This window comes from Pyrus communis, chromosome 4 (genome assembly GCF_041283825.1).
Source record: "Pyrus communis isolate YQ-2024b chromosome 4, ASM4128382v1, whole genome shotgun sequence".
Taxonomy (NCBI): Eukaryota; Viridiplantae; Streptophyta; class Magnoliopsida; order Rosales; family Rosaceae; genus Pyrus; species Pyrus communis.
This window is the reverse complement of record NC_142568.1, coordinates 2781469-3057500: the sequence shown is the minus strand read 5'-3', so window position 1 is coordinate 3057500 and position 276032 is coordinate 2781469. Positions and strand designations below refer to the sequence as shown.

At 36.8% G+C, this 276032-nt stretch overlaps 25 protein-coding genes, 1 long non-coding RNA gene and 11 pseudogenes across 64 annotated transcripts; 16 read left to right on the top strand and 21 right to left on the bottom strand.

Annotated features, from left to right (window-relative positions):
* Nucleotides 1-1593: 1593 nt before the first annotated feature.
* Nucleotides 1594-2916, bottom strand: LOC148697305 (ATP sulfurylase 1, chloroplastic-like). Its single transcript, XM_088692314.1, has 4 exons — nucleotides 2788-2916; nucleotides 2425-2685; nucleotides 2260-2346; nucleotides 1594-2111 (listed from the first exon to the last, which is right to left on the bottom strand). The coding sequence occupies exons 1-4, from the start codon at nucleotides 2914-2916 to the stop codon at nucleotides 1929-1931; spliced, it is 660 nt and encodes a 219-aa protein (XP_088548440.1). The 3' UTR covers nucleotides 1594-1928.
* A 1519-nt stretch (nucleotides 2917-4435) lies between these two features.
* Nucleotides 4436-5893, bottom strand: LOC137723235 (ATP sulfurylase 1, chloroplastic-like; annotated as a pseudogene). The gene is made up of 5 exons (XR_015961967.1): nucleotides 5820-5893; nucleotides 5295-5700; nucleotides 4932-5192; nucleotides 4767-4853; nucleotides 4436-4618 (listed from the first exon to the last, which is right to left on the bottom strand). The product of XR_015961967.1 is annotated as an ATP sulfurylase 1, chloroplastic-like (transcript).
* A 2637-nt stretch (nucleotides 5894-8530) lies between these two features.
* LOC137723197 (putative calcium-transporting ATPase 13, plasma membrane-type pseudogene) lies at nucleotides 8531-12088 on the top strand (annotated as a pseudogene). Its single transcript, XR_015961431.1, has one exon. The product of XR_015961431.1 is annotated as a putative calcium-transporting ATPase 13, plasma membrane-type pseudogene (transcript).
* Nucleotides 12089-17548: 5460 nt separating this feature from the next.
* LOC148697304 (ATP sulfurylase 1, chloroplastic-like) lies at nucleotides 17549-18748 on the bottom strand. Its single transcript, XM_088693201.1, has 4 exons — nucleotides 18410-18748; nucleotides 18047-18307; nucleotides 17882-17968; nucleotides 17549-17731 (listed from the first exon to the last, which is right to left on the bottom strand). Exons 1-4 carry the CDS (start codon nucleotides 18536-18538, stop codon nucleotides 17549-17551), a joined length of 660 nt encoding a protein of 219 aa, XP_088549327.1. The 5' UTR covers nucleotides 18539-18748.
* Nucleotides 18749-23914: 5166 nt separating this feature from the next.
* Nucleotides 23915-30629, top strand: INT1 (inositol transporter 1). Of its 3 annotated transcripts, none has more exons than XM_088692312.1 (7): nucleotides 23926-24396; nucleotides 25322-25425; nucleotides 25885-25955; nucleotides 26319-26654; nucleotides 28249-28356; nucleotides 29161-29346; nucleotides 29879-30629. In XM_088692312.1, the coding sequence occupies exons 4-7, from the start codon at nucleotides 26334-26336 to the stop codon at nucleotides 30530-30532; spliced, it is 1269 nt and encodes a 422-aa protein (XP_088548438.1). In that variant the 5' UTR covers nucleotides 23926-24396; nucleotides 25322-25425; nucleotides 25885-25955; nucleotides 26319-26333; the 3' UTR covers nucleotides 30533-30629. The 3 variants fall into 3 exon arrangements, with proteins under 3 accessions (XP_068317004.2, XP_088548438.1, XP_088548439.1); XM_088692313.1 differs by having other exon boundaries at nucleotides 24027-24396; nucleotides 25319-25425; XM_068460903.2 differs by lacking the exon at nucleotides 25322-25425 and having other exon boundaries at nucleotides 23915-24396.
* Nucleotides 30630-40923: 10294 nt separating this feature from the next.
* Nucleotides 40924-43286, top strand: LOC137721883 (uncharacterized). 3 transcript variants are annotated; one of them, XR_011066736.2, is made up of 4 exons: nucleotides 40932-41478; nucleotides 41923-42222; nucleotides 42399-42456; nucleotides 42609-43286. XR_011066736.2 is itself a non-coding variant. In XM_088692311.1 (3 exons), the coding sequence occupies exons 1-3, from the start codon at nucleotides 41016-41018 to the stop codon at nucleotides 42231-42233; spliced, it is 678 nt and encodes a 225-aa protein (XP_088548437.1). In that variant the 5' UTR covers nucleotides 40924-41015; the 3' UTR covers nucleotides 42234-42345. The 3 variants fall into 3 exon arrangements, 1 of the variants encoding a protein (XP_088548437.1); XM_088692311.1 differs by lacking the exons at nucleotides 42399-42456; nucleotides 42609-43286 and having other exon boundaries at nucleotides 40924-41478; nucleotides 41923-41993; nucleotides 42090-42345; XR_015961430.1 differs by having other exon boundaries at nucleotides 42399-43286.
* Nucleotides 43287-50444: 7158 nt separating this feature from the next.
* On the bottom strand, nucleotides 50445-51692 carry LOC137723233 (calcium-transporting ATPase 4, endoplasmic reticulum-type pseudogene; annotated as a pseudogene).
* An 86-nt stretch (nucleotides 51693-51778) lies between these two features.
* Nucleotides 51779-53425, bottom strand: LOC137723146 (uncharacterized; annotated as a pseudogene). Its single transcript, XR_015961429.1, has 2 exons — nucleotides 53305-53425; nucleotides 51779-52965 (listed from the first exon to the last, which is right to left on the bottom strand). The product of XR_015961429.1 is annotated as an uncharacterized LOC137723146 (transcript).
* Nucleotides 53426-54701: 1276 nt separating this feature from the next.
* Nucleotides 54702-62596, bottom strand: LOC137722821 (Ubiquitin-like superfamily protein). 2 transcript variants are annotated; one of them, XM_068461919.2, is made up of 10 exons: nucleotides 62352-62596; nucleotides 60975-61108; nucleotides 60154-60206; nucleotides 59976-60057; nucleotides 59181-59246; nucleotides 59030-59097; nucleotides 56931-57182; nucleotides 56313-56751; nucleotides 55681-55956; nucleotides 54702-55112 (listed from the first exon to the last, which is right to left on the bottom strand). In XM_068461919.2, exons 2-10 carry the CDS (start codon nucleotides 61072-61074, stop codon nucleotides 54901-54903), a joined length of 1548 nt encoding a protein of 515 aa, XP_068318020.2. In that variant the 5' UTR covers nucleotides 61075-61108; nucleotides 62352-62596; the 3' UTR covers nucleotides 54702-54900. The 2 variants fall into 2 exon arrangements, with proteins under 2 accessions (XP_068318020.2, XP_068318021.2); XM_068461920.2 differs by having other exon boundaries at nucleotides 55696-55956; nucleotides 62352-62513.
* A 2474-nt stretch (nucleotides 62597-65070) lies between these two features.
* LOC137722645 (protein CYTOSOLIC ABA RECEPTOR KINASE 5) lies at nucleotides 65071-69826 on the top strand. Of its 3 annotated transcripts, none has more exons than XM_068461695.2 (8): nucleotides 65071-65552; nucleotides 66527-66704; nucleotides 67046-67299; nucleotides 67616-67742; nucleotides 67850-68123; nucleotides 68849-68981; nucleotides 69075-69158; nucleotides 69438-69826. In XM_068461695.2, exons 2-8 carry the CDS (start codon nucleotides 66611-66613, stop codon nucleotides 69555-69557), a joined length of 1086 nt encoding a protein of 361 aa, XP_068317796.1. In that variant the 5' UTR covers nucleotides 65071-65552; nucleotides 66527-66610; the 3' UTR covers nucleotides 69558-69826. The 3 variants fall into 3 exon arrangements, with proteins under 3 accessions (XP_068317796.1, XP_088548436.1, XP_068317797.1); XM_088692310.1 differs by having other exon boundaries at nucleotides 65105-65619; XM_068461696.2 differs by having other exon boundaries at nucleotides 65166-65922.
* Nucleotides 69827-71636: 1810 nt separating this feature from the next.
* On the top strand, nucleotides 71637-78481 carry LOC137722795 (uncharacterized). The gene is made up of 4 exons (XM_068461887.2): nucleotides 71637-73002; nucleotides 74317-74581; nucleotides 76906-77083; nucleotides 77740-78481. Exons 1-4 carry the CDS (start codon nucleotides 71817-71819, stop codon nucleotides 78286-78288), a joined length of 2178 nt encoding a protein of 725 aa, XP_068317988.2. The 5' UTR covers nucleotides 71637-71816; the 3' UTR covers nucleotides 78289-78481.
* Nucleotides 78482-80494: 2013 nt separating this feature from the next.
* EMB1674 (EMBRYO DEFECTIVE protein) lies at nucleotides 80495-83397 on the top strand. The gene is made up of 4 exons (XM_068462137.2): nucleotides 80495-80921; nucleotides 81015-81088; nucleotides 81753-81897; nucleotides 82430-83397. Exons 1-4 carry the CDS (start codon nucleotides 80772-80774, stop codon nucleotides 83072-83074), a joined length of 1014 nt encoding a protein of 337 aa, XP_068318238.2. The 5' UTR covers nucleotides 80495-80771; the 3' UTR covers nucleotides 83075-83397.
* A 697-nt stretch (nucleotides 83398-84094) lies between these two features.
* Nucleotides 84095-87307, bottom strand: LOC137722993 (vesicle transport protein GOT1). 2 transcript variants are annotated; one of them, XM_088692309.1, is made up of 8 exons: nucleotides 87189-87307; nucleotides 86952-87007; nucleotides 86774-86820; nucleotides 86377-86468; nucleotides 86150-86230; nucleotides 85954-86051; nucleotides 85785-85866; nucleotides 84095-84450 (listed from the first exon to the last, which is right to left on the bottom strand). In XM_088692309.1, exons 3-8 carry the CDS (start codon nucleotides 86802-86804, stop codon nucleotides 84412-84414), a joined length of 423 nt encoding a protein of 140 aa, XP_088548435.1. In that variant the 5' UTR covers nucleotides 86805-86820; nucleotides 86952-87007; nucleotides 87189-87307; the 3' UTR covers nucleotides 84095-84411. The 2 variants fall into 2 exon arrangements, with proteins under 2 accessions (XP_088548435.1, XP_068318239.1); XM_068462138.2 differs by having other exon boundaries at nucleotides 87166-87305.
* An 864-nt stretch (nucleotides 87308-88171) lies between these two features.
* On the bottom strand, nucleotides 88172-93794 carry LOC137723651 (phosphoribosylformylglycinamidine synthase). Its single transcript, XM_068462848.2, has 8 exons — nucleotides 92789-93794; nucleotides 92405-92460; nucleotides 91189-91298; nucleotides 90919-91078; nucleotides 90093-90185; nucleotides 89277-89408; nucleotides 88717-88818; nucleotides 88172-88536 (listed from the first exon to the last, which is right to left on the bottom strand). Exons 1-7 carry the CDS (start codon nucleotides 93579-93581, stop codon nucleotides 88765-88767), a joined length of 1398 nt encoding a protein of 465 aa, XP_068318949.2. The 5' UTR covers nucleotides 93582-93794; the 3' UTR covers nucleotides 88172-88536; nucleotides 88717-88764.
* A 2078-nt stretch (nucleotides 93795-95872) lies between these two features.
* LOC137722285 (diphthamide synthesis DPH2 family protein) lies at nucleotides 95873-99666 on the top strand. Of its 7 annotated transcripts, none has more exons than XR_015961424.1 (4): nucleotides 95873-96274; nucleotides 96857-98200; nucleotides 98345-98401; nucleotides 99330-99666. XR_015961424.1 is itself a non-coding variant. In XM_088692308.1 (3 exons), the coding sequence occupies exons 1-2, from the start codon at nucleotides 96260-96262 to the stop codon at nucleotides 98198-98200; spliced, it is 1359 nt and encodes a 452-aa protein (XP_088548434.1). In that variant the 5' UTR covers nucleotides 95873-96259; the 3' UTR covers nucleotides 99330-99465. The 7 variants fall into 7 exon arrangements, 3 of the variants coding, with proteins under 3 accessions (XP_088548434.1, XP_088548432.1, XP_088548433.1); XR_015961425.1 differs by having other exon boundaries at nucleotides 98956-99666; XR_015961427.1 differs by having other exon boundaries at nucleotides 98342-98401; nucleotides 99330-99469.
* A 170-nt stretch (nucleotides 99667-99836) lies between these two features.
* LOC137722286 (CMP-sialic acid transporter 3) lies at nucleotides 99837-108729 on the bottom strand. 2 transcript variants are annotated; one of them, XM_068461252.2, is made up of 16 exons: nucleotides 108381-108729; nucleotides 107622-107833; nucleotides 106809-106925; nucleotides 106146-106202; nucleotides 105766-105843; nucleotides 105191-105235; nucleotides 104126-104185; nucleotides 103804-103926; nucleotides 103561-103638; nucleotides 102687-102756; nucleotides 101690-101797; nucleotides 101342-101475; nucleotides 101094-101173; nucleotides 100712-100757; nucleotides 100562-100624; nucleotides 99837-100167 (listed from the first exon to the last, which is right to left on the bottom strand). In XM_068461252.2, exons 2-15 carry the CDS (start codon nucleotides 107787-107789, stop codon nucleotides 100574-100576), a joined length of 1215 nt encoding a protein of 404 aa, XP_068317353.1. In that variant the 5' UTR covers nucleotides 107790-107833; nucleotides 108381-108729; the 3' UTR covers nucleotides 99837-100167; nucleotides 100562-100573. The 2 variants fall into 2 exon arrangements, with proteins under 2 accessions (XP_068317353.1, XP_068317354.1); XM_068461253.2 differs by having other exon boundaries at nucleotides 99837-100191; nucleotides 108381-108714.
* Nucleotides 108730-110604: 1875 nt separating this feature from the next.
* LOC137722926 (myb family transcription factor) lies at nucleotides 110605-113725 on the bottom strand. 2 transcript variants are annotated; one of them, XM_088692305.1, is made up of 3 exons: nucleotides 113482-113725; nucleotides 113102-113162; nucleotides 110605-112832 (listed from the first exon to the last, which is right to left on the bottom strand). In XM_088692305.1, the coding sequence occupies exon 3, from the start codon at nucleotides 112816-112818 to the stop codon at nucleotides 110776-110778; it is 2043 nt and encodes a 680-aa protein (XP_088548431.1). In that variant the 5' UTR covers nucleotides 112819-112832; nucleotides 113102-113162; nucleotides 113482-113725; the 3' UTR covers nucleotides 110605-110775. The 2 variants fall into 2 exon arrangements, with proteins under 2 accessions (XP_088548431.1, XP_068318153.2); XM_068462052.2 differs by lacking the exon at nucleotides 113102-113162.
* A 2810-nt stretch (nucleotides 113726-116535) lies between these two features.
* Nucleotides 116536-126586, bottom strand: LOC137722302 (cyclin-dependent kinase C-2). 2 transcript variants are annotated; one of them, XM_088692304.1, is made up of 14 exons: nucleotides 126428-126567; nucleotides 126151-126342; nucleotides 125922-126065; nucleotides 123927-124008; nucleotides 123696-123786; nucleotides 123555-123584; nucleotides 123235-123344; nucleotides 123073-123145; nucleotides 122867-122987; nucleotides 122071-122188; nucleotides 118223-118362; nucleotides 118049-118106; nucleotides 117666-117736; nucleotides 116536-117527 (listed from the first exon to the last, which is right to left on the bottom strand). In XM_088692304.1, exons 3-14 carry the CDS (start codon nucleotides 126029-126031, stop codon nucleotides 116984-116986), a joined length of 1548 nt encoding a protein of 515 aa, XP_088548430.1. In that variant the 5' UTR covers nucleotides 126032-126065; nucleotides 126151-126342; nucleotides 126428-126567; the 3' UTR covers nucleotides 116536-116983. The 2 variants fall into 2 exon arrangements, with proteins under 2 accessions (XP_088548430.1, XP_068317369.1); XM_068461268.2 differs by having other exon boundaries at nucleotides 125922-126067; nucleotides 126151-126586.
* A 2410-nt stretch (nucleotides 126587-128996) lies between these two features.
* On the top strand, nucleotides 128997-132666 carry LOC137723349 (uncharacterized). The gene is made up of 2 exons (XM_068462518.2): nucleotides 128997-129658; nucleotides 132178-132666. The coding sequence occupies exons 1-2, from the start codon at nucleotides 129096-129098 to the stop codon at nucleotides 132434-132436; spliced, it is 822 nt and encodes a 273-aa protein (XP_068318619.2). The 5' UTR covers nucleotides 128997-129095; the 3' UTR covers nucleotides 132437-132666.
* A 2057-nt stretch (nucleotides 132667-134723) lies between these two features.
* LOC137723075 (uncharacterized) lies at nucleotides 134724-138635 on the top strand. Its single transcript, XM_068462229.2, has 2 exons — nucleotides 134724-135354; nucleotides 138119-138635. Exons 1-2 carry the CDS (start codon nucleotides 134780-134782, stop codon nucleotides 138381-138383), a joined length of 840 nt encoding a protein of 279 aa, XP_068318330.2. The 5' UTR covers nucleotides 134724-134779; the 3' UTR covers nucleotides 138384-138635.
* A 1779-nt stretch (nucleotides 138636-140414) lies between these two features.
* BIO2 (Radical SAM superfamily protein) lies at nucleotides 140415-145110 on the top strand. The gene is made up of 6 exons (XM_068462102.2): nucleotides 140415-140795; nucleotides 141705-141884; nucleotides 142927-143033; nucleotides 143191-143396; nucleotides 144338-144477; nucleotides 144677-145110. The coding sequence occupies exons 1-6, from the start codon at nucleotides 140595-140597 to the stop codon at nucleotides 144986-144988; spliced, it is 1146 nt and encodes a 381-aa protein (XP_068318203.2). The 5' UTR covers nucleotides 140415-140594; the 3' UTR covers nucleotides 144989-145110.
* Nucleotides 145111-145722: 612 nt separating this feature from the next.
* Nucleotides 145723-158378, bottom strand: LOC137721912 (tRNA synthetase class I (I, L, M and V) family protein). Its single transcript, XM_068460936.2, has 27 exons — nucleotides 157562-158378; nucleotides 157136-157201; nucleotides 156641-156784; nucleotides 156145-156362; nucleotides 155840-156005; nucleotides 155257-155370; nucleotides 154812-154909; nucleotides 154464-154542; nucleotides 153716-153874; nucleotides 153432-153521; nucleotides 152556-152689; nucleotides 151776-151935; nucleotides 151550-151633; nucleotides 150940-151152; nucleotides 150491-150616; nucleotides 150198-150335; nucleotides 149643-149746; nucleotides 149479-149542; nucleotides 148530-148618; nucleotides 148260-148401; nucleotides 147934-147997; nucleotides 147786-147853; nucleotides 146962-147084; nucleotides 146653-146718; nucleotides 146413-146524; nucleotides 146176-146267; nucleotides 145723-146080 (listed from the first exon to the last, which is right to left on the bottom strand). Exons 1-27 carry the CDS (start codon nucleotides 158093-158095, stop codon nucleotides 145976-145978), a joined length of 3552 nt encoding a protein of 1183 aa, XP_068317037.2. The 5' UTR covers nucleotides 158096-158378; the 3' UTR covers nucleotides 145723-145975.
* A 2903-nt stretch (nucleotides 158379-161281) lies between these two features.
* Nucleotides 161282-164883, bottom strand: LOC137723105 (uncharacterized). The gene is made up of 3 exons (XM_068462265.2): nucleotides 164672-164883; nucleotides 163933-164070; nucleotides 161282-161683 (listed from the first exon to the last, which is right to left on the bottom strand). Exons 1-3 carry the CDS (start codon nucleotides 164798-164800, stop codon nucleotides 161501-161503), a joined length of 450 nt encoding a protein of 149 aa, XP_068318366.1. The 5' UTR covers nucleotides 164801-164883; the 3' UTR covers nucleotides 161282-161500.
* A 2195-nt stretch (nucleotides 164884-167078) lies between these two features.
* Nucleotides 167079-174772, top strand: LOC137722935 (S-adenosylmethionine carrier 1, chloroplastic/mitochondrial). 3 transcript variants are annotated; one of them, XM_088692302.1, is made up of 14 exons: nucleotides 167079-167349; nucleotides 167624-167868; nucleotides 167996-168063; nucleotides 168944-169051; nucleotides 169494-169576; nucleotides 169929-170005; nucleotides 170507-170597; nucleotides 171042-171095; nucleotides 171170-171265; nucleotides 171589-171678; nucleotides 172650-172701; nucleotides 173267-173328; nucleotides 173658-173738; nucleotides 174522-174772. In XM_088692302.1, the coding sequence occupies exons 3-14, from the start codon at nucleotides 168009-168011 to the stop codon at nucleotides 174645-174647; spliced, it is 975 nt and encodes a 324-aa protein (XP_088548428.1). In that variant the 5' UTR covers nucleotides 167079-167349; nucleotides 167624-167868; nucleotides 167996-168008; the 3' UTR covers nucleotides 174648-174772. The 3 variants fall into 3 exon arrangements, with proteins under 3 accessions (XP_088548428.1, XP_088548429.1, XP_068318167.2); XM_088692303.1 differs by lacking the exon at nucleotides 167079-167349 and having other exon boundaries at nucleotides 167735-167868; nucleotides 167987-168063; XM_068462066.2 differs by lacking the exon at nucleotides 167079-167349 and having other exon boundaries at nucleotides 167735-167868; nucleotides 167979-168063.
* A 6031-nt stretch (nucleotides 174773-180803) lies between these two features.
* LOC137722394 (Pentatricopeptide repeat (PPR) superfamily protein) lies at nucleotides 180804-189570 on the top strand. Of its 4 annotated transcripts, none has more exons than XM_088692301.1 (13): nucleotides 180804-181042; nucleotides 181384-181620; nucleotides 182047-182140; nucleotides 182605-182836; nucleotides 183015-183117; nucleotides 183222-183286; nucleotides 183832-183948; nucleotides 184703-184798; nucleotides 185195-185348; nucleotides 185619-185719; nucleotides 185953-186102; nucleotides 188383-188478; nucleotides 188892-189570. In XM_088692301.1, exons 2-13 carry the CDS (start codon nucleotides 181587-181589, stop codon nucleotides 188997-188999), a joined length of 1350 nt encoding a protein of 449 aa, XP_088548427.1. In that variant the 5' UTR covers nucleotides 180804-181042; nucleotides 181384-181586; the 3' UTR covers nucleotides 189000-189570. The 4 variants fall into 4 exon arrangements, 2 of the variants coding, with proteins under 2 accessions (XP_088548427.1, XP_088548426.1); XR_011066758.2 differs by lacking the exon at nucleotides 180804-181042 and having other exon boundaries at nucleotides 181388-181620; nucleotides 188892-189064; nucleotides 189192-189570; XR_015961423.1 differs by lacking the exon at nucleotides 180804-181042 and having other exon boundaries at nucleotides 181440-181620; nucleotides 182044-182140; nucleotides 188892-189064; nucleotides 189192-189570.
* Nucleotides 189571-190252: 682 nt separating this feature from the next.
* Nucleotides 190253-196864, bottom strand: LOC137722395 (solute carrier family 35 protein (DUF914)). Its single transcript, XM_068461386.2, has 11 exons — nucleotides 196316-196864; nucleotides 195568-195662; nucleotides 194757-194814; nucleotides 193995-194189; nucleotides 193761-193837; nucleotides 193489-193571; nucleotides 193114-193165; nucleotides 191902-191970; nucleotides 191386-191472; nucleotides 191209-191270; nucleotides 190253-190877 (listed from the first exon to the last, which is right to left on the bottom strand). The coding sequence occupies exons 1-11, from the start codon at nucleotides 196440-196442 to the stop codon at nucleotides 190655-190657; spliced, it is 1128 nt and encodes a 375-aa protein (XP_068317487.2). The 5' UTR covers nucleotides 196443-196864; the 3' UTR covers nucleotides 190253-190654.
* Nucleotides 196865-201643: 4779 nt separating this feature from the next.
* On the top strand, nucleotides 201644-203590 carry LOC148697303 (uncharacterized). Its single transcript, XR_015961422.1, has 2 exons — nucleotides 201644-202053; nucleotides 202402-203590. It is a non-coding gene; the product is annotated as an uncharacterized LOC148697303 (long non-coding RNA).
* Nucleotides 203591-203632: 42 nt separating this feature from the next.
* Nucleotides 203633-205645, bottom strand: LOC148697302 (putative disease resistance protein At4g19520; annotated as a pseudogene).
* Nucleotides 205646-205910: 265 nt separating this feature from the next.
* LOC137721689 (disease resistance protein RUN1-like) lies at nucleotides 205911-207005 on the bottom strand (annotated as a pseudogene).
* A 10798-nt stretch (nucleotides 207006-217803) lies between these two features.
* Nucleotides 217804-220819, bottom strand: LOC137723229 (toll/interleukin-1 receptor-like protein pseudogene; annotated as a pseudogene). The gene has a single exon (XR_015961421.1). The product of XR_015961421.1 is annotated as a toll/interleukin-1 receptor-like protein pseudogene (transcript).
* A 4165-nt stretch (nucleotides 220820-224984) lies between these two features.
* On the top strand, nucleotides 224985-228591 carry LOC137723228 (uncharacterized; annotated as a pseudogene).
* A 161-nt stretch (nucleotides 228592-228752) lies between these two features.
* Nucleotides 228753-229446, bottom strand: LOC148697301 (disease resistance protein RRS1-like). The gene is made up of 3 exons (XM_088693200.1): nucleotides 229255-229446; nucleotides 229084-229167; nucleotides 228753-228911 (listed from the first exon to the last, which is right to left on the bottom strand). The coding sequence occupies exons 1-3, from the start codon at nucleotides 229444-229446 to the stop codon at nucleotides 228753-228755; spliced, it is 435 nt and encodes a 144-aa protein (XP_088549326.1).
* LOC137723642 (toll/interleukin-1 receptor-like protein) lies at nucleotides 229391-239058 on the bottom strand (annotated as a pseudogene). The gene is made up of 2 exons (XR_015961419.1): nucleotides 238226-239058; nucleotides 229391-229536 (listed from the first exon to the last, which is right to left on the bottom strand). The product of XR_015961419.1 is annotated as a toll/interleukin-1 receptor-like protein (transcript).
* LOC148697300 (disease resistance protein Roq1-like) lies at nucleotides 229555-232631 on the bottom strand (annotated as a pseudogene).
* An 8714-nt stretch (nucleotides 239059-247772) lies between the features above and the next one.
* LOC137722244 (subtilisin-like protease 3 pseudogene) lies at nucleotides 247773-249695 on the top strand (annotated as a pseudogene).
* A 605-nt stretch (nucleotides 249696-250300) lies between these two features.
* LOC137723227 (uncharacterized) lies at nucleotides 250301-253428 on the top strand. Of its 11 annotated transcripts, XM_088692288.1 has the most exons (7): nucleotides 250301-250755; nucleotides 251018-251088; nucleotides 251234-251296; nucleotides 251727-251838; nucleotides 252621-252743; nucleotides 252866-252943; nucleotides 253027-253428. In XM_088692288.1, the coding sequence occupies exons 3-7, from the start codon at nucleotides 251256-251258 to the stop codon at nucleotides 253165-253167; spliced, it is 495 nt and encodes a 164-aa protein (XP_088548414.1). In that variant the 5' UTR covers nucleotides 250301-250755; nucleotides 251018-251088; nucleotides 251234-251255; the 3' UTR covers nucleotides 253168-253428. The 11 variants fall into 11 exon arrangements, with proteins under 11 accessions (XP_088548414.1, XP_088548415.1, XP_088548420.1 ...); XM_088692289.1 differs by lacking the exon at nucleotides 251018-251088; XM_088692294.1 differs by lacking the exon at nucleotides 251018-251088 and having other exon boundaries at nucleotides 250600-250755; nucleotides 251735-251838.
* Nucleotides 253429-261289: 7861 nt separating this feature from the next.
* Nucleotides 261290-268911, bottom strand: LOC137723226 (disease resistance protein Roq1-like). 2 transcript variants are annotated; one of them, XM_088692285.1, is made up of 5 exons: nucleotides 268220-268911; nucleotides 264239-265346; nucleotides 263663-263758; nucleotides 262996-263265; nucleotides 261290-262907 (listed from the first exon to the last, which is right to left on the bottom strand). In XM_088692285.1, exons 1-5 carry the CDS (start codon nucleotides 268828-268830, stop codon nucleotides 261657-261659), a joined length of 3336 nt encoding a protein of 1111 aa, XP_088548411.1. In that variant the 5' UTR covers nucleotides 268831-268911; the 3' UTR covers nucleotides 261290-261656. The 2 variants fall into 2 exon arrangements, with proteins under 2 accessions (XP_088548411.1, XP_088548412.1); XM_088692286.1 differs by having other exon boundaries at nucleotides 264239-265082.
* Between the last annotated feature and the right edge of the window lie 7121 nt (nucleotides 268912-276032).

The following is a 276032-nucleotide window of genomic DNA, read 5'->3' as shown; positions in this document are numbered from 1 at the left end:
AGCACTTCCTTGGTCTAAAGGTTGATCGCACACAAGAAGGAATATTTCTCTGTCAACAGAAGTATTCCAAAGATTTATTGAAGAGGTTCGGAATGCTCGAATGCAAGCTGATCTCTACGCCGATGGAGCCAAATGTCAAAATGAGTGCACATGAAGGAAAAGATTTGGAAGATGCGACGATGTATCGACAATTGGTAGGTAGTCTGATCTACTTAACCTTGACTCGACCTGACATTTCTTATGCAGTTGGTGTGATGAGTCTGTACATGCAAAATCCAAAGAAGCCTCACTTGGAAGCAGTTCGACGAATACTGAGATATGTGAAGAGTACAATTGACTATGGTCTTTTGTACAAGAAAGGTGAAGACTGCAAGTTAGTTGGTTACTGTGATGCTGACTATGCAGGAGATCATGACACCAGGAGATCAACAACTGGGTATGTGTTTAAGCTTGGTTCTGGAACCATCTCTTGGTGTAGTAAGAGACAGCCAACGGTATCTTTGTCAACCACAGAAGCAGAGTATAGAGCAGCAGCAATGGCAGCTCAAGAGAATGCATGGCTGGTACAGTTGATGAGTGATCTACATCAACCAGTAGATTATCCAGTACCATTGTACTGTGATAACCAATCGGCCATTCGCTTGGCGGAAAATCCAGTCTTTCATGCAAGAACTAAACATGTGGAAGTGCACTACCATTTTATCAGAGAAAAGGTTCTACAAGAAGAGATTGAGATGAGACAAGTCAAGACGAATGATCAAGTTGCGGACTTGTTCACAAAAAGTTTAAGTACAGGCAAGCTCGAAAATTTTCGCTGTCTGCTCAGCACAGTGCAAAGAATGAGAGCTGACATTGAGGGGGAGTGTTGAAAATCAATGTCAAAGTTAGGCAAGGAAAGTTAGTCAATGTTAGGTATGGTTGAATAAAAATTATTAGGTGCAATTAATGTGTTTTGTGTGGTAATAAATAATCTTAGTTTAATCATTTGGTTTGCTATAAATACCTAAGTTCTCAAGCATTGTAAATTATTCAAAGAAAAACAAAGCCTAGAGCTAAAGAAGAAAAGCTTTGCTAATTAGTTTGTTTTGTGAGCTTTCTTTAAGTGTGTGCTCTATTTTCTTCTTCTTGGGATCATTAGAGTTATCTTGGATACTCTTCTTATTCAACAGCACATTGATCTTCAATATATTTGTGTTTCACCGTGTTTAATAAGTCTAACTCAAGGGATTTGGAGAGGATTAATGTCTTCAGAGGAAGTCAGAGGAACGAATTGTTTTGGGGTGGTTATGGTGGAACTTTTGGGCAGGTTTGCGAATACATAGCGATTAAGTTGGGGACAATTGGTTGCGTGCATTGGGTGTGTAGCCATATCTTGGGCCATAAGTTGGGTTTTCAAGTTCGTACCAGCTCCCAATAAGCCCACATTCAGATGTTGAATGAGGGATAGCAAACACGGGTTAGATTAGTTGGCCAAGGCAGAGTACCCAACATTGAACCCAAGTTCAAACCCCTACCTAATAGTCTGGAGCAATTGGATGCTGGTTGTCAAATCTAAAAATGTTCCAAACTAAATATATGCTCCAAGACAAGAAATTTAGAGAATTTGATCATGCTTTTCTTTTGGATCCAGCATCTTAAATCATAACCAGTGTATACCATATAGGAATATTTTGCCATATTAAGGGCATAGCACAATCTAATGTTCTACAGAAGAAAACATATATGATACAATGCGCCGCGGGCGTGCACAAATGCAGTGATGCAAGATGCAATCACACGGCGCTAATTACAGTTGAGGCGAGTATTGTTTCTCTGCACCAGTGCCTCAAACGATTTTATTAGAAAAAGGTGAAAGAATCTTAGGAAATCTTGATCACAGGAATGAGACTAATCAGATAATCTTGATCACACAAAGAAGAATAGATTAGCTATCTCCCAACCAGTGCAAGTGCAATATGATATATCAACTCCACCGAAGCTGGAACTGTTTCTGGGACTTTACCGTCGTCTGCAGGAGCCAAACTATCATAGTAGTCGACTAGCACCTTCCAGCCACTAGGGCATATGAATCCTTCGGGAGGGTTCTCTTTGTTCCTTACAAGTGTTCGCATCTGTCATAGTAATTTGCAATGTCTTTCAGATAAACTAAACTTGGATTATGCACGTAAATTCAATGTGTTTTTCTTTAAATACTACTTTGAATTGCTAATTAGAACAGTGAGAAAAACATGTCGGAAACAACATCAAAAGAACGCGTACCATTGTGCCAGATATAAAAAGGAAGTCCTGAGGCCTCGAGGGATCAAAAAATTCCATTTTACCTTGAGTTTTATCATAAGCAGCAACCTGCAAGGGAATAACTTAGATGACGGAAGATATCATACAAGAAGGGCAAATAGTATCACTGCCAGATAATTTACATACCTTGAAAAGAAGGATGTTAAGTCGCTCCAGTCCAGGTGCCATGCTTAATACTTTCTTTCCATAATCGGCATCAGACAGATCTTTCTTCTCAGTTGGATGACCCATACCTGCAGGATCCTGACCAACAATGTAAAAGTCAGCCCCTGCATTGATCCTAGCCTTTGCATGCCACTGCACCTTAGTTGGGACATCGTAGTGCATAGGAGAGGGAAATATGGAAACAACAGTCATCTCGGGATCAAGGACACCATCCTCAAGAACCTGAGGAAACATTAGAACAATATCGAACAGAATCAGTATTTGGCTAAGGACATGCAACACACAATTTAGCTAGGGCTTTCAGCAAATTAAAAGTTTCTATACATTCTCATGTTGTTTCATTCGCCAACTAAGTGGAATGTCATCTACCTTTGTATAGCCTCCCAATGAATGAAGCAATAGAATGGGGTTTTTGTAGCCCATCTCAAGAAGCCGACGACGGGTATCAGTCATCAGCAAAGTATGTCCATTGTGGACAGGATTTCGCAGCTGAAACGCAAATACAACCTCATCATTACGCTTTGTGAATTCTTCACGGAGTTGTGCAGGAGACAATCGAAAGCTATCAAGGCCATCAATATTGTCGAGTGGAAAGGCATATAGCCCATTTGGATGAGATTTTTTCAATGTGTTCAGATTACAACGACTTAAATCATATTTCATTATAAAAGTAGAGGTCACTTGGAAAAAAAAAAAAAAAACAAAACAAAACAAAAAAAAGATTCCCTCCTTTAAGATTGTAACCCAAGAAAAAAAAATTTACTTTGGCAAAAAAAAAATGATATTTGCAATCAAAACATGCTATCTAAAGTAAAAATAAAAATATACTATTGTTAAAATGATTTGTTTTATCATTTAGTACTACGGTTTAATGATTTTCCTCTTTATTTATAAGTGAGATGTCTTAGTTCGATTCTTGCTAAAGATGAATTTGAACTACATTATTACTAGCCTATTGTGAGGCTTAGTTATCTCCCTCCTCTTAGTGTAGATAATATCGTTTGCTTTATCAATATTCTTTTTATTGGAAAATGTCTAAATTGCCCTTCTATTATAATACCCACTAATAGGGATCACTTGAAGCTTGTAGATGATAAGGGCATGCCAATGTGCGAGACGCCATTCTCTAAGACCAACTCCAACTCTTAGAGTAAGTGTCAAATTGTCCCTTTTATTTCCCCCATTCATTCCAATCCTTTTGCTAAAATGGGATTAAGTGTTAGGACTCACAAAAAACTCAAATTCCTCCCAAGATTTAACCCAAAATTAGTGGTGGATCCCACATGTGAGAGTGAGAAACGGAAATTGTAGCTCACCCACCAGGCAAGGACGCATGGCACGCGCCTCACCTAGCAGGTTCAAACCCCACCCATGTGGCCATGTCGGCCACTTGTCTGCAAGAAGATGGAGCCTAACGGCTCTTTTGCTTAATCCAACGACACAAATTCAAATGGACCAACGGTTCAAATTTATATTTGTTTTTTTGTGTTTTATGTTCATAATTTCATTGAATCCAACAGCTAATATCTAATATGATCAAATTCAATAGTATAAAAAAAGATCTAACAACCCAAATTTAAATCCAACGGCTAAAATAATGAAAAAATAATTTATTTAACTCAAAATTCACTCAAATTTAGTGATTTTTCAATATTTATTGGAATCTAAATATTTTAAGGTTAAAATGACACACCCCGACCGAGATCAGGGCGTGCTGGCCGTCGCACAGAGGTGACGTAACCATGTGCACGTGCGGAAGCTAATGAAATAGAAATATAAAAGGACGAATAATTTAAAAACTAGCATACAAAGTACTAAAACAAGTGCTAGCGTAAGTGAGACACAAGTTCAGAGCAAGTCTACAGCAGTCTCTGCACCAGTGCCTCAAACGATGGTGAAAGAATCTTAGGAAATCTTGATCACAGGAATGAGACTAATCAGATAATCTTGATCACACAGAAGAATAAATTAGCTATCTCCCAACCAGTGCAAGTACTAGATGATATATCAACTCCACCGAAGCTGGAACTGTTTCTGGGACTTTACCGTTGTCTGCAAGAGCCAAACTGTCATAGTAGTCGACTAGCACCTTCCAGCCACTAGGCCACATGAATCCTTCGGGAGGGTTCTCTTTGTTCCTTACAAGTATTCACATCTGTCATAATAATTTGCAATGTCTTTCAGATAAACTAAACTTGGATTATGCACGTAAACTCAATGTGTTTTTCTTTAAATACTACTTTGAATTGCTAATTAGAACAGTGAGAAAAACATGTCGGAAACAACATCAAAAGAACGCGTACCTTTGTGCCAGATATAAAAAGGAAGTCCTGAGGCCTCGAGGGATCAAAAAATTCCATTTTACCTTGACTTTTATCATAAGCAGCAACCTGCAAGAGAATAACTTAGATAACGGAAGATATCATACAAGAAGGGCAAATAGTATCACTACCAGATAATTTACATACCTTGAAAGGAAGGATGTTAAGTCGCTCTAGTCCAGGTGCCATGCTTAATACTTTCTTTCCATAATCGGCATCAGACATATCTTTCTTCTCAGTTGGATGACCCATACCTGCAGGATCCTGACCAACAATGTAAAAGTCAGCCCCTGCATTGATCCTAGCCTTTGCATGCCACTGCACCTTAGTTGGGCCAGCGTAGTGCATGGGAGAGGGAAATATGGAAACAACATTCATCTCGTGATCAAGGACACTATCCTCAAGCACCTGAGGAAACATTAGAACAATATCGAACAGAATCAGTATTTAGCTAAGGACAAGCAACACACAATTTAGCTAGGGCTTTCAGCAAATAAAGAGTTTCTATACCTTCTCATGTTGTTTCATTCGCCAACTAAGTGGAATGTCATCTACCTTCGTATAGCCTCCCAATGAATGAAGCAACAGAATGGGGTTTTTGTAGCCCATCTCAAGAAGCCGACGACGGGTATCAGTCATCAGCAAAGTATGTCCATTGTGGACAGGATTTCGCAGCTGAAATGCAAATACAACCTCATCATTACGCTTTGTGAATTCTTCACGGAGTTGTGCAGGAGACAATCGAAAGCTATCAAGGCCATCATTGTACTTTATAGGTTCTAAAACCTCTAGGTCACCTCCAATCAGCCAATTTCCAGCATTGGTTATGGCTTGATCAACATAAGGCAAACCAGGGGCAGTTGTTCCCGAAGTGCGAGCAATCCGTTCTTCTTTATGGTGCTTATAGATCTCAATACTGCCAAATAAATAAAATAGCTAGGCATCAGAAACCATTGCAAGTCATGGAATAAGACATACAATTTTCATACAGTAACTTCATTTTGAACCCAAAAAGAGCAGAACATGTTCTTATACTCAGGTTTTGTCGTCAGACACGTAAACGACAAAAGTACAGTACTCCACTTCCCAACTTTTTCCCTTACCACCATGGCATTATCACACTGTGTTCTACAACATGGTATGCATCACATGATGACATAAATATACATATATAACCAGTTGCAGGCCAGAAAAAATTTGATATGCGAACTGCATCATTGCAATGAAATCGCAACCATGTTGTAGAACCCAATGTGATAATGCCACGATGTTTGGGATAAAAGTTGCAAAAGAAAACTTGGGACATGTACAACTCTCCAACCAGCAAATGCTTGAAGACATTAAATTGAATATTCCTCTTAAGAAAATGACTGGATGCAATGTGGCATCAATATATATTTGCATATATTCAAAGATGAACCCAAGGAGTTTAAAAATCCTGTTGGCAACTCAACTTATATACGAATTTTATTTCAAATGTTTGAAGTCTAACGAAATCAAATGCACCGCATCGATAAATATATGATGATCTAAGATTTCAATTTGAATAATTTCACAATTGTTCTTTAGAAATGTGTACAGTTAATATGATAAATTCGTAAGATTTCTACCGCTCCACTTCCATAGTTGAGTTCCTATTTTTACCACCCTCTAACTACTAGGAAATAAGAAAAAATTTGCTTCTCAAACCGTCGTCATATAATTCAAAATGTCCGAAAATGCATGGTCACTCACTTTTAAGTTTAATACTAAAAGTTCATCAATAAACATTTATAAACATATATTTATCGTTTTTATCATCACGTGACACATTGATGTGTGATGTGATGGAGATCCAAAATTCACCGTCACAGTCAATAATATTGTTGAGTGGAAAGGCATATAGCCCATTTGGATGAGATGTTTTCAATGTGTTCAGATTACAGTGACTTAAATCATGTTTCATTATAAAAGTAGAGGTCACTTGAAAAAAAAACAAAACAAAAAAAAAGATTCCCTCCTTTAAGATTGTAACCCAAGAAAAAAAAATTTTACTTTGGCAAAAAGAAAATGATATTTACAATCAAAACATGCTATCTAAAGTAAAAATAAAAATATACTATTGTTAAAATGATTTGTTTTATCATTTAGTACTACGGTTTAATGATTTTCTTCTTTATTTATAAGTGAGATGTCTTAGTTCGATTATTGCTAAAGATGCATATTTTTCCAACCGAACATATTCGCCTATGATCTAAATGGACGCATCCACAAATCCTACTTTATACGAGCTTGGGTTGTAGAAAAGTTGACATAGTGTAACATAATTTCTATGGATAGTCCGACGTGTTTCTGCTGAATTTTTCAGGCCGACGGGCCTGGGATCCATTCCAACAATATCGATATTATCTCCGTTTTATCACCTGCCCAATCCTTAAGTATGGAGTTTTATCACAAAAGACTTCGGTGTTAGTTAGAGAGAGGTATTTCTATTTAAACTACTTTCTCTTGGGCCCTCTTGTTGATGTGGGACAACAATGAGTTCCAACACTCCCAAGCATGTAAGACCTCATTTTATGGGTCACACGTGGATATCCACATCGGACCACGTGGAGTCATGTCGGGACTCACCCATCACGCGTGGCAGTACGTGCCCGCCTTCTGGCTCGGATACCATATTGAATTTTTCAGGTCGACGAGACGAGGGCCCATTCCAACAACACTGATATTGTTCCTATTTTACCACTTGCCCAATTCTCAGGTGTGAGATTTTATCATAAAAAATCTTAATGGAGTTGAAGAGAGGTATTCCTATTTCAACTACTTTCTCTTGGGCCCTCTAGCCGACTTGGGACAACAATGAGTTCCAACAGTTTCCATAGAGTATTCATACTTGTGAGAATGTCTCTCTTCCTCACCCCCACTTCCGTTTACTACAGTGCATCTTTCTTTTTCTGTTGGTTTTCCTCCTCCTCCACCACCACCAAATCCACCATGAATAACTTCAATCATCTTACAAGAAAACCCACCATGCATAACAGCTTTAATTTAATCCGAGCATCGCAACACAACGACACAAACCAAGGCTGAAATACTTGTATAATTTTCAAAATTTCAGTTTTAATTCAATAATTAAATTGTGGGAAATGGGAACGGGGAAGAGAACGCTAAAGCTGATTGGAGACTTTGCGTCTGCCCCGAGCTCGCGTAAAACCCGAGGAAGTTCAACACCAGTCTCAACAAATTTCACGAAATTAAAACCGAACCGTTTCAGGATTGGAGATTTCAGGAAAATAGGGAGCTCGTTCATGGTGGAAGTGCTGTCCGATGCAGCTGACTGAGAAAAAGATGCACTCAAGTAATCGGAAACAGAAGGGGAAAGGGTCAGGAGGAGAGAAAAAGTTTCTTAGTGGGACCCATCAACAGTTACTTTCTTATGCTAATTCGCACGTGTCCAGCGTGTTCGGGGAGCCTCGCTCTTATTCTCTTTTGGATCCTACTTCTTGTTTGTTTCCTACGTGTCCAGCGAGTTCGGGGAGCCTTCAGTTTGCATCCATTACCAAGCAAACTCATCGCTTTTGTTTGGCAATGCATTTAATTTAAGCTTGACTTTTGGCCCACCTGAGAAATTGTTGCATTTAATTGGTGTCTTGGTAACACGCTTACGTTTGCGAAGTAACAGAGGAGGAAGAAAAGCATTTATTCTCCTCTGTAGGAAACGAGTAGCCGATATGAGGACTACTATAAGTACTGAATGATGCATTGACACACACACAGAGCTAATCCATGCATGCATACCGCATACTGCATTCTTAACAATCTCTAAACTTCGCAGCACTTTTCAATTAAGCACTCTTTTCATCCATAACAATCCCCAAATTTGTAGCAATTTTCACTTCACCAGTCTTTTCATCTCTTACTATCTATAAACTTTGAAGCACTTTCCAGTTAAGCATGTCTACCACCCTGCATGCAAAACTAGGTTGCATTGAAATCAGGCTGCTTTTCGATGTTCAGAAAAGCACTCTTAGCAAACACCAAAGAAATTGGCGTTCGGCTTTTGCCAAAATCTACTGCTCCAGAGCCTTCAACATTTCTCTACCAAAATACAAAAACACCAAAATATCTCGATCACCTTCTTATGCCGCCATTACTGTTGAGCCATCAGAAAGCTTATTCCAAATTGATCAAACTACCCTCACTAACCTTGTGAAGCAGAAAAACCTCAACCAGCTTCAGGAGCTGGGAGGGGTTGAAGAAATTGCGTCCGCTCTCAAAACTGACGCAGAACACGGAGTCCATGGCGGCGATGATCCAGCAGACGACATTACGAAAAGACTCAAGGCATTCGGCTCAAACACGTATAAGAAGCCACCAACAAAAGGGTTCTTCCACTTTGTGTTGGAGGCCTTCAAAGACCTCACAATTCTCATCCTCCTAGGCTGCGCTGCACTTTCTCTCGGCTTGGGAATCAAAGTGCACGGCCTAAAGGAAGGATGGATTGATGGCGGAAGCATTTTTCTCGCAATCATTCTGGTAATTTCTGTATCTGCTGTGAGTAATTTTAGACAAAACAGACAGTTTGATAAGTTGTCTAAAGTGAGCGACAATGTCCAAATCGAAGCCGTCAGAGGCGGCAGGCGCCAGCAGATTTCAATATTCGAAATAGTAGTTGGTGATGTCATTTGTTTAAAGATTGGAGACCAAGTTCCGGCCGATGGATTGTTTCTAGACGGCCATTCGTTACAAGTAGACGAATCGAGCATGACAGGGGAGAGTGATCATGTCGAAATTAGTCACCACCAGAATCCTTTCTTGTTTTCCGGCACAAAAGTGGCTGATGGTTACGCTCGGATGCTTGTCACCTCTGTTGGGATGAACACAACATGGGGCGAAATGATGAGCCAAATCAGCCACGACAATGGTGAAGAGACGCCTCTGCAAGCTCGGCTTAACAAGCTAACATCATCAATTGGTAAAGTCGGTTTGGTAGTTGCATTTTTAGTCCTGATTGTCTTGATGGTTAGGTATTTCACTGGAAATACAGAGGACGAGAATGGAAACCGGGAGTATAATGGCAGCAAGACTAAAGTTGACGACATATTAAACGCGGTCGTAGGGATTGTGGCGGCTGCGGTTACAATTGTTGTGGTGGCAATCCCGGAAGGCCTGCCTCTGGCTGTGACTTTGACGCTTGCTTATTCGATGAAGAGAATGATGGCAGATAAGGCGATGGTGAGGAAGCTCTCTGCTTGTGAGACGATGGGGTCTGCCACCGTCATTTGTACCGACAAAACAGGCACTCTCACCATGAATGAAATGAAGGTGACCAAGTTTTGGCTTGGCGAGGAACCCATCGAAGAAGAGGCGTATTCATCTATATCTCCTTTTGTTCGTAATTTGATTCATGAAGGGGTTGCTCTAAACACAACAGGTAGTGTGTTCAGGCCTAATTCGGGTTCGGAAATTGAAACCTCGGGCAGTCCTACTGAGAAGGCGATTCTTTCGTGGGCGGTGCATGGGGCTAAGATGGATATGCAGAAAATGGTGAAGAGTTGTAGCACTCTCTATGTCGAGGCCTTCAATTCGCAGAAGAAACGAAGTGGGATTTTGATGAAGCGGAAGGCGGACGATTCTGTGCAAGCACATTGGAAAGGAGCTGCAGAGATGGTATTAGCAATGTGCACAAGTTACTACAATGCATCTGGAGTTCTTAAAGATATGGATGAGAACTCGAAATTGAAATTCGAGCAGATTATCCAAGGTATGGCGGCGAGCAGCCTCAGATGCATTGCTTTTGCACACAAAGAAATTAAGGTAAAAGAGCAAGTGGATGATCAAGAACATAAAAATTTATTAAAAGAAGATGGATTGACACTATTAGGCCTTGTTGGGTTAAAAGATCCATGCCGCCCAGGGGTGAAGAAAGCTGTTGAAGATTGTCAACGTGCAGGGGTGAATGTTAAAATGATCACAGGCGACAATGTGTTCACTGCTAAAGCAATAGCCACAGAATGCGGGATACTCAAGCCTGATCAGGACATGTTCTTCGGCGGCGCGGTGATTGAAGGCGTGCAATTTCGCAATTACACGCCTGAAGAACGAATGGAGAAGGTGGACAAAATCTGTGTGATGGCAAGGTCCTCCCCATTTGACAAGCTTCTCATGGTGCAGTGCTTGAAACAGCTAGGCCATGTGGTGGCAGTGACAGGGGATGGCACGAACGATGCGCCCGCATTGAAAGAAGCTGACATCGGACTTTCCATGGGTATTCAAGGCACAGAAGTCGCGAAAGAGAGCTCAGATATCGTGATTATGGACGACAACTTTTCGTCGGTGGCCACAGTTTTAAGGTGGGGAAGATGTGTTTACGAAAACATCCAGAAGTTCATCCAATTCCAACTCACCGTCAATGTCGCAGCGCTGGTGATCAACTTTGTGGCAGCAATTTCCGCCGGTGAAGTCCCGTTAACAGCTGTTCAGTTACTGTGGGTGAATTTGATCATGGACACACTAGGTGCTCTGGCTCTCGCCACAGAGAAGCCAACGAAAGAGCTCATGAAGAAAAGGCCGGTCGGGAGGACAGAGCCTCTGATCACCAACATAATGTGGAGGAACCTTCTGCCTCAAGCACTCTACCAGATTGCAATCCTCCTGACATTGCAGTTCAAAGGAAAATCGATCTTCGGCGTGGATGACAAGGTGAAGGACACACTGATCTTCAACACATTTGTGCTGTGCCAGGTGTTCAATGAGTTCAATGCAAGGAAGCTTGAGAAGAAGAATGTGTTCAGAGGAATCCACACCAACAAGTTGTTTGTGGGGATTATTGGTGTCACTATTTTGCTGCAGGTGGTGATGGTGGAGTTTTTGAAGAAGTTTGCAGATACAGAAAGGTTGAATTGGGGGCAGTGGGGTGCTTGTGTTGGTATTGCAGCAGTATCTTGGCCAATTGGTTGGGTTGTCAAGTCTATTCCTGTTCCTGAGACGCTTATTTTCAGCCATCTCAAGTGGAAGAAGTCGAAGAAGAACTATATTTGAAGTGATTTTCAGTTTGAAGGATTGAAGACCCAATTCAGAAACAACACTGCTCGTTGGTGTAAGTCATAATTTTACATAATTTTTTGTTTAATATTTTTTAAATTCTTTTATTATTCTATAGTAATGTAATTTATACTTTGTTGTACAGCATATATTTGTAGGATGCAAGTATGTTCAACATATATTTCGTTTATAATATAATTAAAACTTAGTTCCAATGATGTAATGTCATTTGTGACTGAAAAACATGGTGACAACCAGTCACTGTTGTCTGTTCTTTAGAAGGTGTGCACCTAGTGAGAAAGAAAATTCATTTCACGATTTCATGTCAATTAAGCAAGCTCATTTTATAAAAACAAAACTGAATAAAATAAAATAAAATAAAACTCATTAGACCAACTGTAAGTATCATTTAAGTTTGGATAATACTCGCATTTCTCCTTCCGAATGAGTTTATTATTCCACATGCAAATAACGTATTTTTTATATCATAACTGTTCGATTACTTAGTCTTTATTTGAAGATCAATTATACAAAAAATTATTCAAATAAGATATTGTTTAGTCATTCATATATGTTGAAATAATTAACTATTTATGTACTAAGTAACATATTCCTAATGAACCGTCCATTTATTTTATACATTTAAATAACTAAATGAGTTCCTATTCAAATGGATTTGTTGTAAGAATGTTTTTCAAATGAAGATTAAGAAATAAAACGATCCAATGATTTTTTTTCCATGTTTCGGAATATGGTTAACCAACATGTTAACTAATTGATTACGATAATTATAAATTTTTACGGTAAATAATATTATCTAAAAGTGAAATAAGCTCATTCCTCAAAAAGGAGGAATACAAACATTATCCAAAGTTTATATTTTTACTGTTGCGGACGATAGTTCGAATAATTTAGACTTAGTTTATACAATCCTTTTGGAGCTTTTCAAAAGTAAAGCTTTACTTTTTTTCAGAAAAATTACGTCCAAAGAAATCATGGACTTCCTCCTTATTTTACTTTTTTCAGAGATTTCTTTTTTTGGAGCTTTTTTTTATTTAACCCAAAAAAATAAGAGACATTTCAATAACTTATTAGCAGTTCTTTCAAAAATAAAAAACTTATTAGCAGTCTAGAAAATATATTATGTACTTCTTGAAGTGCAACAGTTTCCCTAGTTGGGTGAACTTCCTTCTAAAAGTTGCTAAGACGTCCCAATCTTTCTAACGCCACCTTTTGAGCCTGATTTGATGTTGATTTTGTCACAAAACGTGGGGATTCTTTGGCTGACTGGGTTATCCAATTTGAATAGGATTGTGTTTCTAGTTTATTAACTAGCGAGTAATGTCCGCGTTGTTGCAGGATTACAAATTGCTTGAATAATTATGTAACATTATTCTCTTCAAACCGTTTCTCCAATTACGAGTTTTATTAAACATGAAATAAGATTATTTTCTTGTCACAAAATTAGCATTTTCAATGTATCAAAGCAAGTGGTAATTATTAAAATGAATATGTTAACACATAGCATAAAATCTAATAACCTGAATAATAGTGTTTTAATGGTATCAACAATTAGAAACACAAATGTAAATATAAAGTCAGGTGATTTAATGGTTACAAGCCAAGTAAATCACCTAGACATAAAGAAACTAAAAAGTAGATGAAAATTAAGGATTGACTTGAGCTTAGAATTCACAGAATGCTTTTAAGAGTAGTAAATGTTATGTTGAATTGAGTTCCTTGTAACGAGATACTCTTCTCTGCACAAACAGCGTGAATAAAATTCTAATTTTCAACCACCCTTAATTTATAATTAAGCTAAGCACGCACACAGTAAGCACAACACAATGACAATAATAAGAACTTTCGAATAGCATTATATACATCAATTACTTTGCACAGGAATTTCAAAAATCGATAACTAAGCTGTAATTATGCAGTCGATCTCACTACCCTCCTTATCACACATCAAAAGTTAAAAAAACAATACACTTGCTTTGAGATTTGTAAGTGGAAGTACCTCATTGAAAGTCAAAAAACAATAAATTTTGGACTTCTGCAAGCACTGCAACACCTTTTGGAACCTTTGCCTCATTCTGGTCCAGAGTGCAGAATCTGCAAACAGTTTAAGCATTTTCCAACACCACAGAGCATCATATTTCCCATGATTAATCAACAATGCCTCATCCAGCTTTGAAATAGCAGCTGGCCAAACAAACACAAATCCGCATTTATAAATTAAAACTCCCAAATAACTAAATGGAATAAGTCCAAATTTTAAATTTTCAACTCCCAAATAACTAAATGGAAGAAGTCCCAAATTTAAATTTTCAACTTCCAGATAAAACATGGAGAATTCCTATGTCTCAAATAATTAATCCAAAAAAAAAAGATATTTCGGGGAAATTCAAAGCTAGCACTGTAGACATTGAAATTTCAGTGAAATAAATGTTGACCAATGTATTAAAATTACAACCTTCACTCATTTCACCTACAACTTCCACTTACTTCACCAACCTCACACACTTATTTCACCTACATCACACACTCATTTCACCTACAACTTCCATTTACTTCACCAACCTCACACACTTACTTCACCTACCAACTCCATTTACTTCACCTACAACATCCCCTCACTTCATCAAAAAAATGGATGGTGATGATTCACTCTCAAAGCCTATAAATAGGCTTCTCCATCAAGAGAAAAAGGAGGGGAAATTTACATCACACCAAAACCTTGAAGCTTTGAAACTCTAAAAGCTCTCAAGCAAACCCCGAAAGATTAGTAAAACCCTCTTTGTTCTTCGTCAAATCCCCTTCAAGATCAAGCCCCAACGACCCTTGAAGAAACTTCCCTCAACCTTCGAGATCAAGCCCTGACGGCCCTTGAAGAAAGCGTTCATCGTTCATCATCTGTTCATCCTTAGATCAAGCCCCGACGGCCCTTTGGATTAACAAAAGAATCAACAAACCCATACACCCATTCTTCAAGATCAAGCCCAACGCCCTTGAAGACCCATTCATCAACTGTTCATCCTTAGATCAAGCCCCGACGGCCATTTGGATCAACAATCTCAACAAACCTATACACACATTCTTCAAGATCAAGCCCAACGCCCCTTGAAGACCCAAACATCAACTGTTCATCCTTAGATCAAGCCTCGACGGCCCTTTGGATCAACAACTCATCCACAAACCTATACCCTACAAAGATAGAATCAGAGGATCAAATTACAAAGAGATTGTAACCCCAAAATAATTAATATAAAATATATTTTGTGCACGTATTCTTGTTTCTTATTTCAGGAATTTTTCGTGTTTACAAATTTGGCACGCCCAGTGGGACAATCTCTACCTCTCATCTCTTTCTCCGTTCAAGAAAACCAAAGCACATCTCCAAAATCAATGGCATCAAGCAAGGGACAAGCCGTTCTTGCAACCACCAAGGGAAGAAGCATGAGCACTTCCGCCACAAATGGAGCATCCATTGGTGCCACAACCACTCCTTAACATGCCGCTGCAAAGTTGATACCGCTAAGCAAGCAAGAGCAGCATCAAAGGCGCGAGTCGGTCATCAACCTGACCTTGCTGGGGGCACCAAATCATGCTATTGAGGCGCACAAGATGACACCCCAAAATGGCCAATGGGGTTCTTCATTAGCACTATGGATGTCTGAAGGAAAGTCCTGTCTATTGGTTGCACAAGTCATGACCATCGGCGTCACCTCTGTTGAAGAACAACTGGCTCAAATGAGCGAAGCAATTGCAAAGCTTACACGGACTGTGGAAGAGAAGGATTTGCAGATCGCCGCACTCATCAACCAACTAGATGCGCGGCTCGACGTGAAAGTCGACCCAAATGTTGGTCTATTAAAGAAAGAAGTCGACAAAGAAGAGGAGCCTCCAGTGGAGAAAGTCGAAGAGAAGCTGAAGCTAGACCAAGCAACGGCGTTCATGGGATCTCTCTCTATCCAACAGCTACAAGAGATGATCGCAATCACCATCAAGACACAATACGAAGGAAGCTCACATGACTCAGTACTGTACTCAAAGCCTTACTCCAAGAAGATTGATGCTTTGAAGATGCCAAGGGTTATCAGCCCCTAAAATTCATGCAGTTCGACGGAAAAGGCAACCCAAAGCAACATGTCGCCCATTTCATTGAAACTTGCAACAATGTTGGGACAGAGGGAGACTACCTCGTCAAACAGTTCGTGCGCTCTCTGAAAGGTAACGCCTTTGACTGGTCCACCGACCTCGAACCCGAGTCTATGAACAGTTGGGATACTCCAGTGTGGCATACTCCAGCCTGACCAGGAAGAAGCCAAGGAAGCGATGGTAGAAGGTGTAGAATTTCACAACTACACACTGGAGTAAAGAATGCAGAAAGTTGATGGAATTCACGTGATGGTGAGGTCTTAGCCATTTGATAGGCTTCTGATAGGGCAAGGCTTGAAACATAAAGGCTATGTAGTTATTGTGACAGGTGATGGAATGAATGATGTGCCCACACTCAAAGAAGCGGACATAGGACTCTCGATAGGGATTCAGGGCACCAAAGTTGCCAAGGAGAGCTCAGACATTGTCATTTTAGATGACAATTTTGCAACTTTGGTAACTATTTGAAGATGGGGAAGTGGAGTTTCTGCCAACATCCAAAAGTTTGTCCAATTCCAATTCACAATAGAATAAATGTTGCAACTCTTGCGATCAACTTTGTGCAGCCCCATTGGCCGGTGAAGTGCATTTAACAGCGGTCCAGCTGCTGTGGGTGAATCTGATTATGGACACAATGGCTGCTCTGGGTCTCGTCACCGATAAGTCTGCTAAATAGTTCATGGATAGCTCGTCCGTGGGTCGAACGGTGATCACCAACATTCTATGGATGAACCTTCTACCTCAAGCTTTGTTCCAGATAGTTGTGCTCTTGCTCTTGCAGTTCAGGGATAGACGAATATTTGGTGTTAAGAAGGTACAGCACATTGATCTTCAATATATTTGTGTTTCGCCGTGTTTAATGAGTCTAACTCAAGGGATTTTGAGAGGATTAATGTCTTCAGAGGAAGTCAGAGGAACGAATTGTTTTGGGGTGGTTATGGTGGAACTTTTGGGCAGGCTTGCAAATACATAGCGATTAAGTTGGGGACAATTGGTTGCGTGCATTGGGTGTGCAGCCATATCTTGGGCCATAAGTTGGGTTTTCAAGTTCGTACCAGCTCCAAGTAAGCCCACATGCAGATGTTGAATGAGGGATAGCAAACACGGGTTAGAGTAGTTGGCCAAGGCAGAGTACCCAATATTGAACCCAAGTTCAAACCCCCACCTAATCGTATGGAGCAATTGGATGCTGGTTGTCAAATCTAAAAATGTTCCAAACTAAATATGTGCTCCAAGACAAGAAATTTAGAGAATTTGATCATGTTTTTCTTTTGGATCCAGCATCTTAAATCATAACCAGTGCATACCATATAGGAATATTTTGCCATATTGAGGGCATAGCACAATCTAATGTTCTACAGAAGAAAACCATATATGATACAATGCGCCACGGGCGTGCACAAATGCAGTGATGCAAGATGCAATCACACGGCGCTAATTACAATTGAGGCGAGTATCGTTTCTCTGCACCAGTGCCTCAAACGATTTTATTAGAAAAAGGTGAAAGAATCTTAGGAAATCTTGATCACAGGAATAAGACTAATCAGATAATCTTGATCACACAAAGAAGAATAAATTAGCTATCTCCCAACCATTGCAAGTACTATATGATATATCAACTCCACCGAAGCTGGAACTGTTTCTGGGACTTTACCGTTGTCTGCAAGAGCCAAACTGTCATAGTAGTCGACTAGCATCTTCCAGCCGCTAGGGCACATGAATCCTTCGGGAGGGTTCTCTTTGTTCCTTACAAGCGTTCGCATCTGTCATAGTAATTTGCAATGTCTTTCAGATAAACTAAACTTGGATTATGCACGTAAACTCAATGTGTTTTTCTTTAAATACTACTTTGAATTGCTAATTAGAACAGTGAAAAAAAAACATGTCGGAAACAACATCAAAAGAACGCGTACCTTTGTGCCAGATATAAAAAGGAAGTCCTGAAGCCTCGAGGGATCAAAAAATTCCATTTTACCTTGAGTTTTATCATAAGCAGCAACCTGCAAGAGAATAACTTAGATAACGGAAGATATCATACAAGAAGGGCAAATAGTATCACTACCAGATAATTTACATACCTTGAAAGGAAGGATGTTAAGTCGCTCTAGTCCAGGTGCCATGCTTAATACTTTCTTTCCATAATCGGCATCAGACATATCTTTCTTCTCAGTTGGATGACCCATACCTGCAGGATCCTGACCAACAATGTAAAAGTCAGCCCCTGCATTGATCCTAGCCTTTGCATGCCACTGCACCTTAGTTGGGACATCGTAGTGCATAGGAGAGGGAAATATGGAAACAACAGTCATCTCGGGATCAAGGACACCATCCTCAAGAACCTGAGGAAACATTAGAACAATATCGAACAGAATCAGTATTTGGCTAAGGACATGCAACACACAATTTAGCTAGGGCTTTCAGCAAATAAAAAGTTTCTATACATTCTCATGTTGTTTCATTCGCCAACTAAGTGGAATGTCATCTACCTTTGTATAGCCTCCCAATGAATGAAGCAATAGAATGGGGTTTTTGTAGCCCATCTCAAGAAGCCGACGACGGGTATCAGTCATCAGCAAAGTATGTCCATTGTGGACAGGATTTCGCAGCTGAAACGCAAATACAACCTCATCATTACGCTTTGTGAATTCTTCACGGAGTTGTGCAGGAGACAATCGAAAGCTATCAAGGCCATCATTGTACTTTATAGGTTTTAGAACCTTTAGGTCACCTCCAATCAGCCAATTTCCAGCATTGGTTATGGCTTGATCAACATAAGGCAAACCAGGTGCAGTTGTTCCCTAAGTGCGAGCAATCCGTTCTTCTTTATGGTGCTTATAGATCTCAATACTGCCAAATAAATAAAATAGCTAGGCATCAGAAACCATTGCAAATCATGGGATAAGACATCCAATTTTCATACAGTAACTTCATTTTGAACCCAAAAAGAGCAGAACATGTTCTTATACTCAGGTTTTATCGTCAGACACGTAAACGACAAAAGTACAGTACTCCACTTCCCAACTTTTTCCCTTACCACCATGGCATTATCACACTGTGTTCTACATCATGGTGCATCACATGATGACATAAATATACATATATAACCAGTTGCAAGCCAGAAAAAATTTGATATGCGAACTGCATCATTGCAATGAAATCGCAACCATGTTGTAGAACCCAATGTGATAATGCCACGATGTTTGGGATAAAAGTTGCAAAAGAAAACTTGTTACATGTACAACTCTCCAACCAGCAAATGCTTGAAGACATTAAATTGAATATTCCTCTTAAGAAAATGACTGGATGCAATGTGGCATCAATATATATTTGCATATATTCAAAGATGAACACAAGGAGATTAAAAATCATGTTGGCAACTCAACTTATATACGAATTTTATTTCAAATGTTTGAAGTCTAACGAAATCAAATGCACTGCATCGATAAATATATGATGATCTAAGATTTCAATTTGAATAATTTCACAATTGTTCTTTAGAAATGTGCACAGCTAATATGATAAATTCGTAAGATTTCTACCGCTCCACTTCTATAGTTGAGTTCCTATTTTTACCACCCTCTAACTACTAGGAAATAAGAAAAAATTTGCTTCTCAAAACCGTCGTCATATAACTCAAAATGTTCGAAAATGCATGGTCACTCACTTTTAAGTTTAATACTAAAAGTTCATCAATAAACATTTATAAACATATATTTATCGTTTTTCTCATCACGTGACATATTGATGTGTGATGTGATAGAGACCCAAAATTCACCGTCACAGTCAATAATATTGTCGAGTGGAAAGGCATATAGCCCATTTGGATGAGATTTTTTCAATGTATTCAGATTACAGCGACTTAAATCATGTTTCATTATAAAAGTAGAGGTCACTCGAAAAAAAAACAAAACAAAAAAAAGATTCCCTCCTTTAAGATTGTAACCCAAGAAAAAAAAAATTTACTTTGCCAAAAAGAAAATGATATTTACAATCAAAACATGCTATCTAAAGTAAAAATAAAAATATACTATTGTTAAAATGATTTGTTTTATCATTTAGTACTACAGTTTAATGATTTTCCTCTTTATTTATAAGTAAGATGTCTTAGTTCGATTCTTGCTAAAGATGAATTTGAACTACATTATTGTGAGGCTTAGTTATCTCCCTCCTCTTAGTGTAGATAATATCGTTTGCTTTATCAATATTCTTTTTATTGGAAAATGTCTAAATTGCCATTCTATTATAATACCCACTAATAGGGTTCACTTGAAGCTTGTAGATGATAAGGGCATGCCAATGTGCGAGAGGTCGTTCTCTAAGACCAACTCCAACTCTTAGAGTAAGTGTCAAATTGTCCCTTTTATTCCCCCCATTCATTCCAATCCTTCTGCTAAAATGGGATTAAGTGTTAGGACTCACAAAAAACTCAAATTTCTCCCAAGATTTAACCCAAAATTAGTGGTGGATCCCACGTGTGAAAGTGAGAAACGGAAATTGTAGCTCACCCACCAAACAAGGACACGCGGCACGCGCCTCACCTAGCAGGTTCAAACCCCACCCATGTGGCCATGTCGGCCACTTGTCTGCAAGAAGAGGGAGCCTAACGGCTCTTTTGCTTAATCCATTGACACAAATTTAAATGGACCAACGGTTCAGATTTATAATTGTTTTTTTGTGTTTTATGTCATAATTTCATTGAATCCAACGGCTGATATCTAACATGATCAAATTCAATAGTATAAAAAAAGATCTAATAACCCAAATTTAAATCCAACGGCTAAAATAATGAAATTTTTTTTTATTTAACTCAAAATTCACTCAAATTTAGTGATTTTTCAATATTTATCGGAATCTAAATATTTTTAGGTTAAAATGTATAAAATTAAATTAAGATAGTATATGTAATTTTTTTTTTAAAATTAGCCTAAATTTAGTCTTTAATAACCTTGGACTAAAAAATTTAGGCCAGAATAGTTATAGCAAAAAATCTGTTTCTGGGTTTAAACCTAAATTTTCTGGGCTAAGAGTTTTCAGTGTGCCAAAATACGAAGCAGTACATTATGTGTAATTACACTAAAGGTAAATTACATACGAGAAATTTTATTTAAACCCATGTAACCTCTTTCTACACCCAACTTATTCTCTACACCCATATTATTTGCATTTAAAGAATTAATATCTCTTTAAACCCAAATTTATTACCTAAACTACCCTTCCAAACCCAATTCAAAGTGTAAAATTATCTTGACACCCATTTATAAAATAAAATCTCAAATTAAATTGGCTCTAACAGAAAAAATAAATAAAAAATAAAAATCCCCTTATAGCTAACTAGCTTGAATTTGGGTACATATAAAAATGTTCTACATATTATTGGCTTATTGAATGTTAATAATTTGAAAACCTGATCAATTTTTCACTTGAATTATTCCAAAATTTTCTTGAAAGTTCCCTTCTCCACAATTCGAAGCTCAAGAGGCCGGATTGAATTGCTTCTCCTCGAGACCACATAGCCATGATCCAAAAATGTTGCATGCATTTCTCTACAACATTCACTAAGAACTCTCTCTTCAACTTATCCTTTGATCACCCAGTATATTATATAGTGGCCTGGTTTTGGGACATCAAATCTGCATGGCTCGTGAAATCGATCAGCTCGGCTTTCGACTTGCTCAATAGTTCAGATCCTTTATGGACCACCATTTGAAGGTCATTTTTAGTGTTTTTGTCTATGTTTACTGTCAGTATTGGTAGTGTTTTGTAAAAATTGTGATAGGGTTTGATTATTAAGGGTGGATTTATTGATAAATTTTAATTTTAATGTTAATTTCATCTTGTACTTAATGATAATTATGCAATAGGTTAAAAAAATATAATTTTCATTTATAGTTTAAATTAGGTGTAGAAAGAAGTTATGTGGGTTCAAATAAAATTTTCCGATTCTTTTGCTTCCCCGGTTGATGGTAACCCATCATAGAAGAAGTGCATCGAAAGCTAATATAGAAGCAAGACGGCAAGAAGCATCAACGTGGATCTTGTGCCTATTCTTGCTTTAGACGCATTTTTAACAAGAAAAAAAAGTGATAAAAATGCAAATAAGAAGGTTATTTTACTGCTAGGAAGTCACACCTTCAGTACCAGTTTGGCAAAGTTGAAATTATAAAACAAGTAGCTATGAAAAAAAGTTGGGGTGGAAAATGTGTTTGATAAATATAAAAATAAGTGCTTTTTTTGAAAGTTCCAGCCAAAATAAGCAGAAAAATGGAAGCAGCATTTTGTTGCTTCTCAAAACCAGTTTTTCTTTTTGTTTTTTCAAAGTAGGCAGATGAACAGTAAAGTTTAATGAAACTTTCTTAAACCCAATTATACCCTCTTTCTCCTTCTCACTTCCCTCATCGTATCAGATCATTGAATCCGATTGTTCGAGCGGACGAGGTCCCTCAGCGAGTCGAGTCCGGCACTTAATGCAAGCTGAAGATATACGGGATGAAGGAATGATTGTTGATTACCAAGGTTGAATTCAGAGAACTCCATTTCACTGACACGATCGAATTCAGAGAGCTCCATTCACTGACACAGAGAGACAACTCGTGAAAACTGAAAACTGAAAACTGAAAACCTAGGTTGAATTCATCGTCTCGAGCCCGGAGCACGTGGATTCGAACATCAATTTCTTCTCTAGCGACTGAGATAAGACAGAGGAAAAAGAACCCAGATGAGAATTCTCCGTCTTCGTGCTAAAATCCGTCGACGATTTTGGTGATTGGGAAGGGGAAAGAACAGGGGGTTGGAGGGGAGGGATTTGGATCTTGAGCTGTGAAGTCCGCCGGAGATTTTGGTGATTGGGAAGGGGAGAAAACAGAGGGTTGGAGGGGATGGATTTGGATCTTGAGCTGTGACCCGAAAATGATGAAGATTGAAGATGAAACTACAAATAAAAAAATAAAATAAATTATGATATCATATTTAATATTTTACCATTTTAGTCATTTACTATAATCATACCAGTTTTACATAAAGTTTACCAAACATTTGAAATTTTTTTTTTTTTTTGTTGAAAGTACTTTTACAATAAAAGTTTACAAACATTCAACTGTTTTATTTTACAGCTGATTATTTTTACAACACAGCAAAATTAATTTTTTTTTAAAACACAGCAATACCAAACTAACCCTCACACTCTTCAGTAGCAAAAGGCCAAAGAACCGGTGGCTAGATAGCTCACAATTTTTATTGAAATTCCCAAGCCACCCTTGAGACACTAAATTCAAGGCCCAAAATAGGGACCAAGAGCGAGTACACTTCACGCAAGAATGAATAAACTTTTCAGCGCGTCGCAAATATGGTATAGTACACCAAGTACGATAATATAATTAGTTAAATTTTCAAATTTTTATTAATTATTACACTTATTAGACTGTGTACCCAAAAACTAAAAAACCTTTCCTCGAGAGTATTCCAAGAATGACTAACGTCTAGCACTGTCTACATTATTCGGATAAGAGCATCTTCAATAATTGCCAAATGAACGCCTAAAAAACTAAAAAGGGAGGCCATGCCATTCACCAAACCCAGAAAAATGGCATTATCTTTCTCCAATTGGGTTTTTATATTATATATCGGAATATTACATCACATGAGCAATTTCTAAATCTGAAATCCAGATCCTCGCCGGATCTTTTACAAGGATCCTGAAAAGTTGTGAATTGTGTTCGTTTATCGTACATCGTATGATTAGAAATTATTTTAAATATTTTTATTTAAAATTAAACACAAACAGTACGTGACAAAAATTAGTCGCACGATGAACGATGAACATACACGATTTCTGGATTCCCGGAATTCTGACCTAAAGGATCCTGTTGGCTAAATCTGCATCATCCACGATTACACGTCAGCTTATGCCTCCCGCTATTCCTATAAACTCTCTTATCCTATTGGTCCGTGATGCACAGCCGGGTGATATTATAGAACACTTCTCCGCCGTCGGAAATTTCCGTTTCCAAAAATGCCAGCGTTATCCCGTCTTTAAATTTTCTTACTTGGCATCGACAGCACACCGCCTAAATTTTCTCGGGAAAATCTAGCCACGAGCTTTTGCATTACAGCACTGGAGAATCGAATTCTGGAATCGTTTCCTAACAGTGGAAGGAAATTCTTGATCATTTTTGCTTGAATTTTCTCATTCGAATTCGTAGGTGTCGTCGTTTGGCTGCGGTTTGGTGTGGCCATTGGCAGCTCAGTGAGGGGGAGAGAGAGAGAGGAAGAGAGAGAGGGAAGGAGATGACGCTGGATTCGGCGATGCCAGGGAGCTCCGGCTACTTGGATTTGCATCCGGAGAGGAAAATGTTTTACTTCAAGAATCCATACATTCTGGGTCTGACTGTGGTGGCTGGGATTGGCGGGCTCCTCTTTGGCTACGACACCGGTACTATTTTTCACCCAATTCTTACCTTTAATTATTCCTTATACACACACACACACACGCCTGTATATGTATGTATACACTGTACGTGTAATTAGTGAAAAAGTATTTGAGTGATAGCGGTAGTAGGTTTGACAGTTAGTTGTTATGGGGAGGAGAATCGGTGGGGATCGAACCGCACAAGGGTGGATAGGCATGATTGCTTTCCGCCGCAGGTGCGGTAATTAGTGAAAAAGTTAGAAAGAAAAAAGTTAGGTTTGAATCGTTTGATCGCATTGGCACAGGGGAAGAGCATAATTTGTGGTTCATGTTGCTGTTGCTTTTTATTTCAAGATAAAAAAAAGAGTATTGCAGATGTATTACAAGGTTGCTAATTAAATTTTCACAATTTGGGTTGGCCATAAAGAGCAAATTTTGGGCAGAAAATTTTTCTTGTTGGTTTTTTATATGAACGTGGAAGCAAAGTTATGTTTATATTTCTCCCCAAATTAACCGGTTTATCGATTTATGAGGAAATTGCATAAAAATCTTGTTGAGTTTTCTTTTCACCCCAATACATTAGCTGAATTTGGTGGCAAAACGAGACACAGCAGTGGGCTTCTCATGCCTTGGTTATTAAACTAGTAGTTCTCTGGCAGTTGTTATATATTATGATTAACTGAAATAATTCAGCTTTTGAACATTTTGGCTATCACTATCAGGAGATTTTTATTTGTCAAGTATTAGTCAAGCAGTAAAATGTGAATCGAGCTGAATAATATTTTGTCAAGGGACAGTTGATTTATTTTCAATGCCAAAGCACTAAGTATTGGAGTATTTTATTATTGAGATAAGCTCAAGGATCGAATAAATTTCTGTTGTGTAGCATTTCTTCGTTTCTTTCAAATTTAGCATGCCTTGTCTAAGTCGAAGTTCTTGCATACAGCAGGTGTATACACCACCCCTCTCATTCTCATCCCTCAGTTAGTGGTCACCTTGCCAGTTATTATGAGAGAAGCGTTGTATACCCCTTTATACAACAATTTTTAATAGGTAAGGCAAACCACTGGCTTAGGAGTATTCACTTCTCATATGTATTTTTATCTTCAACTTGTCCACGTGGCACACAGTTTGGCATTCACATCTACATAAATGTGATATGTAGGGAGAAAAGTGTTGACCTGATGGAGTGTAAATTTTGCTATGTTTCTCAAATGATTGATATAACATTGCAACGTTTTGCAAGTCAAGGACCAAATTGGAATCTCGCCCATATTTTGAGGCTGCACAATATAATTAACCATTATTTGTATATGGAATATCAAGGTTTAAATTTTATGTCACACCTTCCCTTGTGAGCAAGAATGTTGCCTTCTTTCAGAATCATAAGAAGTTTGATCCTAATATAGACAAGGTTTAGAGGCTGTCCTGCTTACTTTTAAATTATACATGCCTCACTTCCGGTTTCTTTTTCCTCTGAATTGTCACCATATTTGCGGATATTGGTTTCAGGTGTGATTTCAGGGGCCCTTCTGTATATCAAAGACGATTTTGAGGTTGTCAAGGACAGTAGTTTCCTTCAGGTACAAATAACTTTAGTGTTCTGATAAAGCTCTTGGGGTGGAGATATTGCATTATTTTGATTTTTGTCATCAGCAAAAAGAGTTTTGGAAAGGGCAGAACCTTTTCTTTTTCCTATATGGTTGAGCAGGGATCAGAATGGAGATTGAGAAATAGCTTGATGACCATATTCTAAATTTCTAATGGTGGGGTCTCCCACCTGGATTTTTGGGATGATTCATGATTGTGGTGAAATTCTTTTTGAGGCAATGGCTCCCATGCCACCTGATTTTTAATGTTAATTTCTTTACATAAGCAAACAAAAGAAAAGTGTGCTTATGTGAGCATTTTCTGTTTTGCAACTCTCTGATTCTTTAAGTTGACAGGAAACAATTGTAAGCATGGCCTTGGTTGGTGCTATTATTGGAGCTGCTGCTGGGGGTTGGATTAATGATTCTTATGGACGTAAGAAGGCTACTCTTCTTGCTGATGTTGTCTTTGCTATTGGGGCTGTTGTCATGGCTGCTGCTCCAGATCCATATGTTCTTATACTGGGGCGACTACTGGTTGGCCTCGGTGTTGGTGTGGCATCTGTTACTGCTCCTGTTTATATTGCAGAAGCATCACCATCAGAAATAAGGGGAGGACTAGTGAGCACGAATGTTCTTATGATAACTGGCGGCCAGTTTCTTTCCTACCTCATAAATCTTGGTTTTACAGAGGTTAGACTAATCTTACTTATTCATGTGCTTTCATCGTTCTTTTCTGCTTATTGAATCACTTGTTTATTTTTTGCTAAACATTTATGTTTTATCACAGTATTATTTCGAATAGTTTTTCAGGGAAGTGTGTTTGTTTTCAATTACAACATGTGGGGAGGTGTGGTTACCAACTGGCTGTGTTCAGAGAGCCATTTTGTTTCATTTTATTTTATCACTTCATTATTTAAGTACCTGGGATGAGGCTGATTGCATCACTCATATTTAGAAAAGCAACTTTTTTTATCTTGCAGTTATTGTTGTTGTGAATGTTTCTGGCAATGTTTGAAGATTATAAAATTTATTATTCAAGGTATTTTCATATATTTTAGTCAACACGCCCAATTGTGCAAGAGGATAGACAACTGAAGAACCTTTTTTTCCCATAAAAAAGAGACAAAAATAGTAACTAAACAAGTAGAGAAGTTGACTTTAGAGGAATTGGAATATATTGTTTGAAATGGGTGGTGATTATGTATGTTGGTCTCAGTCACTTGGTCAAAGTAGGCTCCTGCATTTGTAGAATCTGAAATGGAAGTGAGATTTTTCCCTATTAAAATGACTGACTGACAGGACAGTGAAGATGTACTTGAAAGAGTATCTGATTTCATATCATGAGATGTTGAGGGTATGAATCTCTTCCATCATTCATTTTCTGTATAATTTGTCGTTAAACCCTTAACCGTAGTAGATTTTCAAACTGCTTTTTTTTGTCTCCTCATATAACAAGCTTTTGGGTTAATTGTACTTGCCTTTAATACACAAGTTATTGCAGGAGAAGTTGTGTTATGTAAATCTTATTACCGTTATGTTGCTGGCATCAAAGGTTTCCGCTTTTTCCATTTTGAAGGGGCAGCATCAGAATAAGCGTCTGGGGCTGAGAAACTTTACTGAAGGAATCTCATCTGTTCTTTCCTGCCTAAGTTAGATAATGCATGGTGCTCTCATTGTCGAAAGCATGCTAGTACTTAGTGTAGTGTATCTGATCAAGGAACTGCATGTCTGAGCAGTTTATTTTTCTTCACTTATAGTTAGTAGCAACAGTTTTTTTTTTTCCTCTAGTGTAGTTCAACCCATTTTCTTTGTCTGGAAATAAGAAAAAGATGGAATGTTCTTTTCATCTTTTTACTTCAAAAAATAAGCCATTTTTAAAGAAAATAAAATGATCTATCCTTCTTGGAGTGTTGAAGGTTTAAAAAGAATTTATTAAATTCTACTCTCTGCGTGAACGAAAGTTATTTACTTGGCTTTTCTTCGCTTCCTATGGTATTTGTATGAACTGTTCAATATCTGAACGAGTAAAAGTAACATAAGTATGAACAACCCTGAAATTTTTAAAGTTTATTTTTAGTTGATAAGCTGAATGACATTAATTTAGTTTATGCCATGTGCTTGGGGAGTTTGATCACTGCCTTATAAAATTTTCTTATCATAGTTCATTTGTTTACCCTAGTATTTTTGGCATTGGTGCATGGGTTAGTTTAGTTTGTGTAGCTTCTGTGGTACGATATGTCGCACCGTCTCATATTTTGTTTAACATGTTTGTGCCAAAATGCAGGTCCCTGGGACATGGCGATGGATGCTTGGAGTATCAGCTGTTCCAGCTGTCATTCAGTTCACTCTTATGCTGTTTCTGCCAGAGTCTCCCCGATGGCTTTTTCTGAAGGTAGTATCATTCCATTCATTAAAAGATTAGGGAGAGTGTAGAGACATTAATGATATTCCTATTTCTATATATACTTATTCACAGTACATTAATCGCTATAGAACACAAAATCTTCACCAAATGCCATTCAATTACAAACTCGGAAACCAACTTTTCTTAGCATCCTAATTACCATGCTTCATGATTGAACAATCCTTCTCGAGCTGGAGAATTGTTGATCATGCCCAACTTGTTACATTAACTCGTCAATATAATTAAGAAGGGTGCTATTATTGGCACTCCAAAAAACTCATTGTGCACTCCAAACTTTCAATACGTAGAAAGAAAAATACACTTACGAGGAGTGCACGATGATTATTTTGGGGTGCCAACAACAACACCCACTAAGAACTTAAAGTATAAAAGATTTAAAATCATAAAACTTGAAAGATGAAGAAAGTAGGATTTTTGCTACTGTTTTGAATTAGTTTTCCATACGATTTTGAGCCATGAATTTTTTTGAATATGATCAATGTCTTCACTAGTCTAGCTTAAATTGACAGGGTATTGAGTTTCCACAGACAAAAATTAGTGAATCATTGACTACGGACAATAAATTTGTGAAAAAAGCCTGGTAAAGGAAAATTTGTGAAAAAAATTTATGGAGATTAATATGACAACACATAAATGATGAGGCCAGCTTGTTGTGAAGCTGTCCGGAAGCAGGATGGAATTTGGATTTATAAAGCTAAAAGCATTTTTGTGCTTTACTTTCTCCATGTTTTTGTTTCTTCATGCATAACAAATTTAGGTCTTAATCTGCAGGATGATAAAGATAAAGCCATTGATGTGATGTCCAAAATATATGATGTGGCGCGCCTACAGGACGAAATAGATTACCTTTCTTCTCAAGCAGAGGAAGAACAACATAAGAAGAAGAGTGTTAGCTACTTAAATGTTTTCAGATCAAAAGAAATCAGACTTGCGTTTCTGGCTGGTGCTGGACTTCAGGTAGGACTAAGTGTTTAGTTGAAATACTTTCATGTTATCAAACTAGGATATCCTTCTTGTTTCTAGGGTTCCGTGGAACACTAATTTTTCACTATATGTTGCTAGTTTAAGTTGGCAGATATCCATTACATTTAAGTTCATGATGTGGACAAACCACAGTAGCGTCGGTAGGTTTGTTGGATTGTTGGGTGTTGATATTCCAGTAGGGTTGTGTGGCAGCTGCATCATTTGTTTGTGGTGGGGCTTGGGGTGGTGACTGTCTCCCTATTGGAGATGGTATCTCTTTCTGTCCACTTCAATGTGCCAGTTTTACAAGATAGTCTGCTTAAAATTAAATTTCGCCTTGACATGAATGAGCTAGTTGGGATTGTTTTAAATTTAAGTTGCCTTAATTTGAAAATAACTGCTTCTGATGTTATGCATACTTTTGTGTCGTAATCAATCCTTGGCATTGTTTCATCACACAAATTCATGTAACAAAATCAAGACCAAGTGTATAATCTCATATGGTTACAAATTTGTGCTTATTCAGGCATTTCAGCAATTCACCGGTATAAATACGGTCATGTACTACAGCCCAACAATCGTCCAGATGGCTGGCATCCAATCCAACCAATTAGCTATTTTACTGTCCCTTATTGTGGCTGCCATGAACGCTGCGGGAACAGTTCTTGGCATTTATCTTATTGACCATTTTGGCCGGAAGAAGCTGGCCCTCTCAAGCTTAAGTGGTGTTATTGTATCACTTGTCATCCTCTCGGGTGCTTTTTTCTTTAAGTCATCTGGTTCTACAAGTGTAATCTATGGGTATATAGCAGTTATAGGTTTAGCCCTATACATTGGTTTCTTTGCACCGGGGATGGGACCAGTGCCATGGACCGTGAACTCGGAGATATATCCTGAAGCATATAGAGGGATATGTGGGGGCATGTCAGCTACTGTTAATTGGATATCAAATTTGATTGTAGCCCAAACATTCCTTTCGGTCGCTGAATCTGTGGGAACTGGTGCAACTTTCTTGATCCTTGCGGTTGTGGCCGTCATTGCGTTTATTTTTGTGATCGTGTACCTTCCGGAGACAAAGGGCTTGACATTTGAGGAAGTGGAAAGGATATGGAAGGAGAGAGCTTGGGGTAGCAGTGGTTGCAACACACAGAGCCTTCTTGAGCAAGGAGATGAGTCTTAGGTACCAACATTTTTCGTATTTTGATAGAACTGCCAAGAATGTTATACAAGACCAACTTTGTGCCATGTTTCTTTGCTCAATCTATATGTTTATATCCTCTCATGTTCTCAATATTTTGCATGAAGATCACTACCTTGCTGTCTTTTTTCTTTCTTTCCGTTTTCGTTGACAACCGAGGTCGAAAATTGTGGTGTGTTGGTACAACTGGAACTTCTGGGGGGTTCCAAAAACCAACAGAGATTGATGGACTATATCCCTGTCAGGTTCTGGTTCTAACAAACTACGATTTACTATTGGCAAGTTGAAAGTCATAAATGCTGTAGTTTTAAGTAGTTTGAGTTGAAATGTATTCCTAGTCCGTGGAGAGATTTTCAGTATGTTGAGAATACTGCTCGGTACATTAAGTGTTATAATACAAGTGGTTGGATATTTGAAAAAAAAAAAAATTCTAACCACTTGTATTATGAGATTTGATGCACCAGGGCGTATTTTTGTTACACTGAAAAAATTTCTCCAATTTTGGGCCCAATTATTGTTTGTATTATTTGATGAGACATTTTTCCACCCACCATAAACTCTCAAGGAACTGAAGATAGAAGGTGGATTGTCTGCCCTCCTATTTCCATACTCTCCCTATATCCTCCTGTTTGTGTGGTCACGATTAAGCCACGTCAACATTTTATATTCTTATTACTTTTTGTTTTATTATTTTTATAAAAAAATTAATATAAAATATTGATGTGGCTTAACAGTGACCACACATCACAGGAGGGCATGGGGAGAGTATGGAAATGGGAGGGCAAACAATCCACCTTCCTGAAGATAAGTAAGAAGTTCAAAGTCATAATCTCGAGTCTAAATTGTTATTTGTTTTAAAATAATTTAAGAAAAAACATATTTTAATCGCACGAACTACTATTTGAAATTATCAATAGTTCTCAACATGTAAAATTGTGAAACAACCACAAGCTGGTGGCACAGAGATAAATGACGGTTTATGAGGCTTTCTTCAAATTAAAAACTGGAGATTTTGGATTCGAAACCCGCTACTGGTGTGGAAGCCAAACTTGTGGCCAAGGGAAAGCTGAAATGCCTCTATGAGTCTTCTCGGCCCCCAAAAGGGGTGGTTACGTTGTCTCTCTTTTTAAGAAAAAAAATTGCTAAATAACCTGTTAACGAGGCCGTTAGAGATGCTCTAACATGCAATTATCTCTCTCTTGCTCTCTCTTTTGACAATTCTAATTATAAATAATAATAATAATAATAAAGAGGATTGTTATTAGCACTCTAAAAATCTCATTCTACACTCCTCACAAGTGTATTTTTCTTTCTAATTATAGAAAGTTTGGAGTGTCAAATGAGATTTTTTGAGTGCTAATAACAATTCCTAAAAAAAATTAGGAACATTCTAGTTATAAAATTAAAACAAAAAAGGACTAGAAGTGACTTTTATTCAAAACAAGGCAAATTGAGGTGCAGTAACGCGAAGTTCTGTAGATGGGTCACTTGGTTCACTTGCAATCTTATTCGTTCAGGATGGATACTAATCTCAAATTCCCACCCCTAAACCCAAAATTCCAAAGTTCTCGACCCAAATTTTAGAATTATTTTGCTTCCCACCCCTTGGAGACAAGGAGTTCAAACTCTTGTTATAATATATGAGCACTACTTGACTGCTGAAAGTTCAATAGCCACTCAGGCTGATATCCAATAATATTAGGACACGTACTTAAATAATTAAAATTATAAACACAAATTAAATAAATATCTAAATATAATTGAATATTAACAGAAGTGACCGCTGAACTTTCAGCAGTCAAGGATTATTCATAACATAAGCTAGCTTTTGGCTTGAATTGTCAAAGGCATTTTACATCCAAATATCCTTCATCATTTGGTCCTCCCTCTCGTCTACAAGGTTTATAAAGTAAGACTAATTGGTCCTTGGGATCCGGCATCTATGGAATAATGCCTTTGCCAATAATTCCATGTTCCAAGCCATCGTCAACTTGTCTTTTGCTCCATTTGAATTATAAATCTTTTAGTTTACACTATTATATAATATATATATATATATATAATACAGGAATTAATTTAGATATTGTTTGTCAGCCAATCAATCATTATGTTTTTATTAATATATAATACACTAATTAATTTAGATATTGTTTGTCAGCCAATCAATCATTATGTTTTTATTAATATATAATACACTAATTAATTCAGATATTGTTTGTCAGCCAATCAATCATTATGTTTTCATTAATTTTTAATTCATCCCCCACTTGGCTAAAATCTTGGGATGCCAATGCATCATATTGTTTATGCTACCAGCTCTGGCTTTACTGTTCATTTGGTGAGCCGGCCCTTCCCTCGTATGCTGCATACAAAAAAGGTACTTTAATACAATTTGTTGAATGCGGATCTCAGAATCTGGACTCTCTGCTGATTTTTTCTTTGGTTCTTTTATGTCTATTAGTGTTTGAAATTTTTTTGATACAGTTAATACATTCGTAAAAATATATGAAAAATCAAAGAAAGATATAAAAATTGGAGAAATTCTTCAATTTCGATTAAAATCGATAGATTTGATCAATATTTCAGACATATCGATAATTTTAGTTTAACACTAAAATTGTGTAATCAACATTTCATGTGGTCTTAATGAAGAGAAATGTTAGAATGGGTACCAATAAAGGGGATAACATTTCCCTTAGTTGGAGATGAAATTTTTTTATTAACCTATCCAAATTTTAGATAATCCACATCGAAGATTTGACAGAATAAATTACAACTTATATACAAATAGTTTTTATTCCTACCCGTGATCTCTTAGAACAAAACTCACTTCTAGTGGCTACACATGGTTTGCACAATATCGGCGTTGAACCATTTGGCCCATCTCTTAGAAACGATATCTAAGCAAGTTTTGTTTGTGCCTGAATACTTTGTTTGTAAGCCAAGTACTAAATTTACGTGCTTTTCTATTTTTCTTGATGTGGAACTTCTCTTCACATGCGGTCCACTAAAAATACGATCTCACGTAAGGGTGTGCGTTGAAAATCCCACATGACAAAACAAACTATGATTTTATGTACAAATGATTCTATTCCCAAATACTTTGAGACTTTTTAGAATCAAACTTCACACCTCTTAAGCTACATGTGGTAACATTTCAGACAAACAAATTATCGGCACCAACTTCAAGTGTTTTTTTAACACATTTTTTCTTTCTTTCTAAAAGTGCGTTCCGTCATTCTAAAGGCATTTCCAAATGAACCTTTATTATTATTCATATTTTTCTAATTTAACCAAATTAGTTAGAGTTGTGTGTTTTCTCTCCTCTACATCCAAATTTGATATTAGTATTGCTTATATTCAAAATTAAAAATTAATCAAGTAATTCACACATTCATGATATTGTGGTAGGAACAAGGAGTGACTTGGCACAGCATTATCCTATTATCCTTGCACTTCTAGAAGAGAAATATTATCAAGTGAACGACTTTACAAAATAAAAAAAATATTTGGATACAAATTAATAATCACAAATGTTTGCAATAATGCCGCAAGAGGCCGATAGTTCGTAGTATACAATACATCTAGTGTTACAAGATCGTGTGAGAGATGAAAACTTTCAAAATCGTGGTACCAGAAAACATCTTACTTTTATTGGACACAACATATAAGCACATCACTTCTCCAAACCACCTCATGATCTTAAAGCATCATTTAGCAATAGATCTACGAACTCAACTAGCACCCACCCACCTCCGGTACTCTGGTAAAGAACTTCGTCTCTACTTTCATTTTCTTACTCCGATATACATTTAATTTTACGATATATTCAATCTAGTTCGAAGCACCAAACCAACCCTAGTGTTACGGTAATCATTGTTAAATCATCTTAGGAAACAATATTATATGGTTGCTTGAGTTTCGATTGCCCACCCGTATATCCAGCTTACAACAAAGAAAATACGTATAAGATTTAAATTAATTATCAATCAATCACAAAATCCAAATCTAAATCTAAGCTTTTATATCTATATATATCATGCATACATGATGCAATACTATTACTATTAGCATGGTGGCTCAGTGGGTCCCACAACCCAAATTATGTGCCATGACCCACGTAACATGCATGTTGCATCATGTATGCATGATATATATACATATATACACACACAATTTTATCTTCTATATATTTTTTGATTCAAGAAAATCAATCACTCACTGTTAAATTTTAATTTTACACTAACGAAAAATGGTAACACCATGCAGGTGTATATATATGTGTCATGGTTACACATGCATTCCACGCTAAACAACATGCCATATGGTCATGTGCAATTTCGCTAGTGATAAAAACATAGTCACTCACCGTTAAATCTTAATTCAGCGCTAAGAAAGGTTAGAATTTAATTCAACACGAACAACAGATGGGTGAATGACAACGTGGAGGTATATACACGTCGTATGATCATGCATGCATCGCGTGTTACACGACATGCCACGCGTTCATGCACCATTCGGTTGGTGATATAATAAAGACAAGAACCGGCGAACAACCCACGTTGCCTGTCACAATCCGTAATAATTACGCGGGAAGCTCGAGTCAGCATTTCCGGTGAGCAGAATCAATACAAACAAACAGGTAGGATCAGAAGGGCCCACAGCACCCTACTTGCCTGCGTAGCCACCGCATGATTGCTATGCTGGTGACCAATTTGGTCCAATTTATGTACGCCGCGTGTACAGTTGAGGGCATTATGTTTTTATTTTTAATTTGAACTTTCTTTTTAGTGCTGCGCACTAGAGAGAACTTGCTTATGTCATCTCTAACCGAAAAAATTAAATATGATTTTGTGTAAAATTATAGTCTCGTAATAAATTATTTTTCTTAAAATAATGTTAGATTGTACTTATATATGTCATGTTATAACATTATGTTCCACCGAATAGACTACACATATCTCCCCACTAATTTATTAACTTTAAATTTATATAATTAATTTATTAATTAATTTAATTATAATACCGTAAGTATCAATTATTATAGCAGAAGAGTTTTAAGACAGATCTTGATTCTCTCCATTGGAGATGGCGTTATAAATAATATTTGTGTTAGTTGAGCGCTTAGCTGTGCGATATGACAATTATCCGCCGAAAAGAAATGTTATATTATGTGACAAAAGTTTGGTGCACACTGCACGACGAAAACCTACCATCCCCATTTTCTCATTTTTCTCATTTTTCTCATTTTTCTATTGTGGTGTGGATCACATTAGTGGATTTTACAACTTATGTTATTGGAGTTGTGAAATGACAGGAATATCCTTTCGAAGTAGAACTTATTATGGATTCTTTGTTAATTTATTGTTCAATGTCAATTCTCGTATTGGTATTATAATATATTGTGTAAAAAATCGTGAAGGGACTAAGGGACTGATAGTTCATAAAGAGTTCCATTTTTAAAAGAGTTTTCATAGCATTTGTCCATTAGGGTTTTCACATCAATTGATAAATGATAAAGAGATTTTCTTAAAATGTAATTCTTTGTTACCACATAATTTTACACAATAATTTATAATACTCGCACAAAAATTGATGTTAAAATGTAAAGGTGTAAAACGTCTCACTTTGAGAAATTTCACTTAATTTTTCTCTTAGTGTGAATTTATTGTTTAATGTCAATTCTCGTATTGGTATTATGGTATATTGTGTAAAAAATCGTGAAGGGACAGATAGTCCATAAAGAGTCACATTTTTAAAAGAATTTTCATAGCATTTGTCCATTAGGGGTTTCACATCAATTCAGAAATGATAAAGAGATTTTTTTAAAGCAGAATTCTTTGTTACCACATATTTTTACATAATAATTTATGATACCAGCACAAAAATTGATGTTAAACTGTAAAGTTGTAAAGCGTCTCACTTTAAGAAATTCCACTTAATTTTCCTCTTAGTGTGAATTGCATATAATTGGCAAACGGTTCGTATTATTAAGAGCTAGGAGAAAAGTTAAGAAGGCCCAAAACTTGTTCCCATCTCCGACCATATTATAAGGATTTTTTACATGTAAATTCTAGATATTTGATAGTAACGTTTTATTTTTTTAATGATACACTTTATGCGTAAGGGTCATATTTTACACCATTGAAGTTTTAAATTCGTTTCGAAGTGAGTTGAAGTTTCAGTTTTTTGTTCTTTTTGCATATTGCGTCCCACGTTTTGACATCAATCAATTCACACCATTTGCTATGTCAATCACCATTAATAGCGTGGAGTGCAAACTGAAGTGAGGCCCAAGGCATAAGCTCTGTTTGGCTTGCCTCTGGAGGACATCGGTGTGTTATATGTGACATGATTAGTCTGTTTGTAAGTAAACTTTGTTCTGTCACGTAAAAAGTTACAATTGACTAAACAATAAACTGAACATAAGGCGTGAATTGGAGACATGTCAAATGGCTGAGATTCAATGTGAAAGAATTTGAACGTCATGCCCAATTTCGAGAATTGAACTCAACTCTGAATGGTTAAATGGACAATCAACGTTAAAATCAAAGATAATGATAGTATTTGTACTATATTTACAGAATATTTCTATAATAGACGTAAATTCCAATCATATATGAGAGACTGATGACCTGTCTCTGTAGAGAGATAATCAACTATTGTGAGAGTGATGTTAAAAAAGAAAACAAAATTAATGGATGAATGGATAATACCGCAAGAAGTAGATAAACTCTAAAGATAATGAGCATGTAATAGATAAACTCTAAAGAGTAAAGACCACGACCATCCCATCCATCACTGAAGGTTTTTTGGTCCATACCTATTATTATCCAAACATGAATTAAAAGGGGTGTGTGAATGCGGAAAAAGCTTCTCCTTTGGGGCTATTATAAAACACTTGCACCACCAAATTTACCAAACTGCCCCTTTTCTAACATTTTCTCACAAAAAAAAAAAAAAAAAAAAAAACAACAACAACAACACGTCTCCCACCTGAGAGAAACTTTTATAACACAGGTAGACCATCATAGTAGCGTTTTATATTAATAATAGAAAATACATGAAAGAAATTAAATACATATAATTGTGTTATTAACAAGAAAATGTGAATATAAATGTCGGCTTATTTTAAACTATCCTTCTTGGAACTCGATTTTGATCTCACTTTATCTTCTGAAATTCAAAAGTCGTCACTCCACCCCTTGAAACCCAAAATTCGCTACACATTTCGTCTAAAAACCATAAAATATGCTGATGTGGATTAAAAATACATTTTTTAAATAAGGTTTTTTTTTTTTTTTTTTCCCTTTTTTCAGTTGCTCTCTAGAACTCGATTCCGTTCACACTTTACCCCTAAAAATCGAAAGATGTCACTTTACTTACTGAAATTCAATATTCACTCCACCTTGGCTTGTTTCTATGTATTTCGTTAAATAACTTTCATACCCCTCGCCCTCTCTATCTAATTATTGTCCATACATTCATCCATTCTTCCTTCATCTCCAACCACCTTATCATTAATTTCATTGATTTCATTATTTCTTATGTTTTTAATTCAAAAAATAGCATAAACAATCCATGGGTTTATTTATTTATTTATTCATAATAATTCCTAGACACAGTAGAGGTGTTAAACGGGCCATGACAATAAGGAATTGGATTTCGTTTATATGGGAATAGGGAGATGAGAAGAGACGGAGGATCATGAAGAGATGAAGGCGTAGCATCGTCGGAAATAACAGAAACAAGGAAATTGAAGCGAATATTTGAGTTTTAGAAGGTAAAATGAGATCAAAATCGAATTTCAAAGAGTGTAACTAAATTCCAATCATAAATGAGAGACGGATCCGTCTCTATAGAAAGATAATCAACTATTACGAGAGTGATGTTAAAAAAGAAAACAAAAATGAATGGATGAATGGATAATACCGCAAGAAGTAGATAAACTCTAAAGAGTAAGGACCACGACCATCTCATCCACAATGAAGGTTTTTTTTGTCCATACACATTATTATCCAAACATGAATTCAAAGGGGTGTGTGAATGTGGAAAGGGCTTCTACCTTGGGGCTATTATAAACACTTGCACCGCCAAATTTACCAAACCGCCCCTTTCCTAACTTTTCCTCACAAAAAGAAACAACACATCTCCCACGTGTGAGAAAGTTTTATAACATAGGTAAACCATCACAGTAGTGTTCTGTATTAATATTAGAAAATATGTATAGGAAATTTAATACATATTATTATATTATTAACAAAAAAATGTCAATAGAAATGTCGGCTTATTTTTAGCTATCATTTCTGGCACTCGATTTTAATCTCACTTTACCTCCTGAAATTCACAAGTAGTTACTTTACCCTTTGAGACTCAAAATTCGCTCCACAATGATTTGTTTATTTTATTTTCGTCTAAAACCGTCAAATATGATGATGTGAATTTAAAATACATTTTTTGAATAATTTTTTTTTTTTTTCAGTTATCCTTTCTATGACTCGATTTTGATCCAACAGGATCCTCTCCAGATCCTTTTGGTGAGGATCTTGAGAATCAATGAATCGTGTCCATTCATCGTATATTATGTGATCAATTTTTGTCAAGTATTGTTTATGTTTATTTTTAAATAAAATTTAAAATGATTTACGACCGCACGATGTACGATGAATAGACACGATTCACAGATTCCCAGGATCCTCACAAAGAGGATTCGGCGAGAATCCAGACTCGATTTCGATCACACTTTACCTATTGAAACTCAAAAATTGCCGCTTTACTCTTGAAAGTCAATACCCACTCCACTTTAGCTTGTTTCTGTGTATTCTGTTAAATAACTCTCCTTCTCCTCCTTCTCTCTAGTTATTGTCCATACAATCATCCCCTTATTCCTCCATCTCCAGCCACCTTATCATTAGTTCTATTGATTTCTTTATTTCTTACGTTCTTAATTAGAAAAATAACATAAACAATCCATGGGGTTTTAATTATTTTTTCATAATAATTCCTGGACACAGAGTGGAGGTGTCAAACCGGCCATGACATATGAGGATTTGGATTTCGTTTATGGGAATAGGGAGATGAGGAGAGACAGGATCATGAGGAGATGAAGGCGTGGCACCAGCGAAATCGGAAATAACATAAAGCCGTCTTCAACCGAGAGCTGGTTAAAGGGCTTGTTTTAACTCTCTGGTCCTCTAAGAAATTAATATTTTAATGAACAGTATATGACTATATTTGCTTCCATCTCCAACCAAGGGCCAAATGGCTATATGGCTCGTTTTAGCACTGTCACAAAAAACTGTCTCTAACCGAGAACCAAACGTAATTTATTATTTAAACTAAAAAACTATGACAACTTAAATTTAAAAAAATAACAACTTAAATTTAAAAACTACAACTTATATTTAAAAATTTGTGAGGAATGGTGAATGAATGGTTTACGTATTTATAGGAAAAAAAATTTAGAATTTTTAAGAATTAAAAAAAAAAAAAATTGGCCCAAAAAATCGAGAAAAAAAAAATTTGAATCTAACAATAACTGGCGCTAGCTACTAATGGCTAATTGACGTCAGCTAACCGTTAGATTCAATTTTTTTTTTTTTTTAAATTTCTGTCAGATAGAACCGACACTATTAGAAGCATTGCTATCAGTTATAACCGACAACAAAACAGACACCAGTAAAAAAATTCCAACTAGCCGAGGTCTGGCTACATATGACCAGCCCTTTGACCCTTTCAGATTTCTTTAGGCCCATGAGCCCTCTGATATGACCCTCGGTTGGAAACGATTTTTAGACTATTTTCAGCTCTATGTACCTTTCAGTTGGAGATGGCCTAACAATAACGTTGCTCTAAGTGAAAATAAGCCTACAATGTGTCCGTCGTATACAAGTCTTTCTCTTCCACATGCTTCTCTATCAATCACATGCAAACAAATCTCCACCCAACAACATGATGGACCCATACACCCCACAGTTCCACTTTGGGCCCCACCCTCTCTCCTATTGTCCTATCCTACATTTCGTGTCCAATCGTCCACCACGTGTCCACTTCTCATTTTTGTCATCATCAACCCCTCTCAACCTCTCGCTACAGCTGTCCCGTCCAGGTCACACAACCACAGACATTGATGATGACATGTCATATATGTATATATGTATGTATCATGTGTACACTTGACATGCATCCCTATACGCAAGTTTCAAAAAAAAAAAAAAAAAAAAATGACATGTCATGTATGTATGTATGTATATATCATGTCTACACGTGACACGCATCCCGATATGGAAATTTCAAAAAAAATTTAAAAAAAGAAAAGAAAAGACAGAGGCAAATAATTGGTTGTTTCCGTCTGAGTGCAGCTTTAAAGGCACGTCTCTCTGCGCCTCTCTCAAACACTCACGAGAAAAGAAAAGTCCTAGAGAGAGAAAGCTCGAGAAAGTTTGAGAGAGAGAGAGAGAGAGAAATGGAGGCCTTCGTTTGCGAAACAGAGTCATGGGTTTCTTCAATCAATGAAATCCCAGATGAGCAAACCAATCAATTGCTTCGAACATCGTCATCTTCTTCCGGATTCACCCAAGAAACCGACGAGGAAGAATGGCCGAAGCCTAACAGGTTGAAGAGCAAGAAGAAGAAGAAGAAGCAGGTTTTGCTTGAAGGGTATGTGGAGGCGGCGGACGACGATGATCTGTCGAGGACCAAGAGCTTGACGGACGAGGATCTCGACGAGCTTAAAGGGTGTTTGGATCTGGGATTCGGGTTCAGCTACGAAGAGATTCCGGAGCTCTGTAACACCTTGCCGGCTCTCGAGCTTTGTTACTCTATGAGCCAGAAGTTCATGGACGAGCACCAGAAGTCGCCGGAGAACTCTCCGGCCGCGGTCGATTCGGTTTCGAGTCAAATTGCCAGTTGGAAGATCTCTAGTCCTGGTGAGTGATCTGGGTTTTTTTGAATTTTTTTAAATTTTGATTCTTGTTAACATGGTAATTAGTGAAATAATCATCCAGGTCCATTTGCTTTAGCATGTTTCGAATCTAGATTGTGAGATTTAACGTAATGCAGATGAAACGATAAATACATCCCCAATTAGTTCCAGGATTTCATGGAATCTTATTCTTCGTAAGTCTTCTTTTGAATTGCCAGTAGCATTACGGTCTAGTGGTATTCCTTTCTAGTTTGTAAGCGGCTTCGATACCTTATTATGGCTGATCTATCCCAGCTCGTTCCTCCACCCCACCATTGTTGTAGCTTGTAACAAACAAACAAAAATAATATTTCTTTTGAATTTGCCCCCAATTAGTTCAATTGGTGCAACTTCAATACGCTATAAAGCTTCAAACTTCTGACCTCTCGGTAAAATTTTGCTTGTCCAGGTGACCATCCCGAGGATGTGAAAGAAAGGCTCAAATACTGGGCACAGGCCGTGGCGTGCACTGTCAAATTATGCAACTGAGAAAGATTTCGACTTAATGGATTAACCCTTTGAGGAAATTTAAAGAATTGATGGACAACTTCTTCGAGATCAAACACCTATATCGTCGACCTTGATCTTGAGATTGTGCTTAATTGTTTTACTCTGTTATGGCTCCTATCAGGAATGAATGTTCCTGCTGTTCTAGAAGCTGTTGATGATGGATGTATATTGAGGAAGAGGAAGACGAAGAATCTTTCAGGTTTGAGATGAACCGAAAACCCGAGTCTTAACTGTTCGGAGGCTAAAACATTGTTTATGATCATTGTATTCAGAATGAGAATGATTCATGAATTGAATAAACTTGCCCTTAAATTTATTTCTAGTCGATGTTTCGGTGTCTATGAATTTCAACCTTAGTTGTCGGTTTTTATGCAGCGGTGAGAGTCTCCATTAGAGCTTCACCAAGCACTTGCTCACCTTTGCCTTTGCTGAGGTAACTAACCTAACTGAGTCTTGACATTGTGCGTTTTTCTGGTTCTCACGATTATGACCCTAATGCGGAAGTTGCAGTTGTCTGATGCAAACAATGCTTAACTGTGCTGATTAACTCTTTAACTCTTAACTGTGTTTCTGTCCTATGGATAGATTTATACCCTTTCGGCTGGAATTAGAGATGCAGTTGGAGGGAGAGAGGACTGGATGCCTTTGTCCTGACTGACCATGAAATTCCATTCGTAAACTCGCAACTTCGTTTCTCTGATTTGTTTTCATGACAATAGTTTCTCATGATTGTGCGAAGAACTGGATTTTCGTATTGATGTCTAACGTTATCGATATATTCTTGCTGTTCTAATTGAGTTATAAATGTTGCAACAGAGCAGTGAAACGATGATTTTTGTTTCGGAAACCTTAGCAGGCTGTTATTTTCGGTAGCGAATTATAAACAGAGACTTCGTAATTCAGATTAGATTTGTAAGTACAGGTAACACAATGCATGTTAGATTTGTAAAACTTGAAGTGTTTGGGATTACATTACGTATGGAATAGGACTGTATGCCGCCGTAGACGTGTTCAATGGTTTAGATGCATATTTGACTGGGCAACCTTGTGTTTGAAGAGATGTGAGGATGTGATTTTGCAGCCTGTTTTAACTTGTTCCTGAGCAATGACCTGTTTGGTTGAGTTGGAGTTTTGGAATCTTTTTAACTTGTTCTGTAGGATTAGCTTTTCATTATTCTGTGGAATATAATTCTAGTTATGGTGTTTGGAACTGCTGGCACTGAATGTTGTTTGAACTTAAAATATGAAGCAAGGATTGGAATACTTCTCATTTTTTTCATATTACAAACGATATTCTACACTAATTTATACGTGTATACTACCAGAAAGAGACTTTACATGATAGGGAGATTAGAATTTGAACCATGAACGCAGTGGTTTGAAAAGGTCGATCTTAACTATGGAAAATTCACCGATCTTAACTATGGAAATTCACCACTAGGGGAATAATTTTTATCAGTACAAATCAAATTTTATTACATATTGGCCTTGTTTTATTATTATTATTATTTTGACTTGAGATATAATTGCAATGGGTGAATTTAGTTAGGCTATCTCCAACCAACAACAATAATTTTTTCCTACTAAGTGGGATCGGCTATATGAATCCTATAATGCCATTGCGCTCGGTTTTGTGTTACGTTTTCCGTTAGATCCTAGTACTATCTTTTCTTGAGAGTTTCTTCTGAAGTCTTTATAAGTCTTCCTTTACCCCTTAGGCCCTGAACTTCTGGCTCGTAATCACAATTTCGAACCGAAGTGTTAGTAGGTATTCCTTTCACATGTTCAAACCACCGTAATCAATTTTCTCTCATTTTTCTTTTAATTTTGGTTACTTATACTTTACCTTGGATATCCTCATTCCTAATCTTATCCTTTATCGTGTGCTCACACATCCAACGAAGCATTCTCATCTCTATTACATCCATTTTATGTACGTGTTGATGCTTTACCATCCAACATTCCGTGCCATAAAGCATTGTCAGCTTTATTGCCGTCCTATAAAATTTTCCTTTGAGCTTTAGCGACATATGACGGTTACACAACATGTTGGATGCACTCTTTCATTTCATCCATCCAGCTTATATTCTATGGTTGAGGTCATACTTATATATCATCTCCAACTGAAAGAACTAAACATAGCCCTCCTAATAATTTATTAGTTTCAAGTTTATAATTTAAATTTAAGGTTTAAGCTATACTCATATATCATCTCTAACCGAAGGAATTAAATATAACCCTCCTAATAATTTATTAGTTTTAAGTTTATAATTTAAATTTATTGGTTAATTTAGTTAAACTACTATTGGGTAATCTAGCTATTGAATTTGAATTAATTATTGCTACTAAGGAGTTAGATCTCAAAAAAAGACTAAGAGGGGTTTTACATTTAATCAACTTGATGCTCCTTGGCCAAATAATAGCGTGATTGGCTCTATAGAATTATAGCTCAGCTATTGATTGGAGATGAATTTTTGGACAAACCAATTCAATGTTCGGCTTTTGAACCTTTAGTCGTTTCCATTGGAGATGGCCTTAGAACATTATTTATACCCATTTCTCTCTAGAGCCATGTGCCCTTCTCTCTTCCAAAAACCCGAATTCTGCAAGCCAGCCTCCCGGCCGTCGGCCCTTGGTTCTGGCTTGGGGTCGGCGGCTAGCCTGCCTTCCACCCTCTCAAGACTCCTAACCCTCCTCCATGTTTGCATCCTTCCTCTCCCACCATCTTCCCCTGTGATAGCTTCCTGTTTTTCCTTCCAACCCCTATTTCCTCTATTTCTTTGCTTCCCCCTTTCCCCTGCGTTTTCGGCTTCTGCATGCCCTTTTGTTTGGGCCTTTAATTTCTAGCTCCCTGGAGCTTTGTCTCAACATCCCTGCGCTTGTTTCAGATCTGGGTTATGTCCCTTTTTACCCTTGATGTTTCTTCTCGTTGTCAATTCTCTACCGCTGACTTTTGCTACTCAGCTTATCGCGCCTCTTTGTTTATGTGCTTTTAGCACTATTTGGTAGGATTATGGGAGCATTTTTTTTGTGGGTGGCTCGCTCACTTCCATTTTCCGTTCATCCAATTTATTTGTGGGTTCTTTCTCTTTATGGTGGTGACGGATAGGTGATGGTAGCGCAGCTGGCATGGTGGAGTCTGCATTCTTCTAGATTTAGGGTTTTTGTTTTTTTGGGCTTTTCAATTATATTTACTTTTGAACTGTGGTTGTATTTGGATTGCATTTGGCTTGCTATTTCTTGTATTAGTTTTTTAATTAGTGAAAGCTATATGTTTGACCAAAAAAGAAGAAGTTGGAAGTTTCTTTTTAATCCATTGCGTCGCCGAAAATAAAATTTAAATTAACAGGATCATCTGTCACCATATGAGCTTGTCGAAATAAAGCATTTTTTTTTAAGAATAAATAGGCCTCCCTCCATTGACATCTCTTTCCAAGCAACTTACGGTAAGTCATAGTTGATCTAATTTTGGCTGTACTTGCTTCTTAAATCATTGGATGTTATTCAGAACTACAGTCTAATAATATTCTTTTTCATTTGAAAGTGAAAGATCTTAGGTTCGAATCTCGTGAATGGCAAATTCGATATCAAATTAAGCTGATCATTGTGTAGTTTTGTCGAACTTCTTTTCTCTTTAATGTAAAAATACCAATATACTCAAAAAAAAAAAAAAAATTCATTGGATAGTCGATCTACGACTCTTCTTAGTCAAAGGATTTACCCCTTTATTCAAAATAAAATAAAAATATACGCATATAAGAAATATAGGTGCATTTCCATATTTGGTGATTGAGTCATTGTTGTGAACGTTACGTAAAATGTGTTAAAATATGTTTTAGCACGTCACTGCTGCGTGCCTGCTACACCAAAATTCTGTTCATTCACGTTACTTATCACATTGACTTGTCACGTGGTGCATTCGATGCACCCTATAATTTTTGTTTTTTCGCTAAGATTTTGAGGGGAAACGGTAGCGGTTCTTAACAATCGAAAAGCTTAACTGACCTTGCTTATACTTGGTACACCACCCTCACACCAAGTTTCATCTGGATCTGGGGAAGAGCTGGCAAGCAAGTTCTTTAAAAAGTCTTTCCAATACGAGGAAAGGGTTACGACAACTTAGCTCAACAATTCCGAGACCTCGTCCTTAACTACTATGACTAGAAGGATGAGGAAACCCTTGTGGAAATCTATATCAGTAACATTGTTGCTGACTACTAGGTGTACTTGGAGAACATCGGTATCAACCAGTTCTCGAGGCTCCTAGAAGTAGTAAGGAAGATCAGCTTGTCAGTCAAATTTTATAAAAAAAAAATTAACAGGTACAAACTTATTCTACTTTTTTTTCTTATAAATATTTTGAATTGAAAATTAATTTGGAGTTTAATAAAGGTGTGAGTATTAAAACCCTAAATCAATTACTAATTTTCGTTTCAAAAATTATGTAACTAACATGTAAATTCATTGCAAGTGGCCCTTTACCACAGTGATAGAAAGGAGTTGAGCCATTGCATGACGACGTGAGTTGAAACTTCGTTGGTGACTAATCTAACAAAATCTATCGTTTGACAAAAAAAAATGTAAATTAAAAAAAAAACATGTAAATTCATCAATGCTAGGCACTTTGATTAAAATCTAAAAACTAATAAGGTTTTAGTCAATGAGCATTAGTAAGTAGGGACCGAATACTAAGTTTTCCTTAAAAAAATATAGGTTTATCACAAATGGTCCCTAAGATTGATCAAACTCATCATTTTGGTCCCTTACTTTCAAAATCAATCAATGTCATCCCTGACATTCACTACCGTATATCAATTTGGTCATTCCGTTAAGATTCCGTCAACTATTCTATTAGTTTGTATGTAGGATCCACAAATCCAATGAAATGGTGACACGTGGATTACATAAAATAAGGATTTTTATCGCAAATGGTCCCTGATATTGATCAAACTCCATATTTTGGTCCCTGAGTTTCAAAAATCGATAAATTTGGTTTTCAATACCGCACATCAAATTTAATCCTTCTGTTAAAGTTTCGTCAATATTTTTTATCCTACTAATCCAATCATATGGCATCACATGGATTAACTACAAGAAACTTTTTTTTAAATTTATTTTTTTATTATTTATTTTTAAGATTTAAAACTAAAAGTATAATAAGAAACTAAAAACCAAAACTAAAAGAAAAAAAAGAAGGCATCGTCGTCTTCATCAGGGTATGCTCAAAAGGAAAAGGAAGGCACCACGACACCACTAAAGTACTTGGTCTCCTGAACTCACTCCTCATTCTCTCTGGTTGGTTATAATCCTAAATCCTATCAAATTTGAATTGAATTTGGATTTGATTTTATTGAATTTAGATTGAATTTTTTTCCAATTGGGGTTGTGGGATGCGAGGAAAATGTCAGCGCGGAATACTCTTCTTTTGGTTCACTCTTTGAAAAATAGTTTCTCATAGTTAATCCACATTGAGCCATATAGTTGGATTAGTGGGACCACATTAATGGAGGGCATAAATTGATGCATGGTAGTGAAAGTCAGGGACCAAAGTTATCGATTTTTGAAACTCAAGGACCAAAATGAGAAATTGGATCAATGTCAGGACCATTTGCGATAAAACCCCTTATTTTGTGTAATCCACGTGTCACCATTTGATTGAATTTGTGGGTTCCACATACAAACTAACAGAATAGTTGACGGAATCTTAACGGAATGACCAAATTGATGTGAGGTAGTGAATGCCAAGGATGACATTGATTGATTTTGAAAGTGAGGGACCAAAATGATGAGTTTGGTCAATCTCGTGGACTATTTGTCCAACATTTTATAAAAATGGCAAGGCCATTCTCTTGCAATTGTCTAATGCTCAGTAAATTATTCTTTAAATCCGGCACATAGAATACCCCAATGATGACATGCATGATTCCATTGACTTCCATACGAACATTTCCCTTCCCTAGCACAACCAAGCTTGAATTGTTCCCTAACTTCCCTAGCACAACCAAGCTTGAATTGTTCCCTAACTTCATAGATTTCCTGAAGGTTTCATCCAAGTTTGTGAACATCTCCTTCTTGCCACACATGTGATTGTTGCATCCCGAGTCCAGGAACCATAATTCCTCTCTGTCAACCTCCTCGATATCCACATAAGCCATCAACAACATTTCTTCACTTGTTTTAGCATAGAAACCTTTTGAATAATTCCCCTTCTTAGGGCATTCCCACTAAAAATGCCCAAGTTCATGACAATTGTAACATTCAAAGGTAGACTTGTCAGGTCCATTTCTACCCCTCCCTCGTCCTCTTCCTCTGAAACTGTTGCATCCACCTCTCCCGCCTTGTTGGACATCATGAATCACCTTTAGAACTTACTCAACTATCGTGTGTCTCCCCATTCTTTGCTCGTGTACCAACAAGCTGCTTTGTAGTTTGTCGATGGATAAGATGTCGAGATCATTAGACTCTTTAATGGATCTTTTTGATGACCACCACGTCTTCCATCTTTTCCCCATGAATCCTCATCTTGTTGGCTATGGTGAGAGTTCGTGCGAAGTACTCATTCACTGATTCCCCCTCCTTGATGTGCAGAATTTCAAACTATTTGTGAAGAGCTTATAATTGTGCACGTTTGACTCGTGCTATACCTTGGTACTTTTGCTTCAAGGAGTCCCATATGTCATTTGGGGTTATCTTTCTTCAATATTGTCTCCAGGATTGATCGATCAATGGCCTGGAACAAATAGTTTTTAGCCTTCAAATCCTTCAGCCTTTGATCATCAATGGTCTTCTTTTATGTATCTGTTACTCTCATCTGCTACTGCAGGAATCCCAGTCTTTACCAAACTCCAATTTTCCTTGGAGCGCAAGAAATTCTCCATGAGCATGCTCTAGTGATCATAGTGTCCATCAAACCTCGGAATTGCAGGTTGCACAAAGCCACTTTCAGTCGTCATGGTGTCATTGTTGAACAATGAAACTAGCTTCAATCAAGCCTCGTGATGGGGCACTGATACCAGATGTTAGAACCCTAGGTTGAACACTCGCGAAGAACACGTAAATGTATGTTTGCTTTTGTACTCAATAGATGGGAGAATATCTATTATTCATTCAAAGAGCAACAATGGCATTAAATAGCCTTACAAAGAAAACTGAACGCTGAAAATATGCAAGCCATGTTTTATAATCCTAACAACGTGGTACACGACTAAATCAGAATCAAACTCAATAACTTGTCCCTAAAGAATAGGGATTATTAATACCTATTGAAAACAACCCTACAAACTAGGAGACCCAACCCTCACGGCTAGGAAATCCTAACAAATTCCAAGTTTATTTTTCATTCGGAAATTCTAATTTGTATGTTTATGAATCCAAACAAGGGAATTGATGCATGTCAATTTAGAAATTCTGACTTTTATCCAAATTCCAAATTTATTTCCCCTGTCCAAACGAAGTGTTAGTCAGATAAGCACACATACTTACTAGACCCTTTTTTCTAGATAAATGAGTTGAAATTCAAATGATGGTCTCAAACACCAGCTTGTCTTGTCTTTACTAGAGGTTTTTTATTCCTCTGTTTTGAATCCTAAACGGAATTACAGCTTATACTAGTTGTTAAACTGTCACAACAGATGAAAAAACAGAACGGCTTAGTGTAAGGAGAATGATTGCGGGTGCTTTGTCCAGGGTATCTGAGGAAGTTGGTGGAAACTTTAGGGATTCTGTCAATGCATTTGACCCTTGCAAAGTTGCTGCTGAAGTGGAATCTGTGCTCTTTGATAACTGGGGTTTTCGCGATATGTCGAATTATGATAAGTATGAAGCTATAATACACTTCCTGATCCTGGATGAAATCACAGAGTTCCGCAGACAAGTTCTTGTCGGAGAGATTCCGCCGGAGATGCTGCTCAACATGTCCTTCGAACAGCTGCAGCAGAGGTACCCGCGGACACCCAGTTATCTTGACTACGTTGCTCCCAAGTAAAACTGGGGCTGGTAGGACTCTTGTAGGAGTTCTGGCCATTTGCTAGTTGGATCACTTGATAAGTGAGAGGAGTGCTTGTGTACTTAATTTTTTTTATTTTTTTTTTAGGATAACTAACGAAAAATCCTCAAAAGCTTTAGGTTTTAACGAAAATAACAAAAATAAAGATGTAAGTGAATGGTACTAGGACTAGATAAAAATGTCATTTTCGTTAAAAGTGAACAGTACCAAAAGTCTTTGCATAACAAAGAGTGTTTCACTAAGATTCCCTGTTCTTTTTATGTTTAATATCGCTTGCATAACAAAGAGGCAATAGCTATGCTCCAAAAATTTTCCTAGACATAAGCAAATACGTAGAGTTTAAGTAGTACACAAAACTAATAAGATCCAAATCTCTAAGCCCTTAATCAACCTGCAAGAGGATAGAGAGGACGAGGGAAGGAAGAGAGGAGGAGCAAGCTCCAATATATATTTTTTTGTATTTGATTTCTTTGTAAAAATTGATCTGATCTGTTTTCTGGGAGCTGGGCTTCTTTTATACAGAATCCTTATTAATAAAACTAAAGCATAAAACTTTCAATTAACTCTCTTAATCACCAATTAAGACAATCACAATTGAGACCTATTTTAGGTTCATAACAATATTTCCTCCTTAAAAAATAGCCTTGTCCACAAGGCCTAAAAAAATGGACATGGTTCTCAATTCTAGATATGCCCATTGCAATCCCACTATCAGCAAGTTTCAAAACAGGTGCATCATTCAGTGGTTTCAAAGCACTAGTTGACATCTCATGAAGAGCTTGCATGATATAGTTCCTTGAGCTGTCATCCAGTGTACAACAGTGCCATCAAGCAACTGAACCTTGGTGCTTTTCTCAAGCAAATTCTCTACAGCACCCTTCACTAGCAATGACTTCTTCCCTGAAACAGAGTTGACAATTACACCCATGGATTTCTTATCACGATCAAACTCAAGGGTTGCACTTCGGCGTTCAAATTCATTCCACTTCTGGCAACAACTAAGCAAATCCCTTTCATTTGATGATTCCACACCCTTGGATTCTTCGGGAAGGGCCATCTTCTCAACTAAAAACTTTGGAGCTGCATCAGTAGGCATTCCATGGGCAACATACTTCTGTTCTGCCTGTGTAATGCTAGCATTATTGCAGACAGCAGCTACCTTTGCGATCATTTGAAGATTAGCATCCATTCGACCAGTTGCCCAGTCATGAATTTCACCATCAAGTGGATTCGATTGTATGTAGTTCCATCCACCCTAAACTTTGGTAGTATAATAGGCCTAGGACGCAAAGCTACAAGTTTTGCCACTACCATCTGGTTTGTAGTCATGGTCCCTGTTTTATCATCCCAAGTAAGGAAATATTTGACATGGATGAACCACACTAATACGCAAATTACTCCAGTGATCATCTTAAGTATCTCTCCGAGCTCATTAAACTTCTCCTTAAGTGGGGTATCTTCTTCGCTCTGCAAGGCAACATGGATTTGCATATGCACCTTCCCAATTTTAGTCGACATTCCTGTCTCTGCAACCAAGCATAGGCAATTCCCATTCACAACAACTCAGCCCAGCAAAAAACATACTTTTCTTCCCCTGAATATCTGTGTCCTCAGAGATCGGCTTGTTAGTCTTATTCACTGCCTCACTCTCCCCAGTCAATGAACCTTGCTCCACCCTCAAAGTTGAGCTAATGAATTCCACAACATGCATATCAGTGGCCCCTTTATCCCCAACCTTAGGCTCCACAATGTCACCACGAACAAGCTCCTTGGTCTCCCCTAGCATTCCCTGTTCAGCATAAGCTCCAATCGACACATTTGCTACCTGAATATCATAGGTTGAGCACTGCCATTCCCATTCCCTGAAAGTTATCTCTTTCAAGTTTCTAATTATGGCTTCTAACATCTTTGCAGCGTGTAATTCTTGAGAGAGACAATATCAATGTCCTGATTGCAGTCTTTGTTGCCCAAATATGCAGCAACTTGCGCAGCAGCCATTGCATCACTGGCAGATTTTATAACTACTTCAGCAGCTGATGCTGAGTCTACAAACTGCATATGTCCTCTTTCACCCCCACTACTTGTTCTGCGTCCTCCACCACTACTTGTCATGCACGAAGAACTAGTGTTTGGTTCATTAGTCTCAACAGGATGAGGCTGCACACTGTGCACAGACTTGCTGGTAGTACTAACAAAATTGTGAGGTCCTTGCGTAAGCTCTTCTGGAGGCTTGAGCAGCTCCTGTTCAGATTCCAATGTATCCCACTCAACCTGGTATTCATTGGCTATCTCCTTCAGGAATTCCAACTTTACTTCGCCCATAGGAGTTCTAACAGAGAGCTTGTCAATCAACATGCGATTCACACCACAGCTGGGACGTACAGCAACATCTGCAGATACAAAATCTTTACTGTACTTTTTTTCAAAAATATCCCTTAGGGCGAACAGTTCAGAAATCTCAGAACACCTAGGAGAGGCCAAGATTAAACTAGCAATTCCTTCTTTGAGATAAGGCGGACACTCCCTTTGCTTTGTGAGGATAGAAGGTCTAGATACTACTAATTCACTCAATGAACTCATTGGCTGCCAAAATATTATGTTCTCTGATCAAATGTTCAACTCGGATTCGAGCAGTGTCATCTTGACCAGATTGAAGGAGCAAGGCAACGTCAAGCCTCATTTGCTTCACCACCGCCCACCTCTTGTTCCGCAGCAGCTTTATTCAAGCCACCGCCATCTTCAATTGCATTTTGTTGAACTTGGAGCCTCCACCCTTATCCCAAATGCCATTGCAGTAGCACATGGCACCAATTGGCGTGGAGGAACCAATTATACTGCCCCCAAATGCTGGCTGTGATGCTTGAGTTGTACTTTCAAAAGGACTTGTTTGAGCAAGATTGAACCCAAATGCTCCGAACATAGGCTTCTGACCAAAACCTGATGAACAAGCAAAAGCTCAACCTAATGCAATTGTACTTCCATATTCAAAACCAAGGTATTTAAATCAAAATAACGGAGCTGTATGGCAAGACAGTCAAGATGGAGAACTCCAATAATGTGAACGAGTGGCTGAATGAACATATTGTCTTCATTCTGTCTCTTAGACATTTCATCAAACAGTTGCAATGCAAAGAAATTCTTCTTCACAAATTTACCCACAAGACACCAATCAACCCATCCCAATTTATCTTTCAGTGATGCACTATAGTTATCAGTCAAAAGAGAAGGGAATTTAGCCTCCGAATTTGCTGAAATGAAACTCGAATTAAGAACTACCTCAGGTTCAGTTTTCGAGGTATCGGGGAACGAGTGCGTACGGAGTAGCGGCAGAGCAGTGGTCATCGTCGAAGCATGAATCGCTCTCTTCGATTCCGGAAGAGAAACTGTGGCCGAGCGGAATCGTTCGACTGTGGCTTGACGGACGAAGTTGCCAGTGCTCGCAACAACGGTGAAGATGAGAGCAGCGGTGGAGCTTGGATTGCCGTTCTTGAATAAGTTGCGATTGGGCTCCGAGGTAGCTGGATACGATCAATCGCAGGAGAAACATGATGATCGGTGGCAAGAGGGGCATAGAGCCTTCCCCGGCGCTTCGAGAGTGCAGCTCTCTTCGAAATTTGTCGAAATAGGCAGGAAGCTTGGTTGCGAAGGCCTTTTCGATAGAAGCGTAATACCGAGTAGACGATTCGGATCGAAGTTTGATAATCCACAACTAATCCCTATTTTTTTGAAGGAAAAAAAAATTGAATTTCCCTTCCCTCTGTGTGTGTATATGTGTTGTTTTGATTCGATTGATACACATTCGTAGCACGGATGCATAACATATTACGCTATTAATCAACAGTTGAATCCTTTGTTAGGTAAACAAATCTTCATTCTTAATATATTTGCGTGATAAATTAGGTTCTAGAAAACTTTGATTAAATCATTTAGTACTACGATCTGATGATATTCATCTTCACTTGAAAGTGAGAGGTTTAAGTTCGAATTTCGTGGATGATAAACTCAATACCAAATTAGATTGTTCATGATGTGATTTAACCGAACCCCCTCCTAATTAAATATTGATGTAACAAGAAAAAAAAAAAATTGCGTGAAAACGAGGAGGGGGGACGAAGGTCTGCATGCGGGTTTGATTGTTCATGGAATGGAAGACGATGATAGTAAATTACTTGGTGTGTTGAGAAATTCTTTTAGGAATTCATGAGTCACGCAAAACTGCCCTTTGTATTGAGGTTGGGTGTTCCGACGCGCAAATTAAAGCACAAGGGACCATTGAGCCTCAAAATTTTTGAAAATGATCAGAGAGATTTATACACATGAAACTCCCAACTGCCGAAACCAACCATGGAGTCTCGGTCATTACAACAAGGCGTAGTTTTAGCTACGCCCCTTCAAACTTGATTTTAAATCTTACTTTGCTCCCTGTAACTCAAAAATCACTATTTTACCCCCCTGAAACTCATAGTTCGCTCCACTTTGCCCCTAAAACTCATAGTGGAGCTAACTATGAGTTTCATGGAGCTAAGTGACGACTTTTGAGTTGCAGGAGGCAAAATGAAGTTGAAATAGAGTTCTAGAAGGCATAGCTAAAAATAAGCCTTACAACAACCACCACCAGGCCATCCTACTAAATGAGATCGGCTGTATGAATTCTAAAACACCACTAGGCTCCGTTTTGTGCCAAGTTCCAAATTATTTCACAGGACTTATTATTGTTACAACCCTTCCTATACGGTTAATAACTGAACGTTAACCAAAAATTCAAACAGTGGACTTCTACTTATTATCTACAAAGCAGAAAGCAGACAGTGAAGCAGCTGTGGCCATGCACAGGGTTGAGTTTAAAATATCTCATTATGGTGTATAAATATATTATTTACCATCATCGTTGCCGCCATACTCGGTAGAATTACCATTCCAGAAGGAATTTCTATCACTGAACCGCTCATCATCTTCGTCGCGTTTCAAAGTGTGAATGTTACTTCCAAAACCAGATGCTGGTGGCTTCCTGCTCTTTTTCTCCTCACTTTTACCACTTGTAGAAGCGTTTTGAGTGACACTATTCCGACGTGTAGGGTTTGGGCCTAATGAGAAAGCAAAACTGTCAGTATAACAGAAAATTCAATTGCCAACCTCTGCAACTTCAATCAAAAAGCTGCTTTGGTAATCTCGCTATGCAAGTAGGCGAGTGCTTACTGTGTTGAATTGACACGATTCGTTTAGGGTACCACAAACAAGCAATTGACATCATTTTACTAGCCAGAGTAACTAAACTAAACCCAATGTCCCAACCGAATACAAAAGGAGCCACGTGAACCCGGGTAACTAGCAGTCATGTATAAAATTTCTAAGAGTAGATGTTATATATCATGGTTCATAAAAGGAGAAGATAGACTATGACCTATTAAAGGATTTTATGCCCTGCTCTACTTTCTATCGTAAATATCAGCTAAATGGAGGAGTCGTCCCCATTCAAGATGCAACTCTTCGACAAAAGCCAAAATTATACAAGATTATTAGAGTTTCTTTATTTGATTTTTGGGTTCTAAATTTCTGTATGCTCGAAAGTCACTAAATAAAAAAGGTTTCCTAAGCTGAATAAGAGAATGTAAAAGAAACATTATAGCATCACAGCAGAGAGCAGAAACTCACTATATTCCCACGTACCATTTTCGGATTGCTGTCCCGAACTTGATGAGCTAGCACCACTGCCCAAATAAGAAAGAGGATTAAAGTACGATAAAAGTCTTTTCACATACGAAAAATATCCCCCATTGCTTCCATCTGAGGAACTAACAGTATTTCTCGAGTCTGTTTGGTCAGAGAATGCAGATGTCCCACTCAGATAACTAGTCCCTTTCTGACGTGGAACCACTATCAATGCTTGCCTGTCAAACAGGCCCAAATCTGATAACGATTTGCTTAAATCTGCATAACACAATAAAAAGCTATGGTTTATATTAAGACATAATAATCTAAACAGGCAAAGAAGAAACGAACCACCAAATCATTGGATAATTCTATTTTCACATCACACAAACTTAGTTCAAGAATGCATTTACATTGTGCTCGCAAGTACATGGACAACAGATAGAAATGAACACAAGAAGAAACACCCATAATCTAGCAGGCCAGAGAACAAAGGATAGTATGATAGAAGGCAGTGTTATCTATTTTACAATAACTTCAGGATACAAGGAACACAAGTGACACCAGTCCACATACAAATTTTCAGCAGATAACGCACTTAGAAAGATAGGTAATAACGATCCAGAATTTCTTACCTTGATCACAGAATATCTTGCGAGGATAAGGGATGGCTAGATCATAGTTGCCAATACCACTTCCTTGGTTTTCATCAACATAGTTTTTAACCATTCTCATGGTGCTTGTTATAGAAAACTTCTCTTTCAGGCTGACACCATTGGGCAATCGTATATTCAAGTGAACATCACTTGATCTGCTGACCCTCGTACAATTCTCGAAGGTCTCAACCTTCTTATCATCTTCAACTTCACCCTTATCAACTTGTACAACTTCAGATTTTACATTACTAACTGCTTGTGAACCTTCTCCTGAGACACATGAATGATTAACAGTGGTCTTTTCTGGGCCACTATAACCACCTTCAGCAACAGGATTAACAATATCACCTCCAGACTTGTTCAGGTCTTCCATAGCGACATCATGTACTCCTTGGGCAGATTTGGTGGAAGAGCTGGACTGTTCATCCCCAACACATTCTAACCCATTAGCATCACAAGATATTGAAAATGTCTTGTATCCTAAATCATTATTTTTCTTGTATTTATGTCGAAGAAAAACAGGTCCATGTCCTAGTTAATAAAGTTGGCAAATACTAAATGACTAATGAAGCAGTGAATGCAGGTAACAATATGTACCTCAATTTTACAATCACGACCTTTATTTTTCATCACTGTGTCAGATGCAGCATCTATAGCATCTGGAGATTGAACATTTGTGTCAATTAAGGGAGACTCAACAGCTGTACTTGAGGAGCTTCCTTGATCGGAGATAACAGCTTTACTTGAGGAACTTTCTTCACCAGTTGAGACAGCATTAGGAACCCCATAAGTCGATGGTTCGGATTTATTTGAAGCAAGAGCTGCACTCAATACAGTTGCAGTTGTTTCCTACAGTTGAATAACAGATAATACTGGTCATTGTTTCATTTAAATTTAAGGTAAGAAAATGTATGGTCATTGGTCATGTAAGCTCTAAATAACGAGTGAGGCTGTGGAGCATATAGCCAAGGTCAAGAGTACCTGCAGAGTATTGTCACAAATCAAATGGACATCCCTACTGCTTCTCAGCTAATGTGCATTCATCAAACATTAACAGTGATTTCAAAGAGGAGATAATGTTGATGTCGCAAACGCTTACATGATAAAGTAGCTAATAGGTCAGCACAAATCCGGTAAGTTCAGGTTCAAGCCCTAACAGGCCGTAGAATCGATTTGATCCGGAACTTTTTCAGAGAACCTAAAACCGAATAAAAAGCTGGAACAAATGACCCTACATACCCATTTGATTTCGAGTTCAGACAGGTTGTCTAGTATTGGGCTCAAAAAATGACAAGTATTTTGTGTTCAAAAACAATAATTTGAGATCAAGAAGGCATAAGCCTATGTGATAAATACACCTCACTTAGCTAGGCCAAAGCAACATGCACCAGCTCATAATCCACAAGGTGACAGTTGGATGGAGAAATGGAAATATAGGAGTTAAATGCAGGTGTAACCCCTTCTTGTGAAATTGTCATATGTTGATATGCGGTGTGCACCCCAGACAGTCCAGGCAAGGAGGTTGTTATGAGAGATAACATGAGAATCCACCACCAGAGTAATGGGGCAGGCTAAGGATTTGCTTCGCCACACCCAAATCCTATATTGAGAACTACCTTGACATCTCTTTCTTAATGGCACACAACATGCATTTGCACTGCAACATGCACATGCCAAAGCAAGCTTTCAGATTTATCCATCAAGAAATGCATCTAAATATGCGAAATTATGTTTTTGCTACCTTTGCTTCACTATGAGCAATAAATGTGCAACCTGCAATCTTCTTCCAAGGACTCAAGAACAACCCTTAGTGCATCAACCCAGCTATATCCAGGACACTTTTTCTGACCCTTTGCTCTCACCACATCCAGACTCTTGAAACATCACCCCATGATATAGTTTCCATACTATTTAGGTTCAATCTCAAAAGAAGCTATCAGTAGTCAGAACATTGTCGGGAGTCCAATGGATACTATGCACTGGTTGTGTGTCTCTGGGATTGGAGCTATTGTTATAAAAAGACTCAAACACTAGAGTCAATATATACAATGCGGATGTAGCTTAAAATCAAAACTGACAGTTGTCCGGGGGTGAAGCACACAAGCTGGCCATCGCAGGTCTCATGTTCAAGTCTTCAGAATGCAAACTTCATAAAATGTTGACATATAATGGTAACCAGTTGAAGCTGGTTTTTACGGTTCATATAACTTAATGCACAACCTGAGCCAGACTAATCATATTGTTCAAAGAACAGCCTGGTCTAATCCATTCAAAAAGTGAAAACTAGGCCAACCCAGACTGACCTGGGTGAGTCAGGTTACCCCTTTTCCTTGCTATTTTTCTCATACTGGTATTTTTCTCATACCTAGTTTTGTGTCTGCAGGGTGTGGTAAACAAAAGATGAAAGAAGAGAAAATTGGGAAATTTACTTGATATGATTCTAATTGATCTTGACAAGTCTGAGTTGAGAAGCGTAGTACACTGACCCCAATCTTGGTTTTGAAGACAGTCAGAGGGGGATAACTATATGTCATGGCGTACATAAAACACAGAATTGAAACCTAATTTAACCTTTACAATAAATTGTAACATAAAAAAATAATAATAATAAAAATAAAAAATAAAGGAAAGGATCAAAGCCATTTGCACAACAAGGTCATTAGACTCATTACAATAAGAAAACAACGAAAATATACCTGGATATGGAGACCCAACCATGCCTTCTCTAAACTGGACGCCAGAGCTTCAGCACTGAGAAAACCCTCTAAAAAGACAAACCAAATTCTTAAACTATGCTTATGTGTTCCTCTGTATATTATTCTTAAAAATATTCGGAAAAAAGCATACCATTCTGCCAAAGTTGTACACCATTGTATCCGATAGCTGTTATACAAGGTACAGATTTCTGTGGGTCTGTAACATGTTGATGCAAGGATAGACTTTTTGATTTTAAATTAATGTAGAGAGCTTATAACAAGCCGTACACAAAACATGTAATTTAGAAAATTGCAAATGTGCCAATTGGCATGTGCAACATATAAAACAGCTTCACCAGTCACTGAAACTAGCAACAGCGAATAAAAAAGGAAAATAATAAACAAATAACCACAGAATTTAAAACTACCAACTCAAAACTACAACATAGGAAAGCTGCAACTTCAAGTTACAATTAATTCCGACACCTCATGGATTTTCTTCACTCCTCCTTTCTGCAGGAAGGTGAATGTTCTGGATTTATAAAATGAGATAGACAGGTACAAAGGAAAAGCCATTGCAAATAAGAAGGTGGTGGACTCGTTAATAAGGGAGATTAGTACCAGAATAGGGAATATCAGTAGTTCCTAATATCTCTGAACGAGGTGCCGTGAGACTACGGCCCAACTTGGCCACTGCCCAAAGCTTGGGATGTTGGGGGTAAGCATACAGTAGAAACAGCAGTTTCTTGATCATCCTACAAAGAGAAAAGACAGCTACAATCCTAATGAATTACTGCAATGTTTCTTTAAGATTTTGGTCAGCATAACCTGCAAACAATGTATTTCCCCTCTAGTTGATTCAGATTATCATGTGGCAGCATGGCAATAGCTCAGCAGGACAACTTCCGAAGGAATTAGGCACTGTCGTCTTTTTGTAAAAGGATACATATTGCAGAAAAATTAGCAGCATCAGTGCTTTCTTCAGGGATATGCAATAAAATGCAGTACTTTTCTACTGAGTCCGCCACCTGAATCAAAACATTAACATAAGAAAAACATACAAAGCAGAAATTGAACAAATTTATAAGGAAATAGAAAACTAAAAGAAAGGGAACACAACTTACATTTAGATCAGTCCATGTAGAATTTTCCAAACGACTAGACTCGTCATTTTTACCTGAAGATCCACAAAACAAAAACAAATGAATATACATAAAGCGTCATAACAAAGTCAATAATTACATATATTTGTACAGTATGAAAAACAAAAGGAAAAAGGAAATGTAATATGTGCAAGTTTATTCATTCTTCATAAATTACGTATGGCCGTCAATTACATTAATATTGTAACTCACGACAAGACAGAAGGTGCATTATAAACGCACAAAATACAGCATAAACAGAATTACTAATACTACGTATAAAAGTGAGAATGTGGGAAGATACTAGGTGAACAAATATCTGTACTACTGCAATGTCAATCTATGGAATACTTTAATCCTTTACTAGTTAAACAGCCTTATTTTAACTTTTAAGAAATAATTTTAAGTTATAAAACTAATTAAAACTATATCATTTTGAGAAATAAGTTTCCTCTCTCTCTTTTTTTTTCTCTCTTTCAACACTCTAGCCCATCCCTTCATACTACTTTTCTGTCTTTCTTTCCTTTGATAGAAAATAGAACAAATTATGAAGTTCAGGAGAAACAGTATGAACACGGCGACCCAAGAGAAGACTTGACTTATGCATTAAACAGTTTATTATTACTGCTAATCAGCTAAAAAGTCAGCAATATAGTCCCCTTCATCCCGTAGAATAGTGAAAGTCTCTCAGAACTACTAAACTAATGCAAAGAACCACCACCACATTTTCTGCAGGTAAATACAAAAACAAAACAAGACAAAAGAAAAAAAAAACAAACCAAATCAAAAGAAGAATCATTCACCTGAAATATACACAACAAAGAGTTTCCTCTGCTTCTTTGCTTCAGTTATTGCTTCAGGTATGGAACCTTTGTATGTAAGAGAGGTGAGAGATTGTTCCATGTCTTCAGAAAAAATTCCAAATTTTCAATCAAACCTGTAGATTACAAAGAATGTTTAATTTTATATGCAACAGAAAACACAAGGTATGCAGAAATAAACATCGACAAGGCAACGTATAGATTAGAAAAAGATGGCTGGAGTCAAACATTCAAGAATCACTATTACTGAACGGTACAAGCCATGTAGGGGTCCACCCAGAAGTATACTAGAAGGATAAATTAGATCAAAAAAGGAAAAGCCTATCACAAAGGCCTCTTGCAAAAATATATTTTCTTAATAAAATAAAATATATAAACAAAAAAACAAAAAACAAAGCTCATAGTATCTCAAATTACTGGCTATCAATGATTGATAGTACAAAATAGAAATCTCACACTTTATGGAAGAATTTGAAAGAAATTAAACTCATGCTAACAAATAAACAATAGGATGCTAAAGTTTGGATATATAAGCGTCAAAAAGTAATTGTAGTCAAAATATCAACTGTTGAATTCCATACTCCTTCTGCAACCATTTACCATTCTAAAATCAATATTAAACCAACAACGATAACAACAACAACAACAACAACAACAACAACAAAGCCTTTTTCCACTAAGTGGGGTCGGCTGTATGAATTCTAGGATGCCACTGCGCTAAAATCATTATTAAACCATTTCAGAAAAATCAACCGCAATCCACGGGTCACCTTTACTGGCAAGTGTATACTACCAAATAATTGAATGTTCATAACTTCACATGATTCAGTAGAACCAAGGGGTTTAACCCCAATTCATAATGCATCTACCTCGTTGAGTACTTTCCCTCCGATAAACCTCAGTGAACTAAATTATCACATAATTCAGCTAAACATTCAATTACTGCATAATTAGGGTACACACAAACTAACACCTAGACTAAGATCAAATTTCAGTTCATATTTCTTGTCTAATTTTTTTTTATATTAATAATCAAAATGATCCAGCTAAACACGTATCAAAGAATCCCAATTTCTACCCAATTAGCCAAATTAATTTCCCACTTCTGATTGCGAAAAATACTCTCAGATTCTACTCAAATTTTCCCGCAAGATCAACAATCAACCAAGTTGCCAAGCGAAATTTACAAAATTAAGGAAAATACAAATTCAAGTGTCCTTTTTTTCAGACAATCAATTGAAATTTCTATGGGATGAAATAAATGTTCAAAAATAAAAGTTAATTCTGCGTTCCTATTCGTTCCTCGCAAATTTTCTCGGAAACCAAACGATGAGATGAGAGATGAGAAGAACTGTGTACCTTCGTGAGAATTCGCTCCGAGAGATACGATTCCGAGTATAACAGGTTAAGCTCTGACTATCGAAACCGCTTCAGATTCGTCTTCCCTTCGCTCTTTGCTTTGCCCTTTTATGGTGACACATATAGGAAGGGGAAGGGCGAAGGGTCCCGCCGATAACTATTAAAAAATTATAAATATAATTTTCTGAAAATAAATGGGAATTTTGTAAAGTTTATTTTTGGAAAATAAAATAATTTATGATTTTAATAAATTATTTCAAATACAATACAAAATTATAGCATACAATAAGAATAATTAATTTTAACAAACTAAAAATTAATTAAATTTAGAGAATAAAATCAGTGGTGCTTTGCTCCCTCTTTCCTTGTAGTATATGAAATTTCATCGTCTTCGTTGGAAAACCTTTTTTTCACTTCTCTAAAATGTTTTGAATTAGGGGATATATTTCGAGGCTTCGGAACATAATATCCTCATCATTCTCTTCTTGCATCTCTTGCCTGTTTAATTTCCTTTTTCTCGTCTTTACTTCATCTCTAGCCTTGTCTTGCTCATAAGAAAATATTTCTTGCTCCATATTTAATGCAGTTAGCAAGCCAACAAGGGCGAAGCCAAGATTTTTTCCTTGGGTGGGCTAATTGAAAATAGTACTATAAAATCATATGTTTATTTTTTGCTTGTATAAACTTATGTCATAATCAATATAAAAGAACAACAATATAATATAAACTATTCTCAAAATCATAACCCTAACCGATAAATTCATGGACCATATAAATAATTAACCTACTAATTAAATCAAGAATAATATAGAGATTAAGAAAGTACCAAAGGTGACATTTATTGGAAAATCGCAACAGAAATTAAGGAATTGTGGAGACAAAGATTTAATTGTGGATTTAAAGAAATTATTTTTCTTTTCTTGAGTAAGAAGCACAAAGGCTAAATTACATAGGGTAAATGACCTTTTTCTTTAAAGAATATGATAAAAAAAAAAAAAAAAAAAGGATTGTAGATAGAACTAATTTATAATTTTTAGCATAAAATGTATTATTTATTACCTATCCTCTATAAAATATACATTAAATGATAATCTCTATTGAAATTGAGTAAGCTATAAACATGATATTACAAAAGAATAGTTCTATTTACAAACCCATTTTTACTTCCAACACAGCCTTATTAATTTTCTGTTAATGATCATCTCCAACTCATTCGATTCGAACAACCGAAAATTGAGAGGGATATGTGAGAAGTAAAAATAAGTGCATAGATAGCACTACTCTTACAGAAAACCTCCCTGGGCTACAGCCCACCTTAGCCTTGTGGGTGGCTACGCCATTGCAAGCCAATTCGTCATCTGATTTTGAATATTATTATTCAAAGAACTTCCTCTTACCTTTTTTTTTTTTTTTTTTCCCTTCTTATCATTAAGCCTCGAGGTTTCTTGAGTTTGTGTGACCTCTTGAATTGGGGTATTTGATGGCGACTCTTCAATAATTTATTCGTGCAGGGTAGTCTCCCTCCAACAAAACTTGTGGATTACTTGGCATAACTTTGTACTTTAGAATATACTTCACAATGTTGTGAAACTCGTGCTTTGAGTGATTTTTTGTGCTCAATATTGAACTATATTTGTGCTTGTAGTTGCTAAAAAAAAAGAGAACAACATAATAAATTACATAATCAAATGATTACTTTTAATTACTTGAATTACATTTTAACATTTATTAATAATAAAATGTTATTATCTCATTGGCTAGATATCAACGCTTCGATGGATTCCTTTTGTTTTTTTGAGGGCTTATTGTCAACCTTCCAAATCTTGATGTGATGTTTTGTGCCTACTCGACATAGATTGCCCACTCTAGAAAATGCCTTGAATTTGCTCGACAAAATTGTGCGTGAATCTTCTTCCACATAGGTTGCACCCTCACCATTGGCACCACCCCCACGAGTGGCACCTGTAAGTTTAAATATAGCGGAAACAAAAGAACTCAACATATCCAATTAACCACTAACCTTGCGAAGTCAATGGGGCTTGATGTTTCTATTTGCGTGTATTGTTCATGAGTAGGGACCCTTTATTTATAATGTAAACAACAGTCTTTGATAAAGATATTTCCCATCATGTAATCGTTATCAAAGTCATCAATTTGATAACCCTTATCACTAATATCCAAAGCATCCATATCAGAATGGTTAACACCAATTGCACTGGGACTTCTTTAGATTATATATTAGTCCTTATACATTCCTTAATAACCAACAAGTATTGTCATACATAAACTCTTATGATCTCAATCCCTCTTGCATGTGCTAAACAAGTGTGCAGCTCTCATTAGACTTACAACACCATCACTGCTAACCACTACCATCACTGCTACAACCATCACACTTCGCCATTGCTGCTGACTTCACTACTATGTCATGTTTTGTGACTATATCCTATTATATCACTTCTACATTAAAAATTATTAAACGTTTTTCTACTGTTTTTCATACTCATTACAATTTTAAAGATATCGTTTTATCAAACGTTCAACTGATTTATTTTACACTTAGAAAACAATAAAAGTACAATAATCTCAAATAGGCCCTTAGAGTCCAATTTTCCAATTTTTTTTTTTTTTTTTAAAAAACTCTTACTTCATATCCTCGATCCTTAGTTGTTGATAAAGATGAAATCGCTTAATCTGGTTACATTCCAACGCAACTTTTGTTCTATTTTGGACTTTATGTCGATTGTAAACAAAATAATAATAATAAAAAAAAAATGGATGGTTATAGAGAGAGAAAACTAGACAAACTAACTTGTAGAGAGAGAAAGTAGGGGACAAATTTACCAAAAGGAAAGGAAAAAAAAGAAGGAAAATAGGAGGGGAGGATATATCCCTGATCTATCTGTCCATCCGAGCAGTTCGTTGATTTGCCTCGCCAGTCGGCCACTCCGCGTTGCCTCTCTGTCTTTTCTCTCTCTTTTTCTTATTTCTCTGTCTCTCTGTCTCTCCCTAAAACAAACCCATCCTCTCAAGTCTCTCTCTCCCCTCCCAAAAAGCAACAGCCGAAGCCCCCTTTCAAATCCTACCTGTCGCTTTACCTTCACAAACCCTAAAAGAGACAGAAGAGAGAGAGAAGCGCAGAAGAAACTGAGAGAGGCGCAGAGAGAGAGAGAGAGAGAGAGAGAGAGAGCAAAGCAAGAGGTAGTCGTTTTCATCCTTATTTATTTTTTAATTTCTCTGGAAGGCATTGTTCTTTTGTTGCATGCAAGTACGGTTTCGATCTCCGTGCTAATTTTTTTTATTTTCCCAATCTAAATTTCATTCCCCAATTTGACCTGTCCCCATTTCCTAAATCCCACATCTAAATTCAATTCCTTTTTGGTAATTGTTTTTGTTTTGAATCGGTTTGTTAATTGTGAGGATCTTTGGCTAATTTGGAGAATTGGGATCGAATCATTTCTGGGTTTCTTGTTTGTATTCTGCAATTGATTGATTTTGGGGTGATTGTAAATTTTGAAATTTGTGTTTATTCTTAACGGACGCTGCTGATTGTGGTCCCTGTGGTTTAGTGGTAAGAATAATGGGTCGCTTTTGTTTTGTTTGATTGATGATCTTGAGGGGAGGTACAATTCCCAATTGTGTTGGTTTGTGTTTAATTAAAAGATGAATTGGATTCGATTTCTCGTGATTGTTGATGTTCTTTCAGTTCAATTGGTTGCGGATATTTTGAATGTTTATGTATTGTTTGATCGTACATTGAGACTAGCTGAACCGGTATTAACACTGCAATTCAATAATTGATAAATTTTGGATAAAAGAAAGAAAATAACTTTTTTGATATTTTGGAAAGCATTAATTGTTCCTTCATAAACTTAAAATTTCCTCATTTTTTAAAACATGAAGAAAAGCAAAAAATTTCGCAACAGCGGTGACAACTTCGTTGGCGCTTGGATTGACTTGTTTAATAGGAGCCATAGTGAAATCCATAAGCAAAAGCCTAAGATGGCTGGAAGTGCTTTATAATCTTTGCTTTAGAGGATGTAATCTCTCCTTTAACACTTTACTATGATGCCGGCACCAGACTGAAATGTTCAATTATCAAAGCTTTTGCTCCTTTTAGATTTTAATTACTATGTAATGATGCTGAATCCACTCATATCATTGTGGCACAACAGGCACATGCTCCTCCCCCAGGTTGGTTTGTACGATTAGAGAATACAAGTGCTGAAGACGATTTGTATTTGCGGAAGAAAGTCAGGATGCGCAGGTGGCTCTGTTGTGCTTGTCACGTCGAAGAGTCTTATCCATCAAACGAAAATGAACGCCTGAAGAGCCCAAATCACTATGGAGATGGTACGTTTCTGACATTCCTTAAGCAGATTTGCATGTAATTGAGAAAAGGAAATCATTTTTGTAACCTACGGTTTTAGTTCTTGAAGTTTCTAGTGATTTTAGAATTTGAGTTCATGTTAAATCCCTGGGATGTCATTTTCTTAATTAACTCTCCGCTTCCACTAGGCAACTGCCATTATGCGACAGTGACAACAAACATTTCTTGAAAACGTTTATATTCCTTTGCCACGTTTACTGTATGACCTTTGCCACATCATGCATTTCTGCCATGATCCGTATCTGTTTTGTTTGTTTGCGTTAACTTTTCACTTACTTTTCTTCATCTATTCATGCATGTTTAGGGAACCAAAAGGGATCTAAGGTGTCAGCTCCTGTAAAATCTGAAGTACAGAAGGCTGCTCCACCTATTGAAGTGCCTCAATTATCTGTGGAGGAGCTGAAAGAGAAGACTGACAATTTTGGATCCAAATCATTGATTGGTGAAGGTTCATATGGGAGAGTATATTATGCAAGCTTGAATGATGGTAAAGCTGTGGCCGTGAAGAAGCTTGATGTTGCATCCGAACCTGAGACAAATGTTGAGTTTTTGACCCAGGTCTGTCTGCAACTCTATCATCTAAAACTACATTAATGAAACCCTCTTTGTCAACCAAAATAGGGTGAAAAGACATCTCACAAAACAAAATTTTGCTGTTTTTTTAAACCTCACCTACATGCAAGTTTATCATCTCTAATTTAAAAAAAAAAAAGAAAAAGAAAAACCTCTCTCCCGTTCTCCAAGTAAAAAAATTCACACACTTTGTGTGTGGGCGTATACTAGTTTGAATTATACTTGTTTCACAATTTATTTATTTGATGTGACTTCTCGTTTCTCACTGTATCTGACTGTACCTTGACATATTTTGTTACAGGTTTCCATGGTTTCAAGACTGAAGCACGAAAATCTTGTTGAGTTGCTTGGTTACTGTGTTGATGGAAATCTGCGCGTTCTGGCTTATGAGTTTGCAACCATGGGATCTCTACACGACATATTACATGGTTTGTAAAACCATCTTGCCTTTTTTGTTTCTAATTCATCTTCACTTGATTTTTATATTTCTTGTAGAAACTAGAATATGTTAATTTGAATGTTAGTGCAATTATAGGTAGAAAGGGAGTTCAGGGGGCTCAACCTGGTCCTACACTAGACTGGATGCAGCGGGTAAGAATTGCAGTTGAGGCGGCTAGGGGGTTGGAATACTTACACGAAAAGGTTCAACCTGCTATCATACACAGAGATATAAGATCTAGCAATGTGCTTCTCTTCGAAGATTTCAAAGCCAAGATAGCAGATTTTAATCTGTCGAATCAGGCTCCTGATATGGCTGCTCGTCTTCACTCTACTCGAGTTTTGGGAACATTTGGTTATCATGCCCCAGAGTATGGCTCTGAAACTTTCTACATTTATATGGTTATTTTCAGATAACTTATGGTCCCTTGTTTTTTTTCCTCTTGTTGGGTTTGTTGTTTCAGTCTTTGGTTTCAAGTTTTCACTGCATGCTGTTTTGAGTGCATTTTATTTTGGTCGACTGCTACTTCACTTTTTTTTCCGAAAGCGCTCCTTCCTCTTTATATGATTTTATCAGTTTCTTTTTTTCTTGAGGAGAAATAAATTTTAATTAAAGAAAAGGAAAGTGCAATATATGGACAAGCAGTCCATAGCTACAGAGATTAAATTAGAACTATTCAGATAACCTTTGTTGCCAGAATAAGTGGCAATTGGGATTGTATTCAACTGGAACTGTGCCAGACCCAGACATGGTAGAGACATGTCCCTGACTCAAATGCATATGATGATAGTTGCTCTCAATGGATCACGTTATTATTGAGGAGTAGTTTAAGTAGTTGAATATCTTATATTTAGTATATCGGAGGCATCAAGTTGCTTCAATCGTATCTTACATTTATGATGTCAACTAGTCCGATCGCTGTACATACTTTTAAAGAAGAATTGTGAAGCTCTTTTTTTCTTCCAGAAGCACCTTTCTTAATGTATCCTATTCGGAATCATCCCTGTATCATTTAATTCAGTTTTCTTCTGTTTTTGAGGAGTGTAATTAGTTTATAGATCAAAATTAATTTGAATTTGCAAAACTATTCTGCAGGTATGCAATGACAGGTCAATTGACGCAAAAGAGTGATGTCTACAGCTTTGGAGTGGTTCTTCTAGAACTTCTGACCGGGAGGAAACCTGTTGATCATACAATGCCTCGTGGACAGCAGAGTCTTGTTACTTGGGTGAGTCTATGTACTTACTTTTCTTCGAACAACTGCTCTACCAATTCTCTGTTGGACTTAATTTTACCTGACATTTACCGTGCTTTTCTTTAGGCTACTCCAAGATTGAGCGAAGACAAAGTTAAACAATGTGTTGATCCAAAGCTAAAGGATTATCCTGCTAAGGGGGTCGCAAAGGTCTCTCTCTGTGTCTGAGCAGACACACTCTCTGTATCCTTCATTCCTTCTCTACGCACACACTCTCTGTATCCTTCATTCCTTCTCTACGCACACATCCCCACAACCATATACACCTACACACAAACTGTCTCTCTTTATCTCTCTCTGAACACACACGTTCCCACAATCATATGCACACTCCACCTGCCTGTCCCAACGCATTTGTGCACGTTTAATCCATTAGTGGTGTACTCACTTTTTTTGGGCTTTTTATTTATTGTTGTTTTGTTGATGCAGCTGGCAGCTGTTGCAGCACTGTGCGTGCAATATGAATCTGAATTCCGGCCAAATATGAGCATTGTTGTGAAGGCTCTTCAACCGCTTCTGAAGCCACCACCACCGGCTCCAGAGTCTTGAAGGCAAGGGCCTCAGTCGTTCCTTCTGCTGGAATTTCTGCGTCCTTGAAACACTCTGCTTTCAACTGCCTCCCGCTGATTTCATCGTAAACATTATATATAGTTTCATTTTTTTACCTTTCATATATGAGATTGGGTGTGTAGGATTGGTTTGGCCAGTTTCATGTCATTGCTGAGTGCTGCATGTCTAATTTTTTTTTCGCCATGAATTGACTTGGGGGTTGGATTGTGAGGTGGATATATTTTTCACTGAATGTTTGCTTTCTTCGACTTCTGTACTCTTAATGAGCTATCACAGCGTATGTTTTGCAACGGAAAATGTAATATAGGGTGAATATGATTGTGCATGGTCTCGACCTAGCCGGACGTTTTAGGTTACTTTTCTTTGCCACCCGCGGCACAAAAAATAAATGCCATTCAAAAGTACCCGAAGTGTGAATTACTTTCAAGCAAGCATTTCTTCTCCGGCGATCGGTCCCGGCAGCGAGGGGAAGTGTTTCAACGCTTCCTTACAGCTTGAGTATGTTAATCCTGTGAAAGCTTGAGGATCTATATTCAGTTGGAATTCCAATGCAATACGATCTTTGTCTAATTCAATACGGTTTGTCTAATTCATATGATTCGCTTGAGATGGTTAGAAACACCTTCCCAAATCAATATCGAAACCATGGATTTTCAAATTATGTTGATAGTTTTCTCTTTCTTATCAAAGGTTTAGAGATCCTTTGTTGCTCACTCACATGCCCCTGTGAACTTGCATTATTGAAATTATATAATTTCTTATAACGGAAGACACGTTTGCATTGAAGATTTTATATTAAGTTCAAATGTCAACCCCATAAATTAGTGATTCCTTGCTAGAACATATAAAATTGAAAATAATCAAGGAAATAAACAAAGAGAAACAACCATATAATTAATTTATTAAAAGCTGCCCAAAGCATGAAAATGACTTCTCCCATAGAGTTGATGAGTGTCTAGGATTCTGCCAACTATCATTATGTCATTGGTTATTAACTATAAACACTTGCAATTGTAATTATTAGGGAAAATTTGAAATAGGTCCAACGTTATCAGTACAAAATGAATGAAATTCGGTTACACCAAACTTTCCCACTCTTTCGATTGCTACTTCGTCCTTTAATTTTTTTTTTTTCTTCTGAACACTAGCATGGTTGTCATGGTATCTTCGCCAGACATGGCCAATGGCTGATGCTTATAATTGACGATCTTTCAGCTTTCATCTGCTTTATTGTACCTATTTTTTATCGTTGTGTTACAATGGTACGTACCCTTCAATAGTATGAATTTTATGCAAGATTTAACCTTTAAAGATCCATTAAATTCCTATATGCAAAATCTAACTATTAATTTTTAGACCTCTCGTTGCTTCGCACTATGGAAGAAAAAGTTGCTTCAAATAAAGAACCAAAAAACTAAAAAAAAAAAAAAAAAAAAGAAAAAAATTGAAAGAAATAAGATTCCTGACTGTTGCATGAGAATAAGTTCATCTTCGGAGTATTTTCCCCTTCTAATATTTTTCTATTAGACCTTCTCTTGTGGGATTCTTTAAGCCTGAGTTTTTGTTTAACATACTAGATGAGGATGTAAATGTTTCTATTCGACTGAGAATTTAATAAATTCTACCTTTGGGATTTTTTTTTCCTTTTATCGAGCATAATGATGCAAATTGAGCTTTAATGAGTTTTGATAAGTAACGTCAAGCAGTTTTGCTTTGTCAATCTGAAAAGTGCATTTTGGGGACTGAGTTGGAACGCCAAGTGCCTTTAGTAAACTAAAAGAGTTAAATTGTTAGAATCTAAAATACGAATATTAAATTCATCCCGAACTTGAATGTTTTTAAAACTGAAAACGCAATGGTTATTAAACATATTAGTAAATATGAAAGAGTTAAATTGTTTTAAAAAAAATATAACTAAATGTAAAAATTTAAAATACGAAGCCCGAATAATTCATGATGAATTGGGCTTGGGCTTGGGTTGAGTTGTCTGGGCTTGGGTTGGGTCTGGGTTGAGTTGCCGCTAAACCCTAAACCCTTTTTCAAAGAGAAAATGTCCAGGAGATTCAATTACACACATTGCATGCTTCATCGCTCCTCAGAAACGAACCTTTTAACACTCTCTCTCTCTCTCTCTCTCTCTCTCTCTCTCTCTCTCTCTCTCTCCCCCCCCATCTCTCTTCGTCCCCAAAGCTATTCTCTTCTCCCCTTCTCTGTCCATTTCTCTCTGTCCCCAAAGCTATGGCAGATGATATGGATTCCGATACATGCGTCGGCTTCAAGCGAACAATCAAAGATTCCGAAGAAACCCAAACTCTCCCGCAACGCTCTGATTCTCCGTCTGCAATTCCAGAACAGGATAGGCACTCGTCTGAGATCGTTTCTCCTCTGAAACAAGACACAGACTTCATTGACCAGAGTTCTCCTTGTTTGGTCTCCGAGTCCTCCAAGAAGGACAAGAGTTCACCTCACGGCCAAGTCTCTGAGATTCATCTTGAAGAACTTCAAGAAATTGCCAATTCTGCGGATGAAAAGCTTGTATCTTTGAATTTCGTTTCTAGGTTTCCTGCATCTGATGGAGTTGCCCAAGATTTCATGGGAAGTTGCGAAGTGGGTCTTGTTTCTGATGGTGAATTAGTGACAACTGAGACTGCAAAGACTCTGGATGATGAAAAGAAGGGTGAACGCGAAGTGGGTTTCTCTGGGATTCGAATGTTGATGCAAGAAACGGAGTCTGCAACTGAGTATTTTGAAAAAGCAGTGGAATCTCAGAGCTCCCTGGAAGCAAAGAAGAAGCAATTACTGGAGGAAGTGGAAGCAATTCTTGCGCCTGCAGAGAAGGCGCAGGTGAAAACTGCTGCTGATGGGTCTGTCGGTTCTTTCAAGATTGAAGTAATTGATGATACTGCATTGATGATACTGTCTGGCAATGGCCGTGGAAAGGAGTTGGGTTTTGCACAGAGGAATGGAAACAAGAATGCAAAGCAAGAAATGAATGGGAAAAAAGCAAGAGCTGCAGCGCGAAAGGAAAAGTTGGCAAATCGTCTGGTTGAAGCTCGTAGCCTGAGTTTAGAGAAAGAGAAAGGAACCAAGATCAGTTACTCGAGGAAGGAGTTGGAGGCCATGAGGTTTGTCGATGTGGGGGAAAAGGAAAAAGTGGCGAATTGTTTGGTTGAAGCTAGTAGCCTGAGTTTCGAGAAAGGGAAAGGAACCAAGATCAGTTACTCGAGGAAGGAGTTGGAGGCCATGAGGTATGTCAATGTGGTGGAACAGAAGAAACTGTGGAAGGATATATACAGTGGCCTTGGGCCAGTCGTGGCAAAGGAGTATGATGATATGGCAAGTGCTAAGCAACAGAAGAACACCCACAATAACTTTGAGCATCGCAAACGCTTTGAGAAGATGGAAGCGGGACCTGGTATTCTTGGTAAGTACTGTTGCTTGATATGCTTTCTTTTGTTAATTTATGTGCTAATTGTTATTAAAACTCTGTTGTTTGATTTAAGAAACTTTATCTACTAGTAACTTGTTTAATGAGTTAATTATTTTTCAGTGCGTAAGCCTCTGTTTAAATTTTTTTTTTTTTGTAACTTATATGTGCTAGTAATTGTACTAAGTATGGAGGTGTGCAAATAGTTTTTGAATCGTTTTGTTTTGTTGTTTTCGTAATTAGAACCTTGCAGCGTATACTCCGCATCCTTGCACGACTCGTTTATAAATTTCAATTATAGTGCATATCATTAGAAGAACCTTGCAGAATGAGTTTTCGCAGCAAAGCATTCTTAATTTATGTATATAGTTCGTTTTGCTATAGCAAGGCATTCTTCATGAATGCATGCCTTTGTGACAAAGTGAACATTTTACTGAACTGCTTATTATGCCTGTTGTCATTTTTACCATTAAAAGGTTGTTTGGGTATGACCTTTCTTGCCTTGGTATCTGTCAATGTAATGATAGAGGTCAAACAAACTCACCCTTTAAGGGAAGCTAGCCGTTTTGTTATTTCTTGGGTGAGTTTAGTAGGCACAGAGGCAATAATTGGCAATGGATATGATCATATGAACAATTTTTCCTTTCTCTTTTTCCCCATGAGATTTTCAATCTTTTTCTTTCTGTTCCTGGTTGCACTCATAGTCCTTTACTTTCAAGAGTGCAGCTCTTAACTAACTCACAAAAATTCTTTTCTTCCATTCTTGTAGTCCATTTGTGGAAACTTCTGAGTTCCTTCGTACGCCTTTTTTCTTCTTCTTCTTAGCTCTGATTGTGTCAATTTGATGGGTTCAATTTCTGTTGTGCACAGGTGCCATTGCTTCAAGGGGAAGGTGGAATCAAATGAATATCTTTGTACATTGAAGAATGGCCCAAAGCAACCTGCAAATGACTTGATGTCCACTTTCTCGACATATGTTTCTTCTTTTGTGACTTTAGGTCCTTGATAGAGAGTTGTTCTGTGTACTACTTGTATGCAGTCCTTGTACACGGAAATTCTTGCTTTTGGCCTTCTAGTTTGGGAAACATAGTTAGATGTTGGTACATAATTCTTCCTGTAGATGAACAGTATCCCATGTAAAGTACAATTGCTTCGATTGCATAGTTGAATGAAATGAGTTTCTTGAACCTGTTTTCCTTTACTTCTGCTGATGTCAGACTAAAAGATAAAAAGTTCCCATCTTCTTTGTCTGGATCAAATCAGTTGTTTCTACATTTGTTTGATTGCTAAGGTTTTTGTGATTACTTTCAGGAGAATCATTTTTGGAAGATGTGGACATTGAATTAGAAAACTTGGTGAATAATGAAACTCAAGATGCAAGTGCCCCGGACCCTTTTTGCAGTTACAGTGCTACTGATGAAGATGGCCACCCATTTCAAGAAAAAGAGTGCACTGAGGATTATGACAGTGACGAAGATTATGCTAGCATTCAGAGACCTGCCTTTGCAGTTGATGGAGAACCCAATTTTGAGTCTGGTTCACCAGAAGATGGACTTGAGTATCTTAGGCGTGTCAGGTATAATTGTATGGTCATGTCTATCCGATCCCCTTCCCCTCAGTTCCTGATTGATAATGCTAACTGCCTGCAGGAAGTAGGCTTTAACATGGCCTTAAAACCAATAGAAATATAGGAAAAAGAGTAAAAATAAATATGGGAAAAAGAGTAATAGGAGAAAGTTTTCTTGCTGCTATAGGAAACGATACAGACAAGCTTCTTATAACATTGAGGTATGAATTTATAACATTGAGGTATGAATTTCTGTTGGTCAAACCTTGGTACATGTGTAAGTTGATAATGGAAATGGTGTATACGCCAGGGGTTGAACATTGGTTGCTTGGCCCAAGAGATTGGTTGCTTGGGGTTACTAGTTACAACAGTGATTATTGTCCGAACATATTGTTATAATTTCTATAGTAGATCCTACATTATTGTGTCTTTGGGAGTTTGTCTGGCATGCAAAAAATACAAAATCATAGGATCAGATTTCCTTATGTTATCTATATTCTGATGGGCGTAAGTGGCAGCCGGCTTTAAAAGTTTACCAAGGGTGCCGTTAGAAGGGCTCTAAGAGACTAATGCCCAACCCCTTGTTTGCATATGTTTAATAGTGTTAGAACCACTCTGAATCTTGGATAATTGTGTGTCTAGAGTCATGAATTAATGTTAGTCCAATATATGTTTAGGTTAATCGTGTGTCTGGACTCTGGAGTCATTGAAAATTTCTTTTATGACACGATTGCGTTTCGAGATTTTTCAGCGAGCATATGTTTCTCTTTAGGAGTGATTTATGGAGTCATGGTAACAGTTCTATTATTTCCCTGCTTAAAATACTTTTATTCATCGTAAACCACAAGGCCTTATTCGTTTAAGCAATATCTTTTCTACCTGTCATGCTTTCTTGTCCTCTATAATATTGATTAACTCAGTATGGTTTTGTTTATTCTTTGCCTTCTTTTCTGTGATGTTCTTCGTTGATGCTTAATACAAATTTTATTGATTCATCTGAAGGATCCTACATCCTTGGGATTAATGTTACATCTGTCAACCCTTGTCACCATATTCATTTTTCATCCATCATATTTGCACTTACAATAATATCTAGATTAGGTCGAGTGGTTTGTATATTTTTTAACATTAAAGGACCGTTGCCCATCTTAAAAAAACTTAGATTTTCATTGATAAGAAACAAAGATTGTCATTGAAAAGATGAGGAAATTACAATTCCTTAAACTACACCCAACTAAAGAACAGCAAAACAGAAAACCAATGAAAACAAAGGGCAACTAATACACATGACATAGCATGAAAGTCCTTGAAATCTGAGGAAATTGAAGCTGGTCGGTTGTCCAGAAATGAAAATATTGCCACAAACGGTCCACATCCCTCAAGAGTTCTATTTCTCTCCATCCAAACAACCAAAATATTGCCACTACAGAACCACATCTTCCTATCCCCATGCCCTTTTTGCCTCTCTCTCCGTAAAATAGTATTCTTCTCACAAAGTAATGCATAATAAGCTGGGATTTGCCAACTCAATCTGTACCCCAATAGCAGCGTTATCCTCGAAAAATACACAACTGGACAATGGAGCATTAAATGATTCAGACATTCAGAATCTCTTTTGCACATACACCCCATTGAGGAGGAAGATTCAAACAAGGTTTCCTTCTCTGCATTATGTAGGCAAGTTTAAGATTTTAGAAACAGTTGCAAACCAATAAAACTCACATGGTCGTAGAGTGGAAGATCTCTGTGTTTAAATCCCTGCAACACTCCTCGTATTTATGTTCAATTTCATAACTAGAGAGCCCAAGGTTAAGCGAGAGTGTTAGAACATAGATCGGTGGTCCATATCTTCACAGTCCAGATCACCTATTAGCTAAAGCATCTGAAATGCGGTGCATCCACTGAGAGCTTTTGCCAAAAGTTGCTAAAGTTTGGCTGTCAGGAATTGTGTAGAGGTCGAAATCAAAATGTCATATGGTGAGCCTATGTGTTAATCAAATTCATTGAAGCGATATTTGAACCATAATAAAGCCTCCATAACTAAAATTTTGACGCATTAGAAAGACTAGATGAAGATGAAACTATTGAATCGCTCTCTGCCTCTCAGCTTCTTATGAGTTCTAATTGTTGAAGATATTTTAAATAGATTTAATAGGTTGGTTTAATTATTTTTTCCTTTATGTGAGAAACCTGTTTGACTCAGAGTTTTTTTTTATTTGATTCCATTGTCCTTAGATCAATGTATAAGGGGATGTGCTTAGGTAGTCATGTGGTAATCCTGAGTAAGTTTGAAAGTGAGAATTGTACTAATGGTATTTGTCTTTCTTTCTTAGGTGGGAAGCTGCCCAAATTCCAAAAGTGAAGATAGCCAAGGTTGATAGAAGTAAATTTAACAAGGAGCAGAGTGCTTATATGCCCAAGATTCCTGAGATTGCCAAGTGTCCAGAACAATTGATGCCCCTGAAACAGTGGGAGGATGCATTTCTTACGGAATTTTCAGAGCTAAGGCTGGTATGTTCGCCTCCTGATTTTTCTTCGTCCACCTCCCATACGAGAACTAATTATTGGCATAGTAAACATGAAAATTGACTAAAAGTTGGTCAGCTCTGCTTATTTTAGTTCACTTCCCTTATTCTTGATCACAAATTCACAACAGTTGACATCCTTTTGCATGGAAATCTTTTTCCCCTTCTGTACATTCTTTGTATTAATTTGCTCTGTATTTTTGAAATTTTCTCCTTTTTTCTGGCACACGATATTTCTAGTTTTGGACCTTTTGTTAGACTCAGTCGGCAGTCAAAATCGTTATGAATGTGGAGGGTAGGGAATGCATTTTAGTGATATCTGCTTATTAGGACAAATTTTATTTTAGTTGTGTTCTTCAGAAGAATAGGAAATGCATCATAAAGCTGCAAGAAAGTTTGAAAACGATTTGATTTACATGTTGGCAATTCTTTAGTTGTGTTCTTCAAATTTTATTTACATGTTGGCAATTCTTTTATCTTTTTCATTATTCTTTTCCAAAACCAAGAGCCGTGCTTTCTTAAATTTATTTATATTGAAAACGATTTGAGAACGTTTGATAAACTAGGGATCTTAAGGTAATGCCTTTGCTTAAATTGAGAGTTGACTTCATTTTCTGACTTCTACTTTTATCTTAATCTCAGGCTCTGTCTGGTCTTGAGGGTTCTCATGCAAGCACGTCTCGAGGTCCCCAATCAATTATTCTTCATGGAAAATTTGAAAATTTACTTAATGTAGAATCCAATGAAGTTGACTTCCACTGGCCTCAGGACCGTTCCATCATTGGGAGCTCCACAGATCAGCCATCCTTGTCAATTAATTCAGGAAGTAATGCCTCACTTCCTGCCGAGAACTCAAGTCCCAAGCCTCGTGTGACTCAAAGTTCCAGCGACACCCCCTTGTTGTCGGCGATCTTAAAAATGGACTCTGTAGCTCGAGTGTCAATGTTGAGAAAACGCATAAAAGCGGCAGAGGACATGAGCACTCTGTCAAGGAATGAATGCCTGTGGCTGTTTGCACTGTGTGCGGTAGTCGATATGCCACTAGATGCTGATACCGGCGCTTCTCTTCGGAGTCTACTTAGGAAGTGCGCTGCCTTGCGAGCTGCAAAGTCTACACTTGACGAGGAGGCAGTAATGCTGAACATTCTTGCCACGATTTCAGGTAGATATTTCGGGCAGTCGGAAAACTGAAGCTTGCTGTAATCTTTTAAATAAATCGTGTACTCCTGGAAGTTATAGCAAGACTACCTGAAGTTTCAAAGTCGTTGCACTTTACAATACAAATAGCCTAATTTATTCGGTTGTTTTATCACTGTAATGTTTTGTATTAGTAATTTAGTACCATAAACAATCTTACTGAGAAAAAGTTTGTGAGTTTTGCTTTTGAACCAGTCTCCTATCTCCACCAGAGATTTTTTTCGTTTGTTCGAAACACGGGTGGAATACGACATGTGATGTTCTTCCTTGTATTCTGGGCACCCCAAAAAATTTCTCCATCTCCACCCTCTAATGAAGGTTGGCTAAATGATCAGGCCGCAGCATGCCTACAGGTTACATCTATTATGTTAATGGTTCTAAAAGACCAAGCATTAGCACATTACTTGGTTGGTTCAACTGCCGTCGTGGTAATTGTATGCGCCAGCCAGATCACGGTCGCCGAGTGCGGTGGTTCTACTGCTCTACGGCTGTGCTCTGTCGAACAGGCCGGCTGTGGGAACCAGCATGCAGAAAAAGTCGGCGGCTCCTCTTTCAGTAATCGACTAATCGTTGTCGACCTCAAAAGGCCTATCCAATGTCAGCAAGCTTCCGTTGTGCATGGAGATCGAGTTTTTATTATTATTTTTTATTTACGACCTTAGAGTTAAGGGTAATGCTTTTATGAATTAAATTTTGTAAATCAAATGACTTGGTTGTTGATTGGAGTATTACTTAATGGCTTGTTTGGATATGGTTTTAAAATGATTGAAAGTGTTTTTAGGGAAAATTGTTTTAGGTTCCAAAAGCACTTAAAGTGGTTTAGCAAGAAACATCAGTTATGTACTTCTTCTAGGAAGCAATTTAAGTGTTTTTCCAAGATTCACTTGCATTTTTAGTAAAGATTGGTTCCAAAAACATTTTCACTAAAAACGCTTTTAGTCATTTTAAAAGCACATCCAAACGAGTTCTAAATGTTGATTAACGTGCTTATATTTTTATTGATGACACATTATTTAGTTTACAAATTTAAGAATTTGATCTCCCTAGCATTATCTTAAGGTTAATATTGAATACTCGCCCCGATTTCAGGCAATCAGAAAATTGAAGCTTACTAGAATTAATTACTATTCTCCTTACAAAAAATGGTGCGATATCCACATATTCGTTTTTATTTTTCATACACCTTCTCAATTTTTGACCGTCGAATTGAATAAATTGATGAAAATCAAAAGACAAAAATTAACACTGACGTGTGATAAGTAAAAGTAGTGTGTGGATAGGTTACTCCTAAAAAAAAAGCTCGGATTTCACTTTGTTTCCTTTATTTTTTATTTTTTAAATAATCAGTTTTAAGTGTGGACATGTGACAGTTACTATTCATTTATACATCTTTTTTAATCTTTCTCACGCCTTTTTAGTTCTTCTTTTTATTTTCTTCAATTGATTTTTATTTGACAGTCAAAAATGAGAATTGTGTGAAAAATAAAAAGACATGTGTGGAAAACACTATTTTTCTTTTAAATAAAATTTATCATGTTTAGGATTTACCCCATTCATTTAAGTATGTAAAAATTAAGATTATTTTTATTGCACCAGACTTAACGTTAATTGTGAATCCAAATATAACATTTTATTTTCTTCAACATTACTCTAAAGAGAAAATTTGTAAAACTAGCTAGCATACATATTTTCTAAAAAAAGAGTTCATAACTGGCTCGCGTGCACATTTAAAAAAAAAAAAAAACTTCACAATTGGCTTGCAAGCTTATAGACAACTGGCTATCATTCATGTTCTCTGGAAAATACTTTACAATTGGCTATCATGCGTATTCCTTGAAAAAGACTAGACAACTGGTTAACATGCGCATAAATTACTGACCATCATATCATATTTCTTGGAAAAAAAAATTGGACAACTGGCTGTCATGCCTATTTCCTGAGGAAATAAAAGCTTCATAACTGGCGATCATGCACAATTGGCTAGAATTACAACATATTTGAATATTCCGAATCTGAATTAAAAATTTCAAAAACTTGCCTAACTCTAGATAGCACACTTTTAAATATGTACTTATTGATTTTAGATATGTTTCATTTGTTTTTCTTATATAATATACTCAAATATCATTCTATTTCTTTTTAGATAATATATCACATAAAAATTTGAGAACTATAAAAATATATATTATGTAGAAAGATTATAAAAATATATATTATGTAGAAAGAACCATGGAGATGGAATACTTTTGATCATACAACTCCATAATTTATAAAATTCCAAATTTAACCCGATTCTGAAAATTTCAAATCGGCATGAGTTTATGAGATTCCGAAATTTCGATTCCAAAAAATTGAAATGAATACTCATTTCCGAGTATTTGGATTGAAATTAATATTTGTCTAAAATTTTCGTTCAGTTGAAACTAAGTGGACTGTTACTGAGGAAACTGAATAGTCGCCGCCACTCCGACACAGCAATGGTGACGACAAGAAGAAAGGCGGCGGCGGCGGCCACTGCAACTCCGGACCCGAAAACGCCTGCAAATGATCGGGATCCCCATTTAAATGCCCGAAACCCCAAAACCCCATTCTCGAGCACCGCCATCACACCCGCCTCAGTCAAATCGGTTAATTCCCAACGCATTCTTCTTCTTCTTCTTCTTTTCAACATTTTGATTTCGATTATTTTTCTTATTTTTTTTTTTTTATATTTTTGACAGGTCTTGTTGCAAGATTGGTGGCTGGTAAAGGCTAAAGGAAAGGGTTTGGCCGTTGGAGGATTTGCTTGTAGAGAGTAATACCCTTTCTTTCGTAATTATTCACTCTATTATTTCTGTTTGATTTTCGTTTGAGATGTTGCTTGTTCTTGAGGAATTTCAAATTCCAAGGCAACTGAGCGGAACCCAGAAAGGAATCGGAATGGTTTCCGGTTTTTTTCAGTGTGAATTTGAAGAATTAGGGGTTTAAGTAAAAGCAATTCAGTTTATGACAGCTTGAATGTTTCGAAATTGTACTTTTTTTTTTTTCTTTCTTCAATTAACCAACCTACTTTTGTGCTATGTCTTCTTGGTCTAATGATTGTTTGAGAAGACAAGAATTTTCTGAAATAAGTTTTGTGATGTGTGTGTAACCAGTTTTTGATTCCCCTTTCACTTTCGTGTAGCGAAAGGGTCACGGGAAACTACTAATTTGAGAGTGAAACTAGTATTTCGATTTTGAAAATTATCCAGCTGCAACTATAGAGCGTCGGTGTTGCTATATGCAACTGTTGTTTTGGATAACATACAGAATGGAAAATTACTTTGCTGATCAGCCATTGAACTTTTCTTGTTCGATCTGTGGCATTGGAGTTGTGCAGGAATATGTTGCATCTTAGTTACTCAACTCATTTCTGTCCAGATGAATGTCTTAAGAATTATTCTTCATCTTAATATCATTTTTGTATTTTCGTATGACAGGAGACTAGGAGTAAGAGTTTTTTGTTCAGCAGCCATTTCCAAGAGACATTCTGCCACTGTTCTTGAGACGGTAGATGGGATCATGATCACAGTTGGTGGTTGTTTAAATAGGTCTCGCACGCATCAAAATGGCTTTCCATCCGAGGTATGTAGTTTTCTTTTGTATGCCTTACCTCTCGATTTAAGAAAAATGAACCTAAACCCTAAGTGCTCGTTTGGTGCCTATGATTGGAATGGATTGGTAATTCATAAAATTCAAGGTATATTGAAGGTGGAGTTGAATGAGTTTTCATTTTGAGTGGATTACCTTCAAGCGGAAGTCAGGACATAATTTCTTTTACTTCTTCCTCGAACAAACTATGAATGATTATTTAATAGTGGTTATCCATTACAATCCAATCCTAGACACCAAACGAGGCCAAAATGCAAGGGATTGGCAAAAATAGGAGATGCCTTATTATGAGTAGGTACTGTCATTGATTAGAATTTAGAGGATTACGATGTTCTAATTCTTCATAACGCTGTTTGATAAAATAAACAAACGAAGTGTCATCGCTCCTGTATGATTGAATTGATATAGTTAATATTTTGCTGGAACTTCTGAAGATATAAGTTAGTTGTTAAGGTTTCTTCCAACTTTCCAATTGAACTTGACATTATGCCTTCTAATCTGTCAGCTATACGATCACTTTCTTCTTGGATTTCCTTTTGACTGGGAGGAATATGCTGCTGTTGTCACGGGTGAAGATTCTACCGACATAGTTGCTTCAATGAGGAATTCAGCTTACAAAAAGTTCAACGTTTCTTCAGGAACCAACGAGAGTAATTCTTTACGCTCTTTAGATGATCTACCAGTGACAAGGGCACGTGATCTGTCCATGTTAAGTTTTGGAGACTCTGATTATTGTTCACTGGTAAAGAGCATTTTCAGTGATATACTGAAAACATCCGGGGACAATGCTTCTGGTCATACCGGATCACCAATCGGTTTAAATATGGAAAATCGTAGTCCAGTGCCAAATGTGGATTCTGGAACAACTGATACTCCAGCTAAGCATAAGAAGGTTAAGGTTAAGGAGGACAAGAACCCGATGACAGAAGAAAATAAGAAAATTTGCAAGATTCGGCCTAGCTGTAGTGTAGGTGTTCTCACAAGAAGCATGACTAGAAGAAGCATGACTGGGAATGTTTTCCACAAGAAGAACGACAAGAAGGAAGATTACACAAAAACACATGACCAGAAGAAAGTTGTCGCCCACCAGCTTTTCCGTCAGAGGCAACGGCGCAACAAGGAAAAAAAATCGAAGGGCGAAACACAGTAAATGCTGAAAGTTTGAGTCGTGCTGCCATATCATGTGGTGAGGGTATAGGAGCCTAACTAATCCCGGTTTTTATCTGCAGCCAGAATATCAAGAGAAAGGCCGAAGAATATGAAAACATCTGCAAGGTACGCCTCTAACAGGCAACTGGAATGGGCTATTTCAATGGATTTTGATCCTTCGACGAATGCTACACTTACTATCGTCTGTAAAAAAAAATCGAAAGCTTCGCAGTTGAGTTTTCTTCTCACCTTTGATGTTGCAAAGATGGTCCGTTACGATCCTGTATGCATATTAGTAAGCTATAGCAGTGTCATTAGAATGGTTATATCCCTTCTCAATAACCAAAAGCCCTTTCGACAATGTTTTGACAAAGAGGTAAAAGTGATTATAGTTTACAAAGAACTAGGAATTGCTTTTTTGAGAAGCACTTAACGTGTGCTTCCTCAGGAACAAGCAATTTGGATTTTTATTGAAGATTTCTACGCACGCCTAATAAAAATAGAAGTGTTTTTGAGTAGAAGTAAATTCTAGAGCATTCCAATTATGTATTCTGAATCTTCAATTGGATCCCTATTAGCCAAGTTAAACTTCAATTTACTGGGTACAAGGGGTTGATTTGTAGATTCAAAGTCCCATAGACAACGTAAGGGTGAAAAAGCTTTAGTATTTCTTCTCGTCATCACTTCATGCTAGTGATATGGAGCGTTTGGAATTTCTACAATTGACGGTAATATTTCCATTAAAATGTTGACAAAATCAGAAAAAGAGATGAAAAGAGGGGGTAAAGTCAACAAATTTCATCAATATTCTCAACATATTGGTTAAATATCGAAAAACCCTTTTATATTTCGTCTACACTAATATCGAAAAAACCTTTTATATTTCGTCTAAACTAATGTTTAAAATTTCCTGAAGTATAATTTTAAATTTCTACCATTTTATCGAAAACAATCGATACCGATATATTCATCAATATTTCCACTTGTACTAATATTTTAAACATACTAGTGACATGATAGATTACCAAGTTTCCAAACATTAGATAGTTATTTGAAATGTTTTTTCTAAGAATTTTACACTTAGCAAAGGTAACAAAATAAGCAAAAACCAAGACAGAGTAGTACACATAAAGCCCATATGTAATTTTCAATTTCACTTCTTTTTTTTTTTTTTTTTTTTTTTTTTTTGGTAAACGATAAAAGCCCGTTCACTGAGATCATTTCCTACGGTCACTTTGGAAACTGAATAAAAAGAATTATGCTGCGCCATCTAAAAAGTATTTTACAAGAAATTACAGGTTCGCCTGCCCGCAGATTAGTGGCACTCTGTTTCCTTGCTTACACAGGCACCCGTCGGCCACGATATCGGTCAAAGACCTGCACATCAGAGTGGGATAGGGGGTAAACACAAACAAGTCATCTAATTGCAATGGGAATAGTACAGATAAAGCTCATATTCAGGCAAGAAGAAATACGAATATAACGTAGAGTCACAGACAAGACAGACTATATCCTCGATTATTTGAACTCCCTGTTGTGCAAGGAGGTGCCACCGTAATATATGATATATACTGATAAAGTGCTACCAACTTAATGGAAGAGACTCTACAGTACCACAGAAAACTTATACTGGGCACGAAATTGTGAAGTTGGCTTATATTAGCTAGAGCCTAGATGGGAGCTGAAAGTCTTCGATTCCTCTGTTGGAAGGTTATATAAATCACAAGGTACTAACTTAACCCCATAATTAATCTTACAACCATTACTCTATTTAGGAGTAAAGCAACAACTGTTCTAAACTAAATATAATTCGGACAAAATACGTTAAGAAACATGACAAATATGTCCTGTTTATTACTATAAAAAAGGTTCAAAGCTCTTTCAAATTTGTTTCCAGGTAAATCCAATTAACTTGCTGAAACACCATGTGTCAATTAACCCCTTGCCCTTTGATATTTCATTTTTAGTTCTCCAAGTCAAACGCCAAGACATAATAGAAATACAATTTACACATATTTCGACTTACGAAAAAGAATGAAAAGTATAGCATAATCCTTAAGACAATACATAAAAATCAAGAACTGTTCTTTTCTTAATTAGATATCAAAGTGTACTCTTTGTTTTTGAGGAAAAAAAAATGTGCTTACTTGTGTTTAAAACTTATTCACTACGACTAATGATCTAAACAGTTATGATTACGAAAACTGCCAACAAAAGAAGCTGAGAATTGTTCACAAGATGAGAAATGAAGATAAGGTTGAATACAAGTCTTTTGTGCATTTAGAGTTTCCTTTACAAATGAAGAAAGAAAGCAAATTATCTTTCAATGAAGTTTTTAGATTGTTAGAAAAAGAAGGGTGTGTAATCAACACGGTCTCTTACTTTTGTATATACCATCCAGCTTAGGCAAAAAGGCTCAAGTTTGCATTATCTATCAGTTACGTCAAATAATCTCTTAGTACTGAACAATGTGCTCCTCATTCCTACACGTTCGTCTTCATGCTTAACAATAATTAACCAGGGTTCTAAGACCAGAAAAATGGCTAGGCTAACTCCCATGCCAAATACAGATGTAAATCGTGTTATTAAAACAAATAAGACACAAGGGCTTCCCAGTTTTGACTTGAATGGCTTTCATGTATGTGCAATTCGAGCAGACATTGCATAAAATTAATCCACTATTATGAAAGATTAATAGCAAATAAACATACCGATCTAACATATGGCTGTTGAAACAGCCAGCCAAGAACTGGAATCTTCTGAATAAAAACTGCCAGTGTTGGCCAGAAGCCGCTGCACAACACATTCCATCAGCAACTTCATATATGCAGAAATCAATTTATTAGTATGAAAAAGATCAAAGTAAAAAATCCTAGAGACCTGAAGAGTACGATGAACCCATATGCCTCCAAAATCATGCCAATAATAGGCCACCCTATGATCACAAAGAAGAAGCCAACACCAAAAGAAATTGTTCCCTGTACAGTTAAAGGAAAAAATCTGGTTAAAAACAAAAGTTACAATACATGCACGGACAAACATGCGCGAATGGAGAAAAAGGTTAATCGTCATAAACCTTATAATTTTGACGTTTCATGAAGAATTGCATCGTGGGCTTAAATCCAATGGTTAAAGTCACTCCTGACAAGAAGAGGATCTGATTAAGCACCACAAACAAATGAGCAGTGTTAAAACGCGGATCAAGTAGAACAATAACTAAAACAATAAAAGGTACAACTACAACCACAGAGAAAAGACGGCAACACAAAAAGAAGCCTTGGTATAATTATAAAAGACACTTACATTTCCCATTGCAAGCAATCCCTTGTCAAAGAAGAAAGCCATTCCCAGGCACGTGAAAAATATACCGAATCCGGTCAAGCCTAGTCCAATCTCTGTTACAATTGCACAAACAACAATTTAGATTGGAGAATATCGTTACTGACATCTCGTGTCTTACAATACACTAAATTATCTTTCAAGTTTTCAAATAATTAACTATCAGTATTACCAAAAACAAACTGATCACATAAACAAGATTACATAATATACGTATCGAACAAAGTAATTAAAAGCATCCAAATGTAACAAGTTGTTCACTAAACAAGATACATATGAATATATTGATCAAACAGCGTAATCAAAAGCATCCAAATCTCTTGGAAAACTACGAGAAGCAAAAAATACTAAAATTACTCACTTTTTCTATCATTCATCTCGAAGGAAACCATTTTCGCTGTAAATTCGCTGCAAAAAACAACACCGAATTAGCAGATCTATTAAAACGAATCAATGGAAGCGAATCGGAAGGTAACAAAAATTAGGGCTTCGATTGAGAATTTTAGAATCGCAGAACAAATGGATGCGGCAACACTCACCTTGAAGAAATACGACGCAAACAAACACGGCTTCACGACAAGGATCTTACGAGGACCTGCAGAAGAGAAATTCCGATCAGTCAGAGCTCCGATTGGTTCCCGGGAAGAAAGCCGAGAAGCGAAAGTCAAAATCGAGCCCTAATTTTTCATTTTTTATTATTTTCCGAGGGTTTTTCTCGGCAACCAAACAGAGTTTAAGAGCGTCGAGTCTTACAGCGAGCGAGAGAGAGAAACTACGTGAGTGTGATGCAGACTGAGACGGTTGGAGCGGAAATGGTTTGTTAGAGAGAGAGAGAGAGGGAGGGCGCGTGACAAACACGAATGTACTTGGTTTTCTGCTGCTTCAAAACAAAGGAAGAAAGGGGTGAGAGGTCAAGTAATGTGAAGGTCAGTGCCATGGCGTATTTTAGACGAACAAGAAATGGTCCCACTAAAATGCGCGTGTGATGAAATCAATAGGCGTTAATCCAGTTTTATTGGCTAGACAACATCACCACTTTTCTTACTATATTTTTTCGAACCACCCAAAAAAGAAAAAAGAAAAAAAAAGAGTTTCTAAGCTGTTCACACACACATTTTTACATTCATACTTCTCATAAGCTCATCCAGAAACACATGAAATCTTCTACCGTGAATGATGATGTTGCCGAGAATTGCAACGGTGATGGGAATTTCGACGAGTTATGGTGATAATGATGTCAGCTATTGGTTACGTATTAGCAACAATTGAACTGCTTTTGTATTTAATAACATTTGTAAACTTACAATAAGTTTGAAAGTTTGTTTTGATTTAAGTTATTACTTTCTAGAATTAATACATTGTCCTACTTTGAAAAACCGTCTTAAGGAGGGATCCTTATATATAAGACCCTTAAAATCTCAGTACTGATTTGGTACTGATGTGCTTTTATAAAAAATGGGTATAAAAAAAAGCTGAGCTCAAAAAAGTGTTTGGTAAACACTTAAAAACAACTTATTTTCACAATTTTTGGTTAAAATAAGCTGAAAACGTGAAGTAATTTTTTTTCAAAACACAATAATACCAAACCAACCCTCGGAAACAAGCTCAAAATCTGGCGCATAGAATATTTGATGAACAAATGTATATCTTAGCTATCCTACAGTGACGGTGAATTAGGACTTTTCATACCCGAAAAATAAGTGCACGTTTTTTATTGTGTCATCAGGTTCGTTATCTCAGTCACTGTGGATTAATTAAGTGATGATTATAACATACCTTCCATTCAATTTTGTCTAAACAATGGTTATAACAGGCTACGAAATGTGAAGGTTTTCCTGCGTTCGTAAACATATGTTGCTTCTGTGTTTTGTTTTGCATTCGAGGTCTTTGGTTTTCTTCGCGATCTTTGATTCTTGGATCGTTCTTCTGCTTCCGCTTCTTGGATTATATGATATGATAACAGACATATGATAACAGAACGAACAAATTTGTGCGAATACAGACATACGATCACAGATGTAAATACACAACCTTATGTGCTGATGATTATTTACCCAGTAAACTACTTTTATTGTTCATCATCATCATCGATTCATCATCGCCAAGACCTCTTGAAGATCGCATCTGCAAGGAAACGAGGAAAACTATTAGGAAACAAAGAAAGATAATCAAGTTGATGCGTCGGACTTATAGACAGAATTGTCAACAGAAAACCATAATGACATAAAAATAATACAGTTTCGGCATCCACAACGAAAAACCAAATTTCATCCCAACAGTGGATAAACGGGTCAAGATCAACACCTTTCACTTTCAGCTAGAAAGTTTAGTCTGTCTCCCCGTATGGGTAGTCTACACGGCATCCATGATTTCCCCGTCCAGCCCCAAAAATTGTCCGTCGGGGTTCTGTCATAAAAATGAGTAAATAAATAAGTAACCAAAATACCAGACATCAGACATTGAGACAAAGAATCCTAGAAGACTTGTTTCAATTTTTTTGCTTCAGACCAAAACCACAACGCCTGGACTTGAGCTAACCCAAATGAATCTGGATTCACTTTTGGAGACAACTCTGAGATATTGCTAAAGTTTACGCTGCCAACTGTCCAGAAAATGTGGCGACGTATACTGCAGTAAGTAAAAATCAGTGACCTAATTATTCCCAATTCTCAGCAAATCGGTTCTTGTCTTATGCCTGATTTCTATATCGATGGAGCTAAAGCTTCATAGTAAAAGTTAGTTTGTTCACACAAGTTATAACTAATCACTCTTAGAGATATACTTGACCCAAAAAACCACACTCAGAGATTTGTCGCATTATTTGCATAAAATAAAAGTTGCAAATTGAGAATTATGCCACGCACCAAACCCAAAGCTTCTGCTGCTCTTCTTTGGCTTTCCTCACTGCAAACGCCAGTGAGCATGCTCATTAGAAATTCCCTCTGATCCAATTTCAAATGTTTTTCCAAGCCTCGAGCTACCATCTCCATCTCAGGCTGCAAAATAAACTCATAATTAAAGCCACTCAGTTTGTGATGCAGCATATGTAAATAAAAGGAACTAAAGCAGGCCAAAGAAAATGTTCTCTCACATAGGCATTTGACTATAGTAATACGAAAACCTCTAACACCAGATCACAAATGACTGTCTTAAAGATCAAGCTATAGGATTGATCAGAACATAACTTTTAGCATTAATGTAAAACCATTGCGATGATGTGAAAATGGTGCAAGGAGAAAAATGTTTTCAAACACAACCAAGGTACATTATACAATGGTAAACAACACCAATGCCTCTGAATTTTAAAATGTGCCCCATTGCTCCCTGAAGTTTGGATTTGTACTTGGTAAGGAAGTTTACTTAGAATAATTGTTCATATCACCAGCCCATAACAACTTATGCGTGTACAAATTGATGGGGAGAGAGAGGTTTCTTGAATGATAAGAGAAGGGATGGGTATGGGATTGAGTCAGAGAATAGGGAAGAATAGATAATAGAGACTGACCCAATTGTCATAAGGTGGTCATGCGCCGAGCACAAAATAAAAATTAACCAAACAATATAGATGCTTTTAGAGTTTATGAACCAAAAAATCATGACGAAATCCCCAAAATAATAAAGAAGTATAAAGGAAATATCTAGATATGGTATATTAATTTATGAATAAAAAATCCACATACAGAGGACTCCTCGGGAGGGAATATCCGCAAAAGCAGGCATATCTTTGACAGTTCGACTAGTGCTTCTGCATGTTTACTTTGCATTACCAATGCCTGCAGTCAAACAGTTGGGAAAAAGACCTTTAAAAATTAAGTGGAGTAGAGAAGGTGTTATCTGAAAGGTAAAAGAATATTTCTAAAATTTTCAATGGAGAACATCGAAATATAGGTCCAAAACTCAATATTCATCACTAAAGTAACATATGCCCGAAAAACTCCCATGAATACAGAATCCAATAAATAAAAAATTAAGAATACCAGGACCCCAAACAGACAAGTTGAAGCAAAAATTTAGTTAGTAATCATTTCTGACAAAGTGATGAATTGTTTTCAGAAATGTTAGCTAAATAACTGAGGCTTCGTGTCTTTTTAATTGGAGGCCTCGTATTTTTATTTTCTTAGATTACTAGATTCTATAAGTTCTGAATTATTGAGATTCTACAGCATAAGTTACTGGCATGCTAATTTTTGTTCCAAATCAAAATTAAAGTTCAATGGGTAAGTCTTGTAGAGGGTCTAAACCTGCCTGAGATTGATACTCACAATGTCTCTACAACAGAAAAGAGAGCTAAAATTCCCTAAAGCATTCATTTCTGATTTAACCTGCTACATTCTCACAGAATATTCCACCAAATATTGTGCACAAGTTTTCTTTTTAACTTTGGCTTTTGGAGAATATGATGTCAAAATAACTGTCAATGCAACGAGAGACACTTCACATCATTTTCAGTTTGCTTGCAAGCTTATGACACGAACATGGTCAAAAGAACAAAAGTAGAAAAATTACCCATGCCTGCAGAAAACGTGAGCGTGTACGTGCAGCCACTGCTGCAGACATAATTCTTGCAGCACGAATGTTGTCAAGGCCAATATTCCCGGCAAGCCCAGCAATGAAATGACAAACATCTTCTCCGTCAATCCGAACATAAGTAGAATGACTTGGGGCCCTGTCATATAACTAGATAAGTTATACCACCAGGAGAAAGCAAAGTAGCCGAAACAAAGAAAAATATTGGAAACTACTGAAATGTTGAAGCATTCCATCTGAGAATCACACCTGCTGCAAACATTTAAGACATATTCAACAGACACCCGGTAGAACGAATCTCGTGTATTTGTTGTATCAAAGGAGACCCGTACTCCAGATGTCCTGCATATTTGACGTAACTGCTCACCCACTCAGGCAAAGGACATACAATGTATTATGAATGATCAGTTAACACAGCATAAAATTGTAATAAAACCATCAAGAAAGAAATTACGGTAATGATTCAGATTTTATAGAAAGGATTGTTTACCAGCAGTTAACAATCCATTAGAGAGCACATGTTAAATAAAAAACTCAAAATATAAACTTAACAAGCTATTGAAATTCACAAACAATACATCGAACCAAACATGCTCATCAAAACAATTTCAGAACATAATATTTCAAGAGAGAACCCTATAGAATCGTATTTAGTATTTTTTTTTTTATTTTCACTTGATGCACTACAAATTGATTCTTTCAAATCATCCTACATATATATATATATATATGCACACACAATACATATAGGGAGAATAACATTTTGGTGAAACTTTTAAAACCTGTGAAATGTCCATGGTTATGTTAGACTTAGACAAAAGGAATTTAATTTGCTAGGGTTAAAATAGTGAAAGACAATGCAAGTAAAATCGAAAGAGTCAAATTTAAAAAAATATTGTATGCTAGAACTGTTTCAGAGGTTCAAATAAGAAAGCCGTATGACAAAAATGATGCCAACATGACCTCTTAATTCCCCATATCAACAAGGTTCTCACATATGAACATTGATGTTGTAAAAATCCTAAAAAAAACCACAACTTTCAACTATAGTAACAAACATTGTAACACTCTGCATAATCTTTAGATAATATAAACATTCATTCTCACATGGTGCAAGAGCTACGTCCCCTCTTCCATTAGGTGCACAGTAGTTTAATATTGTATCCATGTGAGTGAAACATGCTTGCAAACAATTAACTTATTAATAGAAAGATTGTTATGTTACACTTTTTTAGGCTAACATATCAGCAGAAACCTCACAAAGAGTGCCCTAAACTGAATTAGTGCTACCGCTACATCAACATAGAAATCTATAAAAATCTCATGATGTATACATATAAGAAGTGTGTGAACCTACAAAAACATGCATGTTAAAGCACCTACCTATGTATTTATCAACCAATCATGAGACTGTAAATTTCATAAAAGTAATGCACAAATCAACTAGATACACAAAAGCACTGACATGAATAATGTCATCCTCCCCTATGTCCTTTCCGCTCATTCTATTGTCCGTGATCACTGGAAATCAAGTGGATGAGTTAGCAATTAGAATGTAAATTGTGATCAAAACATTACGAAACTCTGAGAAGTGTGCAACTTTTACCTACAACAAAAGGAAAACCCAAAATGAAATCAAGTTAATATGAGCTCCTTAAGTGGTATTTAAGCAACTCGAAAATATTAAATTGCAACTGTAATGAAAGCTTGAAGATTTTGGTAAACTGCAGTTATATATGCCACTCCACCGAAACCAAATTAATTTCGACATGAATCTATATGCAAACAATACCGTAGAAAGTCATAAATATAAAAGTGAGAAATGAAAGGAAAAAGGAAACAAACAGACCTCTAACCAATCTGTCTGCTTCTCCCTGGTAGTACTCCTTATCCACCACCGGACTCTGCTGCGGTGCTGAGCTCGGCCACCAGCTCGGCAGCTTCTTCGCCCACCGAACCTGATTCTTTAACATCCTCCCCAAACCATCCACCATCCTACTCTTCGGCATTGACAGCGAATTATCCAAAATCCCAAAACTCTTTCTTTTCCTCGCATCAACTCTCTCCTTCTCCACTATCCCTACCACAACCTCTTTTCCCCCGAGACTCCTATCCCGCCTCACCACCGTCGCCTCCTTGCCATACCCAGACCGACTCCTAAACCCTAACCTGACCAAGGCAACCAAAACCCTAAACCCCAAAACGACGGAGAAGGTGATAATCACCAAATTGCCGACGAAACGCAGCGTGGAAGGGCGACATGAGACGATGACGCGATTACCGGCGTCGACAGAGACGAGAGTGCGGAGGTCTTGGAGGGCGTCGGAGGAGTCGGAGATGAATTGGTTGAGGGTGGAGTGGGAGGTGTGGTAGATGTAATCGAGGTCGAAGGTGGCTTGGAGAGTATCAGGGTTGGATGGTGAAGGAGGGTAGAAATAGGGTTTAATGGTGGTGGAGGTGGTGGTGGTGGTGGTGGTGGGGCGGGTGGTGTTTCGATTGCGGCGAGTTCTGCGGTTGCGATTGGGGGGACGGGGCATGGAGCAGGAGAAGGAGGACTGACATGGGGCGGCGACGGCGGCGGTGGTGAAGCGGTGGAGTGGAGAGTGAGTGGTGAGAGCGTGAGCGTGGGTGGAGAAGTTCATATCATGAATTTTGTGTTTGGAAATTGGAGCTCAGCTGCTCACTCTGTCGGAGTCTGTAAATTTGGTGGCGGTGGTGTAACAGCGTATGGTTTGAAGAAGGAAGAGCGGTGGAGTGTGGAGTTGGGGGAAGAATTGTTGGGAAACTTTCTTGTTAACGACGACTAACGACAATCTCCTCATCCGTCCAATTTCCCTCCCGCGCTTCATTTCTTTGTATTCCTAATTGGTTGGTTCCCTACTTCTCACTGGCGCGACCGGCCGGCCGGTTCGGTTCGGGTTTAGGCAACCCAGCCCATCCAACTAATTGTTAGTTGGGTTGGGAAGATTTCTCGGATTATTCCTTTTATACTATTTATTATTTTATTTTTTTAATTAAAAAAATAATTGAAAAATAAAACAACAAGTACAAAAATGAGTAATAATTTTAGTAAAGCCTGGTATGATTCAATTCAATTTTCTGTTCTTTAGAGTTTGACTGTGTCGTATATGATTTAAATTAAGTTTATCCAAGTTTACAATTATTTTTAATGTCAATAACCTTGTTTTCTCTAAATAACCATTTATCTATTTGTTTTAAATGCCATGGTATGTATATTGCCTACAAAGAAGAGAGATTAAATTTGTGTTAAAGCACCATCGTGTTCATCAAGGCTGTTCACCCAAATACGAACCCGAGATTTTGTTGTTGCATCTAACTCTTAGATTGTCAACCACTCGTTGGTGGTTTAGTGGTAAATGGTGGATTGCGATGTTTCTTTCAAATTAAAAATAGGAGGTTTTGAGTTTGAAATCCGTTGCTGGTGTAGAAACCGGAGTTGTGGCTAGGAAGATGCTAAAATGTCTCTATGAGTCTTTCCGGCTCTCGAAAATGGTGGATAACCGTGGTCTGCCACCAGTTGTCATTTTTTTTAAAGGAAAAAAAAAATCTCTTAGATTGTCTACATACCTGATCATCACGACGATTAAGGCATCATAGTTCACCTCTTAAAAATAATATATGGAGCTGAGGAGAAATATGAAGTTTATATGAATGAACAGTTGGCGGTGCCACTATTAGAATACTAGTATTAGCGCGCCTCAAATTCAATATAATTATCATACTGCCACCGATTTTTGTCCTTATGATTAAAAGAAAGTTCATTATGTAGTTTTAGATTTTTTTTTAAAAAAATAGTCATTCAGTACTATAATTTGGTGATATTTTTCTTCATTTGGAAGTAAGAGATTTTAGGTTCAAATCTCATGGATGGCGAAATCGACATTAAATTAAGCTGTTTATTGTGTGACTTTGTCGAACTCTTTCCCCTCTTCGTATAAAAGTATATTTATTCCACCCCATAGAACATGGAAGAGTTGATACCATTACTATCTACATAAAGATATCGGGTGTGAATCTATAGGTCTATCTATTTTGTATACATATCATATAGATGCATGATCAAGCAAGCATGCCCCTTTGTAAAATTTGTAAAGTTATAAAAAAAAAAAAAAAAAAAAAAAAAGATTCATGGTAAAATCCTTACACGATGTGTTTTTTTTTGTTTTTTTACATTTTTTTGGCTGATAATGGGATCAAATGGTATAATTCTTTTGTTGGTAGATTGAAGGATTAGAATCTTACACTATGTTTGGATGAGGGAAATAAACATAGAATTTTGGTAAAAGTCATAATTTATAAATTGACAAGCATTAATTCTCTTGTTTGGATTTATAAATATAGAAATTTAGAATTTCCGCGTAGAAAAAAAAACTTGGAATTTGGAACCTCCAAATCCCAAGTTCAAATTCCATGTAAATAGGTGTCATTTCTCAATTTCTATGATTGAGAGATTAAAAATAATAAATTCCGTATTCAATTCCATTGTTCTTTTAGGTTGACCAAACAAGAAAATTTACAAATTCTAAAAAATAAAATCTCGTCATTTCAATTTCCGTCATTTTTAAATTCCTTAGTAATCTTAAATTTCTTCACCCAAACATAATGTTATTGATTAGTGTACCTATTATATTTGCTTCTCTTGAGGGTTGGTTGGATAACAAAAATGTCAAATTTTCCGGTACATCATTATGGATTGGATTAGTCTTTCTGATGGGTATCCTTAATTCTCTCATCTCTTGAATCTATTCATTCTGTATCCAAAAATGAAATTACCCCCCTTAAAAAATGATAAGTTTTTTAGGACTTTTCATTAATTTTCTACTTTTTTATTTTTTATTTTTTTTATTCTTATTTTTTTATCCAAAAATGAAATTACCACCCCACCAGCCACCTCGACTTCTCCTTATTCGTTCCGACCCCAAAAAATACAAAAAACCTCCTTAGTTCGTAGGCTTACTACCCCCTCCCTAAACCCTAACAACTCCCGCTGCGACCTCCTTCTCCCCCACCACCTCCTCCTCCTCCTCTCTCTTCCACATTTAACTCCTTTTCTTCCGTTTGGGCTTCATTTCATAGATGCCGCCTCCCTCCTCCATACCAGTCGGGCGTCATTGAGCATCTTTCATGGTGGGTTGCAGTTGAATAGGCGTGTGGCAGCCATTGAATTGATTACATAAGAACAGAGCTAAGAAATTCTTCTTGTGAGTTAAGACAGAGGACCGAGGTCTGTTTGCCTTCGGTTATGCTCATCCCTGTGAGGCGCAAGCTATAGTTCAATTTTCCCTCCGAGTTTTAAGATATGGATCCCAGCCAGGTGAGTTGAATCGGTTCCACATCCAATCCTCTTCAATTTGTTGCTTGCCACTGTATCAGATGCTTGAGTTAGAGATAGGATTCACACGCTCTTTGATCATGCTTATCTCTTCTTCTGTGCCACAATTGTATGTATATATGTTTTCCTTTTGCATTTTGGGTTTAAGGCGTATGGGTTTTGGTTATTTAGGGGCACCTGTAACTCTTTTTCTGTTTGGGTGCTGAGAAAATAAGTGGGAAAGAAAATTTCGCTCCGAATTTGCCTTATTTTATTAACGGGAAAGCATAAAGGATAGTTCTTGGAATGGCTATACAATATGTTGCGGCCATATTTACTTGTATGTTTGCAATTTTTCTGGATTAAGTATGCTCGTCCCTATTATGTTTAGTCTGAATGGTAGATCCGGACTTCAGATAATCTGTAGGCGGATGTTGTTGTTTAAGTGTTTTGATCTTAGTCATTTGTTTGGTTGAGAAGAGCTTCGTGCTAACGAAGAGGAAATTATCTAATCATCCATTAATAAAGCCTGGATTGGTACAATACATTTTGTTATTATTAATTTAGAGGCCTGGCATTGTGCAGGAGTCTAGTCTGTTGCCTCTCCCTGATTCTCAGCAGACAAGGAAGCCGCATGCGCCACCAAAGCGGTTTGTGAGGAACCAAATTCCGGACTCAATCCTCCACGACTCAGCTCTGAACGCTGCAATAGCCCTCCTTCCCTCCAACTACAACTTTGAAGTCCACAAGTGTGTCTGGCGTGTGCGCTCCACCAATGCCTCACGGGTGGCCCTCCAACTTCCCGAGGGCCTCCTCATGTACTCTCTGGTCCTCTCTGACATCCTCTCCACCTTCGGCGGTGTCTCCCAGTGCTTTGTTCTCGGTGATGCAACCTACGGCGCGTGCTGCGTAGACGACCTTGCTGCCAAGGCACTCGATGCTGACCTCCTCATCCACTTTGGCCACAGCTGCCTTGTCCCCCTCCACGTCACCTCAATCCCCTGTCTCTACGTCTTCGTTGAAATCTCAATTGATGTCTCCCGATTAATCCAGACCGTCCATCTCAACCTCCAAAACTCTCACTGTAAAAACCTAGTGCTTGCTGGAACAATCCAATTCGCCTCCGCAATCCGAGCGGCCAAACCTGAGCTTGAAACCCATGGTTTCAAGGTCCTCATTCCACAGTCAAAACCCTTGTCTGCCGGTGAGGTTTTGGGTTGTACTGCCCCAAAAATCTCACGCAAAATAACCAAAGGCAACGAGGAGGAGGAAGAGGAGAGTGTAGTGGTGTTTGTGGCGGACGGGCGTTTTCATTTAGAAGCGATTATGATAGCAAATCCAGGGCTGAAGACGTTTCGGTACGACCCATATATGGGGAAACTGTTTTTGGAGGAATATGATCACAAGGGGATGAGGGAGTCAAGGAAGAGCGCGATTTTGAAAGCAAAGGAAGCCTCAAATTGGGGCGTTGTGTTGGGGACTTTAGGAAGGCAAGGCAATCCCAGGATTCTACAGAGACTGGAAAAGAAAATGAAGGACGAAGGGTTTTCTTATACCGTGTTTTTGATGTCAGAGATTAGTCCTCCGAGAATTGCTCTGTTTGAAGACTCAGTGGATGCTTGGATTCAGATTGCTTGTCCTCGCTTGTCCATTGACTGGGGCGATGCATTTACAAAGCCCCTTTTGAATCCTTTTGAGGCTGACATTGCTCTTGGCTTCATTCCTCCTTGGTGGGACAAAAATAAGAAGAGTGATTCTGGTTGTGCATGTGCTAATGGAAATCAGGTTGGGGAAGAAGATGTTGTTGGGGATTATCCCATGGACTATTATGCTTCGGATGGAGGGGAATGGAATTCCTCTTATGTCAACAAGCCGTCCCGCCCTATTCGTAGAGATTCTGCATCGGCTACTACTGCAAACACTGGATAGGTGAGTTTGCCTTTTGACAGTTCTGTGTAAACTTTGTTGCAGATTAGTTACCATAGCAGCTGCTTTTATACTGTCGATTTTTTCGACCCTTGTAAACCTTATTCAATGTTTTAGATTAATTATGGTCAATTTATGTTGGAGCAGAAAGCTTGGGAAGTTGCAGTGCCTCCTTTCAGGAATTCGCCAAAGATGGGCCTCATGGTACTGCTAGGCACCGAGTGTTTGCTCCATTTTTTTGGTTTAATCTAGGTGTTTTGGCTTAGCATTATTGAGAGATATTATGAATATATTTTTTTCTTCACTTCCTTAATAAAAAATCAAAATTTTGAAATCTCTCTACTTTTTCTCCCATTTTTCTCCAGCAACGGGAAACCTTAATTAAATAGCCCAGCTCCTGTTTTCCTTTGGTTTATTCTGTTTAGAAGACTGTTATTAGTCTGCATCATGTAGATAGTAACCGTGCATTGCTCCTTCTATGTGTATCCTCGCGTATGTGTGTTCCCCTTCAATTTTAAAGTAGAGTGGCTACGGAAATTTACATTCTTTCCCAAATGCTCTTCAGTTTACCATATTCACTCACTAGCACGGTTGTGTAAGTTTTTATAAAGTGATTGCAGGCATGATAGTTTAGAATGGTTACTTCGATACTTTTTTTTTAACTTCGGTTGTGATGTTTATGTACTCTGTTGTTTACTGAAATCTGCGTGGTTTGTCTGTTTCGATTTTGTGGTACATTCAAACTGATGAATGCTCAGAACTATAGGATAAATCTTGGAAGTGCAACATGAAATGGGTCGACAAACTTGCATAAAAAGTTTGCCTATAGGAAATCCCGAAGACTCACATGTTTCTCCGCGTTAACTCTAGTTCATACAATTATCCAGGAAAAAAGGACTCAGATTTGTTACTCGATTATGCTCTTGCTAAGCGGGTTTTCACAAAATAGGCTTTCCACCTCTTTTCTGAATTTCTTGGACTACTGGGCATCTTAGTTGTGTATCCCTTTGCTCCCTCTCTGACATTCAATTATGGTTGTGATAGTTAATTGCTTGTTCCTATTAGAAATTCGCGCTCCTTGGTTCCTCGAACGGGATTGTCATCTGTATAACATTTTTCTCACTTTTCACAGGTGAACGTTGAAGATGCATCTCCTGTTGCATTCGAGGAAGAAATTGAAACCGTCGAGCATTTCTAGCAGAATCTAAAAGCGATATGTTACGGTAGATGGTGTCTTGCATTTTGGCGAGGAGAATACAGCATTTGGCATCCTATTAAGTTGATCTAATACGACCTGGTGAATTCAAGCTCGCTTGTTCACTTACTGAACAACCATTTATACATTCAAAAGTGCTTGTTTGTTCGATATGGATTTCAAGATCGAGTTGCGACGGGCAATGGTGTCCGAAAAATATATGTAACATTCTCAAATTGAAATGAGGCAATTAGCGAATAATGATATTTGATCATTTTTATGCTCCTCTTACAGAAAACAATTTACATGGAACAAGTTTACGATCGCTATGACGTCACAGTGTAATAATGCCAAAACTTACACATGACGATGTATGGATCTAATTCCGAATGAAACAAAAATTGACATTGGGGGTCAAATACCCATGTGGTTCAAGGCAAAGAATGCATGGAAACGCTATTACAAATCACATTGGTAAAGCTGAAGTAAAGTGCATGTAGGATTCCAATGTTTGTTGACAACATATTACTGTTCTCTCTCTCTCTCTATCCCAATTTCCTGCAGCAAAAAACTGGGATCAACTAACGGCGTGTACCCTCCGAATTCGTTTATAAACTGCTTTACACACCAACTTAGGGAAACCCCGTGACATGGGAAGAGGGATCCCCGATAAACAGTATAAAAAGTGTTTCTTCTCGGATTAATTTATTGAATGTTTGACGAACCTCGCTTTGCTTCATCTCTTGTATCATCGCAATTCCAGCCAAAAGAATTCCTTCAAAGAAAAAGAAAAAAAATCCTGCATCAAAATAACAAACAGTCTGATTACGCACGGAACAAAGCCAGCTACGCCAGCTACAATTGAAGATCTCTGGCTGATAGCATATGGCATTTAGGAAGGCTCCACATTTTTCTTCTCTGACAGACTAAATAATGTCTCGTAAAACATTGTTTGCACACTCTAGCTTTACAACAGGGAAAAAAGGGATCTATATAGCTGGTTTCTGGACGTGACAGTTAATTTAATTGCTGCAAAATGTATAACTAGTCCAGTTTAATTGTTGTTCAATGCGTTTTTTTTTTTGTTGGTAATATGTCGGTCAACATGGTCAAGTAAAATATGCAGCAGATGCATGTATCCAACTAGTAGTGAAAGAGCAATAACATACTCCAATTAACTTTTAGATGGGAAGAAGGGGCTGTTTTTCGTCAGGGCCTGGTCGGTGACTAGCCTGGAAAAGGTAGACTTGTAAGAAAAGAGTGAGGCAAATATAAGATAAATATATATTATTTACAAGACAGTAATTTGCAATTCTAACCTCTTCATTTGCCCCTGCTGCCATATTAATAAAGGAATCCTTTGACCTGAATCCAGAAAACAAACTACGTTAGTAACCACGATGAATTTCCCATGAATTTCTCCTTGAGCCTCTCCACAAAATCCCCATAGTTGAGGTTCCATCGTTCCCACTTTTTTTGTTGATTTATGTATACTATATAACTGGTGTTATAGAAAAGGCAAAACATCGAAAGTACATAAAATTCTTAAATTCATTATCCTTAGTGGCCTAGTCCTGTTAGCGACAGTGAAAAATTTGATTCTTGCCTTGGTGTTTATGTCAAGCATACAACAGGAACACAGTAACTTGTACATCAAACTCCCAACTAATGCTGCCATGGGTGAAAAGAATGAGCAGATACCTGAGTTTATCATCGACATCTATCATTTCCAGCTTCCCATTTTGTTCATCCTCCTTGCTTTTTGAAATGGGAGAAAAGAACTATACAGAAAAATAAAAGAAACAATGGTCAGCAAACGATTTGATAAGAAAACAAATAGAAATCTATAGAAAGGTCTCTCTAAATTACACAATTTTTTTCTTTTGAAAATTGATCTTCATACTATTAACAACTAATGTGAAAAAAGAAGACTCATTTATCGAGATTACCTGGTGCATTGAAATGAAGACAATAGAAATTCCTAAAACAAAGTTCATAGTCAATTTGTGACCAAACAGCAACGCAGATGCTATGCCTGTGAAGATAGTGGCCACTGTGGACGAGTACTTCTTTAGAATTGTATCTGTAAAAATTGAATGGCATCCCTTGATTAAAGAGTGGCGAGAAAATGAAATTTAACAAAAAACTGCCACAGTTGATGAAATCATAAGCTGAAAATAAAATCTCGCTCTTCTTAAAGTGTACTTAGGAGCAATCTTGATATTACAGCAACTGTTTCCGTACCAAACTGGCATGACATATAAACCTACCTAAAGTTGCTATTGCAGAAAACTAACCTGCATATTTGAAGAAAAAAGAGGACAGAATTCCTTGTGCTGCATTGTTAGCTATCAGAAACATTGTAGCTCTTGAATGACCATGAAGGATATCAAAGCTACCTGGACCTGAAACATTCAAACATAAAGTTACAACTCAAAAGACCTATTTCGAAATTTCATAAAATTTCGTCAACAGAATACCACTGTGCAAAAGCGCAATGAAGTTCTTATCTGTAAATTGGACCCTCCTATACCAATTAACTATATTGAACAATAATCCTATCCAAAACCATAATGATTGGTAAAATATAGCTAAGGATATAAGTAGTGGTGCTACTAGAGTCAACAAATTTGAATCTGTACATTGAATATTATATGTGAGAAATGAGAGTAGTAGACCAGTGATCTTAATTTTTCCAATTAAGGTTTGTATGCATATGGTTCCCCCTTGGAAGGAAGTTCGGAGAATACAATGCCCCAAGGAAGTTCGGTGACATTCCTATCCAAACTATTGTTTATGATAAATTTAGTGAATAGTTTTATTCAGAGAGCAGAGGTATTGGTAAAGAGATGATATATGTATAAGAGCATGGTTCATCCTTTACAAAAATGCCCTTAAGCTTGGAAAAGGTGAGGGTTTATTTTCTCTGTTTGGGGCTCATTGCTTCTTCTATTAGTGCTGTGATATCTGGACCAGAATTTTGAAAGCAACTAATAAAGAAAATTTTTGCAAATAAACCCATTTTTTCCTTAAGCACGTGATTAAATAGAAAATCAAACCACCCAACTATTAAAGCCATCTTAAATATCTGAAGAAAAATTTTACAGGTGGCACTCTGAGAGCAGTAAAGAAATTCTCTTTCAATGCATTTGGATTCTAAACTTGCTTTATGGTCTCAAAATGTCATGTACTACTTATGTACATGGGACTATCTTTTAGAATGTATATATATATATATAAATATTTAAACATTTTATTTCTCTGCAGAAACAATAAAAATAGTGTTGTTCATACCTTTGACAATGGCCATTACCAATATTCCTAGAAAGTTGAATATCGCACCATACCCATATAAAAATAAGTTCTGCATAGCCAAAAGAAGACGACTTAAAATGAAGACGATAAATTGTTGACTTGTATTTGTCATTTTTCACTAACTGTCCAAACTTGAATTTAACAAAGCATATACAATGAGACTGACTTATATTTGTCATTTTTCAATAACTGTCCAAACTTGAATTTAACAAAGCATATGCAATGAGACATGAGTTGCAAAGATATGGTTAAGAAACTCTAGGTTCAGACTCAATCAAATTGGTCACAGATGAAGCCAGGCATCTAAAATAAAGTGAAAAATGGCCCTGACGAACCAATTATTTAAAATAGTCTGTGTTTAAGGATAAAGGCATATCCTTCCACCTTGTTGCCGACATCTCAGGGATATATTGTCGATATGTAATACGCTTCAACGTCAGTGGAATACAAGAAAATTGTGGCAAACTGTCTTATTTTCCTTAAACAACCAAAAATCCAGAGAAACTCTGGCAGCATTTCAACTTCATGGACTAAACTAAGTACCAAGAGACAAAAGCATGCTCATCATTTTCAAATTCCAACCCAAATACAAGCATATCCATACATCACTTGGGTAAATTTAGAGAAACCAAACAGATAGCTCCACCAAAAATAAAATCACAACACGAGTAACCAAGATCCATGTTGATGCTAGATTAGGCCAAATCAGGTAAGTAGTGACACTGATTACAAGTACAGAAGCAAATAACTATGTGCTACCTTTAGAAAACCATTCCTCAAGATCCTTGAATAATAACCTCAGTTACTTTCATGCAGTAGCAAAGAAACAAGTCATAAAAGTCCTATTTCTCACCTGGAGGTATATGCTTGTGTCATATTGGCTCTTCAGAGCATACTCATTATAGACAGAGGCCAACGATGGAACTGTTACCTGTAAGATGAATCTGAGATAAGTCTCCAACATGCATAAAACGTCTTGGAACATAATTTTCAAGAATACTCTATTCAAGCCAGGGAAAAAAGTTATGAACCTAAAGGTGCGTGTTAAACAGGAGGACATCACCAGTAGAAACAACAAATATCATTAATCACTTACAAAGATCAATGTGTAGATGTATGCGCCTGTTGAAACTGGAAGACCTAAAGCAAGAGAACCCTCGGGTAAAGATCGTAACTGATTTACACTAATCCCGATGAGCAACAAAGCAAGGGCTTCCCACTGTATCAAAGTAATATCAGTGTGATAAGATATAGCAATCATAGCATCCACAGGAATGTGTTCAAATAAGATGATCCAAAGTTCTAACTGACTACTCCCCATTTTTAGAAACAGGAAAAGAACAGAAAAGCTGGAGTAAAAGAAAAAAATATTTTCTTTTACTTGGCTAAAGAGATGAACAAACAGAAAGGGTACTAACCTGAATTATTGAAAACCGGCGCTTCATTATCATTTTCAACAAAACAGCAATCACCAACACCTGCATGTCCACAATCAAAACTTTATAAATTAAATGGTGACGAATTAAAACAATGACATGTCTAATTCCTTAAAAGGAGACCTGCAGAATTTCTACAGGTGAAACTAAGTGAACTAGACAAAACTATGTTAGCTTATCTTTTCATGCTGGATGCAAATATGCATCCGGAGCTGCTTCCGTGGAAGCAACACCAGTCGTTCAGATTATTTTGTGATATCCATTTATGTGTGTGTGTGTGTAGAGAGAGAGAGAGAGAGAGAGAGAGAGAGTATACAAAGAGGGATCCCATTTGATAAATCCAAAAGGGGATCAGACACAAATCAGAAACAACTAAAAAACAAAGGAATTTTTTTTTGGAATTGCAGGGTGTCAGCAGTTTTCTGGGTCGAGTGAAATAGAAAGATTCTTTAGGATTATTTGAAGGCGGGTATGGATGAACTTTGTAATTGAATAAGCTTCTGGCCTTTTTTTTACTTTGTAGAGTTCAGGGAGTCTTCCTTTCTAGGTTTTTTTTTATTTTTATTTTTATTTTTTTTATAATTAAATTATGATAAGATCCCTTGGTTTATCTAGAAAGGTTTTCAAAATATGGTATTTAAGACAATGTGCGCATTCCATCTTCATGCATTGAAGATACATATGTGTATGCGCATATAAGTATTATGATTTGAGCTTGTTTGTTTATATAAAGTATGCCCTAATTTACTGAGTAATCACATTAGTTGTTTATTGAGATTCCAGATAATACTGATGCTCCTAAGTCCTAACACATAGGAATTGGCAACAGTCTTCAATTTGATTAGGTTATGTTTATCTGAGTTTTTTATTATTGTCAACTTGCAATTGTGTGAAGAAAAATCACAATTTACATACAGCCATTCGCGGTTGGGGGTGGGGCTTGACAAAATTAACATGAGAGAAGTCACAAAGCAACACTAATCAAATCATGAAATCGTCGTTAACGTCAATAAGATACCAATAATAATACTGTGAAACTAAAAGTACCTTCAAATTGCTCAGCATCTTCACAGTTGCAGGATTGAAATATAGCTGCAAAAAAGAAGCTTAAATTATCTTATGAACTTTAATCAAGCAAAAAAGCTCTCTAAATTCAATGAATAACCTCCAATGGAGAACAGGATAAACTTTGGATGACTCAGTAATACATGAAGCCTAAGCAATGACCAATTCTGGTAGCCCATACTATTTCAATAAAACTGCTAGCAACTAAGCAGTTGTGGTATAACCATATCATGTCGCACACGAAGTGGTGTATGGCAACATATCTCTATAATTTGTCTCCATCTTTTAGCCTTTTTTTTTTCTTTCCGTGAGATCGTTTTCGTAAGCTAAACACTGCAAATACTACTTCTCAGTAGACCAGCGAGATTCACTACATAAAAATCGAAGGGTTAAGAACATGGGGGAGAATCCATAGAGCTAAACAACTTGGTTATATCAAAATTTGACTCTACAGGTATAGCACAAGTCCATCACTCATACTAAAATTTGGAAAGTTAACCATATACGCCACCCGATTACAGAGATGCATGCTAAGAGGATCTATGAAAGAACTATACCTGCATGGTGAACTTTAAATAGTTATTAATAGCATAAAGAAATGCTGGAACAGCAAGAAGCGCATTATTCCGAGCTGCCTGCAAAGAAAAAACACAAATATTGTTGGATCATAAATGACCATGTTTGCCTTTTAAACGTATAAACTCCAAAATAAGAGCACGCTTATCTTATGAGCTAAGCAATATAACTCAAACATGGATGCCAAGAAATTAGTTAATGAAGAAAACAGACTGGAGCAGATACAGTGTCCTACTACAGACCATGCAGAACAAACTAATGGAGTGCCCAAATTCCATTTATTACGATATCACGAACAGATAGACATTATAAAAACAAGAGCTTAAAGAAATTAACAATTGTAATGCAGTTAAAAGACAACCTGCGTGAATGTGGAAATTGAGAGAAGAGGCTTCTCACCAACTTTCTGATTCCTAGCCTGCAGAATCAACAAAGATGTCAATAAGAAACAGAAAGAAAAGAAAAGTATGCCCGTCAAGAAATATATCACAAGTACTTTACGAAATTCCACTTATATAATCTAGAATCAGAGCTATTACCAACTATCAGATATCCTCTCCCTCCATACCCCTCGATTTTAAACTTGCAAAAAACACACAAGCAAGTTTGTCCTTTGGGCATAATTAATTCCACGTTCTTCAAAAGGTGAAAGCTCCTAAGTTCTCACCCAAGCATAAAAAGGGCACTCACCCAAGTGAAGGTGCCTTGCATGGCACTAAGGTATTTACTAGCCTCATCTCAGAACCTTGGCATACAACACAGAAGTTGATGCCAATGACAAGATTTTAAATTTTGTGTAAACTTCATATGGCACCTTATTCCAGGTTAACCAGAATTCTTAGAAGGTGCTGGAACTTAACAGCACCAAGGAATAACAATAACTCAATCTTATCTTCCTTCTCTTAATAAAAATTAAATTTTATTAATTTACCTCATATATCTCCTAAGAAAAGTGGAAAATCAAAAGGTCTTGAATATTTTCGAGCACATTTAAGTAAGGGAGAGAACAAAGTCGTTGACATACCTGCAACAATAGCATAACGACAGCAAATAGAACCTTTGCAGCCTCTGTCAAAAAGTTTACACTAATTGGGCTAAACTCGAATTTTCCATCGACCTTGGACATATAAACCAGAATAGGCTGATTCAAAAGTAAAAATGTAAGCATGTCAGGTAATAATGAAATTGGAATGAAGAACTGCCCAAAAACTTTATAGCAACGGCTTGCAGGTTCATTCATAAACTCAAATCAAGTTTTCACAAGCAAGAATACATTTCCTCAAGGACCTTTTGAAACAGTTGTTAGTGCTACTATCTCTGCAATATGAATGATCAACTTGATTTCAATTTTAATATGCTTCCAAACAACGGTAATCATCTTCATAGTCCAAAACAAGCAAATTAAACTGATATGTTGAATCAGGAGATCAAATTCAACAAAATTACTGGAGCCATTAATGTAACGGAGATGAAAAAAAGATAGATGGAAATGTAATCAATAGTAATATCATGGCAGCTATGGGAATGATGATGGTAGTGGCAGTGTTCATGCTAGTTTGAGAATTGGTAGAAGAATACTGTAGACATCGGTAGCAGCCTTAGTAGTTGAGAAAACATGCTCAAACATGTTCAATCATGCAAAAATATCAAATATATGTTTTAAAAATTCCAGATTTCACATATCATTTCTTATAAGCATAAAATCATGTACCAGAACATACAGCTACGAGCTACCATGTAATAAACTTCTATACTTGAATTTGAGTATATCTCCTTGTAACCAATCATTTGATTTCCATGAAAGATGAGAAAAATAAGTCCAAATATGAAAACAAACCTGTAAACCGACAAGCATACAATCACCAACGACCAAGAGGACATTGAGAACACGTTGCTTGGACGACACCCTGCTCTTGTGGCGGTCATAGGCCCTGGAGAAAGTTTTACTGTTCGGGGCAACAATCTTTGAATGGCATACACTACATTCTATCATCCCGTTATTCATCAGTTTGCCCCGCCCTCAGTCACACTCTACACAACAAGCAAAATCTACAAAAAAGAAACCAAACAAATCCAGAATTTAACACAAACATCCCATAATCACATGCCCTCTTAAACACTAATAAGCATTCTTGGTGAAATATTAATCTTATCATAACCATTCATAACGAGCTACACGTGAAAAGATAAAACTCTCAAAATGCATACTTCAGAGTCCAGGTCTACCAAATCAACAAGCCTTCCAATCCCCAATAAGACCATAGTATTAATCCATTTTTATAATCTACCTTTCATTTCTTTATCCTATCCTACACTTTCTTTGCAACCAAACAGAAGGCAAATGGCAGCTCAATCCGATCAAACACCTCAACAAACTCATCCACCACTCACAAATCAGCATAATTCAGCCAGATCTTGCCTTTAGAACAACCAGAACCATACACAAACCTCAAAACCAGCTTAGATCCTCACAGAAACCCTAAATCGAATCAAATAAAACCAGAAACAATACAAACGTAGACAGACCCCAGATCTTGCTGAACTCTCAACCAAAAATTGAGCTGCAATAAAACGGAAAAATTCGAGCGTTACTAACCGAATTGCAGCAACGAACAGACCTAAACCGCCTCCGAACAGAGCATTGATCTGAGGCTTCGATTGGGTCAGATCCACAGTCGCGGCAGCACAGCAAATTCCCACCACTCTCAGAATCTGATCGAAATATATAGAAATCTTGGGAATTTGACGAGAATTCGAATTCCGGAACCTTCCTTTTCGTGCTTCGATGGGAATCCGAATTTCCCAAAGATGCCAGGAATATGCAACGCACACAGAAGAGAAGATGAATTCTGCCGGGAATATTTGGAAAGAAAGAGCGAGCTCGTTTAACTTTCTCGTCCCAATGTGGAAATGTATCTTTTTAATTAATTAATTAAATTTATTTCTGGGTTATTTTCTAAATTTGTTTATTTTATTTATTTTTGTTTATTTTATTGCTTTGAGAGTACACAAACACGGAACTTGTGCGCTGGGGGCTGTCACCGACCGACGCCAAGCCCATGGTGACGGACCAATCAGATGCCGGGGTTGGGTGGGGATTCTAGGAATTTCGTGATTGGGATCGTTCATTGTATATCGTTTGGTCAGAAATCATTTTAAAATTTAAAATTAAATATAAATAGCATCTAACGAAAACTAACATCACAATGTACAATGAACGATCACGATCACGAGATTCTTATTATCCCTAGAAAAAATATCCTTTTCGGGAAATATGGGAAGTGAAAAGTGGGTGACGAATTGAGATGGGTAAGCGGATCAATGCTCGTGAGTTAATATTTTGTTTTGGTATTTTTTTTTTCGGGTTGGATGTTTCTTTCCCTTCAATTTGTTGTACTTTTAAAGTAAGCTTTGTTCGCATCATTATTATTTATTTCATGTGAGAAAAATCGAAAGAGACAAAAGAATAGAGATTTTGAGCTTTGATTTGGTTTGATTTGATTGTGGTCAAAGTAGGTAAGAGTGAAGGGTTGAAAGCTATGTGAATTAATTTGAAGTTTGGTAAGTAAATTCAGTTCAATTTCCAACACCTTAATCAAAAGAGGTAGTTGTCAATTCCTCACCAAAACTAGCATTGAACGGTTTATTTTCTATCTGAATTTTAATTGTAGTTAATTACACATTCTAACTTTTATAATTGATCAATTTCACCCCAAGCGTTTAGATTTTGAAAATTTTCATCTACCTTGATCATGTGCACGGCACATTCTGGAGGGCAAAAAAGTAACTATATCCCTAATATGGACAACCTATTATTTATTTTTTTCTTCTCTTCTACTAGTTTACTCCGTACACTTTTCGTTTGAATTTTATCTCTAACGTTGACGTCTAAGAATCTTCTCCATGGTCCTGCTTTTTCACCACATTGATGGGAGTGTGATGCCATTGCTTTTTCACCAACATGTTGGGGTTGTGATTTCATTTCATTAGCCTTCTTTGTCATTTGATTCACATAACTATTTTGATTCACCGATTTCAATTCAAGACTCAAATTCGAATTTACTATAAACTGGCCAATTATAAACATTCAAGGGGGTAAGGCTAAAATTAAGGTTCAGAGAGAAATTAGCCAATTATAGCAATTCAAGGGATAATCGACTAAAAGTAAAGTTCAGGCAAAAATTTGATAGCTCCTTACAAGTTCGGGGAGAAATCGGCGAATATCTTGGTTATAACTATAGTTTTTAATTATAACTAAGTAGTTCATTCCTCCGGGATCCCAAGCAACGTCTTTTATGGGTGCATCATGTATGTAACGGTCACTGGTTGGTTCGCAGCCAAAGGCCACTCTTAACTTGCTTGTCACAACCACCAGAGAACACAGTAGATGCATCATCCTTCTAAGTTGAGCACAAAACCTATATAGATAGACATATATCCTTCGCAGTTATATCACAAATTTACAAAGTCCTAATTTTTAAAGAAAAATCAAAGTCTTCCAAAAGAGAGAGGGAGAAACGAAGAAACAAAAGACTAGGCTAATTTCCTATCTACCCTAAAACAAACGGACTCCTTAAAAGCCAAGGAACCATAACATATGTATATAGGACAACTGACTCCTAGAGAGGAAAAGGAGAAAACTAGAGTCTTGAGGATGTAAGTACAAACCAAAACAAGAAGGTTGCTACTGTATTGTATGACACTCCTACGATTTGACGAAATATTGTTCTCAATCAAAATGGTTGAAAACAAACAGTTAACCTTGCATCCAGAATGACAGACATGAAACGCGTCTCTCTTTCTCAATGGATAAACACGACTGTCAAACAAACGGCAAGGAGAGTTCTTCAACATAACCAGTTTGATACAAAAGCTTAAAAATGAAAAAAGCAAAACATAATATAGCCAGTTTTGATACCAAATAAAACTCGCTCAAACTAAATGTTCAACACTATCAAACATATATCAGCTAATTTGATGCCAGATAAATCTTACTCGACTACTGGCTTACTGTCACAGGCTTCCTTTGCTTCAAGCGCATCAGGACAATAACGTTTTGACAAAATTTCAACTTGTTCTGCAAATGACTTCATCGCATACTGACCAATGTGTCTGACCATTTGATTCCATCGCTTTTTACATACATCTCCAGACCTATGCTCAAGCAGATCATCCCAATCAACTTCTTCCATGCAACAAGCATCCAAGCTGTTGAGAGCGTAAACTAGGCGGTAGTCATCAACATCAGCCCACTGACCATCAGCTACCAAAGGTGAAGCCAATTGGTTATACCACTTCTGGCAACAAACAGGATTGGTTCTGGTGCCCAAAGTCTCACTGATTGCCTCCCACTTAATATTATCTCGCAGCATCCCATGCTTGGAATATTTTTTTTCTTCCAAAGCCCGCATCCGCAGATCCTTGTTCACTAAATCAAACAAAGTCTGGTACTCCTCTTGGGACCACACACCTGTCTTCATGTTTTGCAGTTTTATTCTACGCCATGCATCCTTGACATGAATTCTATGTTTGCCAAGTTCATTACCCACCTTTCTCCAGTTGGGTTTGGCTTCACCTTTCTCCTTAGCTTCGATAGCGGCACGTCTGACTTTTTCATACTCTTCCTTGGTCCAAGTACGTTCTGAAGCTCGTTCTAATAACATATGGGCTCGATAATATATGCTTTTCTTATCCCTCCAGGGTAAGGTTTCCCCAATATCCTTCCAACAGTTTCTGATTTCAGGGTAATTCTTACAATTGAGTACCATGTCAATGCCTTCGTCACCCAGCTGATGTTCCTCTATGTATGTTAAAACAGCCTTTTTCACAAGCTCGTCTTCTTCTGCTGAAAACCGCTTACCTCGTACCTTGCCCACTTCTGCATCTTTTGAGCCATCAAACAGTGAAAAGACCTCAATATCATCAGCAAAATGTACTCTTTTTGATGTTTCTTTATGTGTAGAATTTTTATCCTCTGTATTTCTGTTGCTTATCTCGTCTCCAGTTCCATTAACATTACCGTCGTTCTCTAAGGAATTATTTTCTTGAGTTCTGCTTTCGCTGCCCAATTTCTCACCACCAGTTTCCTGCATTTCACTTCTTGAATTCTTACTATTCTTTGTTTTCTTTTTTTTCATGATTCCACCCTTCTCCATGACTTGCCCATCTGAATGCTTACTTTCTACTCCAGCCTCCTTTCCATCAGTTACGATGTTCTGTACCGATTCACCGCCCACCTTTTCTGTCTTCTCTTTCTTCTTTTTCTTTTTCTTTTTATTCACTTCTCCTTTGTTCATTTTGGCATCCCCCATTTCGTCATCCTCAGATAGTTTCTTTCTCTTCTTTTCGTTATCTGCAATGTCAGCTTCTTCCATGATTTTCCCATTGGATTTCTCTCTATCATTTCTGAGCAGCTGTTCATCACTCTGGTTTGACTTCAATTCACTATTGACCCCTTCTGTTTCCTTCTTCCTTTTCTTTTTCTTTTTGGCCCCTTCTCCACTTTCTCTATCAGTTCCACCCTTGTCTTCCCCACTTTCCTTATCAGTTCCAACATTCTTGTCAAATTCATTGGATTTCTCTCTATCATTTGCGAGCAGCTGTTCATCACTCTGGTTCGACTTCAATTCACTATTGACCCCTTTTGTTTCCTTCTTCCTTTTCTTTTTCTTTTTGGCCCCTTCTCCACTTTCTCTATCAGTTCCACCATTGCCTTCCCCACTTTCCTTATCAGTTCCTACATTCTTGTCAAATTCATTGGATTTCTCTTTATCATTTCCGAGCTGCTGTACATCATTCTGCTTCGACATCAATCCACCGTCGACCCCCTCCATTTCCCACTTCCTTTTCATTTTCTTTTTAACCCCTTCTCCACTTTCACCATTCTTGTCAAATTTCTCCACCTGAACTTTGTCCTCAGAGCCTTCAATCGAAGTGGAATTTCTACCAGGTTCACCTGTCTTCCTTTTCTCCTTCAACTTTTTCTTCTCTTTCCTTGCTTCAAACTCCAAATCTGTAGTCTTTTCCTTTCCCATGTATTTTTTCTGGCCTTGAACAGAAAAACAAAATGAAAAAAAAAAAAAAAAAAAAAATCAGACAAACAACAACAGCAGCAAAGCCTTATCCCACTAAGTGGGGTCACTATATGAATCCTAGAACGTCATTGCGCTCATTTTGCACCAAGTGTTCCGTTAGCTCTAAGTACTCCAGGAAAAAACGGTCATGGAATTTCCGGAAACACGCATGCAATGACATTACAGTAACATCCAGACACACATGTAAATGCAAACGCTATACAATCCACAGTTTGAAACTCACTTAATCACACTATAATACTAACTAGTCACTTGTTCATGACTGGAACTGGAAGAACTGATGACTGCAACCAAACAAACAAACAATCAGAAAACTCTAAATACCAAGGAAACCACAACTTTGGTTTGTGGGTAAGACAACCACAACAGAAATCCAATTCCTTTGAAAAGGATAACAAAACAAAACCCCAAATTATTCTAGGGTCAGAAATATAAAACAGATAAACTGAGTTTACAAAATTGAGAAACGAAACCCTAATGGCAGAAAAACCCTAGATAAACAAGCACACCCACAATGTGATTCAGAAGAAGAAGGACAAGAAACCCTAATAAATAAATAAATAAATAAATAACCATGAATGATTGAGTAGGTTGCATGTTTACCTTTCTTCTCCTCGAATCAAATTCAATCCTCTGTGTGTCTGTGGCTCCAAGGTAGCTGCTTTTGCTTGTTGCTTATGGAGTTATGGAGGTGTTAATACGGCCGGAATCGATGGGACGATGCGGACGGAGGAGGAGCAGACTAGTTAGTGACGATGACAAGAGACAGAAACCAACCGGAAGGAGGGAATCTCGCTAAATGCCAATTTCCTATGGTTCAATTGACGGCGGTGATCTATTCTTTTTAGGGAGTTGATACTTACCATTTTAATGGAAAAATAAACTATTATTTATTTTATCTTTATTTGTCATTTTTCATTAAAATTAAAAAAAATTTAGATTTTTCGTCAGTGATCTATTATTTTTATGAAGTTTTAACAAAACATTCCTGATACTATTCATTTTTAACGAAAAACATATTTTTACTTTTCTCCTGTACTATTCACTACACATTTATTTATTATTTTTCATTAAAACTAAATTTTTTAGGTTTTTGGTTAATTTTCCTTCCTTTTCATGTACGTTTCTCTCCATTTGGCATCAATTTCAATTTGGGCTGGCCCAGCCCATGAAAGGATACTGGACTAGAGGCCCTGTGGTTTTATTTTTGCTGCAGCCCAACTCGAATGGAAACCCATGAGTTATGGCCCAGCCCATGAACGTACATACTTTTATACACATTGTTGAATCAGCCATGAAGGATCTACGGAGGACTCTATTTGTAATTTACTTAGTATTTCAAAAAAAATGTATATATAAAATACTTGAGTGATAAATTAATTATAATTTTTTATATTTATTTATAGTTGTATAATTTGAGCAAAGACTAGTGATAAGGTATTAAGGTGTTCAAGTTCGGCTGAGATGATATTACTCATCATTAAGCTAAGCTCAAGCTCGAAATAATATGTTCAAACTTGACTCGAATAATTGTTTTTCAAGTTTGAATTCGGTTCGTTTGTAAATCAAATTTGAAATTTTATTCAGCACGACTTAGTGAAAAGTGAAAGATGTTAAAATAAACTAAAATAAAAACATAATAACAAATACTTTGAAATTATCCACCCTTAACATGAAAAAATATGAGTTGCAAAGCTCAAGTTCATATGATTTTATCATAATATTTTATTCAAGCTCAGCATGTTTCATTTACGGACGGAGCTTGAACGAGCCAAACCACGAAACAAATTTGAACAGTTCAAGTTGGGTCATAACTCTAAGCTAGAGCCTTACTGTTTTATTTTCTATTCCTTTTACTATTTACGAGATTTGAATTCAAAATATCTCATTTATAAATGAGCATGAATATAACTAATTTTAACTAAACTAACAATTGGAAAGTTTCTTGCTTGAAGAAAAATACCTAAAGAAACAGTCACATCCATTGTTCTACTTTCACTTTCCTTTTCCTTTACAACCAGTGAGAGAGCGAGAGAAAAGAACCACCTGAGAGGTTGCCGTCGCACACGGCGGTGAGAAGATGTAGCGGAGGAGAGGCTGACGTAAAATTGAGCAGAGGTCGGGCGGTAGGGTTGCAGAGAGAGAGATTTCGTCTGCTAGGGATTTCTTATTGGGACTGGCTGGGTATTAAGCTTTTGGGTTTACAAAATAACCCAAAACTGTCATGAAAGTAGTGTGAATGTCTCATATGTAATAATGTGAGTAGCGAACCAAATTAGACTTTTGGTGGCAACGTTTAAAAATCTTTGGTAAAAGTACTAAGGCGGTAAGTTTGTCTTTGGTGTAAGTTTTTCTCCATGCATGTAAAGAAATTGTCGGGTGAAAATCTCTATAAATAGAGGAACGCTTGTAATCTCGTTACAACACATCAAATCAAGAGTGAAAAGGAATATACTAATATTCCCTCCTCTCCTCTTTTTACTTACATCGTTTGTTTGATACGTTGCACCTGTTCTGCTTCTATCTCTGTTGGAGAACTTTGCTTAGCATTTGCAAGCTCCATGGAAATGTAGAAGCTGTGTTTTACTGTCAAGGAAGCTTGAGTGTACAAATGTGCAAATGTGCTGTTTAATTCAAAGCTTCATTGAGAAGCGAGAAAAACTTGTAAGATAATAATGCAGGGAGACGCAATGGTGGTTATCAAGGTATTGCAAAAAGACACGGCAGCACAAGGTAATGGTCAGTTTGGCAATATTTTGCAGGATGCAAGGCATATGTTGAAGTCCTTTCTGAATTGGAAGGCTACATTTGGTCACCGAGAGACAAACAAGGTTGCACATCGGCTTGCGAGATTGGGCTTATCACTGCACAAACAAGTTTCATGGTTTGAAGAACCTCCGAATGTAATTTCTAATTTGCTTTTAGAGGATAGTATTATTACTTAATTTAGAGGTGCGGCACGCTCTTTTTCCCTTGAATCAGGTTGAAAGCCCGGCAAGGTTTTTATTGAGACCCATTGTAAACACTCTATCCTCCTTTGTACGGTTCCTTTCTCATATATGGAATATCTTACTTTCTCAAAAAAATAATAATAATAATGAGAACTTGATGGGCCGGATCTGGTTAAATTTTCACGTTATTTAGTTTACAAAATTTAGTATATGCATTTAGTCTTTCTTGTATTACCCTTTAAAATATTTACTGATTAATCAATCAAAATTTTTGATTTGAAACTAAACCTAAAATTTGGGAGTAACGATGCAAGATGGATTTAAAATTCTGACTATGACACGAAAACTCTGAAATCCTAACGTTTGAAAGAAACAGATGAAAATCACGTGCATTTAGAGATTTCAAAAATTCTTAACTTATGATCCAATCTTTTTTGAGTTCTATGTTCACTAATTGTATATATCTTATGACGTATTAGATTCTCAAGTCCACGTGGCTAATGAGTACACTATAGGGGCGAGTCTTGCTAGCAATTCTCTTGGCACCCGAAATTGTATATATCTTATGATGTATTAGATTCTAAAGTCCACATGGCCAATGAGTACGCTATAGCGGCCTATAGGGGCGAGTCTTGCTAGCAATTCTCTTGGCACCCGAAAGTTGAACACATCCCTAATTAAAAGAAAGAAGGGAATACTAATAATATTGGACTAAATTATTAAATGATACTATCATTTGTATGTCTTTGAAACAAATTGTCTCATAATTTTGTCCGAAAATTCCGAGTATCGTACATGGTCACAGCTTCCAGCTTAAATTAGTGCCAAAACTGTATGAAAAGTTTAAACTTTAAACCACACAGCAAACACTCCTGCAGACTCTGCCCAAGTACAACCTAACCTCGGATGGTATGCATAACTCAAACACAACTCATTCGGCATCTTCCCGCTTTTCTGCATATTTTCTAAGTAACAGATTAACCGGTACATATTTGAACGTAAAACTGGTTTGAGAATGTTTTGCATACGAATCAATCACATCCCGTAGAAATTATTTAGCAGTGGTTCAATGATGCTTCTCTTCCGACCCTTCGAATCACACTAGCTAAACCGTCGAGCTCAGATCCCTTCTCTTGTACCAAGGAGGTGCATATTTACTGCTGCCAACCATACTGTTGATTGCGGTTTCCACCCATCATGTTTGAGCCCCGACCTGCTGCAGAGCCACCATAGGGACCATTCTGAGGATAGTTTGGCCCACCAACTCCATAACCACTACCTCCACCCCGAGGACCTGCACCAGGCATGCCACTAGAACCATATGGTGCTCCCCGCCCTTGTGGATATGGGCCACTGCTGTACCCACCTCCGCCACCTTGAGCACCCCGACTTGGATGGTTGTATCCACCACCAGGGTTCCCACCAGGTGGGTATCTGCTAGGCCCTCCAGAAGGCCCGCGTGGCTTACCATAATGGTGGCTAGGTCCTGTAGCAACTGGGGGCTGAGAACCATGGATAGGCTGGTTAGGTCCAGGCCGCATTTGGGAATGTGCTTGGCCAGATTGCTGAATCGGTGGGAGGCGGGTATGCTGCTGAGGGTGCTGCAGTTTCTGACGTTTTGCATTCTCTTCATGTTGCCGTTGCTGCTGGCGCTTTTTCTTTGTCTGGAACTCGTGTGATGATTCATATTTTGGTAGACTGAGCCAAAAAATGGTTGCAGTCAAAACAAAAACAAAAGGTGATGTAAAACACCCGACTATTAAAAAACTAAATATAAAGAACAAAAAAACATAAAACTAAGTAAAAAGAAATTTTTTGCCGGTACAAGGAACCAACCTCTTAGGATCACAAGGTAATGGATCAGTCCAGAAATACTCGGCATCAAGAGCATCCTTAGCTGATATTCTCTATAATTAATAATCACAAAAACAACAAAACGATAAACAGTCAGTCAGAAGCCCGTGTAAATACGATAGCATTAATCATATTGGTACAGTATGCAACAATTATCCGTCCTCACAATGCCAACCCAACTTATATTACCATTGCTACAAGGGGTAACTCAAAAGGAATAGCATTTTCCGTGGATTAACTCGATACAAGACGACAGATGACTTGTAAGTTGTAAATGATATAATCTGAGAAATATGTCAGTGAGTATGCATGCATATTTTCATGCACAATTAGGAAGGAGGACAATATCCTCTGAAAGTATGTACCTGAGAAGGATCAAGTGTCAGCATTTTCTCCAACAACTCCAAAGCATGACGGTCAAAACTATACAGCAAACAAAGAAAAGATAAGCTATGATATACACAAGCCAAAAGCCACCAAAGACCCACGGGCATGCTGATGATGGAACATTTGAGAACTCTAGTAGGTAAACTACTTACTGTCTGAAAACATCCCTGAGACGTTTCTTCAGTGGCCTCGTGGGCTTGAAGTTGTTATACCATGGAATCTTTGAAACTCCGGGCCAGTTGACCTCATCTGGAGCTCCACATAGCTCAAAAATCTTATTTAATTGCTCTGGCTACAAGGATTACAAATAAAAAAAAGGATTACACTGTTGAACATATTTTTGAAGATATTAAAAGTTCAGGTTGGAAAGTTATATACCTTTTACATGTGCATGTTAAACAATAACATACGCACAAGAGCAATATCACAAAAGAGTGGAACCGAGGTGGAGTCATAATAGTCAAAAATCAAACTGGATCAGGACATTGCCAAACTTACTAGTTCAGATACTAGGTTAGGGTTAGAGACCAAACTAGAATAATCTCTGGAGCCAGAGTTCGGGATATGCTCCACTTCTGTTTCGATAGTAGCCAAACATAGGATGGGTTATTAAGGACTTGAGTAGGATTTTTTTTTTTTTTTTTTTTTGAGAAGAAACTATAACAATTTATTAAAAAAGAAACGTGAATTACACAGAAGTGGATAAGAAATCCACCAAGAACAGAACAAGAAAATCTCTCAAGGGGATCTGATTACAAGTAGGAAAACCTCAACCAAAATCACTTTATGGCTGCTAACATATCCCACAGTATGTGAGAAAGAGAGAAATTCTTAAAAACATTCGAAACTGAAGCCCAGAAGGCTGCCCAATATCTTACTCTTCCCCATAGATCTGCTACCCCAACACCAGTATAATCCTCAAAAATTCTTTTATTACGCTCCAACCAAATGTTCCAAAAAACTGCCGACACCAGACAACCCTGCAAAGCTTTAGCTTTCCTCCCAATTCCTAGAGCCTCAAAATTGGTGCTTAGAAGCTCGAAACAACCCTTTGGAATGACCCAACTAACTCTAACCTCCTGAAACAATTTCCACCACAGTTGAATCGTGTAAGAACAATGGAGAAAAATGTGGTTAACACTCTCCTCCTTAGTTTTACACAAAACTGCACCAATGGGGAGAGAAGCAATTTAAAGGGCTTCTCCTTTGAATTTGATCATAAGTGTTGCGCTTCCCATTAGCCACTAGCCACACAAGAACTTTGACCTTTGGAGGAACTTTTGATTTCCAAATCTGAGAAGAGGGTGGAAAATGTTGCACAATCCCATTGTTGCTCAAGAAAGAGCGAAAGGATTTGCAAGTGAACAATCCTGATAAGTCCAGTTTCCACCTTCTGTCATCCGCTCTTGATTGAGACAAGCGAACATTTCCCACTTTCTGTAATAATCTAGCTGCCTCTTCTATCTCCACCGCATTCAAATTTCTCCTGAATTCAAAATTCCAGCTCAAAGAATTGATAGGAAGATCCACAAAACTTGAGATGTTCTGGTTGTGCATTCTCGATAGCAAGAATAATCTAGGATATTGTTCTTTCAATGGTCCCCCTTCCAACCAACCATCCTCCCAAAACCTCACCCTCTCCCCGTTGCCCACCTCAAACTTGCAGCATTGTAGAAACGATTGGAGACCACACGAATAATCCAGGATATTGTTCTTTCAATGGTCCCCCTACCAACCAACCAACCATCCTCCCAAAACCTCACCCTCTCCCCGTTGCCCACCTCAAACTTGAGTAGGATTATTAAGGACTCAAGTAGAAACAAACAACAATAAGTTTCTACTGGACCACTGAATGACAATGACAAAATGAAGTCTTGTTTGAAAAAGGACTTGGCAGAGATCCCCAAATTGTAAATGACCAAAGGCTATTAGGCAAAAATCTGGTCAAAATACCCTAAGAGGAGACATTTCTGTGTTTCAATTTTTACTCGGAGTGCTATATTCAAATTACTTAACTTATATTCATTTCCGACAGAGTTTAAGCCCACACCAGGATCCATTTGGAATAAAGGGACTGATGGTTCCTGTAACTTGTGATTCTCGAGTTGAGACCCTATGAGAAATTTGAAGAATCTGTTAAGTGGTGGGTGTGTACTGGCGAGTTTCTAATGACTTTGGGATAACTTGTAAAACCTTAATTTGATTGAGTGACCAAAACCTAATATAGAGAGGCTGGTGTGGATGTAGGGAAGTTACCGATCAATGTAAATGTATTAGTGCTTTTTTGTTGTAAAATTTACTGTTGTATTCCAATTTTGTAGAAATCAGTGCCCCGCATTTTTTTCTTTTTTTTTGGTAAAAGAGACGAATATGTTAAAAAAGAACGGAAGGCGGTGGTCAAGAAGACCATGCAAAGCCATCTGAAACAGACAAGCAAAAACAAAGAAGGGGCTGAGAACCATCTCTCACCCAAAACCCAGACTCTAGCAAACCCTCTCTCCTATAGGCCAGACTAGCATAAGCCTGCCGGTTTCTCCATATATTAAGAGATCAAGGGACCCCTGAATTAAACGGTGACTGAAGCACAAAGAGTGGAACCAAAAACAAACTTCAACCCTTAACTCCCATACCACCCCCCGCGGAAACAGCCACACCCAAATCAGTACCTCAACTGAATGTCAGATGACTGGAAATGAATCCTGACTGACCAAGTGACTTGTAGATGTGTTGACAGAAGTAAAAGTTAAAACACTAAAACTTGAACACATTAACTATAACTACTTCTTTGGTCCAACCCGCAGTCATTATGAAAGCATACTACATTTTACACTGCAGGGCCAATTCAAAATGCTTCTAATACCTACTACATAAAATACAAAACCCACCAGGATTCCCAAAGTAACTAAATTGATATATCAAAAAATTTAAGAAATGATATGTCAAAAAAATTAGGAAAATACTAGAATGATAGAAGCTACATAAGACACACAGCAAAGAGAAGGTAAGAAATGCATCTTCTATGGTAAACCAAAAGGAACAAAGTAGTTTGACCTTTCAAGGTCAAGCAGTCAACACCGGAAAGCATGAACACTATAATGCTTTCTTATTAGAATAAAACCATTATCAACGGATAATGTAAAAGAACATAAAATAAAAAGACCGAGAGGATGGCAAAATAATGAAATGACACAAAGAACCACATCATCTTAAGCCGTAAACCATATGTTATGCATTATAAATGAACTTCACCAAAGAAAAGTTTAATTAATTTACTCAAAACTTATGGCCCCTTTATGACAAATAAACTTCATATAAAAAATTTATTTGTTTATGAGTCAAAACCTTTGAACCACAGACAAAAGAAAAAAATGTTTCAACTTATCTTTCAAACTCTACTAAAACAATCTTATTGGTCCTACTGTACATGCTCGATGAGAGCTTCTTGTAGCATAAAAGCACATAGAAATCCATACTTGTCAACTCAATTTGTGTATGCATAAACGTTGAAATACTTGGTACTATTTTTTTTTCTCTTTCTAAGCTTATCCCATTATGTACAAGAAGTATTGACAACTGCAAACCGTAACTACGCAACAAAGATATATGGAAGACCACAAAAACTACTTTACAGCAGAATTCCAATCATAAAGTGTAGCCTGAAACAAAATGCCTAAATTCTGAAGAAAGCGATGCTGAAAGGGAAGCTTACAAGCCAACTGTATCCCATTGAAGATCCATCTCCCCACCCCTTGTTCCCTTATAACTAGTTTTAAATCCAAACTTCCAAACCACTCCCACAACATTGCTTTGTAGGATACTAAAGGCCTGCTTGGTATCCTTCTTGGACCCCATTTTTTGTTTTTGAAACTAATGAGTACTAAATAATTTAGCTACATTCATCATTTTTGAAAATCCAAGGATACCAAACAGCCCCTAAGCTGTCATATCAATTCATACAAGAAAGCAGGTAAAACCACCCTATAACAGAAAATGTTATTACCTCATCTTTCCCGGGAAAAATTGGCTTGCCATGTAGAAGCTCAGCAAAGATACACCCAACGGACCACATATCTACAGCTGGACCATACTTTGTAGCTCCAAGAAGCAACTCTGGAGGTCTGTTCAAACAAAACATATCACAAATTATTTGCTTGTATAAAATCTTATTGAGGAATAAAACAGAATAAAGTGCTCCTTTTGGGAGAGACATATACAAAGAAGAGAACAAGCAAAAAAGAGAGAGGTAGATATAAAACCTATAAAAACCAAAAGCTCTTAAAAGAAGACCATAATCCAAACAGAACTCACATCAATGGAAAAAGAGACCAAACAGAAATTGACTCAAATTATGGGTAGTATCATGATCCTCAAAGGTCCAAGCATCAAACTACCCCCATAAACATACCACAACACAATAAAGAATTGGCTTCACATTCATAATTGTAATGCTTACCAATAAGACCAGTCAACACTCCAGATGACCCACAAAAGAATTAAGCATCAACTAAACAACACCGGACAACTAAAAGAGAAAATTTACCATAACTCCATCAAAACAGAAAACAGTGAAATAAAACATGGTCGACCACTCACAAATACCTTTATACACATACAACAGATATCCAAAATAATGATACTTCTTGTAAGAAGGTTATCGTAAGTTCAGATGTTTCATAAAAAGCAGGCTATCAATTCAGATCTATAGATAGGTTGCAGAAACCAATGCAAACTTCACGAGATGAGAGAAAATAATACAGTTAAAGGAGAACCTCCATTTAAGGGAATTTGATATTCACCTGTACCAAAGAGTAATAACACGATTTGTAAGATTGGCATTGTGATCATTTGAAAATGAACGGGCAAGCCCAAAATCTGCAAGCTTCAGATTGCCTTCATTGTCTATAAGTAGATTAGAGCCTGCGCAAAAAATATAAAACATAATGTTGGGCTCATAATACTAACAAAATTGAAATGATGACAGAAGAATTGCTTATATACTAACCTTTAATATCTCGGTGAAGGACTTGATTCACATGACAATAGTGAAGCCCGGTCAAAAGTTGTTTCATGTAGCACTGTAAGACAGAAAAAGGGAAAAAGATAAGGCTTCAAACCTCAAATAGTCGGTGATTAAGTAACTCGCAAGTCTTGCTGTTTGTGATACCTTAATCTGCGCAACTGAAAATCTCATCCCAGGTCGATCAGCTAGGCCTGTCAAATCATGGTCCATGTATTCAAAGACCATATAGATGCCACCTTTATACTTATTACCATCTGAAATTCCATCAAAACAGATTAAGTTAGAAATTATCTTGATATCAAACAAGAATAAAATCAACCAAAAAAATACAGGTTGATCAAGTCAGCACTTGACAAGCCAAACCATTTAAGTCTGAAAAAAAATGCTAGTGTTTAACAAACTTTAAACCAATGAAGATGAAGATAGACATAATAGGCTAATAATACACAAAATATATTACTTGCCTGGTCTACCTTGCTCGTCCTTCTCTGGACCTGCAAAACCATCCCTGATTAATTGATATGTAAAGGAAAGTATAAGATGCAAGAAACTGCTTCGTGTAACAGACACTACGTAAAATCTCAAGAGACATAAATATCTAATACCTGGGGATGTCACAATCTCTTTCAAATTGATGACATTATCATGGTGAAGCTTCTTAAGAATCTTGATTTCCCGTATGGCAGTTATGGGGAACTGGACAGGAAACATTTCAGAGGAGTATGCATATTAAATAACTATATTGATCATTCTTGTTTGGGAAATGTATTAGAAATCCAGTTCCTCAAGAAAAATTAAACAACTAAGGTATAAGTGAAGGAAAAAGCATGACATACCCCCTCTCTCTCATTGTCCATCCGAATTTTCTTCAAAGCGACGATTTCTCCCGTCTTTATTTCTCTAGCCATGTAAACTTGGCTGCAATTATAAAGCAGTTACCATGACAGCATCAGCAACCACAAGGTAAAAATACCAGAAAGAGAATGCTCTTAACTTCGATGGAGAACTAAAAAATTTGGCATTCCAAAATGTTATAGAAAACAAAAAGGTTCCCTTGCAAAAGTTTCATTAATAATCAACTAACGAATAAATACACATAGTGATGATTTACAACAGTATGACCAATGAAGTTATCACCGAACAACTAAGAGCTAACATAACATCTGAAATATCATTAAAGTAGAACCTGACAGTCATGAACAAGCTCAAACCACTGAATCTTGTAATTTTAAGACAGGGAAGGAAACAGGGATCTTGTATTGTTAGTGAAGTTCAACATAAGAAGATTTTGGTGCGGCTATTGTCAAACTCGGCTAAAAAATATCTGACCTGATTATCTCATCACAGAAGTAAAACAAAACATATGCACTGATTAAACATGCATGACAAATATACACAATTTATCTTAGATGATATATGAATTAATGCATCATTGCAGCATTTGCATTCTTTATTATCACTTCAGTTTCGAATGATTTTAAGAATTACTCTCTTTCTCACATACTGTGGGATATGTTAGCAGTTGTAAAGTGATTTTGGTTGAGGTTTTCCTACTTGCAATCAGATCCTCTTGAGAGATTTTCTCGTTCTGTTCTTGGTGGATTTCTTATCCACTTCTGTGTATTTCACTTTTCTTTTTTAATAAACTGTTATAGTTTCTTCTCAAAAAAAAAAAATTATCACTTCTGTTACGTGAAGAACCACACTCATTCTCTCTGTGTCAGTGATTTTATCCTTGAACCACTGTCAATATTATCATGTTTGTTTACATACACTGTATATTGATGTACAGAAATTACAATGCATCTCCTTTGGAAAAAGGTTCTTTAGAGGATTATATGTAGTGTGTACATTCAACTGGTCTCTTGACTAGAGAGAGTTTAAAGTAAAGAGGAAGGGCAGGTCACGGTGCCATATGCTCAACATTCAAGGTGATCTTAAACAAATTTAAGGTTAAGCATTGAGCTCGTTTTTTATGCACTGGCTACGTTTAAGTTTCATTCAGAAGAGGCTTTATAATATCATAGTAACAGAGGTACTATAGGAAAAGCTACATACACTTTGGTAGGAATAGAATTCTTAACCCAAAAGTTGAAATAGGAAAGATGTTGTAATTTTGGGCCACTGTTCTATTCATGTAAAATTATACACTGGTAAACACAAAAGAAAAAACTTAAGTGCTAAACAGAGAGCTTTACTACGTCTGTTGTGGAAACAACACAAATCAAATATCTAATGCCCTGTAGATTTTGAATAGCTATGTCTTCTACAACTTAGTGAATAAAAAAATAAGACAGACACAAGAAATCAAAATGCTTTCCGAATGAAAATATTGGTGTGTGTCCAAATGGTGATCTTTCTTTTACCAAGGCATTGGGATGTCAATACCTATTGGCCCTTGTCTAGCGACTAGAGCACACAGTGCCTTGTTAGTGATGTATGAGGTATAATTAGCACAAAAAACAAATTGTGGTAATTCTTTATCAGCAGACTCGTTAATCAATAGATGTATTTCGCACATTCATCAAGACATTGCAGAAGCAAGTTCATAACAAAAACAACAATTTCAGTTCCCTCGTGAGGGTCAAAGTACAATAACAACTCTGTTTAAATATTTGTTGTCGATAATCAATACCCATATGAGACCTACAAAAAAATGGAGCAAATTGCAATATTAACCTTTACAATTAAATTTCACTGACCAAACATCAAATTATCTGTCAAAACATCAAACCAGAAACAACAGAATCAGAGATGCCACAAACAATAGCCCAAAACTGACACTACTGAAAAAAAATTAATACAACTGAGATGCATGGAATTGAACTAACCCATAGGTTCCCTCGCCAATTTGTTCCAGTTTCTCGAAGCAGTCGACGCTTCTGGAACCCCATGAAGGGACCTCGTTGAGGTTAAGCTGCCCAGGGGCCGCTATCGCCATTGTTCCTTTCTTCTACTTCGGTAACTGATTATATCTCTAACCAAACAAAGGGCATCATCAGAACCCAATAGCCAAAGTTGAACATACACAACGAAAGTTTCCAAATTTACTGCTAATACCTGAAGGATAGCACCGGGATGATCCAAGAACCCTACCAAATTCGATTGGTGCTTGTTCACACCTCCACTCTCTTCGTCTTTGGAGGGCTATGGACTCCAAGAATGCAGCACCAAGAATTTTGTAGAAGAACTTTTGAATTGATAATTCTTCGTTTCAATCAGCTTTTCGGGAAAGCAAATCCGATTCGCAGACTGAAATTCAGAAAGATATAGATAACCCAATTGAAGAAGAAACAAAAGGAGACGACCCGCTTGGTTCAAGGTGCGTGCCACTCACCGGAGCAAAGGCCGATCGAGGTCTGCGATTTGAGAGAAAAACCCTAGATTTAGCTTCAAAGGCCACAGAGCGAAGGGCGGAAGCTTTTCAACTAGGGAAAGCGTAAAACGAGAGAGAGGGTGCGAAAGGTTTATGTTGGGTTCGGTTTCGGACAGTCTCAGTTTTTAGGGGAATTGATAAGAAAAAAATTAGGTACCTATTTTTTTTCACTAGTAAGTGAATTATCGTCAAATGTGGATTTAAATTACATTATTGTTACCTTATTGTGAGGCTAAGTTCACCCCTTTATTTTTAGTGCAGATAATATCGTTTGTTGTTGACTGATTACATTTGATTTGGTATTGATCTATACTATTATTAAAATCGAAACAAATTAAATTGGTTTTAATCAGTTTGATTCAGTTTGATTCAATCAATTTAAGTCTATTCATCACAGGAATAAAAAAACGTTAAACATTTCACGAGTTATAATCTTCTAAAAGTCCACACATCTCATGCATTCTAATTTGATTGAAACATGGAAAATTTGGAAAAATAACCAAAATTTGAACCTCATATAGAATTTTGACCATCTTTTTTTATTTTTGATAATTATAACCAAAACTTGATAGAAAATTACTTATACACCCTTAAACCTAGCTTTTTCCCATAGTGTGGCATCCTAGAAAGCTTCATTTCTGCCGAAAAGTAAAACCTTGTTTCTTCATATCTTGTTCACTGAGGACAAATTGCCTCATTAGCATAAATTTGCTAGCAATCTCTAGGAATTCAAATGAAACCCAAAAGCCAAGTCTTCAATCCTGTCCCAAATGTAGCTTTGCTCAGGGCATATTTACTTTGTAAGGGATCATATGAAGGCAGAAGAAGTTTGGATATTTACTGCAGTGTAGAGAAAAATCAAAAAGAAAACGGAACCGGACCAAAAGAAAACCATTCCCAAATCAATTTATGTTGCTGCATTTCCTTCCACGTGTATGCTCCAGACTTGTGACTCCAAAAAGCAAACAACAAAATGTCAATTTTTTTGGGTTAGGCGATAACTTCTGGCCCTCAATCTCAGGGGCCTCAAATTTATGTCCTGCATATAAATATCAAACACCTAAGGGACACCATAATTGAGTTGTGAAAGCAATTGAGATGGTCTGCCTCTTTTTTCTTGGGACAAAGATTGTGTGTCCTTCCGTGTCTTTCTGTTTTGTGTGGTCATGGTTAAGCCACGTCAATATTTTATACTGTTTTTTTATAGAGATAATAAACAAAAATGAATAATAATATAAAATGTTGATGTGATTTAACTGTGACCACACAAACAGAAGGACACGGAGGGTAGACAATCTTTGTCCTTTTTCTTGTATGCAGTTTAATACTCGGAGCTGCACTTTAGTCAGTTGTTTTGTACTCTTTTTTAAATTTAATCCGTATAGAATTAATGACCCTCCAATAACAAATAACAAAGATCAACAAAATCATAAAAAGGGTCGGACAAAAAAAAACACATATCATATTTTGCCTTCCTCTTCAACTTATAAAGTAGTAAAACTAAATCTTTAAAAAAAATAAAAAATAAAAATAAAAAAATCAGATGGTGGCTTCGTCACGACAGTCCATTCTTTGGAGGTCCGAGAAGTCTCACAAAAGTACTTTAGCCTCCCCTGACCACTATCGTGCAATTCACCAACGCCTGAAAGATTGTGATTTAACTATCACATGGTCTTGAAAATTATAATTTGAGGTAATCAAAATTGTGAATTTATATTTTGTTTTTCAATAATTTATTATCGCAACATTGTTGACTCTAATATTCGTGATTGTGATGTTGATTCTAAGAACAACAAAAGAGTGTCAATTGACGCTATTTATATGTGTCAATAAGGTTTTATTGTTCTTTACTCTCTTCTCTTGAAATCTTTAACTTATTGTTAATCATTAATGATTTAGAGCATGATTTAATAATAAACTAATAATTATTTACCAATTTAGTGACTCATCTCAGGCTCCCAAAATCTCATGGCCCAAGTATAAAGACAGTCACTATGAATAATTATGAGATTTCAAACTTTTGAAGATTCTTTAAGAATTGAAGCTTGAAGCCTCTTTACCATATCTGTTGTAAATCTTTTTCATTTATTTGTCATAGAGATAAGAGTTGATTTGGAAAGAGGGGCAGAGAGGGGGCAGGAAATTCAAAAAGAGAGAAACGGGGAAGGAAGCGGTTGGAGGCTGTGAGCTCTTCCTTTTCTTTTCTTTTTTTTTTAATTTTTTTTTTTTAAATGACTTTGTCACGTCAGTTTTCTTGGCTACTATCTTGTATATCACTAGAGCTCGAAATCAAACTAAAACATGCTGTGTAGAATATGAAGTTGAATTTTGCTTTTTTTTTATAGAATCTTAATGAAACACTTCTGATACCGTTCACATTTAACGTTAAAAATATTTTTACCTTGAAAAGTCACTCGTGATACTGTTCATTTACACTTTTATTTTATCATTTTTATAAAATTTTTGAGGAATTTTTGCTAGTTTTTTTTTTTTTTTCCCTTTTTTTTATGCCTTTTATTCGGCCAGAAGTATTTTACAGAAGTTGTATGTCACCGGCACTCTCACACAATTGTTTCCGACTCTCTCAAACACACGCACAGCAAAACAACCCTTGCCCTTCCTTGCTCCCATGGCTGCCTCTGGTTCCAAGACTCATGCTCCCTCTTGCTACAAACCTCCCAAGAACCCCATAACCCTCAATCCCATCCCTGAAACCCTAATCCCTAATCCTTCTACCTCTACAATCCCTCCTATCGCACCCTCCCAAGAAGAAATCGCCCTCTCACGTGCCTCCCACATCACGCGCGAACAGCTCCTCCGCCGCCGTTCCCACCTCCTCAAGCAACTCATCAAATGTTACAAAGCCCACTACTGGGCCCTCATGGAGGATCTCAGGATTTGGTACAGGGAGTACTGGTGGAAGTACGGCGTCAGCCCTTACAAAGAAGAGCACAGGAGCGAGAGAGACGCCGCTGGGGTTGCTGAAGGCACTGATGAGAACAATAACAACATCAACAGCAATTACAACAACAATGGCGGTCCTGCGGCCGACTTCGATTCGAAAAAGAAACTGCAATGCGCTTTTAAAGAGTGCAAGACGAAGGCCATGGCAATGACGAGCTTTTGTCACCTCCATATTCTTTCGGATTCGAAGCAGAAGCTCTATAAGCCCTGTAGTTATGTTATTAAGAGGTAATTTTCTCTGTCTTGTGTAAAGTTTGAATTTTTGGTGTAATTCTGTGATGGGTGTTTGTTAATTTGTGAGAATGCTTCTGGGTTGGTCATCTGTTGATTGAAAAGACTGATATTTGTGCAGTAGAATGTTTAGATACATTTCGATTCTAATTTGCGCTACCAATTTTTGAATTCAATTAGGGTTTTTATGAGGGTAGCCTTTCGTCGAATTATATGAGTGTGTTACTGTGTTTGTTTGTGATGGATTTCGTGGAATAGTCTTAAATTTCTGTTTAGGAACTGGTTATGCTACTAATTTTGATTTTTTCTTCCTTCCGTTTTCCGTGTTCAGCTTCTAATATGTTTCTGTTTTCCTGACAAATACAAATAATATCTTCAGAAGAATGTTATAGTTACGAACTTACGAAAGAAGGATGTGGATTTGATTTATATTGTACTTGAGTGTTGCCTTTTCTGATATTAAGTGTAGCTTTAATAACAATCATTCTTGTTTTCTGGATTAGTTTGTTTGTATAGAGAAAATCAAATTGAAAATCTTTCTTTTTTGGCCTGCCATTGGAATTGTACAGCTTTTACTTGAGTGGTTGTGATTATATGTTTTTGTATCTTTTGTTTCTGAATATCTGTTGGAACTTAGGGCGAAAAATTCTTGTTGTTGACGAAAGTCACTTCAACAATAGACCTAACAACTTATTATCTTGTCTCTGGAAAGAAAAATGTGAGGTATGGAGCATTTTCAGGAAAAACTTGATAAAACCATAGACTTTATAGAACTTTTAATTTTCAATTTGTGATTAAGACCTCAGGGAATCATATTTTATTCATAGGAAGTTTCGAGACAAAACCGGTGGAAACTTTCTTGTGGGTCTTCGGTGATTATTTAGGATATCCTACACTAAGAGGAACTTGTTTCGTTGGAATAGAGAGTATGAGCAGGATTCTCAAATGTTTTACAGACTCATGGGAAGAAATTAGTAAACAAGGAGGGCAAGGCTTTTAGTTCATGAGGGAATTACAGTTAGGGAATGGAATAAGGAGGTTAAGCAATTGGGGAATGAGGAGGCGGAGGAGAAACCCAAGTAGCCGAATGCACTAAGGAAAGGGATTGCTTAGTTTTGAAAGGAGGAGCGGAAGGAAAAAGGACAAAATTGTAATGGCAAAGGACACCAAATTTTAGTATCATAAATACGTCCTTGTAATGCAGTTTTAGCAGAAACAACACTTATATGGCTCATATTGAACTAATTTGAATGGCACTTGCTTGGGGATCTTCTCCTCAAGTCCACGAAGTGGAAGTACTTTATTCAACCCTTTCACTGTAATAGGATAGGATACATAATGTGATCAATATAACTAAGAAAACAACTTAGTCCAGGATTCGTTGCTGTTGGTTCTTCATGTTTATAACAAAGCCCAATATATCCTGTATAGGCATGTTACATGATGGTCTGTGTTGCTTTTCCTTTAGAAAACAACACGTAGGTAACTATTGTGCCTTCCTGCCCTGCATGTAAAGTGCATGTGGGACCGTTCGATGGAGGAATGTGAGCTGCTTTTGCAATGGTTGATTAGCTGCTGGTCAAGAACAACAACTTATGACAGGGAGAATGGCTTGTTCACGAAGGACTGCTGATAGAATTGCAACAATTACATAGTAGGGATTTCAAAATGGGATTTAGTACCAATAGTGGGGCACAACTGTTTTTAAATTGGCCAATGTAAGACAGGGTGATAAAGTAGGGAGCATAGGGAGAAGAAGTAAAGCAAAGCTAAAATTCAAATCTCCTTTACAATAATTCATTTTGATTTGGTGGGAGCTTTGTGCTGATTGTTTCTTAGTGCTTGTTGAGCTTTTGTTCTAGGTTTTCCTCTCATGGTCTAGAAACAAAATAAAATTGGCACCGAGGGGAAACAGTTTGTTTTAACCTTTTGCATCTCTTCTGCATTAGCAGAGTTGGGACCATTAGTTGTGATTTTGAATGTGTCAAATTTCTCCTGCGCTGGAATTGTAGCATTATCATATAATGTTTCAAGTAGGTGGACAGATGTTTAATTACATATAAGAACTAGTAGGTGCTACTTCTTGCTGCTATAACTCTCGTCTCCTCCATGTAGCCTGGGATTTCATTCTGATCCAAACCCAATAAAGGACAGGAGTAGATCAAAGTAATCCCAATTGATTGTGCATCTTTGATGTGAACTTCTTCTAATCAAGATCATCTAAGTTGAGGTGCCCCGTATAAGGGTGCATGTTCGTTCCTAGTACTGGGATATTTTCTTTTTAGGAAACAAGGAATCTCCTTCGTAGCTGTCCCACGATAGTTCATTTCAGACTAGTATGCTTATGATACACCAACCGTTTGTTGGCCAACTTTGTTCTTTTCTTTTTGTCGTTGTTTTATTTTTTGTATATTCATAGCAGAGATTGATTCTTCAACTGAGAATATCGTTAATTGATATGGAAATGTTTGAACATTCAACTGACAGATTTGTTGATTTGATTGGCTGATATCTAGTGCTCAGGCAATAACCTGCGGGAAGCCAATACTGAGATCTACTGTTCCTTCTCTTTGTGCTTCTCACTTCCAAATGAATCAGAAGAATATCAGGAAGGCCTTGAAGAAGGCAGGCCTTAATAACACCTTATCAAGTAAGTTTGCTCCAACATTCCATGTCGTATTAGCAGAATGTGTACGCCAAATTAAGGCCAAACGAAGAACGGCGCAAAGGGCAAAGGGAAAAAAAGTTGCAGTTAAGGAAGAAAACGCCGACTGAGCGATCCTCTACAGCCGGCAGGTGCACAAATCTTATGGCACATTGTTGAATTTGTAAATTGATGCAAAACCAGAGGTGCCTTGGTCTCTCTCTCTCTCTCTCTCTCTCTCTCTCTCTCTCTCTCTCTCTCTCTCTGCCCAAAACTAGTATAAGCAAATGTGACAAATTTGATGTGAATTTTGAAAGCAATCTGGTTATGGTGAAAGGGGTATATTGTAGAATGATTAACGTACTATATTTTTTCACTTTTATGCCCGCGTAGCGCCTATGTGACATACAAATAAGAAAAAAAAAAAGAGTCCCTCACTTGCCACGTCATACATTAAGCCAGGGGCTAAGTGAGATCAAAATGCATTTCGAGTGATTAAAGCGGAATAGGAATAAAAGCTAAATTTATTTATATCCCAAAACGTTGATTGAATGTGTCTCACAGATGAAAAATATAGGGAATTTGAATGAAACACTGATGGTATTGTTTACTTTTAACGTTGATGACATTTTTACTTTTAAAAGTCACTTCTGGTATTATTCACTTATAACATTTTCTTTTATTTTTTATTAAAACTCAATTTTCAAGTTTTTTTCATTAATTTTTCTAAAAATATATAGAAATCAGCTCTCCATCTCTTCTGGTGAGCACAAGGTTGAACTAGAGCGGCCGAGGCTCGGGTCATTCCCTTGCCCTCGACTTCACCGGTTGGAACCAACGATGACAAAACAATGCTCGCAATGTTCTACAAATGCCATAACGAAGAGTTACCGTTGCCTCGCCCGCTTTACTATTACTATCTATAATATTTCTTATTGTTTCAATAAAACATTTTTGTTATCTGAGATTTGATTTCTGATTATTTTTTAATACATTACTAAAGACAATTCTTATTGGATTCTAAAATTCAAATATTTAATTATGATTTTTTAAATTTTTTGTGTTTATAAATAAGGATTAAGTATCCAAAAACTCTCAATTTTTTAGTGTGATTTCAAATTGGTCTCAATTTTTTTTTTAACATTCCAAACAAGCACTCAACTTATTAAAAATTTCACATCCGTTAAGCGCCAATTAATTTTTCAAATGTAGATTATATGTCACATCTCAGTCTCAACTCCGTCGTAGCATAAGTGGCTCTAATACCATCCATGCCCTCACGGTTTTGTTTCTGGGAACTCACGAGCAACTTCCCAGTGGGTCACCCATCCTGGGATTGCTCTAGCCCAAACTTGCTTAACTTTGGAGTTCCGATGGAATCCGAAACCAGTGAGTTCCCAAAAGGCCTCGTGCTATAGGGAGGTGGGCATGTACATGTAAGGCACATCACCCCTCTCCGTTGGTCGATGTGGGATGTTACATTATATGCAAAATTCAGCAACTTGATATATCATGGACGATATTAATATTAGGTGGCTCAAAATTAAATTTCAAACACAGATTATCTAAATTTCAAACATGGATTATATAATATGGAATCCAATGATCAAACATGTATTAGACTCAATCGAAAATGGATCCAAATGGAAATTACATCAAGAGGGCAAACTCTTAACGAATAAGAGGATTGAGAATTCAAATAGGGTTTCAAGGAGTTTGTTTCCACTCATGTGATTTCCTTGTTCACTAATTTTTGGTTCGTAAAACTTTCACTTCTTCTTTGTGGCTAATGAAAATGGTGGTGGCCGTATTATGGCAGTCCATATTATTTCAAAACCTTCAAGACCTTATTCATGTTCATGATTTGAGCTGTTGGGTGGAGTTGGTGGTTTTGCGTTTGGTTTAGAGGTGGTGGCATGATGAGGGGGAGGTAACCGTTAGTTGGTGGAAACTATACTTCCATGACCTTCTATTGATTTTGGAGACAACTAAAGCCTAGTTAATTTAATTGATTTTTAATCGGAACTTAACGGATGTGACATTTTCAATAGGTTAGGGACTTATTTAGGATGCTTAAAAAGGTTGAGACCAATTTAGAATGACTCTAAAATGTTAAGGGGTTTTAGGTACTTAATCCTATAAATAATAATTCTATTTAATGCACAATTAAAATTTGAGAACTTTAATGAAAAACTTATCGGTATTGTTCACTTTAATGAAAAATCACATTTTTACACTAAAAAGTCAATCATGTTACTACTTACTTTATCCTTTATTTTATCCTTATCGTTAAAATTCAAAGCTTTTAAGTCATTTTCATTAGTTTTCCTTTAAAAATGTAAAGTGTGAAAATAATTTTCTTGTTGAAATGATTAATTAATGGTGATTTTTTGTATTGACTTATTTTTGTAATTCGTGTGGGTGCCCACGTAAATGAAATTATTTCTCTCAGTTTCTGTCCCTCTCCAACCCCCATGGCTGCCTCTGGTTCCAAGACCCATCCTCCTCCCTCTGCTTCCAAACCTCCCAAGAACCCAACGAGCCTCAACCCCATCACTGAAACCCAAACCCCAAACTGCAACCCTTCCACCTCCACAATCCCTCCTGTCCCACCGTCCCAAGAAGAAATCGTCCTCTCACACGCTTCCCACATCACCCACCACGAGCTCATCCGCCGCCGCCGCTCCTACCTCAGAGAGCTCAAAAAATGCTACAAATCCCACTACTGGGCACTCATGGAGGAGCTCCGGATTGGGTACAGGGAGTACTGGTGGAACTACGGTGTCAGCCCTTACAAGGAAGAGCACAGGAACGAGAGAGACGCTGCTGGGGTTGCTGAAGGCACTGATGAGAACAACAACAACATCAACGGCAATTGCAACAACAATAATCGTGGTTCTGCCGTCGGCTTCGATGCCCAAAGGAAACTGCAATGTGCTTCTCAGCAGTGTAAAGGCAAGGCCATGGCGATGACGAGCTTTTGCCACCTTCATATTCTTTCGGATCCGAAGCAGAAGCTCTATAAGCCTTGTGATTATGTTATCAAGAGGTAAATTTGCTATTTTCGATTAGTTCTTTGATGGGTAGGTGTTAATTTGTGAAGATATCTCTGGGTTTTTCATCAATTGATTGAATAGACTAATTTTCGTGCATTGGAAGGCTTAAATTGTGATTTCCGTATTGAATTTTAACTTCATGAGGCTTTTTCGAGGGTAGTGCAGTGCTTAATTGAATTACTTTGAGTTATTTTTGGCTTAATTCTATTGGTTATTCTGCCAATTTCAAACTTTGAAGTGTTGATAAGAAAATATGCTTGTAGAAAATGAAAAATGTGAGGTCTCCGGGCACCTTTTCTTTTATTTCTAGGAATCTTCTGAGACAAACCGTGAGCAGTTTATAGAGGGTATCCGGTGATTAAGTACGGTATACTAAGCTGAAAGAAACTTATTTGGTTGAAAATAAGGAGTATGCGCTTCGTAACCATTCCATTAAGATGATTATATTCACTTTTGATATCAAGTAAAGCCTGATATGGCTGTAGAAATATGTCTAAATAGTGCCTACTGTGCATCATAATGCGTGATGGTAATAAATATCCTTAATCTTTTGTATTCATGGATATTGAGATTTGAATTTGGTAGAAAATATGTTTGGTCATTTATCTAGGAAAGTTTTGCTTAATTGTAAAATACATTTGAATGGATTGATAATTACAGTCAGAAGATTTTCAAGCAGGAATTGCTCGAATTGCAATTGATGTAGGTAAGGAGGGAAATTGGGAGCATAAAGATTGTCCCGATAGAAATTGATAGACGAGGAGAGAGTTGGAGAGAATATAAAGAAGAAATAGGACAAGGAGACAAGTAGGATAACATTAAATCTATGGGGGTTGCAATTTGCATGACAAGACGTAGGAGTATAATGATTTCATCTGATACACTAATGTGTGTTACCTAACTCCACAGGATGGATTTTTAACAGCTTGGATAGATTTCCTATTTGTATTTTTCTTCCAGCAAGTGGAAGGAAGGTTTTGGCACGTGTCTGACAAAAAGCCCTTGCTAGGATGACCTTGGATAATTGTCTATTTGTTGGACAAAAATAATGTGAATTGGTTTGAGAACACGTGGTTAGAACATCATATGTCTAAAGAGTGTTTCACAGAATTGCGTGAAGAAAGGGGTGAACATGGATAGCTAGGCTGAGTTCATGAGGACGTGGCAGTTTTTAAGGGAGGGAAGGATCGTGGAATGGATTGGAATATGGAGATTAATGGGGATTAGGGAAGGAGAAGGAGGTGGAGGAGAAAATCAAGGAGCTGAATTTTCTGGAAGGGATTGCTTAAGTTTTAAAAGGAAGAGCTAAAGGGAAAAGGCCAAGACTGCTTGGCAAAAGAGGAAGACCAAATGCTAGTATTATGAATGCATAGTCTTTGCAATGTAGTTTTAGCAGAACCAACACTCTATATGACTCGTATTGAACTAGAGTTTGAATGGCACTTACATCAGGAGGGTCTTCTCCTCAAACCCACAAAGTGGAAATACTTGATGCAACACTTTCACTGTAATAGGATACATAATGTGACCATTAACAACTAAGAAAACAACATAGTCCGTGATTTGCTGCTGTTAGTTCTTGGTTGGATAAGTACTAAGCCCGATATTGCCAGTATAGGCATTTCTCATGATGGTCTGCATTTCTTTAGCCTTTAGAAAACTACAGGTAGCTCGGTGCTTTTTGTATTTACTTTCCACACTTCGAAAAAAGTGCATGTGGGACTGCTTGATGGAGGGAGGTGGACTATTCTTGCAATTGTCGGTTAGCTGTTGCTCAAGACTAACAACTTATGGCAAGGTTAACGAAGGTGGACATCTTCTTGCAATGGTCTGTTAGCTGCTGCTCAAGACTAACAACTTATGGCAAGGTTAACGACTTCACAAAGAACTGGTGACAGAATTGCAACAATTGCATAGTAGGGGCTCAAAGATGAGAATTAATACCCATAGGTGAAGGGGAAATTGTCTAGTTGACATAGGACGGGTGGAAACACAGATAAAGTAGGGAGGATAGGGAGAAGAATGAAAACAAGGATAAAATTTAAATCAATTTCAGTTAACATTGTTAAACCCTATATCTTCTTTAGTGTACTTCATTGTTTCTTAGAGCTTGTTGGGCTTTTATTCTAGGTTTTACCATATGGCTCGTTTCTTCTGCGTTTTAATAAAACAATTGTGTCCTGTAAAAAAGGGTGCAACTCCAAACATTTGTTTGAAAAGGCCTTTTAGTCATGAACCATATTATAGTAGTCTAGTCGTCATATCTCGTACATCATTGATTGCACCGACTGAAATGTGGAAGCCAGGTTAAGATTTCAAATGTGGAGAGATAATGAAATAGCTATAAAAGTGACGGTGGGTCCATGCAAGGAGGATGGGGTTTTTACTCAAGGAAATAGATTTTCAGTCGCCCTTTAGGTGGTGGCACTGTGTCATCAGATGAGTAGATCAAAGTAATTCTAATTATTGTTTGTGCATGCTTTGATGTGAATTTTCGATTCTACTCAAGATCATCTAAGTTGATGCGTCCCTTTTGCTAGTACTGGGATATTTTCGTTATAGGAAATACAGAGAATCGTTTGTAGCTATCACAGGATGGTGCAGTTCAAATTTGTAAGCTTATTATAATATATGCAAATACACCAAGCATTAGTTGTCCAACTTTTTCTCTCTTTAGTTTTATTTTGTGTATATGCACTATGCAGAGATTGATTTTCAACTGACAGTTTAGTTAAATGATTGTCTCTATATATCTAGTGCTCAGGCAGGACCTATAACATGTGGGAAGCCGATACTGAGTTCCACTGTTCCTTCTCTTTGCCCAATTCACTTCCAAGTGGCTCAGAAGGCTGTCAGAAGGGCCTTGAAGAAGGCAGGCCTGAATATGTCCTCATCAAGTAAGCTGGCTCCAAAGTTCCATGTCATAATAGCGGAATACGTACACCAAATTCAGGCCAAACGAAGAACTGCACAAAGAGCCAAGGGGAAAAAGGTCGCAATTAAGGAAGAAAATGCTGACTGAGCCTCTCCAGACGGCAAATTTGCACTCTGCGGTGGCAACCAGTCTCAGAATGGGAACTTAATCTGAAGGCTATGATGCATTTTGTGGTGTTATACTTAAATTGAATCTTTTTCGTTCCTTCTCTTTTCTTTCATATGTTCAGCGATCTTTAGAGAGACCAGACTGCTTGGTTAGTTCAAGCGTGTTAAATGTATACGAACCTTTGTATCAAGACATGTACAACATAATTCGAGTTACTTGTTACTTTCGGAATCAAGTTTTTCGCATATCTTTCGGTACAGCTGATTCAATTTGTGGGAGAGGGGTTTTAGCAGCTTTGTGGGTGTCAAAGTGTGCGGGTGCTTGTGTTCCATTCCTATTGCTGTTTGGAAAGTATTCGCATTTCCTGTGTTCTCCCCATTATAATCTGTACAACTCTCCCGGCATTTTTTAGCTTGTGAGGGGGGCAAAAAAACCGGTGAACCCGAAACGAGGCAACGAACAAGACGAGTCTGATGAGAGGGAGGAGCAACCATCTCGACATGGAGGAGAGTCGCCGCCAATCTCACGCAAACCACCGCTGTGAGTTTGGCCTGCAGTGGACGCATCTGAGAGAGAATGCGAGCACGAAACAAATTGTCAGGGCATTTAAGTCATTTCAACAATCTCTCTTTGACTTTGATCATTTCTTCTCCAACAAAAAGAAAAATTCGTAAAAGGAGCATTGTTAAAGAGACTCTTTTAAAGTGTTTTTTCAGGTTTCTTTGTTATCTTACAGTTTAACGTTAATTTTTGTGTTATTATTATAAATATTGTGCAAAAAACATAAGCTTGCAAAGATTCTATAAAAAGTTTCACTTTTGAAAGAGTTTATTTAGCATTTCTCTCGGAAAGTGATCATTCTGACCAATTTCTAAATTAGGGTTTTTGGCTGAAATAATTCACTTTTAGTTTTGACATTTGGTGGTTCAAATATTTTGTTTAGCATGACTAGATTTTTCCTGAGCTAGCATGAGAGAGAGTACAAGGAGGATTGGAGGAGAGCAAGATATTTTTTACGATGATAAAAACACGAGACGGTATACCATATGTTATTATAAAATAGAAAAATATTTTTTTTCAAATGTTTATTCAATTGTACAATAACATATAAGGTATAATTCCGTACTCCGATCTCATTAGAAAATCTTTCGATGAGAGTAAGAGGTAAATAATCACCCTCTAATCACCACAAACCCATTTTTTATTAGTTAGGTGTGTTGTGATGTGTGTGTTGGGTGACGTGTGCATAAAAAACAAACAAAAATCAATCATAAGACTATTTTCAATTCTTGAATTAAAACTTAAAATTTTTAACTAAAAAAGTTTAGGTTTTAACTTAGAAATATGTTTTCTGCTCCAACTTTTATGTGTTAAATTTTTAGTCTGAGATTATTACAAAAAAAAAATAAATTATGTAGACTATTTAAATTTAATTTTATGAATATTTTAAACTAAAAATATTTAGATTCTGATAAATATTGAAAAATCACTAAATCGACACTATAAAACTCGTGGAACAATATGAAAGAATATGAAACACATGAAATTTTTTTTTTATAATTCTTTTAGTTGTTGAATTTAAATTTTGACGATTAGATATTTTTCTTACCGTTAGATTTGATTATATTAGAACTTAACTATTGAATTCAAATAATTTATAAATATAAAACAAAACAAAAAATACACATATATGGTAGGCCAACCCACAATCCGGGGGAATTCTAGGCTAAACTGGCCCCAAAAATGAGTTTTGGATTAAAACTCATATTTGACCCAAGAGTTGGAGCAAGTTGTGATAGGTTTAAAACTTAAAATTTGAGTTTTACTGCAAGGGTTAGAGTTGGTCAAATAATATATTAATTATATTAAGCAAATGACATTTTATCACAATGGTGAAAAAATGTTGAGCTCTTACACGACGACACAGTGGTTCGAATTTCGTCGGTATTTAATCTAACCAAGTCTATTATTTGACAAAAAAATAAAAAATAAAAAAATAAATAAATAAATGGGTAGGTGTTGATTTTTGAATTTATAACCTTCTGTTCTCTCTGTTCTCTCTGTTCTCTCTCGCTTTCTCCGCCCACGCAGCCACTGTCATTTTCTATCCCCCTCTTTCTCTAATTTTCCCGGAAAATCTCGGTTTTCCTGAGAAAACGAAATCAGAAAAAGAAAGAAGCGCTGGGAGAGATGTTTTCCGTTAGGTCCATAGTGCGTGGGCAGCTGAGACCTTCGGCGGTTGTGTTGCATTCTTCATTTTACTCTTCCTTATCGTCTGCAGCTGCAGTTCAAGCTGAGAGAACAATCGCACAAGGCCCCAGAAATGACTGGACCCGCGACGAGATCAAGGGCGTCTACGGCTCTCCTGTTCTCGATCTCCTTTTTCACGGAGTCAGTACCATTTCTTCCTCCACTTGCCTTTTTTTCTTTCGATTTTTGTTATCCCCTGTTTGGTTGCCGAGAAAATGGAGAAAGTCAAAAGGAAAATGACTATGATATATTATGCTACATTCTGAGAATGCGTAATTAGTTTCCGGACCTATATAATTATTTTATCTGGCCAAATTCTTTGTTATAATTTTTAAAGTTTTTCCCAAATTTGGTATTGCTTAGTTTTGGTATACAGTTTTTGATAGACAAGAGCAGGTTTTGATATACAGTTTTATCTGGCCAAATTTGCTTATTTCCAGCTGTAATTAGTTATAAGGTTGTTACTGTGAGTAAAGCTAATTGAATGTGACTAATGTACCCATTGATTGAATCAATACAATACTTTCATGTGTCTTCTAACTGACTCGAGTCTCGAGGCCCGGTGTTCAAATGTCCCCATACCCAATACCCGCTTGTATAAGGAACACCATGAGTTATGGGCCCGGGGTTTTGGGGGGGGGGGGGGGGGGGGGGGAGGGTGGGGTGAGGGGGGATTTAGTGGCAGTGGGCGGAAAAGTTGCTTTGTTACTTGTTCCATTGGGAACCCCAGGGCTTAAAAAAAAAAAATCTTTTCATCCTATCTTGTGAACTTTAGGGTGTATGAAGTTTTGGTTGTAGTTGACTTTGTAACTATTGTACTAGATAGTGGCACTGTCAAATGTGTGGACTGCCGAGTGGTTTGGTAAATTATTGTTTTTTTTTTTTTTTTTTTAATATGAAAGCAATATCCTTTTTGGTTTCTTCATCCATTTCTTTGAAAGCAATATACTTTTTGGCTTCTTCGTCCAATTCGTTGTCTTGAATTCTTGTTTTTCTACAATCTCATTATGCTAGTGTTATACTTAATAACTGATTCTCTTGTGTTTTCAGGCTCAAGTTCATAGGCACGCCCATAATTTTAGGGAAGTGCAGCAGTGTACTCTCCTCTCTATAAAGACGGGTGGATGTAGTGAGGATTGCTCATATTGTCCTCAATCCTCCCGGTATAACACAGGACTCAAGGCCCAAAAGCTTATGACAAAGGATGCTGTCATGGAAGCAGCACAGAGGGTCAGTTTCTTATTCTTGTGGCTTTACCTTGCATTTAAAAGTTAGCAGTGATATTAACATCCCTAAGCAATTACAACTTTTGTCACGCTTTAACGGGAATGTGTGTTCTAAAGGTATTATTAAAAGATTGCATTAGTTTGACATACAATAACTAGTCTTATCATTTATATTTATTCAATGAAAAAGAAATTTAAGGACTGTAGCCGAAGTTGCAGAACTGCTGATGCATTTGGTGCTAAATAGAAACATCATCGTTGAAAATGTTATAAGATGTTATACTAAGTGGTTAAATTATCTAAAGCTTATAAAGAACGTGTGAGTGGAAAGATGTGTCAGGAAAGCAATTACAGAAATTTCTTAAGTTTTATTTATTTATTCAATTTAACATTACAGTATCTTAGTGTACGGGAATGTTGAAACGTGCATGAACAGATAACATGGTAAGAGTTTATGGGAGATATCCTTGATATCAATACCAACTAGTGGCCAAGTCCAATATTTTGGTTTACATACATTGGTCCTTGATTCTATTAATGCTTGTTATGCAACCGTGAATATTTGCTCTTATGGCTGAATCATTGAATATCATAGATGATTGGCTTTTGCACATGATCATCTGATTTTTGCATCACAGATATTCCCCTAGGACCATAGTGTCAGCAACATTAAACTTATGTCCTTGGAGTTCGGAGTCATGAACTTAACTGTGAAATTCATACCTTCTTACCCATTTACACCACTTGTTGCATTCAGGGGTTATTTTGGTAAAACTTTTGGTAGTAGATTTTTTCCTTTAAAATCATGATAATACTTCTCATTTAAATTTTGATTCCTCCAAGAACTGCTTTTGAGTACTATTAGTGGCACACTTGTTGTAGAGAGGAACAATACTCGACCTTACCAATTGTATATTGGTCTCAAGTTGTCCATTCCCTTCTTCACCTGCAGAAATGATTTGTCAGAATATTTATGATTTCCTGCTTGTGAATTAATTAGATGTGGAGTCAACAATGTCCTAATTTTTTAAGTCATTATTTGGCAGGCAAAAGAGGCTGGAAGCACACGGTTTTGCATGGGTGCTGCCTGGAGGGATACAATAGGAAGAAAGACAAACTTTAACCAGATCCTTGAATATGTAAAAGACATAAGGTAATAAAACATTTTATATTGCGTTCAGTATAGAAAGACGAATTTCATTATTACATTTTATAGGGTCCATTTTTTCTCTCTCTGCATTATTGTCATCTTGCTTTGCACCATATTTTGGTTGTGTACAACAGTTAACTTGTGTTGATACACATTCCAGGGGTATGGGAATGGAAGTCTGCTGCACCTTAGGCATGATAGAAAAGCAACAAGCTTTGAAACTCAAAGAAGCAGGCCTGACAGCTTATAATCACAATCTTGACACCTCAAGGGAATATTACCCGAATATCATTACCACAAGGACCTATGATGAACGCTTGGAAACCATTAAGCATGTCCGGGATGCGGGAATTAATGTGTGTTCAGGTAAAAACTGTTTTTTACCGTTGAATACAATCACTTGCATCAATTCTAGAAGTCCATAGTTGTCGAGCCTGATGCATGTGATAGATTCTTTCTTCTTCTCCAAACCTAATAGTGTAAAACACATTTGTTAAAAGTAAACAGGGGAAGAAATTCTGACTTGTTTTTTTCTTTTTGGGTCTGTAATTGAAATGTAAAGGATTGGTCTCCTATCTATGGTTACATACTTGCATACTAAGCTCACAGTGTTGTTTTAATTTGTTGGCTTCTGTTGTTAGAACATTTGTTCCAAAGGTGTATGCTCAAACATATTTGTTTGTCCTCCTTTATGTATGGTTTGTGCTGAACTTGCAAGTTACTCACATATTTCACGAATTAAAGCCACGCTAGTTTTCAGAGTATGTATGAATTGGAATTTCAAAAGCTTTGAGTTTTCATTCTTGTAAATATTTTTGCTAAAGAGCTTTCCAGATCAGCTTGTATTAACCAGTTAAGTTCCACATCAGCCTGATTTCTAAGGTACTTAGATAAGTTCACTCAGAATTCTACTGAGCTGAAGAAATTTGAACATCCCTAAAATGTGTACTTTTGACTTTGAAAGATAGCTATGCTGGTTTTATTTATAATCTCCTAATGATGCAATGGTCTTTTAGATACACAATCTCCTAATAATGCAAAGGGGTTTTGTCCAGATATTGCCCTTTTCTTTCCTCTCAGCATCCCCCATTTTATAGCACCTTTTGAATTTTTTTTGACGATTTTAATCGTACTTTTTAGAATATAATTTCCTATGAGTTGGAATCTTATGGTAATTACCATAGTTTGTCGTGCCAATTTTAAACATTTTAGTGCTCGTCGTCAAGATTTTCAAATATGTTGAGGAAACTAAGAATGGATATTATGTGGACGGTACGGTTTAGCTTGTTTATTTTATTATGAAATAGGAGGAATAATAGGACTTGGAGAAGCAGAGGAGGATCGAGTTGGTTTGCTGCATACATTAGCAACACTCCCAACTCACCCAGAAAGCGTCCCCATCAATGCACTGGTTTCAGTGAAAGGAACACCTCTTCAAGATCAAAAGGTTAGTCTGCATTGTTAACTCTAAACTTGGAAGTACAGATTGTAGCAATAACTGTTGATATCCTTTGATGGTTGGAATTACTTTGTAACCATAACATCTAGAGCCATCAATCATCATGCCAGTTGCATTCGCTAAATTCTATTGATGTTCCAAGACTCAAGTAGCTTAACATAATTGATGTTGCTACGTCTTTGTTCAGCCGGTTGAAATCTGGGAGATGATACGGATGATTGCCACAGCACGTATAGTCATGCCAAATGCAATGGTCAGATTGTCAGCTGGCAGAGTTAGGTTCTCTATGCCCGAGCAGGCATTGTGTTTTCTTGCCGGGGCAAATTCAATATTCACTGGGGAGAAGCTATTGACTACACCGAACAACGATTTTGATGCTGATCAACTCATGTTCAAGATGCTTGGTTTGATTCCAAAAGCTCCTAGTTTCTCTGATGAACCAGCAAACGCAGCGTGTGAGGCAGATGCTTGTGAGGAAGCTGTTTCCAGTTCAGGCTGAAAATGCTAATACAAGTGTCGGTCTGTAATTTCTTACATTTTTCGTCTTTAGTTTTTAGCTGGAAAAAGTACTCAAAATGAATTCACTCTGCAAATAAAAGCGAACCTTAGGCTTTTTTTGTTTTTTGAGTACATCGATATTTTTACACTAAAGGGGGAGTGGAAGTTCAGCTAAGCCACATAAAAACGAAACATAGGCTGAAACCCTGCGCAAGAAAGGCATCTCTAAAAAAATTATGATGAAAAGGCTTGTTTTCTCTAACATGAAATGACAATTAAGGACATAAGTATTTGGCTCTAGTCGAAATATTCAGTACCCAGCAATCGAAAATCCTGCGAGTATTCAGTTGCTTTAGATTGAGCGGTTTTAGGCATTGAATTTACTTTCTGCTGAACCCCTCTTTTAGTTGATACAAGAGGATCAGATATAACTAAGTAACGAACTTTTGCTTTTATAGGATAACTTTCGGGGCTTAGGACTTTAAAATATGAGAAATGCTAAACACACCATTTTAACTTCTCACACGCCTATTTGGTCGTTTCTTTTGATTTATTCAACTTGACAGTCAAAAGCAAAGAAGGGAGTGTAAGAAGCGAATTGAGGTGTGCAAGAATAATCTTCCTAAAATATAAGACTCACGCATTATTTAATGGTCCAAGAAATTGGTAAGATATGGAGTAACACTGGTCATTAACCATGCAGTAACAATTAGAAACTATTCAATCTCACATCACTTCTCAATAACCAAAATATCGTATTTAGTTCTGTATTAAGGCCATTTGAAACAACAATTAGGCCACCTCTTGCTGCTTTCAGTATGTGTCGTTTACATCTGTACAACAAATAAAAGCGCAAAACACAACTGGCCGCGGTATAGGCTCGTGTATTTGTTTTCTAATCGATTCTTCCCCGACTGTTTTGACAAGAAAACCAAAACAATTGATGGGATAACAAATCTACCAAATATATTCCCAAAAGAGAAGCAAACTACTGAGATTTTGTTCTAGAAATGAGGTCCCCGACGGTCAAGAATACATGATCCCCCAACACCAGTTCCACAGCAGGGATGTTCTCAATGCAATCAACATTTATCTGCACAAAGGCAAGCAAGGCATAATGAGTACCATCTAATTACATGTTTTTTTACTGAGACGAAAACAGATCAACGGAATAAAAGGTAAACATACCTTTCCCTTTCCATGTTGAAACTCGGACTTCAAATTTGCATGATCCCTTGATAACAAATACGTTTGCAGAGCCCGTGCAAATTCTGTGTTTCCTGCAACCATTAACAAATATTTGGACCAGAGGATCAAAACAAGTAAAAATGGTTCGAGGCACAAAATCACGAGTGGTGTAGTGGAACGGACTTGTAAAACTCCTAGTTTAATACCACAGTAATTTTTGGCGAAGAGAGTACCGACCTGAATATAGAGAAAGAATTGCATCTGAGTTAAGCACTGGTGCAGGTCGGGTCAAACTGATAACAAATGACATGCCAGATATCCCATGGAAACTCTCCTCCGCAACAATGACCTGCAATTTGTAAAGCATACAACAAAAAGAAAATATCGAGATTCAAGTGGCTACTTAACATCCATACCAAAAATAAATAAAAAATGCAGCTAAACAAAATAAAGCAGTCTCTAGCGAGTGCAAATTACAGCATCTGATGGCATCACACTAGACAGAAGCAATGGCAAACCAATGGCATCCCTAATGTATTGTTCCTGCACACAAAACACTCACCCAATCAACTTGGAAAAGAGATTAATCTACTACCCAAAATAGTTGTACAGGATGTGGGGAAAAAGTTCATAAAGTATAGATGTTTAAGCAACAATGCTAAATCAATCATAACCAATCATAACTCCATCAAACTTTCGAATCCAAAATCATAAAGTTGTTACTCACATCAAACTGAATGTCACTGACAAATGGGAGTGCACAACCTGTATGTACAAAAATAATACCTGGGAGTGCAAAACCCGTTGTGAGACTGATTTATCTTGATCCAACGATTCAAAGTATGCCTCCATCATGTCAGTAGGTTCAAGGGCAGCTTTCTTCCTTAACTTCTGAATTCTGTTCACAATCTGATATGGGTTTGGGAAAATTTCAGTAGAAATGTTATCAGTTCCTATATTAATAACTAGCAGACCAAAATAAATGTAGTAAGGCGTTCAACAATAGGCCGGAAAAACTGTGTGATACCAATATATTGAGCTCATATAGGAATCACTCTTACAGTGCGGCGAAAATTTTGAGTGTGATACATATATATTAAACTCATGAATGTGATACTTATAAACTAGTAGGGTCTAAAGTATGACTCTTAACAATTTTGAACTCACTAGTGTAAAGGTATCAAACTCAGTATGTATGATTCCTATATATAGGTATCACATTCACTCAAATACAGTGAAAGGCCTCACAATTTTTTATTGCCCACTACATCACGATTGAACATAAGGAATAAAAATGTAAATATGTTCAGTAATAAAAATAGTTGCTGCTATTCCCAACCTATGTCCTATCTTCCCACCCACCTTTTAACAAAAATATGAAGTAAAAGTATATCCTTTCAATTTTGGCTGCCAGCGAAAAGACTCACCTTCCACCATCACTGAGAGTCGCCAAAATTTTGGCAACAGGGTGTAAGGATAGCCCTTTCAACCCTTTTTTGACTGAAGGTTTCCCACTTTTATCATATTTAGAACAAAGAGCCAAACAATGTTGCACCAAAATAATTAGAACTGTTCACCCAGCATAAACCCAACAAAAGTAGGAAAATTACCTCACGAGCAATACCGGCCTCAAACAATGACTCATCTGGACGTAAATCCAAAATCACCAAAACATCACCTGAGATGTGGAACAGAGGAAAATGTAAGACCCAAAAACAAGTCAGAAAACGTATTACAAGATGATCTCAAAAATCCCACCGTCCCCTGTAGCATCAATCTCCTTTTCTGTCGTTCCATTAGGACGTTTGAAATCCCTAACAACCTGGACATAAAAGGAATGAAAATAAAACGGAGTTATGCTGTCAGTGGAGTTCCTGGTGGCTGTTTAAGCCAGCATCCCACATAAACAAATGTTTTCCACAAGAAAGACAAATCTTTTTGGTGATAGAAGGAGGCTACCTAAAATTGATAATACCTTAAATGCCTTCAACCAGGATAAATCAAATATAAAATATAAGTCAAAACGAGGGTGGGATAGCATGGCAAAGAAGTTGAGGGGAAACTATAGATGAAAAGATGAGCACCTTAATATCACCCAGCTTTAAACAATGACCAGAAAGAGTAACTTCACCAGCTTTCTCGAATGCTAAAATGCTTTCTTGAGACATGGCCTTGACTTCTTTGGCAACAACTCCCATAGATTTTCCAAGTCGCTTACCTAATACGCTGTAAGAAATAAGATGAACAAAACCATTAAATATAAATACATGGCACAACATTCAGCTTTCTTTAGCCCCTATCCCCAAAATAAATTTAACAAAAAAAAAATCAAAATGTTCCTCATGTTCTCATACCTAAAATCAGGCTCTGCTCGTAACGAAGCATACTTCAGTGTATCATTACATGGGACAAGAGATCTTACATTAAGTTCCTCCAATACATACTGAGTTCAAAAGGAAAACAATTAATCTGTTAGCTGCTGAAGAATAATGCGCAAGACCCAGAAAAAAGGAGTCCATCTGCATGGGGTTTGAACCAAGCACTAAAGATCATAGTTAGTAGCTAATGAAACTTGATGAAATATCCTCAGCTTTCATTTCTATCCCTTACCCGAATTGTTTACAATTATACTTTGCAAGGGTAACTACAAGAGCAATGTACTACCACATACAGTTATTAGGCGATCCGTTATCACAAAAACAATTGGTAAAAATAATATTACTTTTGCCAGAACAAGAGATTTGTGAGAGCCGGATTAACTGAAAGACAAATGTACGTAAATTGTGAAGAACATGTAAGGAAGAGTGGGGTTAAAGCATGCAAAATCCAGCTGCAAGTCAATTTTGATTTTATCAAATAAAAGAATAAAGAGAGCTAAAATCCCAAAGTATTACAGCCCAAACCCTTTTGGTAGAGGACATTTACTGGTCTGCCGCACGCTTAAGCGAAGCAAAAATTTCATCTGTGAACTATGTTGGATTCTTAGGAGCTGCTTCAAACATCAACCACAGATTTTCCTTTTATAAATTCACTTTTCTTTTTCTTCATAAAAGCCTTGTATTTTTTGCTGCAAATGATTGCCGAAAACACAACCATGATGTATTGGAAGTAACAAAAAACAGACATTGAAAAATTAATAAAAGGAGCCCAAACAACTACTTGTTAAAGCTGTTTCGACTCAAAGGTTACTAGGCTACCATGTATGACCGGAAAGAGAGTTGTATAAACAATAGTGAATTAGTTGGTACCATGAATCGATTAACTGACCACAAATGTCTACAAATATTAAAAATTATCACGTACCTCTCTTAGCTTTCCACCAATATCATCAAGAAAGTCTGCATCAGGATGAACAATAACCATCTCCCTGTATTTGTTTAAAAAAGAGGCAAGTTTTTTCATATCAATATAAAAAGGTAGGCAAATGGAACAAAAAATTGGAAACAGACTGCAAGCTATAAGCACACCTCAGGGGTGTTTTGAGAGGTTTGTTGTGACGCTCGCGAATATTACGGGCAAGATCAATTGTTGTCATCATTCTTGTAACACTTTGCTCTATACGCTCGTCTGTCTGTAATGGCAATAAATTTTAGTGAAACATGTAAAAGTTTATAGGAGAATATGCAAATCTAAAATTACAATGTTTCAGGATCTGTAAGAAGTTCTGCAAAAGTCAATATCAGATGGAACTTTAATTCCTTCATGGAGAAATATTCTCTTTTCATGAAATGAAAAAAAACTCCATATTCTTTTTAATAAATGATGAATTAAAGTAAGAAATCTCCTTCACCGGAAAATAGAGAGTAAGAAATCTCACCATCATTTTATTCAATTAATCTATAACATAAATAAGTTAAATTAAGTACACTGAAATCCGTAAACCAAACAAGTCTATGAAGAAACAACTGCCCAAATTTCCAAAATAGGAATATTAACTAAACAGATAAACTGCTCAAATAACTACAAAAGATTTGATTAGCCATTGATTGATATGATCATAATAAAGAACTGAATGCCAATACCTTTCCTTCTCCTTCAGGAAAACTGCAAAAATGAATGCTTTCCTCTGACTCATTCAAAGCTTTCCGCATATTTTGATAAAGGACCTCCGTGAAGAATGGTGTTAATGGTGCCATTACTTTACAAGACACCAAGAGGACCTGCAGACACATAACAAATGATGCACATACATTAAGCAAATTTCAAGAACTGAATAGTTACAAAATAACCACTCATGAAAAACCCAGCTATTTGTCAAACAATGGCAACATAAAGAGAGTAACCACAATAGCTTAAAAAGTTACCACCACCCTACATTGTAGAGAGTTGAGAGTGCCATTCTACAATCCTCTTCACCAGTTCGACCCTTTAGCCTCTTCCGATTGAACCGCACATAAATATTTGTTAAGTTGTCAAGAAACTTCAAAAGATATGGAACCACCTAAAAAGTTTATTCGTTTGTCAGTATGGAACTACGGATTGAATATATAATTCCATGAAATAAATTGATGTGTAGGTCAAATTTCAAGAAACAAATTTTTTTTATCCATATAATCAATAGAATCAGCTCCCATTGTACAGTGATGGACCAGTACAAATATAGGTTTATGAACCCCATCTCCCACAAGGTGAAGGAAGGAGTTTTTGGTGTTGCCAGTCAAGAAAATCGCATTTCACTAGCCAGATGCTAAGACCATAAATCTATCTCATTAATTGAACTTCTGTCGATTAGATGTAAGTACTTAATGCTTGATTGATAACTACCGTATAAAGTCGATAACCATTCATCTCTTGCTGAACAAAATAAACAAGACTCTGTGTGGCTGAATTGATCCACTGGTCAAGCACATTAGATGACTTCTGTACAGTGGCTAGATCAACAGGGAGGAAAGGGGAAAACCCCTCAACTTCAAGTCTCTTTGCATTCTGAACAAGGAACCGATATGCATTGTACCAAGGAAGAAATACATCCTTGACCTGAAAAAAAAAAATAAAAAAACAACAAATAAAAGGCACTTCTTTTAGAAATTCTAGTGAATCAAAACCAGTAATAAATTCCAGCCCATATAAATAAAGAAAAATACTCAAAACAAACAGAAGTCGAATGTGAAAACTAAGTCAGAATGGTAGATAAATGATGCAGTAAAAACTATTGTAAGGAGTTAGCAAGTATCAAGTGGATTATTAATGTTATATGGGTAATTATTGATGTACTGTGAAAGGGGCCTGACCAAATTTCAAGGGATATTTCAATTTGGACGAATTTTATGGTAGTATCAGTTTTCTCCCAAGGCTTTCCTTGATTTCCCTTTAGATATCTAGGTTCGAACAGTGATTGGATTACCTCTATTTAAATCAATAAACTAATACTTACAACACCAAAAACTCCTTCCTTCTTGAAACGTAATGGCTCCGCACGCACAACAGGAGAGTTAATGAGGTATAGTCGTAGTGCATCCTGCACAACAGAAACAGGGAATAGACCAATCATTGGGAAGATTTAACATCTAGAGGCATCCAAAATACAAACAAATAAACATGGACTAAAAAAGAACTTCGTAATACATAATGAAATGAAAAAAGTTCTACAGTAAACGTACAGCTCCATAGTCATCGATAACTTCCATTGGTGAAGGATAATTTTTCAAACTTTTACTCATTTTTTTCCCATCCTCAGCAAGGACAAGTCCATTGCAAATGAGGTTCCTAAAAGCAGGTTTCCCAAATAACGCCGTAGATAACACCATAAGAGTGTAGAACCTGCAGGGTGGGAAGGAAACAATAAAAATTCGGAACCAGGCCCGGGCTAAATTTTGGAAACACTTGTGAGTTAGGAACCTAGGATAAACAAGCAAAATGATTATCTCCAAAAGGCAGCCAATATTTATTTCTTCCAATCAATATTTTTTTAATAAAGAGGTGATTATACTAAGATATGTGATTAACAAAAGTAAAACGTAAGACTGGAATCTATATGATATTTAAGTGCTCAAATGAATTTAAGATTTGTTTTGATTTAAATAAATTTTTGTTTTCTATAAATAGGAAAGAAAAATTATCCAAAATTTTGTGAACAAGAAATCTTCTCCCACCTCTCAAGCCCAAACATACTATACTTTAGTCCCTTGCATTTAAGAGTTGCTTAAACACCAATATTTATTGTTTTTCATCTAATGCCATTAAGGATTTTATGCATGCAACAGCAATCTAAAAGGTATATCAGCCTGATATATGTATATCATTACCTAATAGCTTAAGCTTTTCAAGTCGTAAGGTTGTCTAACAAGGCAGATGAACATATAACTTCAATATCATATCACATATTTATCTAACTAGGGGAAGAAACTCAAATCTGGTAAATGGACAATGCAAAAATTTACCATCCACGAGTCTGATCTAGCCCCTCAGCCACAAAATGGCCAGGGAAATTTTTCTCAAAAAGTTCAACATTCTCAAAAGGATAGTGGATATAAGCATAAGGCATGGACCCACTCTCAAACCAACAATCAAACACCTGAAAGGAAAATTAACAGATCAACGTCAAAACGAGAGCATTATCAAAAAGCATAACCCTATGATTAGGAGGTCATTAAATTCATTCACATAAAACTTTCGAGTTCCAACACCTGAACAAATGACAATCATGCCATGCTCCTTTGGATAATGGAATAGCTTGATTTAGTCTAGAGATAAAATGGTACAAATGATGAAAAGTTTATGCACTTCCATCGTAGTTATACATGATTAATTCTTTGAAACCTATCGTTCTTCCTCAAACAAATACACCATCGAGAACAGACAAATATTACGATAACCACTCACCCACGTAAATAGCCATGACCACCATTTAAGTTATAGACTAGCTAATACAATGCAAATCATCAGAGTCGGAAAGTCAGAATTGCTAATACAATTTGTCACTGACTCTTAACCATGAATAAAATAACTAGAATGCAGCACAAGGTCATTGAATACATAATGGAGAATAAAATGGCAACACATTTGAGTATGATTTTATCCTTTCAAAGTAAACAAGTATTTGAGAGCAGTTACAAAATAATGTGGAAGTCCATGAAACAAGTACAGCAACAACCTTCAAAAGTTCAAAACCCAATGAAAGCAACAAATCTCGACAATGTTTAATTACAAATGAAACTTTATGAGCCACAACAATTCAAGTTTTTAATGCAAAACTAATTATGATTTAAGTTCAAAAAGGGGAACTATAACATGTAACCATGATTCAGTAATCTTACATCATCTATACGTCGAAGAACACCAAATTCGGGACCTCGACTTGAGGGAATAGTAATGTGATCAATATTGTGACGGTGCAGATCGAAAACCTATTTTAATCAGCATAAGAGAATATTACATTAGATTTGTTAATTCGAGAAAATGCAAAATGAACAAAAACAAGTCGTCTATTACTTGTTAATTCATGAAATTAACAATTAAAAATAGAACTTAGGAAACAAGAAGTCCAGGAATCTGCATTCACGAATAATTGCATACACATGGAGACGGAGAGGAAACAAACCTTAACACCAGAAAGCTCTTCAAGCTTCTGAATAGAATCCATTACAACAATTTCTTCACCGTCCTCACTAATCCAGACTGGAAGTGGAGTGCCCCAAAATCTACTTCGACTAACAGCCCAATCTCTTGCATTCTCCAGCCAATTGTGAAAGCGCTTTTCCTGAAATATGGCAATAGAACAGATGGGGACTTATTGCCATCACATTTCAGAATTTTATGAAACTCTCTCATACGAGGACGTATTGCCTATTTCTTACAAAATAGAACATGACACCAAAACACAGTTTATCATCTAGCATAGCAATCCAAATAGCCATTGGCAGAAATTTCCAAATTAGAAGGTTCACGGAATCCAAGTTTTGCAGCAAGTATCACCAGTTTTCAACAGTTTAACCTTAAGAAATGTCACATGTCATCAATAGTTTGTGGCAATAATTAAAAACTGCAATATTATTTGACAAAGTAAGCCCCCTATAACACAGGATTAAAATAAATAAATAGAAATGGTAAATAGGGAAGACAAGGTACAATATTCAAGAACCTCTAGAGACTCGATTACATCCTCAGACTATAGCTAACCTACTTTATCACCCTAAACTGTAGCTACTTATCATCTTTTACAACACTAACCACCCAAAGAGCATGCCATTTACCAAACTCAGCCTAAAAATTTTAAAAACACGCATTAATAAAAATAAAAAAATAAAAAAAGCAAGGAAGAAAAGCATCTATGTTCACAAAAATTCAACCTTGACAAAATCAGGAACCCAGTAAGTCTGCTTGTTGTTTTCTAACAATTTTTCTTTCAACAACTCCACTCGGATAAACCTGTAATCAAATGGTAAAATTTATTTGAGATGAGACTACAAGTAGACATGAGAAGAAAGAAAATAGTAGGGAAATAACATTTTCAGTACCCTACTCTACATCAATGGAACCCAATAAAGTTCAAGTGCTAAGAACATGCAATCAAATTGATCGAACAGAATCTAACTAGAAATCAGTGGACTAATGTAACTCAGTGCAGATAGACTTATTAATCAAAATAACAGAATATAAAGTTGGATTAAATAATAGCTAGTTTAAACTGCAGTTACCAGCTTGGAACAGCTCTGTAAATAAGCGGAGTTTTAGATCTCCAGCAAAAGGGATAAGAATGGGTAAACGTTCCAGACTTCACTAGCCTTCCTTTTGCCTGAGTAAATATGAAGAGTTACATCAGAGCAACGGATACAAACAAATAGAAGCGTATAATAAGTACAGAAACATCCCAATCCCAAACAGGACTTTGATTTCTATTCTTAACTCACTTTTATCCCAAAAATCTTTTCAACTAAAGATGACAACAAGATAACAAGAATAAATAGCATCATAACACGTCCCTACCTATTCTTTGACGTCAAAATATAAGCTTAGAGCATGGAGCCAAAATTGAACACTTCTGTGTAAGTTAGAAGATATCTTTTTAAAATAAACTGGGGATTGTGCAAGTAAACCACCCTACAGATGTGTGTCCGTGTATGTATACAAACTCTCATGTACCTTCACTGCTTCAATAATATCTTTATCTGCATCCTTGACATAGCACTTGCTGAAGTCGGTAATTCTTTCGGTAAAGCATCCATCATCATCAACAGCTACAATCAAGTTCTCTCCCTACATTCCAAGAAAACAAAGGCTATGTGAGCAAAGAAGTAAGGACCTGAAAGTAATCCCATCGCAGGATTAGAATTCCAATCTCTGGAAAACACAACTTTTCTATTCATCAACTCTTCATCCATACAACTACTGGAATTATAAGGGCTACTTATGTTTCACAATGCCTTAAACCTAAAGAACGCAGTAAAGTAAACCTATTGTAGGAAAGAAATACTAATCCAAAATAGAATAGGAAACTAAAACGAATCCCAATAAATCTGGAAAGAATCTAAAACTTTAAAAAGTGGGAAATCAAACGACTAAAACCCTAAATATTAAAAATACTAAAACCCTAGAGAACTAAAGACTGAAACACCCATTGATTTAGGAAAGCTTTCAATTTGGTTCCTCATTAGTTATCTTGATTAATGAATTAGAAATCCTCAACCCATGAAAATATACTATTTACATGCATCTGAGTGCATACCTTGTTGATTACTTGATTTTCAAGGCAAACACGATAATCATCTTCACCAAATGCAGGAGCACAATGCACAATACCAGTACCACTGTCATCGGTAACATAGTTGTCCACAACAACTCTAAATGCCACATCAGAGAACTCCATAAAGTAGTCAAACAGTGGTTCATACCTGCAGTTTCCAGGCTCTTTTTAATTGTGGTATGAATCAAAAAACACATGAATTATAAAAACAATATAGACAAAAGAAACTACCTAAAACCAAACACCAAATTGAGGATAACAACAGAAAATGAGGAACAAGTACTCACTTCTTTCCCACTAACGAAGAACCAGAGAATTTCTCCAATACTTCAAATGAAGTGTCCACAGTTTCCTTTTTCCCACCTGAGGATCCCTTGGCCTTTGAATTTAGCTTTTTTGAATCACCAACAGATCCTGCCACATTTTCTTTTGGTTTCTCATTAGGAAGAGCTGACAACCGAGATTCAGCAACAACATAAACTTTTCCGGAGTACTTGTTGCGAACCTGATTTGTTTTCCACCTCAAATTAGATTCTAATGTAATATAGCATAATAAAACCCATTGAATAAAGTTGAACAAAAATTCTTGGCATCAGAATATAGTCTGATATCAGAAAAAAAAAATAATAATAATAAATAAATAAACTCCTTAATTTTAAACACTATAGAGATGAAAACTAGTATTACAGGGCAATCAAATTTATGTGACAAAGAAACTGAAACAGAGATGAAAACAAAAATAGCTGGCATTTACTTTTGTTACTTTTGCTATTAGTAACTGACCTTCACATAAGTAAAATTTGCATTGACACAAAGGGCCAAATTGCTCGGGAGGGTCCATGGTGTAGTTGTCCAAGCCACAAAATTTGCCTTTTGCGGATCTCCAACAATTGGAAAAGTCACCATAATTTCAGGATCAGGTACATCCTGTGTTTCTCTAGAGATGTCAAATATGGTAGAGATTCTTAAACATCAAGCAACAAGTTCCAATAACAGGAAAGAAAATAGTTGAATTCAGGGCAGAACAAGAACACAGACAAATTCCAAGTTTCAACAATACAAAGTATGCCCCCCTTTTCCTTTCATTTATATTATGCTGGAACGTTGAATTCATAGATGCTGGTTCTTATATTGAAAAGTCTTTTACCACTTAACCAAGAAACCAAAAGTCAATAATTTCAACACATTAAGCAAAGATTCAATAACAGTACGAACAACAGTTAAAATAATTTAGCAATCTTTATCTTTATATATAATATCAATAGAAGTATCACTAACCCTGTACTCTTGACCAGCCTCAAAATTGGAGAGCGGTGTCTTGCAACCAGTGCTGTATGGCATGACCTATAAAAAAAGGAAAACAAAATCTGTCAGTAGATATACAACCATCCCTTTCTTTTGCCCAATACGTCAAACAAAATGTGTCCTCCCGCCCTGCTTAAGTTGGACATTATCTCTCCTCCCCTCACCCTCCCTCCATTTCTCTCATGTTTTCAATAACCAACATTGAGCTTATACCCTAACTAGAAATCATTAGCTAGTTAAACAGCAAAAAAATACTTTAATCGAAAAACCGATATCATTTCCAATTAAGCTTACAAACCCCATTTCCAGTTATGCAAAAACCAGTTTAATTCAGAATATCTCACTAACCAGTTGAGCAAAACGGAAAGAAAACACAATGCAATCAACCAATCAACCAACCTTGAAGCCTTTATAAACAAGACCCTTTTCAAATAACTGGCCAAAGACCCACCAAACGCTCTCCATGAACTTCAAATCCATCGTCTTGTAATCGTTATTGAAATCAATCCACCGCCCCGTCCGCGAAATAACCTTCTCCCACTCCCCCACGTACCGAGTAACAATGCTCCTGCAGGCTTCATTGTACTTATCAATCCCCATCTTCAGCACATCTTCCCGAAGCTTGATCCCGAGCATCCGATCGATCTCGTTCTCTACCGGCAGACCGTGGCAGTCCCAGCCGAAGCGGCGGATGACGTGGTGGCCCGTCATGGAGAAGAATCGGGTGATGATGTCTTTGATGGTGCCGGCCAGTATGTGGCCGTAGTGTGGGAGTCCGGTGGCGAATGGAGGACCGTCATAGAAGACGTACTCGGGCTGGCCCTCGGTGCGCGCCAATTGGGTTTCGAAGGCCTTGATTTCGGACCAGAGCTTGAGGATAGTCTCCTCTTGCTTGGGGAAGGAGAAGTCCTTGCCCTCGCACACCTCCTCCATGGCAGAGTTGAAGATGAGGGCGGAGAGGGAGATGATTTAGGGTTTTGAGAGCGGCGATGGTGGTGAAGCTCTAGAGTGTGGGTTTTACAGAGGGGATCCGGATTGTCTCCTCTCTTCTCTATCCCAGCCGTTCATTCCATGCAAAGCTGATTTAAAGCTCCAGATTGTGACACGTCACCGGAAGTACTCCTCACGCTTTCTTTAAAGCCGAATCGACTGCGTAAGAAAACTCTGCCTTTAACAGTATGGAGAATCTCTTGATTCAAGAATAAAAAGTAGCGTCGATAATAAAACGATTGTCTGATTCCAATATACTATTTCAAAGTTTAAGAAAAGGTTAAGACAATTTTTGAAAAATACGTTAAAATTGTCATATAGATATATAACAGTAATAAAAAACATATCATTTACTCCAAATATAATGTCAAAAATGACATGGAAAAGAAGGTTAAGCGACATGGATAAATAAATGTCAAATCTAAAGCTGCCTTCAAAATTGATTTTTGCAATTTCTAATGGCATTTCACTTGCATTACCTTAAATGCTAGCATATTTAGGTATTATTTTATTATTTTTAAACAACAACAACCCAACTTTTATTATTTTTGTTTAAAAAACATAAATGAAGCAATAAATTTTAGCATATCAGGTGGAATGAATATATTGACAATATGTCAAATTGCCAAGTCAGCTATCAAATTAAAATTTGATGTTTTGAATTTGACGTTAACTTTGGAGATGCTCTAAGAACTCACTTAACAAAATAACCAACTACCAAATTGAAATAATCATATTTTTAATAGCATTTAACCTAGGAAATAAAATTAGTGTGGCTCTAGCTCGATCTGTCATTACTTAAAACATTTGGAACTTTCTTATATACTATGAAAACCCTTCTTCTCATGACTCGATTTTTTTTGCTTTTCGAAAACCGTTTTAAATCAAGAGACATGATTGAGGTGTCGAGGCATGGTATCACGATCATTCTCCTCTAGCCTTTCTTACCTATTTAACTCTCTTTTTTTCTCGCATTTGCTTATTCTTGTCTTGCCCACCCCTGCAGAAGTTGTTGGCTGCCATCCTTTTCTGCATGTGTGTTACAAGCTCCTGATAAAAATAAAAAAAAATAAAAAATAAAGAAATAAAAATTGTAGCTAATGCCGGCTTGCCCGCAGGCGTAAGGCCGGGCTTCTTTTGCTCGGGCATTTGCACATGCTTTGAATGGCGACCACTTGCCCTTGCCAAATTAGACAGGAAAGTGGTTTATGGGTTAGAGCATCTCCAAAGATGTTAATTTGATGGCTGATGTGACAATGTCAGATTTTTTCTTTTTCCAACCGATATGTTTCTTTATAATAAATGATATTTGTAGGATCCATTTTAAAAAGAAATTAATTAAAGCACATTTTTCAAGATCTATAATTAATGTATTAATGAGATCCATATAATAAAATAATTAAAAAAAATTGACATCATATTTTCTCATATGTCAATTGAAGCTTACTCATACCTTCAAATTTGATTACATGAAATTCCACCTAAGCTTTGATATATCTTTTGGAAATTATCTTAGAGGACATCTTTTGAGCCTTGCTCTTGCCTTTTTTCAACCGGTGGAATGCTTGCGGGCCAAAATGTGGCCCACAAGCTGGAACACATGTTGCTCCACCAACTGCATACTTCATCACATTATATACCAGCTTCACGCAAAACCCTCAAATCGATTTTTGTTTTTTGACCAAATAATATTATCTAAGCTAAAGGAAGGGGTGGGCTTAACCTCACAATGGGCTAGCAATAATGTGATTCATATTCGCCTTTGACGATAATCAAACCTAAAACTTCTTACTTACAAATGAAGAAGAATATCACTAGACCGTAGTAGTAAGTGGCTAAATCGAATTGAGATAGGCAAAAACTCGGGGTTTCTCAAGGGGTTTTGTTCGGAATCTGGACCGAGGCTCTCCTATGCTTAACAGTACAGGTATATAATTATATAGTTATTCAATCCTGCTTTCTTTATTTCCTTTCGGTTTATTAAACTTTTTCTGCTGATTTGATCGGTTGATGATCGACTGATCCTTCTTTGTTAGCGCTTTGCAGAAATAACCCATAATTCTTACATGATCTATGATCTGGTTTCAGTTTTTTTCACAGATTTATTTACTTAACTGGTTGTTATTGCATCGTTTATTGAAATGTGTTTGGCAACTGAGAAAATCTTTTTAGACCAAGGAATACAAAACCTTGTCCCACTAAGCAGATGGGCTGCATCGATCTTATAATGCTACTGCACTTGGTTAAGCACTAAAGAATACAACATACAAGTAGCAATAATTAATGGTGGTTAATTATTAGTTATAATTCATGGTTAACAGAATCTGTTCTGAATCCTGACTATTTAGTAACTAATGGAACATTATTGCTGCTGGAAGACACCATTGCAGCCTTCCATTCATTTTTCAAATGAATATGCAATGTTCTTCACCAAGATTATACATTAATTTGTGTATTGATTCTTATGCTTTTATCATAATTTTTTTTCTTTCTATTTAGCATACCAGCATGGTGTTACAGGCAGGGACGGATCCACTTTGGGGTAAGGTGGGTTAGCTGACCCCCTCGGCCCCCAAAAGCTCAAAAATCTTCCATGGAAGAGTTGGGTAATACCCTCGGGAAATCTGAGATGCTCTCCAGCTGCTCGATGAATTGCCTCCATGGGCACTGGGCATGATAGTTGCTAGCTTCATGCCTTTGTATTCGTTGCTATGGGCATATGTCGATAGGCTCACTCTTTGGCATATGCCGGCATGCTTGTTCAAAAGCTATTGATGCCTATCAATATGCTCGCTCGAAAGTCGTTGACATATGTCGACAGATCTGCAATATGACTTGACAAATGACCTCAAGCCTACCAAGTCGATGAAATGTCAATTTGCACGTCATTTTGTCCACAAAACTTTGCGCCCTACGCTGTTCTTACCGACCGCCCCCTCCCCCAATAATATTTTGGGGATCCGTCACTGGTTATAGCCTTATAGGGTCCTTTCCCTTGCAAGTTGCAACGACTTACACAAAAGAATTGTGCATGCGTTGTACTAAGGGTGCAGACGGCATATATCACAAGCATGTCGGTGTTGTGCATTGGATCACAATAATTTTGTATACTTCACAGTGGATGGGAAATTCCAGCCAATTATTTTTTGCAGATTCATATGCCTCTTGAGTTCCACCAAATCATTTCCTCATCGTTACAAAAACGTCAATTGCTAACCGATAATTTAGCACTTATGGCAGAAAGTACAGGACAGTTACTTTGCCTTCCAGCATAATTTAGCACTGTAGGTAAGTTAATGGAATAATAGAGGGGTACTTTAGAAAAACAATTATCACGACTCCTTCGACTTAATGGTTGATCCCGAAGGAAGCCTTCAGTCTTTCAGCAAGATGTGGCAGCGTCTGTATGCTATCTTGGGTTGCCTGTTCAACACATGACTCCAAATTGTTGAGTGAATTGGTTGTGACCCTTTGTTGCTTAGCTGCTTCGAACTTGTCCTGACAGACCATCAGTGCCCTACTTAACCTCTCCTGCATTCGGTACAAGAATTTTCATAAGTAGTTTGCTAGATGACAGCCTGAAAACATATTCGCTATGCATACAAAAAACACAAGTTTAAACATAAAGAGCTCTTTCGCACGCATAGTCATACAACAAACTTGACATGCATCTGAACGAAAAAAACTATGCTTACAAGTGGATGTTACAGCAAATCACAATTATGTCCTCAATTAAGAAACATTACTAATAATATCTATCTATGCTACTATCACTATCAGAACCAAACACTGCATACTCCCCTTGCATCAATAACTGTCACAGCTATTGCTGTTACCACCCTAATACTCGTTTTACGTCAGAAATGAACATTCAAATCCACAAGTTGATTGCCACTGAAACAACCGTGGTCAACATCTTACTCTATCCGAAGAAGCATACATCGTAAGTGAACTACTGTTAATGTGCTTGTTTTCTTCATTGTCATAAATGCACTGTTACCTTCCGTCATATCCATGAGTGTGTTTCACAGTACAAGTTAAATATCAACCTAAAGGAAGCAAAGGCAAACTGGCAAGGCTATCTCATTCTTATAGAATTCTTGCTTATGACACAACTTCTAATAGTGGTCAAAGAAGCATCAACTTATATTCAAGCCAAAATCTTGGAGACTCTTACATTTTATATTTGCATATTATCTTGGCCCTCTTCTTATTTCTGTTTTAGATGTGAAAGGTTGAGTTGGTAGCTTTTCTGTACTTCTAAGCGTTACAAGATACCAATGGTTTCTACAAGCCACTTGGTTCCTTATTTTGTTGTTAACTCCTCAACTAAGTTAAAGCCTGCAACTTTGTAGTGTATTAGAAATTTAGTGACCATCTTTCCATGTGAATCATGGGGCCGTACCACATTATGGTTTCAAACAATGTTATTAGGATAGAAACGAGCCTTCGAAAAAACTATTATCACCTTGAAGAGTTAGTTATAAGGGAAGAAACATAGCTCTGGAAGCCGATAACTACAAAAAGAATCCTCCGACTGTTTATATAAAGTTCTCATGAATGGACAATGTGGACCTACAAAAACCTTAAAAATCCTGAAATTGAGTAATTGAAACATGTTATTCAGTTGCACACACGGTAAGCTTTTAACATTTTTTAACACACTACGTTTGACTTCCTAGGTAACTTCGACATTTTGCATCCCAGTAATTGATAAGGTTTTAGAGTTTACGGAAGCAAAGATGGAAACATAGTACATTGACTGTTAACTTATGGGGACATCCCCTTATTGAATTACATCAGGAGGGTTGAGAGATACAGTGAGAACATACAGATGGGGTTGCATCTAAATATACACACACACACACACACACACACATATATATGTCTGTATCAAACAAGATGTTATCTCACTGGATCAAGAAATCAAACCATAGGACCGACGTGTGTGGCCACACAAAGTCACACACACATTATATATGTACAGATCAATGGAGGAGTGTATGCCTTTCGGATTCAATTAGGACAATTTGAACCATTAGATGTCTTGTGTGTTGATGAGTTAAGATAAAAACTAATGGTCATACGCCTAATTTGGACCCCATTTACAAAACCCAAGAAACAGCAGACAATCACCACAAGAGCTTCCTCCTTGTGCTTCCAGAGTCTACCAGATTAACATTGGTTTCACAGATCATAGCAGAAAAGCATATAGCTCACAAAGTAGAATCTCCTCCAAGAACCAAAAGCTCATAAAATAGGAGAAACAAAATCGTAACTCCGTCTTCAAAAGTAAAATCAGTAAAATACATATATCATAAAAACACACCATACTGGGTTTTCTTATTAGGCTGAGAACAACCCGAAGAGGTTAGTGTAGTTAATTTATATTCTTTCGGTCATGGAAATGGTGAAATCCATTTATTAGAAAGAAAAGAAAACAAATCTTGTGAGTGGGACAAGCTCTTGTGGTTTGGCCTGAGCAATTTCTATGCAGAAAAGCTCTTGCGGCTTGGTGTGAGCCATTTCGATTTTCAATTCTGTAAGCGATTTCCATGGAGGAGAAGCACTTGTGATGGTGGGAGAAGCAAGGGGTGAGTTACACAGTAAAGTGGTCTAGTGCCTTCTTGGGTTTTATGTGTAACTCGGGCAAATGGCACTACACTAGCTTTTGTTTTCAATCTTCATCACACAAAACATCTGACAGTTCAACTAGAAAAGGGGGAACACAAGGAATTTTAACCACCAAAAGAGACATGGGAAAAGTAAGAAGAACTTACTTGAAACTTGGCCATCTCATTCTCAACTCCCTCTTGAGCTCTGACAACAGGAACACTGCAATTTTCGACACAATTGCTTATGTCTTGCTGACTTCGTCTCCTATCAAAACACTCGTGCGCACACTTGAAGTACGCTTGCTGCAAAAGGTCGTCATCAAAATTTTAGCTGAAAAATTACTACATAAAGTGATATATAAGTAAGGAGAATCACCAAGTTTGCATTGCATCCCAGGCTTCAAAACCATATCAATCAACAAGTAAATTATAATCTTAAAAAAAAAAAAAAAAAAAAAAAAATCAATTATTGGCTTTATATCTGGTATGCAAATTCAAAAAAATAAAATCTACAAAAATTATAAACGAATAAAAAAACTAAGCCCCGAACAATGACTGCACACTTGAATTAAATGACTGTTTTCTCTAGCATCAATTATCAAAGTAGCTAACTTCTTTTACTTAATTTTCCCTTTGCATTTTCTGAGCAACCAAACAGAGCCCAGTAACAATACCATAATCATATTTTTCATATTTTACAAAATTTTCTCAAAACCAAGCAGCTGACAATGCAGTAATTCTGTGAAATCCATACCCATCAATCACACACACACACACACACATATGTATATTATATGAAACCTTTACAAATACACACAAAAATATATCACAAGATCAACCAAAAATTCCAAAAAAAAAAAAAAAAAAAAGCAAAAGAATCAAACACCGGAAGATGCATCTATACCTGAAGGGTGAAATTGACATGGTCTTGGATGGTGGAGAGTTGGGTCTGGGCAGCGACATTTACTTCGTTTAGCTTTTGCTTTATTCTCTCCGATACCAGTTGCTCTTCCATTGCTGCTATGTGATTCATCTTCCTCTCCCTCTCCTTCTCAATTCCTTCGGGGATTCGGGTGGTGTGAGCTATATGAGATTAGAGCGACTTAGTCAGGGTTTAGGGTTTTGTGCGGTTATATAAATAAAATGGCTAATTACATCTTACACCCTCGACATTTGAAGTGATTTGTAAAATGTGCCACAAATTTTTAATTTTCACATTTTACACTAATAGGAGAAATTATCGAGTGATACGGTTATACATCAGTTGCTTTTTAGTACTTCTAAGAATGGGTTTGGTATGGTTATCGTTTCAAAAGTCTCGTATCAAATCTTTGGTATGACAAAATTTATTACTATTACTGTACTAAATTTTTGGTATACTTAAGTTTGGTATTGCCAAATAATTCGGTTGACATAGTATGACAATGGTAATTGCCACTTTATTTTGGGACAAATCTGTTTTTGTTTTTTTAACCCAATTTCAAGGGCAAAACATTTTTTATGTACCTTTATCTCATTCATTGTAGCCTAAATTTATTTATTATTCATTATTCACAGTTCACACACACAATAATTCAAATGATGCATCAAGATTCATAATAAAAATTAAGCTTACAATCCAAATAAAAGTTACGAACCAAAACAAATAGAAGTTAACAATCCAAATAAAAGTTACAGTTTCAAACCAAATGAAAATTGGAACTAAACTTCAAAAAGTAAAATCCATATATCAATTCTTCAAGTTTGAGATGTCAAAAGCTTTCGGAGGAGGCATTGAACTTGTAGAAGATTGAGCTTGTGTCAAGCCTACATTACAAACAAAGAAAACATATTAGTAGCAAGAAGAATTAAAGTTGAAAACCATTTAATAACAAATTTACTAAAAAAATTAAAGCATATCTTATTGTTTCCGCTTCTTCCATTTCCTTATAAAATTGAAGCATATATTCCATTGGTTCCTTGTAGAAGTTTACTTCATCTATCATAAACCAATCATTAGTACATACTAGTGCCTCTACCATTTTAGGAGTCAATGATGCCCTAAAAGAGTTCACAACCCTCCACTCTAGGCTAAATGCACTTTCAATATAAACGGTAGAAGTGGGGATTGTAAATATATCCTTGACTATTTGTGAAAGAATTGGAAACTATTTGATGTTTGATTTCCACCAATTCAAGAGAACAAAGTCACCAACAACATTGATAATATAAGGAGCGGCGAAGTACTTATCAACTTCATTGGATATCTCCAAAAGGCATTGCTCCCTCATTTCTTGTATAAGCTCCTTCATCATTTCAATTTTGTTCTCATCACCCCCAGAAGCTTGAATTATGGACTCCTTATTTAGTTCCACATCTTCCAATGGAACCCCAATGGTAGTAGAAGAACCCCTCATATGCTCATTATACAAATCAAGCAAACATTTTTCAATCTTCTATACTCATTATACAAATCAAGCAAGCAATGGAATATTATACATATGTGTTAATATAATAATATATTATATTATATTTTTAGTACAGTACAGTAATACCGTGGTAATGGTATCAATTAACAATACCGTACCATTACCGTCTGGCACAAATTTGGTATGGCACAGTTGCCACGGCTGGCATGGTAATTTGGCAAAAAAATTCACCCCTACTACTTCCACTCAAATTTTGTCGCGCAAATTTTTTTTGCGGCTAAACTTAAAGCCTTCTCTATGTTTTTTTTTTAGTAAACAATTATTTGACCTCTTAAACTATTATTCCAATTGAAACTAACTCTTTAAATTTTTTTTTTTTTTTTTGGAAAATTAACCAATTAACTCCTTATCGCTAGATTCTATCTACTATGTCATCAAATTCAAGAGCAAATTAGTATTTCCATCATCAATTCTTACTTGTTAACTATAACTACCAATAAAATTATAACATATAAATACAAAATAATGTGTAATGACAATATGAAATGGCTTGTTATGTAAATGTTCGTTTTTTTTTTTTTTTTATGTTTTCTTATCATGTTGTATGTTTTACATAAACGTTCCGTTTTTGATGTTTTATTATGCTCTATGTTTTACACATTATTTTGTGTCTATGTGTTATAATTTTACTGGTGATTATCATTGACAAATAAGAATTTATGATAAAATGATCAATTTTTCCTTGAATTTGACAGAATTGTAGACAAAATTTATTGACAAAGAGTTAATTAGCTGATTTTAAATAATTCAAAAAGTTAACCTACAAGAAAAATAGTTCAGAGTCAATTTCCATTGGATACTAGTTCAGAGGTTAAACCCGCATTTTACACTTTTTTTTTCCTTGTTAAAAAGGAAATTAAAAATTAAAAAACTTAAATTAATAATAAATGCCCTCAACCACCGATACGGCAGATCCCCAATCTCCGGCCACCACTCTCACACCTGCCATGGCTGCCATCCTGGAATATCACCTCGAATGTCATACAATATCATCTCCCCCCTTCAAAACTAATTCCACCTTCAGCATCCAGCAAATGGTTCCCATGTTTTCCTCTGCGTAAATAGAAGTGTGGGATTTCAACAGCTTGAAAGCCCAGAAAACGAGCATCAGATGGTACGACCGCCTCTGAAGCATCGCAAAGCTATTTTTCTTTGACGAACTCGGCCCCGGCGCGTCGTCTTCCTCCCCTGGACTCACTCGTTTCCTCTGCAACTACTTCCTTCTCCTCTCCGGAGTCGTTTAGAGGCCTCCTCTGCTACGTCATCACCGCGATCATCAACACTCGCCGGCGAACTGTACAAGAAGACGGAGGGACACGGCTGCGTTTAATGGAGGGGATTTTTTTTTTTTTTTTTCATTTTGTTCCTTAATTTTTTATTTAATCCAGCTGTTAAAAAATGGTACAAATGGCAAGTTTTGAGTGGAAGTCCCACAGCTGACGTGGTAGGACTGTATCACTGTATAATTTCTCCGGGAAGGGAAGGCAAAGGCAAAACCCGCAGCAGCAGCAGCAGCAGAGCGATAAGAGGCGAAGTGGGGACTGACTGAGACTCTCACCCTCGCCGTTCGCCATTCGACATTCGCCATCACTGACTCTTCCTTCCTTCTATCATCCATCTCTTTCGGTTTCAGGTCTGCCTCTCGGCCATTTCAATACATTTTTTTTTATTAATTTTCACAATATTTTTCTGATTTAATTTGATTTCTGCAACTTTCCGTTTGAAATTTGAGTAATTGCATAGTTGGTTGGTTTGGGCAGGCATTGGACATCAATGGGTCCTCTGACGCTAGCAGTGGACTCGAAAAAGGGCTCAGGAACTTCACCAGGTAAACAATTTTCTCAATTTTTGCTCCTCTGCCGTTTTTCTCCTTAATCTTCCTGTTTATTGATATTAATAGCATAATTTAGACCACATTGAGTAATTTAGATATAATATGTTGTAGCCATTGTTGAATGCTTAAGCTTTCCTGAACAGTTAACACCCAAAAAATGAAGAGACTAAAAGTTTATCTAGTCAAAATTGTATAGAATCTGAATCCTAGTCATAATGTGAGATGTCTCAATTATTTGTAAATACTCCCAATGTAATTATTTCCTAGTTATGTATAAATACTCCCGATGTTGCGCAGCCGACCCCACTTAGTAGGATAAGGTTTGGCGGTTATTGTTTTTTTTTAATTTTTTTTTATAAGGATTCAGTTTCACTTTCTCTATATGGTATCTACGAGCATTTAGTCTAACGAATTTATTTTGCATAAACAATATATCATTATTTCTAAGAAGTTTATTTTATGAATTAGAAATATTTAGAGCCCTCTGTTATTTACAGTAGTGTGTATCTCATATGATCTCTCGAGGTTTATTAGGAACTAGCCTTTTTGTAGAAAATTTCTCTCTTCAATGTTAATTTGGGAAATCATATAAAATATGTTGCTATAACCTGTTTTGTATTGAACATAGATTAAGCATTACATTTAAGCAAATATTTTTCTTTACTAGGTAGAAATTGTTTAGAAGTCTAGAACAATACCCTAGTTTTATGAGGTAGGAGTAGGATACACTTTCCTGTATAGGGATTATAATACGTATTGATATCTAACTACCTACGCTCTTTGTTTTGATGATGCGGAATTTTTGTACGTTCCCTTGGTATTTTATATTTAAATGTTATTGCCTTTTGTTTTAATGAGTGATATGGTTTTGCAGATGAATATAGCCAGAAAACGCAGTATGCACCTATAGGAACACGAAAGTCTTTTGCATCAGTCAGCATGCAGGAAGAGAAACCCTTTGATTTCTTACGCACTTTATTTGGTACGTTTAATAATTACAGTTGAAGATATTGATTAGTGTTTACTTATATGTTAAATTCTAGGTTGCAGTTCATTAAGCATCATAATTAAGCCAATTTTTTGTATTGACAAATGTATTAAGGGACTGCTAACTCTTAGAGGTTTAATGTAGAGTAAAGATTAGTTTCACAAGTAGGTTGTTGAGGGGGAGTAGAGCTAGACAATATCAGAGTGACTGCAAAAAGGTGGCAACTCTTGCTTTTTTGAGCAAAGGAAAAATGAAAAAGCTAGCATGGTGTGGGCATTAGTGTGTGGCTTTATAACGAGCTTTTGGTTGTGGAGGAAGAGGTGAAGCCAATAGTCTTTCAGTTTATAACATATTCTATTTCTTGGATTAGTTGGTCTACATGCATTACATACTGCACACCTGATTTAACTAATAACTAGTATGGCTGGATTTGCAGAGGGTGTCATTGCAGGAGGTACAGCCGGTGTTGTTGTTGAAACAGCTCTATACCCCATTGATACCATAAAGACAAGACTGCAGGCAGGTTAACAATGAAAGTGCATTCTAGTTCAGTTATGTATTTAAACTTGATAGGTTTGAGCCTCTGGTCCTCTAGCCTATCCATTATGTATATGGTTTAATATTATGATTGGATACAAACAACCATGGTAGCTCAGAAAGTATTAAGTGAACTACTTGTTATTTTTGTGCTGTGAGACTGAGCACTCAGTTGTTTTGTTTTTTCTTCCTCGTTCCCTTTTGTTTTGTATCTGCATGCTGCATAAGGTCTGTCTAGGAATCCAAGAATGGTCTATCCAATACGTTTGCGTACATTCAATTTTTATCTTGACCATCAAGTTATTTATGAACACCGTTTTGAGCTTTGGAACAGGCTGCTCGTGGTGGAGGGAAAATAGCCTTTAAGGGGCTTTATTCTGGATTGACTGGAAATCTTGCCGGTGTCTTACCGTAAGTACCTTCTGAATATCAGGTGCATGCATGAGCTAATTGGCTTAATAGTAATTGGGATATGCATGCTTATTGTATTTCTATGCCATGAACATGGATAGTGGAGAGTTAGTTCTTAAATGGCAGAGTTCATGTTTAGTGATTTTTAGTTTTTGTCATCATGACCAGTTCATTGTTTAGTGGAAATTTCATTTGATAATAGTTAGATGGCTAAATGGTCTGCAAGTCGGTTTCTGTAAGAAATATCTTTGACATGGACCTAAAAAATGAATGGTTCAGACTGTTGGATCACATTGTATAGTTCAGTTCCTCATATGCGCACGTGCACACACACAAAGCAGCTACATTACTACTAGAGTAAAATTCCTTTCCTGTAAGGATTTGCAGTCTGTCACTACCACATCACATATCAGATTTTAGTGGACCTTCCGCCAGTGCTATAAAATGTTTACTGTGAAGAACAATCTAATGTGTGTGTAAAAATTATTTACTTGTGTGCAGGGCTTCTGCAATTTTTGTTGGAGTGTATGAACCTGCGAAGAAAAAACTGTTGAAGATTTTCCCTGAAAATCTAAGTGCTCTAGCCCATTTTGTAAGAGAAATATATCTACTCCTCTATGTTATATGTATTTCAAGTGGGACTATGACCAATGAGCGGTCTGCAAAGTCTTCTCTGCTTATTACTTTATGCATGAAGGCCCGTTACATCATAAAGATTGTTGCTCTCAGTCTCAGAATGCATGGTGCTTTATACCACTAGTGGAATTATCAAACACCTTTTGATGCATGCCTCCTATTATGTCTCAACGGTCACCAAATGAGATCAGTAGTCTAGTATTACATGACATGGTTGTGATCTACATATGCTCTATGGAATCAGCTACCTCAATTATATATTTTAGAAAAATTTATTTCTTGTCAATGATACAGTTTAGTAATCCTTTGAACCTATTTGGTTGCCTGATACTTATGTTGATAAATTGGCTGGTGTAAACTGTTTTGTCTTGATAGAAATCCTTTTCTTGAACTTTTGTAGACAGCAGGGGCTTTTGGAGGTATTGCTGCATCACTCGTTCGTGTTCCGACAGAGGTACAGTAGTTTACTTATGCACTTCCATGTTCAATTATCTTTGGCTGATATTTTTCTGTCCTACTATTTCTCAGGTTGTTAAGCAAAGGATGCAAACTGGGCAATTTACATCAGCCTCTGTTGCTGTCCGCCATATTGCTTTTAAAGAGGGCTTTAAAGGATTCTATGCGGTGTGTATTCTTACTAGAGGACAAATCAAGTCCCTATTTTCGTAGAAATTGGATTGGAAGTTCCTAGATTTCCTCCTAGGTCAAAAAGTTGAAATGGTTTTCGTTATGAGATGGTGTCTGTTGCTGTTTTGGTCTCTGTTTTTGTTAGCAATATTGTATTACACAACCTAGAGGCATTAACGTGCCTTCATTCGTCTATCCATATGTTTTTGTCATTTGCTTTCTTTCTTTTCCCTATTAAAAAGATGCAACCAGGATGGCAATCTTATTGTGTTGTTAAGTTATTTTTCAATTTTGACCTTTTTTCTTTTGTGGAAAAGTAGGGATATGGATCTTTTTTATTGAGAGATTTGCCATTTGATGCAATTCAATTTTGCCTATACGAGCAGCTTCGGCTAGGTTACAAAAAAGCAGTAAGCTTCTCACCACCTTTCGATTATTTTTGCAGACTAGAGTGAGCCATTGATTAAAATTACTTATGACTGCTAATATTTTCCATTTAGTACCTTGACTGCATAACTGGTGCTGATGCTATGTTTGACAAGTGATAAGATTCCTCTTGGATAAATCCTTGTTCAAAAAGTATTACTTGCAGTTCATGTTCATGACTTTATCCTTTTTTTTTTGTTTATAAACTTATTGACATTTTGTGAGGCACAGAGAACCTTTGGAATGGAACATTTAAACTTATTTTTCATTTCAACTGATAAACAACTTTCTTTCACAAAAGTGTGAAATTATGGGGTTATGTAGTCATGGGGTCTGTACTTCTGTTTTTGTTTTATGATTATTGGTTTAGTATGTTACGTTCTCTTGGGTAAAGGGATCAGGAAGTTTTGAAAGGCAGGAGGTTACTTTAAACTATGGGTAACAATGAAACCGTTAAAACCATATAAAATACCTACAGAGGGATGTAAAACTCTTGGAAGTGTGGAAGTTGAGTCGGTAACTAATGATTTAATAAGGATAATACTTGGGTCCTAACAAGTCAAAGAAGCTAAGAGAACAATGATTAAGCAAGAAACAATTGTGGAGACGACCAAATTGGGTTTGTGCTCGGCAAATCCACTATGGAGGCAATTTACATACTAAGAAATTAATGAAGTTTTGCATTTAAAAGAAAAACAATTATTATTTTAGGGTTTAGAAAAGAAAGACTTGCATATGAAAGGGTTTAAGTACATAAAACCCTCCAAACTATAGGGTCCACCTCAAATGGTACCTGTGCGGATCACAACAGCTCTCCAATCTGCAGATATAGAGAAAAGTGCAATGCCCTTAAACACTTAACATATCCAAACCCATAAAGATAAAAAAGTGATTGTATGCCATAAATCCTGTACTGCCTCCCTTAATCACTTTTTAATCTGTTTCTGTTTGTCAGGCAAAAAGAGAGCTCAACGATCCCGAAAATGCAATCATTGGGGCTTTTGCTGGTACATAGCTTTTGCTCTTCATTTTGTATGAAACACTGGATTGTATCATATGCTTCTGCTTTGCAATCATGTAAATCTTGTCAAAATTTAACTTTTCTAGGGGTGGTTGATGGAGCTTCCTTAGCATGCACTGAAAATTTAAGACATAGAAGTGATAAATTCTGGTTAAATATTTGACTTCTATGATTCTATCCAAAGGATTCTAGCAGTGGTTTTCCCAGGGTGTGATTTACATCCATGGAAGCAAATGCACATATTAATGCAGTTTTCTCTTCACTTTCCGTTCACTTTGACATACAGCTGCATTTTTTTTTACTTATTTTTTGGTTTTCTCTTTTGGGGGTGGGGAAGAAGTTGGTTCGATTGGCTGAGCACCTGTCTAGACTTCATGGAAGAGTGCTATTCTACCTCTATTGTCATAAACTGCAATAACCTCATTCCCTGCAATTTACTAATTTTGGGACACTTATAAGAGGAACCGCATTCTCCCTTTAAGAATACAAAACTAACCTTGTCATGTCGGTTGTATGAAATCTCTCATATGTTGAATATCAAACTCTTGCAGGTGCAGTAACTGGAGCAATAACCACTCCCCTTGATGTGATTAAAACCAGGCTAATGGTTCAGGTAAGGCCAAACTGCTATTCTGCTTTCTGTTATTCTTATCGAAGCTCTTATACTATAATGTATGCCCAGTGGCAGAGCTTGGAAATTATGTCAGGGATGCCATATTATATACCAAAGTTTGAGGGGGCGCTAATTAAAAGAACTCAAATAAGGGCTAATTTAAAATGAGTAACTAACAAACATTTGGGCAACCTCCAATTGTTTGTACCTGTGTTTAGATTTCTTCTTGCAAAGAACCACGTGAACATAAGTTTTTGCACGGAGTCATGTGCGCGTATGCTTCTCTGTTAAGAAACAGTTATATCGTTTGTTTGCTTGCTTGTTTTAAGGGATCTGCAAACCAGTACAAAGGAATCATTGATTGTGTTCAAACTGTTGTGAGGGAAGAAGGACGTTCTGCTCTTTTGAAGGTGAGTATTAAGCATCCGTTATTTTAATTTCATACAAAATATGAATCCCATGTTTTTTTTTCTAGCAGCCCATGAAAAGGAAATAAACAAAGAAGTAAAATGGTTTACACTTTATTTTCGGTTCCATATTCTGCATTTCATATGAAGTTATGTATCTCTTAGATGGTCACTAGAGGTATGATATGAGGCCTGTAGGATGCTTTAGCTGGATCGATCGTTGACTAATCACTAACCTTCATTAACAATTAATCAAAGGACTTTATGTTCTTGCAATGCATCGAAAATACAATTTCATCTCCGTAGTTTGGACCATTTTACACTTATGTTCGAGCAGTTCGAATTTTGTCAACACATTGATTAAGATTAGGATATGGGTCCAAAAGGGCACTTTTCATGAAATTAACTGGGTGAAATATCACATGAGATCGCAATATGTGGTAGCCAACTGTACAGAGTTTCATTTCCTTCCTGGTCCATAAATACTTGTACTGTCTCTATATTTGGGTCTTGGGTTGGATATGCTTTAGTCTATGCTATCACATCTCTTGGCGGTTCCATAATCATCTTACTGATACGACTTATGGCTCGAAATGGAGAATAACTTTTTGTGATCCCTTCAACTTATCACAAAGTATCTGACGTACTAAACAGGTTTTAGTCGAGCTCTGAGGCCTGGATTTGCGGGGCTTTTGTGTATGAAATGTTACAGAGCGTTGATCATGATGCGATCAGTCATTCGTTGCTGACCAAAGTTATCTTATATCTTGTGTTTGCTTGCTTCAGGGCATCGGGCCGAGAGTACTGTGGATAGGCATAGGTGGATCAATCTTTTTTGGAGTCCTTGAGAGGACAAAGCTGCTGCTTGCTCAGAGGAAACCTGCACTCCCTCAAGACTCAAAGCAGGATTAACATTTAGATGATTTTATTTATCTGGACTTATCGTAGTTGTTTTTGTTTATTTAAAATGTAAAATGCCAAAATTAAGCTATTGTGAAACATGATTAACGTCAAAATTTCAATGCTTAAGTGAGAAACATGGTTCGTTTTTTTACTAAATAATGATTAGATGATTGAACGATTATAGACTTAGTTAAATTTTTAGCATAGATGATCTTTAAACGATGATTTAAAAAGCAGACGGTTTAGATCATCAAGCAACATTACAGAGTGAGAAGTAGAGCTGAGACGGTAGAACGAAAATGTTTAAATGCGAATGTTGTTATCATTTCTCTTCTCTCATATAGGGATGGGCAAATACTCATTGGTTGTAACCGTGGTTATCCGCTCATTTAAATTTGACGGTTACGGTTATGGGTAACCGTTTAAATAAATAAACGGTTATGGGTATAACCGTTTATCCGTGAAATTTAAATGGACGGTTATGGGTATTACCCACGGTTATAACCGGGTACCTATTTAACCGTTTATTTTAATATATGTAAAACTAAAAATTAAAAAAAATTCTAAATAGGTTTAGTATCCCGAGATATACTTGGTTATAAAGGGCCATATAATATATATATGCCTCACTTGAGAGAAAACTATAATTGATAGAACGGGCTAATGTTTAATATATTTGATTAAATGTGCTAAAGCATTAGAGTGTTTGACAATTTTGTTTTGGAGTCTTTTGGAGCTTTGACCAATTCAAGATAATGATTACCTTGAGCATTTAGACACATGTTATTATCAGATGATGTGTACCTATATATATTATCAGAGTTGTTAGAGATTGAAGTGAAACGGGAGCCATGTATTATTCTGTTTATTTTTTTCACTAGTGTCAGATAAGAGAAATGAACGTAGAGATGGACAAATGAGGAAAACATGATTATTACTTTTTGCTTTTCATCTTTTTGTACTACTCATACGATACAATCATACGTCTCTTTTAATGCATGTAAAAGGCTTACACACCAAAACAATAAAAACCAAACGTCTTCTATTTAAGCAATATAATTTTGACTTCTATTCTTCCACTTTCCACCCTAAGCCATATGTGGTTGTTTTCTTTATGTGAGCATTCACACTAATTTCACAACAGAAATCATTATTTTAGTATTTATAGTCTCAACAATTACTGATGTTAGTAAGAAACAATTCAAGAATTAATTACAAAAAACAAAAAGGCACAACTATGTATTACTTGTAGGGCAAGTAACCCCATTATTTTTCTTAAAAAAGGCACAAGGTACGGAGAAATATAATCACAGTAATTCCCAAGCCTACCTTTTCTCTTTATGCAACTGCACCCCCTCTCTCTCATTCAGTTAAATTTAGGCCACAACGCATTGTTAAACACGCTCCTAACACTAAGCTAAGGAACTAAATGCTTGTTTACTACAAAGCCGTTCACAATATTCATCAAACAATCCAAGTAATCTATAAAACATGGTTTCAATTTCGATATTTTTTCAGCAATGATTGCATGAAACATTCACCATGAAGCATGAATTCTAATTTTACGTTTTTTTTTTTTTTTTTTCAAATTATAGATTCAGCTTAAATTTATTGTTCTTATAATTGTGGTGAATTGAATATGCGTGAATAAGAGAAGAAAAAAAATGCGATTTTTCAAACCCTACACGCATGGGAGCCGCAGCCTGAAGCCGCGCTGCCCGAGCTACCAAGTTGTTACTACTCCTAAACTCTAAGGTCCAAAACAAAGTCGTTTTGCATCACCTTTCTTATGGACCTGGGTTGTCTGCAGTCGACCCGCAACCCAATTGGGCATATGCACCAAACCGTCCCACTTGTTTTTTTTCTTTATGGCCTTGTTTTATTTTTGGCTTGCATGAAATAATAAGCCCATTGGTTAGGCCTTGTTTTTCACTTTTCCTTCTTAGCCCAATAATTGAGTATATAATCTATTAACCCATTTACTTCTCCTTTGTTGCCCATCAGTCTTAATAACCACTCTTTTGGGCCTGCAAGCCACGACAGCCCCATATTTTGGGTCGTCACTCATTATTTTCACACATAGGTCCCGAAGCTATTCCTGTTCACTACATATGTGTATTGTGTTTGTTTGTAGGTATCATGAACCTAGAGTTCGTACGTAAACTCGAACTTGAAGTTTTGAAAATAAGTGTCATAGAAATTCGAAGTTTCATAAAACAATACACCCGTAAAAATCCGGAGTTCTTGTAGGTGATTTGTTAGGATTACATGTAGTGATGCTTTTAAAAACAACTGTAAAATTTAGTTTGTGCAAATTGCTTTATTGTCCATAATTTTATTTTGTGATAGAAGACAAAAATGTTTTTTCACCCTTTTATGGTTGACAAAAAGAGTTTAATTAATATGTGGTTTAAATTAACTTCTTCCTTACAAATTTGTTATGCGTAAATAAACTAATTTGAAATAGGTCCAATTTTATGGAAAGAGATCCTCTCTGGATCCCTTCCACCAAATCCATCCAATCAATCAATCCAGGCCCTTGAAATTTGATCCAACAGCTACGAACAGGGGGTCGCTTTAAAAGTTATAATAACTTTAGCTGTTGGACTAAATTTCAAGGGTCCGAATTAGGTGATTGGGTGGATTTGGTGGAAGAGATCCGGAAAGGATCCCTTTCCCAATTTTATGGCCTAACAATTGGATTAGTCCAATTTTTAGTTATTTTTTTATTTAGGTCCATGAATAGGACTCCATGTGTCATCACTTTTTGTTGTTAGGTTGATACTTTGCATTGTGGTTACTATTTTACTCTACTATAGCTATTCAATGGAAAAAGAAAAAAAAAAGGCCAAAAAAGAGAAAATGATACGATCGGTACTTTGATAGCGATTCTTAAGTTAAATAATCGCTAAATATAAAGCGACTAATATCATTAAATGTCGCTATCTTCATACCGATCCCTCCCTTTTCAATTTTTTTTTCAATTTTTTATTTTGTTAATGTTTCTTTTATTTATCTTATCATAACAACAAACTATCATATATATGTTTTTTAAAATATATTTTTTCCGTGCAAAATATATTATAATTCAATTTTTAAACACTTGTAATCAATGATTTAAAACCTAAATTTAAAGATATTTTTCTATTTTCTCACTGTAAGAATCAATAAAAATAGTTTCAGGATCTAATAATCGGTAGGATCACATCCAAAGGTTTTGCAATATTTTCCTTAACTACATCGCAAAATATTTCTTTAAAGATAAAAATTTCAATTTTTTTTTTCACAAAAAACTATGTGTTATAAGCCAAAGTTAGAGTCATTCTATTCGCACCACATATTTCCTAATATTAGTTTAGGACATTTCCAAAATTTCGGACACCTATAAATCTCTTGGGGGGCCTCGCTATTAGTTATATTATTTTTCTATTTTTTTTTTCAACTCAGGTGCCCTATTAGTCGGCATAAACTTAGATTTCAACTGATCTTTTATAATCTAAACTACCTATCATATAAGTACTTTTACAGTCTGAACTACCTGCCATATAAGTACTTGTACAAGCTAAACTACCTATCGTATTGTAACTACCTATTATGGTGAAATAATTTTACATGATTCTAACAGTAAGATGTAGTTCTCCATCTTGGTAATGTTAAAATCCCCCGAAGTTAACACAATCAATGTCAAAAGTCACTTGAGCAATTACTTACATAAGACAATCAATGTATAATGCTTGCAAATCATGTAACAAATACTAGCAAAAATGAAGTTTACTGTTGTAAACGGCTCAACGAAAACATGTAAAATTACTTGTAGTTCTCATAGCTTCATGCAAATTCAAATTCAAATTTGGATACTAATCTAAAGGAATCGCGAGGAAAATTCAAAACAGGAGTCAGATAAAGTTTTTGATGAAACGATGAGATTTGATGAGTAACTTTTTATTTATTTTAATACAACGATATATTTTACATTGAAAAATATGAGAGTTTTTTTATGAAATGATGAGATTTGATGTGCAACTTAAAGTTCCATGTTAATTCTGGAAGAGTCATGATAAAACATTCAACGACAGTCAGTGCAATTTTGTTTTCAAATTATGGACACTTTAATTGCTCTACTTATTAGACCCTACCTATGACTGTGCAATACATTAGGCTCATATCAAAACATGCGGATCAGGATCCTCTTCTGAGTAAAGGGTGAGGATTCTCCTGACCAAGCCAATCAGGCTGTTGAAATTTTATCCAACGGCTACAAACAGAGGCCCTCTAAAAGTTATAATAATTGTAGCCGTTGGATAAAATTTCAACAGTTTGATGGGCTTGGTCAGGAGGATCCTTAGTCTTATATCATATGATGTACATAGTAAAACAAACGTACAGAAAGTCATAAGTAAATATAATTGTACCATTGAGCTATGTTTGTTGCCCTACAGGGCTCCCCAAAATTGTTACTAGTTGGATTGACAATAGTGGATTCAGGATATATATATATTTTTTTGGGAGCCTAATAAATTTTCGGAAGCAAACAATATGTAGATTTTAGTGTGGCATTTTGTTGAACGGTTGGTGGACTATAGTCATCTCTAGAGGCATATTGCAAGAAGGTGTGTTGATGGATGTTGAAAACAACTCACAAAAAGGTGATGCCAAGTCTCACTCGGACATTTTGTCGAACACTTTAACCGAAAAACTAAGAACTACAACTCAAATAAATTTCAAAATCACAATCTCAAAAACCAATCAACTTCAAATCACATTTCAACTTCTAAATTATATAAGAAAAACTAACACTGCAATAAAATAAAATAAAAAAGCACAAAATAACTACAAACTAACATTGCAATAAAATTCAAAAACTAGAAAAACAAAACTTAAAATTCAATTCATAATTGAACGAAGACATCAAGAACGTAAAAATTAAAAAAAACTTGAGAAAAAGCGAAATTAAATCGATGAACTGGAAATTGAGCCCAGCCTCGCTGTTAGTTGTCGTTTCAAACAGAGAAGTAATGGCAATTTCGTCACATACACACAAACAGAAAAAACGCGTATGATGTCATCTTTTACATGTATTAAATTTTGTTTCTCCTTGAAATAAATTGAAATCCTTGTCTCAATTCAAAATTAAAATATATTAGTACACTTTTTGTGTATAATCAACTTGAATTCGAAATAGTATTTGAAGTCTTAGTGAAAGATTGGATTTGTTATTTAAAAAAAAAATGTTTACTTTTCGTGGAAAAATACCAATAATTTCTCCAAGACTTTAACACTACTTTTGGATGAGTAAATTTAAGCTTGCTAAGAAATAATAAAATGATAGAAATTGAAATGACAGAATTTTTATTTCTAAAATTTCTGAATTTTATTGTTTGGCCAATCTAAAATAAAAATAAAATTTAAATGCGAAAATTAACATGTATATAGAGTCATTAATAATAAATCAAAGATTGTAGTTAGAAGATGCGCTAATAATGGTGGTGGTGACAACGGTGATGCTAGTGGGTGGTGATGATGGTGGCCATTAGTAGTGGGGGTGACTAGATGTGGTGGCGGCGGCAGCGGAGGGTATGTGGTTGTGACATGTGGAAAAGGATCCTTGCTAGATCATTTTCCTGGGGATTCGGAAGATCTTATAATCATATTCGTTCATCGTACATTATGCGGTCAGAAATCATTTTAAATTTTTAAATATAAATAGTACCTAACGAAAACTGCCCGCACGATATACGATAAACAGACATGATTACAAGATCCTCTGGATTCCAGGAAAAGCATCCTCGCAGGATCCTTTTCCGTGATACATGATGGTGGCCACTATTTTTATATAAAACTAGCCTTTTGCCACACGCAAACGCGAGTGACAATTGGCCTTTTTATATTTTTTTTATTTACATATTTTTAAAAAATTATTTAAAAAAAAAGAAATGAATTAAAGATGTGAAACCACCCACTACCGTGGGAGGTTTTGTTTTTGTTTTTTGTTTTTCTATAATTTTAAATATTAAATGCATTCAAAATAAAAATATGGTTAAATACTTTAGCTTCTTTTGGTTCAATTGTAATTTATGAAATTCTTAAAGGGCAATTTATGGCATTTTGAAATGCTTCACCATTTTAAAGTGCTCCCTTTATATATAAGAATAGATAAGCAAATACATTCACGTGGGATTTTGGAATTCAATTTTTTGTTTTTGTTTTTTTTAGTACATCAATATTTTAGGTGAGGGGCAACTTCGGCTAAATCACACAATGGACAACCTAATTTGATATAGAACTTATCATCCATGAGATTCGAAGATTTCTCATTTTTAAATAAAGAGGAATATCAGTAAACTGTATCGTATCGAAGACTCTTGTTTTTTTTGTTTTGTTATACTATTGGGAAAATGATCCGAGTAAGACCTGGTTTGGTACTGAGGTGATTCTGAAAAAAGCTGCTATTAAAAAAAGCTGGGAGCTGTTTTTGTGTTTGGTAAACACTCAGCTTCAGCTTTTTTTCACAGTTTTGGATGAAAAAAAGCCAAAAACAAGAAGCTGCAAAACTTAGCTTTGAAAAACCGGTTTTTTTTCACATCTGTTTTACATAAAAGTTTACCAAACACTCTAATACTGCTTTTTTTTTTCAAAAGCACTTTTACAAAAAAGTTTAACAAACACTCTGCTGCTTTATTTCACAGCTGCTTATTCTCACAGCACAGAAGCAGCTTTTTTTCAAAGCACAACAATACCAAACCAGCCCTAAACCTATTGAAGAGCCCACTTAACACCTAAGCCGAAACATGTGGACTTCCTAATGACACTGTAATTTGTAAACCTCCACCACCCAGACACCCACCACCACCACCGCCCGCCACCCACCCAATGTACAAGTTACATCAACGGCATCGATAATCATCATACGAGGACGTACTCCACTTACCACTCATCTCTCCGTCTCGCATGGCAATTGCAGCTGCTGCTTCTCTCCCCTTCGGTAATCACCATCATATTCCTCTTTTCTCCCATTTGAATTTATGATTTTATATAAAGTTATTGCGATCATGCTTCACTGCAAGCTCCGTGAACCAATGAAACGCCAATATGCGAAACGCCTGTTTCGATTTTCTAGTGAAGGATCATAGTTTTTGAGGAAATACCCACACGCAGAAATTGATTTATTGGGATTTTCTGCTGAGAATTCACACAAGTATTGAGTTGATTATGTTTAATTTGTAATTATTAAGATTTAATGAAAAGAAATTTGTATATTCAACTTTCGAATTTTCTGTTTTCGTCTTGTTTTCGCTTATTTTCTTGGTAATTTGGTTTATTGTATGCATTAGCTCCTACTTGGAACTTGGAAGCTTCGATTTTTCAGGGCTTCTGACACTTTTTTTTGTTGTTATTTTGTGCTCTGCAGAAAGGGTTTGTAGTTCTACAACACATGGGATCTCAAGTAGTTGGATGAAACCGCCTTTCGATGGTCGAAGAGCCCTTGATCTTCCGGGCATAAGGTGTAGCTCAGTTTAAAAATGATTGCTTATATCGATTTGTAGGGGCATTAATATGTGAATATGTGGAACATGTTGGGTTACACTATCCGGAATCTAATAATATGCCATCAATACCATTGTTATTAGTTTCTGGTTGCCAGGAAAGTGGAGAGAAAGAAAATAATCTCTTCGTTACGACGAAAACAATTCTTGTTGAATGAACATGAGTAATCTTTTTGTTAGCTATCTTTCATTCTCCATTCCTATGCTACACTCTGGTATGGAGTTTAATGCTAGAAAATGAAAATGATGGAATTATGAGTAGGACATAGTGTTTTTGTGTGACTATAGCTTGGCGGGGAATTTTTCTTTTCTTCCATTACCTTCATTGATTTTCCTTTGGCTATTAAATTTAATTTAAAACTCCAATTTTGTTGCAAAACTTATGCTCTGCTTTGGTCAAAAGTTTACTTTTCCCATTATAGTTTTAATTGCAGGAATCCTCTATTTGGATCAACACAATTCCATTGGCTGTCTAATGGACATGACCTTTGTCATTCCAAAGTTTCCGTTGCTGCAGATTACTCAGATTCTGTTCCCGATTCCTCTAGTTATTTGACTAACCAAGGTTATCATCCTCTAGAAGAAGTGAAAGTGTGCAAAATGGTTCGGGACACTAAACTCACTTCTGCTGAAATAGCAAGAACAACAGTAGAGGTCTGTTTTGATAATCTGTTCAAGTAATTCAGAATTTGAGTACCACAAGGTCTGTTAGTAGGGCATATGGATGATGACATTTAAGATATCTATTTGCGGGACAAATCAAGTAGCATCAAACTATCAGTGTGATTGGTGTTTTTACTATGCACGGTTAAATTTTATTTTTCTGCCTCAGGCTAACTGCAGTGCTACGGTGGTGTTCCCAGGGAGGGTACATTGTGAACCACATGAACAAATTTCCTGGGCTGAGTTTGAATATGTTATCGATGACTGCGGAGGTGTTTTGCTATTTATTTTGTTAATGGTTTTATATTTTCATGTCATTTTTTAATTAATAAAACAAAATTCTGATTCCATCTTGTTATTATAACTATTTCTGTAGATTTATATTTTGAAATTTTTGATGATGCAAACTTATTAGAAGATCGTACAGCAAGTAGCCCTGTGGTAAGGATCTGCTCGCCCTAATACATTTTCTTTACTTTAACAGAAAATCTCTAGGTCTAAAAGTTTTGAGTTGGCGAATATTCAATTTGATTCCAGATATTTTGAAGTTTTAAAGAAATACCCTCAATTACATTAGAAAATGGGAAGTGAAGGTTTTAGTTAATCTGTGAACTCTTTATATGGTTCTTATTCTCTCTCTCTCTCTCTCTCTCATTAAAGTATTTATTGTCTAAGGTAATTGCATGACCGTCTAATACTACAATGTTATAAAACATGGATTTTGACACTTTGGTATGTTCATGGATATAATTACCACTTTAAGGCTGCAGCTATGCTGTTTCTAGTTCAGTATTGCAGGTCCAATTGTGTTTATTTAGTTTTTGAAGATTTGAAACAATTATATGTTGACATTTATATCAGCTTTGACAGTTAAGGCTTAAGTATGGTTGATATTGTTTAGTTATATTTTTCACTTATATTTTGATTTTCTTACGCATTTCTACTAATGGCAGAATTGATATCTAATATGTGTGCATTGCCTTCAGAATGTTTTGTTCGGGATGGATATCCTTGCATATGATGATGCAAGAATATCTGGTGATTTCAGCATTCTAGATGGTAGCAGTAGCGATGAAATCCCTTTGGATGATTATTATTCAGAGGTCAGCAGAGGCAATTTTTTATTATTTTTTTCAAAACAAATATGACAGTCTCTTTTTCATTTAGGATTGGGTGAAAGGTTCAACCAACATAGATGGGAATACCAGGGTTTGGGTTGAAGAAAAGGAAATTGGACCTCATTTTTCAGTTTGGTTTTTTTTTTTTGAGAACAATTTTTTCAGTTTGGTTTACTGATCAGAAATAGGCTAAAAAGATGGTAAAAGAAAATCTGAAAAAATAAAATTCCTAGCATAATCTTGATGCTTCTGATGCCTCGGACTCCAAATTATTAGCATGGGAATCTTTGTAGCTAGGATAAAAGAAATTCCCACTATCAATTCGAAGTTTTAATAGATTAGAGGGAAGTGCGTAGCCAATCTAAATCCTGCCAAATACCATTTAAATTCTAATTGGTCTGGATGGCTAACTTTTCCTTCTTATAAACCTCACAGTTTCTTTTGTAAGCACAATAGAACACTTTGACGTGTTAAATTTTTTATCTTCCAGTTGTTTTATAACCTTTGTCTGTATAGCATTGTAAGCAAGGCTAAGGAATTTCTTGTGTTTGATTTCATATGTTTTATATCATCTTTCAGTTCTTACATCTCTTAGACACATATTACATGTAGACTTATAGATGTCTCTTCTTTTCCCTATTTAGTATCCCCACCCCCCTTCGTTCTTCCTAGACTTAACTACTTTACTTTCTTAATTCTGCATAGATGGTGAAGCTGACATACCTCTTGGTTCAAATAGGTTGTGGACTCTGAAGTTTCTGATGTTCTAGACTGGGGGTTGCCAGATACTTGTAGCTCAATTCATCCTATATGTTTTGCGAAGTACTTGACAAAGGTGATTTATAGATGTATGTGGCATTTACGATTTAAGCTGTTGTTAAGAATGAGTATGAGCATCCAGCTATTCCATGAGGGGTTAGAATAAATTTATATAGCAGGACTGAACTGTTTACACACTGTTATAAGTTTTATGAACTTTGTTAATGAGCCATGTATGGTATATGAATTTGGGAAGTGGTAACCTGATAATTCGAGTAATAATTTTTATACTTTGCTTGAAGTTCCATTTGCTGTAGCTCATTGAGGGAAAAACGAGAAAAAGAAAATGACTGCTTATATGTTACTATGGTTGAGGAAGCTTTTTGATTAAGAACAAAAGTTTTTTATGCGGATCTTCTGGACATTAATCTTACATAATATGGATTGATTTATTAGGCATGTTCTATTGCAGGCTATTGATAATGAATACAATAGGAAAATGGATCATCCATCCAATGGCGTCTCTATTTTAGGATGCCTCAGGCCTGCTTTTGCTGATGAAGAATTCTATGTAAGAAGACTGTTTAATTACGAAGATAGCGATGGATACAACTCGGACTGGAAAGGTATTTTGTGCTTCACATTGGGTTGATTTACTATTTCAAATTGACAAACTCTTGGTGGGTGGAGTAAAATGGTTAGATGTTTTTCTTTAACCAGATATGATGCTTTTGATTTTTGGCATGAATTGGATATGTACGCACTAATTCAGCTGATGGAATCTAATAAATCTTGTTACTGTCCTAAATCCTAACCTAGTTATTCTTGTAACTGACATAACAAGTTATATACCTGTTGGCTATTTCAAGTTGACCTAAACTTAACTTTTTGTTTAGATGGAAAAAGTGTGAGCCTTAGTTCCGAAAGTGATCGTAGCTCAACTCTCTACAGGTTGGAGATCATGAGAATAGAGTTGTTCTCTGTATATGGTGTTCAGGCATGTTCTTTCTACTGCCATCTATGTAGCTTCTACCGTTTTAAGTGGAACAATTCTTTTAATGGCCTAATATGTTAAATTCTGAATTGTAAAGGTCCAGAAAGTTGGCTTATGTTTTATGCAGGCAATAGTATACAAATATATGACTTTTTAACAACTTTTTAACAACTTTTTAACATCGTTTATATAAAGTCTTCTTATATTATTTTGTGTTAATTTTCTGATATTTGCAGTCTACAATTAGCTTGCATGATTTTCAAGATGCAGAACCTGATGTTCTAGTAAACTCTACCTCAGAAATTGTAGAACGCTTCAGTGAAAGAGGTATTAGGTGCGATGTTGCTCTTAAAGCTTTATGCAAAAGGAAAGGACTTCATGTTGAGGTAACTAATAAATTATTTGTTTAACATAAGCTGTGTTGCAGCTGACTTATTATGTTTAATGTTCAATGCGCCTCTTTTATATGCTACAAGTTTGAAGAAACTTTTTTTTTATTATACAGTTTGATTAACAGGGTTTATGCACAGAGTCAAATAGAAAGAAATTTTTGTGTCCAACATAGGAATTATGTGCTTATAACTAGTTACCTACAAACTCATGTCTAAAGTTTTGGATGTTGTCTCCTATTTTGTGTTGTGAAGTCATGTCCCTGACTGGGATTGTATGGTTTAGTGTGTAAGGAATTAAGTGGTTGCCTTATATTATAAGCCTACAGAATTGACAACATCATGAGTTTGGACTTTTGATGAATCTTTTGGATCAAATATCCTAAGGTTTGCTCAGTTTATCCACTTTTTACACTATAAAAGGTGAAAGTTGACTGTCGAGTAAGAATTTCACAGCTCATTATTTTGACGATTTTGAATTTGGATGATTTAAAAAGGTCATGTTCTTGCTAATCATCCTTGTATGCTAAGAACTCAGTAGGGGCAGTAACTTGCTTACTAATTCCTTGTTCCATTGCCTGGCGCTAGTGGAACTTTGTTCTATTTACTCGGTAATGTGTATTGGGAGATCCTTACGGGTAGCCAGTCTTTACATAACTCGAGTCAGCTTTACTTAGGCCAAGCAATGCCCAAAAGTTCCATGTTTTTCTTAGTTCCCGTTGAAATTAGAGTTGAGGAATATGGTAGTGCTACCTGGAGGGTCAATAATTTTTTAATTTTTCTATCAAATTTTGGATCACTAATTCTAAAGACGTAAGACTTATTAGGGTGCTAAGAAGAAAAATAAACATCATTACAACAATCCTAAGGTTTCTATTCGTACATGAGGAAAACTTTGTTTAAATTTTTGTTGACTAGCAGTTAACGCTTACGCAACATGGTCGATAGGGACACCAGATGAAGAAGTTGACTGAGTATCAAACGTGGTTGACTGACTTACAGTTTACCAGACTTTTTCAAACAAACTAGTTTAGCAATCCAAAGCACATGTATTTTACAAAAGCCGAGGTCCAGTTGAATACTATGTAGCAGTGATTGACAGAAATATCGATGAAGTTCTGTCTTCGATTATGAATCTTTCAGCTCCTCTTGGAGGAGCAGACTCTATAACCTTGGCTGTAAATCTGACTGATGCTCAGCATATTATTCTTCGGACCATTCATGAAGGAACTTGTGTGAGATAGTCTATTTCCTCATGATTTTAACTTTGCTTCCATTAGCCTCCTCATATAGGAAAGTAATTCGGAGATTTCTCACCTGACATGCTAGGAGAACCAAAATCCAAGGTACCAAAGAGGCAGTTGAGCAGTTATGATGACTAATCACTTGTCTCTTGCCAAACTGGATGTGCCCTTAGGTGAAGGCGGATGAAAGTTGGAAACTTTGTTCTTTTATTTTCTCTTCAACAAACTATCTTCTTGCCATAATTTTTTTTTCTATAGGTCTCTAGCAAGGGAGTCGAAGTCTTCTAGCCTCCAGATCAATGTGTCTGAGTTGTCCTTTTGATTACCTTTTGGTGAGGACCAAAGTCGACATGTTCGCCTGCATGTCAAGATTTCTGCAATAGCCGCCTAGCAGCAACTATGATAGATCGTTCTTCTGTTACCACAGGGGTGAACAAGAGTTTGATCCACGGGTTTCTAACCTCCTTGACTATTTTTAATTTAGATTCGGCTTCATGTAATCCCTGCATTTGATTGACCATAACCTTACATTTTTTGTAGAATTCTCTAAAGTTCCGTTAATTTTTTAATTGGTGGACTAGGGTTTGGAGTTTAGAGATTTACAATTAGTACCTCCATGGGTGGTCTGTAAAGTATATGAGGTTTCCTTTAGGGTACTGATTAAAATATCCTTTTGATACACATAAGGAAAAGGCACATTAGAGAACACTATTGCTTTAGCATCTGCGTAATAAATCCTATGTCTAGAGGCATAAGGCCGTCTGTTGAAATTCTATCACATAAAGTGGTTTGAGTAAGATGTGTTTCCTGTTGGGCAATGAGCCCAGGTGGACCCACTACCACAACCAGCACCAATGCTCCCCAAATCTATTGAAATGCTGTACTAGTGTCCTGAGATTTGACTCGCCTGTTCAAATAGTCATTGCTTTTTATTTATGATTGTATTTAATTTATATAAAAAATTCTTTTTAGTTTGTTACTACATTCAGCTTCAAATAATTTAATTTGCCTGGTCTTCAAATAACTCTCATAGGGAGCTCATTTAATCGGGGTTGACAGTCTTGGAATGGATGTTAGAGTCTTCTCAGGGTTGGAAGTGCAAACTCATCGTTTTCCCTTCAAAGTCCGGGTAAGCATTTTGAAAATAAAATGCATGCTATGTTCATAAAAATGGAGGCTATTCCATGACAAGAACCTTAGTTACATCTGTTATCTTGTCCATTGATTTCTTTGCACACACCAAGTAGACATTGGAAATGCAATCTGCAGCACGCACAGATTTATTTGCTCTTGATCCTTTTCATTTTGTATGAGAAACAAATGACCATGCTTGATTTGCTTAAACGGTCATTTTGCGGGAGGCATGTTCTCATCTGCGTGCATACATGTGCTTATCTGCATGCATGCATGTGATTTTTTCTTCGTAAAAGGTACAGAGAGAAGTGCATAAAATTAGTCGTGTATTGATAACTTGATACTGGCACACTGGTCAACTTAGTTTCACAGATAACTAAAGGATTTTATGTACTTGTGTATATGTAGGCCACATCCGAAGTTGCAGCTGAAAAACAGATTCAGCAACTTTTGTTCCCGCGCTCTCGCCGCAAAAAGTTGAGTGCTCATAATGTTAGGGGCGTGGAGTCTTACTAATTCGCTCATTTGCGCTACTGTGAAGGAATAAGTTCTCAAAATAAACTTCAGGCTGGAACAAAGGGGTATTCACTTATTTATTTTTTCTTTGTACGCTAGCTTTGATGTGTAACGCTCTTTCGTTTTTCTTTTTTTTCGAAGAAACAATAAGCTTGTACTAGCTTTGATAGGAGAGAATCTTCTTTCTGCTAGAATATGTCTGATGATAGAACAAAGAACATTATAAACGGTAGCCCCTTTGACCTGGAAACCTGGAACCAGTATGTTAGACAGGACGGAGCTCTGACGATGATCGGCTTAAATTTGCACCAGCAGGATTATGGGAACATGTAAGTAGCAGGTAGTTGAGATGACAGAATAAAATGTCCGGCGATGAAAGCAACGGTGCAGTTTCATTGTCGTCGACCGTACTAATGGGAAAGCTTGTGATCCTTAACGCAGTCTGTTTTGCTGATTTTTTTCTTCACTTTTAGTTAAGCTTTTCTTTCGTTGGTCGGTAAACTTTAGTTAAGCTGTAATGAGAAACCAGGTTGAGAATAAAAGTAATTAAGAGCACTGCTGAGTAACCAAATTACTGGTACTATCGTGTTACTTACCAAATTGCTGTGTTAAACGGATTGCGGATGAACACCGACGCGACCTGGTATAGGTTTATATCACAAATGGTTTTTGAAATCGATTCTCAGATGGTCTTGAAACCGGAGCAAAATGACTAGTTGACATTTCCAAAATAGTCTGAATTAGACAATACATCGGCTTCTGCAATTGTTTGTCTTGTTTTAAAGTGTTTTTAAAATGGTTGAAAGTGTTTGGTGAAAATGTTTTCGAAACCAATATTTAGTTAAAATGCATTGAATCTTAGGAAGTACATAACCGGAGCTTCTTGTAGGAAATAGTGCTTTTAGAAATAAAAAACCTTTTCTCTAAAAGTACTTTAAGATATTTTAAAAACACTTTTAAACGAACCTTGTATGTTGTAGGCTAATGGTTTCTTACAATTGTTTTGATTTGTATAAAAAGTTTAAAATGAGAGTATCACTAGACGACGTGTTAGTAGTACGACATACATAAAGAATAATATTTGCATCCCACTCTTAGTGAAACCACTACGTTCCACTCCTTTCATAACGAATTTTTTTCGTTCCACCCTTTTGTTCGGATTATAGCATATTTATAAAAACTTCTTTAAATCCAAAGGATGGAACGATGGGGTTTCACTAAAGGTGTGATGCAATTATTATTTACACATAAAATTAACATTTGGTAAATTATTAATCACCTTCCTTCCAGTGGCATTGTCACATTAAAGAAGAAATTTTAATGCAGGCAGTACGCGCACGGTTGGCGGTACGACTTCCTTGCTTTACAAGCTAATGATCAATTCGACACCATACGTCGAATGACCAGCTAAAACTTCCAGACTTGTTCGAATCCTCCTCTCGGTAATTTAGTATAGATTATCCTATCGTTTGTCAAAGAAAGAAAAAAAAATTATACATTTACAATTTTCAACCCTCAAACATCCATTGTTCAAGTTTTTGTTTAAATAGCAATGCAATGAAGCCAACATTACTTCCTTAACCGCGGTGGTCGCCGTCGTCTCTTGTCACCGATGTTGATATAGCCTCTTGAGTTTTGAGTAAGAAAACTTTTCTTCATGATTTCCTCCCTTGTACATATTTTCCTATGCTCTTGTTGTCAGCTACTTCCCCTTCTGTACTGCTACCAGTAACAGTTTCATGCCTGCTGCTATCCCCGGATTTTGAGGTCCCGGCCCCTGTTCCTCGACCTACTGGACCAGCTTCCTCGTCAAAATGTTTGCTTCGCACTGCATCTTCATCCGCAACATCAGCACGGCGTTGATCCTCTTCTTCACCCCTGTAGCAAATGTAGAGGACAATGCATACATTAGTCTGCTAGCATAGGAGGGAGGAAATAAAATACTTGTGCACATCAGAAGACACGAATCAGAGCACCGCACAAGTGGCAAGGAACAATAAGTGTTTTTATTGACGAGTTGATGTCTAGAATGATTACTAGGCTTCTGCCAATGTTAATCGGCATTAATTCGCGTATTACAACATCCTTTCACAAAACTCATTACAGCAGTTACTTCCTAGATGAATTCTGTAAGCAGTTGTAATTATGTAAACAAGTGAGGTAGGTCTGTCAAGACAAAGAAACTGAAAAGAGAACCAAAATTACATACCCCGAATAAATAACAAGCCCAACACAAACGCCAGCAAAGGCCACGAAGTACATCCAATCAACCTGAGACGATTCTTGGCTTAGAAAGGCAATTTCACATTCTAATACAAAGAAAGTACAGATGACTGCAAAGTTTCATGATAAATAATGGAGATGGCAATACAATTAATTTACAGACCTTCTCATGGTATGCAAAAATGCGAATTAACACTGCCCACATGTCTGAGGTCAGCAACGAGAGGTTTAACATTGTGGATCCATTAGCCTGCAAGGATAAACAAAATTTATTACACAAAGCTCTATACCATACGGTACGTGCCAGATTAAAATTCATTTACTTTTCTATGTTTTGTATGGAAAACTTGATCCCATGATCTAACCTAAAACAACCATCTCTTAAACTGCCAAAGAAATATGCAGGGCAGATAATCAGCAAGAATGCGGTTGATGCTACACGAACAAGTCTTTTCATACATTCAATTGGACGATGTTATGATGTAAAACTAGACTATTAAGGGAACAGGTTACTGGGTTCATACTTCACATAGAAAGTGGACGTAAATGCTACCAAACTGAGATTTCATAACTTGTAAATGAATTTTCACATGACTCACAAAACATTAAAGGATTAATGCACACTAAGCTTCTGACTACTCATCAAGTCATTAAATACCAATTGTTTGAAACATCATACCTTCAGTAAGACTGGGACAAATGAGTAAAACAGGAACATAGCCACTGAAAATCCAACAAAAGGAAGTACCTGTAATTAACATGGACAAGAGACCGTCAAAATGCAAGCACAACTAAATTTTAAGGTGATGGAAAATTCGTCAACTATTAGTATTTTCCCTCAGGAAGAAATTCTTCCGTACATGGTTCATTGATCTACTATGAAAATTCATTCAAGTTGTATTGTCTAGATCTGATATCAGAACCTTTCCTATGTGTTATTGGTAGTCTGAGAAGCCTACAAAGCCCTCAAAAAGCCCAAGGACGGCTCATACCAAATCCATAGATTCCATCAACGGGCCCAATTTTACTAGGTCAGATCAAAATGATTTAACCAGTGGAGGACAAATGGACAATGCATAATGTCTCCTGCACTATCGACTTCGAGAACCAGCTTGTGATAATCCAAGCTAACCATACCTGTCCAGATCAGCTGATTAATCCCTACCTCATGGCTGGGGATAGACCACGAACCAAGACACTGGGCCATGTGCCCCCTCCTGAAAAAGGTGAATGTACAGTAACATCACAGGAGTCAGAGTTGTGTCAGAAGACTCCGGTGTACTCCTGATACCCCATACACACACTGGCCTACCTATTCTGCCTCTGCATAAATTGGGTTCAAGCTAATACAGTTTGCCTATCATAAATACTCTACAAAAAGTCCAAACATCAGCTAGACTAACTCGGCCATCAATGCCAATTTAGCACACCCTGGTATCCCCTACTGCAACAACCTTTTCCCTCTATGTGTTCATGCAGGTGATCAATCCTAGATGCTCACTTCGTAAATGAAGACATTTGACCACGAGAGATTGGCACCAACAATTTCCAGGTTGTTCCATATAATTTGTTGGTTAATACCAAAAATAATCAACTGTAACCATTAGTTTATTATTCGCATGAAAAGAAGAAATAACTCAGCTCTCCTTTATAGATCAATCAAATTACCTATTTTGGCACCAAAAAGCAAAAATGTCTTAAATGTGATTTAACAATAAAAATGGCAGGAATATTTTTGTTTCGATATTTCAAAGGAATCAAATTCTTGCTGCTGATGTGCAGATGTGCACTGTAGCTATGAGCAAGTTTGAGTTGTTCAATCGAGAGAGAGAGAGAGAGAGAGAGAGAGAGAGAGAGAGAGAGAGAGAGAGAGAGAGAGAGAGAGACATACTGCCCCAGACGACCAGTGAATGGATTTGAGCTCATGGCGCTCCAGTATGCTCCTATAGGAATCATTAAGGGTTACAACATGATAATAGAATCACATGTATAAAACACTTAACACCACTTTGCACATGATTAACTTCTTTGTATTATCTATTATGACATTTAAAGCACAAGTTGAAGGAAATTAAGGTGTAAGTAATTCATTTGAAACTGCATGTATAGATGATCAAACAAAACTCCACATAAGATCCAGCAATAGTATCCCCTTTAAAAAAAATGAACATAATCAACTAAAAAACAATCACACAAGTCCACATGTTTACTAAGAAGTCATAATTCTTGTAAATATTGATTGCCTACATCCAAAACGAAAGGATACATTTGGATAGCACTGACGAAGGCACCAAACAAGCCCAGCATGGACATAAGTTCAACCCTGTCGGCATTCTTTACTAGAAACTCCTGCATAAGAAAAGAGAATCAAGTAATTTGCAAATGCCAAATAGCATCTATGAAGACTTTCTCCGTGCTAAACGTTTGTTTACTAGATATCCCACATTATCTATGATAATGGAAACAGGCATAAGCTATGTTAATAACAAGAAATATTTGGCTACTCCTAAAACCCAGAAAGATTGTGTATTTACTTACCTCACTGACATTACTGACAGCATACAGCGTAGCACCAGCAATTACTAGGGCATCTCCTACACTGGGCTTGCTCCCTCCTACAAGTCATAACAGTGCATATAACATCAGAAAACCACTCAACAAACATATGCAGGATAATTTACCCCAACCTAATTATATATGGTTAAAAGAATTTAACAAACAAAACCAAGATAATTGGAAAAAGCTACACTTGACCAGACATATGTTGTTTACCTGCTCGATCACCTGCATGAACATCTGAAAAAACAACCATGACTAGCCCAGCAACACAAACCACCACACCAGTTATCTTCGCGAATCTATATTTTGTTTTTAAGAAAAGCCAAGTAAGAAGCATAACGCATGGGATAGACCAACAATCCAGCAGCATTACGCTTGTTATAGATGTGTATTGATAAGCCTTCACCACTGCAGAACAAATGATATCAGTTATCAAATATGAAACTGTTGTAGGAAACCAATTTTTATTCAAATTTACTCCTAGAAATATCCAGCACACATACTCTACTTATAACTTGAAAGTAAAACTTAAGCGATGGCAGTTGTTCACAGTTTTTTTATTTTTATTTTTTAATTTTTTATCAAGCTTCACAGTTTCTTTATTCAAGAATCAATAAGCAGAATACATCTTAGGATAGACTACACTGTAGCTGTAGTTCTAATTCGATGGTTGCATTGGTACTTGCTGTTTACATGCTGCTGTTTTGGTTTCCAGATCTTTCACGCATCAATTTCTTCATTTTTCAAGTTTTCTGTAAAATGGAAGCCTGTGCAGTGGCCAAAGCTAGGAATTCTTCTTCTTTTTCTCTTTCTTTCTTTGTGGGGTTGAGGCCAAGATTTGATAATAAATTCAAAATATAGTTAAGTCTCCAATGTAAGGAACAAATCTTCAGAATTCCGTAAGTTGCAAACATCAGTCCAGTTTAAAACAATAAAACCAAAGTATACGCTCAGTCTACAAAATAAAATACGCACCTAGAAAATTTGCCTCCACGTCCACTATTCCCAGAAGCACATAGTAATACCATTTAGCCTGCACAAATTCCGAAGGGAGATTAGAGAACAAGTCTTTAGAAACTTCTTTTTAATGATTTATGAACATGTTAGTTGATTACTTCGTAGTTATGCCGTAAAAGAACCACTTAAAGGTTCACTACTTTAGTCTTTTTAGCCAGCTAAATTAGCTCTTTCTTAAACTAAACCAATAACATCAGTGTTAAGATCAATAGCCACAACCAATTGACAGAAAGCACAATCATAACGTCCACCAACCAAAATCAGTCAATCTCTCATTTGTGATCACTCAAAGGCACCTCCCACAAGGAAACACACACATTTTTAATATGCTTTAGATGTTTCATTTTGGACAATCCATATGCATGGATCATCTCACCATGGTGGCAGGTTCTATTTTTTTGCCAGACCAAGGGCAGGTTCTATCACTTTTTTTTTTTTTTTTTTTTTTTTTAGTAATTTCGTTGATTACCAAGAACCATCATTTGGTTAACTACACATGTACAATCCAAAAATCACTAATTTAACAGAAACCCCCTAGGGTCACAGTTCCAGGGTCTAACAAATGCCCTTTATATGTCATCATGATTGCACTGATCCTCCGAGTCTGCCGTTTAACAACATGCTACTAATCTATATAACAAAGTCTCAAAACACTAAAACTTAGCTAGATGTAGATGTCTAAAAACCAAATTGTATCACATAAAGCGAAAAGGAAATCATATCTACACAAAGAAAAAAGGTAGTCTTATAGAGGCACAAAAAAAATGACCTTAAGTGGCTTCCTTCGGTAAAGCATGATGCCTCCATATACAATTGCCAAGAGCACATAGTTCAGAAAAGACTGTGAAGTAGGAACATTAATTCCTGCCAAAAATAGGAACATTAAACGAATGATTAAATAATAATCCTTTTAAAAAGACATTGCCTTTTGAATGAACAAGGAATACAAGAAACAATTTAGTGAAAAGAAGACTAGATGACGCGGCAACCTTATATGAATCACAATATGAAGAGTTTCAGTAGAATTTGAAAAGAGGACCATCGACTTAGCCACGGAGATTGTGGCCAACAAAACGAGAGATAATTGGTGAATGTATTAATAGTTACAATCTCCAAATGGGATTGTACTGTAAAAGTGGACCTCCCAAATATATACTTACATCCAACAAAACTTACTTGCAGGTTTTGGCGTCCGGTAATTAAACCTCAAAAAACCAAATTTAGAAGCATAATCACCACACCAATCCAACAGCATATATCAAATAACAGATGACAGTCAATGTTCCCGAAAATGCAGAAACATTATAAAAAAAGGACGACTCCAAGCCAACAAGCCTCTCCGCTTTGCGAGGGTCGGGGAAAATGCAGAAACAATATAATTTCATAATATGGACCTTCCCTTTACTCGTCAGCAATCAATCACGGATTATATTGTTCTTTGCAGTTGTTACATACCCAACTACTTACTCGCATTGAAATAAACATACATAGACAGTGGAAAATAAGAAAAATCGAACCTTTTTTGGCAAGCTCAGATGATGAAAAGCCTGTAGAAGTGATCAAAAGCGAGAGAAACTGGCCCAACCCAAGACCCACCAGTGTCTTCTTTACCCAAAAATCTTTAAACCTCATCATATTTGCCATCAAAAATCCGAGAAAAACCCAAATTCAAAGGCTTTACAAGAACCCAACACACTGACGAGCTAAATGTGTCGAACAGTAGAGTGAAAAAGCTAAAAACTCAGAGAGTCAGAGACCCATTTGCAGAAGCTCCACCCTTTTGAGTGTTAATGGCGTTTAAAGGATGACAATTTACTGAATTTCGAAAACCCAAATACTAATGGTGGATTTTGTGTTTGCGTACGACTCAAGAACGCAATGGGAAGGGGCCTTGAGCCTTGGGGAAAAACGAAAGATAATACAATGAATATGGATGCACGAAAGGGACTGTGAAATCGAGGTTTTACCCGAATCACAGAGTGAACGGACGGCTCAGCTGAGTGAACCAAATTCTACACGACACTTCTGACGGTTGTGTTTCAGAGCATCTCCAAACGTCAAAATGTACACATCATTAAAAAGGTAAAAACAATATTTTTCAACCAAAAAGTTAAATTTGACCTGGCATCATATGAATCAACAACTCTCATTCTTACTGTTAAAATTGATCGCATTTTTATTTTTTGATTGATTATATTAATCTTATTTTTGTTTTAAAACATTTATTATAATAGTTATAAGATAATAGTTTAATTTGACAATTTGAGTGAAGTGAAACATTTTAGAAAATATTAAAGTATCACATAAACCCTCAAATTAGAAATATTCTCAGCCATTGAATTTTGGAGAATATCTGGCAATTTTTTGTTCATAGACAACTTGTTAATTTAATTGCTACTATTTATTTACTTGACGAACTTCATTTTAATTGTCTTTTTAAGAGATGTTTTTTTACAGATTGATTTATAACATGGATGATTTTGATAATAAGCATAAAATTTTGCAAATCGTTCACAAAGTGTTCGAAGAATAATTCCTTCACATTTTTTTGTGGAGTTAAGCAACGTAAATTATGGGTTTTTTTTTTTTTAATACAATTACACTATGGTGAGGAAATTTGCGCAAGCCACTCAATCAGACAACTATAATATCTTAGTATTGAACTCGCTATGAAAATCGATCATAAAACTACCCACTTAATCACCTACAAATAAAAAAGAATACTATTATATTATAGTGATTAAGTGACAAAATCAATTACTGTTTTATTAAAAACAAAGATATATTACACTAAAGAGTGAGGGGAATAAATTAATCCGACGCAAAAATCTAAACTTAAAATATCACTCTTATTAGTAAAAAGAAATACAATTACGTGTACTAAATGACAAATAAAATTATAGTTAAGGTCAAACAACATTTTGACAAATTAATTGATGTAGACTAAGGAGTAAGGAATATATAACAATATTAAACATTTCTTTCACGACAAAAATAATAGTTTCCAACTATTTATTGATGTAATCATGAGCATATATGGATGTGTATAAAAAGCATGCATTATGTAACTTGTGGGGCCTCTATCAATAGACTGGATGACGACTTGAGGTAAAGGGCCTAAAGGCTACTTTTGACCCAGAAAATGCGGTGGAGTTGGTCTGTGGCTGGCTATGGTCCAGAGTGGGGCATAAAGTGAAAAATGAGGAGAAATGAAAGGACAGAAATCCTCTTATTTTTTTAATGCGTTGGAGTTGGATGTTTGAGTTGCATTTCCAAATGAGGGATTGTCTGCCTTCTCATTTTCATACTTTTTTCATGCTTTTTCTTGATGTGTGATCATGATTAAATTAGGTTAATATTTTATATTAATTTTTTATAAAAATAATAAAACAAAAAGTAATAGGAATATAAAATATTGACGTAACTTAACCGTAACCACACAAACAAGAGGGCATGAAGAGAGTATGGAAATAGGAGGATAGACAATCCACCTCCATTTCCAAAAGCACAACACTAGGCTTGACTCATAAAAGTAAACCTGCTCTCTCATTCTCTCACGCCCTGATTACGAGATATGCTCAGGACCAACACGTAACTTTAGAATGTTGAACACCTGTCAACCTACAAAATTGCCCTCTAAACTGTGAGAATGGTGCATCGGCAAAGCAAAAATTTGAACAAACTATGAAGTTCGTGTGAGTAACAGTAATACGACGTATATGATTGAAAAGTCAATCAATCTCATTTATAAAACATTTTCCCAATCCATTTTCATAATCCTTTTCATATATAAAATATCTTCACTCACAAAACTCGATTGAATCCTCACTGATTTTCAATCTAGTTTCCCTTCAATATATATATATTAAAATAATAAGATCAGCAGACTCACAATGTTTCACATTCCGAACGCATTCTAGATGCACAAATCACGAAGAGCTAACACGAAATATGATGGAAAAAAATACACAAGAGCTAACACGAATCACAACATTATGCATTCTAGATGCACTTATAAAATATGATAGAACTGACACACAAGATACGAAGTAGGATTCCAAACTCACTTAATGGAATCCATTGGATGAACGTTCCACACGAACTCAGTGAAACCGAACATAATGTCAAGACGCACTCAATGGAACCTAACAAAGTGTAGGATCCATGTATGAAATTAAAGCCCAATCGTGTTGCAGCTCTGGCCGAAGCCATGCTGTTTAGACGCCTCCTTAGCCCCATCCCCTTCCCATTTATTTTGGTTTTTTATACTACTTGCAGGGGCTTGTGTTTGTGGTCGGGATCTGTTGGCTCTCCTATGGTGTGGCGGCCTTGGTTGCATGTTGAATTGTTAGAGCATTTCCTCTGTAGTAAGGCTCTCTTGGGCTATAGGCAACGCAATCTCTTTTGTGAATAGTAATTGCATGTAGTGAACAGTAATTATCTAAGTGTATCTCTATCTCTATACTAAATAACCCAGACAATTCGTATTAAAATATTTTTTGTTATACAATGATAAAAAATAATCTTATTTTTAATTTAGGATAATAATAAAAGATTTGTTGAAAGTATTTGAAAATATTAAAATGTGGTGTAAGATGGAAGAACATGGTTGGTTATTTATAGAAAAAAAAATTTGTATATTTATTGTATTTTTGTATATTTTGTAATTTTTTTCGTATTTTTAATTATTTTAGGGTGATTAAGGAGCCAATCCCCTAGAGGAGTAAGCCATGGTGGAACTACTCTTATGCACTGGGATATCTTCATCGAATACAACATGGAGTTGATTATTTTCAAGTGGCCACCCTTATGGTCGCTAACGAGGTGATGGCGGCGACAGCGATCAGCCTTTGCAGGTTGAAGATTAGGATTTCCTTTTTCATTTTCTGGCTATTTGTTGAATGGGCTTTGGTTAATGTAATTGTATTGGGCTTTTCTCATTAAAAGAAATTTCTTCTTTGTTCTTCGACATAATTTGTAACGAACTTGTTATTTATGTGAGTGAAAATTAAGATCTTTCACTTACTAGTAGAAACAAATATCACTATTGCAATACTGGTAAATAACAATGACTATTTTCAAGGGAAGTAGACCAGTAATTTTTTTTTGTTTTCATTTAGAAATAGTTGGGTTTTTTTCTATGAAAAGAAAAAGAAACAATTGGTTGTTGAGCATCACATTTTCGTCTTCTTGAACACCACCAACCATTGGTGCATCCAGGGATAATCCCCGCCACCTCGGGGGGGGGGGGGGATTGGTAAGTGATCTAAGTTTTTTTAAACGCATCCTCTCAAGTGTCGTTGGGATATGCGGGAATAAGTATTTTACCGAACTCTCATTCAAAAGATCCTCAAAAAACCTTCAATGGCATTTTTCGAAGACCACTCTAATCCGAATGTGCATCTGCTCTTACCACCAAGTATAGTTGTATTCTGTTCCTTTTTTTATCACCTCGAATAATAAGGCAACAAAATAACGTGCCCCAAAAAGACAATTATAGTGGACAAAAAATACATAAACAATTATAGAGTCCTTGTAAAAAAATATGCTAAGGAGACAATTATACCTCACGTTTTTGGCACAATTTTTATAATGTTGACACATAATTGTGTCAAAAACATGAGGTGACGGAGAGTCCACAAAAACTCTCTATTAGAGAGTTCCATTTTTAAGAGTCTTGTTAGCATTTCTCAACAGAAAAAAACTACAGAGTTCATGGCACTAAAATAAAGTATAAACATAAATGAGCATGAAGTAGCGGTACCGTCAAACCTACTTCATTTAATTAAGAAGATTATATAGAACATACGGCGGAACTGAGAAAAACTCAGTCTCCAACGATCCAATTGTGAAAAATAGTGAACAAATGTCTTAATCCAACTATTGGTTTTGCCATCCCATTCCCAGATTGTTTCGAGGTTTATATGCTCGTATCCAAAAATCTGATCCCAAAAATAATGGCAACATGTGGCAATGGCAAAGAATTGCAAGGATACAACCCAATATATGAAGCATGAGAGGATCATCACTTAGAAATGGGATCCTAGAGTTCTCATATTCCCGATCTTTATACATTGATATATACAAAAAATTCGCTAAATACATGAAAAAGTCTATTTCTATGTCAAACATCATTAAAAATTAATACCAAAGGAAGAAATATATATAAACATTATTGAAATATTATGAGTCTCTTGTTTTTAGACCAAATGTACCAATTAAGTATACATAATCCAATCAATCAATTCCTTTTCAATTGATAAAATAGCTAACTCATTCAATATTTCTTGTGACATGGTTGATTGGAGATAAGATTTGATCGACTTATTTTGATAAACTTCTTTTTGAAGAGGCAATGGTAATTGATATGATTAACAAAATTCTATAAGCAAATACTCAAAGGCTCAAAGTCCGTATACTTCTGATTTGATCAGACAAAGTTTGTAATATTAGTTTAGTTTATATATATAATTTGGGGGCCCTAGGCAGCCCCGCCAAGCGTTAGGGTTGGTTTGGTATTGTTGTGCTTTGAAAAAAAACTGCTTCTGCTGTGTTGTGAGAATAAGCTACTGTGAAATAAAGTAGCAGTGTTTGGTAAACTTTTTTGTAAAAGTGCTTTTGAAAAAAAAGCAATATTATAGTGTTTGATAAAATTTTATGTAAAACAGATGTGAAAAAAACCTGGTTTTTCAAAGCTGGGTTTTGCAGCTTTGTGTTTTTGGCTTTTTTTTCATCTAAAACTGTAAAAAAAGTTGAAGCTGAATGTTTACCAAACATAAAAAAGCTAGAGTTTTTTTTTATAACCATTTTTTTCAGAATTATACCAAACTAGGGCTTAATGGGCCGGGCTCATTAGAACGAGTGGCAGTTTTGAAATATCACGACCATCTCTCAGTCTCCTTCGTCTTCTGATTTTCCTCCTAATCGGAGAAGAAGGGCTACCAAATGCCCGTTGTACGTCGTCGTTTTGTCGAAACCTTGGTCCTTCGAATTCGTGGTTTCTGCTTCTTCCCGGCGCTCCTCACGCGTATGGCAGCCAGAGCGCGCGGCGCTCTCGATTGGTTCCATGGTCTGATCTTCCGCGAATCACAATCCGACTGTGGCGATTGCGTCGGCGCAAAACCAATCGGCAAACGTGGATCTCTTCGATGCGTATTTCCGAAGAGCCGGTTTGGACTGCGATGATCGGATTAGTGGCAATGAAGCCGTCGCTTTCTTCCAGGGCTCCGGTCTCCCCAAACAGGTCCTTGCGCAGGTACTTTCACTCTCTATATATGCATATGCATGTATGTATGTGTGTGTGTGTATAAGTGGATGTATATTGTAGTGTGTATGATTATATTTGTGTAATTATAGTGGTTGATCGGGATTTTATGTTCAAATGGTAGAAAATAAGTAGATGAAAGAGAAATGTCGCATTATTTGTAATTGGGGGTAATTTTTTACTGGCCAATTGACGTACAAACATCCATAAATACTTTTAAATTGAGTCATGTCTGAATGTGCAATCTTGATTGATAGAATGAGTACCCATCCATCATGCCACATTATCTTGAAAGAGAAATGTCGTTATTGCATATGACATTTCTAGCTGATGGTGCAGGCATGAACACTGTCCATGGTTACAGTTATGCGCCTATATAGTATGACCACGAACATAACTTTTGGAAGCTATAAGTTCCCCTACTCTTTAACTTTATGATCTTGTTTACATCTGTCAGTGGTTTTAAAAACGGCTTTTTAACCGCTGTTCAACCAATGTTCCACTTATAATAACTTTGCATAAAATCTTCCATTGGCTCGGAGAACACTGAATTCCATTGGAGCGCAGGGAGAAACTCGAGTGGTGAGTGTAGCTCTTGAACCGCTGTTCCATGTAATTTTAAGCACCGCAAATCTTCCATTGGCTCCAAGATCTCTGGGAAGTTTTCAACATTGGAGCACGAAGAGTGATCAAGTTCCTCGAGATATTTCAACTTACAAATGCTCTTTGGGATACTTGAAAGCCTTCTGCAACATAATAGTTCAAGTATTATGTTGCAACCCCATCTTAACCAAGGCAGAATTTTCCTCCTGGCAACGTACTTATCTCATCAGCCATTGTGCCAGTATTTGTTGGGACCCAGTCTTCAGCTAGCCCAAGTACCCATGTTGGTAGCCAGCCTCAGCAGGCCCAGTCATTTGCAAAAGCAAACCAGCAGGTCTCCGACTAGTGCTACTGGAGTTTCATCCGGAGCTGGGAACTCTGCTTCTAGTCAGTCTCATTTGTCATGGCCTAGGATGACTCAAACTGATGTTCAGAAGTACACCAGTATTTTTGTGAAAGGTGACACACACAGAGATGGGAAAATCACTGATGCACAAGCCCGCGACCTATTTCTGAAATGGGGACGACCAAGAGGTAGTACTATTTTCTTTGTATTCATCTATTGGCTTGTGTTTTACAGGCACATATGCCATGTGGTTATTGAAGCTCTTTTCTTCTGTTTGTTTCTCTTCATGTTCGCTGTTAATTGAACTGATGCATCTTTGCAAAACTTGTACTATCCCTATCCCGGAGTTAAAGTTGTTTATTTTTCCTCTTTTGGGTGGTGGATGATTGACAATGTTTTAGTTGGTGGCATTTAGCTTGAATTCCTGAACATAACAGGCTAGATCAAGCATATTTTTCTGCGAGATGCTTTGCTGCTGGATGTTCATCCTTTGCATAATGTGTTCGTATTTTGATGTAAAAACTTACGTATGCCATAGGTATTTTGTAGATATAAAATTTTATTTGTAATTGGGAGTAATTTTTTGCTGGCCAATTGACATAGAAACATCCATAAATACAATTAAATTGTGTCATGTCTGAATGTCCAACCTTGATTGATAGAACGACTACCCATCCTTCCATCCAGCATGCCTGACCGTAGAATCGATGATCCACTATCCAAAAAATCAACCGGTGGCTTGGAGTCCCAAAATCCATATTGGAGCTCAAGGGGAGACTCGATTGATGAGTGTAGCTCTTGTGCCACTGTTTCACGTAATTTTGAGTACTGCAAATCTTCTGTTGACTCCAAGATCTCTGGGAAGTTTTCAAGTTTGGAGCATCCATAGAGATTGAGTTCCATGAGATATTTCAACTTGCAAATGCTCTTTGGGATACTTGAAAGCCTTCTGCAACATAATAGTCCAAGTATTTTGAGAGCAGGGAGAAACTCGATTGATGAGTGTAGCTCTTGAACTGCTGTTCTACTTAAATTTAAAAACTTCAAATGTTTCATTGGCTCCAAAATTTCTGGGAAGCTTTCAAGGTTGGAGCACCAAGAGAGATCGAGTTCTTCGAGATATTTCAACTTACAAATGCTCTTTGGGATACTTGAAAGGTTTTTGCAAAATTGTAGTTTTAAGTATTTTGAGAGCAGGGAGAAACTCGATTGATGAGTGTAGCTCTTGAACCGCTGTTCCACTTAAATTTAAAGACTCCAAATGTTCCATTGGCTCCAAGATCTTTGGAAAGTTTTCAAGTCTAAAGCAGCTGGAGAGATCGAGTTCCTTGAGATATTTCAACTTACAAATGTTGGTTGGTAGACTCACAAGTCTATACCTGTGAACCAATGATAATTTAGTTATATCCCTGGGAAGCTCCGAAAACTCGGCAAGAGATTTGCAACCATCTAGATTAAAAGAACCAGAGACTTTCAGCTTACACATGTTGCTTGGAAGTTTCTCAAGGTCTTCGCAATACCTTATATCCAAGTGAGAAATTTTTTCGTGAGACCAAATTGATTGGGGCAACTCCTTTATACCACTGCCCAATAAATCTAAGTCTTTAATATTTCTTGGCATCTCTGGAAGATACTTGAGACTTCGGCAGTGTTGAAGACGAAGATGAGTAAGCCTGTCAAGATCTTGAAAATACCAAGGAATTTCAACCAAACGTGAACAGCGAGAGAGATCTATGTTCACAATTTTTACACTCCCAGAGAGATTTGGAACTTCAGTTAGATTTGAAGATTCAGAGAGATCGAGCACTTGTAAGTTGACAAGTCTCTGTAACAAGAGTAGAGAGAAATATCAAGAATTAATATAATTTCTACACTTAATTTTATACAAGAATTAGAATAGGCATATAATATACCTGGTTTTCTTTCCAGGGCTTCTTAACTCGGCTCCCTGGCATATGAAGCTCAACCAGATTTTCCGGCGAAAATTTTGACGGCAAAGATTCCAGTTGATATTTAAACAAATAAAGATAACGAAGAGAATCGGGAAGGTCTAGAGAAGCGGCGGATATGCATCGAAAAGGAGGCCCAATAAGCATTATTAGGTTTGACATCAGTTTGAAGTTCAATGGTTGCTTTTCACTCTCATAGGACGTACCAAGTTCAATGGCTTCAACAATTGGAGTTTCCTGACAATAAGAACAAAGTTTAAATGTATATATCTTCAACATGGTAAGATGTAATGCTTATTTGGAAAAAGTATTCAACAAAGTTCTAGAATAATCTAGAGCATTTGAGATGGTAATGACGCACAAGTTTCTAGTAAAATATCCAAGGTAATTGTAATAAAATAATAAAAATTACATAGACTTCCTAGCACAATAAAAAGAGTAGTGTTATTCTTAACACCTAGTTTTTTTTTTTTTTTTTTTTTTTTTTTTTTTTTAACAAACGATATTATCTACATTAAGGGGAGAGGATGAGCTTAACCTTACAATAGGCTAGCAATAATGTGGTTTAAATTCGCCTTTGGTGAGAATTGAATCTAAGATCTCTCACTTACAAGTGAAGAAGAATACCACTAAATAGTAGTACAAAGTGGCTCTTACCACCGAGTTGTACTATCACTTGTACCATCTTTCTAATAGAGCATAAGGCCCATTAACGCATGTGGGTTCCATCTCTATTAGAGAGATGGTACAAATGATAGTATAAATAAATAATAAGAATAACATTTTTGCAATAAAAATTCAATCAAATTATTTTTTTAAGAATCTGACTTCTTTATTATAAATGAGTTTTACTTTGTTGTGTTATCATCTAAAGTTTGCTATTTATTTTTTCTTAAAAAAAGAAAAGAAAAGAAAAGATTGAATGCATTTGGCTCTTACCGTGTTACTCTTCAGTACACGATAGATATCCTCATTTGTGAACAACCTACTCTGTTTACCAGGATCTTCAATACATTGTTCCTGAACAATTGTCCTTCCCATTTCTTGTAGCAAATCGTGCATCTCTATGACGTCCCCTCCCCATTTGTTTGAATCAACTGATATGAGAGACCTATCGATGAGAATTCTAATTCCGGATGTTGCAAAGAATCCACGAATGTCTAACATTCGTTTTACCTCATTCACTTTCTTCCCTTTATGAAAACATGCTATATCCAGAAATATCTCCTTCTCATATTTTCCCAATCTAGCATAACTTATTCTCAACACTTTATGGATATCTTCACTGGGAGATTGTTTCAATTTGTTGAATTCATCTTCCCAGTCTTCTTTGCTCCTGCAATTGAAGAACAAGGACCCCAGAACTGTAAGAGCTAAAGGAACACCTCTAGCATAATCCACGGTCTTTTTTGCCAACTCCTCATAATCTGTTCTACGAGTAGTGTTATTCTTGAAAGCATGCAAACAAAAGAGCTGAAGTGCGTCATCCGATTTCAATACCTCAACCTCGTAGATATTCTCCTCTTCAACAGTTTGTCTAAGTGTGTCCTTATCTCTACTTGTGATAATGATTCTACTTCCAATGCCATACCACTGAAGATCTCCAGCTAAACGTTGCACTTGCATTGGACCACTCACATCATCAAGAACAATAAGGACCTTTGTGCGGCTGAGCCTATTTCGAACACCAGTTGATCCTATGGATAGACCTTCTTCCTTGAAAATGTCGCTTAGAAGTTTCCTTTGCAGGCAATCTAGTCCATTTGGTTGTTCTGATTTCTCCCTGACATTTTTAAGAAAACAAGAAGCTTCGAATTTAGAAGAGAGTATCTGAAATACAGTTTCAGCAAGGGTGGTCTTGCCAATACCACCCATGCCCCAAATACCTACTATAGTGATGCAAGCGTCATTTGAGTCAATGCCCAGTCGTGATTCAATTTGCTGAATGCGGCTTTCAATTCCAACCAGGCCCTCTAAATCACATGATGATTCACAATTCAAGTTTGTCCAAATATGATCGACAACATTCTTAATTAGATTTGCTTCCGTCCTGGCGTATAAATATGAATGATTATGTAGAAAAAAACAATAGTTAGTCTTAAAGGCTGGTCGCAAAAGTTGTCACGTAAATAAAGAAATATACTAAAAGTTTTAACACCGTATATTTGTGCAAGAAAAGAAATCTTGTTTATTCTCTCCTCAAAATAAAATTAAAGCAATATTAAAATAGAAATACACTTGTTTTCAGGTAAACAACAATACAACTAAGTAAGCTTGCATATTAGAGCATTCAACCCACTATCTTTTTGAAGAAAATGAACTTGTCCCACTAATGAAATCGTTAACCCTAAAGAGAAATTAGATACGTTTAAACGAGCAATTTTGTAATTACCGTAGTCTAAGTTTGGAGAGAGAGAGAGAGAGAGAGAGAGAGAGTTTTTTTTGGGGGGGGGGGGGGGTGTGGATTGTAGCTAAGCTGGGATTTTGATTTATTTACAGAATTTCTATCCTTGTTAAAAAAATTCCTATTCGTGGGGGCAAGATTGGTGAGTTTGGGCCTAATGTGGGCTTTGTTCTGGGTGGTTAACGAGGAAGGCCTGATTCAATGGTACACATGACCGTAATGCCCATCCAGATTTTAGATCCAACGGCCTGAGGTAAAAGGTAGGTAGGCAATTATCATTTTAGACTAGGGAGAGGTGCGGGTTGCAGTCGGTGAGATGGAGGGACAGGTGTTTAGGTTTGGTGAGGAAAGTGTTACAGAGAGAGAAGGAGAAAGGGGGGCGTGAACAGAGGCAAGTATGACATGTTCGTACGAGATTTGCTATTCAGTAAGTGGAAGGGTTAGAGAGATGGAGATGGAGCTGTAGGGATTGCAGGTAGAGAAATCGAGAGGGATGAGTGGGTTGTCTTCTCATTTTCATTAGTTAGGCTGCTTTCCCAATATTAATTTTTGAATGGCTTATAGGTTGCAACAGTATTCATTGGTATAAGATAAGAGATTTTTCAGTGGTACATCATGTGTCATTATACAAATGGTGGGATATACGTGCTAAAATGTTAATAACTTAAAAAATAAAATTTCTCACCACTCATATTAAAACAAGTGATGTACCACTTGTGTAGCTGTCACAACTAAAAATTTCTCGTATAAGATCACATGTTTTGGGTGTTCAATCAAATGCAATGTATTAAAAGGCTATGGCATAGGCGAGGTGTCACATGGATAGTCCCATTTAGACGTGAAATGAAGCCTCACAGTATCTAAAATTTTAATATATATTATATATATAATTATATTTTATAGATATAATACTTTGTAAAAAAACTATAATTATAACTAAATCAAAGATAATATCATCTTCTTCATTACTATGTCAAAAAATCTTAAAATGTTGTAATTACTTATTTGGCTTAAATGTTAAAATGGTCCCTGTGTTTTAGTCATTGGGTCAATTTAGTCTATGTGTTTTCAATTTGGCCAATTTAGTCATTGTATTTATCTTTGTTAGCCAATTAGGGACACTTCCATCTAAGTTTTGTAAAAAAAATATATAAATTCTTATAAACTTATTTACAAAATTATTTATTTGATTTAAAATATTATAAAATGAAATAAAACTAAAAGTTAAAAGAAAATTTATTCTCCTCTCAACTCCCCGACCTCTTCCTTAACATTACCTCATCTTTTCTATGTCACTACCTTAATCATTTTTCATCTATTATATGTGTTTTTCTTATTGATTTGAATTTTTCTGTAAAGAGAAAGGGTAATTATATCTCATAATTTTTCTAATGAATTTTTTAAAAGAGATTGAATGAAATGTCCTTAATTAGCTAATAGAGACAAACACAAGGACTAAATTAGCCAAATAAAAAACATGGGAACTAAATTGGCCATTTGGCTATAGCACAATGACCATTTTGGCATTTAAGCCTATTTATTTTATTGTAAGCAATTATAGAGAACTTTAAGAGAAATAAGGATGAGTGACCACAATTATAGGGAACTTAAAGGAAAATAATGGCTGACTGTCACAATTATAGGGAAATTCAAAAGAAAATAAAGGTTGAGTGGAGAAATTATGGGGAATTTAAATGAAATAAAGGCTGCTGATGAAATTATAGGGAATTTAAAAGGAAATGCAGGCTTAATGGAGCAATTATTAAAGGGAATTTAAAGGAAAATAAAGGAAGAGTTAGAGTTAGACTTTGTCACGTAGGATTTGGAGAGAGAAACTCTCTCTCTTCTTCGTTTAAATTAAAGACTCTTGCATTTTAGAAAGACATGAATTTTGAAGGGAAAAAAATGCCCAAGTTGAATGCTTGGGCGCACCTTAGCTGCCTAGGCGCGCCCTAACGCCGCCCTACGCCCACCCCCACAAAACAGAGGTGAAAATCCAGCCGTCTAGGCGCGCCCCGAGGCGAGTTTTTTAAAACACTGATCAAACGACCCTAAATTCACCAAATATGCTGCTTTATTGTATAAGAGAAATCTCGCCCCCGGAATTTCATTATTAATTACGTATTTCATTATTTAATTGTGCATTTCGTATGTATGTTACAATTGTTTTATTATAATTCCGTTAATTTTAGAATTTGAATTGTATAGTTATAAGGTATGAATTTTCATAATTAATCTTTTAAAATTTGTAGACCTTTCAAGATCACAATTAGTGTTTTCGAATAGAACTCAATTCCATGAGAACGTAGGCGAAAGTCGTTCACGAATCAGAGTGATAACGAAGAAGTTACAGACATTAGAAGTTCAATTAAAAAATAATATGTTTAATATATAAGTAGAAGCTCCCATTAATTTGGGGGAGGGACCAATTAGAGAGAGAGTGATAGTGAAGTGACCAATCAGAGAAGAGATGAGCGAACCCATCACGACCTATTTGCCCTTTCACAACTTGGCTCCTGACTTGAACCCACTGCAATTTCTGACGTGATTTTTGTCGATTTTTTTTTACTTTTCTTGACCTTCCACCACCACCAAACATCGCCACATCACTTTCCCTTCAATCTCCACACAAACTCGATGAGATTTGGCTTCGGTTTCGTGAAGAACTCTACCGATAGGTTCAAGAGTATTCGACAATGATTGGCTATTTCTGAAGCTTGTTATTTCGACCACCGCCACCAATAGACTTTCCTTGAACCCAAGAACAAGGCCCAAACACTGGTTGGGGCGTCAAGGTTCGATTTGACAGCGATTCGAAGAACACTCATTTTAGGGTTCCGACAGTCTAGGGTGATTTTAGGCCATTTCCCAGTTGAATTAGACCATGCCCCAGGCCACAATAGTACTTGCCGTCTTGATATTTGTGCCAGGGTTCGTTAGAGTGGACTCCAGGCACTGATTGTACATGTGACAGGCCTGAGTAGATTAATAGGAGCGGGTAAGGGTAGAAGTGCAGAGATTAGAGACTTGGAGAGATTAGGTTACCCCTTTATCCTTCCTTGTATTATTTCTTTTAGGACTTATATTTTGAGCGCCTATGGGCATTGTCTTGGCCTTAGTGAAGGTTGTGTATTTTGAGAGTACAAATTTGTATATATTTTGTGGGGTAGAGCCCACTATTATGTATATTTTAAGGTATTAGTTCTAGTATTTCATTTCGTATCTTGTACGTATGTTAAGATGTCCCTTACGTCCCTGGATCAAGTGTTGATCCTGGACGTATGTCGGGATCTGGGCGTGAAAACTTTTGGTGGTATAAGAGCTTAGGTTTAGGTTTTCATACCTTCACTTTAGAGTGAGGAAGCCTTGGGTGGGATGGGTAATGGACCTTAATTAGGTCGTGTGGATTCGTTTCTCGAATTTTGTGTACATGCTTAAGTTGAATTCTTCTATGCACCAGACATACTATGATGACCCCACATGGTGTTGTTCAACTTCTTAGGGAGGACGTCTCCAACGAGGGCACTCTGCATTTGATCAGGTGCTTTTCGAGCCATTGAGGATTTGACATAACTAATGCAGGCTCACGTATGTGTGACTTCTATTAGGAAGAAGTCTTTGTATGGAGAGTTTCGTACTCATAAGTCGCTATCATTCAATGGTAGTATTGATCAAGGTTCTAAAAAATGCTAGGCGCTAGTCGGGCGGCAGGCTAGCACCTAGCGCCTAGGTGGCTAGGCGGGTGCCTAGGTGGATTTAGGTAAATTTATTGTATATTTTGTAAATAGGTGCATATTGACACTTACAAAAAATTAAACTTGTATGAAATTCATGGATAAGATAATAAAAGAATAATAAAATGCAAAAAAAGTATCCAATAAGTCCAAAATTTAAAAACACATCAAGCATTTATGCCATAGAACCATAGTGAGGAGTATTATAGGATGACACATGTGTAATAAGTTCACAATTTAAAACCACATAAAATGCAAAATAGGAGGAAAATAAGGAAATATAGTAATGTGGATAGGATTTTTTTTTAAATTCAAAAAAAAAAAAAAAAAAAAAAACTTTTAGCCGCCTAGCATCGCCTAGAGCCGCCTCACTCGCCTAGGCGCCACCTAGCCCGCCTAGGCGGCCGCTTAGAGCCCAACTGATTTTTCCAACCGATTTGCAAGAAAACGACTCGGGTCACCAATGCCTAGGCCGTTTTTTAGAACATTGGTATTGATCCATGGAAGGTTGAGTCCTCGATCAATTAGATTGCTAGAGTTTTCACCGTCCTGCAATGCTCACTTGATGAGCAGGTAGAGCATGCAACGTATATGTTGACAGGCAAGGCTTATGAATAGTGGCAGATCAATCGTTCTTTATTCGTAGCTAGAGGACCTCTTACTTAGGAGCGGTTTCAGACTGCATTATTTGAGCAGTATTTTCCATGGTCATTTTAAGATAAGCTGGAGGCTGAGTTTGCCATTATTGAGCATGGCACTGACATGATTGTTGATTATGTGGCCCATTTTACTTGACTTTACCGTTTCTTTTAGCACATCTCTAAAGAGAAGAAAACGAAGAAACTTATTAGGGGATTTAAGCTTAGTATCAGGAATCTGTTATCTGTCTAGGGATTTCTTTCATTCACTCAGGCGAACGATCATCATGTCCATCAGAGCTTAATGAGGAGTGCGATGCACGAGTGAGTGGAGAGCAGAGGAATAGGGCCCGGTCAGAGTGCCACTTATTTGATGTATTTTTTAGCGAATCTCGAAAAACGCCAGAGATTCTCGTTTAGTGGTTCTCAGGGATAATCACATGGAGGACATTGGGGTAATTCTTTTGGAGAGTTCCATGCTACTTCTACATGAGGCTCTCAACATTCTATTAGGGCGAATCATCAGAGCCATTTTTTAGGAGGTACTCATAGCGTATATATGCGCGAACCCTATACTTCTTCTGGAAGGCGTTCACAGAGTTATTTTAGAGGATCTAGAGACCAGCCACATAAGACAATTCCATGGATTTGCGCTCACTGCGGACGCCGACACTATGATGCATGTAGAGATGGTTCTAAGACTTATTATCAGTGCGGGGAGACTGGTCACTTTTTACGAGGTTGCCTACATACTACTGCTGGATGAGCTGGCAAACCCACTGCTGATGTTGGGGGGTTCAATAACATCTTCGGCGTAGAGTAGGCCTTCTTGAGCACCTTCGGCCTCGAGCTGGTAAAGGATTGGGCAATAAAGGATTGAACAGTATAGCGACAAACAACTTGGAAAAGGTTCTTAACAAGTTGGGGCCCATAGCAGTAGAATTGGGATGTCTCAAATGGGTTCTCAGCGAGTTGGCAGGGTTTGTGTACTATTTGACTATGAAGGCGAGGTTGAGCCTAATATAGTCATATGTATTATTCATCTTGATTTGCTCCCTGCTAGGGCATTGTTTGATCTTGGAGTCGAGAATTCTTTTATATCAAGTACTTTTGTTTAGTCTTTGTGCATTTTACTCTTTTTTCTGGGGCCTTATATTGTTGACCAAGTAGTTCGATCTTGTGAGGCTCGCATAGGTCAGGGTGAGATGATAAACAAATGCGAGATCTAGATGTCATTATTGGCATTTATCGTGCAAATTTTGATTGTTTTGAGAAAGTGGTAACGTTTCGACCACCTGATAGACCTCAGTTTGAGTTTGCTAGAGTTCATAAACCTATTCCACCACCAGTAATGGTATCAGTCACTAAGGCTAGACGACTTATGAGCCATGGATGTCAGGGTTATTTGGCTCATGTCATAACCATTGAGCAAAAAAATATTGAGATTAACGTTATTCCAGTTGTTAGAGAATTCCCTGATGTATTTCCTGTAGAGTTATATAGCTTGCCTTCAGTGAGGGAGATCAAGTTCAATATTGACCTTATGCCAAAGACAACACCTATTTCTAAGGCTCCGTATCATATGGCACATTTGGAACTTAGAGAGCTAAAAACACAATTATAGAAGTTATTGGATAAAGGTTTAATTCGACCCAGTATTTCACCTTGGGGTGCTCTCGTTCTCTTTGTGAAGAAAAATGACAGATTTATACGTTTGTGCATCTATTATCGTGAGCTTAATAAGGTGACAATGCAAAATAAGTACCCTCTACCGAGGATTGATGACTTATTTGACCAGCTTCAAGGTGCTTAGTATTTTAGTATGCTAGATTTGATGACTCGTTATCATCAATTGAGGATCCGAGATGAGGACATAGCGAAGACAACTTTTCAGACTCACTATGGTCACTATGAGTTCTTAGTCTTGCCGTTTGGCCTGACAAATGCATCAGCTGCATTCATAGATTTGATGAATCGGGTATTCCGACCATTCATTGATCAGTTCGTGGTGGTGTTCATTGATGATATCCTAATCTATTCACAGAGTGCAACTGAGGACAAGAAACATCCGACTTGTTCTATAGACTATGAGAGATTGTCAACTGTAAGCTAAGTTTAGCAAGTGTGAGTTTTGGCTGGAGTGTGTTAAGTTCATTGGCCATGTGATCTAGCATGATGGTATTATGGTGGATATTGCGAAGGTGGAGGCAGTTGTTGGTTGGAGTCGACCTACTACAGTGACTGAGATTCAGAGTTTTTTGGCTTAGCTGGATATTAACAGAGATTCATGGCGGGTTTCTCAACATTGACACTTCCTTTGACGGGACTGACGAGGAAGGATACTTTGTTCATTTGGGATGACAAGTGCAAGGCCATCTTTGAGGAGTTGAAAGGTAGACTTGTGTTTGAAAAGTTGTCTTCGCTATGTCCTCATCTCGGATCCCCATTAGTGAGTCTGAAAGGTAGACTTGTGTTTGTGGTATACCTTTCAAAAGGTAGACTTGTGTTTGTGGTATACCTTTCAAACACAAGTCTACCTTCCATCTGGTTCTGGGGGTTTGTGGTATACACCAATGCGTCTCGTAAGGGACTAGGTTGTGTTCTGAGGCAGCACGACATGGTAGTAGCCTATGGTTCTCGCCAGTTGAAGCCGTATGAACTTAACTATCCAAACCATGATTTGGAGCAAGCTGTTGTGGTTTATGCATTAAAGCTTTGGCGACATTATCTTTATGGAGATTCTTGTGAGATTTACATCGATCACAAGAGCCTCAAGTACATCTTCACTCCGCGGAAGCTAAACTTACAACATAGACAGTGGTTGGAGTTGGTGAAAGATTATGATTGTTAGTTTCTCTAGCAAGGCGAATATAGTTGCTGATGCTCTGAGTAAGAAGTGGTTTGCTAGTGTTGCAGCTTTATCACTTCAGGTTGGTTAGTTAGAAGAGGATCTGAGGAGGATAAAGATTAAGCCTATTGATCAGAACATTAGTGGCCCACAGGCTTACTTCAATCACTCCTTATTCTCAAGAGGAAGTGGGAGCACATTACCATGGATTTTATGACAGGCTTGTTGAAGACTCGAGATAGGCATGATTCCATTTGGGTTACTTTCTTGCCGTTAAGAAGACTTATACTCTGGAGTGACTTGCGAGACTCTTCTTAGATGTGATTGTGAAGTTACATACATTTCCAGTGTCTATCATTTATGATCTTGATCCTTGTTTCATTTCTTATTTTTTAAGTAGTCTTCATAATGTTATGGGGACTAAGTTAAGTTTCAGCACAACTTTTCATCCTCAGACCGACGATCAGTCAGAGCGCACTATTCAGACCTTGAAGGATATGCTTCGAGCTTGTGTACTTGATTTGAAAGGTAGCTGGGATAAACATTTGTCGTTGGTTGAATTTGCGTATAATAATAGTTACCAGACGAGTATTCAGATGGCACCTTACGAAGCACTTTACGGAAGGAGATGCATATCTTATTTGTATTGGGATGAGGTAGGTGAGCATCGACTGTTGGGGCCAGAGTTAATGCAAATTGCTGCAGAAAAGGTTGCTATGATCTGTGCAGGCTTATTAGCAACTCAGAGTCGATAACAAAGTTATGTTAACCCTTACAGACATGAGGTGACATTCGAGGTTGGAGAATATGCTTTCTTACGGGTTTTTCCTATGAAAGGCGTCCTCAGGTTCGGGCGTAAAAGAAGCTTAGTCCAAGGTATATTGGACCGTTTTAAGATCTTAAAGAGAGTTGACAAGGTTGCCTATCGTATTGCATTACCGCCAGAGCTATCACACATTCATCTGATGTTTCACGTATCTTCGTTTTGGAAGTATCGAACTGATCCATCTCATGTCATTTCATATGGGCCTATTCAGGTTATAGAGAACCTTACTTATGATGGGTACCCCATTGAAATCCTCGATCGAAGAAAGAAAGCTCTCATCACCAAGATTATTTCTTTAGTGCGCGTGTTATGGAACAATCATGGCGTGGAGGAATTGACTTAGGAGACGGAGGACAAGATGCGCCAACACTATCCACATCTGTTTGACTCTGGTGCGTTGAGTTTAGGGGACTAAACTCTTTTTAAGAGGGAAGGATGTGAAATCTAGTCCCTGGATTTTCATTATTAATTACGTATTTATTTACGTTATTTTTAATTTATTCTAATTATGTTAATTTTAGAATAGTTACAAGGTATAAATTTTCGTAATTAATCTTTTAAAATTCGTAGACCTTTCGAGGTCAAGTGTTTTCAAATAGAACTAAATTCCATGAGTGTGTAGGCGAAAGTTATTCGCGAATCGGAGTGATAACGAAGAAGTTACAGACGTTGGAAGTTCGATTAAAAAAATATGTTTAATATATAATTAGAAGCTCCCATGAATTTGGGGCAGGTCCAATTAGAGAGAGAGTGATAATGAGGAAACCAATCAGAGAAGAGAGAAGACAACCCAGTGCGACCTACTCCCCCCTCGCGACCCTACTCCTGACCCAAACCCTCTACAATTTCTGACATGATTTATGTCGATTTTTCTAGCTTTTCTTGACCTTCCATCACGACGTCAGTTTCCCTTCGGTTTCCTTTCAATCTCCACAAAAACTCGACGAGATTTGGCCTCAGTTTCGCGAAGAACTCCACCGACGGGTCCATGAGTATTCGATGGCGATCGGCCGTTTCTGAAGCTTGTTCCTTCGACCAATGCCACCAATAGACTCTCCTTGAACCCAGGAACAAGCCCAAACACTGGTTGGTGCGTTGAGGTTCAATTTGATAACGATTCGAATAACACCCATTTAAGGTTTCGACGGTCTAGGGTGATTTCAGGCCACTTCCTGGCCGAATTAAACCTCAGTTCAGGCAACGATAATACGTGATGTCTTGATATTCGTGCCAGGGTGCATTATATCAGAGACTTGGAGCGACTAGTTTACCGCTTTACCTTTCATTGTATTATCTCTTTTGGGACTTGTATTTTGAGCCTATAGGTATGTCTTGTCCCTAGTGAGGGTTGTGTATTTTGACAGTACAGATTTGTATGTGGGGTAGAGTCCACTATCATGTTTATTATGAGGTATTAGTTCTAATATTTCATTCATATCTTGTACGTATGTTACGATGTCCTCTACGTCCTTGTGTCATGTGTCGATTCTAGACGTACGTTGAGATCGGGTATATATTTATATACACACACACACACGGCCCAGACTCCTACGGGAGGCAGCAATGGGGAATTTCCTACAATGGATGAAAGCTTGACGGACATTGCCACGTGGAGGTAGAAGGCCTACAGGTCGTGAACTTCTTTTCCTGGAGAAGAAGCAATGACGGTATATGGGGAATAAGCATCTGCTAACTCTGTGTCAGCAACCTCGGTAATACAGAGGATGCAAGTGTTATCTAGAATGATTGGACATAAAGTGTCTGTAGGTGGTTTTTAAGTCCGCCGTCAAATCCCAGAGCTCAACCCTGGACGTATGTTGGGATCGCGCGTGTGTGTGTAAGTTCATATTCTTTTGGAAGTACTTACTCTAGAGTTGTAAATAGATTGGAGGCTAACTGAGTAAAGATTCTTGCGTTGTGTGTTTTGGTAGGCGTGAGATTTAATTTTAGCTCCGGGATTATACGGGTGGATCGAAATTGGAATTATCATATGCCGTTTGGTTGCTTGCTTCAAATATGATAAGGACAGTGTATCCGTAAATAGAATTGTAAATATGATTGTACATATATGCAGTGGCGAAGCTGTTAAGGTGCAGGGAGCCCCTCCTCTCACCGGAAAACGTGCCCAGAAATCATGGTTTGCTGCCCCATCGCCCCTCTGGTCTCACCGGATTGCAGCTCACAATTGCTGCAGTTCTCCATGGCTGCGCAGAGAAGGGAAAACATTTTTTTTTTTTTTTGTTTAAATTCCAAGCCGAAACGATGTCGTTTTGGTTCTGGAAAAGTAAGTGAAACGGTGTGTTTGGACAATTGGGCTTAATTTGAAAAAAAATATATAAAAAATACTATGGGAGGACCACTTGTCCCCGTCCCTAATTTCCAACTTGACAAATAAGATTTTCCAGCATCAAACCCGCGCCGTTCCGTTTGGCCCCTTCTTACTGGTATGTTGGCTTTTTGTTTAATTTTTCGTTGGGATTTAATTGCTATTATTTAAATTCGATTTGTGCTAATGGCCATTGAGTAATTTCTGGGATTGTTCAATGGTTTTGATGATTTGGTGGTGATTTTGGTGTGATTTCTGTGATTATTTATGTGGATCTGTAGATTTAAATGTGTTCTAGTATTTGCAATGAATCCATCTGCATTCTCCATTTGATCCTTGGAATTTAGAAAGTTTGGTCCTTTTATTAAGCTGTTGCGATTTTCGAAGTTCTATTTTCTTGGATACCATTTGAGTCAGTTGAAGGTAACTGGGAGCACCATTAAAATGTTGGAGAACAATGTAAATGTAGCATATGCTATAGCACCTTATGATTTAGTCTCTGGGTTCGTAGGTTGTGTTAAAACTTGAAGCATTTTTGGCAGACCCAGTGGCAATGGAACGGTACTATAAGAAACAGTGCATAAATCATCCTTCAAATATTCGGGGTGGTCCTTCTTCTAATATTCCGAGTAGTCTTCCTATTATTCTAGGTGGTCCTTCTTCAAGTATAGTATAGAAAAAGATGCCGCATTTTGCCATTATTGTTATCTTTTCAACTTTGATTTTGATAAAGCGGGGAATGATGGAAGTGATACCTACACTGAGAAAGGGTTTAGGCATTGGAGGAAAGGATCAAAAATTTTTTGAAAATTTTCGTCCTTCGCCCCGTCAATTTCTGGCTTTGCCACTGCATATATGTACAAATTGAGTTGAGTTGTTGTAAATATATGTAAATAGGGTTATTGTAAACAAGTTCGAAAAGCCGATTGAACTGCATGCTACATCTATCTCTTATGCAAAGACATTATATTTTGTGATTACACCTTCTATTAAAATGTTCTATTTTGTTTCATTATTTACATTACATATTCTTTTTATTTTTATTTTTTATGTGATGTAAATGGCGAAGCTACATAGGGACGAGGGGGCGGCCGCCCCTCCGCTTGCTGGAAAATAAGCCAAGGAGTGAGTCTTAAGCGCCTTTGCTTCCGCCAGAAACTGGAAAATACGATGGCCCTTCTCACTCTCCATGCTGCTGCGCAGCTCCCCAGGGTTTTATTTTTTATTTTTAAACAACATCGTTTGGGCTTTGGGAATAAAAGAATTAAACGAAACGGTGCGTTTCGTATCAAAGGCAAACAAAGGATTGAGACAGCAGTGGGTGGAGTCCAAAGGCGGACAACACGCAGAACGCACCACCGTGAAAGTAAACCAAGATGGGGAGCTTTTAGGTTTTGTTTTGATGGATGTTTGGGAGGTAAATGCGAGCCGACATGTTGGGGTTGTCTGAGATGGTGATGTCTTTAGAGGAAACACCAGTTTACGGATCTTGATCAGGAGATGGGGGCACGTATGAATCTAATTCCATGGGTCGCCGTTTAATTATGCCATCATCATAGGTTCTGAGGAAAGGTTGGTTTTAAAAGGTGAATTCAAAGGTGATGGAAGTCGTTATCCATTAGAGAAGATGGACAGATTATGAAGATGCATGAAACTTGAGGGAGTGTATGTACCAATTAATACAGGGAGCGTTTTGCATTAACTCATTATAAAACAAGTAAGGAGAGATTGCATGTTTGACACTTGATTACCATAACATCAAACAAATTAGCCACTAGGTGTCTTTCATCTAGCAATCACACCTATCACAACTTATATATATTTTTTTCTTTGGATTTGTATCACAAATAGTGACGTTTGACTAAGCTATCTTTTTGTATTTTCAGTAAAGAATTGTCAGCATCATTGCGCTGGGAAGTGAGAGAATAATAGTTGAGTGTTAGTTTGGCTGATTATACTGAGAAAAAGGTTTACTTTTATTGATAATGACCCATTATGCTACGTTTTATTGATAATGACCCATTATGCTACGTTTTCATGACCCATTATGAATGAGGTTAATATTATCTACTATAAAAAGAATTTGGTTGTCTACATTATTTTAAAATTTTTATCCTTTTATATTTCGTCCCTTCTCTCGATAATTTCTAACTTCGCCACTAGTGATGTTGTCCTCTAAATTACAAAAAAAAAAAAAAAAAAAAAAAACCACTCTTTTTAAGGATTTGATTTTAATTACATGACTAATTTTTCGATCCGAACCGCTTGGGCATGAAGTCTTGTTAAAACCAAAATCTCCCCTCAATTGCATTGTAGCAAAGCTACAGTGCCTCACCCCTCCCCAAGTTTAAAATAGAGTAATGCTTTACCAAATCTAATCAAATTGTCACAAGTTTAAAGAAAATTTATAATTTTATACAAGTTAAATAATGAGTTACTTACCAGTGATTGTTTGAATAATCAAACCCAGACCGATCGGCTACAGCCTTCAAAGCATCCCTCCACTTGTGCACCTTATCAATACTGTCCTTGAAACGTTTTTCAAGTTTAGCAAAGGCACCCGCATAACTCCCATGTTGTTTTCGTACATCAGATGGATTGATGTCGTAGAATACGGGTATAACCTTCTGGCCATATCTTTCCTCGCATTCGAGTATATGCACGAGTTCATCCAAACACCATGTGGAAGAAGCATAGTTTTGTGAGAAAATGATCACCGAATGCGTGGATTTCTCGATTGCCTCTAGAAGGGCAGGTCCGATTTCTTCTCCTTTCTGAAGTCTGTAATCTATGTAGGTTTCAATTTTCTTCTGAAGTAAGGCAGCATGAAGATGGCTGGTAACACCACGGCGGGTGTCCTCACCTCTGAAACTGATAAACACATCATACTTTTCCCGACGAGGGGGGATATTAGCTACAATACCATCATCATCATCATCTCCAGCAGTAGCAGATGACGGAGAAGAAAATGTTAACCATCTGCAGCAAATCTGCAAGATCGTCATGATACACTCCATCTGTTTTTGTGTTTCTCTCAAGGTACTAACAATAGACTTGTAAATTGTGAGTAAAAAAGAAGAGAAAGAAGCAAGCGATTGATAATATATGAAAGAAAGAAAAAGGGATATTTAGGTTATTGAAAATTTTATGACGCTCAGGCTTTCTTAGAAAATCGTTAAAGAGAAGAAATGAAAAAACCCCAACTCAAGCACCTTTATCTTCCGCGTACAAAAATTCAACGCGTTCAAAGCCAAGACAACAGGTAAGGCCAAGGGCTGCCCGCTAGGGTTGATGAAACATTGATGGACATAATATTATTCAATTTATCGAGAAATTATGTTGTAGCTTCATGCTTAAACTTGCAATAAACAATCACCAACATCAGTGACGAGATGCCAGGACGCAACACATGGCTTTTGTTTTTTTCTCTGGAGCGATGCATACGGCTTTAGTATCTCAACAAATTCAATAATCACGAAAATGGGCCAGTAGCCGGCAACAGATTTCATAGCTCATGTTGAAATTTTTTTTCTTCTAGAGATAGTATTTACGAAGTGATTTATAATATATTGATCCCGATAATAAGCATTGAAATTTATATCATTCATGCAGTGTTTGAAGACGGGTGTTCGTCTATACCCATGCTTCAAAAGTTTGAGCGAATCTCTTAATCAGTGGGCTACAATAAGTTAGTATCTAAAAGTCGGTCATAAAATTACGCACTTAATCACCTACAGATAAATTAGTTGTTGAGGCCGAACAACATTTTGACAAATTAATTGGTGTGTGTGTGTGTGTGTGTGTGTGTTAGTTTCCATTTACACATTTCATAAAGAGTTTTCTACAATATGCGTAGATTATCGTGACGTGTATAAGAATTAGCGTATTAACGGAAATTATGAAATTATACAACACCCTACGGGATGCACAGGTATGCGTAGTCTCATTTATGCCTTAAATTGAATTTACGGTAATGAATATCATTGTATTGATTAGAATTATCAAATTATCAATTTACTGTGGCATAATCATATTTACATTATCTGCTAATTGTATGCTGCACTGGTGTTAGTACTCGCTCGAGCCAGGGCTAGTCTTTCACGTGTATGTTCACATTGCACCGCACACTTGTTTTTTCTCTAGAGCGATGCATACGGCTTTAGTATCTCAACAAATTCAATAATCACGAAAATGGGCTAGTAGCCAGCAACATATTTCATAGCTCATGTTGAATTTTTTTATTTTTTATTTTCAGAGATAATATTTACGAAGTGATTTATAATATACTGATCCCGATAATAAGCATTGAAATTTGTATCATTCATGCAATGTTTGAAGAAGGGTGTTTGTCTATACCCATGCTTCAAAAGTTTGAGCGAATCTCTTAATGAGTGGGCTACAATAAGTTAGTATTTAATAGTCGGTCATAAAATTACGCACTTAATCACCTACAAATAAAATAATTGTTAAGGCCGAAGAACATTTTGACAAATTAATTGATGTGGGCTAAGCAATAAGGAGTATATAATAATATTAATTGTGTCTTTCATGACAAAAATAATAGTACGCAACTATTTATTGATGTAATCACGAATTAAAAAGTTTGAGCGAATCTCTTAATCAGTAGGTTACAATAAGTTAGTATCTAATAGTCGGTCATAAAATTACACATTTAATCACCTACAGATAAAATAATTGTTAAGGCCGAAGAACATTTTGACAAATTAATTGATGTGGGCTAAGCAATAAGGAGTATATAATAATATTAATTGTGTCTTTCATGACAAAAATAATAGTACACAACTATTTATTGATGTAATCACGAATTAAAAAGTTTGAGCGAATCTCTTAATCAGTGGGCTACAATAAGTTAGTATCTAATAGTCGGTCATAAAATTACGCACTTAATCACCTACAGATAAAATAATTGTTAAGGCCGAAGAACATTTTGACAAATTAATTGATGTGGGCTAAGCAATAAGGAATATATAATAATATTAATTGTGTCTTTCATGACAAAAATAATAGTACGCAACTATTTATTGATGTAATCACGAGTTATATTTTAGTTAACTTGTGATTACTTTTGACCTAGAAAATGCGGTGGAGTTGGTCTGAGGCCGGCTGTGGTCCAAACTGGAAAGAAATTATTTGGCGGGTCCAAACTGGGGACAAATTACTGAGGGAGAATTTTTTTTTTTTTTTTTGGGGTGGGGGAGGAATAAGTAAAAAAAGTGAGGAGAACAACATAGGCTTGACTCACAACGTTACACATCGCAAACGCACTCATAAAATACCAAAGTTAAATTCCAAAGTTTTAACGTAGTTGATCACCGGGACGTTTTGATTAACTTTTTAGGGTTGACCGTTGACTTTTTACGAAAATTTCCCTGGACTCTCTTTAGCGTATTTCGACTCTCTGATTTTAAATCCGCACCCTGGTTTTCCAAATTCAAACATTTAAATCAAGTTTTACTAACGGGTCCCAATGTTGTACTTAGGTGCAATTACTATCGGAGACTTCGACTTTCCTAGTTCGAACGGCTATGTCTTAGCCGGTATCTATGAGTGGATTTTTTCTTTTCTATAGCGTGTGTGTGTACATATATTTGTTAGTTTCCATTTACACATTTCATAAAGAGTTTTCTACAATATGCGTAGATTATCGTGACGTGTATAAGAATTAGCGTATTAAAGGAAATTATGAAATTATACAACACCCTACCGGATGCACAGGTATGCGTAGTCTTATTTATGCCTTAAATTGAATTTACGGTAATGAATATCATTGTATTGATTAGAATTATCAAATTATCAATTTACTGTGGCATAATCATATTTACGTTATCTGCTCATTGTGTGTTGCACTAGTGTTAGTACTCGCCTGGGCCAGGGCTAGTCTTTCACGTGTATGTTCACATTGCACCACACGCTCACTTTGGATCCATTGTAGGTGTCAGTCCTGTCCTAGATTGCTATAGGCAATTAGGAATCGTATGTGATGCTTGTAGTGCCAGTCTTCACGTGATTGTAGTACTAGAGCGTAAATCCTTATTACACCTAATCCTGTTCATGTCGAAATACCTTTGCATGAACTCGTGTATCAGCTTGTGTCGATGAGCACTCGATGTGATACATTTATTTCTTCAAGATTTGGTGATTTCTAGAAGTTATATGCTTCTTTACGAATTTTACTGACATTTTGAGTTCTCAAGATGTTGCAGGCTCGTTAAATATTTTCTTACTAAATGTAATATTTATATTTGGAAACTATACTTGTTTTACGGTGAGGGGTTATTATGTTTTGAAAAAGGTTTTTACAAAACTTTATTTTTAGGCCCACTCACCCTTGTTTTTCACATCACTACACTTTTCCACATCACTACACTTTATAGCTTCGTCACCCTCTTGATGACGGCCAACATAGCTCGATTCAGAGTCTAGGTGGACATTCCAGGTCGGGGTGTATCATAATGGGTATATCCATCTTCGTCAATACAAAAAATATATTCGTTTAGTTGAGACATTATAAGTTTGCAGGTATTAATTTCATTATTAAACATTTGATGTATAAAATGATCCAATGAATGGATTTTGTTGAGTATAAAAATTAAAACATTGATGATGTTGGCTTGTCTTTGATATCTCTCATAAGCACTTCAAAACTTTACTTTCCTACACAATGCAACTTTTGTATTCTCAAGGTAATGGTTCGGAGAATAATGGATATACAACTACATACACACACACACACACACACACACACACATATATATTATACTATTATATTATATATGAATTATATTGTTTACTATTCGGGTCGGATTCGGTTACGGATACGGTTTGGGGATCCCTATAACCATATCCAAAACCATAATCGAATAATATAAACGGTTTTTCCCCATATCCAAAATATACCCTACACACACACACACACACACACACACACACATATGTATTATACTATTATATTATATATGAATTATATTGTTTACTATTCGGGTCGGATTCGGTTACGGATACGGTTTGGGGATCCCTATAACCATATCCAAAACCATAACCGAATAATATAAACGGTTTTTCCCCATATCCAAAATATACCCAAACTTCCATATCCAAATCCGTTCTATTCAGGTGGTTATTCACGGTTATCGGGTTTAACGGTTAGAATTGTCATCCCTATTTCTAGGTCTTAGTCCCATCTAATCCAAATCTGATGCTAATCGTACATGGATCGAGAAAGCCTACATGGATCGGGAAGCTAATGCTATTGGCTTTTTGTGTAATGCCTCCAAGGTAGAACAAGCATTTTTGTTGTTTAAAGAAATGAAAAGGAATAGTATTGTTCCTGACGTCTATACCTATACTATTTTAATTGATAGTTTTTGTAAAGCTGGCCTTTTGAACAATCTCGGAGCTGGTTTAATGAAATGATACAAAATGGTTGTGCTCCAAACGTGGTGACATATACTGCTCTTATACATGTGTACCTTAAAGCAAAGAAGGTGTGATGCAGATCAACTGTTTGAGATGATGTTGATTGAAGGTTGCAATCCTAATGTTGTTACTTATACTGCTTTAATTGATGGTCATTGTAAAGCTGGTAGAATTGAAAAGGCTTGCCAGATATATGAGAGAATGAGAGGTAATGTGGACATCCCTGATGTTGATAAGTATTTTGGAAGTGATGATCAGAGTATTAGAGAACCTAATGTCTATACTTATGGGGCTTTGGTGGATGGTTTATGCATAGCACACAAGGTTAAGGAGGCCCGTGACTGAACCATATTATTTTTTATGCTCTTATAGAAGGATTTTGCAAGTATGGGAAGCTAGATGAAGCACAAGAGGTGTTTGCTAAGATGTCAGAGCAAGGGTACAGTCCAAATGTGTATACGTACAGTTCTTTGATTGATAGACTGTTTAAGGATAAAAGACTGGATCTCGCTTTAAAAGTCTTGTCCAAATTGTTAGAAAACTCGTGTGCACCAGATGTTATCTACACAGAGATGATTGATGCCCTGTGTAAAGTTGGGAAAACAGATGAAGCCTATAAGCTTATGCTGACGATGGAAGAAAAAGGGTGTTATCCAAATGTTGTGACTTACACTGCAATGATAGATGGCATTGGGAAAGCAGGTAATATCGAAAAGTGTCTTGAGCTTTTTAAACAAAAGAGCTCTAAGGGTTGTGCTCCAAATTTTATCACCTATGGGGTTTTGATAAATCATTGCTGTTGAACTGGACTACTGGATGAAGCTCATAAGCTTTTGGATGAAATGAAACAAACACATTTGCCTAAGCATATGGCAGGCTACCGTAAAGTTATTGAAGGTTACAATCGAGAGTTCATGACCTCTCTTGGGCTTTTAAATGAGATGAGTGAGGGCTGGTTTGGTATTGCTGTGCTTTGAAAAAAAGCTACTTCTGCTGTGCTGTGAGAATAAGCAGCTGTGAAATAAAGCAGCATAGTGTTTGGTAAACATTTTTGTAAAAGTGCTTTTGAAAAAAAAAAGCAGTATTAGAGTGTTTGGTAAACCTTTATGTAAAACAGATGTGAAAAAAAGCCGGTTTTTCAAAGCTAGGTTTTGCAGCTTCTTGTTTTTGGCTTTTTTTCATCCAAAACTGTGAAAAAAAGCTGAAGCTGAGTGTTTACCAAACACAAAAACAGCTCCCAGCTTTTTTTGATAGCAGCTTTTTTCAGAATCACCTCAGTACCAAACCAGGTCTGAATGTGACACAGTGCCAATTACTCATATATACAAAGTTCTGATTGATAATTTTGTAAAGGCTGGAAGGTTTTCATATGTGAACAAGAATATGTACACTTCATTGATTGAGTCTTTTACATGCAAATAAGGTCACTAAGGCACTGGAGATGTTTGCAGACATGATGGCATGGTGGTTTTCCAGAGCTGGATACATTCTTTCATCTTATTACAGGTAACAAGTGGGATGAAGCTCTTGAACTATCAGATAGCATATGCCACATGGTTTGTCTCTCTAACTCGTCTTCTCTTCCATACTGTAGTTTTCAACCATTTCTTTTACATAAAATTCTCTTTTTCTCTTTATGTACATTCTCAAACATTTCTTTCTTTTCTTTGCTTCTATGTTTTAGGTGTGAATATGATACATTTAATGCCCTAGAAAACGAAAAAAAATAAAATAAACCTCAAACTAAGAAATGTGCACGGAGAACATCTAATTTGCATTTAAGAAATATTGAATAGATAAAACATTGAACTACTTCTTCTACGTTAATGGTTTTAATTTTGAAAAGCGTTGAATTTAATGTGACATTTTGTGTTGTAGGCTCTAGAAAGCGGAGAGTTGAGTGAAGTGAATTGGGTCTAACTTCTGAGAACAAGAGAGAGAGAGAGGGTGATAGATAGAATGGATGGTAGAGATTTAATACAGTAGGAAATCAACGGTCCAGGCCGGGGGCCCGTTTTCTTCAATTTCTAGAACTGCCCCGCCCCGTTATTTATCTGGACCCGCCCCACCCCGTTTTGTATTTATAATTTTTGGACCAGCCCCATACCCGCCCCGAACCGCATGGATCCGCCCCGACCCCGGGGTCCAGGACCTGTTTGCCCATCCCTAGTTTCTGGCGCCAACAATAGTACCCCTTCATCGTCGGTGGATTCCATAATCTGTTCAAGTACAGTAACCAGTCTATTTGTTTCTGTATAATCTGCATGTAGATTTTATGAGTGGCTGTGCTTTTTGCATCTGTGCATGGACCTTTAAGCCATTATTGACCATTCAAAGGAATGAAAATAGAAAATGAGATTATATTGAAACCCATGTACAACTACTTGAACGAATTTTTTTGTTTGTATATCTTATATTAAATGGTTTGGCGGACCTGTCTGTTAAGGAGTCACCCCAGTGTCCGGTAGTTCTTCATCATGATGCCTTCTATTTCTTGTAAAGCGAATTTTCTTTATGACGTATAAGATCAGTGGTTACTTAAACACTCTTTCAGTCAGAAGTTTTTGTTCTTATCTCTCAACTTTTCCGCTTAAGTGCCGTTTGGTTTGTTGTGGATGAGCTATCTTACTCTGCTGCATTATGTGATTGAGCTACCTCAAGCTGTAAATTTACGGTATCTACCTATAAGTTGTCTTTTGTGCTTTTTTTAAGGTTTGTAAAGACCCTTTCTGTAGCATGTAGAGGTTAGTCCAGAATCGTGAAAAGATATTTGAAACATATTGATCACACAGATCTTTGATACCATAGCAGTAGCCAGTAGGATTGCTTCTGCTCTCTAGGTCTTACAACGGGACTTTTGTTTTTTTAACCTAGAATTGTTGATGAAATCAACAATTATTTTCTTCTCCCAAATTTTCTATTTATCGACTTAGATATTACAACTTACAAATGCTTTTTGGTAAACCTGAAAAAGCCTGTGTAACCTTGTAGTTGAATTATGAGCGTAGGGGGAAACTCGATTGATGAGTGTGGTGCTTTAACCGTTGTTCCAATTATATTTAAGAACTTCAAATCTTCCATTGGCTCCAAGATTTCGGGGAAGTTTTCAAGTTTGGAGCACAAAGAGAGATTGAGCACCTCGAGATACTTCAACTTACAAATGCTCTTCGGGATACTTGAAAGTCTTTTGCAATTATGTAGTTCAAGTCTATTGAGAGCAGGGAGAAATTTGATTGATGAGTGTAGCTCTTTAACCGATGTTCCACTTAAATTTAAGGACTTCAAATGTTCCATTGGCTCCAAGATCTCTGGGAAGTTTTCAAGTTCGGAGCATGAAGAGAGATCAAGTACCTCGAGATACTTCAACTTGCAAATGGTCTTTGGGATACTTGAAAACCTTTTGCAACCTTGTAGTTGAATTCTTTTGAGCGTAGGGAGAAACTGGATTGATGAGTGTAGCTCTTTAACCGATGTTCCACTTAAATTTAAGGACTTCAAATGTTCCATTGGCTCCAAGATCACTGGGACGTCTTCAAATGTTAAGCAGCTGGAGAGATTGAGTTCCTCGAGATATTTCAACTAACAAATGTTGGTTGGCAGACTCACAAGTCTTTGGAAACCAATCAATGATAATTTACTTATATCCCTGGGAAGCTCAGAAAACTCGCGAAGAGATGTGCAGCCATCTAGATTAAAAGAACCAGAGACCTTCAGCTTACACCCGTGGCTTGGAAGTTTCTGAAGGTTACGGCAACAACTTATATTCAAATAAGAAATTTTTTTCGTGAGACCAAACTGATTGGGGCAACTCCCTTATACCACTCATAAATAAATCTAAGTATTTAATATTTCCTGGCATCTCTGGAAGATACTTGAGACTGGTGCAGCCTCGAAGATGAAAATGAGTAACCCTGTCAAGATCTTGAAAATACCAAGGAATTTCAACCAATCTTTCACAGCGAGAGAGATCGAGCACTTGTAAGTTGACAAGTCTCTGTAACAAGAGTAGAGAGAAATATCAAGAATTAATATATTTCTACACTTAATTTTATACAAGAATTAGAATAGGCATATAATATACCTTGTCTTCTTTCCAGAGCTTCTTAACTTGGCTATATGGCATATGAAGCTCAACTAGATTTTCAGGCGAAAATTTTGACGGCAAAGATTCCAGTGGATATGCGAACCAGTCAAGGTAACGAAGAGAATCGGGAAGGTCAAGAGAAGCAGCGGATTTGCGGTCTAATATTCGAAAAGTAATCCCAATAAGCATTATTAGGTTTGACATCAGTTTGAAGTTCAGTGGTTGCTTTTCACTCTCATACCACGAACTAAGCAATATGGCTTCAACATTTGGAGTTTCCTGACAATAAGAACAAGGTTAAAATGTAAATATTTTCAACATGTTAAGATGTAATGCTTATTTGGAAAAAGAATTAAACAAAGTTATAGAATAATCTAGAGTATTTGCGATGGTAATGATGTACAAGTTTCTAGTAAAATATCCGAGAAAATTGTAATAAAATAACAAAAACTGCATAGACTTCGACCTGGTTTGGTACTGAGGTGATTCTGAAAAAAGCTGCTATAAAAAAAAGCTGGGAGCTGTTTTTGTGTTTGGTAAACACTCAGCTTCAGCTTTTTTTCACAGTTTTGGATGAAAAAAAGCCAAAAATAAGAAGCTACAAAACCTAGCTTTGAAAAACTGGCTTTTTTTCACATTTGTTTTACATAAGAGTTTACCAAACACTCTAATACTGCTTTTTTTTTTTCAAAAGCATTTTAACAAAAAAGTTTACCAAACACTCTGCTGCTTTATTTCACAGCTGCTTATTCTCACAGCACAGCAGAAGCAGCTTTTTTTCAAAGCACAGCAATACCAAACCAGCCCTTTGTAGCACAATAAAAAAATAGTAGAGTTATTCTTATCACTTAGTTGTACCATCACTTTACCATCTTTCTCGTAGAGGTAGGGCCCGTCATTGCATGGGATCTCATCTCTATTAGAGAGATAGTACAAATAATGGTATAAATAAATATCCAGAATAGCATTTTTGCAATAAAATTCAATCAAATTAATATTTTAAGAATCTGACTTCTTTTTATAAATGAGTTTTATTTTGTTGTGTTATCATCTAAGGTTTGCTATTTATTTTTTGTTAAAAAAAAAAATTGAATGCATTTGGCTCTTATCTTGTAACTCTTCAGTACACGATAGACATCCTCATTCGTGAACAACCTATTTCGTTTACCAGGATCTTTAATACATTGTTCCCAAACAATTGTCCTTCTCATTTCTTGTAGCGAATTGTGCATCTCTATGACTTTCCCTTCCCATTCTTCAGAATCAACTACTGATAAGAGAGACCTATCAATGAGAATTCTAATTCCGATTGTCGCAAAGAATCCATGAACATCTAACATTTGTTTTACCTCATTCACCTTCTTCCCTTTATGAAAACATGCTATATCCAAAAATATCTCCTTCTCATATTTTCCCAATCTATCATAACTTATTCTCAACACTTTCTGGATGTCTTCAATGGGAGATTGTTTCAATTTGTTGAATTCATCTTCCCAGTCTTCTTTGCTCTTGCAATTGAAGAACAAGGGCCCCAAAACTGTAAGAGCTAAAGGAACACCTTTGGCATAATCCACGGTCTTTTTTGCCAACTCCTTATAATTTGTTCTACGAGTTCTTAAAAGCACGTGAACAGAAGAGCTGAAGAGCGTCATCTGGTTTTGATACCCTAACCTCGTGGATATTATCCTCTTCAACAGTTTGTCTAAGAGTGCCCCTATCTTTGCTTGTGATAATGATTCTACTTCCAGTGCCATATCGAAGACGATCGCCAGCTAAACGTTCCATTTGCATTGGACTACTCACATCATCAAGAACAATGAGGACCTTTATGTGGCTAAGCCTATTTCGAACAATAGTTGATCCTATGTATAGACCTTCTTCCTTGAATATCTCGCTTAGAAGTTTCTTTTCCAGGCAATCTTGTCCATCTAGTTGTTCTGATTTCTCCCTAGCATTTTTAAGAAAACAAGAAGCTTCGAATTTTGACGAGAGTCTGTGAAATACAGTTTCAGCAAGGGTGGTCTTGCCAATACCACCCATGCCCCAAATACCTACAGTGATGCAAGCCTCCTGTGAGAGAATGTCCAGTCGCGATTCAATTCGCTCGATGCGGCTTTCAATTCCAACCAAGCCCTCTAAATCACATAGTGATTCTCAATTCAAGTTTGTCCAAATATGATCTACAACATTCTTAATTAGATCTGCTTCCGTTATGATTATGTAGAAAAAAGCAATAGTTAGTCTTATACAAGTAGTTATGCCCACGCACTATGACAGATCGAAAAATTTGTCACGTAAATAAAGAAATATACTAAAAGTTTTAATACCATATATTTGTGCAAGAAAAAAAAATCTTGTTTATTCTCTGCTCAAAATGATATTAAAGCAATATTAAAATAGAAATACATTTGTTTTTAGGTTAACAACAATACAATTAGCTAAGCTTGCATATTATAGCATTCAACCCACCAAAATGAACTTGCCCCACTAATGAAACCGTTAATCGTAAAGAAAAATCAGATACGTTTAAATGGACTACAACTAATTACATGCCGCCAAGGAATAGAGCCACCCCTCCCCAAATCCACAAAAAAATAAAAGGCAATTTTGTAATTACCTTGGTCTAAGGGCTATTTCAATAGGGGATTTTGATTTGTTTACGGAATTGTTATCCATTTTCAAAGCTTTGTTCTGGGTGGTTAATGAGGAAGGCCTGATTCAATGTGCAAATGACCGTAATACCCCTCCAGATTTTAGGTACAACGGCCTAAGGTAAAAGGTAGGTGGGCAGTATTATCATTTTAGACTTGGGAGAGGTGAGGGTTAATAGTCGGTGAGATCGAGGGCCGGGTGTTTAGATTTGGTGCGGGAAGTGTTAGAGAGAGAGAGAGAGGGAGAGGGAGAGAGAGAGGGAGATGTGAACAGGGGCAAGTAAGACCTGTTCATACGAGATCTGCAATTCTGTGAGTGTAACAAAGAGAGAGAGGGAGGGAGCAGTACGGATTGCAAAGATAGATATAGTGAGGGATGAGTGGGTTGTCTTCTCCTTTTCATTATTTTGGCTGCTTTCCCAATATTAAATTTTTAATGGGTTATAGGTTGCGGCAATATTCATTTGTATAAGATCGAATGCTTTGGGTGTTCAATCAAATGACTCCAAATTCACCAAATATGCTGCTTTCTGGATTTTAATATTAATTACGTATTTCATTATTTAATTATGTATTTCATATTTATGTTATTTTTATTTTATTCTAATTAAGTTAATTTTAGAATTTGAATTGCATAGTTATAAAATATGAATTATAATAATTAATCTTTTCAAATTTGTAGACCTTTCGAGATCACAATTAGTGTTTTCAAATAGAACTCAATTCCACAAGCGCATAGGCGAAAGCCGTCCGCGAATCGGAGTGATAACGAAGAAGTTACGGGCGGTAAAAGTTCGATTAAAAAAAAATATGTTTAATATATAATTAGAAGCTTCCATTAATTTGGGGGAGGGACCAATTAGAGAGAGAGTGATAGTGAGGTGACCAATCAGAGAAGAGAGGAGAGAACTCAGCGCGACCCATTTGCCCCCTTGCGATGTGGCTCCTGACTTGAACCTTGTGCAATTTCTGACGTGATTTCAGTCGATTTTTCTCGCTTTTCTCTACCTTCCACCACCATCAAACATCACCACTTCACTTTCCCTTCAATCACCACACAAATTCGACGAGATTTGGCCTCAGTTTCGCAAAGAACCCTACCGACGGGTCCATGAGTATTTGACGACAATCGGCCATTTCTAGAGCTTGTTCTTTCGACCACCACCACCGATAGACTTTCCTTGAACCCAAGAACAAGGCCCAAGCACTGGTTGGGGCGTCAAGGTTCGATTTGATAGTGATTCGAATAACACTCATTTTAGGTTATGACTGTTTAGGGTGATTTTAGACCACTTCTCGGCCGAATTGGACCTTGGCCTAGGCAACGATAGTACGTGCCGTCTTGATATTTGTGTCAAGGTGCATTAGTGCAGACTCTAGGCATTGATTGTACAGGTGAAAGACTTGAGTACATTACAGGAACCGGTGAGGGTAAAAGTGCAGAGATCAGAGACTTGGAGCGGTTAGGTTACCACTTTATTCTTCCTTGTATTATTTCTTTTGGGACTTATATTTTGAGCGCCTATGGACATTGTCTTAACCTTAGTGAAGGTTGTGTATTTTGAGAGTACAAATTTGTATATATTTTGTAGGGGAGATCCCTTTATCATGTTTATTTTGAAGTATTAGTTATGGTATTTCATTTTGAATCTTGTACGTATGTTAAGATGTCCCTTACGTCCTTGTGTCACGTGTCGATCCTGGACGTATGTCAGGATCGGGGCGTGACAACTTTTGGTGGTATCAAAGCTTAGGTTTAGGTTCCCATATCGTAACCTTAGAGTGACGAAGCCTTGGGTGGGTTGGGTAGTGAACCTTAATTAGGTCATGTGGATTCATTTCTCGAAATTCTTATGCTTACGATGAATTCTTCTATGCACCGGACATACTATAATGACTCCACATGGTGTTGTTCAGTTGCTTGGGGAGGACATCCCTGACGATGGCACTCCTGTTATTTATTAGGCGGCTAGCCACGATTATTATGGACTCGATGGTGTTTTCCAAGCCATCGATGATTTGACATAGATGATGCAGGCTCACTTTAAGTGCAACTTCTATAAGGGAGAGATATCTTTGTATGGAGAGTTTTGTACTCATAAGCCGCCTTCACTCGATGGTAGTACTGATCCGTGGACGGCTGAGTCCTGGATTAATTAGATCACCAGAGTTTTCACCATCTCGCAATGCTGACCTGAGGAGTAGGTATAGCTTGTGGTGTATATGTTGACAAGTGAGGCTTACGAATGGTGGCACCACATACTTGGAAGCGGTTTCAGACTGCATTCTTTGAGCAATATTTTCCAGAGTCATTTCGAGATGAGTTGGAGGTAGAGTTTGCCACTATTGAGCAAGGCACCAAAACAATTGCTGATTATGTGGGCCGTTTTACTCGACTTTACCGTTTCTTTAAGCACCTCTCTGGGAGAAGAAAACAAATAAACTTCTTAGGGGATTCAAGCCTAGAATCAGGAATGTTATCTATCTAGGAATTTCCTTCATTCGCTCAGGCGATCGATCATGCATGTACAACAAAGCTTAATAAGGAGTGTGATGCACGAGTGGGTGAAGTGCAGAGGAAGAAGGCCCGGTTAAAAGGCTAATCATCTGATGCGTTTTAGGGCGGATCCTTAAAATGCTAGAGATTCTCGTTTGGTGGTTCTCAAGGATCGTCACATGGAGGACATCATGGTCCTTATTATGGAGATTTCTAGGCTACTTCTAAATGAGGCTCTCAGCATTCTGCTGGGGCGAGTCATCAAAGCCGTTTTCGAAGAGGTACTCCTAATGCATACAAGCGCGAACCCAGACTTCTTTTGGAGGGCGTTCATAGAGTTATTTTAAAGGATCCTAAGATTGGTCAAATTTTTTTTTTTTTTGAGATTGCCCACATACTGCTGGCAGAGCTAGCAGACCTAGCAGACCTGCTGCTAATGTAGGGGTTCAGTAACATCTTAGGTGTAGAGTAAGACTTCTAGAGCATCTTCGAGCTTGGGCCAGCAGAGCATTGGGCAGCAGAGGACCGGACAACATAACGGTAGACAACTTGGAGGACGTTCTCAACTAGTTGGGGCTTATAGCAGTGGAGCTGGGACTCAAACGGGTGTTCAACGAGTTGGCAGGGTTTGTGCATTATGCACTTTGGAGGCCGAGGCTGAGCCTAACACAATCACATGTATTATTCATCTTGATTCGCTCCCTGCTAGGGCATTGTTTGATCCTGGAGTCGAGAATTCTTTTATATCAAGTACTTTTATTAAGTCTTTGGGTAAACCTATTGAGACAATGGATGTGATGTACTCTATTTCTTCTCTTTTTTGGGGGCCTTATATTGTTGACCAAGTAGTTCAATCTTGTAAGGCTCGCGTGGGTCAAGGTGAGATGATAGTAGATTTGATGATTATTTCGATACGAGATCTAGATGTCAATGATTATTTTCGACTTTTCTCGGCCTCCCACCGCCAACAAGAATCACCACGTCAGTTTCCCTTCAATCTCCACATAAACTCGACGAGATTTGGCCTCGGTTTCGCGAAGAACTTCGCCGATAGGTCCGTGAGTATTCAACGGGGATCAACCGTTTCTAAAGCTTGTTATTTCGATCACTGCCACGGATAGTCTCTCCTTGAACTCAGGAACAAAGCCCAAGCACTTGTTGGGGTATCGGGGTTCGATTTGACAACAATTAGAATAACACCCGTTTTAGGGTTTTGATGGTCTAGGGTGACTTCAGGCCACTTCCCAGTCGAATTGGACCTCGACCCAGGCAATGATGGAACATGACATCTCAGTATTCGTGCTAAGGTGCGTTAGCGCTAGGGCTAGAAATTTTTTTTCTGAAAATCCCAAACCAAACCAAAAAATCCCAATCCTATATCAAAAAATTCTCAAACCGATAATACTAAAATTTTCAAGATCCATATCAAACCGATCCCAAACTTTTCGATACGGGAATCGAGATTACATATTCATGGTTTGGGAACCCCGAACCGAACCGAAAATATGTATAAAAAGGCAAAAGTTAGAGAAATAACCTTTGCTAGGGATAGGAGTGAGGCTGTTGCAAAATATTACACAAAATGATTGCAGCTTAGAGAGAAATAAGAGGATATTGAAAATATTCTAACTTTTCTTTCTTTATCTTGTTGTTGTTATTATATTGTTGTTCTTGTTTGTTGAACACTCGTAATGCTCTATTTATAGAGCAATTATCTTGGAAACAAACAAATTACACTATTAAGCATATGAAATGTTTACTGTATGCATGTGGGCATACATACCCACTATTTACAACACTCCCTCTTGGATGCCCACATATCAACATCAGTTGCCTCGTTAAAACCTTGCTTGGAAAAACCCAGTGGGAAAAAACCATAGCGAAGGAAAAAGAGTACATTTTTTACCTAGATTGTTGATATGGTGTTAAGCATGCTTGTGTTACCTCATTAAAACCTTGATAGGAAAAACCCAGTGGGAAAAATCCTAATTGAAGGAAAAAGAGTATAACATGCATGTATTATGGATGCTCCCCCTGAATTGTATCTCCCCTTGATTCCGCATTCATCAAATTTGTAAGCCGACGTAATCCGATTATGTGCACTAACTTCTGAAATGTGCACTTTGGTAGAGATTTGGTGTGAACAAGTCTACCAAATTTTCATTGAACGGATTTGTCTGACCTCAATCACTTTGGCCTTCTGAAGCTCATGTGCACTGAAAAATCTTGGAGATATGTGTTTAATTTTATCGCCCTTGATGAATCCTTCCTTCATTTGGGCAACACAGGCTGCATTATCTTCATGGATGACAGTTAGATTGTCTATCTTTGAAGGTAGACTACATGAATTCCGGATGTGATGGATCATTGATCTTAACCAAGAAAGTTCACGACTTGCTTCATGTAAAGCAATTATTTCTAAGTGATTGGAAGATGTAGCAACTAATGTTTGCTTTGTTGATCGCCATGAAATTGCAGTATCTCCATTAGTGAACACATATCCATTTTGTGAGCGGGCTTTGTGCGGATTAGAGAGGAAACAAGAATCTACATATCCAACAAGAATCTGGTCATTTGTGGATTTCTCTGAGTAGAAGAGACCCATGTCTGTTGTTCCATGAAGGTATCGTAATACATCTTTGATTCCCTTCCAATGACGAATTGTTGGAGCAGAGCTATACCTTGCTAACAAGTTGACTGAAAAAGCTATATATGGTCTAGTACATTGTGCTAAATACAATAAAGCACCTATTGCACTCAAATATGGTACTTCTAGACCAAGGACCAGTTCATCATCTTCCTTTGGACGGAATGGATCTTTCTTAATGTCCAAAGAACGAACGACCATTGGGGTGCTAAGTGGATAAGCCTTGTCCATGCCAAATCGCTTCAGTATTTTTTCAATGTAAGCTGATTGATGGACCAAAATTCCATTAACACAATGCTCGATCTTCAGGCCGAGACAATATTTTGTTTTCCCAAGGTCTCGCTCCTATCCCTAGCAAAGGTTATTTCTCTAACTTTTGCCTTTTTATAATTCTCTTTGCTTATAAAATGAATGAGAGGTGAAGAATGAGGAGTGATATGAATGAGGAGAGAAGCCAAATGACTGAGAAGAGAGGAGGAATAGAGAGATAATAAGGAGAGTCATCTTTGTATTTTTATGATTCTAGATTATAAATGAAAGCATCACTGTTGCCCCAAGGACGTACTTCAGCCACATCGACTGTAGAGGAACCTCGTAAATTTTGTGTCTTGTTTTATTTATTCCACTGCACACACCATCAATTTTACAACACATGCATACAGTAAATTTTGTTTGTTTCCAAGATAGTTGCTCTATAAATAGAGCATTACGAGTGTTCAACAAACAAGAACAACAATATAATAAGAACAAGATAAAGAAGGAAAAGTTAGAATATTTTTAGTATCCTCTTATTTCTCTCTAAGCTGCAATCATTTTGTGTAATATTTTGCAACAGCCTCGCTCCTATTCCTAGCAAAGGTTATTTCTCTAACTTTGCTTTTTTATAACAGTTCTAGTATTTACATTACATATTACTTTGATGTAATGTTGTTCTCTAAATTACAAAAAAAATTCCACCTTTCTTTAGGATCTGATTTTAATTACATGACAAATTTTTTGACCTGCCGTCTTGTTAAAGCCAAAATCTCCCCTCAATTGCATTGTAGCTAAACTACAGTGCCACCCCTTCCCAAGTTTGTAATGCTAGCTTTACCAAATCTGAGCACAAATCAAATTGTAACGAGTTTAAAGAAAATTTATAATTTTATACAAATTAAAGAATGAGTTACTTACCCGCGTTTGTTTGAATAATCAAACCCAGACAGATCGGCTGCAGTCTTCAAAGCATCCCTCCACTTGTGCACCTTATCAATATTGTCCTTGAAACGTTTTTCAAGTTGAGGAAATGCACCCGCATAACTCCCGTGTTGCTTTCGTACATCAGATGGATTGGTGTCGTAAAATACGGGTATAACCATATGGCCATATCTTTCTTGCATTCGAGTATATGCACGAGCTCATCCAAACACCGTCTAGAAGAAGCATAGTTTTGTGAGAAAATGATCACCGAAAGTGTGGATATCTCGATTGCCTCTAGAAGGCAGGTCCGATTTCTTCTCCTTTTTGAAGTCTGTTATCTATGTAGGTTTCAATTTTCTTCTGAAGTAAGGCAGCATGAAGATGGCTGGTAATACCATCGCGGGTGTCCTCACCTCTGAAATTGATAAACACATCATACTTCTCCCGACGAGGAGGGATATTAGCTTAAATACCATCATCATCATGATCACCAGCAGCAGCTGCAGCAGATGACGGAGAAGAAAATGTTAACGATCTGCAGCACATCTGCAAGATAGTCATTATACACTCCATCTGTTTTTGTTTCTCTCAAGGAACTAACAGTAGACTTGTAACTTGTGAGTAAAAAAGAAGAGAAAGAAGCGAGCGCTTGGTAATGTATCAAAGAAAGAGAAGGGGATACTTGAGATGAATGAGATTTATTAAGTTATTGAAAATTTTATGGTGCTCAGGCTTTCCTAGAAAATCATCAAAGAGATGAAACCAACCCAAGCACCTTTACCTTCCGCGTACAAAAAATCAACCCGTTCACGCACGAAGAAAGACGGACGAAGGAAACATCACCATCAGTTCATACCTTTTATTAAAGCTAGCTGACTACTCACAGGTCACAGTGAATGGTAGTGGCAAACACACAGTAAGCCAATAGGGCCCCCTTCCCGGCCTTACGAGTTTTATGTACAAACTTTGTTGCTCGATTCATCTTTTGGTCAGCAGAGCATCCAATGTAATCTGATCTCAACCATCTTAACAAGGACTACTGTAGCATTTGGGCGACGTATTTGTTGGTGCATTATTAGTCCAGATGCCACGATGGATTGATGAAACATTGATGGACATCATATTATTAAATTTGAATTGAGAAATTACATAGCAGCTTCATGCTCCAACTTGCAACAAACAATCACCAACACCAGTTACAAGGTGCCAGGACGCAACAGTCAATCACCAAAACTTGCAACAAACCACGAAATTATTTTCGATACATCATACACACGGCCTTTTTTTTACTCAGAAGCAATACACACTTCTTTAGTATCTCTACAAATTCAATAATCACCGAAATGGGCCAGTAGCCAGCAACAGATTTCATAGCTCATGTTGATTTTTTTTCTTCAAAGATAATATTTACAGATTGATTTATAATATATATGATCTTGATAATAAGCATTGAAATTTGTGTATCATTCATGCAGTGTTTGAAGAAGGGTATTGGTCTATACTCATGCGTCTCGGGTTCGAATTTCTCATCTCTTAAATTATTGTAATAATTTTGAACAATTTCGAACCTTCTCCTTCCCTTTAATAATCATAATTTCTTTAAAAATAAAAAATAAAAGAATTCTTTACAATTTTGTGGAGTGAAGCAACGTAAATTATTGGGTTTAATACAAATGCGCTATGGTGAAGAAATTTGAGCAAGGTGCTCAATCAGTCGACTATAATAAATTAGTATTGAACTCACTATCTTTGAAAGTCAGTTATAAAATTACGCACTTAATCAACTACAAGTAAAGAAGAATATTCCGCTATTTAGTACTACGATCTAGTGATATTCCTCTTCACTTGTAACTGAGAGGTCTTAGCTTTGATTCTTACCAGAGGTGAATTTTTGAATTATATTACTGTTAGCTCATTGCTAGGGTACCACATCCCTCTCATTGTAGATAATATCGTTTGTTATTAAAAAAAAAAATTTAAAAACTACTATATTTTTGAGGAAAATTATAGTAATTAAATGACAGATAAAAAAATTGTTCAAGCCAAACAACATTTTGACAAATTAATTGATGTGGACTAAGCACTAAAGATTAATCGAACCACATTATTGCTTAGGGGTGGGCATGGTGCATTTCCACCCTCAAATTGGAACCTGAACTGGAAAATATCAACGGTTCGGTTCGATGGGGTTCGCTTAAACTTATTGCCAAAACTGTGCGATTTGGTTTACACTTGTTTCAGTTCGGTTCATTCCGGTTTACGTTTCCGAATACTAAATTTTGAATACCAAATCAAAATGGTATTCAAAGTCTACTTGTTTTTTACATGCATGCATTCAAATATCACTCCTAAAATGGTTACACAAAGTTACAGACAAACATATCATTCAAATACTAAATCAAAATGTAAATGTCCTTGACACCAAGCAAACAAATAAAAAAAAAAAAAACACAATTCAAATGTACTTATACATTCATAATACAATACATCCGCTGTGCAATAAGTGTTGGTACAAATACAATAATTCAAGCCTAAAAGAAACTCATCAAGAGATTAAAAAAATGCCCAAGGAAAAGGGAAAGAAAAAAAAGGATGTAACTGAACACTTTAAGATCATTCTATCCAAGGAAAATATGAAATTGAAACTTGAATATCAAATTTGGAGATCTATGATAGAAAATGACATTTTATTTTATTTTTCTTCCAAATATGTGCTTATCTTAAGAGGTGAACCATGCAAGTGAAAGACTTAAATGCTCCCATGCAGTTGCATTAGGTGAAACCAGTTTGGTTTTCACTACTCATTTAGGCATTATTTGACAACTCAAACTGTACTGACTATTTCAATCGGATATGATAATCTGCCATCGGACTGTACTTACTAAATTAATCAAGCGTTTGATGCAATATCATACTAATGACTGTATTATTCATAACGTGTTTGGTACCGTACCAGATAAGAGATCAGATTATATTATTTTTACAAAAAAAATTTGATGACTAACGAAAAAAATGATTTTTTTTTTTGTTTTTACAAAAATTCACAACCACCAAATGCATCAAATTAAAAAATAAAATAAAAATAATCTTGTTTGTCATTTTGAACTTTGATATTGCAATTTCTATTTGTCCTTTATTTAAACCAAATTATAAAAAAATAAAAAATAAAAAATCCTTTCTTCCCTAGATCTTCTCCACCGCACCGCCCCCAGACACCCTCACTCCCTTTTCCTTACCAGTTCAAGCAAATCTTCCCCCTCTATACATCTGAAACGAATCCCAAATTACCCAGAAATAAGGAAACTTAATTACTATTAGAAAACAAAAAAGGGGGAAAGGGGTCGTAAAATTCGTACTGGGCTCTGCTGAAACCATTTGCTTCATGGTTGACAAAAATGAACAGTCCGCAAACTGGGTTTCTATCAAATTGAAAATCCCTGTCAAGAACTGTTGCTCGAACATAGGGTCTAGTGCGTTAAAACTATTAGTAGGACGGAGAACTTCATGGATGCTGCAAATCGAAGAGAGCTCCGAAGTGAACCGAGAGAAACCAACGTCAACCCACCACCATCAGATTGGGGCCGGTTAACTGCCGAGGTCCATGACTGTGGCCCGGATGGTCTGGCTGAGGCACCTTCTAGTCTTCGACACAACCGAAGAGGAAGAGGGTGCGGGTAAAGGGAGGGAGGGAGTCGAACTAATAATACGCAATTAACCGGGCGTAAAGCGTACTAAATTGGTGGAGCCGGATAATTACTTCGGTACTATTTAATACATTAGAACACCAAATACTTGATTTCGTATTAATAGTCCTATATGGTGTTATATACGGCGTATCAAACAAGGCCTTAGTGACATCTATATACAATTATTAAATTTAATTAATTATTTATATTCACGATTCAGTTCAGTTCTAAGTGGTTCTATCAACATGAAAATTGGAACCAAATCAGTATGAACAGTTCGGTTTCATTCTTGAACCTACGTTGACTTTTTTCGATCAACCCAATTTTTTACGGTTTATTTTGTCGAGGTTCGATTCGGTTTCGCGGTTCTACGGTTTTTATGCCCACCCGTGCTAGCTCATTGTGAGATTTAGCCTACTTCCACATCTCCTTAATGTAGATAATATCGTTTCTTCGAGATAATCACGATACACTCTATCTATTCGTGTTTCTCTTAAGGAACTAACAATAGACTTGTAAATTGTGAGTGAAAAAGAAGGGAAAGAAGCGAGAGCTTGATAATATATCAAAGAAAGACAACAGGATATTTGCAGGGACAGAGCTAGAAATTTCTTCTGGTGGGGGCAATCCGAAAATCAATTAAGAAAACCTTATTATAGTATGGCTTATACCTAATATGATAATAGGGATGATTTCAAATGATGATGCATCATAATTCCAATGTTACTAAAATTTCAGTGTAGTAGTGAAAAGTGATAAAGTGATAAGAAAAATATTAATACATGATTACGCGGGAGATGTTTTTCAGTTTGAATGACAGAACAAGAGCACTTTTGTTCATATAATATATAATATGGAGTATATGCAGTATGAAGGTATGAAGGTATGTTGGATATTAGATACATATATTTTCTTCAAAGATAACACGTGAGTATTATATAATTGTCAATGATAAGTGTCAATTCGCCGTCGCTAGGTGCCCATAAAATTTAGCAAGTCTCCACCACTACTCAGTACATGCTTCTTTACACAGCGAATTAATGTGATTCATGGAAGACGACTTCACGTCCAACTCCAAGTCATCAGCCCAAAGTAAACACCACCCACCAGAGCGCCCATTACTCGAAACAATAAAACTCTGATTAAACTCCAAATTCCTTATCTTGTACATCGCTTTTACACTACCTTTGGTTTCGCGGAGGAAAACCAATCGGGGACGCTAACGTTGGATGATTTCCAACAGGGCTTGAACTGCACGAGAGTCCCCGAGACCTCGGCAGTTCCAACTTAAAGCATTCATTGTGAATGGGGGGTATGCGCGCCGGCAAACCCTACCGATGTACTAGAGCATGTTTTCTTGAAAACAGGGGGACCCTCATCTCTAGCTTGAAGCTCATCTGTCCGTAGTCTCTTATCACCCACCTTCCCGCCAGCACCTAACTCCAAGCAGGTAGATAGACTTAGGTTAGGGGAAGCGAGTCTGGAGCTAGCAGATTCCACAACCAAATTCTTCTGGGAACTCCGTGTGAGCTGCCGCTTCCTAGCACTCCTACGGAGACTTTCCTCTGCCTAGATTCATTTTTGAGGACACCCTCTGCGAGGGCACAGAGGCCGACCCATAATAGAAGGATTTAGACCAAAAGAATCGAACCCCAACATAGTCATGGGCCCAATTTCAAGAGAAGGCTCGTCAGGAATAGGGAAATGTCCACCCAAAAGCAAGAGTGGGCCATTGCCAGGGCCCGTTCATCCTTGTGTTTTTGCCCATCCAGGTTCTAGTAGCAGAGTTTTCACACCAACGAGGATTATTGGCAAATCTTGGTGTAGACAATTACCATCGATGGTATAATTCTCACCCTATCTTACTGTATTGTAGTTTATGTTTTGTCATCACGTGTGAAATGGGTTCATTCCCGCTCACTGTGCACTTTTGTATTTAGGCACTTTTAGGTTTAAATTTATTCACATTTTCCATATCACTACACTTTATGGCTTTGTCACCTTTTAGGTGTCGGCCAATATAGCTCGATTCGAAGTCCTAGTGAACATCCCGGGTCGGGGTGTGTCAAGTTCGATAGGCGTCTGTCTCTTAGGATTCAACAATCTATAATCTGAAGTCGAAGCACTTTAATCTTTTGACTCTGGCAAACTTTATAAATTTCGTACTCTCAAGACACGACTCGAAATTTGACAAATGAAAAGTGAGAGAAACAAAGTGGGGAAACCCTTTCTCAAGAGTAAATATTAACTCTAATTTTCTATTATATAATACCAATGGTTTCATGGGTTTATATAGAAACCCAATTACTACTTATTAAAGAGATGTAACTTTTCATCTATAAGTATATACATCGTCATTTAGTAAGGGAATACACCTAAACAACATAACCTTTCTAAAAAATACGGTTAATACTATTTTTCATTCAATTATTAAAATTATATATTACAATATTTCATAGTGTAATATAAAATTTTCAAGATACCACTACTACAATTTTTTACATATATGACGCATTTTATGGGTCATGTTAAAAGTTTAATGATGCAAGGGTTTAGCGTCGTCTTTGTGGGTGTCATTAAAGATATTTTTTATGACATTGAAAGAGTGTCGTGTATTACTTTTATGTGAGATATTTTTTATTTCAATTTGAGATGCGGAATATGCGTCATAACAGAGGAATGAGCATCATGGTATATTAAACATGACATCTGTATATTGTGATGTACCATAGCACTGAAACCATTTGCAACGTCATTAAATATTAGCAACGACGCACAAAGTGTGTCATAAACCGTTCAATACATGTCCTGAAATATATTTGATGACATATGTAATGTATATTTAATTTGAAAACAAGACCTACATAATCCATCCAGAAAGCAGGATGCTTACCTCAAATAAACCAGTATTGACTCATAAATTTGTAATTCATCCATTACTAAAGTATTACAAAAGATAATCTCACATTCAACACATTTAATAAAATGTGTAGATCTTCCCTACTAAAATAAAACTATAAGTTCACTTAATTTAAAATTTCACACACTAGCTAGTCTAATGTTTTATCTATTGGGATGAAGTCATCAATAAATTCAACCCACTCTATTCTTAATGCATCAATTTCATGTTCAATGAATGTAGCTTTTTCTTTGAACTGCAACAAATCACAACCAGAGGAAATGTGTCGTGACAAAAGCTAATTTCAATCATACATAATTCAGTATTAATTTTTACAGTTTATAATTGTCAATGATGACTTTATTGCAAAAGCAGGTATCCCTTATCAGCATCCCTAATTGCAGGTAGTGCATGTCCAAGTTCTTGAACTCACTAAAATATAACCCCTACCATTTTATACACATATGTTAATTGAAAATAATTAGTGATTAAGACAATATTCTGAACACCTAGTTTTCAACAATGTTAGTGATGAGGCCTAACCATGTTGTATAAATTATCAGCAGTGACTAATAAAAAAATGTCAAAGTCGAAGAAACTTATAGTTGAGTGATATATAGAGTTAAATACAATCAAATAGGTTACTCATTAGACCAGAAAGAAGTTGGAACAAAGAAGGATGCTTAATCAAAAGTATAGTTATTTTAAGAAGAATGCTTAATCCACAATTAAATAGAACAAAGAAGCTATGACAGAATTTACTTGCCATGGTCATAGTTATCTGCTTGGTACGCAAACTATCTTCAAGGTCCTTTCAAATGCGATCAGTGTAACATGTTCTGTCCACTATCCGTGTAAATTAATTTCTACTAAACAGTCGTTATCTCTCTCTCTCTCTCTCTCTCTCTCTCTCCAGTTCATAATCCATGCCCCTATCTCATGGTCACCTTTCTATCTCTTCACAGTCACACAAAACAACCCAAAATTAAAATTCACAATCTAACCAAAATTAACATAGCAACAATCTGACAAAAAATTAGGAAAGAAATAAAACAACTTATAGAAGTGGAGATGCTAGTAAATGCAAAATTCCAAGCACTACATCAGAACCTAACTAATAATAATCTAATAATCCAACCACAAAAATGTATATACGTTGATACATAGATATGTACAAACACAAATAAATATATGTACAAAGATTAGAGTTTACAAAAGTTAAAGCGCATACCTTTAAAAGGCAAAAACCACTAGATCGAAGAGAAAACATAAGCTTAAATCAAGATTAATTTTTTGAACATCTGGAGAGAAGGAGAGGAATCACAACAAATTCCGTGTTTTCAGAACCACACACTTCCATCCACAAATCTCAAGGTAAAAAATCAAATAAATTAAAAGAAAAAAAAAAAGAATTGATGGCTGGTGGTTTGACGATAATGGGATGGAATAATTTGACAATATGTTGATTTGGGTTTTTATCCTTTCACGAAGAGTGTGTCAAATTGATAAATATGATTGGAAATAAGATAGCATACTTGAAAGAATTAGAAGAGCACTGAGCTTTTAGGGTTTGAGGAAACAGAGATTTGAGAAAATAACCGGGTAAAACGATAAACACCACGTTTATTTTTCACTCATGTCTTTTTTTTTTTTTTTTTTTTTTATAAGCTTTTTCAATAATTTGTTTTTTAGTTCCTATTTTTTTTTTTCTTTAAGTTGTGTCATAATAATATTATAATGACATTTTTAATAAAAAAATGTCATTAAAAATTTTACTAAGTGTCATGAAAGCCCTATTTTGTAGTAGTGTACCTGAGGGAGGAATGAGTTATCAGTTGTCCATATCATTGAATCAATCCACGGCTAATCTCATCAAAGTTTCTAATTACATCGTCAACCATTTTGGCTCTAAGAATCTGAAGATTTTCGAAACTCATAGTCCGTATGCAACTCGCAAACTCGTCCAACTCAAACCGAAACTAATTGGGTTGGGTGAGTCGGGGTACGGTTTCGTCGAATCATGGCCCAACCATGATGGCTTGGCTTACAGGTTAGGTATTGAGCCGACCCATCTTGACCTACAAAATTGTATGAAAGTTAAAGGGAACTGTTATTAGCACTTCAAAAAACTCATTATACACTCCACACACATGTATTTTTCTTTCTAATTATAGAAAGTTCGGATTGCCAAATGAGATTTTTAGAGTGCTAATAACAATTCCTGAAATAAATTACCAATTTCAACCCTCCCAAAATGATAGGATTAGAAAGAAAAACTTTTCTTTATTTCTGATCCTATTCTCGTCTCCTAAAAAAAATATTATCTCCTACCTTTGATATATGTACCTCGAATTTAGAGGGTTATGTGGACTTTGACGCCACTTTATATGCTTGGTTAATAAGATTTCATTGCTTAATCGTTAATCCTGGCAAACGAGAGAAAACGGCGCCATGAAACACGTAATTACCCACTCAATATATAAATAGGGACAAATGACCAAATATTTTTTCACTTCCTACACACTTCTGTTTAATTTTGTTAATTTTTTTTAGTATGATTCATTCAATCCAATGACAAAAAATAAACAAAGCTGTGTAGAAGGATAAAGATGGTGTGTGATCAACGACCAGATTTGAATTTAATATTTGGAAACAATACATTTATACCAGCTAGAATGCTTCTCAAGAATGAATATTTGCAACTTTCATTGTTCGAGGTTATCATGTTTTTATCTACCAAATTATTATTGAAAGGATCCTTAGGGTTTTAACAAGAATGATAAACCAGTTGGCAACGCACTATGAAAGAACAGTCGCATAAGCTCTATCGCCACCACCTGCGAGCATTACTAAGTCCAGCACATTTTTTGCCTCTACTAATCACAATTATCAAATATATAAATACGTACTTAAATGGTAGACTAGCACTTCCAAGTTCCTTCAACCAAACTAAAAGATGGAGAACAAGAAAGGTGCAGCAATGCATGTCATATATCTTCTTGGTTTTACTCTGATCATGTTTTACTTATCAAAGGCAGTTGCACAAGAGGAGCAAAATACCCTCCAAACTTACATTGTTTTTCTCGAAAAGCCGGCCTTCTCAAAATTTTCCGAAGAATCAGATCTAGACAGTTGGTACCAGTCATTTTTGCCTGATACTACAACGAACTTAAACCAGCAGAGGATCGTTCATGCATACCGCAGTGCCGTCACTGGATTTGCAGCTAAACTGAGACCAGAGGAAGTGAAAGCAATGGAAAACAAAGAAGGGTTTTTGTCGGCTCACCTTGAGAAAATGGTTCCTTTGCTAACTACTCATAGTCCTGACTTCTTGGGGTTACACCAAGGATATGGACTATGGAAACAAGCAAATTACGGTGATGGTGTAATAATAGGACTCTTGGATACAGGCATTGGACCCGATCATCCTTCATTCAGTGACGAAGGAGTATCCCTCCCTCCAACTAAATGGAAGGGCAAGTGCGACTTCAATGGAACAGTGTGCAACAACAAGCTCATTGGTGCACAAAATTTCGTAGGTGCAGAAGAAGGGAATATTACAGGAAGTCCATTTGATCTCGTTGGCCATGGCACCCACACTTCTAGTACCGCTGCTGGAAATTTTGTGGAAGGTGCCAGCGTGTTTGGAGAGGCCAATGGTACGGCTGTTGGCATGGCACCTTATGCTCACTTGGCAATGTACAAAGTCTGTTATGAGGATGGTTGTAGCGAAGGCGATATCTTAGCTGGTCTTGATGTCGCTGTTGAAGATGGCTTGGACGTGCTTTCCCTTTCACTTGGAGGCCCCTCACTTCCTTTCTACGATGATGTGATTGCAATCGGTGCATTTGCAGCAATTAAAAAAGGAATATTTTTCAGCTGTGCGGCTGGAAATTCCGGAGCAGGAAATCGCTATAAATCTTTGTCGAATGAGGCCCCATGGATTCTCACAGTTGGAGCAAGTACCACTGATAGAATACTTAAATCGGAAGATGAGCAGCTCAACACCGATGGCAGTATAATCGGAGATGCACTTGCTCCTAAGGTCGCTCACTTTTCTTCACGAGGACCAAGCAGATCAAGCCCTGGAATTTTGAAACCTGACATCATTGGACCTGGCGTTGACATCCTAGCAGCATGGCCTGAATCAGTGGACAATGCCACACTTCCTAATCCTAAGGCAACATTTAACATAATTTCAGGCACCTCAATGGCAACTCCTCACCTAAGCGGCATTGCGGCTTTGATCAAGAAATCACACCCTGACTGGTCTCCAGCTGCTATTAAATCTGCCATCATGACAACCGCTGATGTACTAAACCTTGCAGGCAAGCCCATCATTGACCAAGGGCTTTTCCCCGTGGACGTCTTTGCAATTGGTGCTGGCCATGTCAACCCTGCAAAGGCAAATGACCCAGGGCTCATCTTCGACATAAAACCAGAGGATTACTTTCCTTACTTGTGCGGTTTGAATTACAATGAAACAGCGATTAAGATCATCACCCAACAAACTGTTAAATGCTCGGAAGTTGGAGTAATACTAGAAGCACAACTCAATTACCCTTCATTTTCTATTAAAGCAGGTCCCAATCAGACTCAGTCCCAGTACTATACAAGGACTGTGAAGAACGTTGGCCCGGCTACTTCAACTTACAACTTGGATCTTTTCGTACCACACCAAATGGGGATGAGTGTGAATCCGCAAGTTCTTACATTCACAAAGGTTAACCAGGAGATTACATACCGTGTCGATTTTATCGCACAAGACGGTGCTGGGAAAGATGGTGTACCATATGGTCAGGGATACTTGAGATGGTTTTCTGATAAGCATAATGTTACTACCCCTATAGCTGTCATCTTTGACACTCCGGAAGATTAAAATTTGGTCTTGTCGAAGCCCATATGTTAAGGCTCACTTTTTCATTCGGGCTATGACCTATGTCGTAGACTCTTAGGTAATGTACCTACGATTTTCTACAAAGAATAATGATGCATGATATGAACATGTAACGCAAATAACTTTCTTTTGCAATTTATCCACGTCCAACTTGATCACCAGAATCCTTCAACTCTTTGCATTGCAACTTGAAACTACATTGATCCCCATTTAACGTATAGAAACTCACTCTTAATTCGTATAAACAAGCCATGATTCATCCAAGTTTTTGTTTTGACCAAATTAAAAGACGGAGATGAAAAAAGACGTAGCGTTGCATGTCATTATCTATTCTAAAGTTGAGGAGTGAATTGACTGTAGCTTAGCTACAGTCAATTGTTTGCCACTTGATTTTACTTTATTTACGCCACTGCATCAAACTGGGGCTGGGTGGGTTAGTATGGTTACTTTGTTTTGGGCCGCCCATCATGTGTTTGATGACCTTTCTTGCATTCTTAATGAGCCCGGCCCTTAGGGCGTTAAAATGAAGGAAATATCTATCTCGGGTTAGGATCACGCAGCTGAGATTGAAGGGCCGCAGGGCACTTTTGTCATCTTAATTTTGGGACGGATTGGGATTGATCGTTAGGGGATTCTAGATCAGATGGAGAGGGACAACCATGTTGCTTGCCACACAGAGAGAGTGAGAGAGAGATTTCGTGCGGATCTTCGATTCGGGAGTGGGGGTAGGGAAATTACCATTTTCCCTTCTTAGTTCCGGAGAGCATTCATGTAATTCACGCTTAGGAGGGGGTTATTCCGTTGGTCTCAATCAGAGTAGGTTGAGGGCAATTCGCAGAGTGACAGAGGGTGGGTATATAAGATTTGCACAAAGGGTGGGTATAAACCGAAATAGTGAAGGGGGGGGGGTAGGGGAGAGGATTTTCGAAGATTTTTGTCTGGGAATGGGACGGGTTTAGGGAGAAAGAGTAAAGGAGAAGTATGCAAGAAGGCTGATTTCCAGGGATTTCTTTTCACCCCTTTCACACTCCAAAACCAAAATGTCTCTAAATCCTTCAAACATTTTTTTTTTTTTTGTTTTTTTTACTTTGTGTGGTCAATATTTATCTAAAAAATAATGGGTTTTATTCAGTTCATTCGTAACATGATAAAAATCTGATCTTTTAGTCGTCTTCCTACTTATATGTGGTTATTAGTTATGTTTATGTGAAAATTGAGAACAGCGATGATATCTGTGCCATCTATGGAATTCTTCTTCACAAATCAATCAAAATCCACTTATATGTGGTCATTTTTCGACTCAGCTCCTACTTTGAAGAACATCGATGATATCAGTGGATTGAGGGATCTGTGAAGAAGAATTCGACACCTTCCAGTACGTCTACCTTTTGATTTGCCACATTTATATTTGTCATATTTTTTTTTCTGGGTTATAGAGTAAGATTAATTGGATTTTGATTGATTTGGTTTTTTCATAATACTGAGTGGGGTATTCTGCTCTGGTTTTCTTCATGTTTCAGGCAGTTGCTACTTTAGGGACTCATGACTGTATTAGAGATGGGAAAGAAGGTGATATATCAAAGGTAATTTCGTTATCCGTTAAATTTTGATGGTGGTCCTTGTCTTTAGTTATGTTTATTTTCTATGTTGTATATATTCATGTACATATGCGTGTGTGTGTGTAGATTGATCATCTAACAAAAAATACATGCTAAAACTATAGAAAATGAAAATTATATGTATTATTGTGTAAAGGTGCTGCCTTTCTATGTTTTTGTAGTATACTGCTTTTATTGTGCTAGGCACCATTCTCTATCATTCAGAAGTAATTTGCACACAAAAATTTAGAACGTTTTATGTGTAAATTTCCAAAATCATGGTACTATTTATGGTTGCTCTCCAAGCTGCGAAATTAGGTGTAAGAAAATTTTAGATGTGAATTTTTTTCTTGGTGAACTTGATGACATTACTAGGTTCATAGTTTATTGAAGTTGTATGATTTCTTAACTACAGTCTTGAAGTGCAGGAACTGTGGAACTTACAATGGTTGGCAGGCATTGCAATGTACGATGTGCAGAGGATTTGGGAGGGTGCAATACCAAGTGAAGAATTACACCTTGAGAAGGTAGACTTTCTTTCATTTAGATTTTGACCTCTATGTCTGGAAAATAAGGTTTATGATTTTGGTATGCATATGTGGTTCTTGGTTTTAAGAACAAAAGTTACTTTTGTTTTGAAATTGCAATTTAGTTGGTGTCTGTCCCTGTGTGTGTGTTTTGTGAATTTGTTTTTAGGACTATAGTTATATTGGTTTTGAAATGGCATGCTTGATTCATTCAAAAGTAGGAAAAAATGGGATCTTTAGTTGGTTTATATAATCTTTTATACGAAGTCTTGAAATGCCATGCTTGATTCATTCAAAAGTTGGAAAAATGGGATTTTTGCAGTGAAATTGTCCTGTTTTGGTTCAATGGTTTAGGTAATATGGACAAAAGTTACATTGGTTTTCAAATGGCATGCTTGATTCATTCAAAAGGACCATAGAATTAACTGTTCTAATAAGTAATTCCCCGCTCTGAGAACTTGAGACCTTCGACTGATATGCATTTCTAAGATTTATTTTTTATTTTTTTTATAGAATATTTAAAGGTGGTTTTAAACTTTTAGTGTAATTATAAAAGTATGGGTCTTTGATTTTGTATAAATTGCTGTTTGTATACGTGAATTCAAGAGGGAAGCATATGTATGTGGAGGTAATAAGGAGAGGTGGCTTTGAAAGGTTTGGCTATCTATTTTATTTGTAGTTCTTCATTTCACTAAATTAAAAATGAATTTTTAATTTTTTTAATTTTAAAATAAAAGATAAAAGAAATCATATGTACTTAATTACATATATAATGTGTGTAGGTAGTTGTAGAGAAGAAATTGAGGGAAGTGGGAGGTGTTTTCATGTTCTTCCCAACAACAACAAGCGCTTTGTTTGTGCTGAGGAAACACTACTCAACCCTTTTCTACTACCATTACGAACAGGTTACAAAACTTTGCAATATCATGATAGGTTTTAGACTTAAGTGTGCTAACCTATCAATCTTTTTAATATTGTCACATATTGTGTTTATGATTTCTTTCTGTTTGACATTTGGCACAAATAGGTGAAGGCTTTGTGCGATTGGACAGACTTTGCTTTGCATGATTGGGAAGATAATGTGAAGGCTTTGTTTCGCCAAGGCAGGTAATAATCTTTAATTGGCAAGAATTCATAAAACCTTCTGGTTGCTGTTTATGATCTAACTTCTCTGCATCTTGCTGGCTGCAGACCTATATGACACTCAATGACATCAACACTGCAGTTGAAAGCTTCAAGAAGACATTGGAGTTGGAACCAAATGATGGTCAGTGGTGTTACATAATCCACTTAACTTCATATTGGAAAATAGGCTCTTTTATGAACTAGGTTATTCTAGAAGAGAATGCTTTGAATGATGATTTTATTCTTCTCAATGAGAGGTATTTATACAAGGTGTACAACCCTAATGTAATAGGAAGAAAACTAATTACACGAGATTACATGGAATTGATATCAATTAGGAATCCTACCTAAAATACAAAGTCAACACTCCCCCTCAAGTTGGTGCATATATGTTACTCATGCCCAACTTGTGTAAGAAACATAAAACTTATGACTTGAAACAGCTTTCATGAGGATATTTGCCAATTGATCCTCTGTTCTTATTTTCGGTAGCTCAATTATTTTCCCTTCTAATTTTTCTTTGATGAAGAACTGATCAACTTCAACATGTTTTGTTCTATCATGTTGTACCGGATTATGTGCAATGTCACGTGCAATTTCATTATCACAAAATAATTTCATGGGCTGATAATGTAGTATACCCAAATCGCGAAGCAAGAGCCTAAGCCACAAAATTTCACAAATTCCCAAAGCCATACCTCTATATTCAGCTTGTGCACTAGAACGGGCAACCACATTTTGTTTCTTACTTTTCCATGTAACCAAGTTACCCCCAATGAATGTAAAGTAACTTGATGTTGAGCGCCTATCGTCAATCGAACTCGCCCAATTTGCATCAATATAACTTTCAACTCTAAGATGATTATTCCTTTTAAACAAAATTCCTTTGCCAGGACTTCCTTTCAAATATCTCAAAATTCTCATCACTACATTCATATGTTGTTCTTTGGGATCATACATGTATTGACTTACTACACTTAAGGCATAAGCAAGGCCAGTCTTGTGTGTGCCAAGTACATTAAATGACCTACTAACCTTTGGTATCTCCTTTTGTCAACTGGTACTTGATTAGGATCAACACTAAGCTTCAATCCTTCCTCTAATGGTGTAGCTACTGGTTGACATGCTGACATGTCGGTTTCGTACAACAAATCAATAATATACTTCTTATGTGATAAGAAAATTCCCCGAACTGCTTCTCAATACCTCAATCCCCAAAAAATATTTCAAGGATCCTAGGTCCTTCATCTCAAATTCTGTAGACAAATATCTTTGTAAGGCCGCACGGTCTTTTGGGTCATTACCTATTACCACCATATCATCTACATACACAATAAGTGCAATAAGTTTCTCATTTCATCTTTTGAGGAACAAAGTATGATCGGAGTTACTTTGTTTGTAGCCAAATCTTCTCATAGATTTTGTGAATCTTCCAAACCATGCCCGAGGGGATTGCTTCAAACCATATAAGGATTTCTTCAACCTGCACACTTTTTTTGTATTTATCTGGAGCATTACATCCCAGTGGAAGATCCATATAAATCTCTTATGTCAAGTCTCCATGCAAGAAGGCATTCTTCACATCAAACTATTGTAAGGGCCAATTAAGATTTGTAGCCAAGGACAACAAAACACGAACTGTGTTGATCTTGGCTACAGGTGCAAATGTATCTGTGTAGTTTGTTCCATATTTTTGAGTGTATCCTTTTGCTATCAGTCTTGCCTTGAAACAATCCACCGTCTCATCGTATTTCACAGTATAGGCCCATTTGCATCCCACAAGTTTCTTGCGAGCTGGCAAATTTGTGATCTCCTGGGTAGCATTCTTCTTCAAAGACTTCAACTCTTCATTCATTGTTGCTTGCCAATGTGGATCAGCTAAAGCCTCATGCACACTGTTAGGAATAGATACAGTAGATAATTGATGCACAAACGACTTATTTGATTCTGACAGGTGACTGGTAGACACATAATTACTTAACGGGTATAACACATTAGATTCAGGGTTCGACTTACTCACTGGATACCTAGTTTTGCATTTAGGGTTGGCTTTATAAGTAAATTTAGAAATACCTCGGTTGACGCAATCAGGGAGACAACATGTTGGTGGTGCATTCGGGATCGAAGACGATTGATTATGGTTATTGGGACTCATGATCGACTATGAGGTAGTTGGAGACATAGGGCTGTCCTGTGGTGAAGAAACTGGCAGTGAGCTATCAGGCAATGAGTTATCTAGCGATGTCAACGCGTCCCTTTCAAGGTTTTCAACATTGTTTCCATGTGAATGATCACCACTTGTTTCCAGGACATTACCACTTAATTCCAATTCATTCACATCATTGTTTTCGTGTGAATGGTCACCACTTATTTCCAAGACATCACCACTTAAATCCAAATCATTCACTTTATCTATATCTGGAATAGTATAATCAAGAGTTTGAACTTCTTTCTGATTCTCCCCGTGAAGTGAAGAGTCGGGATTGGCAAAGTACATATCATTCTCATGAAACGCAACATCTATAGTGACAAACAACTTATTCGTCGGAGGGTGATAACAACGGTATCTTTTCTGCCTTGATGCATACCCCAAAAACACACATCGTAAGGCTCGAGGTTCAAGCTTACTTCGTTGTTGTTTGTGAAGATGAACGAAGGCCACATAACCAAACACATGAGGTGGAAAATTAGGGATTGCAGGAGCTTCAACATGTGAAGAAAGTGCCTAAAGGGGTGTATGAAAATCAACCGATCAAGATGGAATGTGTTAATGAGATACACAAGGACCCTAATTGAGTAGGGTGGCCGGCCATTGAAGCAAAGTATTAAAAAAAATTTCAAAGTTTTTGTAAGTGGGGTGTGTGAAATGGAATAAATCATTACACACCTACCCACTAAAATTTCTTTAATTTTTCAAAATAAATATCTAATATATTTAAACATAAGAAATATTTCAAAACAAAAACTTTATGAAACAAATCAAAACTTTGAATCAAAACACCAAACCTTTTGTTCTTGGCAAGAACATATCAAGAACAATGAAGAACATCCATGAAAACCCATAAGAGCTCCATGAACATTCTTCACCTAAAAACATACCAAAACCACTCAAACTTAAGGGAAATAACATACAACCATACTAGGGTACATAGGGGTTCCAAAAGTCACTTTAAAACACTTTTAACAAGTCAAACAAGAACCCAAAAATCCACCCTTTGGATTTGGCCGAATTTCCCCAAAAACATGGCACCAAATTTTAGCTCCAAAATTCATGCTCATATGAACTACATCTACAACATTTGAGATGGCAAATTTTCTAACAAAATTTACATTCAAAGAAGCAAGAATAAAGCTTGTAACAATTACAACATTCAAATCACAAACTATGAACTACAAAACCCAAAAGGATTCACCAACTACTAGACTTAGGCTCTTGATACCACTTGAAGGAAGATTTGTGAAAAACAAGTTCATTTGAGCAACATCAACAACATGCAATTAACAATTAAAAGGCGGAATCATGTTTATATGCACTCAAAAACAAAACTTAACCCATGAACTTCAAAGCCTAGTAGATAGGTGAACCAAGACTCAACTCAAAACAAAGTGAGTTGAGAAATCAATACCTTTGTAGATTCCTCTTTGCATAAGCAAAGGCTAATCACCCAAAGAGAGGGTCTTCATTCCTTGCATCTTAGATCCATGGATTTGGATGGATGAAAAGGTTTCTCCAAGTTCCCAAAATTGAGAACCTCTAAGTCTCCACACCAAGGTAAGATTGGAGAAGAAATGAGTGACCTTGAGGAAGTAAGATTGCTAGATGTTTTCCTCAAGGGTGGCCGGCCATTTCTAGAGAGAAAGGAGAGTTTGTGTTTCTCCAATTTCCCCAAAAACAACCCCTAAATGAATTTTGGCTATAAAGTCACACTTATACCTTAATTCATTTGAGTGGCAAACTTGTAATTAAGTCCAAAACCCACTCTTACTCTAAATGGCCGGCCTTAGGGTATTCATTGGGCTATTTGGGCCTTTGTGAATCATTATTCATTAAGTTGTCACACAACTTAAGTCAATGGACTTGACGTTCGAAGCCCATTGGGCCTTAAGGTCCAAAACTATCCCGAGGTCTTTTTAACGAACTTATTCGTTTGATTAATAATCATATTAATTAATCCTTACCATAAATAATTAAACCATTTAATTATTCTTACTCATCTCCGTTGAATCTTCAATCTCTACCTTACACGGTGTACGATCCATTAGGTTCCTTTTAGCGAGGCAGTGGGCGATTCAAACTCTTTCAAATCAATTGTGAATTGAAACTTACTTTCAATTCTCCCGTTAGTGATAATACACTTTTAGGGCTTCCACAAACCATGGTTGACGCCTAGCAGCATGTCATGGTTACCCAAGCTAATCAGAAGAGGTGGAGAACCTATTCAGTTTTAGGATTACAAATGCAATACGGTCTTTCTCTAATACAATACTCTTGACCACATTGTTTGGTTTGATAGTTTATTCATGTCTACTATCCAATGTGAGTCTTGTGCTTATATGATTACCTTGAATGTGATTTGGAACACATTCCTAAATCTCATTCATACTTTGGCCAAAGATTCGTAATCATATCATAGAGTATTCTCCCTCAAACAGTTTGAAGGTTAGAGATCCCTTATTGCGCATTCACTTGCCTCCATGGCTAAGTGGCTTAACCCCAACGATGCCGTGGACACCCTCCTGATGGAGTGACTTTGACATAATCAAAGATTAAGGACCTAACCACAAGACAACTGTGGTGCCTCAGGTCAAAAGACTAATTTGCATTATCCCAACCATGAGTTCTCATGTGACATGAATATGAGAACTCTTCGTTGATCGTGTTCAGTGAACTCATTCTCTATTGAGCACCTACGTACTTGTCTTGATGTCACACACACCAATGACTCGAGACTAGTCACTCTCCCTGAGAGAAGACATAGCACGTACTGATCTTAACGGACTGTCAATGCCCAATTGACAATCCTATGATCAGGAACGTTTAGGATGTGTCAACGAAAGAATGGTCTCATGAATCTAACTTCTTTAGATCGCATTCTTCCAATCACATATTCCTTGGACTTATCGTTTAAGCATATAACATTTATATGAGACGGCTCAAACAATAATCTTTGCCCTTTACATTTAAACTACATTAGTTTAACATTGTGAAATGTCCGTAAAGTATCATCATATGATTGGTTTTAGGGCACATTTCCTACACATTTATTGGACACAAAAGAGTCTCATAGCATACATTCAAAAGATCCCCAAAAAACCTTCAATGACATCTTTCGAACCTCTGGTGAGTCATGAGACCACCCTAATCCGTATGTGCATCTGCTCTTACCACCAAGTATAATTGTATTCCGTTCTTTTTTTTTATCACCTCGAATAATAAGGCAACAAAATAATGTGCCCCAAAAAGACAATTACAGTGGACAAAAAATACATAAACAACCATAGAGTCCTTGCAAAAAAAAATGCTAATTAAGAAGACTTTCTCAAAGTGAAACTCTTTATAGACTTTTTGACAGCTCACGTTTTTTACACAATTTTTATAATGTTGACACAAGAATTGTGCTAAAAACATGAGGTGCCGGAGAGTCCATAGAGACTTTCTACAGAGTTCATGGCACTAATAAACATAAATGAGCATGAAGTAGCGCTACCATCAAACCTACTTCATTTAATTAAGAAGATTATATAGAACATAGGGGGAAACTGAGAAAAACTCAAGTCTCCAAGGATCCAGTTGTGAAAAATAGTGAAAAACAATCTTAATCCAACTATTGGTTTTGCAATCTCATTCCCAGATTGTTCGAGGTTTATATGCTCGTATCCAAAAATCTGATCCCAAAAATAATGGCAACATGTGGCAAAGAATTGCAAGGATACAATCCAATATATGAAGCATGAGAGGATCATCACTTAGAAATGGGGCCCTAGAGTAGTCATATCCCGATCTTTGTACATTGATGTGTACAAAAAAAAATTCGCTAAATACATGAAAAAGTCTATTTATACGTCAAACATCATTAAAAATTAATACGTCTTGCATTTTTAGACGCAAATGTACAAATTAAGTTTACATAATCTAATCTAATTCTTTTTCTTTTTTTTTTCAATTGATAAAATATAGCTAACTCATTTAATATTTCTTGTGACATAGTTGATTGACGATAATATTTGATCAACTTATTTTGAAAAACTTCTTTTTGCAAAGACAATGGTAACCGATATATTAACAAAATTCTATAAGCAAATACTCAAAAGCTCGAAGTCTGTATACTTCTTATTTGATTAGACAAAGTTTGTAATATTAGTTTATATATATATAAAAAAATTGGGGGCCCTAGGCAGCCCCGCCAACTATTGCTACCCTCAGAGCCGGCCCTAGACTTATCAGCCATGTATGCTCATTGTTCACTTGCTTGCGCATGCCTTTTCTTCTTCCTCCCATCTATGCTGGCGTTTTTTCATAAGGACTACTCAAAGGCTTGTTGGCATGTGCAAGCAAGTAAACAACGAAAGTAATCTTGAGTCTAGCTTTTTCCAATGGGTTGGATTGCAGCAAGCTGCATTCCATGAGCTACAAACTCGAGAAACAGATATCAAATCCAAAAAATTTAAAGCGATGAATATTCGCACTAGGATAGCATAGTCCATATTCGCACAGTTTCGAACTTTGCATCTCTGCCATTTTATATGAGATTGTTCCTGAATAATGACAATTTGTACATCCAAGTAGCTAATAATTGGTGGCTCGAATTATGATCAACATAAATACATCTAAGAGACTCAATGAGTATCTTGGTGCTCTTTTGTTCTGGCTCTTAAGATTATGTGATGACGGTCGTTTGGAAAAAATGAGATAGGTTCTAAATGAGGGTGTCCTTAAACTTGAAATTACAAAAAACTCTCTTTGCTTTATAACGGCAAACTAAAACTTTCAAACCGTTGGTTGGAGACTTGAAAGCATCTTATGTTTCTCAGATGGAACCCTGCATGCAATCTGACATCTGTAAGAGGAACTGGAATAAGCCTAGCCTAAAATGTGCCATATGGGCACATTATTGGTAGGAATAAACACCCAATTGTGTCCTAAATATGTGCTCATTGAGAGGAACAAGCACTCATGATGCTAATTTCTTCATGCACATGTCAGACTTCATGCATGTTTCAGTTTCAGAAGCATAAAACACTTCCAAGTCTCCAGCCAAAATATTGAAAGTTTTAGATTGCCGTTGCAAAGCAAAGAGAGTATTCTAGAATTTCAAGTCCAAAGATACCCTCTATAATAACTTGTCTCATTTTCTTCATATTGAAGCACTAGTTGGTAAGACTCAATGGGCTGGGCTCATTAGAACCAGTGGCAGTTTTGAAATATCACGACCATCTCTCAGTGTCTCCGTCGTCTTCTGATTTTCCTCCAAACGGAGAAGACGGGTTACCAAATCCCCGCTGTACGTCGTTGTTTTCTAAGGCATCGAAATATTGGTCCTCCGAAATCGTGATTTTCTGATTCTTCCCGGCGCTCCTCACACGTACGGCAGCCTGAGCGTGCGGCGCTCTTAATTGATTCCATGGTCTGATCTTCCGCGAATCGCAATCCGACAGTGGCCATTGCTTCGGCGCACAACCAATCAGCGAACGTGGATCTCTTCGATGCATATTTCCGACGAGCTGGTTTGGACCGCGATGGTCGGATTAGTGGCAATGAAGCCGTCGCTTTCTTCTAGGGCTTCGGTCTCCCCAAACAGGTCCTTGCGCAGCCCAGGTACTTTCACTCTCTATATATGAATATGCTTGTATGTGTGTGTGTGTGTGTGTGTGTGTGTGTGTAAGTATATTTGTGTAATTATAGTGGTTGATTGAGATTTTATGTTGGTGGAAATGAGTTCCAAATCAGTTTGGAACTCAATGGCTGGATTAATGGCAATGAAGCCGTCACTTTCTTCCAGGGCTCGGGTCTCCCCCAAACAGGTCTTGCGCAGTTACTCTCTCTATACGTATATGCTTGTATATATATATAATTATATGTATAAGTGGATGTATATTGTAGTGTGTATGATTATATTTGTGTAATTATAGTGGTTGATCAGGATTTATCCTCTTTTGGGTGGTGGATGATTGACAATGTTTTAGTTGGTGGCATTTAGCTTGAATTCCCGAACATATAACAGTATAGATCAAGCATATTTTTCTGTGAGATGCTTTGCTGCTGGATGTTCGTCCTTTGCATAATGTGTTAGTATTTAGATGTAAAAACTTACGTATGCCATATGTATTTTGTAGATATAAAATTTTATTTGTAATTGGGAGTAATTCTTTTCTGGCCAATTGGCATACAAACATCCATAAATAAAATTAATTGAGTCATGTCTGAATGTGCAATCTTGATTGATAGAATGACTACCCATCCATCATGCCACATTATCTTGAAAGAGAACATGTCGTTATTGCATATGACATTTCGCGCTGATAGTGCAGGCGAGAACACTGTTCATGGTTACAGTTATGCGCCTATATAGTATGACCACGAACATAACTTTTGGAAGCTATAAGTTCCCCTACTCTTTAACTTTATGATCTTGTTTACATCTGTCAGTGGTTTTAAAAACGACTTTTTAACCGCTGTTCAACCAATGTTCCACTTACCAAAAATCTTCCATTCGCTCGGAGAAAATTGAATTATATTGGAGCACAGGGAGAAACTCGACTGATGAGTGTAGCTCTTGAACTGCTGTTCCACGTAATTTTAAGCACCGCAAATCTTCCATTGGCTCCAAGATCTCTGGGAAGTTTTCAAGTTCGGAGCACCAAGAGAGATCGAGTACCTCGAGATACTTCAACTTACAAATGCTCTTTGGGATACTTGAAAGCCTTTTGCAACCATGTAGTTCAAGTATTTTGAGAGCATGGAGAAACTCGACTGATGAGTGTAGCTCTTGAACTGATGTTCCACTTAAATTTAAAGACTCCAAATGTTTCATTGGCTCCAAAATGTCTAGAAAGTTTTCAAGTTTGGAGCATGAAGAGAGATCGAGTTCCTCTAGATATTTCAACTTACAAATGCTTTTTGGGATACTTGAAAGCCTTTTGCAATAATGTAGTTTAAGTATGTTGAGAGCAGGGAGAAACTCGATTGATGAGTGTAGTTCTTTAATTGCTGTTCCACTTAAATTTAAGGACTTCAAATCTTCCATGGGCTCTAAGATCTCTGGAAAGTTTTCAAGTTTGGAGCACCCAGAGAGATTGAGCACCTCGAGGTACTTCAACTTACAAATGCTCTTTGGGATACTTGAAAGGCTTTTGCAACCTTGTAGTTCAAGTCTTTTGAGAGCAGTGAGAAACTTGATTAATGAGTGTAGCTCTTGAACCGATGTTCCACTTAAATTTAAGGACTTCAATTGTTTCATTGGCTCCAAGATCTCTGGGAAGTTTTCAAGTTTAAAGCAATTGGAGAGAATGAGTTCCTTGAGATATTTCAACTTACAAATGTTGGTTGGTAGACTCACAAGTCTCTGGCAACCAATCAATGATAATTTACTTATATCCCTTGGAAGCTCAGAAAACTCGCCAAGAGATGTGCAGCCATCTAGATTAAAAGAACCAGAGACTTTTAGCTTACACCTGTTGCTTGGAAGTTTCTCAAGGTTCTTGCAATGACTTATATTCAAGTAAGAAATTTGCTCATGAGACCAAACTAATTGGGGTAATTCCTTTATACCACTCTCAGATAAATCCAAGTATTTAATATTTCTTGGCATCTCTGGAAGATACTTGAGACTGGTGCAGCCTCGAAGACGAAGATGAGTAAGCCTGTCAAGATCTTGAAAATACCCAGGAATTTTAACCAAACGTTTACAGCGAGAGAGATCGATCACTTGTAAGTTGACAAGTCTCTGTAACAAGAGTAGAGAGAAATATCAAGAATTAATATAATTTCTACACTTAATTTTATACAAGAATTAGAATAGGCATATAATATACCTGGTCTTCTTTCCAGAGCTTCTTAACTCGACTATATGGCATATGAAGCTCAACCAGATTTTCCGGCGAAAATTTTGACGGCAAAGATTCCAGTGGATATCCAAACCAGTAAAGGTAGCGAAGAGAATCGGGAAGGTCTACAGAAGCGGTGGGTTTGAAGTCAATTATTTGAGAATTATGCACAAATAGCATTCTTAGGTCTGACATCAGTTTGAAGTTCAATGGTGGTCGATGCCAATTAAGGAATATGGCTTCAACAATTGGAGTTTCCTGACAATAAGAACAAAGTTTAAGTGTATATATTTTCAACATGTTAGAATGTAATGCTTATTTGGAAAAAGAATTCAACAAAGTTGTAGAATAATCTAGAGTATTTGAGATGGTAATGATGTACAAGTTTCTAGTAAAATATCCCAGATAATTGTAATAAAATAACAAAAACTACATGACTTCCTAGCACAATAAAAATAGTAGTGTTATTCTTATCACTTAGTTGTACCATCACTTGTTCCATCTTTTTAATAGAGGTAGGATCCGCCATTACATGGGGTCTCATCTCTATTAGAGAGATAGTACAAATATATCCTAACCAGTGAAGGTGACAAAGAGAATCAGAAAGGTCTACAGAATCCATGGATTTGAAGTCAATTATATGAGAATTACGCACAAATAGCATTCTTAGGTTTGACATCAGTTTGAAGTTCAATGGTCGCTCTTCACGGTCATGCCAATTAAACAATATGGCTTCAACATTTGGAGTTTCCTGACAATAAGAACAAAGTTTAATTGTAAATATTTTCAACATGTTAAAATGTAATGCTTATTTGGAAAAAGAATTCAACAAAGTTGTACAATAATCTAGAGTATTTGAGATGGTAATGATATACAAGTTTCTAGTTAAATATCCAAGATAATTGTACAAAAAACTACAGACTTCCTAGCACAATAAAAATAGTACTGTTATTCTCATCACTTGGTTAAACACGTGTACCATCTTTCTAATAGAAATAGGGCCCGTCATTGCATAGGGTCTTGTCTCTATTAGAGAGATAGTACAAATAATGGTATAAATAAATATTAAGAATAATATTTTTGCAATAAAATTCAATGAAATTAATAATTTAAGAATTTGACTTCTTTTCATAAATGAGTTTTGTTTTGTTGTGTTATCATATAAGGTTTGCTATTTATTTTTTCTTAAAAAAAAAAAAGAAAGAAAAAATTGAATGCATTTGGTTCTTACCATGTTACTCTTCAGTACACGATAGACATCCTCATTCGTGAACAACCTATTCCGTTTACCGGGATCTTTAATACATTGTTCCTGAACAATTGTCCTTCCCATTTGTTGTAGCGAATCGTGCATCTCTATGACTTCCCCTACCCATTCTTTTGAATCAACTGATATGAGAGACCTATCAATGAGAATTCTAATTCCGGTTGTTGCAAAGAATCCACGAACATCTAACATTCGTTTTACCTCATTCACTTTCTTCCCTTTATGGAAACATGCTATATCCAGAAATATCTCCTTCTCATATTTTCCCAATCTATCATAACTTATTCTCAACACTTTCTGGATATCTTCACTAGGAGATTGTTTCAATTTGTTGAATTCATTTTCCCAGTCTTCTTTGCTCTTGCAATTGAAGAACAAGGACCCCAGAACTGTAAGAGCTAAAGGAACGCCTCTCGCATAATCCACGGTGTTTTTCGCCAACTCTTCATAATATGTTCTACGAGTAGTGTTATTCTTGAAAGCATGCGAACAAAAGAGCTGAAGAGCGTCATCTGGTTTTAATACCTTAACCTCATAGATATTATCCTCTTTAACAGTTTGTCTAAGTGTGTCCCTATCTCTACTTGTGATAATGATTCTACTTCCAGTGTCATACCGAAGACGATCACCAACTAAAAGTTGCATTTGCATTGGACTACTCACATCATCAAGAACAATGAGGACCTTTGTGCGGCTAAGCCTATTTCGAACAGCAGTTGATCCTATGGATAGACCTTCTTCCTTGAATATCTCGCTTAGAAGTTTCTTTTGCAGGCAATCTAGTCCATCTGGTTGTTCTGATTTCTCCCTGACATTTGTAAGAAAACAAGAAGCTTCGAATTTAGATGAGAGTCTGTGAAATACAGTTTCAGCAAGGGTGGTCTTGCCAATACCACCCATGCCCCAAATACCTACAATGATGCAAGCGTCCTTTGAGTCAATGCCCAGTGGCGATTCAATTTGTTGAATGCGGCTTTCAATTCCAACCAGGCCCTCTAAATCACATGATGATTCACAATTCAAGTTTGTCCAAATATGATCGACAACATTCTTAATTAAATCTGCTTCCGTCCTGGCATATGCACATATATATATATATATGATTATGTGGAAAAATGCAATAATTAGTCTTAAAGGCCAGTCGAAAAAGTTGTCACGTAAATAAATAAATATACTAAAAGTTTTATCACCATATATTTGTGCAAGAAAAGAAATCTTGTGTATTCTCTCATAAAAATAAAATTAAAGTAATATTAAAATAGAAATACATTTGTTTTCAGGTAAACAACAATATAATTAAGTAAGCTTGCATATTATAGCATTCAACCCACTTTCTTTTTCAAAAAAATGAACTTGTACCACTATTGAAATTGTTTAACCCTAAAGAGAAATCAGATGTGTTTAAATAAGCTACAACTAATTACATGCATGGCCAAGGAACAGGGCAACCCCTCCCCAAACCTTAAAAAAATGGCAATTTCGTAATTACCCTAGTCTAAAGTTGGGAGGGGTGGCATTGTAGCTAAGCTATAGGGCAATTTCAATTGGGAATTTTGATTTATTTACAGAAATTTTATCCTTTTAAAAAAAAATTCCTATTCGCGGGGGGATGATTGGTGCTTTTGGGCCTAATGTGGTCTTTGTTCTGACTGGTTAATGCGGAAGGCCTGATTCAATGTGCAAATGACCGTAATGCCCATCCAGATTTTAGATCCAACGACCTGAGGTAAAAGGTGGGTAGGCAATTATCATTTTAGACTAGGGAGAGGTGCGGGTTGCAGTTGGTGAGATCGAGGGACAATTGTTTAGGTTTGGTGAGGAAAGTGTTACAGAGAGAGAAGGAGAGATGGAGGCGTGAACAGGGGCAAGTATGACCGGTTCATACTCTATTTCCTCTTTGTTTTGGAGGCCTTATATTGTTGACCAAGTAGTTTGATCTTGTGATGCTCACGTGGATCAGGGTGAGATGACAGCAGATTTGATGATAATTCCAATGCGAGATCTAGATGTCATTATAAGCATGGATTACCTATCCATATAACACGTGAATTTCGATTATTATAGAAAGTGGTAACCTTTCGACCACTTGACAGACCTTAGTTTCAGTTTGCTGGAGTTCATAAACATATTCCACCACCAGTAATGATATCAGTTGCCAAGGCTAGACGACTCATGAGACACGGATGTCAGGGTTATTTGGCACACGTCATAACTGTTGAGCAAGGAAATAGTGAGATTAATGCCATTCTAATAGTTAGAGAATCCCTGTAACGTATTTCCTGCAGATTTGCATGGCTTGCCTCCGGTAAGGGAGATTGAGTTCACTATTGACCTTATGCTAGACACAACACCTATTTCTAAGGCTCCGTATTGTATGGCGCCTTTGGAACTTAGAGAGGCTCAAGGTGCAGTTACAGAAGTTATTGGATAAAGGTTTAATTCGACCTAGTGTTTCACCTTGGGGTGCTCCCATTCTCTTTGTGAAGAAAAAAGACAGATCATGTGTTTGCGCATCAATTATCGTGAGCTTAATAAGGATGCAGAGTGACAGTGCAAAATAAGTACCCTCAACCGAGGATTGATGACTTGTTTGACCAACTTCAAGGTGCTCAGTATTTTAGTAAGCTAGATTTGCGGATTGGTTATCATGAATTGAGAATCCAAGATGAGGACATAGCGAAGATAGCTTTTCGGACTCACTATGGTGAGTTAGCACAAACTCCAGGCACTGATTGTACTAGTGACAAGCCATAGTAGATTTACAAGGAGCCGGAAGGGGTAGCAATGCAAAGATCAAAGATTTGGAGTGATTAGGTTGCCCCTTTATCTTTCTTTGTATTATTTCTTTTGGAACTTATATTTTGAGCGCCTATGGTCATGTCTTGGCCCTAATGAGGTTATGTATTTTGAGTGTACAGATTTGTATATATTTTGTGGGGGAGAGTCCACTATCATGTTCATTTTGAGGTATTAGTTCTAGTATTTCATTTTGTATCTTGTACGTATGTTAGGATGTCCGCTACGTCTCTGTCTCACATGTCAATCCTAGACGTAAGCTGAATCGAGACGTGACAATATATACACACACACAAGTTCATATTCTTTAGGAAGTACATACTTCAGAGTAGTTAGTTTCAGGTCTGGGATTGTGATGGGTGGATCGAAATTGGAATTATTATATGCTGTTTGGTTGCTTGCTTCAAATATGACAAGAGCAGTGACACAAAAAATGAAAACCCAATCATTGGTTTACCTTTTCCTCCTTTTCGTTCACAAGTTGAGTTGGAAGGGTAATTGCTACTCATTTTCTACATTTTTTAAGATCTTATAAATCTTTTTCAACATTTATGCATATTTTTCTCCCAGTATACAAGTCAGCAAAATAAAAGTTTATATTTCCACTTACAATAGGATGAAAATAATCACATTAGTCAACTTTTATTCATACTTGGATGCAGATAATTGTGATAGAAAAGTTTATTGTGGTTAGCTTATTAGAAAATGTGATATGAACAATTCGAAAAGTCCACTTTCTTTTCATATGTACGCTTTAACATATGTCAGTTTTAATTATTCATGAGCAAAAGAAATTTTATTTTTCTCCACCTGGTACATTTAAATTCGTACATCAACATATATTTGTTTTTAACGTATATTATATATGAAATGCAGAGTATTCAATTGTTTTTAGCAATTAAGAGTCTCTCTTCAATAATTACACTTTTGTTCCGTCATCTTCACTAAAATATCTTTGATTTAGATTAACAACTTCTATTTTTTAATTTGTAGCATAGAAGTATGCATATGAGGGCAAAAAAAAAAAAGTCCGTTCGAAAATAAGGGGTTGTAAATAAGTTCGAAAAGCTGATTGAAATGCATGCTAATCTGTTTCTTATGCAAAGACATTACATTAATTTTATACAAGTTAAAGAATGAGTTCCTTACCCATGTTTGTTTGAATAATCAAACCCAGACAGATCGGCTGCAGTCTTCAAGGCACGCCTCCACTTGTGCACCTTATCAATACTGTCCTTGAAATGTTTTTCAAGTTGAGCAAATGCGGCCGCGTAACTCCCGTGTTGTTTTCGTACATCAGATGGATTGATGTCGTAGAATACGGGTATAACCTTCTGACCATATCTTTCCACGCATTCGAGTATATGCACAAGCTCATCCAAACACCATGTGGAAGAAGCATAGTTTTTTGAGAAAATAATCACCGAATGCGTGGATTTCTCGATTGCCTTTCGAAGGGCAGGTCTGATTTTTTTTCCTTTCTGAAGTCTGTAATCTATGTAGGTTTCAATTTTCTTCTGAAGTAAGGCAGCATGAAGATGGCTGGTAATACCACGGCGGGTGTCCTCACCTCTGAAACTGACAAACACATCATACTTTTCCCGACGAGGGGGGATATTAGCTTCAATACCATCAAAATCATCATCTCCAGCAGCAGTAGATGAGGGAGAAGAAAATGTTAACCATCTGAGCACCATCACCATCACCATCACCATCATCATCACCATCACCATCACCATCACCATCACCATCCACTCCATCTGTTTCTCTCAAGGAACTAATTAACAATAGACTTGTAACTTGTGAGTAAAAAAGAAGACAAAGAGAAGGGGATATTTAGATGGATAAGATTTATTAAGGGCCTGTTTGCTAGTGTATTTGAATTCAACTTTTTAAATTCAAAAACAATTTTCAAGTTTTAGGTTTTAAAAACTTGTTTGGTAAGACTATTTTTAAAAACTGAATTCAAGATTAACTCAAAAATATAGTCTATTATCTGAAAACATAAAAAATGAGTTTTTAGAGTTTTTAAGCTTAAACTCACTCATTTTCTCACCCTCATTCCTTCTCATTCCAAATCTATCTCTCTTTTTTTCTCTCTCTCCTCTTTTTTTTTTTTTTTTTCTACCTTTTTCGTTTCTCCTCCAATCCGTTCTGTTCATTCTTTAGATTCTTTTTCTCATTGATCTTCCTCTCTATCTCGTCCGATCCTCTCTCTTCTTTCTTTTTCCTTCATTCATTTCTTACTTTCTTTCCTCCTCTCTTCTCTTTCTACCTCTCTTGCAACCCCTCTTTTTCTAGATTTCTTTATTCTACTTTAAGTCGTAAGATTTAAAAATTTTAAATTGCAAACCAATCAAATTTTTGAGTTTTAAAGAAAATTATTTTCAAGAAATGTACCTAAAAAATATTTTGAGAAATGATAAAAGTTTTCAAATAGATACCAAACCAACCTTTAAGTTATTAAAAATTTTATGGTGCTCCGGCTTTCCTAGAAAATCATCAAAGAGAAGAAATTAAAAAAACCCTAGCCAAGCGCCTTTACCTCCCGCGTACAAAAATTCAACGTGTTCACACGTGAAGAAAGACAAATTAAGGGAACATCGTCATCAGTTCACATCTTTTTTTAAGGCGGTCGGTGGAGGAAAGGCCAAGACAAACAGAAAAGGCCAAGGGCTGATGAAAAATTGATGGACATCATATTATTCAATTTGTATTGAGAAATTGTACAGCAGCTTCATGCTCCAACTTGCAACAAACAATTACCAACACCAGTGACAAGGTGTCAGGACACAGCAATCAATCACCAAAACTTGAAGGGCCAAGACAACAGGAAAGGCCGAGGGCTGGCCGTAAGGGCTGATGAAACATTGATGGACATCATATTAATCAATTTGCATTGAGAAATTATATAGCAGCTTCATGCTCCAATTTGCAATAAACAAACACCAACACCAGTGACTAGTGCCAAGACGCAACACATGGCTTTTGTTTTTCTCTCAGGAGCGATACATACAGCTTTAGTATCTCAACAAATTCAATAATCACGAAAATGGGCCAGTAGCCAGCAACAGATTTCATAGCTCATGTTGATTTTTTTTTTTTTTCAAAAAATAATATTTACAAAGTGATTTATAATATATATGATCATGATAATAAGCATTGAAATTTGTGTATCATTCATGCAGTGTTTGAGAAGGGTGTTAGTGATCTATACCCATGCATCATAAATTTGAGTGAGTCACTCAATCAGTTGGCTACAATAAACTAGTTTCCGAAACTTTGTCATAAGTTTGAGCGAGTCGCTCAATCAGTAGGCTACAATAAATTAGTATTTGAAAATCGGTCATAAAATTACGCACTTAATCACCTACAGATAACATAATTGTTAAGATCCAACAATATTTTAACTAATTAATTGATGTGGACTAAGCACTAAGGAGTATATAATAATATTAATGTCGTTCATGACAAAAATAATAGTACCCAAATATTAATATGTCTAGATGACGACTAGAGGCGAAGGCTAATTTTGACCCGGAAAATGCGGTGGAGTTGGCCTCTGGCTGGCTGTGGTCCAAACTGGGGATAAATTATTTGGGATGGTTGGGGGAATTAAGTAAAAAAATTAGGAGATAAGAACAACAGTAGGCTTGACTCACAATGTTACACAACGCAAACGCGCTCATGCAATCAAATAGAAATCATACACAAGAGCTTAGCTAACAAATCACAATGTTACACATTCCAGATGCACTTATGGAATAGAATAGAATTGACACACAAGACACGAAGTAGGATTCCATAATCCATATGAACTCAATGGAACCAAACAGGATCTAGGGATGCAGACGCACTCAATGGAAGTTAACAGAGTTTCCGGACGCGTTCAATGGCATCCATGCATAGAGTATTAGTAGGATTCTAGAAACACTCTTGGAATTAGAAAGAAAGGCAATATACTAGGGATTTAATATTCATGCATGAAATCAAGGCCCAAGTTTGTTGCGGCTTCTATCAAAGCGACGGTGTTTAGATGCACCTTTAGCACCATCCCTTACCATTTGTTTTGGCTTTTTGTTCAACTTGCAGGGGCTTGTGTTTGTGGTCTGCGTCTGTTGGCTCTTCTTCGATGTGGCGGTTTTTGTTGCACGTTGAATTGTTTTGCACTGGGATACTTTCATTAAATAAAACACGGAATTAATTTTTTTCGGGTGGCTACCCTTGTGATCGCTGGTGAGGTGATAGAGGTGACAACAGTTAGCCCTTGAGGTTGAAGATTAGGATTTTTTCTTTTGCCTTTTTGTTGAATGGTCTTTGGTTATCCTCATCTTAGACTATCTCAAACCCTTGGGTTAAAACCTAAAATTTTTAAGCCAAAAAATTTAAGTTTTAACCTAGAAACAGTTTTTCTCCTCCAATCCTTCTTGGTTAAAATTTTAGCCCAACATTATTAAATAATGATTTTATGATGATTTTTTTTCTTTTCTTAAAGTAACTTTTAAAAAAATTATGTAGACTATCTTAATTTAATTTTATGGACATTTTAACTTAAAAATATTTAGATTCCACTAAGTATTGAAAAATCACTAAACTGACCCTATGAAACTCGTAGAACACTATGAAAGAATATGAAACACATAAAATAATTTTTTCAAATTACTTTAGCTGTTGGATTTAAATTTGGACTATTAGATCTTTTGCTTTTATCATTGGATTTGATCATATTAGATCTTAGTTGTTGGATTCAATGAATTTATAAATATAAAACTAAAAAAAACACACATATATGGTGGGTCAGCCCCACTAACCCAAGAGGAATCCTGAGCTAAATTTACCCCATAAATGAGTTTTGGGTTAAAACTCTTATTTTCCTCAAGGGTTGGAGCAAGTTGGGGAAGTTTAAAACCTAAAATTTGAGTTTTATTCCAAGGGTTAGAGTAGGTCTTAGTTATCCCTACCTTATTGGGCTAGTTTAATGTAATTCTATTGGGCTTTTCTCATTCAATTCATTTCTTCTTTGTAAGGACCGGCACGAATCGCCTTCCTACTCCAGCGTTATGGAATCAAAAGCCGATGCTTTTTCTCAAATTTAAATTTCAAAGATTCTGCTCGTGAGCGTAATGGTATAAGCCTGCCTGACTGTGCTATAACGTAAGTAACTCAGTGCTTTCAAACCTACTGGTCTCTTCCTCGAACCCAGTATTGCTGCCCCCTTAGATGTCTATGCATCCTTTATCATCTCCCGATTTTTTGTATATCGTTATATCTGCCCCCTCCCCATTTTTTTGAGAGAGAGCCAGGAATAAATAGGGTCGAATCTTCTTTCGAAAAAAAAATAGTTTTGCACTGCTGTGCTAATGGTGGTCAAGGATAAGGTACTAGTTTCAGTGGGAGACATTGAGTCTGCATGAGAAATCTGGGAGACTCCACAGAGAAACACCAAATTCCTCTCCCGTCTTTCTCTTAAAACTCACCTCACTCTCGTAAATGTCGTAAAGCAGAGCCTCCGGAGGTATGGCGGCTTGTGCTGTGCCGTCATTTCGGATTCCCGACCGATTTCGGCACTAGTTAAATGGGGAAAATGACCCAGATCTTTTTGTTTTTTTGACAAAAGAAAAGAAAGAGGAAGCTAGGCGTATAAAAGAAGTCATTTTTTATTCTTGATTTAGACACATATTTCTTTTATATCGAGATAATTTTATCAAACTTGTTATTTATAAGAGTGAAAATTGAGATCTTTTACTTGTAAAAAAAAAAAATTTACTCCATCGTAATACTAAATGGAGGAGATATGTTAAATTGTGATCGACTGGTAAATAACAATGAACAATGATTGTTTTCAAAGGAAGGTGACAAATAAACTTTTTTCTCTCAGAAATAGTTGGTTTATTCTTTGAAAAGGAAAGGAAATAGTTGGTTGTTGGGCACTCAATTTCATTTTCTTTGAACACCACCAACCATGGGTGGATCCAATATTATCCGGGGGTCCTAATTTAAGGGATCCCGAGTGTCGTTGAGATATGCGAAACAAGTAATTTATTGAACATTTTATGGACACAAAAGGGTCTCGTACCATGCATTCAAAAGATTCTTAGAGGACCTTCAATGGCATTTTTCAAACATCTGGTGAGTCATGGTACCACCCTAGTCCCTATGTGCATCCACCATTACCACCAAGTATTGTTGTATTGTGTTCCTTTTTTTTATCTCCTTGAAAAATAAGGCAACAAAATATCGTGCCCAAAAAGACAATTGTAGTGGACAAGAAAACACACAAACTATAGATTCCTTGAAGGAAAAAAAGAGGAGAAATTAGGTTCTCATCCCTCTTTTTTCAACTTCATTGATTGAAACCTTATTCCTTTTCAATTTTTAATCAAGGTCCCTTGGTTTTAATAAACATCATTAATTACTTCAATAATAAAATATTTTACATATCAAGATAATTACATTTTATTTCTAAATTATTCATTTAGTGTTAGAAACGTTACATTTGATATATTTATATTTATGGCTAAATTTTGTATCATGTATTTTTATTTTTAGTTTGTACCTGTGACATCCCACATCGCCTAGGGGGTGATCCTTAAATGTATATTCTCATCCCTACCTAGTATGAGGCCTTTTGGGAGCTCACTGGCTTCGGGTTCCGTAGGAACTCCGAAGTATAGCGAGAAGGGGGCTAGAGCAATCCCATGATGGGTGACCTACTGGGAAGTTGCTCGTGAGTTCCCAAAAACAAAACCGTGAGGGAATGGTAAGTCCAAAGTGGACAATATCGTGCTACGGTGGTGGAATGGGCCCGGGAAGTGATTCGTCCCAGGCTAGGATGTGACAATTGGTATCAGAGCTTAACCCTGACCGCGTGTGTGCCGACGAGGACGTCGGGCCCCTAAGGGGGGTGGATTGTGACATCCCACATCGCCCAGAGGGTGATCCTTAAATGTATATTCTCATCCTTACCTAGCACGAGGCCTTTTGGGAGCTCACTGGCTTCGGGTTTCGTAAGAACTCTGAAGTTAAGCAAGAAGGGGGCTAGAGCAATCCCATGATGGGTGACCCACTAGGAAGTTGCTCATGAGTTCCCAAAAACAAAACTGTGAGGGAATGGTAAGCCCAAAGCGGACAATATCGTGCTACAGTGGTGAAGCGGACAATATCGTGCTACAGTGGTGGAGCGGGCCTGGGAAGTGATCCGTCCCGGGGCGGGATGTGACAATACCCATTTTAATTTGCAGCCCCATTTTTAAATTGTGCCAATTTTCTATTTAGTTTTAGTTTGCACCCATATATTAATTTCTTTTTGTGTCCATATTTTTTAAACTTTTCTTTGTACTCATATTTTTTTGACCTTTTATTTGTACCCAAAATTTATTAATAATGTGTCCATTTGTCTTTAAAATGTACCACTTTGTTATATGTAAAATGTACGCTTTTTTTTATTATATGAAATGTACCCATTATATAAAACGTATACCTTTTTTGTATAAAATGTACCAACTTTTTGTATGTAAAATGTATCATATAAAATTACCAATTTTTTGTATGTAAAATCTCATTAATATAAATAACTACAAATATCATATTTTAATTTAAAATTTATAAAAACCCACATAGAAATGCATTATTGCATTAATTTCAGGGACTTCAATAAAATAAATAAAAACTGAAAACCAACAAGGTTTCAATCAAAGGACATTGATAAATAAGGACCGCATCCAAAGTCACCCAAAACAAAACCACCAAGTCCATAGCACTAAAGTCAATTTGAATTTCAAAGGATTTTAACGAATTTTCTTAAAGTGACAGATTTTAAAGTATTTTAGTAGACTTTACAATTCTATATGGATCTTGGCAGATTAACAAGTATTTTTACTAGATTTCTATGAATTTGTAAAGACTTCTTTCATGGATTTCTTAGAATTTCTTTCGGTGCACAATTTGGTATACCAATTGGCATGCTTAATGTTCCCATGATTTTCGAAATAATCAGCAAAGGCCATTACATAATGTCCGATGGTCTCCAATGACAATCTTGCAACATACTAAACCCATTTTTCATCGCTTCAATGGCATTGTTATGTTATTGGCTTGTCAACCTTCCTTCCATAAGGAACTCCCATGTCTTATAATCTGGTTGACCGCCTCTCTCCAATGTGTGCAGATGCAATGCCTCAGCTTTCTCAGTCAATTCCATTATGCATATGTGCACCAAGAAGGACATTGGAGACTCGAATATCATACTTAATTAAAGCAATTGGACTCCCACTCCATAAAATATCCTCTCGGCTTCCACAATATCTCCTAACTTACAAATTTTAAGCACATTTTGAGCAAAATGATATAAATTGAATCCTGGAGAGCGTGGTTGAAGCGCTTAGACTTCAGGAGCTAAACGAAGATGCAACGGAGTGAAAAGAAATCTAAGGGATGGCATTTGGTATTTATACCACACTCCCTCAAATCCATCAAAATCCATCACTCATTAAAATTCTAGCAAATCCTTGGTATTTCACTACATCTAGAAATTTATCTTCCTTGGTTTTCCATTTCTATATGTTTGTAAACGATGACCATTTGATCTATATGCAGCCACAAGAACCCCTGGCCTCAAACAACTTGTTCTGCCAACCTAGAACCCGATTGCATTGATTGGATTTGAACAAGCCTAATGGCTTAAGGAGTTCAAGCTTTAACCAATGTGGCAAGATGTCGAGGATGGCACAATGGCCGAACATAAAAGCAAAGAACAAGAGTGATTACAAAGCAATGTCAATTGCCATGCATAGTGATTTGAGGAAGACTCAATGTGTGTGGATTGACAATAACATCGAATAGATTTATATAGAATTACCATCAAATATGTTTAAGACACATGTGTTATATATAGAATGGCAATAACACGTCAAATTTCTCCAACTAGTTGTCCATGTGGCACATTTAGACAACGGTCACATTT

Bases quoted from the DNA above. Each gene is read 5' to 3' on its own strand.
- LOC148697305 (XM_088692314.1), bottom strand. From the start codon at position 2,916: ATGACTGATACCCGTCGTCGGCTTCTTGAGATGGGCTACAAAAACCCC. The intron at 2,686-2,787 runs GTATAGAAACTT...ATGTTTCCTCAG, and splicing joins GAATGAAACAACATGAGAAT to GTTCTTGAGGATGGTGTCCT. The intron at 2,112-2,259 runs GTACGCGTTCTT...TTACTATGACAG, and splicing joins TTTTTATATCTGGCACAATG to ATGCGAACACTTGTAAGGAA.
- LOC148697304 (XM_088693201.1), bottom strand. From the start codon at position 18,538: ATGACTGATACCCGTCGTCGGCTTCTTGAGATGGGCTACAAAAACCCC. The intron at 17,969-18,046 runs GTATGTAAATTA...ATTCTCTTGCAG, and splicing joins TTAACATCCTTCCTTTCAAG to GTTGCTGCTTATGATAAAAC. The intron at 17,732-17,881 runs GTACGCGTTCTT...TTACTATGACAG, and splicing joins TTTTTATATCTGGCACAAAG to ATGCGAACGCTTGTAAGGAA.
- INT1 (XM_068460903.2), top strand. From the start codon at position 24,252: ATGACGCTGGATTCGGCGATGCCAGGGAGCTCCGGCTACTTGGATTTG. The intron at 24,397-25,884 runs GTACTATTTTTC...TATTGGTTTCAG, and splicing joins CCTCTTTGGCTACGACACCG to GTGTGATTTCAGGGGCCCTT. The intron at 29,347-29,878 runs GTAGGACTAAGT...GTGCTTATTCAG, and splicing joins TGGCTGGTGCTGGACTTCAG to GCATTTCAGCAATTCACCGG.
- LOC137721883 (XM_088692311.1), top strand. From the start codon at position 41,016: ATGGAGGCCTTCGTTTGCGAAACAGAGTCATGGGTTTCTTCAATCAAT. The intron at 41,479-41,922 runs GTGAGTGATCTG...TTGCTTGTCCAG, and splicing joins TTGGAAGATCTCTAGTCCTG to GTGACCATCCCGAGGATGTG. The intron at 41,994-42,089 runs TGCAACTGAGAA...ACCTATATCGTC, and splicing joins TGGCGTGCACTGTCAAATTA to GACCTTGATCTTGAGATTGT.
- LOC137722821 (XM_068461919.2), bottom strand. From the start codon at position 61,074: ATGGAACAATCTCTCACCTCTCTTACATACAAAGGTTCCATACCTGAA. The intron at 60,058-60,153 runs GTAAGTTGTGTT...GTTTTGATTCAG, and splicing joins CTACATGGACTGATCTAAAT to GTGGCGGACTCAGTAGAAAA. The intron at 55,957-56,312 runs GTAAGAAATTCT...TGTGTTATGCAG, and splicing joins CAAGATATTCTGTGATCAAG to ATTTAAGCAAATCGTTATCA.
- LOC137722645 (XM_088692310.1), top strand. The intron at 66,705-67,045 runs GTACGTTTCTGA...ATGCATGTTTAG, and splicing joins CCCAAATCACTATGGAGATG to GGAACCAAAAGGGATCTAAG. The intron at 68,982-69,074 runs GTGAGTCTATGT...GCTTTTCTTTAG, and splicing joins AGCAGAGTCTTGTTACTTGG to GCTACTCCAAGATTGAGCGA.
- LOC137722795 (XM_068461887.2), top strand. From the start codon at position 71,817: ATGGCAGATGATATGGATTCCGATACATGCGTCGGCTTCAAGCGAACA. The intron at 73,003-74,316 runs GTAAGTACTGTT...GATTACTTTCAG, and splicing joins AGCGGGACCTGGTATTCTTG to GAGAATCATTTTTGGAAGAT. The intron at 77,084-77,739 runs GTATGTTCGCCT...TCTTAATCTCAG, and splicing joins AATTTTCAGAGCTAAGGCTG to GCTCTGTCTGGTCTTGAGGG.
- EMB1674 (XM_068462137.2), top strand. From the start codon at position 80,772: ATGGTGACGACAAGAAGAAAGGCGGCGGCGGCGGCCACTGCAACTCCG. The intron at 80,922-81,014 runs GTTAATTCCCAA...TATTTTTGACAG, and splicing joins CACCCGCCTCAGTCAAATCG to GTCTTGTTGCAAGATTGGTG. The intron at 81,898-82,429 runs GTATGTAGTTTT...CTAATCTGTCAG, and splicing joins AAAATGGCTTTCCATCCGAG to CTATACGATCACTTTCTTCT.
- LOC137722993 (XM_088692309.1), bottom strand. From the start codon at position 86,804: ATGGTTTCCTTCGAGATGAATGATAGAAAAA. The intron at 86,052-86,149 runs GTTTATGACGAT...TTAACTGTACAG, and splicing joins TGAAACGTCAAAATTATAAG to GGAACAATTTCTTTTGGTGT. The intron at 84,451-85,784 runs GTATGTTTATTT...TCTGATGTGCAG, and splicing joins AACAGCCATATGTTAGATCG to GTCTTTGACCGATATCGTGG.
- LOC137723651 (XM_068462848.2), bottom strand. From the start codon at position 93,581: ATGAACTTCTCCACCCACGCTCACGCTCTCACCACTCACTCTCCACTC. The intron at 91,299-92,404 runs GTCAGTGCTTTT...GTGGGTGAGCAG, and splicing joins GGGAGGATGACATTATTCAT to TTACGTCAAATATGCAGGAC. The intron at 88,819-89,276 runs GTGCGTGGCATA...TTTTTATGACAG, and splicing joins CAGCAGAAGCTTTGGGTTTG to AACCCCGACGGACAATTTTT.
- LOC137722286 (XM_068461252.2), bottom strand. From the start codon at position 107,789: ATGAATAACGGGATGATAGAATGTAGTGTATGCCATTCAAAGATTGTT. The intron at 100,758-101,093 runs GTATCTGCTCAT...TTCTGGATTCAG, and splicing joins GATGTCGATGATAAACTCAG to GTCAAAGGATTCCTTTATTA. The intron at 100,625-100,711 runs GTTAGAATTGCA...TACCTTTTCCAG, and splicing joins CAGCAGGGGCAAATGAAGAG to GCTAGTCACCGACCAGGCCC.
- LOC137722926 (XM_088692305.1), bottom strand. From the start codon at position 112,818: ATGGGAAAGGAAAAGACTACAGATTTGGAGTTTGAAGCAAGGAAAGAG.
- LOC137722302 (XM_068461268.2), bottom strand. From the start codon at position 126,031: ATGGCGATAGCGGCCCCTGGGCAGCTTAACCTCAACGAGGTCCCTTCA. The intron at 118,363-122,070 runs GTAATAACATTT...TAATCCTTGTAG, and splicing joins TTTTTCCCGGGAAAGATGAG to CCAGAGCAATTAAATAAGAT. The intron at 117,528-117,665 runs GTTGGTTCCTTG...TTTTTGGCTCAG, and splicing joins TTACCTTGTGATCCTAAGAG to TCTACCAAAATATGAATCAT.
- LOC137723349 (XM_068462518.2), top strand. From the start codon at position 129,096: ATGGCTGCCTCTGGTTCCAAGACTCATGCTCCCTCTTGCTACAAACCT. The intron at 129,659-132,177 runs GTAATTTTCTCT...GCTGATATCTAG, and splicing joins TGTAGTTATGTTATTAAGAG to TGCTCAGGCAATAACCTGCG.
- LOC137723075 (XM_068462229.2), top strand. From the start codon at position 134,780: ATGGCTGCCTCTGGTTCCAAGACCCATCCTCCTCCCTCTGCTTCCAAA. The intron at 135,355-138,118 runs GTAAATTTGCTA...CTATATATCTAG, and splicing joins TGTGATTATGTTATCAAGAG to TGCTCAGGCAGGACCTATAA.
- BIO2 (XM_068462102.2), top strand. From the start codon at position 140,595: ATGTTTTCCGTTAGGTCCATAGTGCGTGGGCAGCTGAGACCTTCGGCG. The intron at 143,034-143,190 runs GTAATAAAACAT...TACACATTCCAG, and splicing joins GAATATGTAAAAGACATAAG to GGGTATGGGAATGGAAGTCT. The intron at 144,478-144,676 runs GTTAGTCTGCAT...GTCTTTGTTCAG, and splicing joins CACCTCTTCAAGATCAAAAG to CCGGTTGAAATCTGGGAGAT.
- LOC137721912 (XM_068460936.2), bottom strand. From the start codon at position 158,095: ATGGAGGAGGTGTGCGAGGGCAAGGACTTCTCCTTCCCCAAGCAAGAG. The intron at 156,363-156,640 runs GTCAGTTACTAA...AAAACAAATCAG, and splicing joins CAAATTTTACTTATGTGAAG to GTTCGCAACAAGTACTCCGG. The intron at 150,336-150,490 runs GTAGGGTGGTGG...ATGTGTCTGCAG, and splicing joins CACTCTCAACTCTCTACAAT to GTCCTCTTGGTGTCTTGTAA.
- LOC137723105 (XM_068462265.2), bottom strand. From the start codon at position 164,800: ATGAATCACATAGCAGCAATGGAAGAGCAACTGGTATCGGAGAGAATA. The intron at 164,071-164,671 runs GTATAGATGCAT...GACCTTTTGCAG, and splicing joins ATGTCAATTTCACCCTTCAG to CAAGCGTACTTCAAGTGTGC. The intron at 161,684-163,932 runs GTAAGTTCTTCT...TACCGAATGCAG, and splicing joins ATGAGATGGCCAAGTTTCAA to GAGAGGTTAAGTAGGGCACT.
- LOC137722935 (XM_088692302.1), top strand. From the start codon at position 168,009: ATGGGTCCTCTGACGCTAGCAGTGGACTCGAAAAAGGGCTCAGGAACT. The intron at 170,006-170,506 runs GTAAGTACCTTC...ACTTGTGTGCAG, and splicing joins AATCTTGCCGGTGTCTTACC to GGCTTCTGCAATTTTTGTTG. The intron at 173,739-174,521 runs GTGAGTATTAAG...TGCTTGCTTCAG, and splicing joins GACGTTCTGCTCTTTTGAAG to GGCATCGGGCCGAGAGTACT.
- LOC137722394 (XM_088692300.1), top strand. From the start codon at position 181,587: ATGGCAATTGCAGCTGCTGCTTCTCTCCCCTTCG. The intron at 182,837-183,014 runs GTCTGTTTTGAT...TTTCTGCCTCAG, and splicing joins TAGCAAGAACAACAGTAGAG to GCTAACTGCAGTGCTACGGT. The intron at 186,103-188,382 runs GTAACTAATAAA...TAACTCTCATAG, and splicing joins GGAAAGGACTTCATGTTGAG to GGAGCTCATTTAATCGGGGT.
- LOC137722395 (XM_068461386.2), bottom strand. From the start codon at position 196,442: ATGGCAAATATGATGAGGTTTAAAGATTTTTGGGTAAAGAAGACACTG. The intron at 194,815-195,567 runs GTCATTTTTTTT...GAATTTGTGCAG, and splicing joins ACCGAAGGAAGCCACTTAAG to GCTAAATGGTATTACTATGT. The intron at 190,878-191,208 runs GTATGTAATTTT...CATTTGCTACAG, and splicing joins GGGCTTGTTATTTATTCGGG to GGGTGAAGAAGAGGATCAAC.
- LOC148697301 (XM_088693200.1), bottom strand. From the start codon at position 229,446: ATGCTTATTGGGATTACTTTTCGAATATTAGACCGCAAATCCGCTGCT. The intron at 229,168-229,254 runs GTATATTATATG...CTCTTGTTACAG, and splicing joins AGCTCTGGAAAGAAGACAAG to AGACTTGTCAACTTACAAGT. The intron at 228,912-229,083 runs GTTACTCATTTT...CGTAACCTTCAG, and splicing joins ATTTTCAAGATCTTGACAGG to AAACTTCCAAGCCACGGGTG.
- LOC137723227 (XM_088692289.1), top strand. From the start codon at position 251,256: ATGACTGTATTAGAGATGGGAAAGAAGGTGATATATCAAAG. The intron at 251,297-251,726 runs GTAATTTCGTTA...TCTTAACTACAG, and splicing joins AAGAAGGTGATATATCAAAG to TCTTGAAGTGCAGGAACTGT. The intron at 252,744-252,865 runs GTTACAAAACTT...TGGCACAAATAG, and splicing joins TCTACTACCATTACGAACAG to GTGAAGGCTTTGTGCGATTG.
- LOC137723226 (XM_088692285.1), bottom strand. From the start codon at position 268,830: ATGGAGTGGATGGTGATGGTGATGGTGATGGTGATGGTGATGATGATG. The intron at 263,759-264,238 runs GTAAGAACCAAA...TCTTATTGTCAG, and splicing joins GTGTACTGAAGAGTAACATG to GAAACTCCAAATGTTGAAGC. The intron at 263,266-263,662 runs GTGCGTAATTCT...TCTTATTGTCAG, and splicing joins CAAACCTAAGAATGCTATTT to GAAACTCCAATTGTTGAAGC.